The sequence below is a fragment of the Meriones unguiculatus genome, chromosome 1 (assembly GCF_030254825.1).
Source record: "Meriones unguiculatus strain TT.TT164.6M chromosome 1, Bangor_MerUng_6.1, whole genome shotgun sequence".
NCBI classification, from domain to species: Eukaryota; Metazoa; Chordata; class Mammalia; order Rodentia; family Muridae; genus Meriones; species Meriones unguiculatus.
The window spans coordinates 26,247,384-26,524,750 of NC_083349.1; the positions used below are offsets into that span (position 1 = coordinate 26,247,384).

At 42.9% G+C, this 277,367-nt stretch overlaps 6 protein-coding genes and 1 pseudogene across 14 annotated transcripts; 5 read left to right on the forward strand and 2 right to left on the reverse strand.

The window, feature by feature from the left end:
- Nucleotides 1-9,058: 9,058 nt before the first annotated feature.
- Zfta (zinc finger translocation associated) lies at nucleotides 9,059-18,174 on the forward strand. The gene is made up of 5 exons (XM_021642286.2): nucleotides 9,059-10,134; nucleotides 12,165-12,659; nucleotides 13,328-13,717; nucleotides 13,987-14,547; nucleotides 14,729-18,174. The coding sequence occupies exons 1-5, from the start codon at nucleotides 9,996-9,998 to the stop codon at nucleotides 15,193-15,195; spliced, it is 2,052 nt and encodes a 683-aa protein (XP_021497961.1). The 5' UTR covers nucleotides 9,059-9,995; the 3' UTR covers nucleotides 15,196-18,174.
- Nucleotides 18,168-74,013, reverse strand: Rtn3 (reticulon 3). Of its 4 annotated transcripts, none has more exons than XM_021642284.2 (9): nucleotides 73,618-74,013; nucleotides 58,506-58,562; nucleotides 47,242-49,425; nucleotides 28,242-28,449; nucleotides 25,425-25,563; nucleotides 25,040-25,109; nucleotides 24,020-24,066; nucleotides 22,125-22,183; nucleotides 18,168-20,095 (listed from the first exon to the last, which is right to left on the reverse strand). In XM_021642284.2, the coding sequence occupies exons 1-9, from the start codon at nucleotides 73,757-73,759 to the stop codon at nucleotides 20,050-20,052; spliced, it is 2,952 nt and encodes a 983-aa protein (XP_021497959.1). In that variant the 5' UTR covers nucleotides 73,760-74,013; the 3' UTR covers nucleotides 18,168-20,049. The 4 variants fall into 4 exon arrangements, with proteins under 4 accessions (XP_021497959.1, XP_060241826.1, XP_060241844.1 ...); XM_060385843.1 differs by having other exon boundaries at nucleotides 47,242-49,428; XM_060385861.1 differs by lacking the exon at nucleotides 47,242-49,425 and having other exon boundaries at nucleotides 73,618-73,976.
- A 12,722-nt stretch (nucleotides 74,014-86,735) lies between these two features.
- Atl3 (atlastin GTPase 3) lies at nucleotides 86,736-127,961 on the forward strand. 2 transcript variants are annotated; one of them, XM_060385893.1, is made up of 13 exons: nucleotides 86,736-86,873; nucleotides 100,772-100,986; nucleotides 101,188-101,328; nucleotides 106,407-106,511; nucleotides 108,014-108,064; nucleotides 109,024-109,080; nucleotides 109,363-109,455; nucleotides 110,072-110,210; nucleotides 116,708-116,835; nucleotides 117,379-117,435; nucleotides 118,311-118,382; nucleotides 119,814-120,245; nucleotides 122,120-127,961. In XM_060385893.1, exons 1-13 carry the CDS (start codon nucleotides 86,858-86,860, stop codon nucleotides 122,204-122,206), a joined length of 1,593 nt encoding a protein of 530 aa, XP_060241876.1. In that variant the 5' UTR covers nucleotides 86,736-86,857; the 3' UTR covers nucleotides 122,207-127,961. The 2 variants fall into 2 exon arrangements, with proteins under 2 accessions (XP_060241876.1, XP_021497925.1); XM_021642250.2 differs by lacking the exon at nucleotides 86,736-86,873 and adding an exon at nucleotides 86,905-87,175.
- A 15,858-nt stretch (nucleotides 127,962-143,819) lies between these two features.
- On the forward strand, nucleotides 143,820-183,179 carry LOC110551614 (phospholipase A and acyltransferase 3). 5 transcript variants are annotated; one of them, XM_021642307.2, is made up of 5 exons: nucleotides 143,877-144,014; nucleotides 144,373-144,439; nucleotides 160,477-160,579; nucleotides 164,107-164,375; nucleotides 170,761-171,007. In XM_021642307.2, the coding sequence occupies exons 2-5, from the start codon at nucleotides 144,425-144,427 to the stop codon at nucleotides 170,860-170,862; spliced, it is 489 nt and encodes a 162-aa protein (XP_021497982.1). In that variant the 5' UTR covers nucleotides 143,877-144,014; nucleotides 144,373-144,424; the 3' UTR covers nucleotides 170,863-171,007. The 5 variants fall into 5 exon arrangements, with proteins under 5 accessions (XP_060241900.1, XP_021497981.1, XP_021497982.1 ...); XM_060385936.1 differs by lacking the exon at nucleotides 143,877-144,014 and adding an exon at nucleotides 144,148-144,167; XM_060385917.1 differs by lacking the exons at nucleotides 144,373-144,439; nucleotides 170,761-171,007 and adding an exon at nucleotides 182,999-183,179 and having other exon boundaries at nucleotides 143,820-144,014.
- Nucleotides 183,180-183,773: 594 nt separating this feature from the next.
- On the reverse strand, nucleotides 183,774-193,013 carry Lgals12 (galectin 12). The gene is made up of 9 exons (XM_021642297.2): nucleotides 192,661-193,013; nucleotides 190,318-190,406; nucleotides 189,982-190,195; nucleotides 189,056-189,175; nucleotides 188,165-188,203; nucleotides 187,366-187,392; nucleotides 186,762-186,850; nucleotides 185,185-185,335; nucleotides 183,774-184,712 (listed from the first exon to the last, which is right to left on the reverse strand). Exons 1-9 carry the CDS (start codon nucleotides 192,727-192,729, stop codon nucleotides 184,566-184,568), a joined length of 945 nt encoding a protein of 314 aa, XP_021497972.2. The 5' UTR covers nucleotides 192,730-193,013; the 3' UTR covers nucleotides 183,774-184,565.
- Nucleotides 193,014-200,313: 7,300 nt separating this feature from the next.
- On the forward strand, nucleotides 200,314-226,710 carry Plaat5 (phospholipase A and acyltransferase 5). The gene is made up of 6 exons (XM_021642308.2): nucleotides 200,314-200,621; nucleotides 201,052-201,148; nucleotides 202,245-202,353; nucleotides 215,791-215,899; nucleotides 218,896-219,158; nucleotides 220,744-226,710. Exons 1-6 carry the CDS (start codon nucleotides 200,474-200,476, stop codon nucleotides 220,840-220,842), a joined length of 825 nt encoding a protein of 274 aa, XP_021497983.1. The 5' UTR covers nucleotides 200,314-200,473; the 3' UTR covers nucleotides 220,843-226,710.
- Nucleotides 226,711-256,474: 29,764 nt separating this feature from the next.
- Nucleotides 256,475-258,018, forward strand: LOC110551612 (pyruvate kinase PKM-like; annotated as a pseudogene).
- The last annotated feature ends 19,349 nt before the right edge of the window (nucleotides 258,019-277,367 follow it).

Here is a 277,367-nt window from a genome sequence, read left to right on the forward strand (position 1 = left end):
CTTATCGGGGTGGGGAGAGGGTTCAGTAGTTAAGAGTACTTGCTTCAGGCAGGAATGGAGGCTCACAAGCAGATGCAGGCAGATCTTTGTGAGTTTGAGGCCAGCCAGCTCCACATAGTGAGACCCTGTCTCCAAAGTAACAGAGTACTTGATGCTCTTACAGAAAACCTAGGTTGCGTTTGGTTCCCAGCACTCAAATGGTGACTACAGCTTCTGCAACCCCAGTTCTAGGGGTTCTGGTACCCTCTTCTGGCCTGAGGTGATTCTGCACGCACATGGTGCATACTTGCAGGCAAAACTTCCATGCAAACAAAACTAAAATATATTGTTTTTAATTGTATAGGTGGAGTGATACCAATTTCTTTAAATTTTAATGAAAACTGGGAGCTAGAGAGGGAGCTGGAAAGGTGGCTCAGCTCAAGAGAACCTTTTTTTGCTTGTTTGTTTTTCGAGACAGAATTTCACTGTGTAGCCTTGGCTGTCCTGGACTCATGTTGCAAACCAGTTTGGCCTCAAGCTCACAGAGATCCACCTGCCTCTGCCTTCTACCACACCTGGCAAAGAGCACTTTTTTTTTTTTTTTTGAGACAGGGTTTCTCTGTGTAGCTCTGGCTGTCCTGAAACTCCACCTGTAGACAAGACTGGCCTGGAATTCACAGAGATTAGCCTGCCTCTGTCTCCCAAGTGCTGAGATCAAAGGCATGCACCACCGCCACCACCTGGCTGAGAGCATTTTCTTAACTGGTGTTCTTTCAGAAGACCTGATTTTCCCATGATCCATACAGTGGCTCACAACCATACATAGGTTCCCTCATAGTCCACACAGTGCACATACATACATGCAGGCAATACATTCATGTACATTAAAAACAACACTAGAAAAAAATGAAGAATGAAAAATTGTGTCAGAGATAAGGCTTAGCAGTTAGGAGCACTTGGAGCCGATTCAATTCCTAGCACCCCCATGACAGCTAGCTCACAACTGTCCATTACTCCAGTTCAGAGGGTCTTATATTCTCTTCTAGCCTCTGAGGGCACTAGGCACACACATGGTTTATATACATACAGGTAAAACACTCATACACTTAAAATAATAAAAGAGGGGCTAGAATGGCTAGGTGTGATGGTACATGCCTTTAATGCCAGCACTCAGGAGGCAGAAGCAGGTGAATCTCTTAGTTTGAGGCCAGACTGGTCTACAGAGTGAATTTAAGGCCAGCCAGGGCTACAGAGAGAAACTCTGTCTTTAAAAAAAGGTAGCTTGATGATAGATAGATAGATAGATAGATAGATAGATAGATAGATGAGAGAGAGAAAGAATTGTATGTATTGTATGTTTGATTTTTTTTTTTTTTTTTGTTTCTGAGACAGGGTTTCTCTGTGTAGCTCTAGCTGTCCTAGAACTCACTATGTATACCAGGTTGGCCTCGAACTCAGATATCCACGTCTCTACCCCCCCCCCCCAGCACTTGGATTAAAGATGTATATCACGATGACTGGCTCCTATTATTTATTTATTTGTTAAGTCTTTTTAAGAGGAAGCAGGCTTGAGTATCTTTGCAGAGCATTATTTGTGCTTTGGATAAATTGTCTCTTTTCTCATCTGAAGATAGCTCTCCTGGGCTACCACATACTTTAACCTGCTTTGAACTTTACATCGAGTTAACATCAGAAAACAACTTTTCTGGTTTCTCTTTTCTAAAAGCAAGAAATGTATTGACTGCTTTATTTCCAAATGTGTGTGGGACTAAAATTTCTGCCCTCTTTCCCATCACAAAGTTTTAACTTTTGGCTTAAACTTGGATCTCACATAGCCCAGGCTGGTTTTGAATTTGCATATGGTCAAGGCTGGTTTTGGACTGCATACAGATCCTCTTGCTTTTACCTCTTAAATACTGGGGATTATAGGCCTGAGTCATCATGCCCGGCTTGGACACAATCTTTATATCTGGAATTCTTTAAAAAATCTTACAAGAAATGATTTAATTTCCAGGTTATATAGAAAGTCTTTTTGAGCACTGGGGTGTAGTTCAGTGGTAGAGAACTTGCCTAGGATGTTGGAACCTGGTTTCTATTCTCAGCAACACACACACACGCACACGCACATGCACACGCACACACAAGCACACTCACACACTTGCCACCCACTTACTGTATATATTGACCTGTTGGAGGTGTCAAAAGGCTGCCTTCCAGAACCAATATTTGTTTTTTAGCTATGAGCATATTGAAAAATATGCCTAGTGTTTGTGGTCAGTTTGATCCAGTGATGTTAATCTATTTACCTCCTTCAAGTCTCCCCTTGGGCACAGTTTTCATAGCTCTTCTGGTTAGTCCTCAGCTGGGGACTAACCTTTTTTTTTTTTTTTTAAGATTTATTTATTTTATGTATATGAGTGCTCGACCTGCATGTACACTGCCTGTCAGAAGAGGGCATTAGAGCGTATAGATGGTCGTGAGCCAACTATGTTGTTGCTGGGAATTGAACTCAGGACATCTGGAAGAGCAAACAGTGTTCTTAACCACTGGGCCACCTCTCCAGGCCTTAGGTTTAACTTTTCAAAGTACTGCACAAGGAGACATCTCAGAGGCAGGAGGAAGTGACCCTCTCAATTTGAGGGTCTCTGGTGCCGTGAAGCTGGGACAGAGAGCTATGCTAGGGAGCCCATAGCCCTGACTGGTAGCATTAAGAGGCAGAGTAAGCATCTGAGGCTGAGGGTGAAGAAAACAGGCAAGATGTAAAAATGGGAGGTCTCAGGTGTACTGAGAATTTTGGAGTTTTGATTTCTTAAAAAAAACCACAGAGAAATATTATAAGAATATTTTTTCATTTTAATGCCAGGTGCAGGGATATGGTGAGGCTTCATATCGAGTGTTAGGGTGTTGAAAGGGAAGAAGAAAAGGGATGGAGAACGGTGGAAGACAGAAGACCCACAAAACAGCTAAGCTGGCTACACTGTAGCTGGAGAGATGGCTTAGCAGTTAAAAAGCACTTGTTGCTCTTGCAGAGGACCAAGGTTCTGTTCCTAACACCCACATGATAGCTCACAACCATCCATAACTCCAGTTCCAGGGAGCCCAGTGCCTTTTTATATCCTCCTTGGGCGGCAGGCAAGCACATGGTCCATACGCATATGTGCAGGCAAAACACTCATACAAAATAAATCAATCCAAAAAATTGGGAGATCTTAGATTCAGTCTCCAAAGTTTCTCACTATGTAGCATTGGCGAGTCTAGAACTCACTGTGTAGACCATGCTAGCCTCAAACTCACAGAGATCTGCTTACTTCTGCCTCCCTAGTGCTGGGATTAAAGATGTCTAACACTATGCCTGGCTCCCCACTTTGTTTTTATTCTTTTTATTTGCTGATGGATGTTTCATACAGTAGGCTGGTCCAAGGGTCTTTAGGGTTCTCCTTCACCTTCCATCTTGCCATAGGAGTAGCAGGTTTACATATTTGTGTCACCAAACCTGGTAGAACCTTGGTAGAGACTGGGCAGAAGGACCGACTCTGGGGTGTGAGCAGCTTCCAGGTAAGTCATGTGGCTAATAAAACTCTGAGGAATCAAACTTGGGCCCTCATGCTTGTGGGGCAAGTCACAGAGAGCCAGCTCACCAGCTCTGTGTGACATTTAGCTTCTGGTCCTCTTGATGCTACCTCTGAAGTGCTAGGATTACAAATTTGCTCTACCGTGCCCAGCTCTACCTTCTTCCTCTTTTTTTTTTTTAAACTTTTGATTTGTTCTTTGTGAATTTCACATCATGCACCCCAATCCCACTCATCTCCCTGTCCCTTCATATCTATCCTCTACCCTTGCAACCTCCCACCAGCAAACAAAACAAAACAAAACAAACCTTTAAAAAAGATTAAAAAAAAACAAAAACAAAAACAAGACAAAACATCTCATCTCGGAAGCTGTAGTGTATCACACAATATACCCTTTTGTCCACACTTCTTTGCTTGCAACAAGTCATTGGTCTGATTGACAACCCCTCCAACCCCTTCTGTATGCAGCCAGAGAGGGTCGGGTCCAGCTCAGTGCAGCCCTTGGTCCCAGGTGGCGGCTCAGACCAGGGATATTCATATTCACATGGTCTTTGGTGGTAATATGAGCCATGTATTACGGCTCAGACGTGGCCCTCAGCAGTGACACTGGCTGGGGCTTCACCTCAGGCAGCAGGGCAAACTGTTCACAGCAGGTTATTTCTCTCTACCTTTCTGTCTCCATTTCTGCCTCTCTTCATCAAGCTCAAACTCTCCTGCTTCTCTTTCTCTTTCCCGTCTCCCCACCATGTGGCTTCGGGCTCGCCTCTCCAGCTCTACCTTCTTAATAAGGTTCAAGCCAAAGCCACTGCTAGCCTGTGGGCGAACCTTGGTAGAAACCTGGCAGAAGGAAACTGCTTCTGGGTAAGTCATGTGGCTAATACATAGTTACCTCCTTCCAGCATCCCTTGCAAGGACTGGTGGGTGGATACACATAGCAGCTCACTCTCCAGCCCGCCCCCTCTGGTACACAGTGCCCATTGCACCAACTTGTGCTGTGGCCTGCTCAAGCCCTGCCCTCATGGGCACCACTGCATTGACTACTGAAGTCTCTTGTTGCTTCTGCTCTAAAGGCCACCAGCTGTGTTGCTTTGTAGCCTACCTCTTTGGTGTCCTCAGGGAGTTTGATCTTCTGGGGCCTCCAGGACAAACTGGACTTTCTTTTTCTTTTTTTAAAAGACTTATTTATTTTATGTATATGAGTGCTCTATCTGCATGTACACCTGCATGCCAGAAGAGGGCATCAGATCCCAGTATAGATGGTTGTGAGCCATCATGTGGTTGTTGGGAATTGAACTCAGGACCTCTGCAAAAGCAGACAATGCTCTTAATTGCTGGGTAATCTCTGTAGCCCCAACACACTGGACTTTCAAGGCAGCCTCTGAGTCTTAGTCCTGGCTAAGTTCCCTTTCCTTTTCTGTTCTTTTATTTGCCTATCTTTGACTAGGCCTTGGCCAGCAGAGCCTGCTGTCCCTCTTTCCTCCTGGCAATGCCTCCCGGTCTGTTCAGGCTTTGTTCAAGCCATGCTGTCTCTTGGACACCTGTCCAGGTTAGTGGCTGTTCTTGGACATATAACCCCATATTGCAACCAACTCTGGCATCCCAGTGGTACCAGAGGCTGAGAACTCACTATGCTTTCAGGAGCTCATGATTTTCTTTTTAAATGATCAGAAAAACAACAACAACAACAAAAAAAGGTTTTTAAAGGGTTAAAGAAGGACTGAAAAAAGCCAGGTGTGGTGATGCACACCGGTATCCCCAGCGATCAGAGGTAGGTGGATCACTGTGAGTTCGAGGCCAGCCTGGTCTACAAAGCAAGGCCAAGACAGCTAAGGCCAAGAGAAGCTCTGTCTTGGAAACAACAACAACAACAAAACAACAAAAATACCCCACAAACAAAAAGAGCTGGAGAGAAAGCTTAGTGGGTAAGAGGCTGCTTCTCCAGAGAACCCAAGTTCAATTGGCAGCACCCACATGGCGGCTTACATGTGTAATTCCAGTTCAGAGGATTCAGTGCCATCTTCTGGCCTCTTTTGGCACCAGGCATGCACACAGTACTTGGACATACACGTAGGTAGAACATACATACACATAAAAATAATTATTTTTTTACATAAAAAAAATGGCAGAGGAAAATGTTTTTTTCTTCCCTTATAAAACAGTATTATTTTAAAATTTCCTCTTCCTTTTCTCTTTTCCTCTCTTCCTACTTTCCTCATCTTCCTTTCCTTCTCCTCATACTCTCCCCTTGTTCTTTTTCTTTCTTTCTTTCTTTTTCTTTTTTTCATTAAGACAGGGTTTCTCTGTGCAGCCCCGGCTGTCCTGGACTCACTTTGTAGACCAGGCTGGTCTGGAACTCACAGAGATATACCTGCCTCTGCCTCCGGAGTGCTGGGACTAAAGGCGTGCCCCACCATGCCCAGCTTCCTCTCTTTTTTTTCATGCTGGCCTCAAATTTAGTGATCTACTTCTGCCTTCCAAGTGGGATTAAAGGCCTGAGTCAAAGGCCTGAGTCACTACACCCAGCTGACATTTCTCTTCAGTAGAGGAAGGTGCTCAGGGTGGCTGAAGTTCGTTGGTTCCCTGAAAGTCACATTGTAGCCCTGATGGTCACTCTTGGTTTCTTCTCCCCACATTTACCAGAGAGCTCCTAGGAAGGAAGGGGATACCTCTGTGCTGTCATTTGCTTTTGTGGTACTGAGGATCAAACTTGGGACTTCGAATATCCTAGGCAAGGTCTGTCTCCGAGCTGTGCCTTTTTGGGGCATTTTTAAAAAACCTTTCACGTGTTTATTTCTGTTCATATGTGTGTGGTGCACACATGTGTGAGAAAGGCAGCTCCCCTTCTTGAGACGGGGTCTCCTATTGGCCTGAAACTTACTAAAGCGATGTGTTGGCTGGCCAGGGAGCCCCAAGAAACTACCTCTTTCTATCTTACCAGCACTGGCATTACAAGCAATACCACCATGCACAGATTTTTAAAAATGTTTAAATTTATTTTCATTTTATGTGCCTTGGTGTATGTCTTTGTGAGGGTGTCATATTCCTCTGGAACTGGAGTTACAGTGAGCTGCCATGTGGGTGCTAGGATTTGAACCCCAGACCTCTGGCAGAGCAGTCAGTGCTCTTAACCTCTGAGCCATCTCTCCAGCCCCAATTTTTTGTTCTGTTTTGAATGTGGATGCTGAGGGCATCAAATGCCGGTCCTTATATTCCGAAGGAAAGCACTTTAGAAGTATCTCTCTCTCTCCTTATTAGATTTGTGTATGTTTGAGGAAGCATTTCATACAGGCCAAGTTGACTGTGAACTTTCTGTGTACCTAACACTGGCCTTGAACTCCTGACCTAGGTTTCTTTCCTCCTTTTTTTTGAGGCAGGATTTTGTCAGTTCAAGGTTTGTGTCAATTCTCCTGCCTTAGCCTCTTGAGTGATGGATTATAGTTCATCATTGTGCCTAGCTTCAGGTAATACTTTTTGACTAGGTGGTTAAGCAAAGGAATTAACAGACGATCTTGGGCTAGTGCTTTTTTTTTTTTTTCCCCTTTTTTGAGACAAGGTCTCATTTTTTATGTATCCTTGGCCGTCCTGGCAGGAAACTCATAAACCCTGCTTGTCTCTGACTCTGTATGTATGTATGTATGTGTGTATGTATGTATGTATATATTTTGAGACAGGGTTTCTCTGTGTAACAGCCCTGGTTGTGTTAGTACCTGCTTTGTAGAACAGGCTGGCTTCCAACTTAGACAGATCTGCCTGCCTCTGCCTCCCAAGTGCTGGGATTAAAGGTGTGTGCCACCACCTCTGGCTTGGACCGTCTGTCTTACAGACTCTGTGTTTACATCTTAAAAGGTCCAAATTCATGAGTTGGCTGTGAGGACTAAGCTATGGTGGAAAATGCTTGCAAACTGTGGAGCCTTGGGTTCCTTCCTAAGACTAAGACTGTAGGGTGTGGGTGAGGACTGGCAACTTAAAAATAGCTCCAAGTATCTGTGATATCTTTCTTTTGGTAACAAAATTGCCTTCCATAAATAATACCAGAAAGGATAGATTCCCAAGTGTTTTGCAGTTGGTGGCCCTGCAGGAGGGGCCCCTAAATCTAGAAGCTAAACTAGATGAAATGTAAGGTCTTAGAAAAACAGACTTCTTTCACCTAGGTCACTAGATTGCTTTGGAGTGTTTTATTCCCTTAGAAAAGGTTCTCGGGGAGCCGGGCTCGGCAGTGCACACCTGCAATCCCAGCTCTCAGGGAGGAGAGGCAGGAAAATCTCTTTGAGTTCAAGGTCAGCCTGGTCTACAAAGGGAGTCCAGGACAGCCAAGGCTACACAGAGAAACCCTGTCTCAAAAAAACAAAACAAACAAACAGCAGCAGCAGCAGCAGCAGCAATAAAAAGGTTCTGGGGACAGAATCTAGATCTGACATCTAATCATCCTGCCTCAGTTTACAGACTGCTGGCCTCATAGCTGCGTGCCATCATATCCAGCCCTTTCTCTCTTCCTGTTTTTTGAACTAGCTATATAGATCAGATTGGCCATCAACTCACAGAGATCTGCCTGCTTCTGCCTCTAAGTACTGAGATCAATGGCTTGCATCATGACTCCTGACCTCTTTTCCCTTTTTAAGTTTACACAGGAGCCTGTAAAGATCAATTCCTTGTCATCTTCCTTGCGTTTCTCCGCCTAGCAACCTTCTACCTCATGGTGCACCCAGCATTCATTCCGTGAGGGTGAAAGGAAGGGCAGCCAATCATGGGAGAGCAGAGCTGTGGACAGGGACTTAACATTCCCCCAAGGGAATTCTCTCCCTTGGGGGAGACAGAAGACACTGGAAAGGGGGTGGATTTCCACCAGTGACAGTGTCCTTGTAGCACTTCAGATATTTTAGCTCCCGTCTTCTCCGCATATACACCTGGGGGAATAGTTTCGTGTGTGTGGAGTAATTTAATAGGTTCCTTACACCCAAGGGGCTGTAACTGTTTCCTTTTTATAGGCTGAGGAAGTCAGAGTTACGGGAGTAGTAGCAATCTTGTTCACTGCTGAATATCCAGTCAGTGCTTGTGGCACATAGTAGGTGTTGAGTGTGAGAACGACTCCTTGAAGGGTAACTTCTTGGACTGACGGTTATGCGCCTCCTCGTCCCCCCCCCCCCCCGCCCCACCGGCAGGGAGGGACTAAAACCCAGTTCTAGATAATAAGACCCTCATGGTCTTCCCGCATCCCGTAATTTGGATCCCCAGGCCTCCGCTTTGTTATGGGAGGACCAACCAAAGGCTAAGCGAGCACCTGCTTCTCCAGCTGGTCCTCGTAGGACCCCAAGCTGCCTCGACCCCAGAACCTCTCAAGGTTCCTTCTCTAGGCTTTCCGAGAGCCGGGGAACTGGAGATGTCCCCGGGCCGTAGCCAGACTTAGTCCCAGGGGCTCCCAGCCGAGGGACGCGCGTCTCCAGGTGCCCACCATCCGGATTCGGTCGGCATTCTTTGCCCCTTCATCCTGCCTGCGCAGGAGCTCCGGGGCTGAGCGAGCGGAGTGCCTCACCCGGCACCTACAGGCCTGCGGGGGCAGGACCAGAATCACCGCCGCACTCTCCCTCTCTCTCCGGCTTGTAGCCGGGGGCCACCTTCGCTTCGCAACGCCGGGCGCAGCCGCTCTTTTCCAGTCCTCCGCGCGCCCCTCGTCCCAGCTTGCGCTTTCGCGGCCGCCGCCCTCACTCCGGCCCGGGGAAGCCTCGCCCCGCTGCCCCTCCCCGGTAGAAGCAGGAGCGGCCAGCACTAGCCCCAGGCTCCCGCGGGAGGGGGCGCGGCAGCCCCCACGGCTCCACCCTCTCCGCGGGGCCGCGGCCATCTGGGGCCCCTGCCAGGCGCGTCCGCTTGGGGCCCGCGCCCAGCTTGTGCCGGAGGACTAGGAGGCACCCGGGGGAGAGGATCGGGCAGCCGCACCGGGTGCTCCCCTGCTAGCAGGCTGCGGAGAGCAGCGCGCAGAGATGCCCCGAGGGGGCGGTGGCTGAAGCGCTTCGCAGAGGACTGGACGCGGGCGCCCCTTGGTCACCTCGGTGACTTCTTACGAGCCGGAGCTGCAGCTGCGGACGCGGCGGGGCGGGCCCGCGAGGGCGCTGAGGTCCGTGCTCCCCGCGACCGTGACAAGCGCCCGCTGCGGACTCGCCACCTCCCGCCTTCCCCGCGCCAGCCCCCCGCGAGCTGGCAGGAGGAAATTGCGCGCGGCCCCTTTAAATTTACCCAGGAGCCCTTAAAGGAGCCCCAGGGGCCCCAGACAGGAATCCCCACCCCGGTCCAGCCCGCGCCGCCGAGCGAGCAGCCAGCCGTCCGTGCGGCCGGCCGCCCGTGAATGCGCCCCGCGCCCGGGTCCCCCGCTCACCGAGCGCCCCGCGCGCGCCGCCGCTGGCTCCGCGGCCCCGCGCCCCGCCGCCCCGGGGCCCCCGCTCCGCAGCGCAGCGCATGGAGCCCGGCGGGGACCACCGGAGCCGGAGCGGCGGCGGCAGGGGCGGCCCCGGGCCCGCAGTGGCCTCGGCACGGGGCCGACGGCTGCCTCCCACCGCAGCGAGCGGCGGCGCGGAGCCCGAGGAGGACGACGGCGGTAAGAGCTGGGGCCGACGGCCCGGGGTAGGGGGGCCCCGGCGTGGGGGAGGGGAGGGCTGCGGCTCCGGGCCCCTCTCGGCCGCCGAACAAAGCGGGGGACGAGCGCAGGGCGGCGGGGGGCGCCACCTGGTGGGCGCAGAGCGCGGCTGCAAGGCCCGCGGGGCGCCCCCCGCCCGTAGCGGGGTCTGCCCGCCGGGCTGGGGCGGATCCCTGCTCCTTAAAGGGCCCCGCGGCGCCCGCTTTGGAGGGGCCAGCGACACGGGGGTCGAGGCGCTGGAACTTGCAGCTCCCGCCCTTTCTCTTTCACACTCCAAGTGGTCTTTTCAAAGGCTGCTCAGCCCTCCCCCCGCGCCCCACGTCCCCTTCTGAGGCTTTCCCCAGAGTAACATAGCTCGGGATTCCGCTCTTCTCCGGTGAGCCGTCCCTTTCCTGCGTGGCCTTGCTGGAGACGGGAACTCTTCCCTTTACTGTTTGCGCTAAGGGGAAAAGAAAAGCACAGCCCGCGCCCTGGGGACCACCTCTGTGGTCCCCTACATCGGGAAGGTCTTAAGGGATGGGTTCGCACACGAGGGTAGATGTCCCCTCCTGCCAGTGCGCTGTCGCGTTCAGAATTTATTTTGGCCCCCGTTTGTCAGCTGTACTAGTTGGCCCTCAAAGCCAACTGCTTTTTTGTCTCCCTACTGCTGAGTTCATTGCCTTTAGATCATTGGAGGCTCCATCCTGATTAGGAAGACTGTTCTCTACTCGCTGGAGGGTTCCTCTCTCCTTAAGCCCCACATCCCCTTTTGTTTTTAAAGAATCTCTGCTCCTCCTTTTTCTTTTCTTTTCTTTCTTTCTTTTTTTTTTTTTTTCCTGCTCTTAAAGGGCCGGTCTGCCTTAGACGCTACGTGGTTTCTGCACTGGAAGGTTGCTTAGTAGGACGCTAGCTCTCCAGTCAGTGCGTTTGCAGACAAAGGCGCTTAGGCCCAGAGAGCGGATGTGACCTACCTAAGGTCACTGAGCAAGTCACCAGTGAAGCCTGATCTTGGATCTAGTGTTTTTTGTTTTTTTTTCTGTAGCTCTACTTAAAAAAAAAAAAAAGGAAACTCCAGGCAGGGACAGGAGCCCTCTCTGATCCTGTCTTTTATTTGTCTGACCCTGGAATTCTGGACTGCGAGAGTGACCAGAACCTGCTTGTTTCGCCTTTGTGGCCAGGAGACCATTTTCTAAATAAAATAAATGGTCAGCCAGCACGGCAGGGTGTCGTCTTCTCCGGCAAGGGAAGGGACACTAATGGGTTGGCGGGGCCCAGAAGTGCCCTCCCTTCCAATGGCAGGGCAGTAACCAAGTCCCCGCTAGCACAAATGAGATAAATGCCTAGAAAGACTTCATGTGTTTGATGGGTGGAGGCTGCTCCCCAGTCCTCAGCACGTTCAGTAGTCACTGTGGTGGCTGGCCCTCCTGCTTTCCCTTTTCAGGGTTATTGGGCCTCCCAGATTCTGGGGGAGTCCTTCTTTCCCTGGAGATGTTGACAGCTGTGCCTTAGGTGTCCCTTAGTGGAAGACCTGAGAGCTCACACCCCATCCCTAAACTGGTATTTATAGGACAGCTTATTTGAGGCGTTATTGGAAAAGGGGAGATAACCGTTGGTTGGGGCCCTCCTGGTGGGGCCCCCAGTGGGTGGGTCTTGTGCATAGATCTGGGTATAGAGCCAGCTACCCCCTTTGTTCCTCTCTCCCTACGGCTTGCTCCACTGTAACTGCCCAGCCTGCTGCTCTCCTGGCTTTATCCCTCCCTATACCCCTGTAGATTGACATCCACTTTGGCCTTCACCATCTTTTTAAAGTCTGCAGAGAGCTCCCACAGTACCCAGGTCCTTTTGTTCTTTATCTCTCGCACTGGGTCCCTCATCACCCACTTCCATTTTCATTGCTCTTGCCACTGCTTCCTTGCCCTAACCCTCCCCCCCTCATGCTTCCAAATCAAAGCTCTTCATCCTTTTCCTGGAAATCGGAGATTGAGAACCTGTCTCCCTTTTCCCTTCTTCAGGACAAGCTCTTCAGCTGGAAGGGGGTGCCTTGGGGTCCTGGGGGAGTACCCCGCTACCCTCCTCCAGGGCCAGGGGACCAGCATCTTCAGGCAGGAAATACTCAGATCATTGTGAGGCTCGGGCCTCGAGGCCTGGAAAGAGTCGAATCCCTGGCAGGGACCACCGGCGCTACTACCACGACCACTGGCGGCTGGAGTACCTGATGGATTTCATCCCCTCCCGGCACGGCATGGTGTGTATGGTGTGCGGCAGCTCCCTGGCCACCCTCAAGCTCAGCACCATCAAGAGGCACATCCGCCAGAAGCACCCCTACTCCCTCCATTGGAGTCCCCGGGAGAAGGAAGTCATCAGCAACAGCTGGGATGCTCATCTGGGGCTGGGGGCCTGTGGTGAGGCTGAGAGCCTGGGGGCCCAGGGGGCTGAGGAGGAGGAGGAAGAAGATGAAGAGGAGGAAGAGGGGGCCAACGTTCAAGCTTGCCCACCTAAGGGCTCAGGTAATACAGAATATGGAGAGACAGGGGCTTGTGTGTGATGGTGTCTGGGGAGGGGCAACTTCTCTGCCAGCTAGTTTTTTTTTTTTTTTTTTTTTTTGATCAAGTGTCTGCTCCTTTGGGTGGAGTCTGTTGATAGTGGGAGGGATAGAGATGTGGGGATAGTTTCCAGCATCCATGAGGCCTGGATAGTGTGCAGTAGAAGGAGCAAGAGGAGTAGTAGGGGTGGGAGGAGTAGGTTGAAGAAAGGGCTGTGAGTTGCTGAGGGAAATGGGGTGTGGTGTTGGAACGGTGAAGCCTGGGGGAAGGGCCTGAAATCTGGGCTGAGGGAGGCTGGGTGAGACTTAGAGGGATTAAACAGGAAGATTAGGGAGAGGGGTTAAGGTGAAAGCAGTGGGTGTGGTGGCACAAGCCTGTTACCCTAGTGCCAGGAAAGCGGAGGCAGGAGCACCAATAGTTAGACAAGCGTTGGCCACATAGGGTGTTTGAAACTAGCCTAGGCTATCTGAGTTTCTGTCTAAATAAAAACAAAACAGAAGTGAGAGGAGAGGAAGACAGGGGTAGATCATCCATGGGGCCTGTGTCAGAGTTGAGTGAGAAAGAGGCTGTGTGTGGAGCATCTGGCTGTGGTGGGGGCCAGAGACTCAGTTGCTTCCCTCCAACCCTTTCAGGCAAAGCCCCAGCTGGTGGGGGCTGCCGGCGCCAGCGGCGAGGGGTACGAGGGGGCCCAGTGGCACCTCGACGCCGGCGCCTCGCAGCCTCCCGAAGGCCTGGGGGTAGCAGGGGTCTGGGGTCCCGGCGCCTGGAGCGGAGGCTGAAGGAGTCCCTGCAGAACTGGTTCCGGGCCGAGTGTCTCATGGACTACGACCCACGGGGGAATCGGCTGGTGTGCATGGCCTGCGGCCGGGCACTGCCCAGCCTGCACTTGGACGACATCCGTGCTCACGTGCTGGAGGTGCACCCCAGCTCCCTAGGGCTCAGTGGCCCCCAGCGCAGTGCCCTGCTGCAGGCCTGGGGTGACCAGCCTGAGGCTCTGTCCGAGCTCACCCAGCCCTCACCAGGTGCGAGGCTGTCCCAGGGCTGAGATCCCTTCAATATTAGGGCGGCAGCGTGGGAGCTGAAAACCAAATTGGGAGGCAGGGACTTTCGGTTGAAGGATGCAGGCCTCTTTTCCCTTTACACACAGACACACAACTCCTCACCCCACTCTCTCTGGCTGGGGCCGGCTAGCTTGGGGCTGGGGTGAGGAGCAAGGATGGAGGCCTCTTGTGTGGGTATGGGCAACCCAGCTAGCAGGCTGAGCCCTTCTCCTTCACCCCTTCCCCAACAGACGATGACCTCGTCCCCCAGGACCTGACCAGAAAGAGCCGGGACTCCGCCCCCGCTGCTGGAGCCCCCTCCTCTCAGGATCTCAGCCCCCCAGACGTAAAGGAAGAGGCTGGCTGGGTGCCTGAGAGGCCCGGGCCGGCAGAGCAGGAGGAGGAGGCCGAGGAGGGCGAGGGCGAGGGCGAGAGGGCGGGCAACCAGGGCCGCCCGAGGAGGGGCAGAGATCATCGCCGCCACTACCAGGAGCGCTGGCGGCTGGAGTACCTCATGGAGTTGGACGGCTGCCGGCGCGGCCTGGTGTGCATGGTGTGCGGGGGCGCGCTGGCCTCGCTCAAGATGAGCACCATCAAGCGACACATCCGCCAGCGCCACCCGGGCTCCAACAGCCTCAGCGGGCCGGTCAAGGCCCTCATCGCCCAGGAGTGGAGCGAGAAGGCCGCACACCTGCTGGCCCTGGGGCTACCCAGCCCGGAGTCACCCAGCGGCCCTGTCGCCCCCAGCGCAGCCTCTGCGTCTGAGGAGGGGGGAGGGGCAGAGGAGGCGGAGCCAGAGGAGGAGTGGTGGGGTGAGCCTGTGGAGGGCCAGAGCAGCTGGCGAGGGATTGCGGGCTGGGCTCGGAGGGCAGGGTGGTGAGAGTGGAAGGCTGTAGGGAGAGATGGGAGGACGGGACGGCAGGGCCGATGGAGAGCAGGGACTGGGCCCGATTCCTGACACTAGCTCCAAGGCAGCCCTTTGTTCCTCTCCAGGCGACACGCCGCTGTCCCCTGGAGCTTCGTCGGAGCGGCCCGCCGAGGAAGACGAGGATGACGATGATGGCCAGGAGTCCGGGGGGCTGGCCTTCCCCCCGCTGCCACTGCCGCCGCCGCCGCCGCCACCGCCGCCGCCGCCGCCGCGCAGCCGGGAGCAGCGGCGCAACTACCAGCCGCGCTGGCGGGGCGAGTATTTAATGGACTACGACGGCAGCCGCCGCGGCCTGGTGTGCATGGTGTGCGGGGGCGCGCTGGCTACGCTCAAGGTGAGCACCATCAAGCGACACATTCTGCAGGTGCATCCCTTCTCCATGGACTTCACCCCGGAGGAGCGCCAGACCATCCTGGAGGCGTACGAGGAGGCGGCACTGCGCTGCTACGGCCACGAGGGCTTCGGACCACCCGCCCCGGCGGCGCGGGACGGCGGCGCGGACCTCAAGACCGGCGCAGTGTGTCGCGCTTAGCACTCGCCCTGCGCTATCCTGGCCCCCGAGCTGAGAGACCCTGATGGCTGGCGCTGGGCCCCCCGCTGGCCGGGCAGGGCCGGGGTTGGGGGTGGTGCCGCTGCTGTCCCTCGGTGACATTGCTGTGCTAGCTAGCCTGTGAGTCTCTGGCGCGAACTGGCGCGGGGCTCCCGGCGCGCTTCGTGCGGTGGTGCTACTCCGGAAAAGCCAAAGCGCCTCCCCACTGTTCACAGCGAGCTCTCCCGGTCGCGCCCGAGGGCGCAGGGCCGCCAGGCCCGGGTTGGGGCGCCGACAGTCAGTATTAGGGTTGAAGGCAGGGCGCAGGAAAGTCAGGAAGGACGCGCTGGCCGCTTGCCCTGGCCGGGGGCCCAGTTCTATGCGGCCTCACACGCCAGCAGGCGTGGCTCTCGGCTCCGGGCTGCTGGGGTGGGGTCCAAATTGGTATTCTTGGCCTCTTAGAGGCCCAGGCTGTGGACAGGGCCTGAGCAGGGGTCGGGGTGCGGGCGGAGCGGTAGGGCCCAGTCGGTTTCGCCAGCTTCCCGGGCTGGCCCAGGGGACAGCGCACCCCTCCTGGGCCGCTGCCACGCCTTTGGGACCGGGGTCATAAAGGGATTAGCACTTTTTTTCCTTAGGCCCTCCTACTCAGAGGGCTTCTGTTACCCGCACGGTGAAAGCAACAGGAGCCCGCTTGGTCTAGCGGCAGCACCGTTCTAGCCCGGGGCACGGGGCAGTTGGTCGCTATTACTGCTCCTTCTGAACGTGAATTGTCCTGTGTGGACACGCTACTAGTTAGTTCTCAGCTCCCAGGGCTTGAGGCCGGGCCTCGGCCTCTCTTGCTCTTTTACTGAGACAGCGCCAGGCCCCGTGGTGCCTGAAGGGCCCCTCAATCTCCCAGGCAGGTCCAAGAGGGATGTGTAGATTTCCTTCTCCCGTGGAGAACAGGTGGTCCGAAGATCAGGCCCTTTTTTTGCTCTTTGTATTTTATTTTGAAACTGTATTTAATGCTTTTTATATGAAGGGGAGAGGGGAACTGGCCCAATCACCCTTATGTGCAAATGTCTTATTTATTATTGCGTGTATCAGAGATAAGCTGTGAGATGGTGGAGGAAGAACAGAAATGGAGTGTGGTGAGGGGATTGGGAGGATACTAAATATCCCCACGTTTCCCTGGCCTATTGTCTCTAGGTTCAGTGTCTGCTCTTCACAGAGGGAAGGCACTGCAGGCACTGTGCCCACCTTTTAAAGTCAGGGTGCGGTGGTCAGGAGCTGGGGCACGAGAGGGGCCCTGGATTCTGGGGCCAGTGCAGCCCTTGTGGTGAGAAAACAAGCAAAAGAAGTTCCTTCTCACCCGCCAGAGCCAGAGCTCAGGGTTCAAGTGCCTCAGGCCCAGTTCCCCAGACTTCCTGATCTGATCAAGAGTTTGATTTTATACCATGGATTTTATAGCATTTTTATACAACTCAAGATTGTCAGTAAGAAGGGACCCTGGAGTTCACAAAAGGATCCCTTTCAGAGAGAGGGGCAAAATTCCAAACCCCGGAAATTCTTAGCTAAGAACAGGTCAAAAACTAGAATTAAAAATATCTCAACTCCCAGTTCAGTGAGCTTTGCACTAGATTGCACTGCATCCAATCTGGCAAGTCACCAAGATTCCTTTACCTATTCGGGCGGCCAAGATGTAGTGCGCTGGGCACTGCAGGCCCACAGCACTTGTGACTCCCGAGGGGAGAAAAGCACTGCGCTTCCTGGGAGTGAGGGTGCAGGCAGCTCCCAGCCGCGCAGGCCTGTGGATCAGAACTCCACGTGGGGCCCACCTCCCCTCCGCCGAGGTTTCCCCAGTGGAAATAAGGCTGCTTATCTGTGCTTGTTTTCAGGCCATCTGGAATGGCTGCTGGCTCAGTGAAATTCCAGTTTTGACCAGCCAGGTTTTGGAGACAGTATTAAAATCTTGAGAACAGAAATCATGGTGCCAGGCTGTGCACCTACCTTTTTTGCTTTCCATCATGCATGTATTTAAACCGAGTATTTTTTTTTTCCCCACCTCTACACCACCTTTTAGAAACAGTAGGCAAAACTGGAGCTGCTGATCGTCATTGCCAGAGCTCACTGTTGAAGTTCAGGATATCTGGGACAGGTTTTAGTAGCACCCAGGCTAGCATCATCTCTTAAGCACTTGCTGGAGACGGAAATCCTTGGGTCCATCTGGTTACTGAAAAGGGTAGGACCCACACTACGTTTTTGATAGGCTTTTCCCATACAAGCTGCAGCTCCCCAAGGTGGTTGTCCAGCAAGTACCTCTGCAATGATTCTGCCATGACTGGACCTATGGCCTTAAGGGTCAAGGGGTTGGTGGGTCTCCTCCCTCGGGATTCTGACACAAACAGGCAAAGTTCCTTCATTGTTTTGTTAACGGTATGCTTGCTATTATGGCCCATATGTAAATGTTACTCTGGACACATATTTATATGCCATGTTACTTAGTGACACTATTCAGACATTTGTATGTGTATTTGTGAAGTTGTGTTTGCATCAGTCATTTAAAAAGTATTTCAGCCTAAGTTTTTCCCGAGAGGTATGTTGAATAAAATCTCAAAAAGTCCAGCCCTTTGGATCACAACCAACTTAGTTTTGGGGCAGAGTGAGTCAGATGGGTTCTGATGTCAGACCAGACATGCCATGACCAGCTCAGCTTTTGGCTCATGTGGTTTATAGGCTGCTTCCTGTGGCAAGTGGGAACCCTTCCCATTCCCAGGCTGGTGAGAGGCTGACCTAGACCCTTTCACTCCAGTCATCTCTTACAGGGTCTCTAACTTCATTTTAGAAACCAAGTGCAGCTTGTGCTTGCTCAGTGCCATGGGGATCCTTGCAATCTTGGGAGTTCTTTTTGAAAGTTTCCGGAATGAGGGCTGAAGTGAAAGCCTTTTGCTCTCATTTCACCCAAACTGTGTACAAAGAATAAAGTTGCAGACTGATGAGACAGTCACTGTGTTCTTTATTTATAATTAATACATCAATTTGCAGTTTTACAGGGACCAAAAGAGCTCCATGATGCTACTGTATTTTTATGTTGCACGTACAGACACGCACACATTTTCATTAGTAATTTTTTCATCTATGTTTTTCTTTAAAAAAAAAAAAATCCCATGTGGCACAAAAATCTTTCCAATTATTTTAACACAGCAGCAACAAAGAAAAGAGCAAGATGAGGGGGCTTCCAGTGCAGAATGGAGCCCCCTGTTGGGAGGCCCCAAAGACCACCAGTGCATTCACTTCCTGGGAGGGCAGAAGATGATGGCGATGGAGAGTTTTCTACAATGGAAACCAAAAATTCAGAATGAACAGGGGCAAAGAAACTAAGAAAACGGAGTAAATCATTTCCCAGAAGGAGCAGAAAGAGATTTCATTCTTAATTTTACAGTCACAGAACTTTGTGAACATTAAATACCCTGAAGTCCCCAGCTCTTACTTCCTCACAGCACTGAGAGTTGAAGGAAATCTTGAATGCCAGCTTTCAAGCTGACTGGATCTCCATGTTGCAGGAGAGACGCAAGGTCTCAGAAATCAAGATCTCCAGTCACCTCTGCTATTGTCTATCAATATCATCTGGTCTTGCCTGGCCACCCACAACCAAAAACTTCTGAAAAACACTCCACAAAGGAGCACTGTGGGCCATGGTGGGAACTATTTCATCAGTGTCTGACTTGGAGATTTCCCCAGGACAACACTGATTCTACTCTCAAAGCAGCTACTTGTCATGAGTCTAGAAATGTACCTCCTCTACCAACCTCTGGACCACAATAGAAACATGACTTTTGGCCAGTGGGACTTTGGTCCTCAGGCTAAAGCATTGCAAAGCACAGGTGGAAGCAGCAGTGGAGAAGGAAGCAGCAGGGAAGATACAGAAGGAAGTCTTTTCATGTTCTTGTACCTCATTCCCCACAAACTGAGATAGGATTACAATAACTCAATGGCTGGGAGCCCACATGCAGAATATTTTTCTTTAACAAGTTTATAGCAGTGTACAGCAGTTACAGACATTTATTTCATAATAAGAAAAGTACAACCATATTTATTAAACTTGAGGTAAGGTGGGCAGGGAAAAAAAGGGAAAAGCACATTCTGGAATGATTTCTCAAACCAACACTCACACTGGTATCTCAGACCAATGGCTTGGGACACTGCCCTCCCAGCTGGCAGAGCCCTTCCTTCCCTAGAAATTCCAACAGAGGGAGGTGGCCACTGCCCTCCCCCTGTATTTCTCAGATAACATCCTGGAAACAGGGAATTACCTCTATCACCTGTAGGTTATTCAGAGCTGACAGTTCTTTCATTAAGGAAGAGGAGGAACAGCAGGAGTAGCTGTTTAGGTGTAAGGCAGGAAGGTGGGACTGGAGGGCTGTACAAACCCAATGGAAGGAAATCCCACTCCTGCCCAAACTATTCATTCATAGTTAATCATTATTTACTAACTTAAAAATGTCAAAATTATAAATGGGAGCTGTATACGAGTCCTTGAAACTGGATAGAGGACCCTAGAGACATTTCTCTCTTCTTTTTCCCCTTTCATGGTACAGGTAAAAGCTCCGCCACCACAATGGTCTGATTAATTCTATTAATCTGATTCACTCTTTATTTTTTTTGGGTTCTAAGAGATCAGTTCTTTTTTCAGTCTAACACATCTTGTGCTTGGTACTGAGGGTAAAGGGAAAGGAGGAGAGAGAACACCAAATTAAAAAGAACAAACAACTTGGAACCAAGCTCAAGCTGACAGCAAGTTCCTTCATAGTACGAGTGATGATGTTATAACTATTAAATGGTGTTTTAGTAACTGTTGCACTTCTGGTTTCCATGTACTTATTCTGCCTTCTTTTTGGCGAGTCCAGGAAGCTTTGCTTGGATCCTATTGAAGAAAGAAAAAAAAAAACAAAACTGAAAATATTTGTTTTTAATGTACATTTGTTCTAGGTTTGTATTTCCTCAGGAATGGGCAAAGTTGGGTATGGCTTAGCTGTTCGCTGTTCTCTGCATGAAACAAGCCTGAGGGTTCCCACCACACTGCCCTACTGCAGGGCCTGATCCTATTTTACTACAGTGACCCCTGGTCCTTCACTGGGATCCTCTTGGTAGGGCAATGTGAGAGTACATTTCTTTCACTCTGTGAAGCACAAAAAAAAAAAAAAAAAAAAAAAAAGGAGTGCCCAAAAGAAATGACAAGTCAACAAGACAAAGATGTGTGAAAAGGACATGGCTGGTTGCTTCTTGATTCTCTAAACAAGGTCTGGCAAGAGGACATCAAAGCTGCTTTTTAGTCTGGTGAAGCGGTCACTCAAGCCTTCACTGATGTCAAAGCCACTCTCCACAACGTGAGGTCTCAGGAGGACTACACACATCGGCTAGCACTCAGCGACCTCTCACCAACAAAGTGGGATTGGTGAGCAGTACCACTTATCTATGCATGCCTTCAGCCTGGTGTTAGTGTGAGGGTACCACAGAAAGCAAACAGTGAGCTGAGGATGGTGGCATCAAGACTGAGCTGCCTGATAGACATTCAGCTTCTTCTTTTTGCAGTGTGAACGGAAATCTGGGGCCACGTATGCTAAGCGGATGCTTTACTACTAAACTATGCTCCTAATCCGTTCAGCTGCTTGATAACGTGAAAAGACACTAATACCTGAGGTGTGAAAGGTACAAGTGAACAGTTGTAACACTTCTTGAACAGCTGAATAAAACATAGAAAAAAAGGGAATATTCTAAATCAGTGCTGGGCTCATCTTGCTATGAACAATTAAAAATAAAAGCAGCTCCTTGATTCACAGGATCAAATAAAGATTTCATGATATTTTATAGTACTTTAAAAAGGAAAATGGGGTGTTTGTTGGGGGTGGGGAGAGCTGGAGACATGACTCTGAGGTTAAGAGCACTGGCTGTTCTTCCAAAGGTCCCGAGTTCAATTCCCAGCAACCACATGGTGGCTCACAACCATCTATAATAAGATCTGGTGCCCTCTTCTGGTGTGCAGGTGTACATGCAGGAAAAATACTATATACATAATAAATCTTGAAAGAAAGAAAGAAAGAAAGAAAGAAAGAAAGAAAGAAAGAAAGAAAGAAAGGAACAGGGACTTTTGTTTGTTTTTTTCAGACAGGCTCTCACTGCACAGCAAACCTGCTTCTGACTCCCAAGTACTGGGATTACAAAGTGTTCACCACAACGCCAGGATCTAAGTTTTACATTATTTTTGTTTTGTTTTGTTTTCCGCCTCTCCCTTCCCCTTTGAGACAAGGTTTCTCTGTGTAGACCAGGCTGGCCTGGAACTCAAAGAGATCCACCTGTTTCTGCCTCCCAGAGTGCTGGGATCATAGGCATGCCTCACCATGCCCAGCTAAGTTTTACATTTATTTACTTATAAAAAAAAGACAGGAAACACTGCGTTAACTTGGATGCATATGGAAATAAAATAGGGTTAAATAACAATTTGACAGCCAAAGTATTTCTGTTGATCATTTCTTTCTCCAGAGCTGGAGTATACAGAATATTAAGTTTAAGGTCAGCGTGAGCTACACAGCAAGACCCTGTCTCTAAGCACCACCACAAAACCCAAAGATGCTTCTTAACATTAGTAAAACAAAACTATTAAATTTTTGCTTGTTTGTTTGTTTTGTTTTGTTTTTTAGCTTTTTTGAGACAGAGTGTTTCTGTGTCGCCTCGCTGTCCTGAACTTGTTTTGTAGACCAGGCTGGCTTCGAACTCACAGAGATCCATCTGCCTCTGTCTCCCTGAGTGCTGTGATTACAGGGGTGTGTCGCTGTGCCTGGCACCTATTTAAGGTTTTCTTCACTTTTGACAGTAGCATTTTACATAAGAGACTAAAAATCATGGCGAAGGAGTGCGCATGGGAAATAGTGAACACGGTCCCTGAGTATACTTACTTTTCAACAATCGACTTGGTCTGATCCCGGGCAATCCCAACATAGTGGTCAATCTGCGTCTTTAAGAAAGGAAGGAAGGAAGACTTAGCTGGGCGACAAAGGGCTGAGAATTTTCTTGAGGGCCTTTTGATAAATTTCAAAACTTTTCACACAATGTACTCTGGTAATATCCTAACCTCCCTGGAAAAGGCATCGTTCTCCTACTGAGTGTAAATATTAAAAAAAATCCTATTCACTGTTCACTATTCTGGAAAATAAAAATCATGTCCAGTTTTTCAAGGAGTTACAAGTCCATGTTTTTAGATTTCAATTTAAACAACACTTTAGATAAAAATCGGTAGCAGTAGAAGTAGGACTGTGTGCTGTTTTCTTCAGCAATGCTGAAGTACATCTTCTGGGTACCAGAAGCTGCACACGTAATCTATATTCTACAGTTGTGATAGGTTATGGCTCATGGGCATGATTAACTCCTTTCATACTAAAAAGCCAAACATACTTTTTGCTTGTATTGTATGTGTGTGCATACTTGTATGAGTGTGCATGTATCTGTGCAGGCAAAAAAGTTTTTTAAAGGTTCTATTTATTTATTTCTTTCTTATTTTTGCAGTATTTATTATTTATACATGTTCTGCCTGCATGTATGCCTGTGCACCAGAAGAGGGCACCAAATCTCATATAGATGGTTGTGAACTACCATGTAGTTGCTGGGAATTGAACTCTGGACCTTTGGAAGAACAGCCAGTGTTCTTAACCTCTGAGCCAGCTCTCCAGCCCTGAGGCAAAATTTTGATATAAAGTTTCTCTTAAATTGCTCTATGCCTTATTATTTTATTTTTAAAGTAATTTATTTAATTTCATTTTATGTGCATTAGTGCGAGGATGTAAAACCATCTGGAACTGGAGTTACAGACAGTTTTAAGCTGCCAGGTAGGTGCTGGGAGTTGAACCTTGATCCTTTGGAAGAACAGACAGTGTTCTTAACCACTGAGCCATCTCTCCAGGCCCTCTATGTCTTGTTATTAATTAACTAATTAATTAATTTAAAGACAGGGTCTCATGTAGCCTACGCTGGCCTCCACCTTACTCTGCAGACGAGGACGAACCTGAACTTCTGATCCTGCTGGCTCACCTGACATACTAGGACTTTGAGTGTGCGCTATATGTACACTTTATGTGGCGCTAGGGCTCAAAACCCAGGGCTCTGTGCATATGAGGCAAGTATCGTACCAACTAACCTACATCCCCAGCCCTCTATTTTTTTGTTTTGTTTTGAGACAGAGTTTCTCTGTGTAGCCTTGGCTGTCCTGGGCTTGCTTTGCAGACAAAGCCTGCTTCTGCCTCCCTGAGTGCTGGGATTACAGGCATGCACCACAAAGTTGTGTTCCCAGGCCTCTATTTTTGAGATAGTACAGTCTTTCACTGAACTTCGAACTCACTGCTTTGGTTAGAATGGCTGGCCAACAAGCCACAGGGCCACAGGGCAATCCTCCCAGGGCTAGGTTTGCAGGTGTACATTGTAACACCAGGCATTCTTATGTGGGTGTTTGAGATACGAACTTGGATCCTCATGCTTGTGTGACAAACATGTCAACTGAGCCATCTCCCTGGCTCTCCCAAAAGGTCTTCTGATGGATAGCTAATCTACTCAGCTCACAATGCAGGCCTCTGGTGACACTAACATTTCCTTGCAAGTGCAGTGTAGTTTTTAGAAGCTCAGCTTTTACTGGAAAGCATCTTCTTACCTTTCTTTTTTGGAATGGATACTTTATCACCATGACACAGAACATCTACCCTACGCCTCCAGTCTTCTCTTGCTATCTGTTTCTTACTTTCCTTAAAATGCATTGAAGCCAGTCACCACTACCCAGCATATCTTCTTCCAGACAAATGCTTACCTTATACTTCTCATAGACAATTGGGACGCTGAAAACCAGCAGCTCGGCTGTAAGACAGAATCAAAACACGGCAAGTGCAAATGTGAGAGACTCAGGCAGCAGACATTTCTTCATGAAGTAGAGTAAACAATCAGAAAGAGACTGATTATGTGGTGCCAGGGCTCATAACCCAGGGCCTTGTGCATATTAGGCAAGTACTTTACCAACTAAGCTACATGCCTAGCCCTCTATTTTTTTTGAGACAGTTCAGTCTCTCACTGAACCTAGAACTCACTGATTTGCTTAAAATTGCTAGCCAACAAGGGCTCTCCCAACTGAGGATAGCAAGGAGACAGCAGATCAGGGTAGTGTTAAAAACCCCAAATAGGTTGCTTTCTTTGTGCAACAGATATCAACTTCTAAACTACACAGTGGTGTCTAAAAGCAAGGTCCCCACATTTAAACCAGAGCTACATGCTTCTTTATTCACAGGTGCTTTGAGACTTCCTCGTGAGACCATTCTGCCAGCCAGAAGCGAAGGTTATGTCAACACACAGCATACTCTCTGTAGATAGCACAGGTCGGCCACGTGGAATAACTGGTCATGCTATGTGTGTGTGCTCTTTAGGCAAGCACTCTAACCCTGGGATAAGGTTGTTTTTTTTTTTTGTTTTGCTTTGTTTTTGTGTTGTTTTGAGGGTCTCATATGTCCTAAATGAACTCATTATGAAGCTTAACATGATGCTGAATTCCTGATCCTCCTGATTCCATCTATCTAGTGCTGGGATTATAGGTATGCACCATCCTGTCTGACCTCCCCAGCTTTTTCTTTCTTTCTTTTTCTTTCTTTTTTTTTTTTAATTTTTGAGACAGGGTCTTAATTATGTTGTTCAGGCTGGCCTTGCAGGTTTGATCCCCCTGCCTGAGCTTCTTGAACAGCTGTGATTATAGGTCTGTACCATCTGGCTCAGAATTTACACTTAGTCTTAGAGACTATTTCAAGAAATGAAGTGCATAGACAAACTTTCCTTGTCACCTTACCAAGAATCAAAAGGGTGATTCCATTAAAAACAGCACCAACGTAGGTCATCAGCCACATGAAGACAGCCAGCTGTGAAGGCCAATGTCAGAGGGTTAAATAAGAATAAAGATAACACAGAGTTCAAGCTAACTAGGCCTGCATCAATGCAATGCTGCATGACACAGATCCCCCACTTGCATTTACAGTCAGAAAATTCACTGTCTTGGGTTCGAAAAGAAATTAGTAAGTACAGGTGCTAAGCTGTGACTGCTGGTCCAACGTTGCTCTCCAGAGGGAGGTGGTAGCTTTTTCTGCTGATACCTATCTCTCTGTTACAGACTTTCTCTTGACCGATAAAATCCTATATGCCCCATTTTACCTCTGATTCATAGCCCAGCAACTAACCTTCAAAGAGTCAACCAGGTCTTCTACCAGAAAGAGGCGAATAATGAGTTTGAGGGCTCTGTTGACATGCACCATGGCAGCATTCATGTAATTGTGGAACGCTTCTGAGGACAGTGTAATGTCCACATCCAGGTAAGCCCTTCCAAGAAAGAAAAAAAACAGTCACACACATGACACACAAGGGGAAAAATCTTCAACAGCACAGTGGTGTTTTAGTGTGAAACTGTCATTCTAGAAATCTGTAGGGGACACAGCTGATCCAGATGGAGAACTCTCAGCTATCTCTTCAATACCATGTCCACCTGCATGCTGCATAATAATGGACTAAATCTCTGAATTGCAATCCAGTCCCAAATAAATGTTCTCCTTCACAGGAATTGCATGGTCATGTTGTCTATTCACAGCAACAGGACATTGACTAAAACAGTGTGTGCACATATAGAGATCGGAGGACAGCTTGTGGCAGGATTGAACCCAAATGGTCAAACTTAGAGGTAAACACCTCCACATGCTGAGCATCTTGCTGCCTCAGACCCTGTCTCAGTAAGTTCCAGAAAACACAAAGCTACATAGAGACCTTGTTTCAAACAACAACCACCAAAACAAAAACGAAAAGAAAAAAGAAAAGCTAGGACTATAGCTCAGTGGCAGAGCACTTGCCTTGTATGTATAAGGTCCTGGGTTCAATCCCCAATTAAAAAAAAAAAAAAAAAAAGGGAGGTTAGAAAAGGAAATATGAGGAGAGTAGAGATCATAACACGCTAGGGTTGGAAACTAGACACACAGTTTTCTGTTCTCTGAGGTTGAGAGTAAAGAAAACAACAACAAAAAACGAAAACGGGAGGGGGGTACAGGCAGAGAAAGAGTCTCAACTACACAGCCCTGATTACCTAGAACTTACTCTGTAGCTAAGCTGCCTGAACTTAAAGGAGATGTGCTGCATGGCCCCTCAGGTGCCGCGGTCAGAGCTGTGTGTCGCCGCGCTGGCCGCGCTGTGCTGGGACGTGGCCCTGCTCATTCACTACTACTGAGTGCGCTACTTGTCGCCCTGAAGGCGAGCAGGAGAGGAGAGGCAGGCCTTCCTCCGCCTGTCTATGAAGAACGTACCTTCAAACAAAAGTTTTAAACACTGCATGTGTCCAGGTGTGAAGGTAGAGGCAGACAGATCTCTGTAAGCTTCAGGGCAGCTGGGTCTACACAGTGAGTTCCAGCCCAGCCACGGCAACACAGGGAGACCTTGTCCCCCCAAAAACAAAATAAACCAACCAACCAAACAAACAAAACCTAGATGTTGCAATTAATATAATTTGGTAACAACATTTTATAACATCATAGAAATGACACAAAGAAAGACTCCTTAAGACATCTGAGGAAAAAAAAATAAGACATCTGAGCTTGTAAAAACATATTCATTCATTCAATCAACAGCTACTAGTTCACTAAAATTAATTTACAATAGAACTTTAAGGACACATATGACTTAAGTTATTTAAAAAAAAATGTTTTAAGATTTATTTACTTATTATATATACAATGTTCTGTCTGCATGTGTGCCTGCAGGCCAAAAGAGGGCACCAGACCTCATTACAGATGGTTGTGAGCCACCATGTGGTTGCTGGGAATTGAAGTTACTTTTTCTATTTCTATCAACAGAAAACACAAGTCCCATCAGGGAGCCAGTAGCTATTCTAGGGAGGTCACAGCAGGGGCTCTTTTTATTAAACAAAGGGTTTTTAAAGTTTCTAAACCTAAAGGGTTTTTAGGCTTCTAAAGCTCAAATACAAATTTTTATGGGCAAAGATTTTCAACAGCACAAACATGAGGAACCATTTGTTAAAGTTTAACCATTTGTTAAACAGCACAACCAGAAAGGCATTGAAATCTGTCTCTAGATAGGGCTAGAAAGATGGCTCAGTGGCTAAGAGAACTGGTTGCTTTTCCAGAAGACCTGTGTTCAATTCCCAGCACTCACAGGGCAGCTCACAACCTGTAACTCTAGTTCCAGGGGATCAGGTGCCCTCTTTTGGCCTGCAAGGACAAAACACACATATGTTGCACAGACACACACGTAGGGAAAACATCCACATATATAAACAATATATTTTTACATTTATTTATGTAGATGAGTGCTCTATTTGCCTGTGTGCCTGCATGACAAAAGAGGGCATCAGATTCCACTATGAATGGTTGTGAGCCACAGTACAGTTGCTGAGAACCGAACTCCGTATCTCTGGAAGAGCAGTCAGTGCTTTCAACTGCTGAACCATCTCTCCAGCCCCATAAACAATACTTTAAAAGGCTAAAACTAATTTCCCCAGACCCAGGGAAACTACGCTAGAGCTAAAGTAAATAAGAAAAAAAAATTCAGAAAAAACACAGAGTAAACTGGTTCCAGAACTAGAAACGCAAAGCTGTTTCTGGCTGACTGCAGGCTGCCTTGGGCAAGCTATTCCATGCCCTGTTCACAATTTGCAGGGATCTTTAGCCTTAAGTGTGAGCCTCTAATTAGTTAAACATTCTCAGTCAGGTGGTGGCTCACACCTTTATTTCCAGCACTCCAGGAGGCAGAGGCAGGCAGATCTCCGAGTTCGAGGCCAGCCTGGTCTACAGCATGAGTTTCAATACAGCCAAGGCTATACACAGAAACCCTGTTTCAAAAAACCAACCCCTGTCCCCTCAACCCCCCCAAAAAGCTCTCTGATACTAACTTGATCACTTGTTAGGGTGATTGCAAGGTATTTAGGACATGTTTCTGCCATTAATCAGCTGTAAAAGGCACGTTAGAACTTCAGACCTGAGCAATTTCAGCAAACTTACTTGAATGGATGGCCTTCTTCAGACTTCTGCACAGCTTGAATGACAGACTTGTAGACTCTGAAGCTGATGGTGACAGAGAGAAGTGCCAGAATGAGGTAAGAGACCACACTGATAACACTGAAAGCTGCTAGAGAGAGTAGCATGACCAGCGTGGTGCCAAAGACAAACCCAGTCTTCTTCACATCTCTCCAGAAAATCAGATCACGCACTGCCAAGAGAGAGGAAATAGAAGTTAGAGAATCCAGAACCACCCTGCCTGTGCTGCACTTTACTGACTGAGCTATCTATCTCCCTAGTATCCTGGTCTCCTCTTTATTTTTGGTTTTGCTATTTTGGGCTATTTTCTGTAGTGCAACCCTGAGCTCCTGATCTCTTAAGAGCTGGGATTGCAGGCCTGTGATACACACTTGACCATACTGTTTTTATTCTTGAGACAGGGTCTTGCTAAATTGCCCAGCCTGGCTTTACAAAATTGGACATGGCCAGTCGGGCGTGGTGGTGCATTCCTATAATTCCAGCACTCTGGGAGGGAGAGGCAGGCGGATCTCTGTGAGTTTGAGGCCAATTTGGTCTACAAAATTAGTCCAGGACGGCCAAGGATACACACAGAGAAACCCTCTCTTGAAGAAACAAACAACAAAGCAACAAAACAAAACAAAACAAAACAAACAATAAAAGGACAAGGCCTCTAAAGTTGGACAGATAAAGAGTCTGAATTTTTGGCACATACTTATAGTCCCAGCACTCTGAGAGACAGAGGCAGGGCAGATCAATGTGAATCTGAGGCCAGCCTGGTCTACAAAAGGAGTCCAGGATAGGCAAGGCTACACAGAAAAAAGGAGTCTGAGTCTTGGTAATTTCCTTTCTTTCTCTCCTTCCCCCCTAAAGCTGTTTCAAGGCTAATGCAGACAGAGTGCATTATGACCTAATGCAACAAAACTCTACTAGGAAGTAGAAGTTTCATGATTTCTGATAGGAAAGTGAGTTCCACAAATCATAGAAAACCAGGGTGCCACTCAGGTGCACACGACTGAACTGAGACTATACGAGAAAACTGAACAGGAGACCTACCTGAGAGGTCAGGAGGACGATTCCTACAGTCAGAGTTTAGGCACATACATTTCAAAGTTCATGTCTGTAAGTGTAGTTTCAATACAGAACACAGAGAGGCTCCACATTACAACACAACAAACTGATATGTGATCCTGGATATGACACATTCAAGAAAGACACAATACTGTTTCTATGAAATTCTAGCCCAAATACATAACTTTTTTAAAAAGAGAAGATAACTAAAAACTCAACTTGAGAAATATTCTACAAGGTGGGCGTGGTGGTGCACACCTGTAATCTCAGGACTCTGAGAGCCAGAGGCAGGTGGATCTCTGTGAGTTCAAGGCCAGCCTGGTTTACAAAGTGAGTCCAGGACAGCCAAGGCTACACAGAGAAACTCTTGCTTCCACAAAAATAAATCTATAGCTATATAGATTCTACAGAATAACTGATCTATATTATTATATTTTTGGTTATGAGCCTAGCCTTTAATGGCTGTGTCATTCTCCAGCCCCTGATCTATATTCTTAAAAAGTACCAGTGTAAAACATCAACAGGAGGCTGGAGAGATGAACCAGCAGTTAAGAGCCCTGGCTGCTAGGTCTTCAGGAAGACCTGAGTTCAGTTCCCAGCATCCACAGGGTGGCTCACAATTGTCTCTAACTCCAGTTCTAAGGAATCTGATGCCCCCTTCTGGCTTCCATGGGCACCAGGCACGCACATAATACACATACATACATGCAGGCAAAACATTCACATAAATAAAACGTCTAAAAGCCTTTACAAAGAAAGAAAATAAATAGATTTCTACACTTGCACACATTGGAAATGGCCACTGTGTCCTCACAGACTTTACCATCTGTTGAAAAATTGTCATACAAGGTAGTTAGACCTATAATATTTACACAGGTGACTATTGCCCCCTAGAGGCATAATATAAACTACACAACAGTACAGAAAGGCCCTGGGCTCAGCCTTAAAATTATCAGTGGAATTAGGGTCTAGACCAAAAGAGGATTTATTGTTGGAAAGAAGGAAGGGCAGATAAAGGGCATTAATAGACTGCTCTACACAGCAAACCTCATAGTTTGTTTCTTTGCTTCATTCACGCCTTGGCCTACAGTTACTTCCTATCCTACATACTGTATCCTGTCGCTTTGTATGACCTCACAGCTTTATTTCTCCTCAGAGCACCACCACCTTATTTACTTCTAACAGCTCTTCAGATCTGTGACGGGCCCAACTCATGACCCAGAGCCAGTGTGACTACAACTTCCATTCATTTCCTGATACTGCCCCTCACATGGAAATTCACCATGTGGAAACTAAGCATTCTCAGTACAGAACATCAAAGAAAGGGGACTGGCAAGGCCTTTGAAAACTTTTACTTCTCTTATTCATTAGCAGAGTTAGGAAGAAGAATTATAAGGAAAAAAAAAAGTAAGAAACGGGAGCTGTCAAAGTTTAATATGTGAAGCTAATAGAGTGGATGTTCATTTTACGACCAGGAACCTAGTAAGGAGCTACAGTAGTTTTTGTTTGTTTTTTGCTTGATTTATTTTTATTTTTTATTACTACAGTAGTTTTGGTTCCATAATTGTTTTTTTTTGGGGGGGGAGTAGATTCATTTGTTCCTACTGCCAGTACAGCTTTTAAAACAGCAAATTAGCTAGGTATTCTGGTATATACATGTAATCCAAGACTCTAAGGGGTGGAGGCAGGAGGGTCAGGAGTTCCAGGTTATCTCCACTTTCTGAACCAGGGGGATTAGATGTGTACAGCAATTGCCTGGAATATGTGGTGCTAAGGACTGAACCAAGGGCTTCTTGGGTGCTAGGCAGGCACTCTATCAACTGAGCTATATCTCCCCTTAGCACTTTTTTCACACCTTAATTTTGAGGTTGGACTTGGGCTTCTGACCATCCTGCTGACCCAGCTTCTTGAATAGTTGTGAATACAAAACCTGTGTCACAAGGGATATCTTTTTAAAGGTATACAAAGGGAGACAAGAGGAACTGATGGGGTATGAATCTGCAAAATACACTGCATACATGTGTGAAATGTCACAATGGAATTCATCATCTGCCCTTTCTTTTAGCTGCTAATGTACACACTGTGAAGTACACAGGTTTGCAACCTTTGCCACTGACCAGCTGGGCGATTTGGAATGGTGCAGAACTCGTGTAACTCCCTTGTAGGGATGTGCAGGGTTGCGTGGATGAACGTGGAGGCGCCAGAGCACTGCTGAGTCAGGAGCTAGTGCCTAATGTTAGCTATTACTGCTCATTTCACTTCCAGTCTCAGCACACAATTACAATGGAAAACTGATGAGCAAAAGTTTGTTACTAAGCAATACAAACTTTTTTTTCTTTTTTGCATTGTTGTTAACAGAATATAAAATTAAGATTGGGGGAGCAAAAAGGAGCTTTTAACTAAATTTATATAAGAAAAATTGTATTTAGAGCCAGGCATGGTGGCATAAGTCATTAATCCCAGCACTTGGGAAGCAGAGACAAGTGGATCTCTGAGTTAGTGGCCAGTCTGCTCTACAGAGTGAGTTCCAGGAAACCTTGTCTCAAAATTCAAAACAAAACAAATATATTTAAAGACTTTATTATTTCATGTGCAATCAGTTTTCTGTACATTCTATGTGTGCAGGGCATACATGGAGGGCAGAAGAGGACATTGGATCTCATGGAACTATAGTCACAGATAATTGTTAGCCACCATGGGGTGCTGGGAATCGAACCCCTGTCCTCTGGAAGTTGTTAGCATTCAGACCCAGGACAAGCAGCTGCTGAGGTGTCTATTCAACCATTGGACCTGGCCTCCAGGTTCTCCCGCTTGTTTCTCAGTCCCTACTTATTTGTTACATTTCATAGAACTTACAAAGATTGACCTGCCCCTGCCTCCTGAATTCCAGATCTTTTGAGGTAGGAAAGACACACCTTTATTCTGGGCCACACCTTCTGCTGGTAGCCTATGTAAAGGACTCAGAAGAAGGAAGCTTGCTCTCTTTGCCTTCTTGCTATTACTCTTGATCGTAAATCCATTCCTTCACTGGCAAAAGAGCTTACTTCTTTGAGATTCTGACCTATACCGAAGACTGGCTGAGACATCCAGCCTCATGGACTAAACAACTACTGAATTCTTGGACATAATGTTGGTAGACAGCTACTGTTATACTAGTTGGACCAAAGCAGGTAAACCATTCTATATATACATGTTTACAAATATATATAAACATTCTGTATATATGTATATAAACATGTATATGTACACATGCATATTTTTTCAAAGTTCTGTTTCTTCAGAGAACCCTGCAGTGCCCATACTACTTTTAAAAAATGCTTAAATGTAAAAATGGGCTTATTTAATTAAAACCTTAAGCACTTACTATTCCTTCAGAAAATTTATTATAAAATGTTTGGGGTTGGTCTGGTGCTGTGTATTTAGATGCTAAATTTTGGGTCCCAGGATCTAGCTGTAGTCTGGACAAGGGAATTGTCACATACTCTGAACAATGTTGTGTAAACTCTGCTCCCCAATTATCTCTGGTTGGTTAATAAAAAAGGATGGACAGCATGTAACTAGGCAGAAGAGAAGGAGAAGGAAGAGGAAAATGGAGAGAAATAACTGGTCTGATGGAGTAGATTCAACTCAGACAGTATGGATATTGGCAAGTATCTTGGGGCTTGTAGCTGGGAAATAGCCAGACTATCTTTAAGGATTAGCATAAATTGTACCTGCCCAGTTATTGTGCTTAAGTTTGTTAAATAAATCAACAGGTCTCTATCTCAATTATTTGGGAGCCAGCTGAGTTAGAAATGCCCTCTAGAATTATTATTTTTTTACAACAATAAACAAAAAGCTAAGTAGGCTGGAGAGATGGCATAGTGCTTAAGAGTGGCTGCTATTCTTCTGAGGGACCAGAGTTCAATTCTCAGCACCTACAGCAGACAGAGGATCTGACACCTTCTTCTGTACACACACAGCAGACACTCATAAACATAAAAAGAACAGCTAAGAGGAACCACTACAGTAGCTTGATTTGAAACAAAAGCATTTATCTCATGTGCAATATACAATTTCAAAAAAACAAAAACAAAAACAAAAAAACATTAGCACAGGAAATGTGGCCAGACAACAACCATTCTACATGATTACCAAAAGCTGCAGCTTCATTTATATTGATATGACTTAATGTATATTCATGTTAAAGTATCATATTTATCTCTAGGAGATGAAAACAATGACGAAACCTAGATCTCCTTGTAATTCAAGTACTGAAAAGGTTGTGCATGCTACTTCAGAACAGTAGGAGTCTTAAGTTCCTCTTTCTATCTGAACTGCCCTGTTGCTGCTGCAACACAAAAAAGAAAAACACCCTAAGAAAAGCTCACTTAAATGTGCTCATAGAAATCCACACTCCACCCTCAGCAAAGTCAAGGGAGCAATCAGAGAGTCTTTTGTAGCCCTCAATTTTTATTTTATATTTGTTTATTTAACGTGAGCACAAGTGTGCGCATGTGTGTTGAGTGTGTGTGTGCATGTGTGAGATCAAACATTTTCAGGGGTTGCTATTTGCTAGATGCCGATTCCTTTATTTCTGCCTTCACTACTGATTTTAATATGGTTTAAATAATAACAGGGTCTCCATTCTCCCTATTGTTCAGCTTCTAGACTTGTTTCCAAAGTCTTGGTATTTGCATTTCTCAAGTAAAATGAGATTTATGTTCCTATTGTGCAGACTGGTTTTTCAAACCAACAGACCACAAATAACTCCTGAAAACCAGGCGGACTTGACTTGAAAAATGAGGCTTTCTGAAACTGGCTGACAAAATGATGTTAAAAATGGTAACAATGGGGGCTGGAGAGATGGCTCAGAGGTTAAGAGCACTGCTTGCTCTTCCAGAGGTCCTGAGTTCAATTCCCAGCAACCACATGGTGGCTCACAACCATCTATAATGAGATATGGTGCCCTTCTGGTGTTCAGGTGTGCATGCAGGCAGAACAATGGTAACAATGTGTTTATGCTAAATGTTAATGTTTCAGTTAAGCTTTGTGAAGATCATGAAAAAACTAAGATTTTTTCCTGGGGCTGGAGAGATGGCTCAGCAGTTAAGAGAACTGACTGCTCTTCCAGGGGACCTGAGTTCAATTCCCAGCACCCACATGGTAGCTCACAACTGTCTGTAACTCCAAGATCTGATGCTCTCACACAAACACTCAGACAAACCACCAATGCACATAAAATAAAAATAAACTATTAAAAAAAAAAAAAACGCTTCACCCTGCTGCACCTGGGGGTTAGGCAGTCTGTCACCTCCTGGCTCCTGGCCCAGAGGACCTGTCTTTCACACTATGGTATCTGTGACTGTTTGGATCTCGACCCTGACACTACAACCATGCTGTTCTTTAACAGTGTGGGTTCTGGGCATAAACTCAGATTAGGTTTGGCAGCAGGTGCCTTTATTTGGTGAGCCATCTCAATGGCATTACTTGACCTTGTGTGTTGTTTCATAAAGTTAGGGAAAAGAAGAGCTGCCTGCCACAAATTATATGTACTGATATACTAGTTCCATGCCACTTAAAGCAAAGAGTAAAACCAACAGCGTCTTTCATACCAAAAAGGACTTAATTTACTTTTAAATACCTGTACTACCATTTCTTCAATCATTCACATTTACATGTTCTGTGTAAAACCTTTCTAAGATCATTTACTGGAAATACAGAATTTTAAAAGTAATAGAAAAAAAACCCTCAAGAAACCAATATAAAGTCAATATAGTGATATATTAAAGGAAGTTAAACATCTAAATGTATATTTTTAATTACTATCACTGTAACATATAGAAGCTTTTTTTATAGTCTCTGTTCAGAATGTGTAATATCACACTAGGATATGTGTCTGGGATGGGTGTGGGAAGAACCATACCCAGCATTTCTTAGGATCTTCTCAAGTTAACTGTGCTTATATCAGACAACACAACTCAAAGAAGCCATCAAAATAAATAATGCTGGAAAATGGAATAACCGAATTCCAGACAAATCTGACCATCCTCTTTCAGCCCTCTTCATATCTGCTGAGAATTAAAAAACACTTTTAAGATTTTCAGTTTGGTCAGGCAGTCAAACTAAAATTAGCCAAGATTTAAAATGCAAAAACTGACAAGGGTAAGAATGCTTTAAAAAGTTAAAATAAATTTAATGGATAACATATTAGAATTTAACTGGTCTTGAAAAGCAGAAGACAGATATTGAAACTGCATTTATTCTAAAGCCATTCAGCTCTGTTCCATCACTCTCACTCCCTCCTAGTAAAACATTTGCAATTTGCTACCTATTCCCCCTTAAAAGGGTCAGCATTTATCACTAATGCATTCTCGTCCATTTTTAAACACTAGGTCAAAAAATTTCATTCTGCCCAATCCGTTGACTGGTTTTTCACTATTTGATGCTAGAACCTGATATTTCTAAGACAGGACTCAAAAGCTTGCAATACTCAGTTACCACTGTCACAGATCTCAGCCCTTCCCTCGATTGCCTACAGGGATCATCAGAGCCTACCTGAACTCAGTGCTGCAATTAAGTGCTGCCTCATGAGAAGCATCCTGTTCATCCCTTCTCCATCTTCTGGTCCCACCTAAGGATGGGCCATCATGTTATTAGCTGACTTAGTTCTGTTCATTAAGTCACGGCTGCTTTTGGTACTTACTTGGTATCAATACTGTGGATCTGGCAAGATTCACACTGCCCCTTCCTATTTTTTAAACAAGATCCAAACTATCTTCTGGTCCTTACGTTTCAGTCTTACTGCTAGGAGCACATCATGGCACAACTGTACCTTTCCTGCCCAAAGTGCTTTCTCTGCTTCACTGCCCTGGCTGCTTCACACTGGGCGATGTACAAAGCTGCTTCTTCTAATTTAAAAAAAATTTTGTTCCTAATTTACTTATTTTTATTTTATGTTCATTAGTATTTTGCCTGCATGTATGTCTCAGTGTGGGTGTCAGACCATGGAGTTATACACATTTGTGAACTGCCCAGGTTGGTAGTGGAAACTGAACCCAGGTCCTCTGGATGAGTCAGTGCTCTTAATCGCTCTGCCAGCTCTCTTCACTCCGCTTCTTCCAATTTTAACTTCCCTTCTTTTGTTAACTATGTATTTTCTGACCAAGATCTGTTTTGCAGCAATTGACTCATAACGTCTCTCTCACAAGCCAACTACTTCTTCCTTAGCAGGTGTCACGTGACTGCTTCCGGGCTCTCTCAGGCTATCACTTAGAGTAGATGCGCAGTTAACCGCTCACCTTTTGGGCATGCTCTAAAACACTTGGATCCTGCACCCCCACCTCCGGTCTGCATCAGGTCCTCTTCCTTTTGGAGCAGGCCGAAGCACTGCATCCTGCAGCAGTCCCCCATCGCATGGTGTCTAGGCACCAGCAACTGCATCTGGCGGCTCTGGAGAGCTCCGCTAAGGCCGTTAGTGCAGCGGCCTAAAGAAGCCGCGCGAGCAAGCCAGATCTTAGCGCAGTGGCTCTAGGGGCCAACTTCAGAAGCCCAGGCCTTGGCCGGGGCCTCCACATTATTCTTATTATTGAAAACAAGCGTTTTCTACCTCTTGCTAGCGAGATTTAAGGATGTCAGCTGCAGTAACCACGATACGTTAGAAGATGGAGTTGCCATGCCTAACGACATTCCCCAGAGAAGGAAGACGCCATCAGCCTGCAAATTCAACCGGAAGCAGCAGTGACCCTTGCTGACTTTCTCATCTGTTTGTTGTTACTACCAAATTTAAGCAAAGAGTTCGTTCTGATTTAAGCTCAGAAATCCTCAAGGGTCAACAGAATTTAACCCAAGCAGGTTTTCTCTGTATACCCTTGGCTGTCCTGGTTCTCAAAGAATTGACTGCATCTGCCTCCTTAGTGTGGGGTATGAAGGCATGTACCACCACTCTGGGTTTCTCCCAAGCATTCTTTTTTGTTTGTTTGGTTTTTTTTGAGATAGGGTTTCTCTGTGTAGCCTTGGCTGTCTGGGACTTCGTAGACCAGGCTGGCCTCAAACTCAGAGGATCCTCCTGCTTCTGCCATGCTGACTGCTGGTAATACAGGCGTGTGCCAACGCATCAGGCTAATCCAAGCATCTTACTTACTCTGAAAGAGGAGTGAAACTGACAAAACTCCAATCAACTTGAACTTCATTTTTAAAGAACAATTCAGGATCTATACAACATTCTATTTCTTTTATTTGCAGAGGTCTTTTTATTTGTTTTAATTTCCTAATATTTAATACGTCTAAGAAAATTTAGGTGTGGAAAAGTCAGGTGGGCTGGCTACATTGGTAGGGTTTTCCATTTGTAGCACAGGCTGGCCACCAAGTTTATGATTAAATCTGGGTGTAACTTGCAAATTAAGAAATAGTATAGAAGATAGGTGTGGTGGATTACACCTGAAATCCCATCCCTGAAAACAATTAATTTTACCTGCAATCCCTTGGGAGGCTGAGACAGAAGGGTGACTATGAATTTAAGGCCAACGTGGGATACAGAGTGAGACTATCTCAAACACAAGAAAAGAGTCTATAGACCAGAGCCACTGGAGCACACTAAACTCAAACACTAGTAAACTGCTGAAAAATCTGACAAACATGCAAAAATTTCAGAAAGGTTCTCATAAAGCTGACTAGAAACTGACTACAATTTAAAGTTGATTGAGACTGGCCTCACAAACTCAAAACTATCAGAAGAACCTTGAATTTCTGATCCTCCAGCCTCCACCTCCCAAGTGCTGAGATTATGGAATGCGCCACCATGTCCTGCTTATTCAGTGCCAGGGTTTAAACCCAGGGGTTCCTGTACGCTAGGCAAATACTCTTAGCAACTGAACTGCCTCAAATGTACAGTCCTCTTGCCTTTACTCACTTCCATCCTCTGCCAGTGTGGGCCACTTCAACGAGCCTCCATCAACTTTAAATCAGTCAGTTTGTCTGTCTTTCTGTTAGCTGACGCAGGAAATCACATGGTTTTAGACTTCACAATTATTAAAAATGTGACACAGTCCTTATCTGACACAAAAATTGAAAGCAAAACCACATATTAGGTAATACACAGCCCTGACTTTGAGGTCTTAATTTTCCTAGCAGCTCTATCAAGTAACTCTCCTAGGGAAACAGTGGGTGTTCTGGCTAGTTTTATGTCAACCTGACACAAGCTAGAGTCAAGAGAAAGAAGGGAGCCTAAAATGAGAAAATGCCTAAAGACAGGGATGTTGGGTAGCCTATAGGGCATTTTCTTAGTTAGTGACTGATGGAGCGGGCCCAGCCCATTATGACAGGTGGTCCTGGGTTCTATAAGAGAGTAGGCTGAGAAAGCTGTGGGGATCAAGCCAGTAAGCAGTTCTAGGTTTCCACCCTATTTGAGTTCCTGTCCGGACTTCCTTCAGTGATGAACAGTGATTTGGAAGTGTAAGCCAAACAAACCCTTTCCCTGCCAAGTTGCTCTGGTCATGGTGTTCTGTCACAGCAACAGTAACCTCAACTAAGACTGTGGGTATCTGGGTAATGAATAGATACTCCCCTCCATTTTACTCCAAGAACACAGCAGACTAACCAACCACAGAATCACCACCTAAATTTTATTCCCAATCTCTGGCCTTCCCTCAGGCAGCACTGGGGATGGAAACCCAAGGCCTCATAAGTGCTAAGCAAATGGTCTATCACCAAGTTACACACCCACACTACTTTTTGTTTGAATGATTGTTTTTGAGACAGGGTCATACTCTTTTGCCCAGCCTGGACTTAAGCTCACTCAATTCCTCCTGCCTGTAACTTGTAAGTGCTAGGATCACAGATGTGAGATATCATGCCCTGCTTTTCTACATTTTGTTTTTCTTTCAAGTCAGTATTTCTCTGTGTTGCCAAGTCTGTCCTGGAATTCACTCTGTAGACCAGGCTGGTCTCAAACTCACAGAGAACTGTGAGTTCTGCTTCTGCCTCCGAAGCCCTGGGATTAAAGGTGTGAGCCACCACACCCAGCTCTGTATCTTTCTTAAAAGATTTAAAATTTTTTAATTATGTGTATTTGTGTGTCTGTGTGGGTATGTGCAACAGCGTCTAAGTGACTGGTGGAGCCAGGGTTACAGGTGGTTGTGTGTCACCCAATGTGGGCGCTGGGACTGAACTTGGGTCTTTACAAGAGCAGTGCGTGCCCTTAACCACTAAGCCACCTCTCCTGCCATCTGCCACTGCTGCTTACCAAAACAAACAAAGTGGGCGTGTTGCAGGATTTTTTATTATTGTATGTAGAAAACCTAATTGTTAGCAAAATATAAAAGTCTAAATTAATATCAAATGCAGGTAGGTGTGTCCTGGAGAGATGCAATTTGGGTGTGCCTCTAAAACCTCCATAGAGTCTTCTGAAGACTGAAAAGTTCCTTCCTGGGCTGGAGAGATGGCTCAGAGGTTAAGAGCACTGACTGCTCCTCCAGAGGTCCTAAGTTCAATTCCCAGCAACCACATGGTGGATTATAACCATCTATAATGAGATCTGGTGCCCTCTTCTGGCATGGTGTACATGCAGACACAACATTGTATACATAATAAAGAAATAAATATTTAAAAAAAATAAAAAAGTTCCTTCCTACTTGAAGGTAAGTTGCTTGAGGTCTTGTGGTCTTTGCTTTATGAGCAGAGGCAAAGTCAGCTGGGTGGTTTTGAGCTACCCCACCATAAAGGTGAAATGGTTCGGGCCCCTACTAACTTGGCTTGGAGGCCCCCCACCAATGGTGACATGGTTCCCAGCCTGCCAAAGGTGTAGGGGAGGAGCTAGAGTCTTCTTTTATAAACAATTGGACCTTTGATAGGCTCTTTCTTTTTGTTTTAGAAGAGTTTGTATGGAAAGAGCTATGGCTAAGAGGCAAAGATCCTCTCTTTGGGCTTGCAGGAAAGAAACAGTTGACATGGCACAGGAAAAATGGAATTCTTGGAAATCAAGCTAAGAGCTACAGAGCCCTCTTGGGTTTGGAGGAGCTCAAGAGAGGCAGACTAGCTAGATAAAAGCACACAGAGATTCCTAAAGAGCTAGTAGTTTAGTTGTAGAATCAGGCTTGTAAACAGATATTGTATATAGTTCAGAAAATAAGGTTATCTCACTGAGCTAGCAGGTTTTTTTTTAACCTCAGTTTATGCTTCCCGTCTTTATTGGTATAAATAATAATAGATAATCGAAACAGTTATATGGAAAACTAATCCCACAACCTTCATGGTCTACATTCTGTCAGCAACAAGGGAAGTTGACACCAGGGTTCTTAGATTCAGATGAGGTTACAACTCTGGATCACACATGACAATTTTAGAATCAGACCTTCCTTCATCAACCCTGTGCAGGAGATCAGCTGATCTATACACGCATCTCTGGTCCACAGGATAATAAATATAGTGTTTAAATCACTGAGCTGTGGTACGCCCTGTGTTTTGCTTCTCTGGTCTACTTGACTTTTGACATCACTGCTATCTTTATTAGTAGGGCTTCATAATATCCTGAAGCAAATACTTCAAGTCTCTTAATTTTGCTTGTTAACAAGACTACTTTGGGTTTGCCACATTCCTTGTGTTTCCACAAAAGAATTCTATTTGGACGGTCAATTTTCTGTGGCAGAAAAATCCTAATACACTGACTACATAGAACCCACAGTCTGGACAGCAGTAACATGGTAGTCTTCCAAATCCAGACAGAACGTTTTTCCTCTTATCTCTTCCTTTGTTTTCCTCTGCAATAATCAGTAGTTTCCAGCATGTCTTAAAATATATTTGTTAGGGTGCTGAGAATAAAACCTTGGTTTTCTGCAACAAGTTCTTTAAGCCACTGAACGGAGTCTTCCTTTTTGTTAAGAGTGATTTTAAATGGAATTGCATTATACACTGGGGGAGGAAAGGGGGCATGGTCTCTGTAGCCCAGGCTACTCTCAAGCTCAAGATCTTCCTCTCTTAGTTTCTCAAGTGCAGCACTTCATGCATGTACCACCTTACCTGACTTGCAACTCCCCACCTCCTTCATAGTTTTTTCATTTACTATTAATGTACAACAATAAATTGAGTTTCTGGTATTTTATTTCTTAAATTATGTGTGTGTTCATGCATGTGAGTGCATTTCTCCATAAAAAGTAGAAAAGAGCACTGGACCTCCTGGAGCTGCAATCATAGGTGATTGCTGACTCATCTTTCCAACCCTTGAGTACTTCATTTTATTGTAGTTCTGAGTCTCAAACCCAGGGCCTCATGTACATTAGACATATGCTCTATGTTTTGAACATTAATCAGTATGTCTCCTGTAACTTCATTAAATTTATCAGTTCTAGGGGTTGTTTTATAGGTTCTGTAGGATGGATTCCTTTATGCCCTTCACTCTTTTTATGAGTTAGTGTATTTTCTATGTGTTACCTCAGGTTACCTGTGGAGGCCAGAGTTGAATTTACAGGCTGATATCTGCCTGACATAGTACTGGGAACCAAACCTGGGTCCTCTGTAAGAGTAGCAAGTGCTCTTAGTTTATGAGCCATCTCTCTAGTCCACTGTTTTGTTTTGTTTTTTCAGTGTGTAGGTCAGGCCGAAATTGAGCTTACTGTCATGTATAAAAGTCAGAAGACAACTTGTGGAAATTGGTTCTCTCCTCCTACCATGTGGGTTCTAGGAGAAGTGAACTTAAGTTGTCAGGGCTGGCAGCAGCAAGTGCCTTTGTACCTACTGAGCTACTTGCCAGCCTGGCAGTCTTGACTCAAATTCTTTTGTTTTTTGTTGACAGGGTTTCTCTGTGTAGCCTTGGTTGTCTTGGACTCACTTTGTAGACCATGCTGGCCTCCATCTCACAGAGATCTACCTGCCTCTGCCTCCCCAAGTGATGAGATTATAAGCACGTGCCACTGTACCCAACTTGTTTTCTTCCTTTGTAATCCTCCCTGTCCTGGAAGTCACTCTGTAGACCAGGCTGACCTCAAACTCGGTGATCTGCCTGCCTCTGCTTCCCAAATGCTGAGATTAAAGGTGTGCTTCACCACCGCCAGGCTTGACCTCAAATTTTACATCCTCTTGCCTTTGCTGCTTTGATGGGACTGATGTCATTTTTCTTTAATCTGAAAAACTTCCTTTAGCATTCTTTATAGTCCAGGCCACCTACAATATACTCTTTTAATTTCACATCTAAGAAATACCTTTATTATATACTACAGATTTAATTTTATGTGCAAGAGTATTTGCCTATGTATGCATGTGTATCACATATGTGCAGTGCCCACAGAATCCAGAAGAGAGCACTCTTCCTCTGCAAGAACCACCAGGGCTCTTGAACTGCTAAGCCACTTCTCCAACCCCTTGATTTTATTTTTATCTTCCATTATTTAATATAGACAAAGGTTAAAGGTGAGCATGGTGGTACATCCCAGCACTTGAGAGGTAGAGGCGCGAGAAAAGAATAAAATATTTCCCTTGGGTTATTTTATCTGGTGAAATTTTTTCATCTTATATGCCTGAGACCTCAGAGCTCATAAGCCTTTCGTAATGATCAGATAAGTATAGCCCAGTAATATGATTCATGAGAAATGCCTATTTTGTCTTCCTGGAAGATGCCGGAAGGGCATAAGTAGTAGTCATGTAGTAGTCACAAAGCACTGCTTGTCATCCTGGATATCAAAGACTTAAGAATTTTTGGATGGCAACTACTCTGTGCTTTGTCATCGTAGTTGTGGAAGAATCTGATACTTCCTTGCATGAATGTGTTGACAGCTGAAAGCTTGCCTATGGTATCTTCTTCTGCAATCAACTGTGAACTGTAGTGTTACCAGTTTTTGAACCCACTGAGTCCTAACCAATACTCAGCCTGGGAGTGGTCTCCAGATCTCTGACACCATTTCAAGGTTACTTTGGACATATTCTAGTAGGTGACTGGCTGCCAAGCTATTTTAGCCAATTAATTTCATAGAGTAGGAAGCCTATGATCATTTTGTCTTCAAAAAGCTTTTCTCTGGTCTGCTGTGGAACTCCTACTGCACAATCTTTTGATTATTCCACAGCCTTGTTCTTCAGGTTGTGTAATTCACTGTTTATCATCAAATTCAGATTCCTTCCTCTTTCATCTCCGTTTTGCTATTATGGCCACTTAGTGAGTTTCAAATTCCAAATGTTACATGATTCCAGGGTTTTCTCTAGGCTATTTCTGTTTCTATTTTTAGACTGAGATTCCCTTTATTGTCATTCAATACAAACATTTTCTTTCACTTTGTTGAATGGCTATAAAAACTTCTCTCTCTTCCTCCTACTCTTTTTCTCCCTCCCCTCCCTCTTCAGGGTCTCAGTCTATAGTGGCTGACCTTGACTTAATCCTAACATATGAACTTAGTTTATAGAGATCTTTTTTCTCTAGAATTTATTTTTCTGGTCTTAAAAAATTAGTTTGGATTTCCATTCTAGACACCATGACTAACGTGTTTTACAGCTTGATGTACTTATTCTGTTACACTCCTCTGTAGCGTATGTATTAAAAAAAATTGGCTGGTTACTCCTTGAATCCTAGCATTTGCAAGGCAGAGGCAGGTGAATTTCTGTGAATTTGAGGACAAAGAGAGCTCCAGAACATCCAGGGCTACATATAGAGACTCTGACTCAACACTCTCACACACACAAATAAATTTATTGTATTTTATTTCATATTTATATGCATGTGCTGTTTGTCTATATGTGCACCAAGTGAGTGAAGATGCCTAAGGAGGCCAGAAACTGAACCTGAGCCCTCTGCAGTAGCAGCAAGTGCTTATAGCCATTGAGCTCTTAAAGAGTATTAATTTGGGGGATTGCTCTAAGCAAGCCATTACATTTCATTAAATCCAACCTGCAAACTCTTGTTGCTGGTGCAGGAGATCAAGTCATGGCTCAGTTCTTTCGTCTTTAGCTGGATTGTCTGGATTCTCTCATGTGCACGTGGGTCAAGGATCAGACAGAAGCTTACATAGAGATTATGTCACAGAAAGATTTTAATTTCTAGTTATTGAGAAGGACTTAAATTATCTTCTCTCACTCTTCTCAATTAGTAAGGTCCCAACTTCAGCCTATTTTTCTGGTTAAAAGTAATAAAAATAGATTGAATTTAATTGTTCAAATATATTTTATGCTTTCTTATAAGCGTTAACTCTTTCAGAATCTGGCTGTTTTTAAGTATGTTCCACACTGCCTTCACAGCTTTTTCTTTTAAAGTATAGTCACGCGCAAGGTGGCTGAGTCCAACAGGCCTACCTGATTATATATAAAAAACAGAACAACAAAACCAATGTGACTTTATTTATTTTATTTATTTAGAGACAGGGTTTCTTTGTGTAGTCCTGGCTGTCCTGGACTCTCTTTGTAGACCAGGCTGGCTCTAAACTCACAGTAATCTGCCTCCCTCTGCCTCTTGCTAGAATTAAAGGTGTGCACCACCATACCCAGATTTATTATTTTTTAAGGATTTACTTATTCATGTAATTTATGTTTGAGTGTTCTGTCTTCATGCACACCAGAAAAGGGCATTAGATTCCTTTACAGATATTTGTGAGCCACCATATGGTTGTTGGAAATTGGGCTTAGGACCTCTGGAAGAAGAATCAAGTGCTCTTACCACTGAGCCATCTCTCTAGATCCATGACTTTATTTTAATTTTTTAAAGATTTTATTTCTAATTATGTATATGTGTGTGGGGATGTCATGTACACAATATATGAAAACAAGAAGTTGATGCATTTTATCAAAATTGTTTACATCTTTAAAGATTTGGTCATAAAATAACTGCTAAGGTTTTTAATTTAGAAATTTGTAAGGAATAACCTTTAAGCTTCTAACTATGTCAATCTGGCTTAACTACCATCTAAAAATATTTACCAATAACATATTTTGGTCAATAAGAAATATCCTCAGCTTACACAGCTCTTTTAATCTCCCATTCTAGATGAAATAGTTCAGCTGGGAATTACTAATAATTACTATTTACAAAGCTCTTTACTTATTATAACACTATAAAACATAGCAAAATAACTACCATCATCCTATTACCAAAGAGAGATGATGAACCAGTTAGGCTTGTTGTCTAAGGTCATATTAAAGGCTGAAAAATGCCAGAATTAGACAGGAGGCTTTATGGCTTAATTTCAAAATGCCTCATCTCTCAAAAGTAACTACCTATGAAAGCCACTGCAACCCAGGAAAAAAATGTAGAAGATACTGATGTATCAATGGAACAGTAATCTACTCCAAGGTTGGCTGTGTGTAGAGCTTTAACTATCCTTTACCCTTACTTAAACTTTCTGTGGCAGTTTGAATGAGAATGCTCCTCATAGGAAAATATATTTAAATACTTGGTTCCTAGTTGGTAGAACTGTTTAGGTAAGGACTAACAGGTATTGTTGGAGGAGGTATATCACTGGGGGTAGGCTTTGAAGTTTCAAGACCCCATGCATGCCATCCCAGTTGGTTTTCTGGTTCCTGATTGTGCAAGCTCTCAGTACTGCTCCAGAGCGGTGCCTCTCTGCCTGCTGCTGTTTCCCACCACGAGAGTCATGATTCATACTCTGTGAAACAATAAACAAGCACCCCTTTACTTTTTTTTTTTTTCCTTTTTTTTGGTTTTTGTTTTTTTTTTTTGAGGCTGGGTTTCTCTGCATAGACCTGGCTGTCCTAGAACTCCCTCTGTAGACCAGGCTGGCCTTGAGCTCAAAGATCTATCTTTCTCTGCATTCCAAGTGCTAAGCAAGCTCTTATATTTTTTAAAAAAAATTTTTTATTTAAGTTTATTTACTTTACGTCCCAAGGGTCTCCCCCTCCCCCAAGCAAGCCCTTCTTAACTGCTTTCTTTTGTATGTTGCCTTGGTCACAGTGTCTCTTCATAGCAATAAAAGGTAACTTATACACTCTGCAAAGTCAGCTTCTAGGAAAGGAATCATTTCAAATAAACAAGAGTCAAATAAATCACAGGCAAGAAGGACTTCTGGTATTGTCAAATGTTCTGTTGTCAAATGTTCTGTTGTCAAAACAGGGGGTGGAAGTGATGTTGGGTTAGGGAGTGGTGCATGCCTTTAATCCTAGCATTTGGGAGGAAGAGGCTGAAGCAGGTGGATCTCTGTGAGTTTGAGGATAGCCTGGTCTATAGAGTAAGTTCCAGAACAGTCAGAACTACACAGAGAAACTCTACCTCAAAACAAAACATTCTGCTGTCTGAAGACTATTCAGTAGGTCCTAAGTATAAGAATGAATGAGTTTCTCTTAAGTATTATTCCAAAGAGCACTATAATAATGGTCACCTACTTTCAGAGCATAAACCCTCTGTGGAATACAGTAAATTAATTAAAAGTTACATTTACTAAGTTTCCCTGCAGGAATTCTTTTATCTTTGATAACTAATTAAAATGTCCAAGTCCCCTATTAAAAAAAAAATCTAAGTGTCCATCAATGTTAACTATCATGGATATTTAAAAAATTGAACTTTGAAATAAATATAAACACAGACTGGGCCTGTAATCCCAAGGCTTGAGAGGCTGAAGCAGGTGGACTGTGAGTTCAGCAGTCTGAGCTACATAGTAAGTTCTAAGCCATCTTGGGTAACCCTGTATCAAAACAAACAACAAAATCACAAAACAATAAATAAGACTGCGGTGATATTCTTAAATATAGTAGCCACTCTTAGAGGCCATCTATAAAGAAAGAAGGACCTTAAAACAGAACAGAAACTGAAAACTCAGGAGGTTAGTGTTACCAAGTAAATAGTCTGTGGCTTTGGGAAAATACGAGTATAGAGAAACCAAGTTAGGCTGTCACTAAATGTGTGTGGGGAAATCTGTTTTTACTTACAGGGTATAAAGCAAAATAAAAACATGGTAGTCTGATAATCACAGCAGCATTAGCCACATGCACAGTTTTTGGAGTAAATGGTTACCTGGGAAGTCACTTAGAAGTCTTGCTAGGGCATGCTTGTTAACCATTTCAGTCTTGCCGGATATAGGATCTATTCTAGTGTCTTTGATGACAGTAAGCTTTTTGGAAATCCCAAGATCAGATCCAGTCTTGACATCTATGTGTTCTAGGATGTTAGGTGAACCCTGTGGCCAAGACTGTGGAGCAAAGGCTTGCTTGATTTTTCCTTCAGCAGATGTTCCTTCAGCCTGCATTTGCTCAGCCTGCCTTTCCCCTAATTCTTTAATGGCCTTGATGGTGAGCTGCTCTTGCTCTAAGTCGGAAGGCACCATGGGGGCACCTCCATTTGTTTCTCTGCTGTGTTCACTGTATTTGCTTTTCATGTCTTTAGTTTCTAAACCGCCTAGCTCACTTTCATGCAAGAGTTCCATAGGCAAAGTGTTTTTAAAATCTGCTATCTTCTCTAACATTGCTTCCAAGCTTCCACCTTCCTCCTTATCTTCTATCCCCTTTTCCCTGGCTCCTTTGAGGCCAGCCATCAAGTGCTCTGGGGAGGAACCAACGGTATCTTCAAAATATTTTCCAGGCAAAGATTCCAACTTGGCAGAAGCTGCCACAGCTAATGACAATCCTGTCTCACTAACAACACTTGGAGGTGCTGCTGAGGGAACTTTGGAGCTGTCAGTCACAGCAGGCTTTTCAGGTACAACTGCATTCAGAGTATCAGGTACTTGTACACACACCTTCTCACCTTCTACACTTGTTCTCTTAGTAGTATTTTCTGGCTGGGCCTGATGCAGCTTCAAAGCACTGCTTGGCTCCTCAAAGTTTTCACTCATTTCACTCCTCAAAGTTTCACAACTGGGAGTCTCTTTGATTCCTCCTTCACTTGTTTTTGTAGTAGCACTTGGGAGGGAGTCAGGTTTTTCAGGTAAACCTTTGCTGTTCTCAGATGACGGGTTTGCTGTGATGTCTTCTATGACTGTGTCATCAGACTCCCCAGAACTATCAATTTCTGTGACTTCCCCCAGCATGGAGTTAGGCCAGGCATCCCTCTGATCAGGTAAAGCCACTTCTACTGTGGCTACTCCAGAGCCTGAGACCCATTTCTCAGGCACAGAGCCAGGCAGCTCTGGAGGAGGCTGGGAACTGCCTGGCACACCTCTACTGCTGGCTTCTTCTGTGGAACTAAGATAGTCTCTTACAGGTTTTCCTTCTGTAAACACTTCTGCCCCATCACCTGTGGATTTCGTGACAGGAGTGCTCCCATTAAGAGAACATATAGGCATTTTCTGATGGGTGTTCATTTTAAGATTTATAACTGGAATTTCTGAGCGATGTTCATTCCTGTCTAGTCCTGTACTTTTTGTTGTGCAAGAAGATGATTTATCAGCTTGTTGTTTTGCTTGGGGAACTAAGTCCCAAGTCAGTATTTCATTAGTAAAGTTATGCATATCACTCACACATCTAGACACCTCTTCCAGTGCTGCCGTAGTGTGTGAAAACTGTCTACTGAGAAGTGCAGAGGCTGGGTAACGCCCTGCCTCTTTATTTCTTAGTGGAAACACTTTGTCATTCATTTCCAACAAATCTGCAGGGGATTCTCTATCACCATGAGCTGCCCAGCCACACAAATCATTTGTATTTTCCTTATACAAATCTTTAAATTCTCTGTCAAATGTTGCTTTGTCAATAATTACTTCAAATGGTGACTCAGGAGAATCTTTTTCTACACTAGCTCCTGGAAGTTCAGATGGGGACAAGGAATATGTACACATGCGTTCTGCCTTAGACTGCCCAAGATCCAATGAACTTCTGTCCTCTCCACTTGGAGCCTTGTTTGGGTTCTTGGGTTCTTGGTCTTTAGCTATACAATCTTCTGCTGGACCAGTTTCCTTTGAGAGAAAAGCAGGCTTCTCTGGGAAACTGTCTGGAATGGAAGGGCGGTTGCAAGGAATGTCAGCTGTAAGAGAAACTGAAGCGTCTACTCCGTCCTTGTTGGTTTCCTGAGGCTTGTCCAGCCTTTCCTTATCTAGAAGAACCAAGAGGTCTTTTCCTTCTTTAGCTACAACAAGCTGGCTGCCTAATATTTTACTTTTTTCTCCAAGCAGTGTTGTAAGGTCAGGGTTATGTATTTCAGAAGATGAAAGAAAGGAAGAAGCCATAATTTCTGAAGGTGGCTCATCAGAGCAAAGAGAGTTCAATCCTGCTATGGTCGGAATTTGAAAGAAAAAGATCATTTACCAGGTACAAGCACACATGAGCTAATTAGGCAAAGCAGCATGCTTTCTATTTTTAAATCACACACACACACACACAATGTTTATAAACAGATGAACAGACACAGAAGTACGTAACAAAACAAAGATCAGTGGTTGTCCTACAAAACATGCATAAAAACTGCCAACAGTAAAAAAAAAAAAAAAAGCCAATTATCATGCTACAAATTGCAAGTGACAAAATATTTTCAGGACAATATTTTTTAAGTGGTCTACTTTTTGCCCCCTGAAAAATAAGGTGGTGATGGTACTGGGAGATTTGAGTTTTCCTTTCCTTTTTTTTTAGGGTGAGGGGAGGGTGAGATGGGAAGTGGCTGACGGAGTTATTCAATAGTAGCTACATAATCTATACAAAATGGCCTGCTGTTATGACATGCTGCTATGCCTTCCTTTGTAAGCTGAACAATTCAGAACACACTGGCTCTACAGATCCCCTGTTACAGTCTTCACAATCTGAGAAGGAAAAGAAAGCTGCTTGGCTCAAGTTGTTCTGGATCGAAAGAGGTAGATCTTTCCTGAGCCTGAGAAATCAGACTAAAACATTCCATTCCACACTTCAAGAAAGGGAGACAAACTGCCTGATATTCTAGAGTGTTGAATCAAATCTCCTGTGTAGCTGGCCATTTTAACCCTATCACACATGTAGTACAGTAAGTCACCGTGAGCTTCAGCGGAGGCTCTGGAATTGGACTTCTGGACAGTGCTGGACCTGTTAAGGCTGTGGGGATTATGGAGATAGTCACAACCCTGCAGCTGGCCAGGTGTGCAGTGTTATAGTGATACACTGGGTTGTAAACTGACAAGGCTGGACTTGTGGTAGTTTTTGTCACTCTGACAGACTTTAGAATCACCTCAATGACGTGTCTGTGAGGATGCTTTACAAGGAGTACCTGAGGGGTGAAGATCTGCCCTGAGTCATCCCACGCCTAGACTAGAATAAACAAGAAATTCGGTGGTCAGCTGAGTGCCAGCACCCCGTTCTCTGCTTCCTGACTAGTGAACACTCTGAACTCATAAGCCAAAATCGAATATATCTTCCTATAGAAAACAATGAATGGTATGAGTTGGTTTCTTTTGTTGACATTAAACAGAATTCTTTTAAAAACAGGAGTGATATATTAAGTCTTAGTGATTATTAATTCCACAGCAGTCATCCAGTCACTACAATATTCTCTTTCTAATCTAAGGAAAAATGAAAATAATCATCCCAAGAGAAGGCTGCTGCATCTCTGGGGCTGAAACAAAGCAGAGCCTAAAATATTTCTAAGTAATTGAATCAAAGGCACAACTTGATCAGGTGAGGTCTAAGTTAGGCTCAGAATAGCAATGCCTTGTGCGTGAATGAATAATGAGAAAAACATGAATGAAAAATTCTTTTGAGACTGTCTCTACATGTAGCCTAAGTTCTCTTCTAGTTATATCAGAAGAAAATTTATGACGTCATGCAAATTTATTGAAAGTTAAAATAAGAATTAAGTATTTTAGTTCAATAAACAGAATCACACTATTCTAGGATGCAAATGCCATATAAAGCGTTGTCTCATTAGCTGGGAGTGGTGCATGCCTATACTACACTTCTGGTGTGTGGAGTTACTAGGAATCGAATGCAAGGACTTCATATATGCCAAGTATGGGCTCAATAAACTGAGTCACACTTATAGCTCCTTATTAAAGAGTCTGACTCTCTCTCTCTCTCTCTCTCTCTCTAATAATGATTTCATAACTCACAATCTGGAGTACACAGTATTTTGTGAAATGTAAACAGAACAATGCCTTCTTCATTCTTTGGTGAGCATGGCATATAGATACTAGCCCTCATTACTATCAGATTTTCCCACATGTAGCTAAAGAAGGTAACATCTTTATTTGTGTTTTAATTTTAATGATCTCTATTAGAATTTTGGCAAATGAAAAAAAATTCCGCCTAATTGTAACCGTAACAAACTTGGACAGAGCTGGTACTAACACAATGAAAAAAATTGGACCAGAAGTAAAAGGTTTATATTATGAAAACATTAAGCAAGCCTTTTGCAACAACTCTAAACGAAAACTCTCCAATTAGTAGACAGCATGGCACTGAAGAGACATTAGTTTTGTACAAATCAGCACCTTACAACACTGTAGAAAACTCCAGAGAACCTGAAAGTTGTTATCAATTAAAATACTACATGCGGGTCTGGAGAGATGATTCAGTGGATAAGAGCACTGTCTGCTCTTCCAAAGGTCCTGAATTCAATTCCCAGCAACTACATGGTGGCTCACAACCATCTATAATGAGATCTGGTGCCCTCTTTGCTGGCAGAATACTGTATAAATAATAAATAAATAAATCTTTAAGAAAATACTACACACTACATGACTTACTGATCAGTTTTGGGTTATTGATAAGGGGAAAGGAGGAGGGAGGGTGGGACTGGGAGGAGTGGAGGGAGGGGGTTTCAACTGGGATATATAATGAATAAACTGTAAAATAAAATTCGTGAGAAATAAAAAAAAAAATTCTACTAGCTATCTTTTTTCAAACACACAGCCCATGTGGTCTCATGCCTCTGAGATCAGCATCCAGGAGGCAGAGGCAGACAGATCTCTTTGAGTTCCAGGACAGTCAAGGTTACACAGTTACCCTGTCTCAAAAAACAAAACATATACCTTAAAATGTTTCCCATACACTTAAATCTCCATGAAAAAAAAAATTCTCATGAGTAGGGTATAGTGCATACATCTGTGGGTATGATCCCATACTTGGGAGGTGTAAGATAGTAAGCAAGCACTTGGGAGCAATAAGATTAGGAGGTGACATCAGCGTATGTTATATGATATCAAAACAATAACAATAACAAAACCATAAAAACACTATCACCACCGCCAAACAAACCTTGTAAAAGGGGGCTAGAAAGATGGCTCTGTGGCTAACAGCAATTTGTTTGCAGAGCACCTACATGGTTTTCATAGCACCCACATGGTAGCCATCTAAAATAACCAATTTTAGAGATCAGTCCAATGCCCTTTCTGTCCTTGGACATCAGTCAAACATACAAACAAAACATCCACACACATTAAACATAGTGGCAGAAACCTTTAATTATTTCTCCAGCACTAGAGAAATAAAGGTAGGTGGATCTCTGTGAGTTCAAGGCCAGCCTGGTTTACATAGTTAATTCCAGGCAAGCTAGACTGTCTCAAATAAGATAAAATAATAAAATAAAATAAAATAAAATAAAATAAAATAAAATTATTGCAAGCAGTTTCTAAATTAGTTTTTTCCAACACTGGGCTTCCATGTCCACATTCATTTAAAGGTCTTTCTATGTAGTCCTCGAACTCACTCCGTAGAAGGCTTCTTTCTCCACTGATAGCACGTTATATCACTAATAACAGAAATATAGTCAAAGTTCTACCTTTTGCTTTCATGGTTTTAATGTCAACTTCAATATTCCATCCTTTAAAAAGTTTCTAAGTCTTAATAAATAAGACTTAGATCATCTGTATTACAGGAGGAGCAGTTATAAGCAGGGACTTTGGAGGCTTTGGTCTGTGTGACCCTGAGTCAGGATGGCCTCTGACTCCTGAATGCTGGGACTAAAGGCGGGTGCTACCACTGCCTGGCTTTCGAAACTTTTTTCTTTAAAACCTCCTTTGAGACAGGGTCTCTCACTCTACATAGCCCTGGCTGGCCTGTAACTCACTATGTAGATATGACTGGTCTTGAACTAACAAAGACTCTACGTCCTGAGTGCTAGGATTAAAGTGTACCATCATGCATTTCTGGAGCTGCATCTTTCTTTCATTCACTAACTCAGAATCTCCAAGGACAGAGCTCAAGGGTCTGTCCTCTAGTTCCCCTGGCACATCTAGTTCACCAAATTTTAGCAGGCAGAATGATCAGAGCTGCATTTCAGAGCTTCAGTCCTATAAGTCACAGGTGGTGGCCATTCTCTTCACTGTCCATCATTTTGTCCAGGAGAACAATGACACAGTAGAAGAGGAGCAGGAGCAGATCTTCTTTGTCTACTTTATCCCCTAGGGCTGCGGTAGAGTTCTGGGTCCAATTCCCTCAATCACACAAAACTAAACCAAACCATGGGCTGGAGAGATGGCACTGGCTGCTCTTCCAGAGGATGTGGGTTCAATTTAGCACCCACATGGAAGCTCATAATTGTCTGTAACTCCTGATCCAGGAGATCCAACACCCATATCTGACATACATGCAGGAAAACCACCAATGTACATAAATAAAAATAAATTAGTTTAACAAACAAATAATAAAAACCCTAAATAAACCAAAGCAGGCCAATTCAAAGTCTATTTTTGAAAATACAATAACACTAAATTTGAGTGAAGGCAGAGCTCAACTTGACTGGAAAATCTGACATGAAAACTGACTGAAGAGTGTTTTCTAGAATTAGAAAATATTCTAGAATTATAATATTTTTGTGAGGATTAAAAAGTGACACAATTAAAAACAACTTCAAGAGAATCTAACCTATACTTCAAATGAATATATTTGAATTGTAAAATCCCTTATAGCTTACCCTATTCTTAAAAATATCTTCTCTAGAGTTTTCCACCCAAACCCTCTTTTAGAAAGAGTAAAAGTTTACTGCTTCTCTATGCAAATATTCCTATCTTAATCACGGCAAACATGTGATCTAAACTTGAGAATCATGCTAGCTCAACTGTTAAGTTCTTCCTAAAAAGAAGGAATAGCTTAGACTAATGTTATGATTACCACTTACTTAATTCCCCTCTTACTTAGGAATTCTATTGTTTTAGTTAAAGGGATATTCTCAACAAGGAAAACTACACACATCAGCAAAGGGGGACCAGCCTGTAGAAGCCACTAATTAGTTCACAGAAATAGTATGTATAGCAACACAAAGGAAGCTTAGAATATTCAGGTGTAGGATTTCCTACACTTGAATTTTCTTATGTTCACAGAACAAGAAGGCAAGACACATCGTGCACAACAGTACCAGCAACTTTCAGCCATTGCATCCAAATAGGAAGTTAGTCAGCAGACAACTTTGCAGCCAAGCAAGGTCCTAAACAAAGTCTCTTTCTTTTGTACAAAGAAAAATGTTTTGCTTTAATTTTTTTTTTTCTTAAGAAAAAGGCTGTAACTGGCAAAATGTTTTTCTCAATGCTTGCCCCAAAGTTCAGTGTTGTAACTTCCTATTCCAGACACCCACTGCATCAGTCAAACTGAGCACAAATGCCCATGATGCAGCCCCACTTCCAACCCTCAACTGTGGATGGAGCTTCTCTTTTTATCTATTAAAAAAAAGTATTTTCCAGACTCCACTCTTTTCAAACCCAAAACCAAATGTCCATTTGATTTTGTGTTTAATGGAAGGCTTCTTTCTCCAATGAAAGCACAGTATATCACTAATAACAGGAATATAGTCAAAGTTCTACCTCTTTTGCTTTCATGGTTTTAACATCAACTTCAATATTCCATCCTTTAAAGTTTCTAAGTCCTAAATAAAGCTGCTTACTTGATCATCTGTATCACAGGAGCAGCAGTTATAAGCAGGGACTTTGGAGCCTTTGGTCTGTGTGACCCTGAGCCAGCCTGCTCCACTGGGATAGTGCCTTTTCTCTACCACTGGCTGTGAGAATTATGGATTTATATCACATACTAGGCATGGTAAAAGCTCACTAAAATTTACCCACATACACTATGTTTATATGTGTCTTACATAGGAAGACAGCATTTTTAAATTCACTCAATTCTGAAATGCTTAGAAAGTGCCTGAAGTTTAGCTCTGCTTGATGGAAAAAATACCTCAGATGCAGAAGACTGCAAAGGCCTACAACAGAGCACAGTTAATTAAGGATTCGACTGATATATTAACTATATTTATTAAAAAGCTTGGCTTCTTAGCTTATGTAACATGTCTGTCATAAAAGTTAATAAATATAATTTATTTTGGAAAAGTATGACTTTTACGCAATCTAAATTAATGACATCTTTTTTTTTCTTTTTTGATACATGCACCTCCCTGCAACCTGATGACAGTAAACAGATAACTGTTTACTGTTATATTTCAGTATTAAGAATATAAGACAATTTTTGTTGTTGTGCTGAGGACAGAATCAGGTCCTTCCATATGGCAAGGTAAAACCACAACCACTGAGTTCCAGTCTTAGCCCACAGATCATCCTTAAATCTAAAACTGACCTACTTATTGCTACACATTGTGTGATATGACTTGGATAGATAAAAGTAGTATGTTTGCCCCCAGACTAAAGGTTTAAGGGGTACAGACTAGTTGGATTAGTGACAATTAATGACTGAAGGTTCCTGCTAGTGGCAACACTCAAAAAGGCCTCTGTGAGATAGGACTGATTCTAGTCCCAGGATTTTAATTGATAACAAAATATACCAAAGTCCTCTCCTTATTTCTAAAATCAGACTAGAAGCTTCCAGTGCTGGCTACTCTACAGTACAACTGATCATCTGCCATGTGTTTCTTCACACAATGAACAGGCTGACTTCCAGACTAGCTGGCAGAGCTCCCCTCAACTGACTTTTAAATGCCAGTTTGTTGTTTGCAAGGGAAATGCTACTAAAGGGGCAGGGTTAGAACCGTCAGGGATACAGCAGCACTAACTGCCTCTGTAGTAAGACAATTCTGAATCTGCATGAGTCAAAATGCTTTGGTAAATAAAAAGCAAGAATGATCAACATACTCTTATGAAGACTAGAGTGTACTGTAACACTACTGTAAAAAGGTTTCCATCCCTTTATTTCAGTATGGTATTGTGTTCCTAACACTGTTTATTAGGGACTGCTATGGGATACATAGCTTACTATCTAGGACATCAACTATTGTGTGAAAATGACTACAATATAGAATGTATTTTTCAAAGTCTGAAATATTTACAACTAAAGAAAAGTTATTTGCTTTAATATGGTATTTTTCTTCTAGAATAGAATAAATTCAATACCTATTTGTTTAAATTATCAATTAACAAGGAGAAAAAGCTTAAAACTATCCATCCAGTTAGATTTAAAAATGTCAAGAACAAAATAACTACTTTATATATTTGAATAACTTGTGAGTTCATAAAGTTTCTATCTTTGAAAGTATAAACACATAAGATGCTTGGATCATATGACAGCAGAATTATGATCCTGCTATTTTATTATCTTAAAACATATAATTAAAGATACCACAAAGGAGTTAGAGGTGCTAATGCTATCAATCTGAATGAAACCATTTCATAAAGTTCTTAGTTTTTTTTTTTTAATTTTAAAAACGATTTCTACTTATTTTATGGGCATGAGTGGTTTGTGTGTGTGTGTGTGTGTGTGTGTGTGTGTGCGCCCTTCATGCCTGTGGGGACAAAAGTCATTATTGGATTCCCTCAAACTGGATTTATAGTTGTAAGCTGTCACATGGGTACTGGGAACTGAACCCTCTTCCTCTCCAAGAGCAGCTAGCTAGTACCCTTAACCAGCAAGCAATCTCTCTTTAGACTTTAATTTTTAATTCTTGCAGTGTTGGGTATCTAACTCAGGGCCTCATGTATACCAGACAAATGCCCTAAATTGAGCTATATCCTTAGCACTGTCTTTTTATTATTATAAGGTAAAAGTCTTTCTTATGAACCCAAGTTGCTGAAAATCCCAGCTAGAACAATGAACACTTTCCATACAACTTCTGATTTTAATTATACATCCCCAACTCCACTCGCAACGCTCAGGTGATGCTGGGGCTGAACCCAGGGATTTGTGCATGGAAGGCAAATGTTTTATCACTGAGCTATAACAGACTTTTATAACATTTTATCTTTAAAAAGTAGGTTTTCCATTGACCTATATTTGGGTTTAATATCACACGAATGGAGTGTACTAGCAGCATTAATTAACAAAGCATATAGCACTTTCAAATTCTTGGCAGGAACTGCAATACTGAGGAAACCTTCTCCAAATGGTTGACAGTTTTTTGTTTTGTGACTGGGTTGGTCTTGCTGTGCAATACTGGCTGGCTTGGAACTTAGAGGTGATCCTCCTGCCTCTGCCTTCAGAATGCTGGGATTATAGGTGTACACCCAAAATTTTTTTTTCTTTTTTAAGTCAGAGCTTAATCTCTAAGGATGAGGAGTTTTAATTGCTACAAATCAACTGACTTGTTCAATATTTCTAAGGATCTGAAAGCAGCCTAGCTGCTGGGATAAATTTCAGACAGATTTACATTAAATTCCTGTAGCTAGGCTGCTATTTTATAGGTCACTGGAAGCATATTTTCATACTGCTTTCTGAAGCCACTGCCCCTCATATCAGTTACATAAATTCAAATTAACAGGTTAAGTGCATGCTGGAATTGAGAAGTTCCAAACCCTACATGCAAGCTTTAATGTTTTAAAGATTTATTTTATTTTAAATTGTGTGTGTGGGGGGGTGAGTATGTACATGTAGAATTCAGTGCCTGTGGAGGCCTGAATGGGGTACTGATCTGAAAGCTAGAAATACATTAAGTGACCCAACAAAAGTGCTGTTAATTAAACTAAGGGCCTCTGGGAAAACAGCAAGAGCTCTTAACTGCTGAGTTATCAATCCCAATGCAACACACTTTTAACAGTTGTGTGTGTGTGTGCGTGTGTGTATGACAATTCACTCATGGAGATCAGAGGACAACCTATGGGAGTTGATTCTCTTCTGCCACGTGGTCCTGATGATTGGACTCAGGTTACTATGCCTGAGTGGCAGGTACCAAAACCTGCAGAGGCATCTCACTGGCCCAAGTTTTTAATTTTTAAGTAATAGTCAAAGCTACATCTAAAGCTTATGTTGTGTAAATGGTTCATTCAGCCTCATTCAAGTATATTAATTTTCACGGGGACCTTCTGGCAACTCTTAGGTAGAAAAAGAACAGGCTAGGAATTAGTTTCCATATTAAGAGATGTGGGGGCAATAAAGATTTCCACCTCATCCTCAGTTACAGCCTCTTTCTTAACATTTTTCTTTTTATCAATGTGCAAAAAAAAGTTATGAACTTGCCTTGTGAGGTCGAAAATATAGATACAGGCTGAGAGGAAGAGGAAGAAACAAAGGAATCTGAAAGAAAATATACAGAATGAAAATTTGACAACCCCGCACAGGAATCTTAACTTTAACTTTGTTTTTCTGGAGGGTCAAACATTGTCATTTCATTGGGCTTGTTAGCTAAGGGAAGACTTGAACTTTACTCCAATGACTGTTTTCACTCACCTGTCAGTGACACCTCATTTCACTTCCAGGATGCACTTCTAGAAGTTCACCAAGTCAGTCTCTTTCAAACAAGCATTATCTCCTTCAGGAGGGAAAAGGAAGCCCTACCATTTCACAAGAGCCACAACCTCAAGAGCAGATGCTCCCCTGCCACCCTCTGGCAAAATGGCTTCTAAGTACTAACTGCCAACTACATTTCAAAATACAGTTAGAAGCATTAAGTCACTAGGATGAGCACTTAAAAAAATATTTAACTGGCAGGGCATGGTGGCACATGCCTGTGATCTCAGCATTCAGGGAGGCTAAGGCAGGAGTATCTCTGTGAGTTCGAGGACAGCCTGGTCTACAGAGTAAGTTCTAGGTCAGCTAAGGCTACACAGAGAAACCCTGTCTCGAAAAACTAAACAACAACAACAATTTAACTAGCAAAACCTGACCCTCAATTCACAATTCATGGGTCAAATAAGGCTAAATGAGAAATCTTTCATCTTTGAAAATCACATGCCTCCAATCTGTCTACATATAAAAAAAATGTAGCATACACATAACATCCCTTTTATCTGCTCCATAAACATACTCTTTAAGTAGTCAGTGTTTCCAGGAATCTATCCTACAAGGTATGCGTACAAAGACGTGTGTAAGGATATTCAGTAAGGGCACTGGTTTTAAGTACTAGAAATAAAAAATCTGAGCACAGGGGTCTTTCCTGAGACTGATACTCCAACCAAGGACTATACATGGAGATAACCTAAGACCCCTGCACAGATGTAGCCCATGGCAGTTCAGTGTCCAAGTGGGTTCCATAGTAATGGGAAGAGGGACTGTGTCTGACATGAACTGATTGGCCTGCTCTTTAATTACCTCCCCCTGAGGGGGAAGCAGCATTACCAGGCCACAGAAGACAATGCAGCCACCACTCCTGATGAGACCTAATTGACTAGGATCAGAAGGAAGGAAAAGAAGATCTCCCCTATCAGTGGACTTGGGGAGGGGCATGCATGCAGAGGGTGGAGGAAAGGAGAGATTGGGACGGGAGGAGGGAGGGAACCACAGGGGGGATACAAAGTGAATAAAGAGTAATAAATAAAGAATTAAAATAAAAAATAAATTAATTAATTTAAAAAATGAACTTTCTATAAAAAAGAAAAGCAAACAACTCAGTTATGGGGCTGGTGAGATGACTCAGAGCACTGGCTGCTCTTCCAAAGGTTCTCAGTTCAATTCCCAACAATCACAAAGCAGTTCACAACTTCCTGTAATGAGATCTGATACCCTTTACTGGCATGCAGGTGTACATGCAGACAGAACATTGTATACATAATAAACAAATAAATCTTTAAAACACACACACACACACACACACACACACACACACACACAAACTTATATTGGGTGAATTTTTTTATTTCAATCCCAAGTGTGGGATTTTAGTTTGGGCTTTAGTTTGTCCACAGTTGATAACTGCCTCCTTCCAGGTGTGGTCTTTGCCAGCTGGTAAAGGCCTGCCTCATTCAGCATGGAGAGGCCCATGATCTAGGATTCTGAGGAATATAAATGTAAGAGCCCAGAAAAAGCAGAAAAAGAGGTGGTGGCGGTTTGGAGAGACCAGAGACTGACAGTGTGGCAGCTTGGAGACTACTTGCTGTGTTTGCTCTTGAGAGACTGGTATAGCTCCAAAGGAACCAATCAGCCCTAAATGGCCAGAAGTAAAGGGGTCTGTATTTCCTCTCCCAACTAACTTTCTCTCTCTTATCTAGGGTTACATGGTTGGTGGAAGGGAGATAGAGACATAAATACCCCAAATAAAAGTTTAAAAATGAGTGCAGCACCATAAAGAAAAACCCTGTCTCAAAAACAAACAAAAAGTTTCCAGAGATAGCAAAACGGCTCAGCCTTAAAGGTGTTTACCACCAAGCCTGATAATCCAAGTTCAACATGAGAGCTCACATACAAGATAACTGACTTCCACAAGTTGTCCTCTGATCTCTATACACACCGTGACGTGCATACACACATAAAAATAGACATACACACAAAACGCTCTTCCCAAATGTCTTAAATACACAAAACATTATACAAACTCCCTTTTATAAAAAAGTTTTTACAAATTGAAATTGTATGTAAAACCAGAAGATTGCTTTAAATAACTAAGCCATAGCAGTATCTTTAAGTATTAATTATTTTGTAACAAATACAGAGCACATTAAAATCAAGGCAAAATTTGGTGGGGGATCAGATATTCACTCATTGATTTAAAACTAGATTTTTGAAACTCACCTTCAATTTGCTTTAGGATGAAGCATCACAAACATTCTTACAAATAAGAACCATTCCCCTTCTTTTTAAATGACTTATTATTTTAAATAAAGTAATCTACATGTGGTCATGTACATGAGTTCAGGTCCTCAGAGTCGAGAAGAGGGCAATCCACCCCAGCACTGGAGTCCTAGGCAGCTAGCTGTGAGACACCCAACTGTGGTACTGTGACTTCTGCAGGGGCAGAAGGTACTCTTAAGCTCTGAGCCATCTGTCAAGATTCTCCCCTCTTTTTAAAGAAAAATCTTTACTATCTCTTGTTCATTGTTTCCAGATGGGTTCAATTCTATATGCAATTACTGTCAACATTAAATCTACTAACTGATCAGTTTAAAACAAACAGCTAGGTGTGGTGGAACACAACTATAATCCCAGAATTCAGAAGGCTAAAATAGGAGATTGTGGGTTTAAGGACAGTCAGTAGCAGTAAGAGCCTATCTCAAAGAACAAACAAACAAAAATCTGGTTGTGGGTCGACCTTCTTTTGGTAAATCCCAAGCCAAAGTGGGGAGGAAAGCCTATGAACCTGCCAGCTGTCTCCCTGCTCATTTCTATTATTACCCCCCCACCCAATGGAAAATTCCACTCTGCCAATTTGTATGCATAGCATCTGTTCTGATAGAGAACAGAGATAACCAGCAGTTTGCAACAATATTGCATGAGGTTTCTAACTTACAAAACCACATCATATTCCTACTCAAATCTACCCTGAAGGTAAGTTAACTCTAGAATGGCAATCTTATAATCCTCTAATACTAGTGAAATAACTCTCTGTAATAGTCAAAGTTGAATACAGTAGCTAGTCTAATACAGTAAGAGACACTATTCAAGGCAAACTTGAATAGTGTGCGTTGCTGGAATGCAGCAAGGATAGCCACTGGGTAAATACAGATCACTCCAGGAGAGATTTTGCAGTCTTATTAGGTGAGGGCCAGGGGACAGGGGTGGGTCTTTGGGGATGGGGGCAGGCATTCCAGGGAAGGATCTGAGCAGATTCCAAATGCCTTTACTATCTAAATGATATACTTTGTACAGTGAGGAGTCACTGAAGGGTGTGACACTATCATATAGGGGGTCAGGAGGTGTTTTGTTTGTAGATAAGGTCTCACTATGCATCCTCTGAGAGTGGTGAGATCATAACCACACGAGCTACATCCAATTTTCATCCATATTTTAAAAAGAACTCAGATCTCCACTACATTGGAAAGCTCCTGCATAAACTCAGGCGTGATGCTACACATCTATAAACCTAGTACAAAAAACATGTCACTATTTTGGCAAGACAGAATGGAGACAACTTAGAATCTTCTGATTAAAGCCTAGAAACTAGAGGAAGATAACGGAGGGAGTGGGAGTGGCAGTGGTACACACCTGTAATGCTGGCACTTGGAAAAAGAGACAGGAGGATCACTATGTTTGGGACCAACCAGGATGACACAGTGTGACCCTGTCTGGCAAGAAAAAAGGAAAGGAAGGAAAAAGAAAACTGAAAGACTTAATGTCATCAGTGAACACAAGGGATAACATTTATACTGTTCTCTCTCAAGGTTTAAAACAGGATCTCACTAATACGTATCTCAAGTTAGCCTGGACTTGGTGTAGTTTGGAAATCAGTATGTAATCAAAGCTAGATTCAAACTGGTGATCCTCCTGCCTCAGCCTCTCAAGTGCTGGAATTGCAGGCATGTGCCATGACTACTGGCTTATATGGTGCAGGGGACTGAACACAGATAGAGAAGTTTCTGTATTTTACCAACTGAGGTATGTCTCCAGACCCAATGCCCTCCTCACCAACCAAGAAGAAACTCAGGATATCATTCTGTCATTTTGACTCCTTTAACTTGCAGAAGATGACAGCATCTCAGACTTTTCTGGCTTTATGATCTTGAATGAGTGTGTGTGTGTGTGTGTGTGTGTGTGTGTGTGTGTGTGTTGTGGGTGTGTAAGTATGCAAGTTCGAGGTATACCTACCCATATGCAAGCATGTGGGGGCCAGAAGTAGACATCTGGTGCCTTCCTCTGTTGCTCGCCATTATTTTTCCTCCTCATTGAACATGGAGATTGTCACTTTGGCGAGACTGGCTGGCCAACGAACCCCAGGATCTGCTTGTCTCCAAAGCTCCCTTCCCCCAATGCTGGGGTTACAGACATGTGCACGACATCCAGCTTTTACATGAGTCCTAGGAATCGGAACTTAGGTCCCTGTGCTTGTACCCACTGAATCATCTCCCCAGCCCCTGATCTTGACAGTTTTGAGGAATGTCAATCAAGATATTTTTACAGAATGTTTTTCAACTTAGGTCTGACATTTTTTCCTTCTGATCAGACTGGAATAATGGAAACAGGGTAAGAATGCCACTGAGATGAAGGGTAATCACAGCCTTGGAAGGAATAGCACCAGTATGACTTGTCAGTGGTGATGAAAGCCTAGCTGAGGCTGTTTGCAAAGTTTCTCCAGAACAGTTCTGCTCCCCATCCATGTAGCACTAATATGTGTTAGGTTAGACAGCTTCTAAGATTCAGTTCTGTTTCTAACACTTGGGTCCTAGAGATACAACTAGGATATCGGGCTTGGTAATAAGGACCTTTACCTGTTAAACCAGCGGTTCTCAATCTGTGGATGGAGATCCTCTGGAGTTCCAATGACTCTTTCACAAGGGTCAACTAAGACCATCAAAAAACAGATACTTACAATTCATAACAGTAGCAGAACTACAATTTAAAGTAGCAACAAAAATAATTTTATGGTTGGGGGTCAACACAACCTGAGGAACTGTATTAAAAAAACTGTATCAAAAGGGTCGCAGCAACAGGAAGATTGAGAACCACTGTGTTAAGCCATCTCACCAGCTCAGGTTTTTCTTAAAACATTGTATTACTTTCCAGGTGTGGTTGACATTCATTTAATCTCAACATTCAGGAGGCAGAGAAAGATGAACCTCTTTGAGTTTGAGACCAGTCATATATATATATATATATATATATATATATAACTTTTACTTATTTATGTGTTTATGTACGGGGGCTTGTGTGTTCCAGGCACCTAAGTCAGTTCTTTCCTTCTACTAGGTGGGATCCACATATGAAATTCAAGTCATCAGGCTTTGTAGCAAGCACCCTTACTGACCCATTTTGCCATCTAGCTGGTTGACCTTTTTATTTATCTATAGCTAACACCAACTACTGAATTTTTTTGTTCGTTTGTTTGCTTGGGTGACTGGATCATTTTTACAACAAGTTCCTTCAAGTCCTAACCAGAGACAGTATATATTTTATGTGAAAGAAACTGAGCCTTAAATTCCTTGATCCTAGGCAGTTTACCAACTTGACTACTGCTAACTTCATGTGCAGGGCTTAATTTCTCTGGGTCTGTGTCTCTACCTAAGGTGTGTGTTTTATATTGTTACCTAATTCACAGAAAACGTAAGTCTTTCTTCTAATGAATATAGCCCTGAAAAGGACATGTTGTATCTATCTTCCTATCTCCCAGAGTCCCTTACAAAGAGCCTTAATAGGCTCAGCTGTTGAATTATTACATGTGGGCATGACTTAAAAGATAAAGCCATAGGCAAATGTTAACATATTGGAAATATTAGCCAGCCTTGGTTGGCACGCACCTGTAATCTCAGCTGCTTGAAGACTGAAGGGTTTTTCAAAGCCTGTGATACACGTGAATTCAAGAACAGCCTAGGCAACTGGGTGAGAACTGGACTAAAATTAAGATGTTTTTAAAAAACATTTATTTATTCATTATTTATATAGCATCCTGCCTGCATAGGTGCCTGTGCACCAGATCTCCTTATAGATGGCTATGAGCCACCATGTAGTTGCTGGTAATTGAACTCAGGACCTTTGGAAGAACAACCAGTGTTGTTAACCTCTAAGCCATCTCTCCAGCCAAATTAAGATGTTCAAAGACAGCTGGAAATGTAGCTTAGTGTAAGCATCCTTGCTTAGTATGTACTGAGCCCTAGACTCAATTTTCAGTTAGGCAAACATCACCATCATCAAGTATTTCTACCTTAAATGTAAACCAAAGGGGGCTTGGGAGATGGCTCAGAGGTTAGGAACACTCCCTGTTCCCAGTCAACCACATGGTGGCTCAGAACCATCTATAGTAACATCTGGTGTGCAAGCAGAATGTTGTATAAACAATAAATAAATCTTTAAAAAAAAATGTAAACCAAAAGCAATGCTCATTGTAGATGACGTAACAAGACAAAAAGGGTTATACATTAATTTTGCTAAAGAAGTTTTACATTATGCTCTTCTACATATCTTGAGGGGCAAGTGGTCAATGAGGAATATGCCAAGAGCCCGTCCTGGTTACATTATGAAGAAAGTAGTAAGTCAGCTGATTTTGAAAAAGAGGTAAGAATATTCTTTGAAATAAAAACAAAAACATCCTGGGCGGTGGTGGCACATCCCTTTAATCCCAGCACTTCAAATTCTGAGTTTAAAGCCAGCCTGATCTACACAGCAGGTTCCAGGACAGCCAGGGTTACAAAGAGAAACCCTGTCTCAAAACAAAAACAAAACAAACAAAAACAAAAAAAACGACCACAAGATGATACACTTGCTAATGACTGACCTTCCCTAAGTGGAAAATTGTACAAAGCAATTGAAGAAATTCTTTGTGAGCCAGGTGTGGTGGCACATGCCTTTAATCCCAGTATTTGAGAAACAGAGGCAAGTGGGTATCCGTGAGTTCGATGCCAGCCTGCTACACTGAGAGCTCAGGACAGCCAGGGGTATACAATGAGACCCTGATGACAATAACCAAGGTTCTCTCTGAAGCTGCAACAGGAGGTCATAGGTCTTTCATAAGTTGCAGATCCTCAGTAAAAAGACTTCCCTGTTGCAATCAGGAGCAATAGTGTTACAGCTTAAAAGAGTTAGTTTGTTCATGTCTTTCAAAACATCTACAATAAACCATTAATCAAAACAACTATAGAGGAGCTGGAGAGATGGCTCAGAGGTTAAGAACACTAGCTGTTCTTCCAAAAGACCTGAGTTCAATTCCCAGCCACTACATGGTGGCTGATAAACATCTGTAATGTTTATCTGGTGCCTTCTTCTGGCCTGCAGTCATATATGCAGGCAGTATAAGAAAAATTAAAACAAAAACAAAAACAAAACTGTAGAACTATACTCAATAACTGTTATAGAATAAAAGTAAGGCAACATAGTCTTTTTTTCTCTTCTTGAAACTAGGTCTCAATATGTAGAGCCCTGGCTGTTTGGAACTCACAGAAATTCAGCTACTTCTGTCCCCAAGTGCTAGGATTAAAGATGTGTGCCACCATGCCTATCCAGAAAGTCTTTATTTTTTATTTTTGCAGTACTGGGAATTGAACCCACAGCTTAGCACATGCCAGGCAAACACTCTTATGTTTTTTAAGTCTGTAAAGTTTAGAAGGCTAAATTCATCATCAATCATAAAGCTGAAGACAAAACACACTTGATACACATGATTACTGCACACATAGTCACTAACAAATTACATTGGAGCCAATGTAATTCTGGCCAAAACTAGGAAATGGTCAATTCTAAGACCATAGCTACTTTAGAAAAAGTGTCTTTCAGCAGAAATAATGCTTGGCTCAAACAAAACTGATAAACTCAACTTTCTCTTTTCCTTAATGACACATCACTAATTCCTTCATTACTAAACTTCACTTTTCAAGCACTTGCAACTCACCTTTATAGAAGAGGTGACTGGCATATCTGAGGAACAATTTCCTCACAGACAAATTTAACAAAGCAACACTATTCCTGTTACTATTTTCATAACATCCCTGAAATACTAAAGCAAAAAGGGTTCAATACAAAAGCAGAGCAAAGAATAAATGAACAACAACAACAAAATGAAAACGCTAAAACTCTTTTTACCCTAAACCTTGTAAATAACCACCTGGAGATTTCAGGTTAGGGTGCAGCCATTAAATATATGTAGACAAGTACTTTAATGTGATCTGAGTATTATAAACTTGGCTTCAATAGAAAATAGCATTCAAACGTTTTCTTTCCCAGGAATAATAAAAACAATCAAGTCAGCAGGGTGGTAGTGATGCATGCCTTTAATCCCAGCACTTGGGCAGCAGAAGCAGGTAAATCTCTGGGTCTACACAGCAAGTTTTGGGATAGCCAGGGCTACACAGAGAAACCCTGTCTCAAGAAACACAAAAACAAAACTAAATAAAGTCAGTGGGTGCTTGTAGACTATCCTGACATGACCATTCTTGCTATCTCTTATACATGATTGCTGTGATAAGCATTTTATAACGTATCATAACTATATTTACTATGGTCAGAAAGCTAAAAATTAAAAATAAAAACAACTTAAACATACTGATGTTATACAAAGCCACCTAGGACACAGCTGCCCCCATTCTTGTTTTTGTTTTTTCTGAGATAAGGTTTCAAAATGTAGCTTTGGTAGGCTTTGGCAGGGACTTGGTATACAGATCAGGTTAAACTTGAACTCACAGTGAATTGCCTGTTTCTGCCTTCTAAGTGCTGGGATTAAAGGTGAACGGCATGATGCCTAGAGTTACTAAAACTTTTTTTTAATGGCTGGGTAGAGATCTGGAAAGATTGGTCAGCAGTTAAGAGCATACTACTTTTACAGAGGACTGGGGTTCAGTCCCCTAGTTCCAGGGGGAATCTGACACCCCTGGCCTCGATGGGAAACTGACTTGTATATACATAACTACACATGCACATGATTAAATTTATATATATATGTAAATATACATATATTTACAAAACTAGCTGAAAACACATTGCTCATTGGTGGACTGCATGTCTAACATAAGCCAGATCCTGCATTCTACTAGTGGAAAAACAAAAAATCTCTTTTTTTGTTTTTCGAGACAGAGTTTCCCTACGTAGCCTTGGCTGTCCTAGATTCAGCTTTGTAGACCATGCTGGCCTTGAACTCACAGAGAACTGTCTGCCTCTGCCTCTCTGAATTCTGGGATCACAGGTGCGCGTCACTGTGCCTGGCTCAATTTTCTTTTATTGTAAAGAAAAACTGGGATTTTTTTTTTCACTTGTAATTCAACTACTATTCTTTGTGCAAATAATCTGTATCTTGTAGGTGCATCAAGTATTAGGCATTATTAATAACAGTAAGGTTTGAAGTAGTTTGCTTTCAATGATACAAAGCAAAAGTATCTAGTCCACACTGCCGATGTATATTTTATCCCTTCACACTAATCACTATTATTTGGTAAGGAACATTCATTCACTATGAGCAAAGCCCTTTCTGTGTGCTTAATTTTCATACCAAGTATTATCATCATTTTAATGGTGTGGAAACTAAGGCACAGGATTTGTAAAAGAACAGCAATTATTAAAGAGATAAACCCAAGGGCTGGCTTAGTGGTTATGAGCACTGGCTGTTCTTCCAGGGAACCTAGGTTCAATTTCCATCACCGACAAGGCAGCTCACAAATGCCTGTAATTCCAGTTCCAGAGTATCTGATACCCTACACACACACACACATACATTCAGGAAAACACAAATGCACATAAGATAATTATTAAAAAAAGAGATAAACCCAAAAGGCACATGCCTTTAATCCCAGCACTTTGGAGGCAGAAGCAGGAGGATCTCTGCAAGTTCAAGGCTGATCTGGCCTACATAGTGAGTTCTAGGCCAGCCAAGGCTAAACAGTGAGACCTTCTGTCTCAAACAAATAAAACCAAATTTAAATAAATAAATTAAAAATGGAGAAGCCAGAATTGAAATCAGGTAATCTTTGACACTCATATTGTTTGTTGGTAAATGTATGATGGACAATCACAAATGAATATGATTTGGACATCATAAACAGATGGCTAGAATCCTTGTAATTTAAGGGTTAATACTCTAAATCCAAATTACATAGTTAATGTTTGAATGGCTGTTGGAACAAAGCATGGAATGATGCCATGAACAGAACAGAGAACTAAGATTAAAGAGAGACAAAAGAAATGGTTATAGTAAAATATTTTTCAATTGCCCAAGCTATTATTTGAGTTAATTTCATGAAGTGAGATGTAGTTTTACTTTGACATCATGATTTTCATGAAAGTAGTCTCTAGAAACTTGTGAAATTGTAATATCATGAACTATTAAAAGCATATTTCTAATTCAGACATAGTGCTGTGGAGTAGCCCGGATGCCCTTCCAGAGGACTGAGTTCTAGCCCCAGCACTCACAGCAACCAGCGACTCCAGTCGCCCCAGACCATGAGTTGCCCTCTTCTGGCTTCTAAGGACGCCAGACACACATGTTGTACACAGATGTATATACAAGCAAAAGCAATCATAAACATAAAATACAACAAATTCAGACAATATAGGTATTGGGCAATTCTCACTTAAAAAAGAACGTTACATATTTCTGTCTTTTTTACCTCAGCCTCAAATGCCTACCCCTGAAACTTTCAATCTTCAAAAGCAGAAGTCTGGGAAGGCATCCTGGCCCCTCACCTTCTCTAAGAGTACCATTATGAATTGCTATGCTTTAGCACCTGCCACATTGAGCCAGAGAATGCTGTTATTCATTTCTACCTATACCCAGAACAACTATTTCTCAACTTCATCACTGGACAAGTTGGTCAAGACAAAATTGTTTTTTCAGGACATTAAGCAATACTTTCCTTAACTAAAAGTAAGATGAGCTTTGTGAGGAACATGAAACTTAAGACCGACAACAATGCTTACATGTTTTTCCTACAACAGCAGCAGAATTTTTAGGAACTATTTAAAATGTTAACTTTTAGAATAACAAACTTCATCTCCTTTTCTTTTCTTTCCTTTTTCAAGACAGGGTTTCTCTGTGTAGCCTTGTCTGTCCTGGACTTGGCTCTGTAGACCAGACCAGCCTCACAGCAATCTGCCTGCCTCTGCCTCTGCCTCTGCCTCCCTGAGTGCTGGGATTAAAGGTGTTTGCCACCACCCTGGCTTTCATCTAGCCAAACCTTGAGATACTTCCTCTGAGAGAGGGAAGCATAGAGGAAGGGGCTACAATAAAATGGTGACTTCACTGCCGTACCTTTGTTTTTTTCAGACAGGGTTTCTCAGTATTGTCCACCAGGCTGGTCAATCTCCTGCCTTGGTATCAAAAATGTAGAAATGACAGGCACATATCCAGCTTCACTGAAGTACCTTTATATTAAAACCTTTTTGTTTTCTGTTGTTGCTTTTTTGAGAACAGTATCTCATTATGAAGGATTGACTGGCCTAGAACTCTTTCTATATAGATCAGGCTGGCCTGTTAACTTACAGAGATCGAACCGCCTCTGCATGCTGACTGCTGGGACTGAAGCTTTATGCCATCACACCCAGTCCTTTTTAAAATGATTTTTGTTGTTGTTGTTTTTCGAGACAGGGTTTCTCTGTATAGCCCTGGCTGCCCTAGAACTCACTCTGTAACCAGGCTGGCCTCGAACTCAGAGATCTGCCCGCCTCTGCCTGTGCCTCTCCAGTGCTGTGATTAAAGGTGGGCACCATCACCGTCCAGCTTTTAAAATATTGGGAGGGGGAGGGGTTCGAATAAAATGTACTCCACCAGGCATGATCATAGATTTTTTTTTTAACATAAAAAATGATGTGTGTGGAAGGCAGAGGGTTGTGCTTATAGAGGTCAGAACAACTATGGGAGTCAGTTTTCTCTTATTCTCATGTGGGGCCAAGGGTTCTAATCAGGTTGTTAGGCTTAACTGCAAGTGTCCTAGGCCATCTTGCTATCCCTGTAAGTTAGACTTTTATATTCAAAGTAGTCACTTGACAAACAAGAATCTTGCACTGGGGCTACTGAAACTATTACTACTTTCTGGATATCAGTAAATTGGCAATGGGCGGAGTTGATGATAGGCCATTTATTTAGTGTGTATTCCAGGTGTTCCTTTCCAGCTTATAAACCTGATGATTCATTCAAAAGAAATGTATTGAGTATTTTTGAAGTTACATCAGACAGACACTGTTTTAAGTGCCAATAGTAGGCTAGGGGTGTGTCTCAGTGGCAAACTGTTTGCCTAGCAGCAACATGGCCCTAGGTTCCACAAGTGGGGGAGAAAAAGACAACAGTGAGTGTCAATAGTAACAAAGTGTGGACAGGTGATGTCACAATTCTATACTAAAATTAAGAAAAATGGGTCATCTTGGGGAATTTAAACTATTTGAAAAGTGCAAGGTAACCACATCTACTAAGAATACTATTCCAAGATTTAAATTTCACTGCTGTAGCCTCATTTTAGCATCTTTCCCATGAAGAGGTATGCTAAAAGGCGGGCAGCGGTAGCACACACCTTTAATCATAGCCTTCAGGAGGCACAGACAGGTAGATCTCTGAGTTCAAGGCCAGCCTGGTCTACAGATTGAGTTTCAGTCAGGACAGCCAGGGCTACACAGAGAAACCCTGTCTCAAGAAACAAGAACGAAAAAGCAAGCCAACCAACCAAAAAAGAGGTATGTTAAAAAGAAACAAACATGGTAGCTGAGCTTAGTGGCCTATTATCCCCGGATTTGAGAAGCTGAAATAGAAAAAGGGACCACAAGTTCAAGGCCTGCTGGTATATGTAATGAGTTCCAGAAGACTATATTCAAAACAAACAAACAAAAAACACAAAACAAAGCAAAAAAACACACACAGCGAAATGGCAATAATAAAATTGTGACAATGTGGCATACAATATGAGCAAATGATACCAGAAACATAAGTTAAATAAAAATACTGCAAGTTAGTATGTTTGTATCGCTAATATAAAATTCACTTGGTGGCAGTATACACTCTCATTCTTTTGATACAACAAGGGAGCAAATCCCTTTATGACAGTGCATTAAAAGAATAAAAATGTTGAGTCTTGACAGGTGTGCTGGAATGCACCTATTGTCATGGAGACTGAGAAAGAATCATCCTGCATTCAAGGCCAGCCTGGGCTACTTTGTAATAATTTTCCACCATTTGATCATATTCAGGACTAAAATTTTAATTCCGTGACTGCTAGCTAGACTGATTCCTCAATACTTAACATCTGATCTTGAGCACAAATGGCCAACTTCTAAAACCTAGATTTTTATCAGAAATTTGGAAATTAGGAATAGGTCAACCAAACAGTAAGCAGTGATGTAATTAAAGCCAAGGGACCAAGTTGCTAAATTAGAGAAAAGCTACTGTTCGTCTGGAAGTTAGCCCAGAATACAAATTTTTTTTGGAAGAGAAATGCTGGTGGTTTAAACAGAACCAGGGTACCAAATATGCTGCCTCATTCCTTTTATCTGCAGAAAGCTTCCTCCCATTCTGTTTACCCAAATAGCAATAACCACACTGGAGAATCCTGCAAAGCACCAAAGCTCTCAGACAGGTGAAGAACAGTACTAGGAAACACAAGAGAATATACTTGGTGTTAAGATCAGGAATACTGTGTTCATTAAAATGGGCAACTCAAGAGTGCACTGGAGACAACCAAGCTTTTGATTTTAGACCTCTCATTTTTAGACCGCTTTTCGCCAAAGACTCAGTTTCTCTGAGAACCACCACCCGCCTGCGATGCATATTTTTCCTCAGGAAGGCATCTGCACTGCAGATCTATGCAGGAGGGGAGCTTGCCAGTCAGCTCCCACCAGCAGGCAGACGTGTATACAAAAGAAACTAAAGGAGGCCGGCAGCGACCCTCCCCGTCTTTTCAGACAAGGGAGAAGGGGGTTCAAGCAGCCCAGGCTTTGTCTGAATTTTTCTTCTCCCTGCAGCAAACGTTCCTTTTGTTATACTGCTATTGAGAACAGGCTATCGAAAACATGAAATCAAAACATGGTGATGGCTTGGCGTGACTGTATTTATTATCTTCCAGAATATAGGAACTGATTACGTGTCCCCACCCCCACGATGCGCCGGTGAAGAGCCGGCTGTGTTGCAGATGCAGCCAAGGATCCATCTTGGACTACCAGCAGCTCCCTCCCAAATGTTCCTGCGCTATTCTCATCACGCCTCATCTACCTCAGAACCACAGAGAAATCCGGCATTCCGTTTAGCCAAAAACAGTAAGAGAACTTCCTGATCCTCCTGGCAAAACCAAGATGGTTTTGGAAGACCCTGTAACAGTGTGTCAACACCTGTCTGCAAACCTGCAACGCCACCCACCTCCACCACCACCCCTCTCAACATACTAAGGACATCCCCTCTCCTGCGACCCACCTGTCACAATCCTCTGCTGAAGCTCTCTAATCCTCCACTAAGTCACCCCCCCTCCCCGTTCCACCCTGGGGCTCTCCGGCCTCCTGAACCGGCGCACCTCCATTCGGTGCACCTCGCCAGAAATGTCTCCGTTTCCAGCCCCCACTGCGGTGCCCTCACTTGCAGGGGGACCGCGTCAACGCCCACTCTCTAGACCACCTTCCCGACCCCCAGCCTGTTTTCTTCACACCCCGTTATTTCCTCACCCAGGCTTGGCCCTTCGCTCCCCTCCCCCTCAGCCTGTTCCTCAAATGCCCGCCAAGGGGGTGAAGCCACCCGCGGTCGGGGCAGGTCGCCCGCCTCCGCCCAGAGACCCAGCCGCTCGCGCTCCCCAGGGATCCAGAGCCCCGCGCGCCTCACCCGCACAGGAGGAGCCGCAGCTCTTCGCCCCCAGGGCGGGGCAGCCTCCGGGGCTCCCGCCGCCGCCAAGCGCGGACGGCTCGGCCCCGGAGGACGACGAGGAGACTGAAGGGGACTGGGTGGCCGCCGACGACTCCGCCATGGCTGCACGAGCGAGGGCGGGAGACGGGTGAAGAGAGACGTGGGGCGGGAGAGTGGGAGGGGACACAGGAGAATCCAGCAGCTGGCTCTCCGAATCTACCCGGCGTTGCCTGCTCGGAAGACTGACTCCGACAGACTGACTGACTCAGCCGTGCTCCGCGGGGAGAGAGGGAGTACGAGCGCGCCTGCGCACAAGGAGCCCGAGGACGCGCGGGCGGCGGCCGCGGAGGCGCGCAGCGACGCAACGCGCAGGCGCAAGAACTGTCCCTCTGCGCTCCCGCAGGAAAGGACGCGGAGTGACTGGCCCCGCGGGTGGGGCGGGCCTCTGGGGGGTGGGGGTGGGGAAACTGACGTAAGGGGCGTGGCTAAACGCCAGAACCCGCACGCCACTGCAGCCTTTGCTGCGGATTAATCGTGCCCGGTCTCCCCAACCCCCCATGTTTTTTTTTTTTTAAGTGGTTGTTTTCTAGTTAGCAGATTATGTGATTTAACGATCTAGGTTTCTTTGTGCTGCTACAAATGGTTTTTGTATCATAAATTCTAGTTGATGTCTTTGTTTGCTTAGCCTGTGACTCCGAAGAAAAACGAAAGCCTTTTACAATATACAGAGACCCCCTCCCTGTAATGTTCTTTTTAAATTATCTGGTCGTGTCGTAATATCGCCTCACCGAGGCAGACATGGCACAGTCCCGCGTTTGATAGGTGGAGAAAGATGCCAAACAGAATCAGAAACTATTACTCATTCCAATCACATTGCAGTGCAGTCACAGAATCAGCTTCATATTTTTATCTTGTTTTTCTTCCCAAGGAAGGCTTCAGGTTGCCTTTTCTTTGAATAGGTTCTAAGCTTAGAGAAGAATGCTTTGGAAGGGGGAAAAAAAGCTGCTGAGGAAAGAAAACTAAGCGATAACATCTTGGTTGTGATGGGAGAGGGGGAGACAATAAAAATGAGGCACAAATACACATAACTGAATTTTATTCATGTCCTAAGAGTCCTTAAAAGAAGACTTGAAACTGGATACCAGTTTATAACAGATTTTGTTCATTTATTTTCTTCTGGGTTGACTTGCTAAATTTAAAGCTTTCCTACATCTGCTCAAATTTTTTGAAAGTACATAATAATGATGAAAATCAAAGCTGTGGGATTTGATGTTGCTAAGCAGCAATCGATGACCCAAAGTGCATTTGCAGGTTCAGCAAATCCTCTAAAGATGCAAACTCATGGAGGGGGTACTAGGCAAGCAGCCTGCTGCAGGGCGGGGTGGGGGTTGGGGAGCAGAAATTTAGAAAAGCTGTGGACCGCTTCTGTCCTAGACAGGTTTTTAAGGTCAAATAAAGCTCAGCATCCTGGTGGTTGCAATGCTCTGAAAAAGCCCCCCAATACTTCCCAAAATGACTCTGGAAAATATCTTATTCTGTCACTCAACGGCAGGCATCAGTCGATAGTGCAGCAAACGGTCCCTGATGTTGTTGAGTGCCAGGGTAACACGGCAAAGGGAACTGTAAGTCAAGGTGATAAAGACTCCAATTACTTATTTTGGTGAATGCTTATGAAAAGTTTAAGTTAGCCTGGGTGACTCCATTTTTGAAATAAGGAGACATCTTGACCAGGTAACAGGAAATATGACAGAATGGGCACCTGGCAGAAAACAAAGTTAGCTCTCGAAGCAACAGCCTCCAGGAAATATTACAGAATAAATGTTTAGTAAAAAATAGGGACAATCACCCTGGCAATTGTCATTATATAAACAGTCACCTCTCCCCTATGGCTTTTACCCAATTCTGTAATGTCAAGGCATGAACCCCCCCTGCTTTCTCTCATGAAAACATGTACCCCCCTGCTTGCTGTCATGGAAGCCCTCTGCTTACAGTCTTTCCCTTAAAAAACCCTGCTCACTCAGGGATCGGGGTCCCACTTCTCTACTCCTGTGTCAGGGTCCCGAGTTTGATCACTCTCGTAATAAAGCTCTCTTGCTCTTGCATCGAGTTGTCTCCTGGTGGTCTCTGAGGGTCCTGTGATGGTGATCCTGGCATTACTCTTTTGTTTTTGTTTTTTTAAGTCTAGGTTTTTAGCCAGTGTGCTGGATAATTGTATGTCAACTTGACACAAACTAAAATCATCTGAGAGAAGGGAACCTTGATTAAGAAAATGCCTCCCTAAGATCAGGCTGTAAGCAAGCATATAGAACATTTTTCTTAATTAGTGATTTAAGGGGGAAGGCCCATGGTGGGTGGGGCCTTCCCTGGGCTGGAAGTTCTGGGTTCTATAAGAAAGCAGAGCCCATAGTGGTGGCACTCACCTTTAATCCCAGCACTGAGAAGGCAGAGGCAAGCAGACCTCTGTGAGTTTGAGACCAGCTGGTCTACAAAGTGAGTCCAGGACAGCCAGGGCTTTGTTACACAGAGAAACCCTGTCTCAAAACAAAACAAAAAACAAAAAATATAAGCAGCACCCCTCTATGGCTTCTGTATCAGCTTCTGCCTCCAGGTTTCTTCCCTGTTTGAGTTCCAGTTCTGACTTCCTTCAGTGATGAAAAACTATATGGAAGTGTAGGTAAAACAAACCCTTTCCTCAACAACTTGCTTTTTCGTCCTAGTGTTTCATTGCAGCAATAGAAACCCAAACAAGGACAAGTTGATGCCAGTGTAATGGGGTCTTGATGTGACAGACCGGACCATTTTTGGTGAGGACTGTTGAAAGACTTTGGAACTTTGAGCTAGAAGAGCCATTGAGTGTTGAGAACTCAGTGGGATATTAAGTAGGAGCTTGGAAGATAAGAATGTTGAGAGTAGAGCAGATGGTGGAGCCCTGGCTTCTGAAGTTTCAGAGGAAGCGAAGACTCTACTAGGCTTTTTGTGTGAAGAATCTGTGATGTCTGAAGAATTGGATGTGATTAACAAGAGACCAGGACCACCAAAGTAAAACCTTTTTTTTGTTTGTTTGTTTTTGGAGACAGAGTTCTGCCTACCTCTGACTCCCTGAGTGCTGGGATTACAGATGTGTGCCACTGCACCAGGTCAAAGCAAAACCTTTACTTTGCTGGGACAATGGAGCAAAAGAATCAACTGTGACTAAGAAAAGAGCAGGTGGCTCACACCTTTAATCCCAACATTTGGGAGGCAGAGGCAGGTGGATCTCCATCAGTTTGAAGCCAGTCTTGTCTACAGTGTGAGTTCCAGAACAACCAAGGCTACATAGAGAAAGCCTGTCTCAAAAAACAAAAGGGGGTGGTGGTGGAAAAGACAAGACTAGATCACTAATAAAGTGTGAATTTGTAAGGCTATGGGACTTTTTAAGTTAGTAAAATTTTAGTGATGTTTAAATGAATGTGTGATCTTGGGGATGAACATGAAGGAAAGGTGTGTCAAGTGGGCAAGGGATCAATTGTGCTGGATAGCCAAAGGTACCAGGTGTGGTGGCATATGCCTGTAATCCCAGTATTCTGGCAGTTGAAGTAGAAGGGGGGAAGGGAGTTTGAGCCTTATTTTAGGAGTAACAAGAATTTAATAAAAAGATTTTAGGTGTGGAATGCACCAAAAAATTACCATTTTGAGACAGGGTCTCACTGTGTGGCCCTGGCTGGCCTGGACCTATGTACACAAGGCTGGCCTTGAACTCAAGGAGATCCACCTGCCTCTGCCTTCCTAGTGTTGGGATTAAAGGCATGTGCTGTCAAATCTGGCCTTCCTGTCATTCATATTATTGATGTAGTGGGCACTGAACCCAGGGCTGCAAGCCTGCTGGGCAAATATCCCAACAATGAACCAAGTCTCAGCTTTGTTCTGAGTTAGGACCTTGCTATGAGGCTCAGGCTGCACCTGCATGCTCCATCCCTTGCCCCTCTTTAGCTCTCAAGTAGTAGAATTACAAGTGCACACCATCTTGCCCAGCTCAGAGACTTTTAAAAATGTAATTATTTTCATGTTTCCGTGTGAGTTCATGTGCAATACTACATCCATGCAGCAGCCTGCAAAGGCCAGAAGAGGGCTTTGGATCCCCTGAAAATGGAGTAGCAAGTGGTTTTGAGTTGTCATGAATGTAGGTCTTCTGCAAGAGCAGAATGTGCTCTTAACCACTGAACCATTCTTACAACCCAATTAAAAATTTTTAAGAGGATCATGTGTTATCTGTCTTTTCTGTGACTGATTAATTTTATTAAACATGACTGCCCATTTTGGAAAATTACAAGTTTTCATTCTTTTATTCCAGAATTATATTTTATTATGCTATGTACCACATTTTCCTTATCTAATCATTCATTCACTGATAGACATGGTGGCTGATTCTGTATCCTAGCTATTGTGCATAATGCCAAAAGAAACATGGAAAGCCAAAAGTCATGTAGCTGAGGTAGAAGGATAGAGAATTTGAGGCCAGACTGAGAAATATAATGAAACCCTAACTCAAGCAGAACAAAACAAAGCATGGGCATCTTAGATGCAATCCTTTCTGTCAAATATATACAAAGTATGGGGGGGAGGGTTACAGAATCATATTGTAGTTCTGCTTGGAGTATTTTGAAGTACTTCATATTTTTTATTTTTTTATTTTTTTTAGTACTTCATATTGTTTTCCATATGGCTGTGCTAAGTTGCACCTTTACCAAGAACATACAAATTCTCATTTTATCCTCATCTTCACATTTGTTTGTTTTGTTTCTATTTGGTACTAGGAATTGAACCCAAGGCCCCTTACATGTTAGACAGGTTCTCTATTGCTAAGCTCTTTTCACCAACCCCCAACTTTTGTTGTTGTTTTGAGACAGGGTTTCTCTATGTAGCCCTGGCTTTCCTTTAACTCACTCTGTAGACCAGGCTGGCTTCAAATTCACAGAGATCCATCTGCCTCTTCCTCCCTAGTGCTGGGATCACCACTACCACTGCCTGGTTCCATAGCCCTTATTAATTTCATTTTGTGTGTGTGTTGAAACAGTGTCTTCTGATGTTGCTCAAGCTGGCCTCAAACTCTTCATCCTCCTACCTCAGCTTCCTGAATAGCAGTAATTACAGATCCACGCCACCAGGATAGATTATAAACACCCCCTGTCATCCATAATACACATATATGCACATGTATATTAAAAAACTATGGAGCTGAGTGGTGATGGTGTATGCCTTTAATCCTAGCACTCAGGAGGCAGAGACAGGTGAAATTAAGGCCAGCCTTGTCTACACTGTGAGTTCCAGGACAGCCAAGGCTACACAGAGAAAGCTTGTCTCTAATCCCCACTCCCCCCTAAAAAACAAACAAACAAACAAAAACCCAAGTGAACATGGCTGAGTCCTGGCGCTGATCCACAGAACTAAAAATCATGAATTGTTCAATAGTGGAGAATGGCATCATTAGGAAGCTTCACTCTCTTGAGAACACTGGAGGGTGAATTTTCAGAAACCTCCGTGGGATGGTCCACGTGGCTTCTGATGTATCAGAACACAATGAACACAAGATATGCAGAGCCTCTTCTGATGTCACATATGTGATGCTTTCATTTCATAAGAAGGAGACTCCGAAACAATGTTAAAGTGCAGTAAGTAAGGAGACCAGCAGCATGATGCTTGCCTTGACCAGGCATTATTAGCTATACACACTTGAATATAAGATCTTTTCACGTGACTGCCAGCCCAGTAGTTTGTCCCCAGCATTAGCATAAGCACACGAAAGAGAGGATACACACTACCATGCCCACATCACTAAATGATAAGTTTTTCTGTTGTCCCTGACCAAAACATCATTATGTGGCACGTGACTGTAATGGAAAGTTTCTTTTATCACTAACCTCCTCCCTCACATTGCTACACACAGATAGGTACTATGTTTAAAAATCTTCTGGCTTAAGCAAAAATAATGGCAATTCTCAACTTACATCTACCTTTAAACGAGCATTTTCTTTTCTTTTCACTTTCTCAAGACAGGTCTCTGGCTGCCCTGAAATTCAATATGTAGTCCAGGCTGGCCTCAGACTCACAGAGATCCACCTGCCTCTGTCTACCAAGTGCTAGGATTAAAGGTGTGCACCTTTAACTGTGTCTGGTTTACAAAATTATTTTTATCTTTGATTATATATGTATGTGGTGGGAGGGGTATGTGCATATGAATGTGGGTGCCCTCAGAGGCCAGAGGCATTGTATCCTACGGAGCTGGATTTACATGAGTGGTCCTGGGAACCAAGTTCGGGACCTCTAGAACCATCTCTTTAGCCTTGCACACTCACCTTCTGTTGTTGTTGCTTGAGACAGGGTCTCTCTACATAGCCCTGGCTGTCCTGGCACTTACTTTGTACAGCAGGCTGACCTTGGAATCACAGAGATCCCTCTTCAGCTTCTTCAGCTTCCTCGCTGCAATCACAGGCATGCACCTCTACACTTGGCACATAGCCTTTTTTTTTTTTTTAACACAAAGGATATTGTGCTATATGCCCTGCTGTGCACATTGCACTCTTCTAGAATCTTCTCTAGAAGGTTTTTTGGAATGTTTGATGGCTGTACTGTTGGCTGAACTACTGATAATGAAGCAAATAAGGTCTTACTACATTACCATGCTGAATTCTAATACTCAACATTTTTTTTTGTTTGTGTTGCTGCTGCTGTTGTTATTTAGAGACAGGCCAGCTCTGATTGGCCTGGAACTTGCCAAGTTGGCCAGGCTGACCTGAAACCTTCGGTAATCCCATGCCTTCCTTCTGAGTGCTGGCTCTCTCTCTCTCTTTTTTTTTTTTTAAGTAGATTTTTATTATTTATTTTGTGTGTGTTTATGGTGTGTATATATGACACATGTGAGTGTGGGCACACGTAGGCCATGGCTCTCCTGTTGTAGGTCGGAGAACAATTTTTGGGATTCTGTTCTTACCTTTCATTTTGTTTTCAGGCAAGTCACTCTAAATGTTCTTGACACTTTGCAAGGTACTCCTGGCCAGCTGTTCTGTGTTGTTCTCCTATCTCTGCCTTCCATCACCCCATAGGAGTGTTGGGATTACAGACATGAGCTACTGCAACATTTTTATGTGGGTCCCTGGGTTTCATTTAAACTCAGGTCATCAATCTTGTGAAGCCAATTGCTTTTGCCAGCTGAGTGATCTCCCTGCTTTCTCTCTCTTTTTTTTTTTTTTTTTTTTTTTTAAGACATGAGGTCTCTGTTGACTAGCCTCAAATTACCAATTTGCTTCCTCAGGACTTGGGACTACAGATTTTTCTTTTCTTTTTGTTTTTCTTTTTGTTGTTGCTGGGACTAATTCAACTTTATAACACATCATGAAATGGAGTTGACTATTTTAACCAAGTCATCACCCTATTTTATTTATTTAGTTTTTGAAACAGGGTTTCATTCTGAAGCCCTCGTTGTCTTCTAGAACTCAGAAATCCACCTGCTTCTGCCTTTTGAGTTCTGGGATTAAAAGCATATGCCACCATGCCCAACACTCATCATCCTTTTTATATATAAGAAAATTAAGGAGCCAATATCTAGCTTGCTCAGTCAGTCAGTCTGTCTGTCTGTCTGTATTACTTTGTGATGCTTGGGAATCAAGCCCAGGGTTTGTGTTGGAGGTTGGTCTGACCCTTAAGATTTGGTTATACCTATCTGTTTTGTAAACCTGCCTAAGCCATATCTAACTGGTTGATTAAACAGCCCATACCTGGGCAGGACAGAATGGGGTAGGCATGGCTAAGGTTCCTGGGCTTTGAAGGACAGAGAGGATCATGGGAAACAGAAGGACAGGAAGACAAGTAGGAGGAGGATTCCAGGATGGGTTAGCTTGGAGAAAACACCACGTGGGCCGAGGAAGGACTCCAATAATAGTGTGAAAAGAGCCCAGATGAAGAATATAAGCAAGTACCATGGGATTATTAAGGTAAATAATACATTTTATAGCCCAACAGCCATTTTTTAAATTACTACAACAGGTCTGCTACATGTTAAGCATGTGTTCTACCATTAAGCTCTATCTAGAGCTCAGATCGGCATTTTATTTTTGTGTTGATGGGATCCAAACTAGGACTTTAAGCAATGATAGGCAAGTGTATTAGCTAGCACTGAGCTCCACCCCAAACACAGTTGGATTTTTAAATGATTTTAAGGCAGGTAGTAGTCTATCCTTTTGAAGTTGCTTTTGGTCCTGTAAGTAAGTGGTAAGAGGCCAAATAGTGTCATGGTACCATCAATAGGGAATGATACTTAGCTGTTTACCCAAGACTGTGAGTCTGTGGAAGAGAGGAATGTGTCTTATGCAGCATTATTGCCTCTCACTGTGTCTGAAACATAACAAATGTCCTATTTTGGGAAAGCTTTGGAATCTGAGTCACAGTGGATGCCATTTTGGACAACAATTTTCGCTATTTTTATGCTTCATAACACACATAAGTACCTTGAGTATTTATGACTTAGTTTTGCTTTTCCAGAATGAAGATAATAATCAGTTCCAGACAAACCATAGAGAAGTCATCAGGGACAAACACATCTCATTTAATTCAAAACTCTGTGGGCAATAGAATTACTTTGTAACCGATGAAACTGATTCAGAGAGATTAATCAGCTCACCCCAGCTTACACAGCTAGTGAGCATTAGTGCCAAAATTTAATGCCAGTCAGTCTGGCTCCAGAAGCAATGACCTTAACCACTCAAAAGTGTCAACATGTCACCTGTCACCTTCTTCTAGAAAACCATAAGGGAAGGTCAACCTCCAGTCATGCCATGTGCCTCCATTCTAAGTGAGAAGACTGAAAGTAGGCTACAATGACTATTTAATATTTTGAACTCTTTTTTTTTTCTTTTTTCTTTGAGACAGGATCTCTGTAATTCTGGCTGTCCTGGAGCTCCATATATAGACAAGGCTGGCCTTGAACTCATAGGGTTCCACCTGCCTCTGCCTCCAGGGTGAGTGCTGGGATTAAAAGTATGTACCACTAGACCTAGCAACATTTCATTTTTTTGGTCTTCCTATTATAATGTAAATTCCAAATGGAGACTTTTGTTTTGAACAAAGTAGCTAAAGCATCAGTGCTTGAAACAGGCAGTAAATAGAAACTGAAAAGGTTGTATTAATGAATGAGGAAGGTGTAAGTTACACTACCTGTTCACACATTTTCTCTTTCTTTTAATATTGCATACCTGAGTTTTGCTATGGAACACAACACCCTGTTTGGTTTCAAGAGCTTCTAATAAAAATGATTTGAAAGACATCCTGTCAGGAAGTGAATAACAAGTGTTAGCATTAGATCTGCACAAATGCAATATCAGTGAGGCCAATTCAAGTACACTGGCCTTCCTCACACTTGAAGGAAGATTTTGACTTTTGAAACAACACAGTACAAATTATAGGCAGATTTAAGGATTGGTCACAATTTAGAAAACAACTTCGGACAAGAGAAAGCATGCTTGGTTGTGGATTCTGGTCAGCTGAACAGAGAAACCTTGTTTCAAAAAACCAAATAAATAAATAAATAAATAAAATTACAAAAGCAAAACAAGAAAAATGCAAAACTTGAATCTGATGGTAAGAAGGCACCTAGAGAGATGTAATACAGGAGCCAGCAAGATGGCTCATCAGGTGAAAACACTTGCTTTGTGTGCCTGACAACTCACATTAAAAATATATATCTATGTAGCTATGTATAGCTATGTATAGATATAGTGGGGCTTTCTCAACATTCCTGCAGTAAGATGGGAGATAGAGACAGGACAATCTTCTAGAAGCTTTTGTATGCAGTGAGTGGCAGAAATGAGAGGTCCCACCTCAAAAACAGGGTGGAGAAGCTGTGAAAATGTCTTGGCAGTGAAGGGAGCTTGCTGCTCTTGCAGAGAACCCAAGTTTGGTTCCTAGCATCCACGTTGGGTGGCTCACAAACACCCCTGAAACTCCAGCTCCAAGGGACTCAATGCCTCCGCTCTCTGTGTGCACATACTCACAGACACAGAATTAAAAATAAATCTTAAGAAGGAGAGTCAACTCCTGGAAATTTGTCTGGCTTTTATATGTACACTGTGGAATATTTGTGCCTGCATTCACATATACATATACACAATTTATTAATTTATTTAAAGAAAAACATAGGGGGCAGGTGGGCTTGGAAACAGGAGGTATCAGATGGTTGGGGAGGCAGAGAGAACACACTGGGAGAAATGACTGGAATTGAAATACTTTCACATTGGGGGCACTTTGGGGGTGTGGCAGAAACCTAGTGCAATAATCTGGAATCTGGAATAATCTGGAATCTGTGAGAATAACCCTAACAAAGAACTGGCCGTCTTCTATAAGGCATTTTACCCTCCCTATAGTGTTCTGGACCAGAGCTTAGCATAATCATCATCAGAGAGACCTGAGAGACTTCATTCAGCAACTGATGGGCACAGATCCAGAGTCCCACAGCCAAACATTAGGCAGAGTTTGGGGAGTGCTGTGGAGGAGGTGAGGAAGGATCAGAGGAACCAGAGGAGTCAGGGACACCACAAAATCAGGGCCATGAGACCAGGACTCATGGGGGCTCAAAGATATCAGAGAGCCGGTAGGGGTCTGACCTATGTCTTCTGCAAATACCTATGGCTGAGTACCTTGGCGTTCTTGTGGGACTCCTATAGTGAGAGCTGGGGCTGTCTCAGATTTTTTTTTGCCTGCTTGTAGGACCTTTTTCCTTCTCCTTGTTGCGTTGTCCAGCCTTGATGTGATGGTATGTGCCTGGTCTTCCTGTAGCTTGTTATGCTGAGATTGGTTGATGTCCCTGGGAGGCCTGCTCTTCTTCTCTGAGGGGAGGTCGAAGGGGGTGGATCTGAAGAGAGGGGAAAGGAGAGGAAGTGGGGGGGATTGCAGTTGGGATGTAATACAGAAGAGAAGAATAAAAAATAAACATTAAGAGAATATGTGTAGTTTAGAAGAGAGGATTGGAGAATGCTAGAATGAGTGGGTGATTTTAAAATCTTGCACAATAATGTTTGCAATTGTGACAAAGCCCTTGACCTTTGGTTCTTCTATTTGATCACGTAACATTATGGATTTGTGTCATGTCCTGTAGGTCCTGCCTTCTGAGTTAATCTCTTCCCCTGATTTTTACTTCTAGTGTCTGGCTGAACCAGGTTGGCTTAAGATGTCTGACTTTTTCTTGGGAGACAGAAAGCCCTATTTATCTGGGGGGAGGGGGGCACTGACAGACCAAAGAAAGAATTCCATCCAAGTTCAGCTTGGTGAACCATTGAGTTTATTGAGGCTACTTTTAGGTGCATGGGTGACTCAAAGGCAGTTACATCACCAGGAAGTCCTTTGGGCAATTTATGGGCCAACTATACAAATTAAGAGTCTTACCTGCAGCATGATGACTCACAAAGAACTGCACCACTGAGGAGCTCCCTGGGCCACTGTCAGGCAGCTGCAGTAATGGAAGAGTCCCTCTATTGGTCAACTTTCCACCTCCTATACAAAATGGGAGTATTGGGGTTTCTGATGCACTCAGGAAGGCTCCTGAATATGCACCTTCCTCTCATGAGGGCATATTAGGAGGCCTGGTCTCATGAGAGTTTCCTGTGGGAGATCACAGCTGCTCACTCAAGACAGCAATGGTCATGCCTATCTTAGAAGAAACTACACTATAGAAATATAGAGTTTGGGTTGGGGAGCTCAGAAAAGGGCAGGGCTAAAGAAGTGTAGGCAGGATTTCTTTAGGTAGGCCAGCATAGAATAATTTTTACCCCAGTACCTCTGGATTAATCACTTAGGAAGTAAAGATAGCTGAAAGACTTGGCAAGGTCCTAGAGGTAGTTGCAGGGTAGGCAGAAGGAAGAAAGTAAACATTTGCTGACTGAAAGAAGCAATGATGAGGACAAGTAGTGATGACTGGGGTCAAGATCGATGGCTACCTCCATCTGTAGGATTTGTCAGAACTCAGAAAACAGTATTCTTCAGTTGTGGCAATTCTATTTTCAAAATCATCTGTCAAGTATGAATAAGAGCATTTACCAACAACTTCCTTTTGTAAAGCAACTTTGAAACAAGGTCTTATTGAAGTTTAAGTTAGCCAGGGTGACTCCATTTTGAAATAAGGAGCCATCTTGACCAGGAGCTGAACTCAGGTACCAGGAATATCACTTCTGTGCACCTGGCAGAAAACAAAAGTTAGCTCTCCAAGCAACGCCTTCCAGGAAATATCACAGAATAAATGTTTAATAAAAAATAGGCAATCTCCTTGGCAATTGTGATTATGTAAACGGTCACCTCTCCCCTATGGCTTTTACCCAATTCTGTAATGTCAAGGCATGAGCCCCCCTGCTTTCTCTCATGGAAACATGTAACCCCCTGCTTACAGTTTTCCCCTTTAAAAACCCTGCTCACTCAGGGATCGGGGTCCCACTTCTCTACTGCTGTGTCAGTGAGACTTGGGTCCCGAGTTCGATCACCCTCGTAATATTGCTCTTGCATCGAGTCATCTCCTGGTGGTCTCTGAAGGTTCCATGATCCTGGCATTACACTCTAAGCCTAAAGTTCACAAGGTGGGTCATGGCTTAGAATAGAGAAACTCTAGCGGAGGTTGAGCTAAATTTCTTTTTAATTTTTTTTTTTTTCCTGACAGGAACACCTGATCTTCCTCCCTGGTTTCTTGAGTACTGAGATTACTAGAATGCCACAAGGAGCTGACTTCGAAAGGTCTTACTTTAGCCAGCTATTAGAGAGTGATTGTTCACTTAAAGACTTGATAGCGAACAGGAATTAGAGGTGACAATGATGATGATGATGATAATGAAGTCACGATGGTCGGTCCTTGTGAAGTCAAAATCATCAAAGCGTTCACGTCAGCCCAGGTTGTGGCCTTCTTACAGACCACCACCTGTAGTCCTGGCCAGCGAGGAACACCAACGCCCACTACACGGGCCGGGTAGGGGCTCCCGGCAGCAACCGGGTGGCCAAAACCCGGCCCCGGTCTCCGCGTTAGGCGCGGGGCAGGGTGTTCCGAGAGCCCTTCTCATTTCCCCCTTCTGCAAGGCCTGCTGGGAGTTGTAGTTCAGCGGCGGGAAGATCAGCTCGGCCCTGTCCCCTTCCTCCGTTTCCCTTACGCCCCGGATGAGGGCGCCGACTCCGGACAGCGGGGCCGGGCCCAGACAGCGCCGGACTACAATTTCCGATGGGCACACACACAGGTACCCGCGGCGTCCTCCGCGCCCCGGCGCACGCGCACCGAACGGTGGCGGGACTCGGCCGCGTGCGCTTTCCCGCCCTCGCCACGCCCTGAGCCGTCGGCCAGGCTTTCCCCCAAGCTGTGGGCTCTCGCTCCTCGCGCTCCTCCTCCTCGGTTTCTCCCGGAGTCCAGGCCCCGCCCGTTTCCCTCCCCCAGGGCCGCCTCAGCCCGCTCCCGTCCTCTGCGCCTCTGCTACTTGTGCTGAAGGCGGAGGCTCCATGTTGTCCCCTCAGCGAACGGCCGCGGTGGCATCGAGAGGAGCAGGTGAGGCGCCCAGTTTTCCCCGCACCGGCTCCGTCGTTACCCAGGCCGCCTCCCAGGGCTTAGGCTCCGGGGTGACAACTCGTCCCTCCCCTTGGGGCGCCGGGGGCTGCGCCGCCGGGCTTCTCCGCTCCGAGCTCAGGGTCCGCACCCCCGCAGCGGGGAGCGTGCCCAGTCCCAGCCCGCAGCCCTCGCCGTCGTGCGGCCTGCTGGTCTGGCCCGTCGAGCTCCGCCCTGTGCAGGGCAAGGCGTGCCGGGCCGCGGCGCGCTCCGGGGCCGGAAGCTTGGCGCCCGCGGGGCCGGGAAGCAAGGCTGGGCGGGCTTGACGGGCCGGGGTCGGCGGGGAAGCGGTGTTGCTCAGCCTTCAAGTGCTGGGATGCTGCTCTGCAGCCTTGGAGTCGAAACGTTTTATTTTAATCGGAACGACCTTGAGGTACTGACAAGTATTAGTAAAGTTCGTTTTCCACCCGCGCTTTTCTCCGTGTTAGGAGCTAAAAGAACTGCTCTAAATTGGTTTTTTGTTTTTTAAGTTTTTTTTTTTTTCTTTTCTTTTTTTGAGTAAGTTTGGTTTCTTTGGCTTTCCCGAAGACATAAATAAAATGAGGTAGTAAAAGTACTAAATGAAGGCTAAGCGGTCCCAGCATAAATTCTTGGATGCGATTTCGCCTAGCCCTGTGGTTGTTTAATGGGTAAGCTCCTGCAATGATTGAAAGTTTCAATTGCGAAATTGAAAGGTTAAAAAAAAAATAAAAAGAAGCAAAACAAAAAACAGTGTTTGAGGAATCTTTTAGCAAACCTCACTCTTCAAGTTTGAATATAAAATGGAATGTTCTGTGAAAGGTGAAGGAAAAAACGGACTAAAACGGCGTGGTTCGAAGTTTTGCTTTGGAGACGTGGACTTAAGTAAAACCTGTGGACTTGAAATCTGTGTCAGGTATTCAGCATCCATACAAACTGCAAAATCAAATGAGCGCTGTTTTGCTTCCTACGGAAACCAGCTTGTATTCTAGAAATTCCTTTGCAGCTTTAACAAGCGTGAAGGAACATTTGGTTGAAAAAAATTTCACATAGTGAAGCCTTAGGCCAGTATCAACATATTGTTTTATTTGCAATGGTTTACTGTTAGCTGTAGTCATAACAATAAGAAAAACAGCTGGGTGGTGGTGGGGCAGGTAGAGGCAGAGGGATCTACAGAGTTCCAGGACAGCTAGGGCTACACAGAAATCCTATCTTGAAAAAAACCCGAATACAACCAATCAGCCAACCAACCAAACAAACAAAAAAGAGGGAGGTATGATTGTTTGCCAGGATAGTTAGTGTTTAGTAAATAAGATCTATTTGTTTTGTGGTGCTTAGGGATTGAACTCCGTCCTTTCACTCTTGTGCTTTTACAGAGTTTAATCCTAGTTCCTAGGCTCTTCACAATGGGGTGAAAACATTTTTGAGTGGGCCTGATAATGCATGCCTATGATCTTTATAGTCTTTGAGAGGTAGAGAACAGAGCATGTGGAGTCAGGGTCGTGTTTGGCTACATAGTAAACTGAATTTGAAGTTCAGCCCGGGTTATATGGGACCCTTTCTCAAACTACTACGAAAAAATAAAAAGAAGAAAAAAATTAGTTTTCTAGATAAAAGTTATAATCACTACTTAAAATAACGGAGCTGGGCTTGATGGCACATACCCATGATTTAGCACTCTGGGGGTTGAGGCAGGAGGATTTTGAGTTGGAGATTTTTGTCCCAGTAAACCAACCAACCAACCAACCAAACAAAATGAATAATAGAGAATCACATGAAAGAAATATGAAATTTCACCTCTGCCAGTTCCTGTGAGTAGCTTAGATGGCTGTGAATATGTTTGAAAATTGTTTCAGAATTTACCCGTGATAGGCCAGCTCAGTCCAGGCTTACCCAGAGTTTGATTCCTGGGACCCACATTGTGCAAGGAGAGAACTGATTCCTGAGAATTCTCTGACTTCCGAAAGTGCAGTGGACACAGGAACACATTAAACAAACAAGCAAATAAATAAATGTAATTAAAAATTAGCCATAATGACCAGTGTGCCGTTAATCTTTTGTCTGTTTTTTGAGACAGACTTGTGGCCTAGGCTGGCCTCCAGTTGAGGCTGACTTCTGATCTGCTTCTACCTGTGAAGTGATGTGATTGCAGATATGTACCATTACACTAGATGCTTTTGGAAGTTCCTCATAGTCTTGTGTTTCATGTTGAGAAGTGTTAAAGTAACATAATTTCATTTTAAAATTTAAATTTTAAAACATTTTCCCAGGCTTGCTTTCAGTTTCTAGGAGCATATTTAATGCTTGGGAGAATAATGTAATTTAAGAAAAACCCTAGTTATTGTAGAACTGTGGGTTTATATTGCCTGGTGACTTAAAGCCTGCATATGCTTGGGTTAAATGAATAGTTTTTTTTTTTTGTTTGTTTGTTTGTTTTTTGTTTTTAAACTGGGTCCCTTCAGGTATAGTGGTGCATGCCTTTTATCCTAGTAGAGGCAGGTGGATCTCTGTGTGTTTAAGGTCGGCCTGGTCTACATGGAGCGTTCCAGGACAGCTGGAGCTACGTAGTGAGACCCTGTCTTGAAAACACAAACAAACAAAAAACCAAAAACTCTAGGTCTCATTCTGTAGCCGTGGTTGGCCTGGGACTTATTTTTCGATGAGGCTGATCTTGAACTCATGGAGTTCTGACTCCCTCTTTCTTCCCAGTTTTTGGATCACTCTCATTCTAAGCACAACTTAGAGATTCTGATTTTATTCATGCTGAGACCTGGAAACAGTGAATAAGAAAATCCCTACTAATTTCATTTTGCATACTTACAATCAAATTTCCCTGATGGTGGTTGTATATATTTGAATAATTTACTTGATAGAAAATAAGCATTTGTTAGCTGTTAGTATTTATGTTGAAAGTTTGTTGCTCTTTACAAATTTCTTAAATGTTTTTATTTGAATTTTGCTAGAATGTTAGATGTATCACACAGCTGAAAAAGTATATTATAAATAAGTTAGGTGATAGGCCTTACTCATAAATAGTAAGTATGCAAAGGGTTAGAGTAAGGGCATGGTCACCCAGAAATGATAAATCTAAACCAAGTAAATACTGCCAATTAAGATAATCTTATTTTTAGTCTCTTCCATCTAAAAAAAATCCTTACGTTAGGCTGGATGTGGTGGCTCACACTTGTAATTTCAGTATTTCGGAGGTGAGGCAGAATTGCCATGGATTTGATGCCAGGATAGCCTGAGCCACAGAAGGAGACCTTGTCTCAAAAAACAAAACACAGAAGGTAAACCAAAACAACAAAAATGCAAGAAGAAACTAAGAAACACAAGTGAGGCTTATTTAAGTGTAATTTGACTAGTTAAAACCTTTAGGTTGACTAGATTTCCTGTTTAGAAAAGAAGCAAGTACAATTACTATAGGTAGAAGCAGGTGAGTTTCTTGAGTTAAGCCCAGCCTGGTCTACAGAGCCAGTTCCAGGCCAGCCAGTGCTACACAGAGAAATCCTGTCTCAAAAACAAAACAAAACAAACAAAAAAAAAAACAAAACAAAAAACGAAACAAAAACCAAACCAAACCAATGACAAAACAAACAAACAAACAAACAAAAAAACAACCAAAAAACAAAAAGTTGTTCTTCCTCCTGGGGCTGAAGAGATGATGACTCAGTGGTTAACAGGGATTACTGTTCTTACATAGGACACATTTGGCTCCCAGCACCACATCCAGTCTCTCCCTTCACAACTGCCTGTACCTTCTGCTCCAAGAATCAGTTGTCATCTCCGGGTGCCTGCATGCATGTGTGAGCTTTCCGGAGTTTATAATTTGGGAAAATGTTAAAATCTTAGCCAGGTGGTGGGGGCACATGTCTTTTAATCCCAGCACTGGGGAGGCAGAGGCAGGTGGATCTCTATAAATTGAGTTCCAGGACAGCCAGGGCTACATAGAGAAAGAAATCCTTGTCTACAAACAAACAAACAAACAAACAAAAAACTCAAACTCAGAAAGTTTTATTTCCCGATCTGTGATAGAGGCTGAATAGTGGTTTTGTTTTGTTTTGTTTTTTTTTGGTATTTTGAGACACAGTTTCTCTGTGTAGCCTTGTCTGTCCTAGACTCACTTTCTAGACCAGGCTGGCCTTGAACTCACAGAGATCTGCCTTTGCCTCCCAGAGGCTGAATAGTTTTTATTTTTATTTTTAAGATGATGGACTCCCTTTGTTGCCTAGGCTTTGAAATCTGGGTTCCAGAAATCCCTGCCTCAGCATTTTGATTATTTATTTTTATATTTCTATACATTGGTGTTTTGCCTGCATGTTTGTATATGAGAGAGGGTGTTGGAGCTCCAGGAACCAGAGTAATAGACAGTTGTAAGCTGCCACGTGGGTTCTGGGGATTGAACATGGGTCCTCTTGAAGAGTAGCCAAGTGCTCTTAATTCTTGAGCCACCTCACTAGTGCCTGTCTCAGCATTTTGAATAGCTCTGACTGCAGGTATATGACTTTTGGTTTAAGGTACATGACTTTTGGTTAAGGTACCAAACTTTTGGTTTAAGTTTTAGATTCAGACCTGTCTTTGTAGTTTCTAAATGTTTTAGTTAAAATTTATTATCATTATCACTGTGTGTGTATTCATGATGAATATGTATGGGTGATTATGCTATGGCCTGTGTATGCAGGTCAGAGGACAACTTTGTATATTCAGTTCTCTGCTTCTGGGTTCCAGCTATGGAACTCAGGTGAGCAGATTTTCAAAGCAGCAACCTTTACTTCCTGAGTGCTCTTAGCTGTCCAGTTTTGAATCCTAAATACTGTTTAGTCATACTTGGTTGTCATAAACACATGAAACATTAGATGTTTCTGTCAATAGATAAAATGGTTTTGTTTAGCATCTTGTGCTAAAGCACAAAGATTGTTTATAGTGAATGATCGGAAAAATATTTCCTCCTAAATGCTTCATTTAGAACATACATTTTCCCCAATATTATAGTTGGTTGCATGTGAGTAGTTTTGTGGGAACAACCTTTTCTGTGTATCTACTTGCACATTTACTGTCTTAATCTAAAGTCAACATAGAAGCCAGAACTGCATCCAGTAGTTGTGGAGTTAGGAGAGACCTTCTCAGCATACTTTGTCTGTGATGTTTTTCTGGCTTTGTGAGTCAGGAGCTCTAAGGACTGCCAGCAAAGGCACGGCATGGAAATTGTCTGCCTTTTTTTGGGTGTGTTACTTTTGCTCTTTAGAGAATGTTATTTCAGAAGGGAACTGGAAAACTCAGTTCACAACTCCACCATGAGTCATATATAGACTGCTTACTAAAATGTTTTTGTAGCTTTGGGAATCCTCTGTGCTTTATGAAGATGAAGACTGAGTTCTGAGGATGGTTCTAGTGCAATGGTTCTTTAATTTTTTTTTTTTTAATTTTTTTCCTGTTAAGTGTTTTTTTTTAAAGATTTATGTGTATGAGTGTTTTGCCTGCATGTATATGTGTGTACCATATACATGCCTGGTGCCTACAGAGATTAGAAGAAGGCATTAGATACCCTGGAAATGGGCTTATGGACAGTTGTGAGCTGCTATGTGGGTGCCGGGGGCCAAACCCTAAGTATTGCAAGAGCGACAAGTGTCTTAACTACTGAGCCATATTTCCAGCTCCTCAGTAGTGTTTCTCTCTCTCTTTCTCTTTTTTTTTTTCTTTTTTGGTTTTTTTAGACACAGTTCTATGTGTAGCCTTGGCTGTCCTAGACTTGCTTTGTAGACCAGGCTGGCCTTGAATTCACAGTGATCCCCCTTCCTCTGCCTCCTTGAGTGCTGGGATTACAGGTATGTGCCACTGTGCCAGGCTCAGTGGTGGTTCTTAACAGAAGATGATTTTTATGTCCACGTGACTTTAAAAAAATGTGTGTAGGTGTACTTTACAGGTACTACTGATACCACTAGTATTTAGTAGGTGTAGACAGGGGATGCTGCTAAATATCAAGTAGTCCATAGGATCCCCTCTCTCTACAAAGGGTTATCTGGCCACTAGTGTCAGTACTGCCAAGGATGCCAAACTTTGATCTGCATTGTTTTGTCTTGTTTTTTTAAAGATTTATTGTTTATACATTACTCTGCCTGCATGTATACCTACATGCCACAGTAGGGCACCAGATCACAGTAGAAATGGGTATGAGCCACCATGTAGTTACTGGGAATTGAATTCAGGACATTTGGAAGAACAGTCAATGCTCTTAACCTCTGAGTCATCTCTCCAGCCCTGATCTGCATTGTTTAACTAATCCATTAAATTATAGTTTTTATGAAGTAGTAATGGTAACTGCTTTCATTTAACCAGTTTCATTGAATACATCACTGTTCAGATAGTGTTTTTATATATTTGAGAACCATTTACACTTACTCATTATGGGGATGGGCATGTACCACAGTTGGTAGAATATTTGCCAACTGGGCACGCACAGAGCCCTGATTTGTATCCCAGGACCCCTATGAAATTGGACCAGTGATCCCAATATTCATGATATATGGAAGTGGATGGAAGGGAATCAGAAGTTCACAGTTATTCTAGGTTACAAAGCAAGTTCAAGGACAGCTTGGGCTATATGATAGTCTGTCTTAGATAGACCAAAAACTTAACTAGTTGTATGTTTGTTTCTGTTTGTGTATTTTTGGTGCTTGGGATCAAATCCAGAGCCCTGTGCATGTTAGACATGCACTCTACCACTACCACTGAATTACACCTCTGGTCCTCATAATGTTCTTATAGTTGAACTTACTAGATTGTATGTATTCTTTTGTAAGATTGAAAAAACTAACCGTAGCCTGGCACTGTGGCACATGCCTGTAATCCCAGCACTCTGGGACGCAGAGGCAGGTGGATCTCTGTGATTTCAAGGTCAACCTGGTCTACAATCTGAGTCTAGGACAGCCAAGGCTACGGAGAAAAACCCTGCCTTAAAGGAAAAAAAGAAAAAAAAAATATTAACCATGATTAGTAGCCAGGCTATGGTGTGTTTTTAACCTATGCTAAACTTTTTTTTTTTTTTAAGACAAGGTCTCTCTGGCTGTCTTGGAACTTGCTGTGCAGAACAGGCTGCTCTTGAACTCAGAGATACACCTGGGATCAAAGGCAGGCACGACTAGCCCTGTGCCATATTGGTTTTTGTTGGTTTAGGTATTAAACCAGGGCCTTGTTTATTCTAAGCATGTACTACTATACTGAGCTGTATTCCCAGGCTTTCTAGCCCCTTCCAATTCTGTTTTGAGACAGGGTCTTACTATGTAGCCTGGTCTGGCCTGGGCCTCAGAGATCCTCCTGCCTCCATGCCTTCTGAGTGCTGGGATTAAGGTTGAGAACCACCACTCCTGGCTTTGTTTTTTAAGGCCTATAATTCTAGGAGTCAGTGCTGTAATACCCATGTCTAGACATTTTCCTAATAGTTTCACCTAAAAGTTTCTTTCTTTTTTTTTAAGATTTATTTATTTATTATTCATACAGTACTCTGCCTGCATGTATGCCTACACACCAGAAGAGGGCACCAGATCTCATTATAAATGGTTATAAGCCACCATGTGGTTGCTAGGAATTGAACTCAGGAAGAGCAGCCAGTGCTCTTAACCCCTGAGCCATCTCTCTAGCCCCTTAACTTCATTTTTCATTCAGTGTGAGTGTTGTCATTTTAGTGCAGAGAATATATATATATAATGTGGTTTATTAGAGAGATTGTTTGAATAGGCCTATTCAACCTCTTGGTTAGTGTGGATTAGTTGTGCCAAAAGTAAAGGACAAGTCAGTAGTTCATAAGTAATTAGGAAAAAGGTTGTAGTGTCCACATAAGCTGTTAGACTGCTTTTTCATTACTCAAGATTTTCAGCATGCTAAAATGATTACTGATAGAGTTATGAGTTATCAGACAACACTGATAGCAATGTTATTATTTTCTTGAAGCATAGGCTTATGTTTACTTAGGTGATTATGTAGATAGGCCAGATTTTGCATATTTTTACAAGTCTCACATCTGTTGTCCATGTTTGTGTAGTGCTTATAATCTATAGTATTACTATTGTCTCAGTGTGCAGATGTGTACTTTGGGAAATAACTGCTTCTTAAAATGGAGAGGATATTATCCCTTAGATTAAATGAAATCACCAAGAATTTGAGATTGTTGAGAGCTAAGCCAGATGTGGGGGCTCTTGCCTGTAATGCCAATCATCCTACCTTAGCCATTGCCTGTAATGGCTAAGGTAGGAGGATTGCCATGAGTTCTAGGCTAGCTTGAACTACAATGTACAGACCCTGTCTCAAAAAACAACCCCAAACACAACAAAAAGCAGTGATTGGATTTAGAGCTAAACAAATAGTTTCTGCCTGACTTTTTAGAACAATTGGAGATGTAGAACTGAAATGGTTTATTCAGTGCAGAATCAGGGCCAAAACTCTAGTGCTTCCTTATTGTTATGGCAGGCTTTTCTTCTCTGCATATTGCCTCATTTAAAGACAACCTTTGCCTTTAATCCCATCATTGTAATGCCAGCATTCAGGAGGCTGAAGCAAGAAGTTGAGGTGAGCCTGGGCAAGATCCTGTTTAAAAACAAAAAGCTCAAAAAAAAAAAAAAAAAAAACCTCAAATAACCTTCGCTGAGGCAGAAACTTCAGTTATGGAAGGGAGAAATGATAACACTCGGTAATATATTGCATATAGGGAGATAAAGCTGGGAAAACACAGAGGACTTGGGAGAGATGGAGTAACCATTTTGAAATACTAAGTGTAGACTTGTAAAATGTTACCCCTGGAGAGTTTTGAAAGGAGATTGAAGGTAAACCAGCCAGCTCACACAGGCTGAGTAGGAGAACTGGGGTAAGGACTTGTCTCCTGCCTCTTCAGTGTGCTTGCACACATCCCTCCTGCTAGTATGAGTGGAACATCTAGTGACTCTGTACTAGGCCTTTGTATATGTCACCTGGGAGGTTAGAGAGTAGGGGAGTTACGTTATCAAAATAAGGGCAGAAAATAAAAAAAGAAAAATTTAAAAATTGAAAATAGAGTTGAAATTACTAAAAACAGAAAACCAAAACCAAAAAACCAAAACAAACCCCATGAAGCTGGCCATAGTGGTCTCGCCTGTATGTAAGCCTAGTACTTGGGAGGTGGAGGTAGAGAGATCCGGAGTTAAAGATTAGCCTCAGCCACATTCTGATTTTGAGACCCTCTGTTTCTGCTAAAAAAAAGCTCATTGAAATAGTAAGAACTAGGAGAGATTACAGAAGAGCAGTGCTGTAAATTAGCCTCTGAGGGTGAGGAAAGAAAACTTCTGCAAGGAGATGCCAAAGGGTCTGAAAGGATGCTAGGATTTGAATAGAGGTCTTAAGCTGCCTCTTTTACTCCGTGCAACAGAGGAGGGAGAGACAGGATCTCTATGTAGCCTAGGTTTGCCTGAAACTTTCAATCCTTCCTAGTTCTAGGATTACCAGGTTTTAGCCTCTAGTCTGGTTACTAAATCTTTTATTTGTGAAGGGTTTTTTTTTTGGGGGGGGGGGCGGGGAGTGGCAGTTGGGGATAGAGTCTCATGTAGTCCAGGGTATCTTTTGTCTCCCTGTGTTTCTGAAGCTGGCCTAACTCGCCTCTGCCTTTTGAGTGTTGGGATTGCAGGCATGTGCCACCATCCCCCACCTGATAACTCTTAATTATAATCTGATGAATATTGTAATGAATAGAGTAATATGTACCCATCTCTGTGGAAACGGGAATGTGGGAAGGGAAACTTTATTGAGTGCCTAATATATGTCAGGTGCTGTGTTTTATCGTTTAGAATTTTTTTTTTTTTTTTGAGACAGTGTTTCACTATATGGGCCTTCTTGGACTTGAACAGATAATGTAGTATAGTTTGGGTTTGAATCAACCATTCTTGTGACTCTCTCCTTTTTGCAGCTGGGTATTAGCTTTACAAATGGAGACCAAAGTGGTTATGTTTTCTGGAATTACATGGAGACAAAGTCATAAGCTTTGATTATGCCACAATTTTTTGTTGTCTGTTCTTTATGGGTGTTGTTTTGGGACTTTGTAGGACATAGTATTGAACAAAAGAAAAACAATCTTACTCTCATAGAACTTATGTTTTAGAGTAGAACAAGCCAAAATTCAGGCCTAGCTTACTTTCATTCATTTTATCATACTATATAAGAGGACGGGGGCAGGGGACAGTTAGCTTCCAGGTAAACATGCTTGCTCTAAACCTGTCACTCTGAGTTCAATCCCTAGGACCTACATGGCGGAAAGAGAGAACTGATTTTTGTAAGTTTTTCATTGATGTCTACCCATGCACTCAGACACCAGTGCAAGCATGTACACATGCACTTTAAACACACACATACACACACGTAAATAATAAAGAAAATAAAATGAAAAATTAAAACCAAGTACTCAGAGGGTTGGGTGGGTGATCCAGACAAGGGTAGTTGAGTATTGAAGTCTGAATCAAAGCAGGAAGCATTTCGGGCCTTGGGATACATGGCTTGCATAGGTCATCTACTTGAAATTGTGGAATTAAGACAGGACAAGATAGGACTTGAGTCCTAGTTTTCTCCCTGTAGAAATACCAGTGAGAATGAATTTTACAAGCAGGGTGAGAACAGTCAGGATAGTGTGGGGAATAGTGAAAGGTTTTGACATACAGGATGGAAACTTGGCTTTGGTATCAGTCTATAAAGTTTTATTTTGTATTTTTGTTTTGCTAGAGCTGGTATTTTGTATTTTGCTAGTTGCTAGGGCTTTGTGCACACTAGGCAGGCCTCTGCTACTGAGCTGCATCCCTATACCTTGTGGTTTTGATAGCTGTAAATATGGCTGCCTTTATGATATACAGGGTTTCTCTATGTAGTTTTGGCTTTCCTGGTACTTGTTCTGTAGACCAGGCTGACCTCAAACTCAGAGCTTTGTCTGCCTCTGCCTCCTGAGTGCTGTGATTAAAGGTGTGCACCGTTGCTGCTGGCAATGATATATTTAATATGTAAAGAAGTATTAAGAGTTCAGCCCCAAGGGGTAGTCATGTTGTCAAAGGAATAGTCAGAGATGGTGACTATGCTAGGTTGAAAAGGGGAAAGGCATTCTGGTAAGGGACAGAACCCTAACGTTTCATGTTTTGTTTTGTTTTCCCCCCAATGTCTTCTGTGAGAACAGGTTTTTTTTTTTTTTTTTTTTTTTTTTTTTTTTTTTTTTGTCTAAGTTCCCTAGAAAAGCATGCTCAGCACTGTTGATATAGATGCCTCCACTCCCACCCCTAAGGTTTTAATTACGGAATCTCAATGATTGTGGAGTCCAAGATAAATCAACAAAGGCCCTTTATCTGATATCTAGAATGGGATGAATGGAAGTGAAGGTGTTGCTTAGGAAGACAGTAGTAAACCTTGTTGTCTTTACAAAGCAGGAATGATGGTATGGTAAAAAGTGTGGTACTCAATGTGTATAAATTGATTTGTTGCTTTTCTTTTTCATGGCCTAAATCAAGAGACACTGTTAGTAAACAAGGTCCTTTTTAGCCCAGTGAATGTTAATGCTTATATTCCTGATGAAGGGACATGCAGGATCACTCCAGCTCTCACACTAATATAGCCTGTTTTCCTTTACTCTTGCCTTACATATTGCAGGAACCAAGAGAGAAATAGATGAGTAACAATTTTCTTTTTCTTCCCTATGTCCTCAACAGTGTCCAGCTTTTCTTGAAGTGCAGTTCATTGTATATACTTTTTTGTCATTGGATTATTCCGTCATTCCAGTCTTATCTTTCATATCTTTAGGATTATAGCCTTCAACTGTGTTATACTGCATATCACCCATGTTTGCTATGTGTCATTTGCATTCAATTATGCTGTAATAAAAAAATAGATGAAATCGAAAGGTTCAGTGTAATACATATATGTGTGTATATATATATATATATACGCATATACTTTTTTTTGGCTTTTCAAGACAGGGTTTCTTTGTGTTGCCGTGGCTATCCACATGCACACTGTGGAGCAATGTACTCATACACATACACACCAACACAAAATAAATATAATAAAAATTTTCTAATTAAACAAGTGGTATTTTTGACTTATCCTCTTGGGAATTACAGATAAGAGCCACACAGATAAGAGCCACAAATATGGGATTTGTCTTTTTATTCTCTTATTGATTCTTTTGTTTTAGGGTTGCTTTATCCTGGGTAAAGCATATTTATAGGAATATGAGCCTCCTTAACACTGAAGAAAATGTCTCTCTGTCTCCCAGTGACCATTAATTGTCTATAGATAACTCAGGGAGAGGTGGTCCTCACGAATCCCTCCCTCTAGATACCATTAATCTACCTGTTGGTCTTCAGTGGGCGTATCTCTTGGTAGCCTCTTTCTCCCATTCCTGGGTATTGTTGACAGGTCAGTCTTTTCTAGCACTTGGGCTGGTAATCACAACTACTGTGAGATCAATAGTGCACGGGTGATACCATGTTTTGAGAAGACAGTTCCACCTCACTCTGCTCCTTCTGCCATGTCTTTCATGATGATCCCTAAGTCAGTCAGTCTGTCTCTCTCGCTTTGTATATTATATATACAATGTTTTGTAGGCATGTGTACCTGAAGACCAGGAGAGGGCACCAAATCTCATTATAGATGGTTGTGAGCCACCTTGTGGTTTTTGGGAAATTGAACTCAGGACCTCTGGAAGAGCAGCCAGTGCTCTTAACCTCTGAGCCATCTCTCCAGCCCTCAGCCCCCACAGATATCTCTTATTGCTGAATATTCAACAGCCCTTTATTCTCAGCACCCTTGCCAGTTATGAGTTTCGGCAGTTTCTGCTGTTATCTGACCTTTTAATTAAAAAAAAATTGTTACATTTGTGTGTGTGTGTGTGTGTGTGTGTGTGTCTCCTAGCACATGGGCACACATCTCCTATGTGGGGATCAGAGGACAACTTCAGCCATTGGTTCTCTTCTTTCAGCATGGTGGAATGTTGTGTCTCAGGTTGTGTGGTTTGGCAGCAGGCACCTTTATCCACTGCCATCTTGTAGGCCGCTGGGATTTTTTTAAATAACAAATATTCTTTTTTAAAAAAATATTTATTTATTTATTTATTTATTTATTATGTATACAATGTCCTGCCTTCATGTGCCCCTGCATGCCAGAAGAGGGCACCAGATCTCACTATAGATGGTTGTGAACCACTATGTGGTCGCTGGGAATTGAACTCAGGACCCTTGGAAGAGCAGCCAGTGCTCTCAACCTCTGAGCCATCTCTCCAGCCCAATAATAAATATTCTTATTAGTACCCCCGTACACTCCCTCTTTTAAGACTGTCATATGTTATGTGCCTTCTGGAAGCTTTTGTTCTCTTCATGGGTGTGTGTGTAAAACTTAATTTTTTTTTAACCTGGTGGTGGTAGCTCATGTCTTTAATCCCAGTACTCAGAAGGTAGAGGCGGGTGGATTTCTGAGTTCTAGGCCAGCTTGGACTACAGAGTGAGTTCTAGGACAGCCAGGGCTGTACAGAAGACCCAGTCAACGAACCAAACAAAAAAACCCTTTCTTTTTGTCTCTAAATGAGCATAGGTGATGCCATGGAGAGTGGAAAACCTGGCCCAGTGCAGGTGGTTTTGGTTCACAAAGAGCAACATTCCTTTGAGCTAGAAGAAAGAGCCTTGGCTAGCATCCTCCTGCAGGACCACATTCGAGACCTTGACGTGGTGGTAGTGTCAGTGGCTGGTGCCTTTCGAAAGGGCAAATCCTTCATTCTGGACTTCATGCTGCGATACTTATATTCTCAAGTAAGGAAAATTTAATTTATTTCAAAGTAGAAAGTGAACAAAATAAGCTCATGAATAATTTTTGATGTGTAAAATTACATAAGATTTGGTGAGGGGTCTGGGTAAAATGCTTGCCTAGTATATGCAGGGCCCTGTATTTTATCCCCAGTGCCTCAGAAAGTGAAACCAAAGATGTAATAGAACATCTTGTTTCTCCTGTAGAAGGAAGGTCGTTCAAATTGGTTGGGTGACCAAGAAGAACCACTGAAAGGATTTTCATGGCGAGGAGGCTCTGACCCAGAAACCACTGGGATTCAGATTTGGAGTGACGTTTTCACTGTGGAGAAGCCAGGTGGTAAAAAGGTAAGGGATGTTTAAAAAAAAAAAAGGAGAGAAAGGAAAAGAAAAAGAGGGATTATAACAGAATAATCAAATGAAAAGTTGTATTTATTTACTTTTTTCTTGAGATAGTTTTTTTTTTTTTTTTTTTTTTTTTTTTTTATAAATTTGCCAGATTGGTCTGGAACTCACTATGTATTCCAGCCTGGCCTTGAATTCTGAGAACCCTGCTTTAGCTGCCAGTGTGCTGGGATCATAGGTACACACTGCCTTGCTTGGCTCTAGATGAGAACTTTAACATATGCTCTGTTAATCTAATAAAAAACTAGTTTTGATTCTTTTTAAGTCCATAGTAACGTCTATCTCCTAATATAATCGCTTTTTTTTCTGTTGAGTTTTTTGTAGTATATCCTACAATGTACTTATCTAGATCCTTTACTAAGTAGAAAGCTTGATTCAGGGAGGTGTGAGTTATATTTTATAATAATGTTTGCTTTGTAAAAACTGACTATGCACTCAAACACCCTTCCATCTGTGAATTCCTTTAATGAAAGCCACTCTGCTGTTAAAAAAAAAGTTGTAAAACAAAGGGAAGCAGCTATTAGAGCTGTATGTGCTGTTCATACCTATAGTCTTAGGTCACAACTTAGAAGACAGTCTGGGCTTCTTAAAATGTACATAGAAGAGCTTGACATAGTGACTTAGGCCTGTAATTCCTACACTTACAGAGGCCAAAGCAGGAAGATTGGCACACATTTGAGGCCAGAATGGGCTGTACAGTGTGGGAGGCTGTTTCAAAAACAAAAAAGTGGTTTGGAAGTTTACTGTGTTAGTGTGTAATATGAGACCATTTCTCTCAATGTTGAGGACACATCAAGCTTCTGCTCTTCAGAGAGCTTCCAGTAAATCCCCTTGTTTTCTCTTCAGTCTTGTTTTTCTAATTAGCAGACATGTGTGACAGTGAGCTTTTGTTTAATTGGGATATCATGTAGATGATTCAGAGTTCATCCTGTAGAAGTATTTGACTCAGGGGTTCTTAGTATGTACATAAAGCTGATGAACATAAAGTTGATGAACAGGAATCATCAACATTTGACTCCAAACACTTCATTCCCTCAAAAGAGGCCTCCAGTATTGTTAGCAGTCACTTCCCATTTCAATCTTTTAATCCCTTGTCTCTACTAATTTGCTATTGACTGAAGTGTTAAGAGGTGTAGCCTGGTTGGAGAACTAGGTGTGATTTTACTTCAGCTTCGTTTCTCTCCCTTTCTTTGTCTTTTCCCCTTCCCTGCATTGTTGTCTTTTCTGGTATCAGGGATTGAACTTAGTGCTCTGTGTATGCTAGGCAAATGTTCTACATCACAGTTACATCTCCAGCCTCTCCATGCAGCTGTCTATTCATATGATACAAGTGAAATGATACATGTTTTTTGAGTCTCGCCTCCTCCACTAGCCTCATTCTCTTATAGCATTCATTAGTTCTTTACTCCATCCCATGGCTGAACAATATTCCATTGTATGAAAATATTGTACTTTTTAATTCATCATTGTGAATATTTGGGCTGCTTATACCCATATTATAATACCCTATATTATAAATAATGCTGCCTATAACCCTAGTACTTCAGAAGCTGAGACATGAATTTCAGGCTACTGTGAGCCTAGAGTGTGAGAGCCTGTCTTAAAATGACCTCTCCCCTTAAAATAAACAAACAGACCAAAAAATAGCTTGGAGAGTTGGTTCAGTAGCTCAAGAGCATTTGTAGCTGCTCTTTTAGAGGACCTGAGTCCTCCAAAACACTCATATACACAAAATAATAAAATAAACACATCTAAAAAAATTCACTACCTGCCATAAACATCTATGTACAGGTGTTTTTAAAGACTGAAACTCTCTTGTATTTGTCCATATGTTTACTTTTTGTGTCTGTGACAGATACTGGAGACAACTTTAGGGAGGAAAGATTTATTTCAGTCACAGCTCCAGAAAGTTTAGTCTCAACTGTTTATTGCTGTGGGCCTGAGGCCAAGCTTGACATGACAGGAATCATGTGATGAGGAAAGGTTGACTATCATGGTGGGAAGCATGTGGTGAAGCAAAAGCAGCTCACTTTGCAGTAGACAGAAAGTTGGAGTCAGACAGGAGGGGCCAAGGCAAACATATACTTCAGAATCATGTCCTGAGCTGCTTATTTCCTCATTCAGGATGAACTTATCAGTGGGTCACGATATAGTCACTTCTTAAAATTAGATTCAGCAGTTGAGGACCAAGTCTTCAGGAAAAGAGCTTCTTAGGGAAAATGCTACATGTGTTTCTGTGTCACATAGTAACTCTATGACAAACTTTATTATTATTTTTAAGCTTAATTTTTGTATGTGCATATGTGTTAGACCTGCATATATTTCTGTGCACCATATTTGTGTCGTGCCAATAGAGGCCAAAAGAGGGCATTAGATCTCCTAAACTGGGGTTATGGATGGTTGTGAGCAAGATATGTGGATGCTGGGAATCAAACTCAGGTCCTCTGACGAGCAGCTGGTGCACTTAATCACTGAGCTGTCTCACCAGCCCCTGTGACTAACTTAAAAAAATGATGCCTAATACCTTCTAGAGATAGCTTTACCAACCTATGTGCATATTAGCAATGCGGGATGTTCTAATTTCCACATATTTCTAGCAGCTGATGTTTTTTTCTTTTTCCTTTCATTTGTTCGTTGGTTCCTTCCTTCCTTCCTTCCTTCCTTCCTTCCTTCCTTCCTTCCTTCCTTCCTTCCTTCCTTCCTTCCTTCTTTTTAATTAAGATTAGATTTTAAATCAAAGTTGGCCTCCTTTGTCCAGTATGTTTGGCTTATTTGACCTTTTTATGTGTGTTAACTTACTTGATGGCCTGTATACACCTGAATGGCCCCCACTCCCTTTGTTTGAGATATATGTGGGCTATGTATATATATTCCTGAGTTGGTACATGTTTTTATATGTGTTTGTGTACATGTTTGAGGCCAAGGAGAGCCTTAGCCTTTGGTGTCATCCTTAGGAATGTTATTTATCTCTTTTGAGACAATTTCTCATTGGCCTAGAGTTTACCAGTTAGGCTAGACTGTTGACCAGTGAGCTGCAGGAGTTGTTCTGCCTCTGCCTCCCCAGTGTTGGGACTACAGGTGTCCACAATGAAGTCCAGGATTTTCACATGGATTCTGGGGAATCAGACTCAGGTTCTCATGCTGCGAGGCAAGACCTTTACTGACCAAGCTATCTCTTCTCCAGCTCCATTTTGTGTGTGTGTGGTATGAGCTTAGTAGTCAGCTTAGTAGGTATGAAGTGATAAATCATTGTGGTTTTGGTTTTCATTTGTATTTTACTAGTGACTAATGGTATTGAACATTTTTTTTTTTCAGGTATTTAAGAGCCATTTGTACTTCTTTGGAGTAATGTCTATTCAAATCAAATCTAAAGTTTACAAAATTTTTTATGTATATTGGTGTTTTGAGTATGTGTATGTCTGTACCACATGTGTAACTGGTATCTGTGAAGGTCAGAAGAGGGCATTGGATCCTTTTGAACTGGAGTTACAGATGGTTATGAGCTGCCATGTGGGTGCTGGAATTGAACCTATGTTCTCTGAAAAAGTAGCAAGTACTCCTAACCACTGAACTGTGTCTCTCTAGTCCCTGACTTATCTTTGTAAATGATCTTACAAAATAGCAGGCTAGTCGGGCGGGGTAGTGCACACATTTATTCCCAGCACTCAGGGAGGCAGAGGCTGGCGGATGGCTGGATGGCTGAGTTCGAGGTTAGCCTGGTCTACAAAAATGAACACAGGATAGCCAAGGCTACACAGAGAAACCCTGTTTTGAAAAACCAAACCAAACAACAAAGTAGCAGGTTTCCTTATGATTTTTCATACATACTTAGTTTTGGTTGACCCTTTCCCTCACCCCATGTGTTTATCCCTCATTCTCATTTAGATAATTTCAGCCCCATTATTCCCCCTTCCACTTTCAAATCATGTACCTTCTACTAATTTCACCTCTTTTAAAGCCTCCCTTTTTCAGTCTTGTTGGCCTCTTTCTAGATTTTGGCCTCTACAGGTTCACCCACATACATAATGCATATATAAAAGATTAGAAGCGGGTATCTGCATTTGAAAGGAAACATGGTATTTGTCTTTCTGAGCCTGAGTCACCTTGCTTAATACATACTTTTCATTCCCATGCACTTTCTTGGGAATTTCATCTTAATGACTGAATGAAATTCTTTTGTTTATATGTACCACATTTTTTAATTCATTTATCATTTAGGGTGATTTCGTTCTCTTATTGTGAATAGTGAAGCACACATTTTTGTGATAGCATATGGAGTCCTTTAGTGTGCATGTGGTGGTATAGCTGGATCATTTGGGAATATTTATTTATTTATTTATTTATTTATTTATTTTGAGGCAGGGTTTTCTCTGTGTAGCCTTGGCTGGCCTGGACTCATTTTGCAGACCAGGCTGGCCTCCAACTCACAGAGATCCACCTGCCTTTGCTCCCTGAGTACAGGTGTGTGTGCCACCATGTGGAGCTTCTATTTTCAATTTTTAAGCCACTGATTTTCATAGTGGCTATTCCTGCTTACATTTCCAATAAATACGTATTTTAGAATTTAATTTAAAAAGAGTGTCAAAACATGAAACACTTGGCGGGTAGTGAGATAAGTGGCTGGCTATTATGACATTGGCGTTTTCCTTTGGGATAATTTTATCCTTCTTCATGTTGCTCCATGTATTCTCACCAGGTCAGAACAGATACTTCCCAGTGAAGTGCTCTTACCAAAGCAAGGCCCCTAATTGCATTTTTCTGATAGAACTTATAAGCAGGTGGCTCATGTAAATGTTATTTTCAGTTTTTCTTTTCTGGATTTTTGAGACAGGGTCTCATTCTATAGCCCATGCTGGACTACTACTTATGTTACAGGCTGATCTTGAACATAAGGCTATCCTCTTACGCCAGCTTTTCAAGTGCTGGAATTACAGGACACCAGGGCCAGCTGTGTACTTTTAATTTATTCTTTGTCTTTGCCTTCTCCCTCTCTTCATTTTTGAATTCCTTTTTTTTTTTAGGTTGCAGTTGTTCTGATGGATACTCAGGGAGCATTTGACAGCCAGTCAACTGTGAAAGATTGTGCTACCATCTTTGCTTTAAGCACCATGACTAGTTCTGTTCAGGTAAGACTCCCTTCCTTTTTCCCATTTTCCCCCTTCCCCTCCCTTTTTCCCATCTTCTGGGGATTGAACCTAGGATCTTGACAGTGCTAGGCAACTATTCTATATTGAGCTGTGTAGTCTGTCAGTTTTTTTCTGTTAGTGCAATTCTTGTGACTGTATATGAGTGGGTTTTTGTTTGTTTCTGTTTTTGTTTTGTTTTTCAAGACAGGGTTTCTCTGTGTAGCCTTGCCTGTCCTGGAACTCACTCGGTAGATCAGGCTTGCCTTGAACTCACAGAGATCTGTCTGCTTCTGCCTCCAGAGTGCTGGGATTAAAGGTGTGTGCCACCATCTCCTGGCCATGAGTGTTCTTTTTAGACTTATGTTCTAGTTTGCATTTCTGTGGCTATGATAAAGCACCCTGATTAAAACCAACTTAGGGAAGAAAGGTTTATTTGGCTTACATTTCCAGGTCACGATCCATCATTAAGGGAAGTCAGGGTAGGAACTCTGGCAACAGGGTAGGCAGGAATCTGGAAACAGGACCCATAGAGGAATGCTGCTTACTGGCTTTTTCCTGTTCATGCTTAGCTAGTTTATACATATAAACTATATATATGTATACATATATATGTACATACATACACACATAGAAATGATTTATACATGTATTTATATATCCAGCTTATATGTATAAACTACATATATAGTTTATATGTATAAACTAGCTAAATGTATATAAATAACCCCTAGTTTATATATATGAAATATGTAATATATATATATATATATATATATATATAAACTAGGGATGGTGCCACTTACAGTGGGCTGGACCCTCCCACATTAGTCATCAATCAAGAAAATCTCTTCCTGGCTTAGTAGTTAAGAGCCTTGGCTGCTCCTTGTAGAGGACCTAGGTTTAATTCCCAGCTTCATGGCAGCTTACAACTGTCTTTAACTCCAGTTCTAGATGATCCATGGCACCAGGCAGGTATGTGGTGCACATACCTGTGCATGCAGGCAAAATACCCCATACACAAAAATAAAATAATCATTAAAAAAGAAGTAAAATCTTTTCCCAGTTATAGCCATAAGATAATCTGATTGAGGATATTATTCACTTGAGGTTTTTTATTTTCTTCAGATTTCAGAGTTGTGTCAAGTTGTCAATAAAATTTAACCAATACAAACTACACACTTAACTTAGCTCTTAGAAGCTCAAAAGGAACAACTTTTTTCTATATATATAATTATATACAAAGTATTTCAAGAAAAATCTCAAATCTCTTAAACTGTTTGAAACTTTAAAGAAGGAATGAATTTAGTCTTATGTTCCTAATTTTTTCCAAAAGACAGATAATACTGTTATATCTGTATCTATATCTATATGTAGATATAGGTAGCCCTCATATACTTAAATGCAATTCTTCAATTGTAAAAAGCTTCATCCAGTGCTTTAAGCTTATTTAGGACTTGTTTGAAGTAAGCCAGAGTGCTATCGATCTTGATTTTGTTTTCTAGATTTACAATTTGTCCCAGAACATTCAGGAAGATGATCTTCAGCAGCTCCAGGTAACAAGGAAGGGTAATGGTAATAGTGAGTGAAAAATAAAACATCACATGTTTTCTATCCTATGTGGAATCTAAACATGAAAGCAGAAGGGGGCGGGGCAACCATCTGAGTACAGGAAAGAGACCAGAGAGGAGGAGGGATGGGAGAAAAAGGCAGTGGGATTGTGGGTACTGGGAAGAGAAGCTTAGTCATTGAAGTACCTGCTGTGCAAACATGAGGACCTGAGTTTGAATCTCACATAAAATGAGCAACCAGTTTTTTAATTTTTCAGGTGTTTAAGGATTCTACTGAGAGATTGTTTTACTTCTTGGGCCTCTGCTTCGCCCCTTAACCCCCATCCCATTTTTTTAGCGGGGCAGAAAAGGCCAGAACTGGACACTTGCCCTCTGCTTTTTTTCTTTCCTAGTGTTTGTGACAAGTTCTTTATGCTGTCATATTATTTCATGACCTCTTTTCCCTGTGAATTTGATATTTAACCTTTATTTTTATTATACTTAGTGTGGCTTCATGAAGAAGCAGGCAAATGTATGTGGGAATTCTAATATTAGTGAATTCATCCAGTCATTTAATGGGGCAGATACTATGGCACCAGTACTTTTGCTGTTAGAGATATTAAATGGGAATGGCCCTGCACACTGGTCTGAGTGCGCATAGTAACTAAAAAATGCTCATGGTGATTAAAGGTTACCATGCCTAGCCAAATTAATATTTTTTAAGACTTATTTTACATGTATAAGTGTTAGGCCTGAATGTATGAATATGCCTGGTGTTGGATCCTCTGGAACTGCAGTTTGTGAGCCTCATGTTGGTACTAGGAATTAGATCCAGGTCCCCTGGAAGAACAAGTGCTCTTAATCACTGACACATCTCACGAGCTCCCAAATATTTTACGAAAGAATACCATAAAACTGTTTTAATTAAAGTTGTCCTATACGCCACTAACTCTGCTTTCTTAAAGCTCTTCACAGAATACGGACGTCTGGCAATGGATGAAATTTTTCAAAAACCTTTCCAGGTAAAGCACTATGAATGTCATTCATATCTTTGTTTAGTTCACAGTTTAGCAAATTATAGCCGACGACCCAGATCTGTCTGTTTTTAATATGATCTGTAAGCTACAGTTTTTTTGTTTTTGTGTTTTGAGACTGAGTCTGGTTATATTGCTCAAGCTGGTCTTCTTCACCATGTCCTTGCCCCCTTGGAAAAGTTTAGCAGAAAGTATTACAGTAATAACTATAATTAATCTTGAATATGCATTTATATAGTGTTGTAATTCTGTTCTGCTCTGTCATAATAGACACTGATGTTTTTGGTTCGAGATTGGAGTTTCCCTTATGAATATAACTATGGACTGAAAGGAGGAATGGCATTTTTAGATAAGCGTTTACAGGTAAGTGGGAAATCTGAATAATTTTATAAAGGTAGTAACTTTTTCCTTTGATTTTGAATATTGTGTTTAAAACGTTATTGAAAATGATACTCTGAAAAAAAAAAGAAAATGATACTGTGTTAAATTTGTATAAATATTAGCATAAACCAGTATAATTTTTTGTTTGATGTTTTTTTTTCTTGGTTTTTCAAGACAGGGTTTCTCTGTGTAGTCCTGGCTGTCCTGGACTTGCTTTGTAGAGGCTGGCCTTGAACTCACGGAGATCTGCCTGCCTCTGCCTCCCCCAGTGTTGGGATTACACGCATGTGCCACTGCGCCTGGCGCTCAGCCTTTCTTCAAAAACAAAACAATACAAAAACCCCTTTATGTGTGTGGGTATTTTGCCTACATGTATATCTGTGCAAAACATGCATGCAGTACTCAGAGTCCAGAAGAGGACAAAAACAGATCCCCTGGTACTGGAGTCACAGACGGCTGTGAGCTGCCCTTTGGTGCTGAGAATTGACCCCAGGTCCCTCTAATCTGTCAGTTGGGAAGTCTTCTTTTGTCTTTTTCTAGGGGCTGTGCATAATACCAAATCGTCTGTGGCTGGCAAACTGTTGATTTTCCTTGGCAGGTGAAAGAACATCAACATGAAGAAATTCAGAACGTTCGAAATCATATTCACTCATGTTTCTCCGATGTCACCTGTTTTCTCTTACCACATCCAGGGCTGCAGGTGGCCACAAGCCCTGAATTTGATGGGAAATTGAAAGGTGTGTTACAGTCATTCTATTGTACATGATTTGATCTTTGGAATTCTGTAATGAGCAGTAAGAGTCAATTATGAGTGGATGCTTATGAGAATGAATGTGGTCTCATAGAAAGAAAGTATTAGTCTAGTTCAGATTTTGCTCTGGACTTACTGTGACCATTAGAATTACTTTTGTCTGTTTCACCAACTGAAAATGAGGTGATGTTGTTCTTCAGAGATCTTTCTAAGAAACATATTATAGTTCCCGCTTTATCAGACATCAAAGCCCTAAATAAAGGAAAACTGAAACCTAAGACATCCAATATTTTTCAAGTAAAATTATCTTCCTCAGGAAAAGTACCATGATATGTAGCCAATTTACTGTTTCAATGTATTTATGCTTCTAGCAAAACCTGATGATGGCCAATGGGCCATCATCAGGAAGTGCTGGGTCGATGGCAGGTTAGTGAATCAGAGTTGAGATGCTTGGGTACCATTATCTTATTTTTTTTGTTTATTCCTGGAGGCCTTGAGTCAACTAATTGCTGGCCTGCAATTTATACTTGTTAAACAGTTTATAAACTGTCTGAGCCTCTTACTTTTCTCTGACACACTGATAATAGTAGTTGCCAGCTTTGCAGTCCAGTTGGTTCCCTGTGTTATGCAAAGTGCTTTCATATGAGGCTCACTGTAATTCCATGGAGTTACATTATTTCTTTTATCTCAGCATGAGGAAGCTGGTGAAAATGAGGAAAGTTAAGCAACTCACTCAAAGTGCTCAGCTAAAAGCAATGTGGCAGAGGTTTATATCCGGGTTCTGGTGCCTTAACGCGCACATCATGGAAATACAAGTTCATTGTTGTTTGGAGGAAGTCTTTAGAGAGTATGTACTTGTTGAGCTACCAGGACAACTTGCCTTTTAAAAATAGTCTCAGTAAATATAAAATACATATTATTTAATTTTGTTTGATTTAGTTGATCTAAGAATAATATATTTGTGTAAGTCAAGATATACAGACCTGAGGCTAGAGAGAGAACTCAGTATTTAAGAGGGCTCTTGGGTGCTGTTCCCAGGACCTACATCAAATGGTTCACAACTGTTTGTAACTGCTGTTTCAGGGAATCTGATGCCTCTGGCCTTCCTGAATACGGGCATGAACATATTGCACATATATGTGTACATGCTGCCACATACATAAATTAAAATGGGGACTTTTTTTAGATTTATTCTATGTGTATGAGTGTTTTGCCTGCTTGTATGAATGTATACCACAAGTGTGCCTGGTGCCTGCAGAGCTCAGAAATATGTGCTGGATCCCCTTTAATTGGAGTTACTGATTGTTGTGAGCCTCCATGGGAATGCTGAAACTGACCCTGGATTCTCTGCCAGGCCAAGTATGCCTAACTGCTTAGCTGTCTTCTCTTTTTCCTTAAAGATTTATTTTTTTTACTTAATGTGTATGGGTGTTTTGCTAGGTTATATGTCGGCACCACATATGTGCATTGCCAACAGAGGCCAGAGGAGGGTGTCTGTCTGATCCTCTGGACCTGGAGTTACAGGTAGTTTTGAGCATGCTGGAATTCTCTGAAAGAAGAGTGTTCTTTGTCTGTTTGCTTTTTGTTTGTTTTGTTTTGGAAGATCAGTGCTCTTAACGGCTGAGCCATCTCTCTTATTTCAGTCCCCGCCACCATTTAGTAAATCTTTTTAAAAGATTTAGACCCCTGGTCCAAGTGCTATGAAACATCCTGAACTTGAGAGGAGTATCTTTACCTTCTATTTGACACTTCGGTGACATGTTAAGACATTGGCTGCTTTCCTGAAGGAGACGCTCTGGTATCTTGTATCCCTTGATTGAGAGATTTAAGAATAAGGCCTGGGTTGGCTTAGAACCTGTTACCTGAAGAACGGGGAGAGAATTTTTCAATTAGGGAGGGAGAGAAAGGTAAGTGTATTCACGTGTGTTTGTGAGTAGTGATACGTATTAATTTTCCCCCCCTTTTTTTTTTTTTTTTTTTTTTTTGGAGGGGTAGGATCTCATGTAGCCCAGGCTGCTCTCAAACTCACTTGGTAGCCAAGGGTAACTGAACTTCTGCCTCTACCTCCTGACTGCTGGGATTAAGGTATGTAACACTGTGCCCAGCTGGTAATGTTCTTTCAGGGGTATAACACTTCATTATTCGCTGTTTTTGTTTTTGTTTTTAACCAGATCTAAACTGCTGAATTTTTTGTTTATTTAGCCCTGGCTTACTTGGGAGTTGATATGTAGACCAGGCTGGCTTTGAACTTGGAGCAATTCTTTTCTGTTTCTTCTTTCACTGCTTTCAGTTTGGATATTTTTCAGTAGGCAAGTATAGGGGGATGGATCAAAGTGACTTTTCGTGTCTTTGTCTCATGGGGAGCTCAGGTTACCAGGTATAAGCACAGAAAAGGGCATTCTTTCCTCTCTTAAAGCATTTTCATTTTGATATTTCAAGGCCTTGTGTTTTGAAACTCGATTCATTTTACCATTTTTTATTTAGAAAGTAGGAGTTTAAGCCAGGCATGGTTGTACATGCCTTTAATCCCAGCACTTGGAGAGGCAGAGGCAGGGGGATCTCTGTGAGTTCGAGACTAGCCTGGTCTACAAAGCAAGTCCAGGACAGCCAAGGCTACACAGAGAAACACTGTCTTGAAAAACAATAACAGCAAAGAGTTTTAAAAAGTTGTGTGGCTGCAATTTGAAGGTGTGTTGTTATTGAAATGCATGCTGTTTACATTCCTGTGGTTGCCTTTAACAAGTCACTACAAGCTGGGCAGTTTAAGACAATAGAGATTTATTCCTTTACTGTTCAGGAGGCCAGAAGTTTGAAGTAGTGGCTGGTTCCCCTCCAGGGGCTCTGAGGAAAACCTGTCCCATGTCTCTCTCCTGGCCTCTGGGAAGTGATGGCAATCCTTGGCATTCACTGGCTGTTTCTGTGCCACTTTAATTTCTTTGTTGTCACATGGCTGTTTTCTGGATTTAAGGCCCCTCAGCCTTAAATGTCAATCAGTCGAGTGAGTGACATTTGCTGGGGCAGCTTCCAAATAAGGTCACATTCTGAGGTTACAGATGCATGTGTGTTTATTCCACTGTCCACACATAGTTTACCACATAGCGTACGGATGGTTTAGTCACTAAACAGTAAGTTTGTTGATTAATGCTGTTTATGTTTATAAGATGGAACAAATTCAGGCTAAACAGTCTCTAGTCTCACAACTAGGAACCTTATAGCTGGCCTCTGGAATTCACTTTGTAGAACAGGCTGGCCGTGAACTCACAGAGATATGCCTGCCTCTGTTTCCAGAATGCTGGGATTAAAGGTGTGCACCACCACAAACAGTGTCAAGATAGAACTATAAAATACAATTATCAGATTTAAGTCATGCTTTTTTTTAAAAAAATATGTGAAAAGGCAAGTCCAAAAAGGGCTAGGGACATGTAACTAAGTTATAGGGGCTTCCCTAGCATGTGTGGTCCTCAGCATTGAGCAAAACTCAAAAAGCAACCAAATACCAAACTTGAGTTTGGACCCAGATCCTAATCTCCAAATTTCCAAACTGATGTTATTGAAAATATGTGAACCATTACAATCAGAGAAAATGCAAATATATTAGTATGTTATAGTTTTTGTTTTCCTGAGGCAAGATTTCTCTGGTTGTCCTGGAACTCATTCTGTAGACCAGGCTGGTGGTGAACTCATAGAGATTCGCTTGCCTCTGTCTCCTGAGTGCTGGGATCAAAGATGCATGCCACTACTGCCCAGCTATGTTACAGTTTTTGTGCATAGTAATTTGGTAGTATCAAAATTAAAAATTTTTTTTCTTGGATCTAGTATTCTGTTTTTAGGAGTTTATCCCAAGGAACTTTCCAAATAAGTGGGTAAAAATTGTTCAAAAATATATAGTTGATAGCACTACTATAATAAGGGATAACTTCAAACTAAATGTGTGCTTATAAGGAATTGATTGATTTATGATATGTTAAACAGTATTAAAGTTCAGTCTTTAGCCAGCTGTGTATGTGGTGGTATAAACCTGTAGTTCCAGTACTAGGAAGGCAGAGGTAAGAGTCTCTGACTTTAGGCCACCCTGGACTACATCGGGAGGCCTTGTTTCAAAAAAAAAAAAACAAAAAACAAAAAAGCAATTACTAAAAGAATTAAGTAGATATGCACATCAGAGAAGCCAGGGATAAATTATTAAATGTAAGAAAATTGAAGAATAGCATATGAAATCTGATCCAAAGATAGTAACTTACACTGTATTGTTTGAGATAGGGTCTTGCTTGTCTTGCAGACTTTGCTAACCTCAAACTGGCTGGCTGTCACAGGCTAGCCTTGAACCTGCTCTTCTGTTTTGTTCATCCCAGGGCTAGGATTACAGATTAGTATCGCCATGCCTGCTTTATAAGTTCTTGTAAAAATGAAAACATGTAAAAGTATAATTTTCCTTTTTACCTTAATTTCAAATTTTGTTTGGTTGTTTAAGGAGCTACAGTATAGTCAAGTACTGTATAACTTTTCACTCATCAATAGCCTTTGTACAAAACGACCCCAAAGATTATAGAGTCCACATGTGTAGATTTGTACTTATGTACTAGACAGTGTTTGCACAGTGAGGAACTTAACTGATGACACAGTTTTTATACTTTATCCCTTTTGCTAAGTGATACATGACTATACCTTCAGATTTATAGATGAACATTTTGTAATTTTAGAGACGCTGTTAAGGTTGAAGGGTTTTACATTCTATTTCTGTTTTTTATGATTGTTTTTGGGCATGCCACTACTTGTTTGTTGAGGTGGGAGGACAGCTTTGTGGAGGTGATTGATTCTCTTCCACCCTTTAATGGGATCCAGGAATCAAACTCGGGTCACTAGGCTTTCATAGCACTGAGGCATATTGTGCCTGCTTCTTTTTGGAGACAATGTCTTGCTGTGTCTTCCTTAGACTCAGATGGTAGAAAGAGAGTGACTACCACAAGTTGTCCTCTGACTTCCACACACTGTGGCACATACACACACACTTGCACAAACACAAATTTTAAAAAATTCTCAGTATTAAAAGGTATTCAGTGAAAAAAAATTTTTTTTTTTTTTTGGTAAGGTTCTATAGTTTAACGTACTTGTGTCCAGCACTTTATACTTTTTTCAGTGTACGATTTAAAATACAGTTTCTTTTAGATTTTGTTTTTAAATTTTATGTGTGCGGGCATGCTCTTTACTGCTGAGTCTTCTCCAGCCCTCAAGAATGAGATTAATAATTTGTCCTGGGGCTGGAGCGATGTCTCAAAGATTTAAGAGCACTGGCTGCTCTTCTAGAGTTCTTGAGTTCAATTCCCAGCACCCATCTCTACTGAGATCTGATGCCCTCTTCTGACATGCAGGTGTACATGCAGATAGAGCATTCGATGTAAAAGAAATAAATCTTTAAAAACAATTTGTTTTTTAAAACTTCTTTATTTCTTAAAACTTAATAGGTTCACTTTTTATATTATAGTTAGGTTTATGGATTACTGAAGAGGTTTTCTATTTTAATATGGCAAAATTTTATTTTCATTTGGTAATTGGGAACTCACAAAGATATTAGATTTATATAAATCATACTTTTGGTAATTTAATTCTCCTGTGTCTTCATAGTTGGATTTGTTTATTCTTACTTTGAGGAAAGAACGCCTCTACTTGATGAATACCTGAATCTGCTTTGGAACCTTGTGCAAACTGCAAGGAATATGTCACTTTTTTTTTTTTTTACATAATGGTCTTTGTATCTTGAGGTGGCCTGGGAGGCACTGACAAGATACTTAGTAAATAGCAGGAGGTACAAATGCTTCTACTTTTTGAGTCTTTTTTTTTTTTTTTTTTTTAAGACAATTTATGCAGCCTAGGTTTGTCTCAAAATTCCTATGTATCCCAGGCTGGCCTTGAGCTCCTGATCCTCATGCTACCTCCTCTTGCTCGGATTACATAGTGCTAGAGCTTTCTCTTTTAAGACAAGATCTTGGCAAAAATAAGGCAAATGAGTAAATAGTGGCTTTCTGTTAATTTTAAGGGGTAGTGCATGGGTGCAGCAAAAGCATGGGGTAAGTGGAGAGGCCATTTTGTTTTTGAATACCTTTAATTTTTTAAAAAGTGGTACTTTCTTGGGAGGCAAAAGCAAGAGAATTGATTGCAAATTTGAAACCAGGCCTGGGTATGAAGTCAGGATTCTGTCCCTAAAGCTAAGCCAAACCAAACCATGAAATTTCTTAAAAAGCAGGGGAATAAACCAAATATCCTAGAATTGAAACCAAGGATATTCTGTATATTCTGTTCTGAACTGGAAAGGACTTAAATGTGACAGGAAGGAAGGGCACAAATATAAGTGCATTAGGATATCAGTCTGTCAGCAGCCTGGCCACGGCCAGAAGATAGCAAACATAATTCTCACCCCTTTCTGCAAGGGTTTTGTTTTGTGCTCATTTTAGCTTCTTGTTTCTTTCTTTATGATCCTATATATAGATATTGCTAGTGAATTCAAAGAGCAGTTGCAGGCTCTGATACCATATGTACTAAACCCATCTAAGTTAATGGAAAAGGAAATCAATGGTTCAAAAGTCACCTGCCGGGGACTGCTGGAATATTTTAAGGTAAATACAAGTTTTAGTTCTAAACTTTGTTTTTTGTAAACTTGATTTTTAATACTAGTTTTCTGGGGGAATGGTCAGAGGCATTTTATGACCTTAGTGTCCTTCCAGAAGCGGGCCACTGGGTGGCAGTATGGACATAAGAACCAAATGATGTTCTTTGCATTCTCTTAGAGTAGTCATTACTGTGTCTTCAAGGAAGATGGTGTGGACAGGAGGTGGTTAGGAGATTGCTGTGAGTAGGAGACACACGTAAATGAGACTCAACTATCTCCGGGTGGATGGTCTCTTCCCACAGGTCGGGTGAGACCATTGTGCATGGGGGCCTGACTGGAATCCCAGCCTTAGTAGGCTTGTGCTGCTTGAGAATATTTTTAGATAACTAAAAATGCTAACATGCATTCAGGGGTGTGTGGTGCTTCTGCTAATTCTTGGTAGTTGATCTAAGATTTTAGGAAAGTGCAGTTGTGTGGTCTCACTTTTAAAATATGAGCAAAATATTTTAGAATTATAGTTTTGTGATTGTTTCTATGTTTTTATTTTAAGGCATATATAAAAATTTACCAAGGAGAAGATCTGCCTCACCCAAAATCCATGCTTCAGGTAATAAGGTCTTTGGTATTCTAGGTTACATTTTTCAGTTGCTGGAATTATTCCTGATATGATAGAACTGAGTCCTGAAGAGGAGAGCAAGACCACTCTCCTTTTTTTTTTTTTTTTTAATAGCCTTACCTGACCTTTAAGAGCACATTTTACAGCAAGTGTGGATGCCCTCTGTTTCTTCTATGTTCTCTGTAGGACAGTTAATGCCTTTGGGGTGTTTCTCCTAACAGGGCACACTTGGGAAACACTGCTTTGTTAGACACAGCTGAAGCATAGCTTCGGTGTTAGACAAGCCACTTCCAGTCGTTGGTGTTTCAGTAGATTATTGTCCTTAGGATTCTCTGGTCATTTGGTTAGAAAAAGCTTCTCATTTTCATGTGCTGAATATGTAGGTATTTATTGCTAAATATTGACTTATTTAATTGCAGAATATTTTCACAAAATAATTGCTGGATTTTGTGACTGATGGTATAGTGAATTTTTTCTCCTTGTTTTTTGTTTTTTCTTTTTTTGAGTCAGTGGGATTGAACTCAGGTGCCTTACATCTATCTATTAGCTTAGATAAGTGCTCTACTGCAGAGCTTCATCTACAGTTCAAAGGATGCACCTGTTAAGTTTGAAATTGAAGTAAAGGAAATTATATTTTTTTGAGTTTTAGAGGTTTGGTTTGTAAAATTCTTAAATGTCAGAATAGACATTTTGGCCCCAAAATTGGCCAAAGTAGGTATTTTATTAGTTGACTTATATGGAAACATAAAAAATAACAGAAGGTTAATAAAAAGGAAGAATGGGAATAGGAAGAGAGATACTTTGGCTTGGTTTCCTGGAAAATGTTACAAGACATATTTATAGTTTACACTTTTGTTTCTTAAAAGGCCACTGCTGAAGCCAACAATTTGGCAGCTGCAGCCTCTGCCAAAGATATTTATTACAACAACATGGAGGAGGTATGTAGGAAACACCTTATTCTGGAGTGTCTTATTTCCTGAGCATTGCTTCTGACTTCAAAGGCCCAAATTTGATTCCCCTCAATGTATCCTTTTTTTGTTTTAGACAGGGTTTTATGTTATATAATAGTCTGAAAATCACTGTGTAATGGAGGGTGGTCTTGAAATGTCTGATTGTGCTGCCTCTACCTCACTAATGCTGTAGCATAGGAATGTGCTTTAAAGGCTTGTTTTCACTTATGACTTCTTGTGTATGTGTGCCACATATCTGCATGTTCACTGAGGCCAGAAAAGGGCACTGGACCCTCTGAAGCTAGAGTTCCATGTGGGTTGTGAATGGCCTAGCATGAGTGTTGGAAATTCCATCTGGTTGTCTGGAAAAGCTGGAAGTCTTCCGTTAGCTCCTGAGCTGTTTCTCCAGTCCTTGCTTATTGTACCTTAAGATGATGAGATACAAAGCTATCTTTCAGGTCACCCTAATGATTGGGATGTTCTAATTATTTTTTAATTTTTCTTTTCTTTTGAAACTGAAAGTCTATGTAAAATAGGGATTTTCTAGTTATTTTTATTTTTTTGAGACAGTGTCTTGATATATAGTCCAGGTTGGTCTCAGATTATGGCAGTACTTTGTGTGCTGCTATGTCTGTTGTTTCTTTTCTTTTAAGATTTATTATTCATGTGTATATCTCTGTACCTGTAGGTACCTGAGTACACCAGAGGTGGATATTAGATCCCCTGGAACTCTAGTTACAGGAGGTTGTGAGCTTCCTGATATAGGTGCTGGGAACTGAACTCTGGTCCTCTGCAAGAGGAGCAAGTGTTTTTAATTGCTGAGCCATGTCTCCAGCATTCCAGCGTCTAGTTATTAACCATTTTTTTTTTTTACCAAGCTCCTAATTACTTATTATATTTTTATTCAGGGGCTTGCTATGTAGCCCTGGTTGGCCCAGAATTTGTGATATAGATCAGCTCCACCTCAAACATAGATGGTTCTCTTGCCTCTGCCTCCTTAGTTCTGGGATTATATAGGCATATGCTAGTATGTCTGGCTTTGGCCTTGGCTATTTGTCTTTTCTGACTTTGTATTGAAGCAGGATCTTATGTAGCATACGTGGGCCTCAAACTCCTTATGTACCTAAGGGTGACCTTGAACTTTCTGATCCCCCTTAACCACTGCTGGAGTGTTGGGATTACAGGTGTGCACTGCCATACTGATTTATATGATATTGGGGTTGAACCTAGGGCTCTGTGTATACTAGGCAAGTGCTCTACCATATGGGTTATAGCCTCAGTCTCCCTTGAATATTTTCTGAAGTTAATTTCTAACCTTTTTTTCTAAGCTCTTAAGAACATTCTAATCTTGACTGTGTCTTTTTACTTGTTTTATTTGGCATATACAAGAATTTTCAGCATGTGTTTTGTCATTTTTAGGTTTGTGGGGGAGAGAAACCTTATTTGTCTCCAGATATTTTAGAAGAGAAGCACCAAGAATTCAAACAAGTTGCTCTGGACCACTTCAAGAAGACCAAAAAGATGGGTGGGAAGGATTTCAGCTTCCGTTACCAGCAGGAGCTGGAAGAGGAGATCAAAGAACTGTATGAGAACTTCTGCAAGCACAATGGCAGCAAGAATGTCTTCAGCACCTTCCGAACCCCCGCAGTTCTATTCACAGGCATAGCAGCATTGTACATAGCCTCAGGTTTTACTGGCTTCATTGGGCTTGAGGTTGTGGCCCAGCTGTTCAACTGTATGGTTGGACTGCTGTTGATAGCACTCCTTACGTGGGGGTACATCCGGTATTCTGGTCAGTATCGTGAGCTGGGTGGAGCTATTGACTCCGGTGCAGCGTATGTGTTAGAGCAGGTGAGTGGTGCTGGCTGAGGGTCTCTGGTGACTATAAAGTTTGAAAGAATTTCATAGTGAAAAAAGCCCATTTTCTGATGGGCTTTACATTTTACTTTTTTAGTATATTAATATTTAGTCCTGATATATTGTTTCAATGCTTAAAATGGCCCTTTAATGCAAAAAAGGGGCTTTGAGCTACTGTTTGTGCCAGGGCAGTTTATTTTTATTTTTTTGAGACAGGGTTTCTCTGTATAGCCTTGACTGTCCTGGACTCGCTTTGTAACCAGGCTGGCCTCATACTTCCCAAATTCTGTTATTACAGGCCACTGTGCCTGGGGGTCAGTTTTATTTTTAGTGTGTGTGAGTGCCTTGCGTGCATATATGTCTGTGCACCATCTGTATCTAGTGCTCTCAGAGGCTAGAAGAGGTGGATCCCCTGGAACTGGAGTTATAGATGATTGTGAGCATGGGGCAGCCCTAATTATGTGCTCTTCAGATCTAATTCCTATATGATACTTTCCATTTCTGATGAATTCGCTTCACTGATAAAATAGGAGCTTAACAGTGTTATATTTTGAATCCTATTGGGTTCAATCCTATTGCCTTCATTTGTTTGTTAAATTTTTAGACACATTTTATTTATTTATTTATTTATTTATCTATTTATGTATTTACCTGTTCATTTATTTATTCAGATCAGCCTGCCTCCTGGAGCTCTAGGAATAAAGACATGTGCCACTGTGCCTGGCTGCTAAATTAATTTTTTTTTTGTTAACATATACAAAATAATGGATTTCTTTTTGACATCTTCAGACATATCTTTTTTTGTTTGTTTGTTTGTTTTATTTTTGAGATAGGGTTTCTTTGTATGCCTTTGGCTGCCCTGGACTTGCTTTGTAGATCAGGCTTGCCTGGAACTCACAGAGATCTACCTACCTCTGCCTCTCTGAGTGCTGGGATCACAGGCGTGCGCCGCCGCCACCACCACCACCACTTGGCCATATCTTCATTAATATCTTCGAAGTGCAAATAGTTTTTGAGATTGACATGATCTCTAGGGTTTTTAATTTAAATTTGTTACTATTGTATGTGTTGTGTTGTATATAATATGTGAATGTGGGCATAGGGGATCCAGAGCATAGGATGTGGAGGTCACAGGACAATTTTGTTAAGTGAGTTTTCCCCATTCACTTTATGTGGGATCTGGGAATTGGACTCACATCATTAGGGTTGAGCAGCAGGTATTTAGCCAATGAGCCATTTTACTAGCCCATTTAGGTTTTTTGTTTGTTTGAGTCTCATGTTGCTGAGGCTGGTTTCAGACTTCATATGTAGAAGAGATGAATTTGGACTCTCGAACTCCTGACTGTGTTTCTTCTAAAGAGCTTTAAAGTGCTACAAGTGCTGGGGGTATAGGCATATACTATATTCTACACCTGACTGAGCTCCAGTTTCCATATTTTATTTTTTGAGACATGATTTAGGCTAGCCTGGGACTCACTGTGTAATGCAGAATAGTCTCAAACATACATAATCTTTCTACCTCAGCCTCCTGAGTGCTGAGAGTGCAGGTGTTCACCACTACAACTGGTCATTTTTAATGTTTTTAGGACTAGTTTGTTTCTTTTCCTGTGACATAAACAGATCGGCTAGGTCAACAGTATGAAGCCAGGGGAGCCTTCTCCTCCTTGGCAGTGGAGCAGATGCCCCACTGACTCTCAGGGGTCAGCTATGGCCATGGTTTCCTCTTACTACTGTTATCTCAGTCCCTCTGCTGTCTCAGCATGCTGCTGATGAGGAAAGATATTTGAAAGTTATCACCAAGGACCTAGTTTTTTTCACGTTGTGTTGTAACTTATTAACTAATACATTGAATAAATGGACTCTTGCAGGCTTCTTGTCATATTGGTAATTCTACTCAGGCTGCAGTAAGGGATGCCGTCGTTGGAAGACCACCTGTTGATAAAAAGGCACAATAGCATCTTAATGGGAAGACCCAGAAAGAGCCAAGTCAGTCCCCGGATTTCTGCTAATGCCATCATGGATGGGCCCAGTTCCAGAGGAATGGCAGATCTGAGACCATCCTGGAAGATCTGAGATAGGGCACTGTAATAAAAGAACTGACCTCTCCAATGGTTTCCAATTCCACTTGTCTTGGAAGCAGTTCTTTTTCTTGCTGTTACAGACCCAAGGCTACTCTTTTCTCTGTTCTATGCTTTTGCACTTTAAGGGGTGGGGGTGGGGGCTAAAAGGAAAATACAGAACTGCAGCTTTTAAGTCTTTGATATGCCACATAGTGCCTTTTAAGATCAGTCCATGCCTCTGCTGCCGTGAAGACTGAGGAATGGAGGACAACCTCATGAAATGTGGTTTTGGATCAAGTTTTCTTTGAGATTTTGTATTTTAGTTATTTTGTACCTTTGAAGATTTTTTTTTAAAGTTTATACAGCTTGAAAAAGGCTCAGCACTAAAGAACAATTGAAATGATATTTAGTACACTTAAATTTTGTTTCCTACAGTACTGATGATTGAACCTGTTGCCTGACTGTGCTAGGTAATTGCTTCACCCTGGAGCTGTCCCCCAGCTTGCTTGACTATGCAGACTCAGATCTTGAAATTACTCTGTTCCCAGGTAGCTATGTGCTTTCCGTATTCCTTCTCCCTCCTTAACTTCTTGAGTAGTTTGACTATAGACATGTGCTACCATTCTTGCTTCAAAAACCATATTTTATGAATTCTCTTTGCTATGCAGCATGGAAAAAAGTAAATCATTTAATAATCTATGTTTTAGAATATAAGGTCTTTCACCATGTAGGCTGGCAGTTTTGTTGAATTTGTTTTTTTATTTTTATTCCTATAGCTTCTTTCTAGAAGAGAGGCAAATAAATGGTCCTTAAAAAGTCAGTGGTTCATAATGAAAGGGCTGAGATAGCTCTTCAAGGTAAAATTGTAGTTTGAATGAACCATGTGACCTCTGATAAGTCACTTGAACTTAAGTCTTGGTTAGATTCACTGTACATTACGTATGTATATGTGTCATTCTCAGAAATAGTCATTTTCAACACAGAAAAGGCATTACCAAATATTGCCCCTTTTAATGTTCAATTTCATTTTGCTTAGTGATAATACCAAATAATTTGATCTAAAGTCTTTACCCAAACTGTTTTTTGTGTATGTCTCACTTTGTTGCCATGGCTGGCCTGGAACTCTGGATATAGTCCAGGCTAGCCTTGAAGTCATAGAGATCCTTGTGCCTTTGTGTGCCACTATGCCTGGCCCCACCTGCTTTTTATTCTATGTACTGTCTAATGTTCATAATATCACAGCTAAACTGTTACTTTTATTTAGTATACTTCCCCCCTTTTTCCCTATCGACTAAGGAAGGGTACTCAGTCTAGCTGAACTATTTAAAATACCTCTTTAGCTGGGTGTGATGATGCATAACTGCAGTCCCCGAACTTGGGAGGCTGAGGCAGGGGGATGATCTCTGAGTTTGAGGCCAGCCTTGTTTACAGAGTGAATTCCAGAACAGCCAGGGCTACAGGGCTGCACATAGAAACTCTCAAAAAACAAATTCCCTCATGATTTTGGTTAGACTAGCAATTTTAAAATAACTGGCTTAGAAAGGACAGTTGATTCTAAAATTTCTTTTTTTACATTTATCTTGATTATGTGATAAAAGTTTCATCTTTTAGTTGCTTTTTTTTTACTTTGTAATGGTGAATTAATTGTGGTTTAACTTTCTTAAAACATGCCTGCAGGTATAGAAACCTTAATTTTTGAGATAATTTGAAATTTTGTTGTGGGAAGGAGATACAAGGGTTTTGGAAAACCTATTACAAATTTTATGTACACGAAATGTGAATGGAAAGTAGAAAAAAAGGAAGTCTTGCATTTGATTTCTTAATCAGAATTTTCTTTTTTTTTTTTCAGAATTTTCTTTTTACTGTTTTCCAATCAAGCACTTAGCAATTCTGAATTAATATTAAGCGTTTTACATATTTTCATACAGTCTTGTCCTGAAATTCTTTGTAATTTTTTTCTTTTGCTGTGACATTTGGGAACAATTTTAGTTTGCTTTTAAACTGTTCACTCCTTGTGAGTGATGGCTGATAGTGTTAGGGCTTGGAAGCTCACTCCTGAAGTGCAGTTTTCAGGTGATGTTCCCTACCTGAAAGCTTGTACTGAGTGATGGGCTCCTGATAATGAGATAAGGTCAGAGAGGGTTTTAGGGACAGAGTCTTATTATGTAGTCTAGATTCGCCTATAACTTGCTTTATAGTTTAGACTGGCCTTGAACTTGAGGCTCTGTTGCCTCAGCATCCCCAAGTGCTGAGCTTGTAGTATGTGTCCCCATTCCCACCCCTGGTTCCATTCTTAATGGTAAGAAAGGATGATGAGGGTAAATTTTGCTGTATTATTTCAGTGTTACATATGTGTATGTGCTTAAAGTGAGTGTTCTATTTATCTTATTCTGCTTCTGGAACATACTTATAATTTTTCTTTGCAGGCTCTTAGGAGTTTTCCTTGGCCTCTTTTCTAACTTTAATTGTTGATTTTCTGTCACAGTTGTCAGTACAAAACCCCTTTTTCTGACTGGCTAAAAATAATCCTGAGGAGATTCATAACTGGTTGAATGCATCTGTTAACACTTTCAGCCTTTTCTTTGTGGGTCAGGGACATGGTGAAGGAATCAGATCAGTGTCCCTCAGGCTTTTTGTGTAGTCAGTGTTGATTTGTGCACTCCTGTCAATATGTGGAGCACATTCCTGTGTACTTAATGGAGATTTCGAAAACATTCCTTTAAAAGTAACTCACTTTAGGAGAAGATAGTCTTGTCTTTGTCTTGGGGTGATGGGGATGGAATCCCATGGCTGTGTGTATGCCAGGCTTTGCTGTATCCACCAGGTTAAAGGATAGACTCACAACTTTGATTCTTTCTCTGGGAAGTCTTTTGTGATTTATCACTTGCTGATAAGTTTTACACCCTTTTGCAGAATACTAAAAATCTGTCTCATGGATGCTTGTGACTTTTCTCATTTCTTTCCCTCTCTTTTCCTTTTTCTGTGCAGCCCCAGCCAGAGGTTTTTCTTTGATACCTGCTCTGTACTGGGTCGGGTCACTGTGGATGTTTGTGCTTGATTTGCTTTCTCTCTCACTCAAGGCAGACAGCACATAGGCACAAGCACTATGTTTTTTTTGCAGATCTTTAGTCACACACAGTGATACCTGGGATAGGTGAGGGAGACAGAAATTCAGTAGGTTAATATCAGCCCAAGCAAAGGCAAAAAAAAAATTTTTTTTTTTTTCAAAAAGTGTCATGGAAATATCAAAGACCTCTTTTGTTTGTGTAGATGTTTTGGAATGTAATAATTGAATATGATTTGATTTTTCTGTCAGGTGGCCAACATCTCTGCATTCTTCTACCTAGCATATGGAGCTGATATGTTCTTTTGTCAGGAATGAGGCCATAAGCAAGCCTTATTTAGCAAAGTGCAAAATATTCCTTGTTTCAGGTGGCCTGTTGTAGTGGTTACAGTTGTTTTTGCCAGGAGCTGCACTGTAGCTCTATCTTGGATACTAGATCTCATCTATGTTTTAATGCTTTAATCTATGGGGTGTATTAAAAGGAAATCAGACTTTGCTTTGTGTCTAGGGATTGGTGCAGTGGTTTTGTACTTGTAGCCCGGAGAATCATCATTTACAAACATCAGTAGGTGATGGTTGGGTAGGGGTGGGGATGAATGGATGAGAATGAACTGATCCATGGATTGGGAGTACCCAGACAGGAAGTGCGCTTCAACATTTCTAGCAGCTTTACCTGAGGTCTGCTGCCTGGTTTCTTCACCTAAGAGTTTAGAATTGTTAGGGTACCCTAATTCAGAGGATTGTCCAAGCTTTTTAAAGCTGTAATAGTGCCTTCTCTTATACACCTGCCCTTAAACACAGGTTTTTGGGCTTTTTTTTAATTTCTTAATTTTGATAGTGTACCCTCACACACTCTGAAAAAGCCAAATTGAGCACTGTGACTTGAATCCCTAATCTTTTGTTGTTGTTTTGTTTTGAGAAAGGGTTTTATTGTATAATCCTGCCTGTTCTGGAACTCACTATTTAGACCAAGCTGGCCTTAAGCTCACAGAGACCAACCTGTCTCCTTGCGAATCCCAAAATCTTTTACACACAGAAATCCCTAAGGTATTAATACAGGTAAAGAAAAGGATGGAATCATAAGTATGAAAGTAGTCAGCTATGTACCATAATAGGAGCATTATAAGATATCTCTATCAACAAAAAGGTTTTCCTGTGGAAAAGAATTGCAAGTGCCAGAGCTGAAGTTTAATGTAATGTTCAAGGGAAGGTCACATTGTTGCCCAAACCTTTTAGTTCAGGTAATTAAAGTTGTGATGGACTTAAGCCTTAAAAAGAGTTAAATCTAGAACATGAGTTCTGAATTTATTTTAAAAAATGATTTAAGTACTTTCTGCTAGATTCTTAACTTGAATGGCTTTAAAGCAATGTTTTTAAAAGCACAATGAGAAGCAATGATGCTGTTCTGTGTTAAAGGCTCGTTTCTGTTTCACTTTTGGGTTGTACAGTTAATGGATTAAAGATCACAACACCATGCCACTTGTGTTTGTTGTTACTGTTCTTGTAGAAGGACCTGTAGAACAGAGTGGGGCTTGGCAAGGGGAGTTGGTGACCTGGTCAGAGGTTGGGGCAGTGACAGGTCAGCTCACTTTGCCCTCCACAGTGACACTGAGCTGGTTAGCAGTAAGCTGGGTAAGTCTGTTGTCCAGCTGCCCAGAAGCAGTGTGTAGTCATGAGATTTGAGGTATCTTCCCATTTGTAACACTTGTAGTTGGCTACTTGGAGCCAAAGCCAATTGTTAAGAGTCTCTCGAAGAGTGGGGAGGATAGAGAGAGAGCTATGCTGAAAGATTTCCTCTCCACAGGTGACCAGGAAGCCAGTGGGCAAGTGGCACCAAGTTTTTCCAATCCTGAGAACTGGGAAAGGTTTGAGTTTTTTTTTTTTTTTTTTTTTTTAAAGAGTCTCACTATGCAGCCTTGTTATTGTGTAGCCTTGGCTGGCCTGGATCTCACTATATAGTTCAGCCTGGTTTTGAACTCACAGAGATGTACCAGCCTCTGCCTAAAGAGTACTGGGATTGGAGTATGCCACTACACTGGGCTTTTTTTTTTTTTGAGACAAAAATCTCATGTTGCCTGTCAGAACACAGTCATGATGCAGAGTGAACCAGGCCTTGGGGAATTGTGAGAGAGGCTCCAGTAAAAAAGGAGGACCTTTTATCTCAGCTGTATTTTGTTCCCTGGATTGTTCTCAGACATGATTTCATGGTTCTTGGGACATACATTTGCAATCAATTTATAAGACATTCTTGTTGGATGTTGGGACATAGCTATAGAACCCAGTTTGGTGAAAGGATATGCTGAGTGCTGTCCTCAGTGTACTCTGAATCTGCATATGGCCTTCTGCTTTGCTTTCGTGCTTTCCCAGGTATAATCTATAGCACATAGATTGGTACATAAAGTACATTGGATTGGTCTGTCCTAAAAAAGTTCTGGGAAAAGGCTGCTCTGTTAATATTTAATAAGTATTTACTGGTGTTTATTTACATGTTTTTTTCTGAACTCAACCTGCTTTGGATCATTGTATTTATTGTTACATTGGTATATAAAAACACACTGAAACTGAATTAAAGTCTGCAGCATTAAACTGTAGTCTTCTCCAATCTTTAAGGTTATCAAATCCCAGGTCTCACAGATTTGCACAGGTCGACAAAGGTCAACAGCTGTTCAGATTGGCCCCAAACTCACTATCTGAGGATACCCTTGATTCTGCTTCTACCTGCCTTGTCTGGGATTATAGGACTAAGTTGGACCAAGTTCATGTGGTGCTGGAAATGGAATCAGAATGTCATATGGTCTAGAAAAGTACTCTTGTTCAGGGCAAGACAGTACAGAGGTCCCTCCATTTTATTTTTTTCCTGAGGCTATTTTGTATGTTTAGCTAGAATTTTATCTTGGTGGAGAGAGAGAGAGTCCATGGGATAGCACCTAACTATTCTAGGAACCTGAGGTCTAGATGCCCCAACTAACTTAGCTTCCATTAAACTGTTGTGAACCCTCCTCTAGCTAACCACTTATCTTAGCTTTTGTTGAACTGCCTGCTTGGGCAAAACCTCCCTGTGCAGCTGCTGAGGGAGATATCAGGATGTGGCAGAAAGCCCTCCTGCCACCTGAGTTAGCTTGAATAGCTAACAAAATAGGCTATAAACTTTGATCATTTCTGACGGACTTCACATATATATCATTGTTGTTTTTTCTTTTTTGCCTTTAACCTCCCCCCTTTGCTCTAAATGCAAGTGTAGCCTATATTTGGGTCCTAAGTAGCCCCTATGGGATGGAATAAATATTTTCAGTTATATTAAGTGTTACAGTTAGATGGGAAAGGTTTTCCTGGTAGTCTGGAGCCAAGGAATACAACAAAGTCACACTGCGCAACAAACTTCATACAAGAGATCTATTGGGCGGGAAAAACTCAAGAGGGTGTCTGCCTGTTCCTGAGAAGCAGCAAAGAACTGAGTAGAACATAGGAGTTACATAGGGGTTTTCTTTGTGTGTTTGTATGTGCAGAGCTTTCCATGGTGGCTTGATCTTGGGGCAAGATGGGATTCCCCCTACCCCCACCCTCTGCTGAGCCTGGACACTCCTGCCTCAGGGCTGGGAACCAAAGTTAGGGCACTTAGAGAAGTCTGGGAGGCAGGCCCTAAATTTTGGAGCTCCTCTGGTTGGGGCCATCCCTGTGGAACTCCTACTGGAGCTCTGAGGGTATGTTGAACTAGCAGGCCCCAAGGGGTCAGGCCCAGCAGCCAGCCTAGTAGGCTAGGAATCTGATGGAGACTAGTGGCCAGAGGTCTTCAGGCATGCAAGGCTTATGATGAGTCTGTCAGCGTGGCAGGGAAAGCCCTCCTGCCACCCGAGTTAGCTTGAATAGCTAACAAATAGGCTATAAACTTTGATCATTTCTGACGGATTTCCCATATATATTGGAGGCCCCAACAAGATCTCCAGAGACTGAATCCTGATACTTTGGGGCCTCAGGATCCCAAGAACAATGGAGAATGCGGCAGCTGGAGTGGAGTTCTAGGAGGTGTGCAACATATGCTGAGTGTTCTGCAGACACCCTGATATGCCCTTCCCCCATAAAAAAAAAAGGTAAATAGAAATTCATCTGGTCTGAAAACCTCAGGAGGTAAGTGTGGTTTGTAGGTGGTGCCATCTGGTTCGGACACAAAAAGGGGAGGTCAGACACCATCAGAGATGATGTGTTTGGGATTGGAGTGAGGTGTGAGACATTGCCTATGAATGTGTGGTGGCCACCCCTGTTTGTTTACTATGTGTCTGTGTCTCCTTGTATGTTCCTGTCAGTTCTGATAGTTGGAGGAACATCTAAAATGGAAGGAGTGAACTATCCTGAGAATGCGGCTCCTGCTACCCTTAAGGTAGCACAGGCAGGCTGACGGTGGGGGTCGGTGTGTGCCCACCTGCACTGTGCTGCCTCATCCTGGGGGGCAATTGCAGCTGGGTGCTGTTGACTGGCATCTCTTGTAGGTAACCACCATCTTCCCTGTAATAACCGATAGCTCTTTCTGGTGCCAGAGCTCTTTCCTTGGCTTAAGACCCATGTCCATTTTGTTGGAGAGCTATCCTTTTGACTCAGCCAGGTTGTCAAGAGAAACCAAATCTGCTTGGTTCTCTCAGCTTCTGTCCAAGGAAATTGACCTTCCCCTCCACCCCCACTCTGGAGCCCTCCCTTCTGCGTTGTTTAGTCTTTTGACTCCTCCTTGTGGTTCAGGGATCCTGGTCCTGTTCCATGTGGAGGTGGGAAAGAGGCTGATTTATCATTGTGAAAGGGATTATGGGGAATCCTGCCATCTAAGCAGAGTGACCTACTTACTCCAAGTAGTAGTTGTGCCAGGGGGAAGGGGAAGTAGTTTTTTCAGTTATAGAAGTGATGGAAGTTCAACTTCTTTCCTGTTCATGGTTTATGTCCCCATTTCTACCAGTGACTTTCATAATTGGAAGACCCCCAAACTATCCCTTATGAGCCTGTTCTAAGGTAAGAGGGTACATTTTTTTTTTCCAAATAATACAGGGAGGATTAAAAGTGGCAGCCAGAAAACCCAGCTTATCCAAGGTAAGTCAGGTAACTTCAGGACTTGAAGAATCATCCACTGGGTTTGTGGCATGGCTCTGTGAGGCATACTGAGTATTTATTCCCATAGACTCAAATGCCTCTGAAAACCAGTGAGTCACAATATTGCCTTTGTCATGCAGCTGGCCCCAGATATAAGGAGAAAGCTCCAGAAATGAGAGAGAGGTGAGGGATGAATAGGTCTTGACTTTTAGGAATTGTTCAGAAAGCTTACAACAGCTAAGATTCAGCTGAAGATGGACAGGGAAAGAAACTCTGGTGCAGTGATTGATGCTCTTACAGAAACAGACAAGAGGAAATGGGGGAAATAGATCAGAAGAAAGGGTAAGGGTTATAAAGCTCACTAACATTGACTGCAGATGTTGGAATTAAGAAAAAAACAAACCCACAAATACCCTGCTTCAGTATATGGATTACCTCATCGAAGTGGAAATTTTTGCCTCCTTTAAAGACTCAGTTTTGTCATGTGATGTTATGCTAGAGGTTGGCTTGTGAAAGAGCACCTGATGTTTTGCTGTGAGCTCTCTCATGACTTTAGCCAGCTGAGAATATCTGTTGGTAGACTCTGAGATAAGGAGATATATAGAAGCCCACACACAGTGAGACTTCTGTTTGGATTGACGTCACTGTGCTGATCTTCGTGCTTTGACACTTGACTTTGAAGAGAGAAACGTTCCAGGGAACTTCTCAGGGCAATCCAACTGCGTCTATGTCTTTCCATGACTTCATGTTGCTGCTTGGTGTTGGCCTTTAGATTGGACTGCTGGTATCCTGATCATCGAGTTTGGTAATCCCCTAAAGACGTATTGACCCTAATCAGCAGGAAGTATATGAAAGAGGTCTATAGCTCTTTTCCCTACTAATCATAAGGTTGGGGAGTTGAGGGGGGGTGTTGGAAGGGAGGTAAAGATGCTTAAGAACCCTAAATAAAGTAGATTTGGTGAAAAATCCAAGCCTGCACTGTTGACCTTGATTTTTTTACTAAGCATACTTTATTTAGGGTTATTAAACAATTCCACCTCTCTTCCAATCCCCCAACACTGGGTAAGAGGGAAAGGTTAGTGGAGACAGGGGCCAGAGTTCTCTCTGCTACTTCCCACTCGGTAGGTTCATAGGAGTCTTTTGAGGGCAAACAGCAAATGCAGCAGCAGGACGAAACAGCAGCAAGCAGTCCTCTTCCAAGCAGCTGCACCTTCTTCCTCTGGGCTGCTAGAGTCCTTAGAATTCAACTAATTCCACCTGGCAAAGGCCATGCTCCGCACGAGACACTTACCAGGTGTGGACAAACTAAAATCCCCAACTTGAAATTTTTTTTTTTATAAAGATTTATTTATTTATTTATTTAATGTACGTGAATGTTCTATCTGCATGTACACCTACACACCAGAAGAGGGCATCAGATCCCAGTATAGATGGTTGTGAGCCACCATGTGGTTGCTAGGAATTGAACTCAGGACCTCTGGAAGAGCAAACAGTGCTCTTAGCCACTGAGCCATCTCTCCAGCCCCCCAACTTGAAATTTTTAACAAAAACATGCTTACATATCAGAAACTAAACATTTCCCCTTTTCTACATTTCCCCTTTTCTGTTTAAAAGAAGTTAATAAACTATATACAATAAACTATATACAATAAACTATATACAATAAAAAACTATATACAATAAAATAATAAACTATATACAATAAAAATTATGAGAATTATTAGGTAAGATCACATTTACAATGTCAAGTCCATTTGTATTTGGCAATCTTGGAAAAAGTATTCCATTATCCTATCCTGGTGAGTCCTAAGTTCTATACCTAAACCACTTTCTTATATCAACCTGAAAACATCTATATAGATCTTAAAACATTTTTTTTTAGACATAAACCATTGTCTTAAGCTTAAATGTAGTAAAACTATGACTATCTATCTAGTCTTCAACCTCATCAGAGACCCTAAAAGGAACCTACCGTATAGGAAGCATAGAACAAACAGCTTCTAGAACTATAGAAATGACAGAGACAGTTGGACTGCCTGGACAGTCACCAGAGGTTTCTCTTGTGTCGTTGGGGCACTCAATCTTCAGTCTACTGGCCCAGAATATCTGACAGGCTTTCCTGTGAAACAGGAAATTTAAAGGACTGACCACTTAGTCTCTGCAAAATTGGACAGTCAATTTTCCTGTGTCCTGCTTGTTCACAGTTTGCTCAGATAGCCTGCTATCAGCAGTTGAAGAGCGTTGTTTTGTTTTGTTTTGTTTTGTGTGTGTGTGTGTGTGTGTGTGTGTGTTTTTTTCCCCTCTAGTGGCTATCTTGCCACATTTGTTTTTTTGATGTCCATCATCTTCTTTGAAGTATATTAGAGGTGCTGCCAGGAGCAGATGTGGCTCTCTGTCAGAAAAGCCTTTTATTATTAAAATATTTTAAATTCCATATTCTGTAGATCTCTGAAGTGTTTGAAGACCATCTTTTTATCTACCATTATATAGTGCATAATCATATCTACCTACCTACATATCTATTGAGCAATGTTGCTTGTGTCTAGCTGTTTACTATCTACTTAACCTTGAAAACATATAAAAGAGACTAAATAAAGCTTATTTTTGTAATTAACTAAACTATTATCTAACAAGACTACAAATAAGATTATTTATCGGTTGCTAACTACTAATTTGCATTTCTAATAATCCTGAACAGTTTGCAATAGTTTTCATAAGACATTTCATAAGACCACATTTTCAAATGAGCTACATATATACAATACATTTAAGCAAAAGTTGAACAAAATAGCCTTAAATTTTTATCAATATACAAAAATCTATACCAATACATAATATTTGACACTAGTAGATTTAATACTGTACCTTTTGTCCTGTAATGTCCCACCCCCTCTTTTCCCTAATATTGGCTAAGAGAGAAAGATAAAAGAAAAAGGAAGATAGAGGAGATAAAGAAATCCCTAATTTTAACCTTTACTTTCTTTTTCCCCTTAACATGACCAATCCATAACCCAGCAAACGACCAACAACACCCACCCCACCTCTTGCGAGTGGGGGCGTCATGTTCTTAAAATTATTTTTTGTTGTCTGGGGGAAAAACATCTTTTTGGGTACACTTAAAAAATCAGGATATTGGCCAAGTGCTGAAAAACTAGCTGTATCTTTTTTCTCTCCAGTGTCTGTGGTTTTTGTAGTCTCTGAGTTTTCTGTCTAGTCTTTGTGTTATCTGTTCAGTCTCAGTGTTTTCTGTCTAGTGTCTGTATTTTCTGTTTAGTCTGCATGTCTTCTTTTCACTCTCTGTGGTGTTGATCATTTGGGCTAGCCCTTGTGAAGTTGACCTGGGTGTAGATTCTTGAGGAAACAGTAATTGAGGCAGTTTGTGAGACTGAAATCACCTGGGCTACTTCTTTATCTTCACTGTTATCTGGTCTTTTGCTCTGAAAATAAACTTTTAAAGGTAATATTATAGGTACATTTTGCATCATGAGGACCAAGTAGCCAACAAGATTCATTTACTATGTGAAGACATTCAAGTCTCAGCTAGTAGGAGGTCTTTCTTGGTTAAATCTAATCTTTATAAGTTTTATTGGTAACCATATTTTTTCATTTCCTGTAGATATATAGGATAAACACGTCCCCATCTCAAACTATTGCAGATTTCTATTTTTCTGTTAACATGTCCTTATAATAAATGGGTTGTTCGAGTTCTACAGTTTTTTTTTTCTATAACCCAGTGTCTCTCAGCTGCTGCTGTTCCTTTTTCACCAACACTAAGAACATTTAGAGTTAACAAAGCATTATTTAGCCTGTCCCTAGGGGTCATTACTCTCCCTTTTTGTTTAATAAGCGTCTCTTTTAAAGTACAATTAGCTCTTTCTACAACTGCCTTCCTGTAGGATTTTGCGGTATACCTGCAATGTGCTTTATGTTATAATATGCAAAGAACTGCTTCATCTTACTAGACACATACGCAGGAGTATTATTAGCCTTAATTTATTCAGGTATCCCCATAATTGCCATTATTTCTAACAATCAGCCTTTTCAGAACTCAAAGCAGTTGCCCATTGGAACCCTGAATATGTATCTATGGTATGGTGTACATACCTTTGTTTTCCAAATTCTGCAAAATGAAACATCCATTTGCCAGATTTCATTTCTTTTGGTACCCCTACGTTATTCCCAGTTTGTAATGGAGTTTAGTTATACAGAGAACACACTTTTTTATTATTTCTTTGGCTTGTTGCCAAGTGATAGAAAACTTTTCCTTTAAACCTTTACTGTTAACATGGTGTTTTTCATGACATTTCGAGGCCTCTGTCACATTTCCTATTAGTAATTGATCAATTTCCTTATTTTCTTGTGCCAATGGACCTAGCAAACCTGTATGAGACTGAATATGAGTAATATATAATGGATAGTTTCTGCTTTTAATGGCCTGTTGCAATTGCATAAATAACAAAGTCGATTCTGAGATATCAAGAATAAATCCAGCAGTTTCTATATGTAAAACAACCCTTTCTGCATATTAAGAATCAGTGATTATATTAAGAGATTCAGTAAAATCTAATATTACCATAAGGATAGCATATAATCCTGGGTTTTGAACTGAAGAATATGGGCTTTTGATCACCCTGCTTATTTGGTCTGATTTATAACCTGCCGTTCCCATCTAGTTTATGCTCTAATGTGTTTAACCTTACAGATTCTTTGTAAATGGCCAGATTCACTGCAATTAAAGCACTGGGATATTTTGATAACTGAGACCTCTAGCTATAGCTTGTCCTGTGATACTGACATGATCTTCCTGAGAGCCAGTGCCAGCTGTCTCTTTTATCCATTCATCTATTGGGGGTCCTCATGCTTTTAAATGTCTAAGTGCTCCTGTACATTCAGTATTTGCATTCTCATATACCAAGATCGGTATCAATGCTTGTCTGGTTTCAGGGTCTGGTATGCCTCTATTTGGAGTTGAACCTAGTCTCTGTAAGAAGTTGATAAAGGCTTCTCCAGAGCCTTGAATTACTTTAGTAAATGAGGTGGTGGTTTTACCAGGCTTTTAAACCATATCCCATGCTCTTAATGCTGCAACATATGACGTTGTTCAATTACTACATTATCAGATCAGATGTAAATCAGCATAAGCACCTTCACCAAGCAGCTGTTCCTTATCAGCATTTATCCCCCTTGTTAAATTTTGTTGTTCTGTTTTCGTGGCCTCATTTCTCTACCATGATCACCATTGTAACTGCTGACCAGCTTCTACCACAGCTGACACCTATCCCTTCCAATCTTGAGGGGGTAAGTCTATTTTGGGAGGCCCAGTTGCTTAACATTTGCTTAACCAAACATGAATGTATTCCATACTTTACAGTGCACTCTTTAAAATGCTTTAAATCTAGCATTTCTACTGGATGCCATGTCCTCTCATCATGAGCCTCCCACCATCAGTAGCAGGCATATGTTGCACAAAGACTGGGAAGGCGGATGGTGGATGGTGCTTGCGTAGCCTCAAATGGCTCCTTTGGCAGTGCACTTGGCTGGACAATAACCCATTTTCCCTGTACTCAGCCTCCTGCTCTTCCTGGCCTTTTGTCTCACAAAGGAGCTCTAGGCATCTGGCAGCAGTGGAGCAGGGTGGGGTGGCAATCCACCTTCTAGCCTAATTTGCTTCACCTTTTCATGCTGTGCAAAATTTCTGCCCCGAGACGTCACGCTTGAACCCTTTTGTTCTGCTTCCACTGGCAGTTTTTGCTTTCCAAGCACATCAGCCTCTATTAAAAAAAACTCTCTAGGTGCATAGCCAGCTCTACAAATCCTTTCTAACACCAGAGAATTGAATGAACTTTCTGAGTTTTCAGCTTTTTTCCCAAACCTTCCATTCCACTTTCTGGTGCACCTTATGCCCGTGAAACATATTTTGTATTTTTCCTTTCTCAGTTTGCTACATTTGATCAGAGCACTCTTCATAAGTGTGAATCACAGGACAGGGTCTGTGCTAGGCTGTTTTGAGATTTTCTTTGTCAATGCAGTTAATCTAAATCTCTTCACTTTAGCTTCAGGCAGGCTCTTTTTAAAAAATTTTTATTCTGTAATTTTGTTAATTTCATAGATTCATTTTCTACTTAACGTTTACATTTAAAAATTTTGTTTATTTTTTTATTAATTAGTTTATTCACTTTATTTATTCATGTCCCCTCCTACTCCTATTCTCCCTCCCTTTTCTCCTCCCATGCCCATCCCCCAGTCCACTGGTAGGGGAGGTCCTCCTCCCCTTCCATCTGACCCTAGTCTATCAGGTCTCATCAGGACTAGTTGCATTGTCTTTCTCTGTGGCCTGGTAAAGCTATTCCCCTCCTCAGGGGAGATTATCAAAGATCCAGCCACTGAGTTCTTGTCAGAGATAGACCCTGTTCCCATTACTTAGGGAACCCACTTGAAGACAGATGGCCATGTCTGTGCAGGAATTCTAGGTTATCTCCATGAATGGTCCTTGGTTGGAGTATCAGTCTCAGAAAAGACCCCTGTGCCCAGATTTTTTTTGTTCTGTTGCTGTCTTTGTGGAGCTCCTGTTCCCTCCAGGTCTTTCTATCTTCCCCTTCTTTCATAAGATTCCCTGAACTCTGCCCAAAGTTGGCTATGAGTCTTAGCATCTGCTTTGATACCCTGCTGGGTAGAGTCTTTCAGAGGCCCTCTGTGGTAGGCTCCTGTCCTGTTCCCTGTTTTCTCCCTGTTTTGATGTCCATCCAGTTTGCCTTTCTGAATGAGGATTGATCATCTTGCCCAGGGTTCTCCTTCTTGCTTAGCTGTTTTAGGTGTACAGATGTTAGTGTGTTTATCCTATATTAAATATCTAATATCCATTTTTAAGTGAGTATATACCATGTGTGTTTTTATGCTTCTGGGATACCTCACTCAGAAAGACCTTTTCTAGCTCCCACCATTTACCTGTGAATTTCATGATTTCCTTGCTTTTAATTGCTGAGTAGTATTCCATTGTGTAAATGTACCACAATTTCTATATCCATTCCCCAGTTGAGGGACATCTGGGTTGTTTCCAGCTTCTGGCTATTACAAATAAAGCTGCTATGAACATGGTTGAGCAAATGTTTTTGTTGTATACTTGAGAATCTTTTGGATATATGTCTAGGGGTGGTATAGCTGGATCTTGAAGTAGCACTATTCCTGATTGTCTGAAAAAGTGCCAGATTGATTTCCAAAGTGGTTGTAAAAGTTTACATTTCCATCAGCAATGGAGGAGGGTTACCTTTTCTCCACATCCTCTACAGCATGTGTTGTCACTTGAGGTTTTTTGTTTGTTTGTTTGTTTTTTGTCTCTTGAGTTTTTGATCATAGTTATTCTTATGGGTGTAAGGTAAAATCTCAGGGTTGTGTTAATTTGCATTTCCCTGATAGCTAAGGATGTTGAGCATTTCTTTAAAGTGTTTCTCTGCCATTCAGTATTCCTTTATTAAGAATTCTCTGTTTAGCTCTGTGCCCCATTTTTTTAATTGGGTTACTTGAATTGTTGCTGTTTAACTTCTTTAGTTCTTTATATATTCTGGATATTAGCCCTCTGTCAGATATAGGGTTGGTGATGATCCTTTCTCAGCCAGACTCTTTAGACAGGACAAAAAGCAGCCATATTCTTCACTAAAATATCACAAGAATAATCTTTACAGTAAAAATACAGTAAAAATTTTTACATAGTAAAAATTCTTTTCCTCTGAAACCTCTTGAACTAAGCCCCCACAGTTCAAATCACCCTCAGCACCAATGTCTTCCATATTCCTAGTAGGATGGTCTATTAATCTCTGCTTAAAGCATTCCATTGCTTTCCTTATGTAAATTTCCAAAATCTACATTCCTTCAAACAGAAATTATGGTCATGCTCATTACAGCAATAATCCAGTTTCTGGTACCAACTTCTATCATAGTGTTTTATTTCTCTGAGGAGACACCATGATCAAAACAACTCTTATAGAGGCAAACATTTAATTAGGGCTGCCTTATAGTTTCAGAAGTTTGGTCCATTTTCATCTTGGTGGGAAGCATGACAGCATGTAGGCAGACATGGTGCTGGCAGGGCCAAGAGTTCTACATCTTAATCTAAAGGCAGCCAGGAGGATATTGTCTTCCACACTGGGTGAAAGCTTGAGGCTAGGAGACCTAAAGCCCTCTCCCACAGTGACACAGTTCCTCTAACAAGGCCATACCACCTAACAGTACTACTCCTCATAGGCCAAGCATTTAAACACTTGAGTCTGTGGGGGTTACTTCTATTCAAACCACTACATTAACCTCAGCAGGAAGATACATCAAAAATAGAGACCAAAAAATATTTGCCCTCTTGGAAGCTGTTGGAGCCAACAAATGTTGAGGCATGTCCAGACATGACCAGGCCTTACAGCCTAACATAAGAACAGCCATTTTGTTTTCCCTAGTGCACAATTCAATTCTTTTTGCTTGGAATAAAATAATGACAGAGATGATAAATGTATGTTGTGTTTGAGCTAAACCACAATACCCTGCTATGTTCCTTTCTCATGGGAATGGTAGGGAGCTGGATGGTCCCCAAGCCCCTAAGAGAGGCTACTGGAAAGTTCCCAAGTTCTCCTGTCCTATATCCCAATCATTCAGCTTAAAGGTGAGCTGAAATGCTTTGTCTAGCTACCCAGCTACAATGTGCCTGGAATAGAATTGATTCTTCCTGCTTGGTTGTGGTTTTCTCCTTTAAAAGCTCACTCTGAAAATTATTTGGTGTCACAGTTTGACTCCTGAGTCCACTGTGTTCCTGATCATGATCAGTCTTGGGTTGTGTGTTCAATAAACCATCTATATCTGACTGAGAGTGATGTCTGAGTGGTTTGTGCGGCTATTCTTGGACTGTAACAGAAACTAAGAGAATGGCCGTTGTCTATTGCAAAGGACACTAGAACAGGGATTCCTCAGCTTCTGTTAAGCTCCCCTGGCAGCTATTGAATGAGATAACAGGATGTGATTTTTGCCTTTAAAAACCAGTTATCCTAAACATTTGGTGCTACACTTGGGTCCCAAATATCAAGTATAGTTCCAGTTGGCTGGAATAAAGACTTTCAGTTGACTGTATACTGTGTCTGAATGGCCATCTCTGTTGGGTTCCCAGATAATACTCTACCAACTAAGCTATGATTCTTTTATATTTTTAAATGTATATGGATACTTTGTCTGCATGTCCATCTGCACACCAGAAGAGGGCATTGGCTCCTGTTAGAGACAGTTGTGAGCTGCCACATGGATACTGAGGATTGAACTCAGGACCCCTTAAAGAACAGCTAGTGCTCTTAACCATTGAGCCATCTCTCCAACTCCATGTGGGGTCAGCATTCATCCTGCCTTCCATCTCTGATTGTGGATTGTACCATGTATTATTCTACATGAGCAGAAAGTCCTCACAGGTTAGCAGGGGAGGGGCAAACTCAGGTTGAAACAGGAGTGGAGAGAAAACATCCAATTTTGGGGGGTTATCATTGTTGTCTTTACTCGTGTTAGGACCAGGGTAAGGAGTGTGAGACCAATCGTGGCTTCCCTTTCGTACTGACACTTGCTTTAGCTTACCTAGCAGCTGACACATCCAGCTTGAATGGATGTCTAAGTGCAAAACTGACAGCAGGCACTGGAGAAAATCTCTTTAGGGCTCTTATCACTGTGCAACAAATAATGTGCGATGGCATATAGTTTTCTCATATGCCTTTGGGGAGGCTGTCACAATGGTTCTAGCCTTATGTCATCACACTTAAATGTCACCAGAGGAAAGAGTCTTTAAATTTTTTTTTAAACCCATGTCTATTAAAAACATGTTTAGCTCCATTCCAGAGAAGGCTTTCTGTTGGTATGGCTTGAATCGTGCCCTTTGCCATCAGTACTAGTGAAGGAGAGGCAGACCCAGGTCACTTATGATAATCTGCTCCTACTAGAGTCACCAAAGGAAAGTCTGCTGGCCAATACAAGAACCCATTTCACCCCCTAGTTTCCTAAAATAGCCATTTAGCAAACTCATGAGACACTTAAGCCTGGTATGTTGACTAGGGTAAAGGTTCTCAATGCTCTTTTGAGGTAGGTTTATGCTGCACATTTACAACGGGGCTGTGCTTTAGGGCATCTCACCAGAGATTTGTTCTCTGGTGATACTTTGGGGGCTTCAAAGGGAGGGGATTTGGAAGAAGCACTTCACTGTTGTCTTTCATAAAAGCCTAGCAAACTTAATTGACATTGGTGAAAATTGACATTTTTGCCAAGCATTACCACACACACAAAAACCTCTGTATTCAGTTGGCTAAAGGAGCCTCCCTTTGGGGGGATTTCCTGTTCTGTCTGATGTTAAGCAACACAGTCTCTCATGTCATCCAGGAGTCTCTGCTTTCTGGCCCTTGTGTAGAAGAGACATCACAAATAGCTTCTGCTAGCCCCACCCCTTCCCTTATTCTACAGTGGCCCCTCCTCTGCCTGCTCAGATTCTTTATGGGGTCTGTGAATCCAGCTCAAAGTTGGCACCATTCTCCTCAGACGACAGAGAGAAAAGATAACAAATTCTTAAAAAAGTGGTATTGTCCTTTTTCTTTTCAGAAGCTGAATAGCTTTGTAGAAAAGCCTGGAAGCTGCAGACAAGGAACAAGTTGGATCTTGTCTACCTTGTCAGATGCTACAGTTTAAATGTTCCCTAGAGTTCATATGCTGGAAACTGAATTCCCAGTGCTAGATGTTGACAGAGTTTAAAAGGTAGGACTGTTGGGAGGTGATTGGGCAGAGCTGTCTCTAATGGATCAATCCACGAGGCAAACAGTGCACAGCAAGTTATTGAGTTCTTCCTTTGGTGATTATATTCTTATACCAATAACCCTTTTTACAGATGAACAGAATAAGGCTCAGAAGAACTACACACTGTAGACTCTCTTTTTATTGTTGTTTGTTTTTTTGAGACAGGGTTTCTCTGTGTAGCTCTGTCTGTCCTAGAACTCACTCTCTAGACCAGGCTGGCCTTGAACTCACAGAGATCTGTCTGCCTCTGTCTTCCAAGGGATTAAAGGCAAGGGCCACCACCAGCTGGCCTACACTGTAGACTTTAAAGTAGTAAAGGCAAGGCTAGGATTTGGCCTGAGCATCCTCACTTCAAACACTCAGTTTGGGCATAGAATGGAGGAATACAGATATGATTTAGAATTCATTTTAGCCTTTCCTCAGCTGCTGCCAAGCTTCTCAGTCCTTCCGAGGAGGCTAAGGCCACATTTTGGTGATCATCAGATCACTAGCACCATGCCAGCAGTCTGAGACATGGCCTCCATCTCGCCTGGATCTACTCTGCCCTTACTTTGCATGGCTACAAGGTAACAGTCATGGAGGATAAGATTAATGCCTTCATTGAAGCAGCTGGAGTCAGTGTTAACTGATCTGGCTTCGTTGTAAAGTCCCTGGAAATCTCAACACTGGGAGCTTCAATTGCAATATAGGGACTGGTGGGTCTGTTCTAGTAGTTGGAGCCATGCCAGCAGGTGGTCTTCCCTTTTCCACCACTGCTGCTCCAGCTGAGGAGAAGAAAAGTGCAAGCAAAAAAGGCAGACTCTGATGAGACATGGGCTTTGGTTGTTTTGACTAAACCTCTTTTGTTAACATGTCCAATAAAAAGCTAACCCTGTTTTTTTTTTTTTTTAAAGAACCCATTTTACAACTGTTAGGTTTTGCAGAAGTGCTTACATAAGTGGGGAGTCTGAAAAGGCAAATTATTACAATTCTTTTGGGGCAGTGCTGGAATGGAATCCAGGACTCTGGTGGTGGTTTCTTTCTCATAGAGTGAGGGAAGCTAGCATATGGGAATTACACTTCCTGCTTTGTTATTTTGTTTTTGGGACAAGATCTCACTATAAAGCCCTGGCTGGCCTTGAACTCACAGAGATCTTTCTGCTTCTAACTCCTGAGTGTTGGGTTTAAAGGCATATGCCACCATTCAGGGCTTCATCTCCTGCTTTTTAAGAAACAGAAAAGAGCATCATATAGAAATTAACAGCAGGCACATTGCTCCAAAATGTTTATTTTATTTTACTTTTGTGCTAGGGCACTGTTTTAAACACCTAAGGTTTCATGCACATGGATTTAATTATGGAAACTAATAAAGTATTCTCTGAATACTGAAAAGGAAACCAAAAGAGGTTACATTTTTCAAGTTCCTCAATAATAATGCCAAGGAGTATATTTTTATTTAACTCCTTCAATTAAAAATATTTTGAGATTTATTTTATGAGTGTAGCAGGGCCTCAGACTTAGTAGGCCCTGAGACTTTAGCACAACTGACTCATGATGGAAGTGACATTCAGTCTGTAAAACTCAGCACATAGACAATACTACCAGCCAAAGCTGAAATGAAAGCCTAATCCATCAAAGTCCACCTTGTGGGAAAGTCTCAAAATGCCCTAACCTTGCTTTTTGGCTTCTGTAGTTCCGCTTTTTGCTAACTGTTCTTGGTAACTGCAGTATGTCAACTCAGAACATGGTTCGTGTGTTTAAAAGCTCACCCTGAGAAATCCTCAGTGCTACTCTGGGACCCTGAACACCCAGTGTAGTTGACAGCCAGGTTAATAAAGACTTTTATGTCTAGGCAGTCTTCTCTGGTGAGTACCCCACAACAACAAATATGTGTGTTTTGTCAGCATGTATGCACATATACCAAGTGTGTGCCTCATGCTCAATGATGTCAGAAGAAGGTATGAGATCCCCTGGATCTGGAGTTACCTATGGCTGGAGCCGCTATGTGGGTGCTGGGAACCAAACCCCAGGCCAGGCCCTCTCCAGGATCAAGTATTCTTAACCCCTGAGCCATCATCTCAGCCCCGTATTACTGTCGTTATTATTTTTATTATTACATTTTAGATTTTTGAGGCAAGGCCCTAGCTGTCTTGGAATTCATTATGTAGATCAGGCTAGTCTCCAACTTACAGAGGTAGGCCTGCCTCTGCCTCCTGAGTATAGGAACCAAAGGCATGAACCACTATGCCCGGTTATTATTGTTGTTGTTCTTATTTTTTTATTATTATTATTATTATTATTATTATTATTATTATTATTATTATTATTGAGACAAGATTTCAAACTGTAGCCCGGGCTAACTTTAAATTCATTGCAATCCTCCTGCCAAATCCAGCTTTCCAAATTTCCTAGGATTACAGGCATGTGTTACTCTTGAGTGGCAGAGACAAATTACCTTTTGGTATGATTCATGTACAAAAATTAAATGTAATGTGACATGTTCTTACATGTTAGGCACTGACAGAGGGGTGTGTATAGGTTGTCAAGGGCTAGGGAATGTGGGGCAGAGGAGCAGAATGGCCAGGAACGCAGCAGGAGGGAGCCATCTAAGTGTCAATGGAGCTGTGCAGGCCCTTGGCGATGCTCTCATTAGCCAGTTACAGGAGGAGGGGCGGGGTGACCTGGCGCGGCTGGGACTCAGCGGCCTTTAAACTGGGTTCCCTGTACGCTGCCCTCCGCTTGCCTACTCCGGGGCGTGAGGAGTGCGGAGAGCTTGTTTCTGTGACCTTAGCAAAGGTAAGAAACCCGGGTGCCTCTGAGGGCCGTGAGAGCGGTCTGGGAACTGGAGAGCGGTCGGGCGGGGCGTAAACAAGTCAGGAGAGCAGCTGCCACCCTCCTTGCATCCGCCGGCGCGGTGAAAAGCAGCACGAAAGCCTGGCCAGGAAGCGTGTGGGTACCCGGGTTCCCGTGAGCCTCTCCTGCCCTGCAGCCAGGCACGGGCAAGCGCAGGGCAGAGCAGAAGGCCTGTGAGAAAGCTGTAGGAGTTTGGTGGCTGTTCCCGGAGGGCCCTGCTAAAAGCTAATCTGCCCCTGGAGACTTGGGGACTCTGCTTCTTGTTACAGACATACTGAGCTCTGCCCCCTTTGTGCCTTAGGCATCCACACCGCAGCTAAGCTGAAGTTGAGACCCAAACTTTGCCAAAGAAAATGCTAGCCCCCATAGTAAGTATGGGGTGGGGCCGAGGGTGGGCCAGGGATGGGTGTAGTGTTTTAATGTGACTGTTGTCTTCTCCCGGTCTGACTTGCTGTTTTGAAGAGAGGAGCTTTGTAGTGAGGGAGCCACACTTCCAACTACTGCTGGGATCAGGTATCAGCTGTGGGTCAGCTGCATCTGCTGAATGTCAGCTCTTGTTGAAGTGGGCTGGTTGGACGCTATCCTGCTTGAAAACAGTCTTAATAGAAGGCAGAAGAGGCAGGCAAGTTGGGGGTTAGGTTCTCCTATCAAACCAGGATAGGTTCTTGGGGTTGAATGTCTGAAGTTGAATTTGCTGGGCAGTGGGTTTTTCTCTTGTTGGCTGACTCATTTCATGATCATCTGGCAAATCCCCAGCTCTGGCTTTATCTTCCTTTCATCCCTCTATCTCTTTTCTCTTTTCTTTCTGATTTTTGTTTTGTTTTGAGCCGAGGCCTCAGGTAGTCCAGGCTGGCCTCAAACTTGGTATTTAGTGAGCTCAGTCTTATACTTCTGATGTTCCTGCCACCACCTCTTGAGTGCTGAAATTATAGGTGTGAGGCCCTCTTGCATGCTAGGCAAGCGCTCTGCCAACTGAGCCACATTCCAACCCCAGCCTCTTTGTTAATCCATAATGTCTTGAGATCAGAACTGGGCGAATGTCTTCACTTTAATAGGACTCTATTGACTTGGTTCAGGTAGTAGGTTTTTGCAGACAACCCACTTGGTGTGTTCCAGTTGAGCGAAGGGATTTTTAATAAAGTTCAAATTCATTCTGTTCCCCTGAGTAAAAACATCACTTAAAACTTAACAGTTCTCATAACAGTCATGTAAGTCCAGTTCCAGGCTGTGCTTTCAGTTTCTAGTACTGAGAGGTCAGACTGTTTTGTTTTTTGTTTAAAGCCAGGAAAAGCTAAGAACACAGAAGTTAGCACTGTAAGTTGCGTATAAAGCTGGAACCCTGCTGAGCCATTAGGAACTGACTGTTGAACAATACATGTGTGCTTCAGCTGTATGTTTTGACTATGTAACTGTGTGTTCTTTGGTTTAACTTTCTTGAAGAAGACAATTTAAGAAACACACTTACGTGTATGTATGTGTGTGTGACATTTGTGTGTTTGTGTATGTGTGTATGTGCTTTGGGGGCATGCATATGCATGGCAAGCATGTGAAGGTCAGAGAACAGCTATTTGAGTCCTGGGATTTGAATTTGGGTCATCAGGCTTGGCCGCATTTTCCTTTATTTGGTGAACCATCTCACTGCCCCCACAGTTTTTAAATTAAAATAATAAAAAATAGATATGCACTAGTTAGAGGCTTATATAGAAGTTATTAAATCTCATTGATGATTCCTCTCCTTTCAGGCTGAGCAGGGAAACTTATCACTCTTTTCCCTGGACTCAGCTCAATATTTATAGTCATCGTATCACCGGGGCTGTATGGTGGCACATCCCTGTCATCCTGCCACTTGGGAGATTGATACAAGAGGATGCAGAGTCAGAGGCTAGCCTGAGCTGTACAGAGAAACCTCGTCTCAAGCAGAATAAAACTGAGCTCAGTGGTTGAGAGCACTGTATGCTTTTTCAAAGGGTGTGGACTCAGTTTCCAGCACTCACATGACAGCTCACAACTCACAAGTGATCTGACACCCTTTTCTGGCATCCAAAGGGACTGTACACATGTGATGCCAGACACATGTGCAGTCTAAACACGCTTACACATAAAATGAAAAAGGAGAAAAGTTTAGGAAGCAAAACCAAAACCCAAACTAAAAAGGCAGGACTGAGGCAGAAAGCCTGAGTAGCTTGCTCTGCAGGGTAGCGGGGAGGAGGCATCAGGAATAGTTCAGCCCAGTTCTCTCCCTGCCCTAATTTTTCTAACTGGATAGGAAGTTTAGATGAAGGCTCCTTTTATCTCCTACCCACTGTATTGCCGAACTTTGGGTGTGTTTCCTGGAAATGAGTACTCGAACAAAAACTAAAACCTAAGCTGTGATATGGAAGGCCAATGTACCTTTGAGTCCTAAGTCCTGAGTCCAGAGTACCTTAACTGACTGCTTTCTTCTTTGATGTTATTATTTTGTTTTGTTTTTGAGACAGCATGTCTATGTAGTCTGGCTGTCCCAGAATTCACTATGTACACCAGACTGGTCTCAAACTCAAAGAGATCCTCATGCCTCTTCCTCCCAAGCACAGGGACTAAAGGTGTGTGCCACGAAGCCAGGCCTGACTGCTTTCTAATTTGAGCTTGACATCTGGGACTCTCTGCGGAGCTAGTTAGGATGCGAGGGAGAGGGAAGAGGATGCTTCTCAAGCAGAAGATGTTTCCCGTCCTTCAGGTTGCATCTTCAGTCCTGAAGCTGAGAGGGGCTGGAGGAGTAGGCAGTGTTCTTCTCCCCAGGCCTCTGATGAAACCCTATAAGTGCCAGGCCAGATGCTGGTGGAGAGAATCACATCCTTGCCCCTCAGCATGCTGGGCCAGGCTCAATGTTAGGGTAGGCATGGAAAGTGGTCGTACATTTCCCTAGCTCAGCCTGTTTATTACAGTCATTCTGTCTATGCGAGCTGTAGAACTGGGCATCAAACATACACTTGCAGTCCTACCACTGGGGAGGTGGCATGCAGAGTTAGAGGCTAGGCTGGGCTATCTAGCAAGATCCCCACCTCAAAAATAAATAAGTAAAATCCACTACCATCAGCACTATATCAACAACGACAAAACAAAACAAACTACCACTAACAATGAGAAACTAAAACAAATCCAAGACCCAAACAGAAAAAGCTGGGCCGGCACCATGGAGGTGGGAACAATTCGACCTGCAGGGTGTGAGGGAGGAGGCCCTTGAGAGCTTCCCCTTCTACCTTATCTATCACTGACCCTTGAAGCTGGTTTCAGTTAGAAGAGAGGGCCAAAAGTAAAACTGAAACTGGGGCTCAACAAAGTGAGAGGCTGACGGGCGTTCCCTGTGCACCCTCTATATATAGCTCTTGTACTTTTTCATGTCCCACTGTCTATTTCACCACTGGATACTTGGATCCAGGCAGATCTCTGGTAGAATATTGCTATGGCTTCTGGATCACCTCTGGGGCCTTGGGTAAGTTCATCTCCACCTTGGAACTCATTTTTCTCATCTATAAAGGGATGCTGTTGTCAGGGGTGGTGGCACACACCTTTAATCCCAGCAGATTTTTATGAGTTTGAGGCCAGCCTAGTCTACAAAGAGAGTCAAGGACAACCAGGGCTCTGTTACACAGAGAAACCCTGTCTTAAAAAAAAAAAAAAATGCTGTTATAAGGATTCCAGGTAACTTGTGAATGTCCCCAATAGGGCTTGGTGAGGGTATGTGAGCTGGGAGTGGGGCTGTTCTGAATGCCCAGAGGGGCAGGTTTACCCTGGAGGAGAATAAACCCAGGGTTTGGTGCTGGTGAGCTACGATGGGCAGGCAAGTTTCCTTCTTTCTCCAGGATGCTTGGGGCATTTGTGCTTCTGAGGCCGGCTGCCTGCTGGAGTTGCCACTAGCTCTCCCTAACTGACTGGGTGGCCTGGGCAGGGCTATAAGGGAAGGGTAATATGTCAGACCAGGTCTTGCCTACTCTTTTTTGGGCCCGAGGCAGGGAGGTCAGGGCTTCCAAGCTCTTTCTTGGTTTTTAGTACCCTTCCCCTGCACCCACCTAGCCTACAGCCCAGGTTGGCATTTTCCTTATCAATTTAAGTGGTTTTACAGCATTCAGCCATTCTCACAATTATTTCTTACGCAAGTCCTGCTGGATAGGTATTAACAGTTCCTATTAACCAGAAGGTTCCCAGAGATCGACTCCAGAACTTTTCCCAGTTTCCAAAGGTGACTGGTGCGTTTCTCAGATCAGCAGCCCCTGTTTGCCCACAGATTTTCTTTTCTTCTCAATGTAAAGTCCATTCTTGGCAAGGCCCAGACTTCACTTGGTTTCCACAAACTTCCAGACCTTTTTCTCATTTCAAAGATGAAAGGCATGGTCAGGAATAGGGAGAATTCTCTCCAGCTGGGTTTCACACGTATCACAATGTCCTCAACTGTTTCTGGATGAAAATAAACTGACAGCATCCAGCCATAGTGGCTGTAGAAGCTGCTGATTCCTGAACATTTCCTCTGTGCGAGTCATGTTTATAAAACAGTGTGTACACGCACACGCGTGCAGTGTGCATTGGGTGCTGTCTCTCTTTCATTTTTATTTTATTTATTTTATTTTATTATTTTATTTTATTTTACGTGTGAGTGTTCTGACTTCTTACGTCTGTGTACTATGTGTGGGAAGAGGGCTTCAGATTCCCCAGGACTTGAGTTAGAGATGGTTGTGAGCTGCCATGTATGTTCTGGGAATCAAACCTGTGCCCTCTGGAAGAGCAGCCAGTGCACTGGGGCATCTCTCCAGCCCCTACCCCCCCTTTTTTGAGGGGGTGGGGGAGACAGGCAGAGTTTCTTGCTTGTCTGAAGATCCTCAGTTAGGCTTTACTGGCTGGCTTTGTGCCATAATGCATGTGCGGAGACCTGAGAACTGCTTTTAGGAATTATTTTTCACTTTCTACTTTGTTGAGGTGAGGTCTGTCTTGTTTCTGCCACTATGCAGCATACTCCGGGGTAGCTGGCCCATAAGCTCCTTGGCATGTTTTTTCTCTCTGCCTCCTTCTCGATGTTAAGAGTGGTGGGCTCAGATGTATACCACCCCTTCCTGTTTTTTACATAGGTTCTAGACCTACATGACCTTGGGTCATTTACTAATTCCAATTTAGCTTCCCACCCCACCCCCGCCCTTTTTTTTTTTTTTTTTCCAGGATCTCTGTATAGCTCTGGGTAGCCTGGAACTCACAGAGATCCACTGACTCCCTCTGCCCCAGAGTGATAGGATCAAAGGTTTGTATTGCCACCACACCACACCACACCACACCACACCACCCTGGCTGCGGCTGGCTGTGGTTTCTTCTTAGTTTTCTTCTTTTTCTTTTTTTGTTTTTTTGAAACAGTTTCTCTGTGTAGCCCTGGATGCCCTTGAACTTACTATATAGACCATGCTGGCCTTGAACTCACATCGATCTGCCTCTGCCTCCTGAGTGCTGGGATTAAAAGCCTGTGCCACCCCACCACCACCTCCTTTTTTTTTTTTTAACTGGGTTCTTGGGATCAAATTTAAACCTTACATGGCAAACCCTTTACCTATTGAGCTGTTTCCTGCTCCACCTACTTTTATAGTTATTGACTTATTTAATCTTAAAGAGAAACCTCCTAATTGGGTGCTATGTATAACTGTCCTTATTTTATGGCTGAGAAGACTGAGACCCAGAGACAGTTTGGGTAAATGTGTCCAGGGCTCTACAGTAAGTACCTGAGCCTTGGTTTGAACACACAGCCCTAAGCATCACCACTGTGCTGTTTCTGAATATTAAATTCAGCTTGAGTTAAACAGAGCCATCAGTGGCCAAGCCTGTAGTACTTCATGTCTGTAATCTAGCCAAATAGTTCATGCCTGCTGAGGCACTGAAAGACTTGCACATTTAAATGGCCATTACCGAATAAAAAACTGGTGATTGGTTGAGTGGGGAAAGATAAATAGAAATGTGAGTAAATCGTACAAAAGAATAAATGAATTGTTGGCTCAAACAATCTCTCCCAACAATTTAAACATAATTCTCACATATCCTGGAGAAATTTAAATTTTTAAATAGTTCACACCAAGCAGTTTACCCCATATTGGTCTAGAGATAACAATTTTTGTCCTTGGAACAGTGTTGCTGATACAACTCTTTACTACACTAGCCACACTATTTTAATACTATTACCCTTTTGGAAAAGCCAGTTGGCTGCTTTCAAGTGGGCCCAGCTTGGATTTCTCACTGTCTGTCGTAGCCTGCCTGTGCCATCAATGTCTTGCCTGCTTCTTCCAGTGCCCTGTGTATGACCTCTTCCCAGTGTAGCAGTCAGGGTTCCCGATTAGATCCCTGCTCTGGAGCAAGCCTGTCATACATCCCATACCTTGATGTTGGCTGCTGTCAGTCAAAATCAGAGGCAAAGGCTTTCTGTTGTCTGCGGGTGATAACCTGCCTTCTTCCTCCCTTGCTGTGGCAGCTTTGAGCCTCCAGACGACAACTGTCTCCTGTTATGTGCTCTAAGCCAGCCATACTAAAAAGAAATACTTAAAATGTTACACTCCTTTTATATATTTATTTTATCCTCCATCTTCCACCTGTCTCTGAGCCTGTGCACTATGGCACATGTGTGAAAGCCAGATAGTGTCTGGGAGCTGGTCCTTTTTTCTATAATGGGTCTGGGGATTGAACTTGGGCCATCAGGTTTTCATGACAAGGTTTTTAGCCGTTGAGTCATCTTTCCATAATGTAATCCATTGATTTTTGTGGAGTCTCAAGGTGGTTTCTCCATTCCCTGGATTCTAAATTGACCACCTAGAGTTGAGCATGGTGGCACACACTTATAATCTTAGAATTAAGACGAGGCAGGAGAATTACCGTGAGGTTATCTGGAACTACCAAGTGAGACTCTGTCACAAACCAACCCACCCATCCACCCATCCATCCAGGGGCTGGAGAAGTGGCTAGAAGAAGCTAAGAGCACTTGCTGCTCTTTCAGAGGACCCAGGTTCTCAGCACCCGTACAGCTCACCACTGCTGTAACTCCTGTTCAAGGGGATCTGATGCCCTTTTCTGGCCTCTGAAGGCTTTTGGGATGTATATGTGCACAGACATACATACAGGCAAAACACTCATACATACAAAATAAAAATAAATAAACTTAGTTACTTCCTCCCCCATTCAAATAAAACTGAAACATAGATACACATTTATTTGAATTTTTTTTTTGTTTTGTTTTGTTTCGTTTTCGTTTTGTTTTTTTCAAGTCAAGGTTTCTCTATGTAGTCTGGACTCTGTTTGTAGACAAGGCTGGCCTCAAATTCAGAGATATACCTGTCTCTGCCTCCCAAGTGCTGGAATTAAAGGCATGCATCACCACTGCCCAGTTATTTAAACAATTAAAAAAATACAAAATTAATACAAAATTAATATTCCCAATTGAGACAGTTTCCTGAGTGTTTGGTAACAGATGGTGTCTACATTTTTCAATAAAAAAATGGAATATTCAGTAAGTGAGCATGTTCTCATTTAATTTTTTTTTTTAAATAATAAGATTGTGGAGATGGCACAGTCCACAATGCTCTTGCTGTAAGCTGAAGGCCTGACTTCAGGTTCCCAGAGCCCACATAAAAAATGGGGCCCATGGCACATGACTGCAGTCTCAGCACTGGGGAGAGAATCACCGGAGCTTATGGGCTGCCAGCCTAGCTGAATCAGTGAGCTCCAGGTTTGGTGAGAGGTCCAGTCTCAAAAAATAAGGTAGAAAGCAGCTGAGGAGGAAGCCTGATGCTCACCTCTGGTCTCTGTACATACATGAACACACACACACATACATACAAACACACACATAGACACTCAGATGAACATATACACATAAACACACACACAGAGACATATAAAACATACATGAACACATACACATATCACTAACATACACATGAACATACACATTAAACACACAGATGAACACATACACATATGAGCACACACATGAACACATGAATGCACACGTGAACATTCACAGATACAAGTGAACACTTAACACATGTGGTCTCTCACACACAAATTCTTTTTTTTTTTTTACACACAAATCCTTAAAGATTTTATTTTCAAAGTAATTTATAGGAAAAAAAAAATTCAAATAGTCAAGTAATAAAATATGAGTTCCCAAATTTCTATCAGTCACTGTAGGGAGTAGCCAATAGTTTGGCATATTCTCCTCAGATCATGCATGATATATAATGCATTTTAATTATAAGTATATAAAATTTTACATTAAGCAGAAATAAAATAATAATGTCTTTTTAGGGGGAGATGGTGATTCTGGCAGTCAAATCCAGGACCTGAGGTGTGCTAGGCAAATGCCCTGCCACTGAGTTACACCCTCAACCCTGATCACGTCTTTCAACTTCCTTTTTTGGTGAGAGGGGCATTTTTTGAGATTGGGTCTCATGAAGCCCAGGCTGGCCTCCAACTTACTGGGGATGACGTTGGACTTCTGCTATTCCTGACTTTACTTCCCAGAGGCTGGGATGACAGGCATGCACCACCACTCTTGGTTTTATGCAGTGCTGAGGATTGAGCCAATAGCTTTGTACCTGCTAGACAGGTGCCCTATCAGCTAAGCCATGTCCCTTGCTTTCTTTTTCTTTTTTTCTCTTCCTTCCTTCCTTCCTTCCTTTTTCCTCCTCCTCCTCCTCCTCTTCTTTGTTTCTTTATGTAGCTCTGGCTATCCTGTAACTCACGAGATCTACCTGCCTCTGCCTCCTGAGTGCTAGGACTAAAGGTGTGTACTGCCATGTCCGGCTTCAGCTTGCTTTTTTGAAAGTAATGTTTATTGTTTCTATGCCTGCTCACGTAAATTCACATTCTTCTCTTCAATGTTTATGAACACACAGAGGCATGAATACATCCTATACATGTGTGTATACGTTTAATCTGCTCTTTATGAGGTAGTTGTTTTTCAAATGAATTTTAGAGGCCAGGAATTCCTCAACTTGCTTGCTCTGCAGACCTCTTTTGTGAGAAATAAAAGTGCTGTGTTCTGGAATCCTGTGGGCACATAGTATCAGCTTTGTCACTGTTCCTATCTGTGTTGTGTAGGGTACTGTGACGGCTTGGGGTTTCCTGTGCCCCATTCTGGAAAAGGCAGCCCTATTCCTGCATCTGAGAGGTTTCTCTGCTAATTTAATCCATGTTCCCTGTGCAGAATCCAACAACATTCAGTTGGGCTCCTGGGATCACTGTGGGTCCTTTTATAACAGAGATTTATTGATCCCACTGAGTGAGAATAAAAACCACAGTCTGTTTTGTAGCCCAGTTATATTTTTAAATTTCCCTTGTAGCCTCTGTACTTTCATAGCTCTCTTATCAAATGGTCCCAGGTACTTCCATAGTACAGAATATAATGCTCCAGGGTATATCAGGAAGTTTAGAGGATGTTCTCCAACATCCTGTAGAAGGTTACCGTAGGTTCTCAGAGGCCGAAACTGAAAGAGCCCTTGTTCTTCCAGGGTCAGGATGGGATTTGGCTGAGGAATTTTTCTGTGGCTGGGGAGGGACTACCTGTTTCCACTGGGGCCATTCATTTTTCCAGTGCCCCAATTCCTTACAGTAAGCACATTGGTCCTTTTGTGGAGGATTTTTCTTTTTCTTGTAGGTGGCTTATCCAGGGCTGAAAGCGCCAGGAGCATGCAGTACTGCTACAGTGGCCCCATTTATTTATTTTTATTAGCAAATCTTCCTTGCTGTTTCTATTGTCAAACACTTTTTTGGGCTATTTCTAGTAGTTCTTGTCAAAGGCCATCTTCTATAGGTCAGGGTAAACTGAGGCGGGGCGTAGAGTCAGTGACTGATCACTCAGTAGACTTTTTTCCTGAGGGAATAAAGCTTCATTCACTGTGGCCAGTACTTCCTGTGGCCAGTGAAAAACCCTTTTGATTTACTGGGGCCAGTATGCCCTGTGGCTAATGAAAAACTCTCTTGTTTTACTGGGGCTGGTGAAATAGGAAAAGGGGGAGAGAATCCCCCCTGCACTTGATAATGAAACAAGCTTCTACAAGCTCCAACAACTTCATACATAAACATACATATAGCTTATATATCCCAGCAAAATCGTCCAAGCTGTACAAAAATTATAATGTGGTTTCATTCTATTTTTCTTCTCTCTCTCTCTCTCTCTTTCTTCCTTTTTTTTCCCCCCAAGACAAGGTTTTTCTGTGTAGCCTTGGCTGTTCTGGACTCACTCTGTAGACAAGGCTGTCCTCAAACTCACAGAGATCCACCTGCCTCTCCCTCCTCTAGTGCTGGGAGTACAGATGTGCACCACAGTGCTCGGCTACCATTCTATTTTTCTTTCTGGCTGTAGCCCTTTCCCTCATCCCATCCCAATCCTACCCTTCTTCCCTCTTTTCCTCTCATGTCCTTCCCCAAGTCTACTGATAGGGGAGGTCCTCCCTTTCCCTCTGACCCTAGCCCATCAGGTCTCATCAGGACTGGCTGCATTGTCTTCCTGTAGCCTGGTATGGCTGTTCCCCCATCAGGGGGAGGTAATTGAAGTGCCAGACATGGAGTTCATATCAGAGACAGTCCCTGTTCCATTACTAGGGAACCCACTTGGAGACTGACATGCCATGGGCTACATCTGAGCATGGGTTCTAGATTATCTCCATGCATGGTCCTTGTTTGGAGTATCAGTCTCAGAAAAGACCCCTGTGCCCAGATTTTTTTTGTTCTGTTGCTCTCTTTGTGGAGCTCCTGTTCCTCCAGGTCTTTCTATCTTCCCCTTCTTTCATAAGATTCCCTGAACTCTGCCCAAAGTTTGGATATGAGTCTCAGCATCTGCTTTGATACCCTGCTGGGTAGAGTCTTTCAGAGGCCCTCTGTGGTAGGCTCCTGTCCTGTTCCCTGTTTTCTCCCTGTTTTGATGTCCATCCAGTTTGCCTTTCTGAATGAGGATTGATCATCTTGCCCAGGGTTCTCCTTCTTGCTTAGCTGTTTTAGGTGTAAAGATGTTAGTATGTTTATCCTATATTATATGTCTAATATCCATTTTTAAGTGAGTATATACCATGTGTGTCTTTCTGCTTCTGGGATACCTCAATCAGGATGGTACTTTCTAGCTCCCACCATTTGCCTGTGAATTTCATGATTTCCTTGCTTTTAATTGCTGAGTAGTATTCCATTGTGTAAATGTACCACAATTTCTGTATCCATTCTTCAGTTGAGGGACATCTGGGTTGTTTCTAGATTCTGGCTATTATGAATAAAGCTGCTATGAACATGTTTGAGCAAATGTCCTTTACAGAACTTGAAAGAACAATTCTCAATTTCATATGGAAAACCAAAAAACCCAGAACTGCTAAAACAATCCTGTACAACAACAGATCATCTGGAGATCTCTCCATCCCTGATCTCAAGCTGTACTACAGAGCAATAGTAATAAAAACTGCATGGTACTGGCATAGAAACAGAATGGTGGATCAATGGATAGAAGACCCAGAAATAAACCCACACACCTACAAATACTTGATTTTTGACAAAGAAGCCAAAACCATACAATGGAAAAAAAGACAGCATCTTCAACAAATGGTGCTGGATGTCTACATGTAGAAAAATGCAAATAGATCCATATTTATCACCCTGCACAAAACTAAAATCCAAGTGGATCAAAGACTGCAACATAAAACAGACACACTAAATCTGTTAGAAGAAAAAGTGGAGAAGAGCCTTGAACTCATTGGCACAGGCAGCAACTTCCTGAACAGAACATCAACAGCACAGGCTCTAAGATCAACCATCAATAAATGGGATCTCATGAAACTGAAAAGCTTCTGTAAAGCAAAGGACACGGTCATCAGAACAAAATGAGAGCCTACAGACTAGGAAGGGATCTTTACCAACCCTATATCTGACAAATGGCTAATATCCAGAATATATAAAGAACTCAAGAAGTTAAAAAGGAACAAATCAAGTAATCCAATTTAAAAAAAATGGGGTACAGAGCTAAACACAGAATTCTCAATTGAGGAGTATCGAATGGTAGAGAAACACTTAAAGAAATGCTCAATGTCCTTAGTCATCAGTGAAATGCAAATCAAAATGACCTTGTGATTTCACCTTACACCCATCAGAATGGCTAAGATCAAAAACTCAGGTGACAGCACATGCTGGAGAGGATGTGGAGAAAGGGGAACCCTCCTTCATTGCTGGTGGGAATGTAAACTTATACAACCACTTTGGAAATCAATCTGGTGCTTTCTCAGACAGTTAGGAATAGTGCTACCTCAAGATCCAACTATACCACATCTAGGCATATATCCAGTTTATTGTTTTAAGACTTACTTTATTTTTAATAGTGTGTGTGTGTCTTTGTGTGGGTATGTGATGTGAGCTGCCTGATGTGGGTGCTTGGGATCAAACTTGGGTCACCTGCACAAACTATGTACTCTTAATCGCTGAGCCACCTTTTCAGCCCCTTTAGTTTTTTTTGTTTTGTTTTGTTTTGTTTTAACTATTATTTATGTATGTGGTGTGTTTCCAAGGCCAGAAGATAAGGTAATGTTTAAAAACTAGTGTTGGTATAATGTTCTTTTAAAATGTATATGCCTTACCCTTGTTAATGCAAATGCTGATTTCCCCACCCCCAACTCTCTGGTTTCAATCTGGATATTGCATTGTGATACTCACTATAAGCATCCTGTCTCAACTCTTGTGTTGAGGACACAAATAAAGCAACCAGATACAATGTTGTGCAATGGGAGGAGCCAGAGGACAGGAAAGAGGGGAGGAGCTAGAGAACAGGAAGGGGCGCGAAGGAGGAGGAGCTCGAGGAGAGGAGAGCATGAGGAGAGCAGAGCGGGAGGAGAGAGCTTGGAAGAATTGGAGCATGAACCAGACCTAAGATTTCACAAAAAGCAAGTATAATGTGGGAAATCTAAATGTTAGGAAACTGAGGGCTTGGAGGTTTAGGAGGGAGTAAATATTGCCCAGCATTGTGTTCTAGGTTAACTAAAAACCTAGTCTCTGTGTGATTTGGTTTTACAGCTGTTTAAGATTAGCAGTAAGCTTTACTAGAAGATAAACCAATACTAAATATCAATAACTGCCTACAACAAACTAGCTCCATTTCAAACTGAGTTACTGTGTGAAAAAAGGAAAACCTAGGAGCTAGCAGGACCTTATTCTTAGCCTAAGGATTGTTAAGCATAGGGTGTTTGGACCCTAACCCATCAGCAGCTGAATCTTGATGGCAATCTAAGAGGAAAATGATCTTAGAGCCACCTGGTTCATTTCCAAAAAAATTGTTTTCCCTTCCCGATTGTGTAATTATTATCTTAAAATATTAACCAAACACTCATTCTGCTTCTGTAATCTCACTTAACTGCTGCTTGCTCAAAAACAAGCAAAAATCCAAACAACAACAACAAAACCATGATAATGCCTCATGTAGCAAAAGAAATTCCTAGAGTAGAGACAATTGTGGTTTGTACCTTTAAAAATTTCACAGGACTTCAAAATAACCTTGTTTCTTTGGTGTTAAAAACTTTTTTTTTTTTTTTTTTTGAGACAGATCTTTGGCCTGGAGTGGGCTGCCAGTTATGCTTGATTGCTTGGACAGCAAACTCAAGGGATTTTCCCTTCTCCATCTCTCTTCCTTAGCGCTGGCATTGTAAGCACACATCACCGTGTCCGACTTTTTCATGTGGGTGCCAGGGATTAAATGTATGTCAAGCAAAACAAGCGCTTTACTACTGAGATATTTCCCAGAACACTTTAGGATTTTCAGGCTACAGAGTCTCTGCTGCAACGACCCGGCTGTTTCAGAGAGAGAAAGAGAGAGAGAGAGAGAGAGAGAGAGAGAGAGAGAGAACAGTTATTTACAAAGTATGTAAAAACCTTGTTAACGTGCAGGTCAGGGCCTTTGGAGACCAGAACACTGTCAGATCCCTGAAGTTGGAATTACAGCCAGCTGTGAGCTGCCTGCTGGGAGTGCTGGAAACGGACACTGGGTTACCTTCAGGAGCAGTCGGCACTCTGAACTACAGAGTCATAGCTCTAGTTCCCTATTATTACTACTACTTCTTGTGTTTTGTTTTGCTTTTGAAACAGGGTCTCATTATGTAGTCCTGGTTAGCCTGGAGCTCACTATGTAGAACAGGCTGGCCTTGAACTCGCAGAGATACACCTGCCTTTGCTGGGATTAAAGGTGTGTAGCACTAGACTTGGCTAAGTTTTATTTTTAATAACCTGTACCCTAACCAGGTAAGAACATGTGGAGGATAATAAGTTCAGTTAAAACAGCAGAAAGAGGGCAGGCTGCGTGATGCACACTGCAAGTTCTAGTTGGGAGGTGGGCGTGGGAAAACAGTACAAAGTTGTCCTCAGCTACATAGCAAGTTCCAGGCCATCCTGGGCTAAGTGAGACCCTGTCTCAAAACCAAAACAAAACAAAATGCCAAATTTAATAGTTTACCCCTTAAACTTTTGCATTTTAATAAACACACACAGGTGAACCACCACCCCAGGCAAGGTATAGAACACTCACAGCCTTAAGTCCATTGGGTGACAAAGCAGAGATTCATAACTGAGTCACAATACTGAGGGACTGTTGAATGCTCAGTCCTAGACAGGACATCTATATCACTCACTCCAAGGACCAGGGAACATTGAGGAAGATGGGGTGAAAGACTGTAAAAGCCAGAGCCTGGGGAGAAGTTCTGTGGAGCATTGTCTTTTGGCTATGAAGTGGCCATTGCATCATGCATGCCGTGAACATACAGTAGCCATGACCCCCTGCATGAGACCTGTTCAAAATGAAGACATGAAAATAGGAAAGGACCAGCTGAGATGATAAACGGGGTCATCGGGAAAGGGGAGAAGACAGGAGAGAATGGCGGGGGTGGGGAATGTGATTACATTACATTTGCATACAAGGAAGAAACTAAGAAAGAAAAGTATAGAACAGCACAGTTTAATGACCCTAATAGCCCCCATGCTTTTCTCTTGTGATGCTTCTCCCCATCCCAGTCCCTCAGGATTGCTGATCAGTTTTCTGTCCTGTATTTATGTCAACTTTGGAATGCCATATAAAGAAAATTAATACAGTGTGGAGCTTTGGGAGTATGACTTTTTATTTATTATTTTGTAAATAACTAAATATTCTGTAGGCCGGAGTGTTACATTTTAAATGAAATTTTTTTGGTCACTGTAATAAGGTGTTTTTTGGTGGGTAGGGGGGTGAGAAAAGAGGTTTGAGACAGGGTCTCACTATGTGGCAGGCTAGCACAGAAGTCATTTAAAAAGCATTTACTTGTTTTATGTGCGTGGGCATTTTAACAGCATTTATATCTGTGTACCATATTCGTTCCTAGTGCCAGAGGGAGGGCAGAAAAGGGTAGTAGGTTTCCCTGGACTGGAGTTAGACACTTTGTGAGTGCTAGGAATTGAACCTGGGTCTTCTGTAAGAGCACTCAGTGTTCTTAATTGTGGAGCCATTTCTTTCTTTTTGTTTTTCTTTTCTTCCTGTTTTGTTTTGTTTTGAGACACGGTTTCTCAGTGTAGCCCTGGCTGTCCCTGAAACTGACTCTGTAGACCAGGCTGGCTTCAAACTCATGAGATCCACCTGCTTCTGCCTCCTGAGTGCTGGGATTAAAGGTGTGCACCACCATTTCTTTAGTCCTAACCTACATCATTCTGACTGGGTTCCTTGAGCAAGAGTTCAGTAATTAGTATTTGTAGCACAAGCATTAAACAGACAAAGCTAACTAAGAGACCTTTTAGGTTTGCAGTTTTTTTCTTGTTTTTTTTTTGTTTGTTTGTTTTGCTTTTTTTTTTCTTTAAAGATTTATTTATTATTTATACAACATTCCGCCTGCATACCAGCTCTTACTATAGATGGTTATGAGCTATGATGTGGTTGCTGGGAATTGAACTCAGGACCTTTGGAAGAACAGCGAGTGTTCTTAACCTCAGCAATCTCTCCAGCCCTGCCTTTTGGTTTTTTGAGAGAGGGTTTTTCTGGGTAGCCTTGGCTGTCCTGGACTCACTTTGTAAACCAAGCTGGCCTTAAACTCACACAGATCCATCTGCCGCTGCCTGCCTGAGTGCTAGTATTTCTGTCATGGACCACCACACCCAGCGCAGTAAGCACTCTTAACTGCTAAACCATCTCTCTAGCCCTCATTTTGCAGTTTTTAATTATGGCACGCTTAGATCTTGGGGTGAGGGTGAGGATGGGGGGTGGCATGTTCCCCGAAGGCCTGGTTCATGGCCTTGGGAGATGAACCAGCAGTAGATCTGCAGGGTCTGCATCCAATGGGCCTGCCTACTGCAGCTGATTCCTTCTCGACCCAGCTTACTGGTCTCAAGCTTTCATGCCATTGCTAATAGTCCTGTTCTTGGTTTTCAGCCAGAACCCAACCCTGGAGACCTGATTGAGATTTTCCGCCCTCTCTACAGACACTGGGCCATCTATGTGGGTGATGGATATGTGATCCACCTGGCTCCCCCAAGTAAGAACACCAGGTCTTCCTTGTGATGGGCTTAGAAACTGGGAAAGGATGTGGGGAGCTGTGTGCAACAGGTGGCCCCTGCGTTCTCCACGATTCTTAATTAGCCATTTGTTTCTACGTTTATATGATGGCAGTCTGGTGTGCCAGGATGGCTTCTGAGCTTTGTTCTTTAGACTCTACTGTGAAAGCCCCTCAAGGTGTGTGAGTGGCCAGGCCCCACCCCTGAGGACCTCCATCTGTCAGGTTCCACCCACAGAACACTCTAGTGGCTGGATTCAGCCACTCTAGATGTAGGTGGCCAGGCTCTGCTCTACAGAGTAAAAAGCCCAAGTTCAGATCCTGAATCCCACCAATCCCCACCCTGGAAATCTCTACCCTGGAAAGCTACTCACCCCAATCCCCCCAAGAGAACCTATGTAAGGCTTGCTTTCTCAGTTCCCTGCTGCTTTTCATCCAAGTAGGGGCAGCCACCCTCCTGGGTTTTTCCCTCTCAATAAATCTCTCATATGAGATTTGTTGTGCGATGAGACTTTGTAGTATTCCTTGGCTCCCAATTGCCAAGGATACCTTTCCCAGCAGAGTTGCAACACTTCCTCTGGGGAAACCTTCCCTAGCTGGAGCAGAGCTGTTACACTTGCACTGGGGAAACCTTGCCTGAGCAGAGCTGTAACACTTCCATTGTGGAAGCCTTTTTTTTTTTTTTTTTCCCCTCAGAACTGTAGCACTTACATTTGGTGCTGTAACTTGGATAGGCTCTCCTGATGCCTGTGCTCCCTCTGGGGGCCTGAGCCATCTTGGAACCTTATCCCTCATCTCCAGTCAACCCACAACAGACTCATCTTTCAGTTCACCAATTGCTCAGCACCCCATTCACCAGTGACAGTTAGGTAAGTTTCCCCTTTGGTCACTGTAAACATTTCCCTGAGAGTGAGGAAGTGACTCTTGTGTGCCTGGCACCCCTCTGGTCCTCTTGGAGGTGGAGGTATTCCCAGGCATGGTCTTTAAAGCTATGTAGTTTTCTCTTTTTCTTGAGACCCATTGAATTTAACCAGAGTCCTCTGTGTGACCCTGGGCTTGGAATTATCTGATGGACTCTGGTGGGATTATCAGTAGGTACAGACTGTCTTGCCCCCTAGAATCCATCAGTAGCCAATAGTTCATCAGAGAGGGGTAGAGACTTGTGAGTCCCTCACCAATCTATGAGAGACTGTTAATAGACTCAGTCCTATGTCAGGCCTGTTTTAGATAGCCATACATAGTGGTTGTCTATTATTATTATTATTATTATTATTATTTTGGTTTTTTGAGACAGGGTTTCTCTGTGTAACATCCCTGGCTATCCTGGACACACTTTGTAGACCAGGCTGACCCTAAACTCTCAGTGATCCACCTGCCTCTGCCTCCCGAGTGCTGGGATTAAAGGCATGTACCGCACTGCCCAGCTTAATTTATTATTTTTTTTAAGACAGAGTCTCATGGCTGGGTGGGTGTATTGGTACATCCCTCTAATACCAGCAGGCAGGAGAGGAGGCAGGAGAGGTGCTGTGACTTCAAGGCCTGGCCTACATAGAGTGTTCTAGGACAGTAGGACTGCATGGATCCTGTCTGAAAACAAAATGACTGGGTCTCACTCACTATGTCATTTTAGGTGGTCTAGAACTCCATGTGTTAATCCCACCAAGTGAGAGTAAAGACCATCACCCAAGTTCTCTGGTCAATTAAGCAAGCCTTATTTTCTGTCAGACAGGGCTATATCCCTAAAGTGGGATTTGAAAAAATAACAAAAAATCATTGAACACAGGAGAAGGTAGGGTTTATGTAGCCACAAAACTCAAGACTAGGGGGTTGTCAAGGGTTGGGAGATTTTCAGAGGAATTTTAGTTATGTAAAAACTTGGCTGAACATATCATTCATTCATTCATTCATTCATTGGTGGTTTTTTGAGACAGGGTTTCTCTGTATAGCCTTGGCTGTGCTGTATTCACTTTGTAGACCAGGCTAGCTTCGAACTCACAGAGATCCGCCTGCCTCTGCCTCCCTGAGTGCTGGGATTACAGGCATAGGCCATGTACAGGCATAGGTCACATCTGGATGACTTGGCTGAACATTTTAACATTATTTGGCAGAACATCCTATCTCATCAGGGTGGAGTCAAGGCATAGGGTGTGGAAAGTGTCAAATTCCAGAACATGGGTCAGCACCTGGTCAAACCCAAGTTTTATAGAAAACAGGAAAAAAGGTATTTTGACCTGTAACAAGATGGCTTCTAATCTTATGATGGAGTCAGGCCAGGCCAGCCTTGAACTCACATGAGTTCTTGGATCAGGAAGCACACCACCATGCTGGGTTCAAGGATTTTATGTAGCCTATTGTAGAACTTCAGCGAGGAGGGATCTCTTGGCCTCTGCTCTTTCGCTTCCTACCATGCCTGAAGCTGTCCCAGTGTCACATTTAATGACTGGTCCTGTCCAGGTTACTGGGTGCTGTTGCTGCACCCAGGGGCCCCTGCTCCTGTCAGGGAACCAATCTTGTGATGCTCCCTGGGCTCCTGGGTCTACTTCTTGGGTTCATAGCTGTTTTCCAGCCGTCATACCCAGCGCATGCTCATTCCCTGTGGTATGGGTGCTTGGGTTAGGAGAACCTGGCTTTATGCTACGTCCACTGACCCTCACTGCCCTAGCCTGGTTCTGTAGAGCCCAAGTTACTCCTAGTCACTTTGTTGTTGCCTCTTCTCATCTGTGGCCAGGGCTGCCACTCTATCTCCTGAGTCTTCTTAGCATTATCCCTAGGAAAGCAGCCGAAAAGTTCTGCTTGCTCCCTCTCTGTCTCTCTGTCTGTCTCTCTCTTTTCCCAGAAGGAAGGCCAGCCTTTCTTCCTGAGGTAATCAGCCTGGTGAAGTCAAGGAATTGCCCTAATGGAATCAATAGGCTACACACTTTTCCCAGAGAGATGAGGGAACTCCTTGCACATATTTGCAGAGTTGAGAAGTGGTTACCGTGCGGAAGACTAGCTTCTCCGGGTTAAAGAAACGTTGCAGTAGCCCGTGGCGGTGCTGCATGTCCATCATCCCAGTCAGGAATGGTGATGAGTCCCTATCAGCCCTTTAGCAAGGTTAGTGATGCTTGCCTGACAGCCCAGTAGCTGGGGGTGGTGGCGTGTGCCCACCAGCATATGGACTTCAGAGGCAGGAAGCTGTTGAGAGTTTGACAGAGGCTGGACTTCACAGTAATTTACATAGCCTGGATTACAGAGTCAGGCCCTGCCTCATCCCTCAGTTGATCTCCACCCTCGAAACATCACTGCTACCACAAAAACATCAAAGTAAATCATAGCACTTTACTAGTCTCAGGATAAAGATTCAAAGACCACAAGAACCTTTTCCAAAGCCATACAATGTGTGTTTCACCTGTTTCTATCTTGATTATCTCTTGTGGATGGTGGTAAGTCTGGATGCCCAGCTGTGGGTTAGCTCTAAATCCAGGTGGCCCTATCCGGGACCAACTCCTCTGTTCTCTGTGGATCCACAGGTGAAATTGCAGGAGCAGGGGCAGCCAGCATCATGTCTGCTTTAACCGACAAGGCCATAGTGAAGAAAGAACTGCTGTATGATGTGGCCGGGAGGGACAAATACCAGGTCAATAACAAACATGACAACGAATACACTCCACTGCCCATAAACAAGATCATCAAGCAGGCTGAGGAGTTGGTGGGGCAGGAGGTTCTCTACAGGCTGACCAGTGAGAACTGTGAGCACTTTGTGAATGAACTACGTTATGGAGTTGCTCGCAGTGACCAGGTATGTCCTTAGTCCCTGTACATGACCTTAGGCGCCAGGTCATTTTCCCAACTGCTGGTGGCTAGACATGACTGTGGGTGGACAAGGAGTATAATCCAAATGGCCTATGTCTCAGTTAAAATGACAGAGACTTGCCCATCACCTAGAGGGTCACCCTATCAGGCTCCTGTGGTACCCATGGCTTCCTTGTGGGCAGAGATCCCAGGGCAGCATCAGTCTTTGGCTGCCAGACCCGGAAGATCTGAGAGGCTTTCCTGTGGAGGAGCAACTTGCGGGGGGACTGACCTTACTTTGTCTAGACAAAGTAGGGCAGTCAACTCTCCAGTGCCCTGTTTGTCCACAGTTTGGGCTGGGTCCTGACAGCAGGTAAGGAATATGGGGCAGTTTATTCCAGTGGTTAGTGTTACCACAACACAGGTGGAGTTGCTGTGCCTCACCATCTTCTTTGGAAACCTTGGGGTCACTGCTAGTAGCTGGTGCCTATCTGTCATAGTAAGCTTTTCCCATTAAACATTTTAAATGCTATCGTCAGCAGATCTCTAACAAGTTAGAGGACCATTATCTATTAAGCACAACTGAAGTAAACAAACTTTGCTTCTTTTTAGTTACTTGTTTTAGGCCTAACCTTGAAAACATATACAGAAGGCTAAATAAAGCTTGTCCCTGAAAATGAATTACATTTGTACATAGCATGATTACATACATAGTTCTGAGCACACTAAAAATGTTGATCATTTATACGATGACTTAATATTAACTTGCATGTCTCAGTTATCCTTAATCATTTATAAGAACTTAGCAGCTTTAGTAAGATCAGGATTTAACAGTTTATCCCTGTTAAGTTTTAGCCTTAATTATTATAATTTCTGAATTAGAGTTCTCTTAGTATCAAAATAAAACTTAAAGTCATAAATATAGCCCATAGGGAGACTGGGAACTTTAAAACCATAAAACTATAAATATAGCCCATAGAGGGATTGGAAACCTTGTTTTATTTATTTTTTTGATTCTTTTATAGTGCACCATTATAGAATATTATATCTTCTTATAAGACTCAATTTTTTCAAATAGTTAATTTGAACTATTTGAATGTAGCAAAGACAAAGAGGCTAGACATATCTCTAAGTCAGTTACTGTTAATTCAAGTAGACCTTAGATATTTATGTATCTTATTTATTAAATATATTTACTTATTAAACATACATTGCTTTTATTTAAAAAATTTAGAACAAAAATCATCATATAAAAAAATCTATTCTAATCCAAAGTATCCTGGGGACCTGTTGTTTCCTTAGTCTAAAAGGGAGATTGCCAGAGTTGATTTCAAATTATGTATAAGCATGCCATGGCGGGTTACAATTACCTACATATAGATTTTTAATCATCAACTTTTTTTTTGCTACCAGCTTTAAGGTAACACATTTTGTTTGGCACTTTATAGGTTTTTCTCTGTGCGCCCCCCCCCCCCATTTATTCTTTATAGTGGTCTTAACAGATCCTGAGAGAAAGAAACTTAACATATTCACAAGAGTTCTGAATATCCATGACCTTGAAAATAATTTTTGTAAACAAGAACCAAGCAGGGGAGAGAAGTCAGAGAGCTAGACGTCTGTAATTACACTTAGCCGTCCTAATTTTTAATGTAATTTCTTTTTAGAAATTGAAACGAGACATAACAGTAACAAATAAATTTACCATTAGACAATATCTGGAGTCTTTCCTCAGTTCTCTGTAACAGCTTTTCCATTGTTACATAGATGAATCTCATCCTCATTCCTAGTTTTTAGCCTGTGCACCCTAGTTTCTCCAGCACACCTGGAGACTTCATGTAATTCTTCTCTAATTGCATACAACCAGCTGGGAGGAGTGACTGGATTCTTAGGTAAAGGTCCAATGATCCTGCTTATCTCCTTCTTTTGGAGTTTTAACAATTCCAGCTGTGATTATTTTAAGCAAGTATATCTAGAGTTATTGTTGGGAGATTTAAAACAGAAGATCTTATTTTATAACCAGTTCGTGTGTGTCTCCGGATGGAGGCAGGCAACCTGAAAAGCTTAATAAAAATTCTTTACCTTGTAAAGTTAGTAAGCCACAGAATAATATAAGGATCTGTAACTGAAAGGAGATTAAACAGAAAACTATAAAAAACAGACATCTGCAGGAGCTGAGAAAATGTTGGCGTCAGTTTGTTTGTTTTTTTTTTTTTTTTTTACAGATTTTTGTTTTACAATTTTTTGTTGTTGTTGTTTTGCTTTGTTTCTCTCCCCTCCCCAAGACAGGTTTCTCTGGTTAGCTTTGGCTACTCTGGGCTTACTCTGTAGACCAGACTGGCCTGTGAACTCACTGTGTCCACCTGCTTCCCTGAGTGCAGGGATTAAAGGCACACGCCACCACGCCTGTCTGTTTTACAGATTTTTAACTGTATCCAATAAGTTTACAAATCTTAAAGTACAGAACGTTTGTATTTTAGCTGTTTTTTTTTTCTCTCTTTTCCTAGAGTCAAATGGCTTTCTGACCTATAAAAGAAATTTTGGAGGAAAAATTTAAACAACCATGCTTGGGTTGGAAGAGGGAAGGCTCTATCCCAACTCCAGAGCCAGTTTTTTTTTTTTTTTTTTTAACAGAGTAGAACAGCATAAAACAAAATTTTGTATTAACCATACCCAAAGGACATCTAATCCCTGAAAAACCAAATCTAGTGATCAGAGGGAGAGACCAGAGCAAACAGAGTACAAAGAAGGCTTAGGGATAAGATATTCTGGGTGCAGTCCAGCCGCAGCAGTGCAAGGAGCCTCAGGCGGTGGAATAGGAGGTTTATGGTACACGCCAGGGTTGGATACTAGGGGCGCCGGGTGAGTGGCTGCAGCTAGAGGTCCATGGTCAGAGGCAGAAGTTAGCTGGGAGGGAGATAAAGCAAGTAGGGAAAAAGAGACATTCTGCAGAAGCAGAGCTAGGGAAAGAATTGCAAACAGGAGGGCATAGGGGAAAGCCCTGCTGTGTATCCACGGGAATTAAACAGCAGGCCTCAGAGAGCCAATGAGAGACTGAGACGGAGCACGCTCCATGGGGGAGCTAGCACAGAGACAGCCAGGAGACAGACCCTGGGACCCTGAGTCTGGGGTCTTCCAGGGATCTCACTGGGGCCCTCCAAATGTAATGGAGTTAGTGACCCCTGGCAAAAGACCATAGACTCAATCTAATTATCATGAAAAGATTTATTGATTAGCTGCTAGCAGGATGAACAATCCCCGAGACTGCAATGAAGGACAGGTATGGGGATGGATTTTTAAAGGGAAAGCCCACACACACACACACACACACACACACACACACACACACTGACCTTTAATCTATGCAAGCAGGTAAAGACTGCCAGGTTAAATGATTAAGGCAATCAAAACATTCTTTGGATATATGTGTAAGCAAGTCCCAGAAGCAAGACAGCCATGGGTGTATGCTTTTGGGTGGAGGTCACTGAGTCAGGGTTCCTGGGAACTTATCTTCCAGGGATTAGAATAAGAGACAAAGGGCTGGTATGTACCAAGATGGATGCGTAGCATAAAATGGAGCTTCTTTATCCCTAACAGTTATTCTTCAGAAAAGCTTTCTTGGGAGAGACAGCAAAGCCTCACAACCATAGGCAGTTGTGATCAAGCTGAGAGAGCGTTAGGAGAGATGGCGCCTTGCACTGCACACAGCACAAGGGGTTGAAAGGAGAGTCTTCACTGTCTGGAATATCAGGGACGCTATAACATCAGGGACCACCATGAGGGACACCAAAGGGACCCCAGATATTCAGATCCTGAGACCAAGGGAGTTTGTCTTACAGGCTTTCAGGGGTGTGTGGAGTCCCTGACAGCCAAGGCTACACAGAGAAACCCTGTCTCCCTCTGGGAAAAAAGATCTTAATTGTGTGAAATGTTGTCACACATAGCACTGCACAACAATAAGCAGCATTATAATTTCTGCTTATGTAGTCATCTGTTAGTGGCCTCTGAGCTCCTTAATCATGAAAGGGAATTTAGTTAGGCAAGTTTACAGGGATAAAAAGTGCAGGAACAGATTTTTGGAAAACATAAGGTTCAAATATTTGGCAGATAGCAGTAAAAGAAAACTCACAAGGCTATGAAAGTAACAATCATTTTGTACTTTGAAAGCATTCTTTTAGCAAACAGAAACAGGACCTGCAGCATGATATTGGTCCACTGCAATGCCCCTCCCTTCAGGCAGTTTTGGACAAGTGTTAATTTTCCCTCATAAAGGTAGGGACTTCTAACCAGCAGGCAGAGCTCAGTCTACTTAAATAAAATTTCAATTTATTTGTATATAACCTGTCACCAAGCTACCATAACATATTGTTAAGTGCATATATAAAAGTTTTATGTATGTATGTATGTATTATGATCTGACTGTACCATTTTCTTATCAGCACCAGCACTAACTCGATGCTGTATTCATGTACTGATCACTCTCTTTGTGTACAAAGTGTGACCACAAACAGTGGAGTTATTGTTGTATGCCTTGACAAAGTATCTTTTGTCTGAATTAGCAGTATCAGCATTTGTTCTCACATTATGAGCTTCAGAAAGAATGAGGGTCATGTTGTTCCTCCTCCATTTTACCCCTCCTGATACAGAACTCAGCAAGGAAAACCCTAGATAGAAATGGTGTGTGTGTGTGTGTGTGTGTGTGTGTGTGTTGAGGCAAAAAGGTCAACCTGTAGTGTCATTCTGCCCCTATTTTTAAACAAACAAGCAGACAGACAAACTAAACAAAAATAGGATTCCTTACTGGCTTGGAGCAGTTTTTCTCATCTCCTAGCACTGGGCTTACAAATGCATGCTTCATACTTGGCTTTTTACAGGATTCTGGGGATCAAACTCGGCTTCTTGTGCTTACAAGGCAAGCACTTTACCCACTGTTCCCTCCACCCCATCTCTAGATGCTTAGCAAGGTTACTCCATAAGAGCATGGCTAGAGGCCAGCCAGCAGTCAGAACTCTCTGGTTGATAGTACCATTCAAACGTCCATTCAGACTAGGTCAACAATGAGAGAAGACAAGGGAAACAGAAGGTAGGCGCTTAGGTAAGAAGCCAACAAATGGGGGTGAGGACAAGGGGTTCATTAATGTTGACTTTCATTGTGAGGTGAACCCAGATCTTCTGTTGTTTCTACTTGGCATGGCCAGATTCTCTGGAAAAGTCTTCCAGGTTTGGTTGGAGGGTGATACTCTGGGAACAGCCAGAGGCTGGAAGCTCACACTTACCACACTCACAGTCACTCAGTGTCCTGTTTGTGGTATATAAAACCCTGAATGTGTGTCTAGACTTGTAGACGCTGCGAGCTTCTGTTTTATCCTGTCAAGAGAACATTTACACCTCTGCTGGGGTGAGGGAGGCTATCTAGGGAACTGGAGGAAGTGTTCTCTCCTGTTCACTCCCAGAGAAACCTGGGCTTGTCAATCTGACCCTTTCTCTAAGGACAGTTACTTCTCAGCTTCTTTGTCCCAGTTGAATTGTGTTTAAAACAAATGTCCCCAAGGCTGAAGAGATGGCTTAGCCATAAAGCTTAGTCTCCCAACAAAAATGAAATGCCCCAATTAAAAAGAAAAATCTCTGTGGTGTTGGGGAATAAATTCAGTGTCTTCCCCATGGTAGGCCATTGACCAACCATGAAGCAATCTCCCAGCCCAAACAAATGCTTTCTTTTATTTTAGTAGGACTTTAGGTGGGAGTGAAATTTGACAAATGTTCAGCTTTTCCCTGCACCTTTCTCTTTTCCAAAGCTTTTCTTTTCTACTCAATTGCAGCACAAGTCAGATATTCTTACATTTGCATTACATCACTACCATTCTTCTGGTAATGATGCAAAGATCCTAACTCAGAAACAGAGAAAAAACAAACAGTAAAAACAACAATAAAACTCCAACCCTCTAAAGGGAACACCTCCATGCCCGGCAGGCCCAGACGCTGTAAACATGGCTTGAGGTGAGGTCTTTGCTGTCATGGAGGTCAGCTTTGTTTAGAGTTCTTAGTTGTAATTTCTTCCTGCACTACACTTGCCTATTGGCTGGGCACTTTGATCATCCTGCCATCATCCTTCTGTTCTTTCCGTTGATGCCTTAAAAAGATTTCTATGCTTTAAATAGTCCGGGGCTGAATTCAGGTTACTGTTTTGGGCTCGTGTAAATTCCAGGCTAGCTGGTTCTGTCCATTTCTTTCCTCACCCAGCCCTCTCCTCCCTGCCAGTATTTGTTGGCTCTCTAGTTGGTCACTGGAAGTGAAGGGGGCATGTGAGGTGCTATGAGTTGAGTGACCTTGTTCAGCAAACAGGCTGTTGCTACACTTTTGACATACAGCCTGACTCACCCCCTTCTCTATTGCAGGTCAGAGATGCTGTCACGGCAGCAGGCATCGCTGGAGTGGGTTTGGCAGTCTTCGGCCTTGTTGGGGTTTTCTTATCCAGAAACAAGAAACAGAAGCAATGAGTTGAATGACTATCCGGCTCTAGGGGCTCCTCTTTTGCTAGAGGGTTTGGAATTTGATTTGTAGATTCTACTGTGTCATAATTAGGCTTATTTTTAAAGCATACAATAAACCACAAGAAGGGAATTTCACTGGGAGGATACTGCAGGAGTCGTCAGGTGTGAAGTCTCTGGAGGGAAGCTCTGGGCTCTGTCCTGAGTAACACCCTTTCCTGGTTGGTCTTTCTCTTTGCTGTGGTACTCTTCGCATTGCAGAAAACAGTCCAGCACTGTTACCTCAAGTGAAGGTCATTTCTGTGTGTCAGATACTGTGGTATGCCAAAGGAAACAGCTTGGACAAACAGAAATGGAAACCTCAGATAGCCAGGGCTCTTGCTTTAGGACTTGATCCAACATGGCACTTTGACACTCAGGGGCTGGACTCTATGGACATTTAGTGGAGTGTGAAAGACAAATCCTCTAGGGCTTGGGCTACAGCTCAGTGGTGGAGTGCTTTCCTGGAAAGCATGATGTTTTAGGTTCAATCCCTAGTGTAACCCCTTTCCACAGAGAAATTCAGGATATACTGGGCTGGTCTTCCTAAAGCCTTCCAATTTCCTTCTGCATTACACACCTGTTCTACTTAGGTTTCTATTGCTGTGGTATAGACCTGAAACAACTTGGGATGAATTGGCTATTGGCTTCCATATCCCCGCTTGTAGTTCACTGAGAGAAGCTGAAGCAGAAACGGAAGGCAGCAACTGAGGCAGAAACCATGAAGGGCTGCTACCTACTGGCTTGCTGTCCATGACTTGCTCAGCTTGCTTTCTTACACAGTCCAGGACCACCGGCTGGGCGGTAGTGCCACCTGCAGTGGAATGGGCTCTCCCACAGCAATCATTAATCAAGAAAATGCCCTATGGAGTTGCCTATAGCCGATGTCATGGAGGCATTTTCTCAACGGAGATTTTCTCTTCCCAGATGACCTCTGTTTGTGTCACACTGAGAAAAACCAACCAGCAAAAGTTTCTTTTGCCTTGGCTCTTGCTCCTCCTCAGGACTCCTGCTTTCTCACCACTGGTCCTGCATTTCTACCTTCCCTTCTCTTCCCAATCAGCTCATTATCACTTACATGTTCAACCCTGAGACCCCAAGAGAGAATGTGATCGGCTCAGTGCACTGTGGAGGCTGCCCTTTGGTCAAGTGATTTTTAAGTCAATTAGCTGTGACTAACGGCTCAGAGTCATATGGTACAAACATTGCTTCAGGCCTTAGGGATTGATAGAGTGACTGATACAGCTACTACCTATTGCTCGTCCCAGGGCAGAGGCAAGGTGTCTCCTTTGCAATTGATTAAAAAAAAAGTTAATCTTTATTTTAGGTGTATGGGTGTTTGTCTGCACAGATATATGTGCACCGTATGTGCGCGGTGCTGGTGGAAACCAGAAGAGAGCACTAGATACTCTGAAACTGGAATTACAGATGATTGCTAGCTGTCACGTGGGTTCTGGGATCCTCTGCAAGAGCAACGAGTGTCCTTAGCTGCTGAGCCATCTCTCCAGGCCCCTGGAGCTGTCCCTACCGCTGGTTGGGATTGGCAGACTTTCATAGTGTCTGTTTTAGGGGACTTCTGTGGGTTTCTCAGAAATACTCCTCGGGCCTGCTACCATTTCTCTGCGGGTCTACTATGCTCTTTTACTAGGCCGCAGGTGTTTCCTTGCAAGGCTGGTTGTCTGCAGACATCTTGTTCATTACATCCCTGCTCAGGATTGACATTTCACTGTGTGGCAGCTTACCCCCGACTTATCCACATCTTGCACAGAATACACATGTGCTCTGAGTCCCAGGGTTGAGAGAACAGTTTTCTTTGGCACAGATTTCTTTCTTAGTGTCTCATGTCAGTGCACTAGCTCCCCAAACCCAAGGGACCCAGATCCAAGTTCAAAGGACAGGTATCTTGATGCCCTCAACCCTCAATGTGGCACAAGGTGGAAGGGACACAGTGAGGGGACACACAAACTCTGTAATGTTTAGATAATATTAGTTTATTATCTAAACTACTAATGGAGGGTAAAAGAAAAAGAAAGAGAAAAAACAAATACAAGAAGAAAACGATACAAAAACATCACTGTCAAACAAGAAAAAGCAACCCAGGACCATGCGCTCAGGAAGCTGAGGTGCTTGCTGCCACATCTGTTGACCTGAGCTTCCTTTCTGGGATGTATACTGTGGAAGGAGCAAATCAACTCCCAAAAGTTGTTCCCTGACCTCCACGTATGTATCACAGCATTGGTGCGCGTGTCTGCGTGTAATACATAAGTAAATGTGGTTTTAAAAGCTAGAAGAAAATACAGACTTTAAGGCAAAAATGATTACCACACAGAGAGAATAAAAAGGTCCTGATTAAAATTTCAACTCAAGTATATAATAATTTAAAATTTATTTACATTTAATAGTCACAAAGTAGATCATGAATTCTTGGCCAATTTACCATCGTAGTGGGAGATCAAAACGTTATTGTATTTGCTTAGCTCTAACATAATTCAAACACCAGGTCAATGCAGATGACAAAAATTTATTGTAACTAGCCACTACTGATCAATCCGGGCTGCAGAACAGACTCAGGAGCTGAACTGCGACCCTGAGCCAGACTGTTACAGAGCTTTTATGCTTGAAAACCATAAACATCTGTGCCAAGTCAGTTATATTTTTCCCCCATCCATCAGGATTTAGGGATAGGGGACTTTCCTAGTAAATTTGCCTATGTGGTACATTTATCCTGTTCTTGTTGGTTGGTTTATTCAACTGTGGTGGGGCAAATTGCCTAGCATTCATGTCTCAATTTCCCAACCAGGAAGTCAGTTTCCCATGTACATGTCTTTGTCTGCCAAGTTGGATGTCAGCTACCCAGGGAGGTCTTGGGAACTTAGTCTCTATTTGACCACTATTCAGAATGGAAGTTTTATTTAAAATGGCTTCAGCTTGGTTCCTTCTTACAAAAATACATATCTTTGGGACTGGAGAGATGGCTCAGTGGTTAAGAGCACTGGCTGCTTTTCCTGGGGGCCTGAGTTTGGTTCCTAGAACACACATGGCTGCTTACAGCCAGCTGTAACTCCCGTTCTAGAGGATCCTACACCCTTTTATACCCTCCATGGGCATTGCACACACAGACATACATGCAGGCAAAACACCCACACACATAAAAGAAACTTTAAAAATGCATATCTTCTAGGACCTGATAAAGTATAACACAAAGATGTAGAAAATTTGAAAAATTGACAAGAAGCAGTTTCAGTAGACCTATGCAGTGTAACCAAAATACAAATTCTAACTACATATATAGGCACATTTATAAAAAATGGTGATATCCTGGTGTGGTTGTTTGAATAAGAATGGCCCCCATGGAGTCTGTGTGTGTGTTTGTATGTGGGGTTTCTTTTTGTAGCTATGGCTATCCTGGAACTCGCTCTGTAGAGCAGGCTGACATTGGACTCCCAGAGATCCACCTGCCTCTGCCTCCTGAGTGCTGGTATTAAGGGTGTGTGCTACCACCAGCCAGCCAGGTTCTCATATTTGAATGCTTGGGAGTTATCAGGGACTACTAGAAAGGGATTAGTAGGTGTGGCTTTGTTAGAAGTTGTGGATTTGGTGCAGGAAGTGTGTCACTGGGGTTGGGCTTTGAAGATTCAAAAGCCCAACCAAGCTCAGTGTTACTCTCTTCCTACTACCTGTGGCTCCAGATGTAGAACTCTGAGCTACCTCTCCAGCTCCATGTCTACCTGCATGCCACCATGCTTTCGCCCATGATGACAATGGATTAAACCTTTGAACTGTAAGCCAGCCCCAACTAACTGCTTTCCTTTATAAGAGTTGCCATGGTCATGGTGTCTCTTCACAGCAATAAAACATGGAATAAGACACCTGGTATCTTGGTGTTACAAATGGCTAGCTGGAGGGTTCTTTTGTTCTTTCCTGATAGAAATCACAAAGATCCAGCAAGATCCAGCTCTCAATGTTGGGGATCCTACTTTTAGAGACTCACAGTTGAGTTTCCAAGCCCAGTGGCAGATAGCTCTAATCTCTGAGAATCAGAAGCTCATGGCTGCAAACTTCCAGAGCCAGAGACTTGATGCTTTTGGTTGCAGGTCACTGCTGCAGGCTTGGTGGGCCAGAGCCAGCAGCTAGTATTAGAGTGCTTCTGAGTGCTGGGACCTTTGACTTGTTTATCCCTGGTGACTCCACTGAACTTTCTAGCAATTAGGAAAGATCTCAAAGCCTCAGATTTCACAAATGACTCTTAAAAACTACTCATTTTTCTCAGTAGCTTCAGCTTCTTTGCTGTCTCTTTCTTCTCAACACTTCTGCCATCTGTAGCTGCCCTCCTCCCATTTTGAGGGTCTCACTATATAGCCTTGGTTGGCCTTGAACTCACAGAGATCCACCTGCCTCTGCCTCCCGAGTGCTGAAATTAAAGGTATGTGCCGCCATGATCAGCTGTCCATGACATTTTGAAGTTTCTGCTTCCTCTGAAACTCTTCGAACTCTTCTGCCCCTGATGTCATGTCTCAGAACTACAGGTGTCAGGGCCCTAAAGTTAGCTTCCTGGTGCATAGCCCTGTGACTCCACAGAGCAGAGCTCTTCAGCTGCTTCCTCACTGCAGTGGCTGCTGGTGTTGACAGAAGCTCCAATGTTCTGCTTGTTTTTGTAGCCAGCCCAGTATGCTTTCCCTGTGTTAAAGATCACAAGTAGGCAAAAAGCTCATCCAGACTTTACTGTGGGAGGGAGAAAAGCCTCCCAGCCTTCCTAAAAACACAGGAAAGCAAGCTCTTTCTGTAGCCAGAAAAGGGGCAAGTCACATCTATGGATGCCTCAAAATTTTTATCATCACCGAATGGTACTCAGTCCCAATCACTGGCCCTGCATAAGGACAAATCACAAGCTTTCTGGGACATCCCTGGAGCAAGGTCTCCTGTAGTGGCAGCTGTAGCTCCAGGAGCTGAGGCTGTAGTGTTTCTCATAGCTGGAGTGTAGTTTCTTTGTAAGTCATCGTAAGCCTGGGCTGCCATATTGTGGTACCAGTTATCCAGAGAGTTGACAACTCCCTACCCAAACTACCTGACAGTTGTCAATAAAAGGGTAAAATATGCCAGGCTGCCAACAACCTAGCTTATCTGAGAGAAAAGTACACGCGAACAGTGCTTACAATAGCAGCTTGTAATTAACAACGACATTACTGAAAGTATTTGACAGTGCTTACTCAGCTCCTAGTCCTTTTGGAATGTTGGGTTATTATATCTATCTCAGACTGATTACATGGTTTAGAGGTTAAAGGTACCTGCTATCTTGAGTTCAGTCCCTGGGACTGTTATGTAACAGTTTCTTCTGAAATTGGGGCATTCCATCCTGTAGGGAAACTCTTTCAACAGGGAGGTCATCAATTTAAAATAGCTTCAGGAAGTCCCTGAAACTGACCAAACTCACTGGGCCCCTCCCTCCCAGAGTGAGCAATAAAGCTGCCGAGAGTCACTCTCAGACAAACCAAGGTGCAAAGCAGATTCAGACAAGCAAAGCTAAAAAGAAGACTCCAAGACCAGACCAGCTGCCTGGAAGAAGTAGAATCCAGCCAAGCTGCCTGAAAGGGGTTTAGACCAACTAAGTCACTTGGAAAGGACACCCTCCAACCTGTTGAGCTGTCTGCAGGCTGTGCAGTGTGCTCCAGGTTCCCAGCTTTTGTGAGCTGTCACCCATGCTGGGGTGGGCCTTGGCAATGTAGCTGTCATTGAGTCATTACTGCTTCTATTAGTAACTCCTCATTCATATTCTTGTAATTGGTTTTAGTTGAACTCTAGTTCAAATGCTCATTTATCTAGTGGTATCTATATTTTGGCATGTTGTGGGCTCCCTATCTGGGGTGAGTAGACATGTGTATAGCATATCCCCAGGAAAAATTTTGATATACAATGGAGACCTACATAAGGGAAGGAGAGAACTGGCTCTCTTAGGGGTGGAGCCAGGGCTTCATACATGCTATGCAAGCACCCTACCAACTGTGTGACATCCCTGACCCAATAAAACTTGTTTTTAAACAGGTGCATAAGACTCCTTTCTATATCCATCTGATTATCTATTTTTACATTAATTTGTGTGTGTGTGTGTGTGTAATACCTTGGGTCTCCTGCAGACGTCAGAGGACAATTTTTGGGAGTTGGTTTTCTAACTATTATTTATATGTCTCGATGCTGTGACAAAACACTTGACAAAAGCAACTGGGAGTACAGTATGCAGCTGCTAAGGGTCTGGTCGCAGGAGCAGGAGGAGACTGGTTCCACGTTTCCACAGTGAAAAGCAGAGAGTGATATATCTCTGTGCTTAGCAGCTTATTTTCTCATTTTAATTCCATCCGGGCCCTCGTCCATGAAATAGTGCCTGCTACATATAAGGTTGGTTTTCTCACTGCAGTGAACCCAATGTAGATTATCCATCACACACATGCTCAGAGACTTGTTTCCATGGTGATTCTATAGCCCATCCATCAAATCCCCCAATTGAGACTAACCACCATGCAAACATAACACTGCTACTTAGAGAAGAAAATGTTTGAACCCGAGTTTGTTTGTTTGTTTTTGTGGTGATGGGCACAAATGCAGGGCAAGTACTCTACCACTGAGCTACACTCCCAGCCCAGCCTGTTCTTTTCTGTTTGTTTTTTTCATGCTTCAAATGCTCATATCATCAGAAGGCACCATGGGTGAGGAGAAAGAACCAAACCTGCTTCTCACCCAGCCAGACTCCCTCCTGCCTCCCAAACCTGCTCAGGGCCTGCCTGTGGTGTGACGTGGGAACACAGCTCCTGGGACTGTAGAACTGGATTTGTTTTCTGTTGTGGCTAAGCAATCTGAGCGACCACAGCCACAGCTCTTGACAAGTTTCTGCTTGGTCATAACGACAGTTTTTGACATGCCCGAGTGAGTTCAGCTTAGCTGCCCTTTCAGGTATCGGTGGAAGTCCACTTCAGGGTGATTTCTAACCCACACAGAGGAGCCATTAAATACATGATCACCAGTGGGGCACAGGGCTGAATGTGGCACTATTTTGGATGCAGAATGAAGACAACCCTCTGTCCTTTTGAGTGCTTTACAAAAGTTTTGCTCAAGGCAGGACTCTATTGCTCACACGCTGACACCAGGCAACTTGAAATCCAACCCAGAGGCTGGCCTCTGTTAGATTCCAGACCAGATTACCGCTTGGGCTATGGGAAACCAGCAGCCTTTCCTATTCCCAGGCTTACAGGCCCCGAAGACTCAGAACACTGTGAGTCTAATAGTCAGTTTTTGGGAGGAATATTCTTCAAAGAAATTTCAGACTCCCAACAGTCCATCTCAGTGTCCCCCTTGAGCCTCATATCTGAGTCTCATTTGACTGAATCTGTAAAGACACAGCTCCTGCCCCCAATACATATTCTGCTTCAGCAGGGCTGGAAAGGCTTTCTAAGATACTTAAGCCATTCTGCATGGGCAGTCTTCATTTCGCCAAGAGAGGTCATTTCTAGGCTTCAATTATGCACATTATCAAGACCTTAATTGTTCCTAGGAAAAGCCATCTCCAACATCCAGTATGCTAATTAGAAAAATATCTGGTGACCTGAGATAAAGATTTGATTTCTAGTCATTACCTCTGTTAGCACAATGTCCTTGGTGGGGGGTGGGGAGGCCTCCTTCTGCAGGCAGGAAGGAGAAGGGGACCATGTAATTTGTTGCACATTTGTGTGTCAGACAGCAGGAGAGTGTACACAGGGTCTGAAAATGCCTTTTTCTGGGAAAGTCTCAAGGGGTTGCCGAGAGAACAAAGTGAACAGGGAGGCTGAAAATTGCTCTCTGCGTACAGAATTATAAAATTACTTACTCATTTTAGCTTTTCAGTCCACACAAGTAAAAATCTCTTCATTCTCTCCTCTTTTGTTGGCATATGAATGATTTCCATCATCACAAGTAACAATGGTAAAACACACCACTTGCTCACCTTTACACGACACACACAGGTGTTTTGGTTTCAGTATTTATTGTTTTCTTTGGTATTAACCTAATTGAAACTCCTTTGCAATTAAAAAAAGGACTTATTATTTATGTGTGTGTGTGCACGCCTCTGTCAGAATTCATATGCACCACATGTGCACAGGTGTCTGCTGAGGCTAGAGCACATCAGATTCCCTGGAGCTGGAGTTATGGATGGTTGTGAGCTGCCTGATGTAGATGCTGGGAAGTGAGCCCAGGTCCTCTGAAAAAGCAGTGCATGCTTTTAACTGTTGAGCCATCTCTTCAACTCATCCTTTTGAATTTTTAAGAAAGACAATCATCATTTAGCAGTCAGTACTAGGCCCACAAAAACATTATCATGCTTTTCTCTGTTTTAAAATGTCCCACAGCTAGGAGTGAAATTGTGAGTGAAACGTGAAATTGTGTCTCCCAGGCCTAGAAAGCAGGTTCCTCACACTGCCCTGACTCGAACCTTAGTGGATCCTTTATCAGTGTCTTTCACCCAGTGACTTGGCACGGCTCTGGGCATGTCCTCAGAATTACAGAAGCACTAGTAACAGATAGAGTCCACATCTGCCATGAGGTGTCATGGGCAAGATGCCCTCTTACTCACCCATCACCTGCTGCATGCAGGAAAGCTGGCCCTGAAGTCATGAGAGCAGGAGAGCTGGCCCCACCCCTTGCCCCCTGTTGCTGCACTTGGGGGCAGAGAGTAGAGCTGGACCTGGTGGCACGGACGAGGGTGAGCTAGCCCAGGGGCATGAGGGTGGGAAACCTGGTTCTGTCTCTTGACAGCTGCAGCACCGTGTGAGCTAGCTGGGGCAGTGCTGAAGAGCTTGCCCCAACATCCATCCCATCTATGAACTGCTGGAGGGAGCGCAGGGGGCGGGGCCTGCAGATCCAGAGCTGCAGGATCTTCATGATACAGGGTAACAACAGGCTACCCAAGGGGAGCCCCTGTGAGGATCCAGGATTGATAGTGTAGCAGAATCCAGAGGCCTGGAACCAGACCAAAGACTCGTTGCAATGAACATTTGCAAGTAAAGATTTGTGGACAAAAGGGTGCGCTGTGTACCGCACAGTGACATGCTACAGCTTTCATGGACAGATGGCTATAGATATATTTTTTATTTTTGTTTTATTTTTATTGGGGGAGGTGGGGATTGCAATGGCATAGGGCAGGTATGAATGGATGAAGAGATGAGTGGGATTGAAGTGCATAATGTGAAATTCACAAAGAACCAATAGTAAGTTAAAAAAAAATGAGAGAGAGTCCAGAGTCCATCCTAAGGTGAATCCAGATTTTATTTCCAGCCTTAGTCCAGCTGTTGGGAGATTGAGCTACACCACACTGAGACTGCTTGTTCTTAGAACCAATGTGAATAAGGACTTGTAGGTTGATGGTTGGTAGAAGGGGAATTTCAGAGGTCAGATTGCTAAAGTTGCATTGTACTTTTATTTCCTAAAGATTTATATATATATAATGTACATATTTATGTACGTGTATCTATCATGGTTATGAGCATTGTTGTTGATTATTAATATTTATTCTTGATTCATCTTTTAGTTAAACAGCGGTTATTTGTAAACCAGCTTGTATACCCAAATCACCACACAGAGACTAGGATGTATTTTAGTTAATCTAGAGCACAATGCTGGGCAATGATTACTCCATCCTAAACCTCCAAGCCCACATAGTTTCCTACCATTCAGCTTTCCCTTATTATATTTGCTTTTAGTCATATCTTAGGTCTGGTTCATCTCTCCTGATGGTTCCAAGTCCTCTCCTGCCGATCTCTCCTCTCTGACTCCTCCCATTCCTTTTTTTCTCCTCCCCTCTGGACCAGGATGTCCCAGCCTATTCTCCCCATTGCTCAGCATTGGCTGGTTGTTTTATTGACAATACAGAGAACAAATTCTGGCATGTTTGTTGTAAAAAGTTATTAATATTTACTATGGGTTTATCTTCTAGTAATGCTGCTGTTAATCCTCAGCAGCTGTAAAACCAAATCACCACACAGAGACTGGGTTTTTAGTTAACCTAGAACACAATGCTGGGCAATATTTACTCCCTCCTAAACCTCCAAGCCCTCAGTTTCCTAACATTTAGATTCTCACATTTTACTTGCTTTTTGTGAAATCTTAGGTCTGGTTCATGCTTTAAGTCCTCCAAGCTCTCTCCTCCCGCTCTGCTCTCCTCTCCTCGAGCTCCTCCTCCTTCTCGCCCCTTCCTGTTCTCTAGCTCCTCCCCTCTTTCCTGTCCTCTGGCTCCTCCCATTGCACAACATTGTATCTAGTTGCTTTATTTGTGTCCTGTTTACACAAGAGTTGAGACAGGATGCTTATAGTGAGTATCACAATGCAATATCCAGATTGAAACCAGAGTTGGGGGTGGGGAAATCAGCATTTGAATTAACAAGGGTAAGGCATATACATTTTAAAAGAACATTATACCAACACATGTTTACACAAACTTTAGACAGGTGATGCTTAGAATAAACATCACAATGCAATATTCGATTGAAACAAGATAGTGGGGTAAAGAAATCAGCATTTGAATGAACAAGGGTAAATTGTATACATTCCCCGAGAGCATTATACTAACAGTGCACTTTTGTTCATATTTTTGTGGAGGCCAGAGGCATTAGATCCCCTGAGGCTAGAGTTATAGGTGGCTGTGGGTGCTGGGAACTGAGGTAGAATCCTCTGCAAGAGCAGGAACCTTTTTTTGACCACTGAGCCATCTCTTCAGCCCTAAAATTAATTAATTTACTACTTTTTTGAGCTAAGCTCGCTCTCTCTCACCCTGACTGTTCTGGAACTCACTATGTAGACCAGGCTAGTTTCAGACTTACAGAGATCCACCTGCTTCTGCCTCCCGAATTCTGGGATTAAAGATGTGTGCCACTATGCCTGGCTCCTCTGCACTTGGAGCACAAATATATTGAAGGAAATAAAAGACAGACAGGATTACAGAGCTAAGCAGGGACGGAACTCTAGCTAGCAGGGTTCCTCCCTTAGCTGAGTCTGAGTACTTCCATATGGAAGTACCCCTGCTGTACCAGACACAGGGGTGGGCCTGACTCTGCAAAGACCAGTCCAGCAGGGAAAACAATTTTTTCCACAGTAAGTGCAGTTTTCCATGAATGCCTTCTAAAGATAAACTCTGGAGTTAGGTGTGTCCAAGACATTTATAGAAGGGAGGTGTCTGTGAACTGCAGATGCTGTCATGGAAAGTTCCAGAGGATTTCAAGCCTCCATCTGGGAGGTGAAGGAGTATCTACCAGCTGCTCTTCCTTTGGTGCCAACTTTTGAGAAGGTTTTGAAGGTTTCAGCTTCCTTCCTACTTTGTTAGGATCTATCTGGAAGTCAAGGAAAGCATGCTCCTTGATGTGTCTGTGAGGATTTGCTAAGGGGGAAAGTCCTGACCTGAATGTAGGCACCACCATCTGATAGGCTGGAAGCCACGGGGGGGGGGGGGGGCAAGAAAGCTAGCTAGTGTGGGCACGCTCCACCCTCGCTCATCAACTTCCTGGCTGTCATGACAGGAGCAGCTATCCCATGTGCTCTCCACTATGATGTTTAGAAACCTCTAAAACTGTGAGCAACATAAATTATTCTCCCCCCACCCTTTTTTTTCTTTTTTCTTTTTTTAATTGTCACAGGTATGCCAGGCAGTGGTGAAGTACATCTTTAATCCCAGATCTTATGAGGCAGGGGCAAGCAGATGTCCAAGAGTTCAAGGTTAGCCTGGTCTACAGAGAGAGTTCCAGGATAGGCAGGGCTACACAGAAAAACTCTGTTTTGGAAAAAAAAAAAAAAATATATATATATATATATATACATACATACACACATATATATTGTCATACATATATACATATATATATATTGTCATAGCCATGAAAAGTCTAACATGTGCATGATTTGGTAGCTTGAATGAGGGTGCCCTCCCACCCCATAGTTCAGATGATTAAATACTTAATCCCTTGTGGGTGGTGCTCTTTGGAGAGGCTTAGGAGGTGTGGCCCTGTTGGAGAAAGCATGTCCCTGGGAGATAGCTTTGAAGGTTTAAAGACTCCTGTCATTTTGAGTTTGCTGTCCCTGCTTTCTGCTTGCACAGTTCAAGATATGAGCTCCCATTTTGCTACTCCAGCCATCGTGCCTGCTGTTTCCTTGCCAAGACAGACTCATCCTTCTGGAACTATAAGCCCACATAAACTCTGATTTCTACAAATTGCCGTGCTTGTTGGAGTTTTTCACAGTAACAAAAAAGCCACTAATACATATGAGTAAGTAAAATGAAAGGCCAATTTAATTTATGAACCTAATATAAAAGAATATGTATCAATGAATAAAATGTACAATGTATTTATTAAGATTCATCAACACCAAATAAATTGCACTCCAAAAATGTTAAGGTAGTATATTGGAGTCCTCTCAATAGAATGTATTTCATTGGTAGATTAAACAAGTAAATATGATTCTATCAATAAGCACTGAGGTGCTAGTGCTTCACACTCTCCACTTCATCCTACCGACCTGCCATTGCCTGTTTAACCCAGACCCTTCCCAGAATCCTGGGCCTTGGTGTCTAGGGGCTGCCTCTCAGCCATCTTTTTCTCTCACTTCTGGTTTCCCTGGGTTCTGTTAAAGTCATATATATTTGTAATAAAAGCTTTCCTCTTAGGTATTTACTGAGGGTTTTTTTCCCCCCTTCATGAGAGGGATGTGATATGTTGGTAAATGGACAAGGGAAGAAAAATGGCTCTCTGCCATTTTTTCTCTTAGAGTATAAAGTTATGAAATGGAAAATCCTTCATCAGCACCTTCCACAGCGACCTGGCACAGCTCTGGGCATGTAGATGGGATGACAGAAGCATTGCTAAGAGACAGTCTTACGTCCATTCTGAGGTGAGGCCAGACTTTATTTCCAGGAATAGTCCAAATCAAACCCTCCACAGTCTTCTTTTTTTCCCCTTGTCCACCTGCTCTGCTAAATTCAGCCATGCACCACTTCAAGACAAGGAGAAATTCTGAGAAGGGCAATATCTTGCTACCATGTGAACATCACAGGGTGTGTTATAAAGCCTAGATTGTACGCTCTCTGACCCACCCAGACTACATTATAATATTATGAGAGATTATGGTTCACACGGTTGGGTAAGCATAATGGTCCCTTTATCATGGGGTGTGGCTGGTTCTCTTTGGCCCCGAGAGCAGCTGTGATGCTTGCCACTTTGGGCAAAGGCTTCACAACCTAGTGAGTGAATGTAGATGGGGATGTGAGTGCAGATGGTGGGTGTTGCTCACAGGCCTGGGGCTCTTCTTGTTTTCACTCTACTTGTCTTCTCAGTGGCTGGGCCTAGATAGTTTCAGCCACATGGTCCCACGGAGTATTAGAATGAGGACCAAGACAGAGTTTGAATGCGGAAGATGGGTGCAGAGACAAAATAACCTGGGTCATTGTTTTCAGAATTGATAGATTAAAATGTAATAAATGTGTGTGTGTGTGTGTGTGTGTGTGTGTGTCCTTGGAGGACCAGGCTTGTGACCCAGATGTGAACTAGGCCTGACACAGTGATGACAGGTCAATGTTCCAGTGAGGACAGTAGAGCCAGGCTGTACTGTGGAACCCTGGCTGCATCTGCCCTTCCTCTTCTCTGGCTGGGGCGACCTTGGAGCCCTCCTTAGTAGTGGACACAGTAGAGATGGATACTTCCACTGATCCTGAGCTCCCGTAGCTGTTCCAGGGCTTTCTGATCCAGGCTGGTGGCCCCCAGCCCCTGCCCATTGAGAGCCAGCTTCAGTCCTCCCTCTTGGCACATAAGCAGTACCTGGTAAGAATAGCTTGGCTGGGTGGTGGGCTTCCAGACAGACCCTCCTTGGTGTACTCCCCCCTTATACTGAGACACAATGACCAGAAACAGACAGATCCAGGAGTTAAAGTTTACCATCTGCAATTTTGCACCATCACACCTGGCCTTTAGAAGCATAGGGATGCTTTTAAAGATAAGCTAATGCTTTGCTCCCCCTGCACACATTATGGATGCGTTTCTGGACCCAGCATCTCTGGCATCAGCATAGAGGACTGGAGGCCAGTATCTGGACATTCTTTCTGCATGGCTGGCTCTGACTTCCTAGCCCCAGGATACTGGCCTGCTCACCAATCTCAGGATCCAGCCCATAGTCTCCCAGAGCACTATGAAATCCAGCCCAAGGGGAGAGAGATGGGGAGGGAGGGAAGGAGGGAGGGAGAGAGAGAGAGAGAGAGAGAGAGAGAGAGATGATTACTTGGCTCAGACCTACCTCAAAGAATCGCTGTGGGTAGAACAGGAAGGGGGCTGAGATCAGCTTCTTTCTTCCCCAGGAGGAGACCCAGGCCAGCGTTCTGTCTGTGAAGGAAGCCCTGAGCGTCACAGGAACATGGGTGGCCCCATCCCTCAGGCTCAGGGTGAAACTACAGGAAGCAGGAAGAGAAGTGAATCAGCCTCTGTCACCTTCAGGCCATTGTCTCTGAAGGGGAAGCACGGAGAGACACTGGAAGATTAGATAGCTTTAAGAATTAAGTTTTCTGTGGCAGGGTCTGGGCAGGACACTTGGACGTATAACAGCACAGAGGCATAGACAGCACGTGAGTGTCATACTTGAATCCCTGACTGGAAGACGATGGGGGGTAATTACCTAACCCAAGCCTCAGTTTGTTCCCTGGAAAATGGGGATAGCTGTGACCACAGTACCAGTTAATATTGTGATCTGACAGGTTGTGGGTTTTTCGAAGAGCTCATGCCAAGGACCGGGGGCTGCAGGGGCTTATGCTCTGTAGCTTTTTAGTCCTGCAGCCTTGGGCAAGTCACTTAATCTTCTGTGTGTTTCCTAAACTGTAAATTAGGGAGGATGAGTGCTGTTTTCATCTCCTGGGGCTGTGAGAGTGAAATGAAAGAACGTGTGTAGTGCTTGTGTAGAACAGTAACTGAGTTATGAAAATGGTAGACAGTATTGCTTAGACAGTATTCCTATCTAACACAGCATCTACATCTTTGTAATGATCTCTCTCTGTATGTGTGTGTTGTATGTATAGATGAGTGTGAGAGTGTGTGTTGTGTGTGTGTGTGAGAGAGAGAGAGAGAGAATATGTGTGGACTGGAGGGGTGTCAGGTGTCCTCTATTTCTTTCTACTATTACTTTGAAACAGGCTCTCTCCCTGAGCTTCTCAGGGAGACTAGAGAAGCCCCAGCTCCTCCTGTCTCTGTCTCCAGGGAGGCTGGGGGTTATGAGTATACCTGAACACCTGGCTTGTCACGTGGGTGCTGAGATGTGAACTCCAGCCCCTCTGTTTGTATTAGGAGTGCTTTTAAATGCTGGGCCACCTTTCCAGCTCCAGAGTTTGGATGGGCATTTAGAGAGAATCTCTTAGCAAGTCTAGGGCTCTGCTGGATGGGGTCAGGGTGACAACAGGGGACACTGGAGCCTCTAGTCTATCGGGATTTAAGCTGCAGGTCTTGGTTTGGGTGCCCACTGCAGGAGAAGCCAGGAAGCATCTATTTTCTAACTGACTCTAGATTCTGGCTCCCAAGCACTACCAAGCACTTCCTTGCTAGGACAGCTTGGCTGTTTACTAAACCTAGCATTGTGACAAAGTAGGAGGCCATATCCTCTCTTTGGGTCACAGCTGCAAAGGCTCTGTTCTGGGACTTGTGGTATGAAGCTAGCTCCCAGCAGGGACGCAGCATTCACAGCTGGGGCTGGCTGTTGTTCCCAATCCCAGCTCTTATTCACAAGCTCTGCAATCTGTGCCAATCTTCCTTTGCTGCAAGAAGGGGCAAGATGGTGGTGCTGGCAACTCAACCACGGGTCTCTTCTCTCTCTCACAATTCAATACTTACTCTTTCGGCTCCTTCAAGACCAGTCCTCGAACTACAATGACTTGCCCAGGCCAGAGACCCCGAGGAAGAGTGCGTGAGCAGGGCACCTCCTGACAGAAATGGGAGATGCCTGAGATGGTGACCATAGGGGTGTCAGGGGCCCTCACTTGCAGGCTATCCTCAGGGACACAGGGACACCAGGGCAGGTGAGTTCCTCAGGGTAGGCTTGCAGCCAGGAGACTCATCCCTGCCCATGTATTAAGCACCTGCTGTAGGCCTGCTGAGAGCATCTTCAGGCCCCTCCAGGCTATGCTTAGTTTCACGAGCCTTCTTCCACAAATGTGCTATGAATTGTATGCAGCAGGCACACAGTGGTTTGTCATTCTGCCACCAGGAGCAGCCAGAGGTCTGGGGCTGAATGGTCCCCCTAGCCTGATGCATGGTACTGGGCCAGTCATGGGGAGGTATTAAATAAATACCCGTTTGCAGAGCAAGTGGAGAGGGTAAGATGGAAGTGGAGTTCAGCCCGGAGCTGCTCTGTCCTCCCTCTGCTGCAGGTTTCCACAAAGGAAGGGAAACCTTGAAGTTGAGGGAGGTGAGATGGGACCACAATTCCTGGACTCACCAGCCTGGGGCTATACAGCAGGAAGGGCTAAAGGAGAGAAAGAGGCAGGGAGAAGCTGTTGGCGTTTGCTTGGGCAAAGGGAGGTCTTCCTACTTTGCTCGCATCAAGGGGACACAAGGAGTTGGTGCCTCTCCCAGCAGCAGGCAAGTGACTGGGCTCACAGTAGGGGATCCTTTGACTCTCCCACCCCCCACCCCCATCTCTGAGTAATGGGGAGTTGCTGTAAGGACAGTGGAGCTGTCATCCCACACATCGAGTAAGGTCAAGAGTCCTGTGGCGTCAACCACAACTGTCTTGCAGGGTTGATCTGAGGAACTAACGCTCGGCAGAAATTATCTCCCGGTGCGAATCATGGGCCCCTCAAGGAAGTCAGTCAGCTTTACCCGTCTTCCCAAGCTTGCCTTGGAGATAGGAGGGGAGAGGCAAATTCAGGCTCTCTAGGGGCTTAAGGGAGCCAGGCATATTCTGGGCAATTCAGCAAGGAGGGAGGGGTTCAGCTGGGCCTTGTGCAACCATATGCAGGGAGGAGAGGGCCAGCTGGCTTCTCAGGGTGTTTGTCCAGCCTTGCTCCCAAGAGACTCAGATATCTGGGCTGGGGAGCCATGAAGCCTGATGACTGAGTTCCACATCTGGACTCACATGGTGGAAAGAAACTCCTGCAAATTGTCCTCTGACCTCCACACATGTATGCTTCCTCCATCATGCAACATGGATGGATACCCCATGCATTCACACACACACACAAAATAAATAAATAAATAGACAAACAAACAAATAAATAATAAAAAAATAAACTCACATAGCCAACTGGATATTCTCTGCTGCCCTCCACAAATGGCTGTTAAGAAAGAAAGAAAGAAAAAAAAAAAGAGCTGGAGAGATGTCTCAGTGGTTATGAATATTGGTTAAGAACAACTCCAGAGGACCCAGGTTTGGTTCCTCGCATCCACATGGTAATTCACAACCATCCATAACTCAGTTCCAGTGAACTGGATGTCTTCTTCTGGCCTTCATGGGCACCAGGCATTCACATGGTGCATATACATACACACAGGCAAAACACTCATACACATGATAAACAAACAAACAAAACAAAAAGAGAAAAGACAAGAAAAAGAAGGAAAGAAAGAAGGAAGGAGGAAGGAAAGGAGAATCGCTCTTCTTTGGAACCACAGTAAGCTTCTGACTGCTTCCCACACACCCTTTTAAAGCTGGAACAATCTATTTCTGGCCCCAACTCAGATTTTTTGAATTAATCCAGGGCTATATTTTACAGTACTGGGGATTGGACCTAGGGCCTTGTGTTTGCCAGGGCAATGCTCTACTACTGAGTCACATATTTAGCCATATTTTGAATAAACTAATCAAGTGTATGTTTTTATCCATTTATCAAACTGCAGCTTGCATGGGCCCTGACATGCCAAATCCTTTGCCCCAGTGCCAAGCAGACTTCACCACCAGAAGAGATTCTTGTCCATGGCTCCTGGGCTTCCATACTGTGGTCACCTTCTCTTCTTCTTCACCCTACTCATTTCTGACACCTTTTTGCACCTCCTCTTTCTTGGTTATTCCAGGCATATAGGACTTTCCTGTCTCTCAATCTGGGGTGAGTGAGTGAGCTTCAGACCTGTCCAGATCAGGACAAGTTAGAGGCCACCACTGACCCAACCTTGGTTCCAAGAAAACTCACATTGATGTTTAGGAATCCGACAGCCTTTACCAAGATGTCACCGAATATGCCCAGGGTGTCCACACGTGACAATGGGAGCCGGTAGCGGTAGCGAAGAAAATGCTGACCATTCACACTCACCTGGAGAAGCAAGTAGAGCCCAGCTGACGGGCAGCCCACTGTTCACCGTGTGCAGAGCCCACCCCAGGTGCCAGCAAGCAACCTCTGCAAGGCAGGGGCACTGTACGGATAATCTGCCCGATGTCCTGGAGCTGGGGGGTTGGCAGAGCTGATCCTGGGACCAGAGCACTGTCCATGCCCCCTTTAACCAATGCAAAGCTCTTCCCTTCCTATCCAGTCTGTGTTGTTGTCATTGTCAACGCCACTACCACTCATACCACCACCATCATCCTCACCACCACCTTCATCACCGCCACCAGCCTTCCCCTCCTCTTATCTATAGCAAGGAAACTAGGACTCGGGAAGTTGGGGATAACTTTTTGTCCATTAGGGCTTCCCTTCCACCAGCTGCCTTGTTCCATGGAGGCATCTGAAGGTCTCATTAATCTTCTGTTAGGATCCAATCAGAGGTCAAAGCCTTAGTACTGCGTTCTCTTTCCCTATCTCCCGTTGCCTCAGCTGTAAGGGGATCATGACGGTATCCACCTGAGACCTTGTGAGGAGGATTTAATGGGCACATCCACGTGAAGTGTTTAGGCCAGTGCCTGCCACCAAGCAGGGGCCCTCTAAGTGCCTGCTCTGACCATGCACCATATTCTTCTCCCCACTGGATGAGGGACTTTAGCACTTCCCCAGATAGCCTCCTCTCCTTAGTGCCATTTATCACAGTGCCATCAAACATTGGACAAGAGAAGGAACAGTGTATGGGTGCCATCTCTAGACTGAGTGTGGACCGCTGAGTTCTTACCGCTGTCCTTTCCGCTCACCTTCACTTCTTCGTTCTCAAACAGAAAGAGAATGAGGAAGCTAGCCCCTTTCTGTAGGGCAACACCTGGCCACCGGATCTCTCTTTGCCAGAGTCCGCCTTCGAGGGTGTTGCAGATGACATGGGGCTTGACGGTGTAGAAGCGAGGGTTGAAGTGGAAGGCGATGTCTGGCCGAGGATGCAGGCAGCACCCACACTGGAAATCCACTTGAAACCTGGTGTGTGTGGGGGTGTTGTGAGGCTTTTGAGTGCCCACAGAGATCCTGAAGGTAAAGAGGAACCCCAGATTGATGCGCCCAAATTTGGCCTCTCCCAAGTCCTAGACAGTCCCCCTTACCTTCGTGCGCTTAGCGGGACCACACCCTGCAGCATGACCATCTTGCCTGCATACAGGCCACCAAAAATTGTTGTGACATAGGGAACCACCTGAACAAGGATGAGAAACCAGGTGTGCCAATTAGAGGTGGGACCAGGGACTCCTATGTACAGGGGTGGGTGTGGGTGGAGAGGAAAGACCAGAAAAACAGTTTCCCCACCATGAAGAGTTTATCTTGACTGTTAGCTTGACGGCATTTACAATACCATGGAAACACATTTTGGGGACATCTGTGAAGGATTTCTAAGTGTGGGCAGGCAGTACCTTTTCATAGGCTGGGTATCAGGCTGGATAAAATGGCGAAGTACAAACATTCATGGTCCTCCTCCCCCAAAGAGGCAGGGTTTCTCTGTGTCGACCTGGCTGTCTTGGAACTCACTCTATATACTAAGCTGGCCTTGAACTTAGAGACCTGCCTTCTTTTGTCTGCCTCCTGTGTGCTGGGGTTAAAAGTGTGCACCACCACCTCCAGCGGGCCTTTGATTCTTGACCATGGAGTTCTGAGAGTGGTCACCTCCTACTACCTTCCCTGCCATGGTGGACATGTTTCCTATGGGTATGAGCCAAAATAAAGGTCACCTGCCTTAAGTTACTTTTGTTAAGTATTTTTTTTTCACAGCAATAAGAACTAATACATCCATAAGAGAAAGTATGTTCATAGGGAAAGGGCCATTTTTCTCTCCAATATTCCTGGATTAATTACTGTTCTTATTGCTGTAACAAGATAGCTGACAATAGCAACTGAAGGAATGGAGGGTGTGTTTTGCCTCATAGTTCCAGGGCACAGTCCATCATGGCAGGAAGTCAAGGCAGCAGGGGCTTGAAGCAGCTGGTCATACCCTATCCCACACACAGGAAGCAGGCTGCAATGAAGCTGCTGCCTAGCCTGATGCACGCCTTTTGTCAGACCAGGATTCAGCTGGTGGAATGGTGCCACCCCACCTTTCAGGTGACTCTCATTACCTTGATTAATGGAATCTAGCTAATACCTCACAGACTTGCCCAGAAACTTGTTGCCATGGCATTTCTACATCCCATCAAGTTACTCCAATGAACAGTCACAGTTCTTTTCAAAGCTCTCCTTTCTTGGGAAGACATGTCAAAGCCTCATTGCCCAGGGAATCCCAATCCGGCTCCATGGCCCTGTTAGAGCACCAACCAGCTGGTGTGTCCCCACTGTTGCTTGTCATCCACGGATGCCACCTGGGAAGGAAGCTTCCGAGGACTGGTGAATGATGCCTAGAGTTTAGGAGCTGAGAGGAGAAAAGAATGGAGAAGTTTGGAGCAAGTTGACCCTGGTGTGGGCTGTCTTTGCAGATACCTAATGGGGACCAGCTACCCTGTGGGGCCCATCTTTCCTCGCACAGAGGTTTCCTGGCCTTCCTAAAGTATGCACACACTTGTCAACTCTACTTTGGCTTGGTCTGTTCCCTTTGACCCTTTCCCATTCCTCCTTCCTGACACCTTGCTTTCCCTCTGCTGAGTTCTCAGAGCACTTAGCTCGTAATGCTAGCCTGGCCTTTGGCCTCTTAGTATAGAGGAGCTGGCTAGCTGTTTTCCCATTAAGGTCACAGTCCCCTTCCCCCCACCCCCATAACTGGAACCTTATCATCGTTCCCTTTCAACAGGCTCAGCACCTATCTGAGCACAGTGGGAGCTCTGCAGAAGGCATGCCAACAGACCAGCAGGTGAACCTGGGGACAGTCTCAGGCTCAGCTTTCATGTATTGCTTATCAACTCCCCGCAGGATCAGAGAGCCCAGACCACCCTAAGGAGCCCACCAGGGGGCGGTGAAGCAAGAGGCTGTGGGAACCTAGGAGGTTTCAGGTGCTTCAGCCCATTATTCAGGCCCCTGGGGAGGTGCCAGAGGCCAGGATCTCCACGTGGTGCCCGCAGCTTTTCAGGGCTCAGCAGCCCAGTGGCTTCCAGTTCCCAGGCTCTTGGCAGAATGTGTTAATTAACTGAGCTGATGGAGGCCTCTAGGGAGGAGAGGACCAAGCAGGAAGAAGTAATAATTACTGCTCATTAGGGGCCGTGTCTGCTGGGAGTTTGTTCTTCTGTAGAGCATCTCTGGGCTTCAGAAAGTCTTCTGGGCACTGAACAGGAGGAGGGAGAGAGGACTCCACGCTCTCCTTGACTGGGAGGGTTCTCAGGCCCTTTGCTCTGGCTAGTGGTTCCAGTCCCTCTCAACAATCTCACCTCCATCCCAGAAGAGGCTCATTGAAAAGGCAAGGACCCTGGGAGCCAACCGCTCACACGCAAGTTGGAATTTAGCTGACTAGTCATTTTGCTGTGCTTACTCACCGGGTGGAAGACCGGCGGCTGCAGGATGAAGCGGTCAGGAATCGGGTCCAGGTGTTCATCAGTTGACATGAGGGCAGGCAGGGCAACTCCAACTCAGCTGCGGGTCCTGATCCCCCGGCGTGGTTCCCCACTCAATTGACTCACCTTTCCCAGCCTGGGTTTTCAGCCTCTGCAAACAGCTGTCCAAGCTGTTGGTCTCCCTTGTTCCCTATGGAGTCCTAATGTTTCTTGGAGCAGACCTGGAAGGGCAGTAGCCCTTCTCTAAGACCCACGCCAGCCCTGCCCTCCAGCCCCCCACCCCCCAACTCTGCCCGCAGCCCTGTGGTACTCAGCAGCAGCTTTCCTAGACTGGCTTTGCTAGCAGAAACTCCAGTGTCCAGGGGCGGGTAGCTGGCACTCACTCACGAACCTGCTGACTAGCCCATCTGTGTCTGAAGCACTTGGCCATTTCAAAAGGAAGCCTGGGCCCCCCACCCCCGACTCATTTCAGTGGGGTTACCGGGGCTCACCTGGGCCTCCAGCGGGTGGGAGGAAGGGGTGGTGGTGGTATACGTGTGCAGGTTCCTTGAGAGGCCCCGCCCCTAGCTTCCTGGCTCCTCCGGCCTTCATTCCCTGTCTCTTTCCCCAACTTTCCCCCCACCCCCAAGTTGTACAGTCCCGTGAGACCATTTCAGCATTCGCGGTAAATGCCAGGGACCAGCAGGGGTCACAATAAAGCGGAGTGAGTAAAGAGCAAGAGCTGTGAGTAAAGAGGGTTTCCTTGGGCTCAGATAAAGCAGCCTGGGTTAATGGGGGCACAGCCTCTGAGGTGCTGTGTCCTTCCGCTAGTCATTTCTTCCGCCTGAGCCTCCCTTTGTTCAGCAGTGTGTGGAGAGAGTGACCATGGCAGGGCCTTGTGTTTGAGCCTGGGCCCCAGGAGCTGTGTTTTAGGAGAGGTCCCCAGGCCAGGCTCAGAGTCCAGAGAAGCTTCCCCTTTAAAAACAACAGAACCTCTCAACTTTAGCCTAAGCTGGGAGGTTTCCTGATCTAATCATGGGGTCAGACTTGGCAGCTGGGAGTTCCTGGCAGGACCAAAAGTAGACAGAATGTCAAGTGCACGGGGTGTTGGAGCAAGTTGCTCCTGGGACAGAGGAGAGCAAGTGAGGGGCCTGGGCTGAGGGATCTGGCAGGGCTACTTCACCTGATCTCCCCACCTAGAATTTTGCCAGAGAGTTGAATTGTGGGGTTCCACCCCGGGGCCTACTGAAGAGGGCTTTTTGGGAGCAGAGTCCAGGAACTGGCCCTGCAGGCAATTTCGCTGTGCATAAATGTTTGAGAAACCCTGACTTGGGCCATAACTGAAAGCACTTTGGGTGCTGAGTTTGTTCAGCTGCTGCTGGGCGGGTGCAGCAGGGAGCCAAAGGCCCTTCTGTGGGAAATCCTATCCTGGGTGTGGAAGGAGAAACTGAAGGTGGAGAGACCAGTTGAGCCAGGATACAGTGTGCTGCACTGTAGTCAGATCTGGGGCCTCAAGGCCAGTGGTGCCCTTCCCCCACTCCACACTCAGTCCTGCTGGGAAATAAGGAGGGAGGATGTGCTCATTCACTTGGGTTGCTGCAATAAAAGACAACAGACTGGGCTTGGGGTATAAACAACAGAAATCTGTTTTGTCTGTTCTGGAGGCTGGACATTGAAGATCAAGGGGTTTGCTGGTTTGGTTCACCCCCCCCCCCCGGCTCTGTTTTGGGTTAGCAAACCGCCTCTTTTTGTCCTCATACAGTTCATTGTCTCTGATCTCTGTAGCTGGGTTCCAATCTCCCTCTTATGTGAGGATGCAATCATATTGGACTAGGGTACACCCATGAGACCTCATTTTCATTGTAGTTATTTCTGTAAAGGCTGTGTCTGTGAGCACAGCCACATTTCTGGGGTTCCAGGTGTCAGGAATCGGCATGCAGTTTTCAGAGGACCTGAAACAGGAACAGTGGTTAGTGGTCTCCTCCTCAAACTCCAAGGTCCAGTGGTGAGGAGTGTGGTCAATGAGAGGGCCTTTCGGTGAAGGGCAGAGAAGGGAGAAGGATGGCATAATGTCTTTCTCTCTAGGTCACCCAGGTTTGAACGTCTGGGAGGGACGTAGGTGAGCTCCAAACAGCCCAAGAATCCATTCTCCAGAAAGTGATCCTTCTTCACCTGGGGACCATTTCACGACACCTAGGAACTGGATGGGATAATTAGGGGGTGTGAACATTAGGATTAAAACTAGTCAGGACAAATGACAGGACTTGGCAGCTGCTCCAATTGGGTGGTCCAGTTTCATTTTTCCTAATGTGAATAATCATTTCTCTCATTATCATATATGGACATTTGTTGATGATTATTAATATTTAATATTAATTTATCTTTTAGTTAAACAGCTGTTATTCCTAATCCATCTGTATAACCAAATCACCACACAGAGACTAGGATTTATTTAATTAACCTAGAGCACGATGCTGGGCAATAATTTCTTCATCCTAAACCTCCAAGCCTGCATAGCTTCCTCTCATTCAGATTTCCCACATTATACTTGCTTCTTAGTCATATCCTAGGTCTGGTTCATTTCTCCTAATGTTTCCTGGTCCTCTCCTCTCTGATCGCTCCTCCCACTCTCTTTTCTCCTCCCCTCCAAACCAGGATGTCCCACCCTATTCTCTCCATTGCTCAGCACTGGCTGGTTGTTTTATTGAAAATACAGAGAACAAATGGTGGCAGGTTTACACAAACCTGAGACAGGTGATACTTAGAATAAGCATCACAATGCAGTGTCCAGATTGAAACCAGTTAGTGGGGTAGAGAAATCAGCATGTGAATGAACAGGGGTAAATTGTATACATTCCACGAGAACGTGATGCCAACGGACATTCTTTCCTTTTCCAGTGATGAACAAGGTTGTTTATGTCTTGTCTTGGGCTTTCACGAGTGAACAGAAGCATTACTGAATACATTCTATCCCACTGTTCTTATGGTGTTCATTTATTTATTATTTTTATTTATGTGCAGTGTATGCCTGTGTGTGCTACTTGAGAGCAGATGCTCACAAAGGCTAGAGAAGGTCATCAGATTCCCGGGAGCTGGTGTATTGGCAGTTGTGAGCTGCCCAACGTGGGAATCTAATCTGAGTTCTCTTTAAGAGCTGAGCCATCTGTCCACCTCCATTAGTAAAATACCTTAATAAAATATTTTATAGCCTTTTATCTGGAAAAATTATCTGTGAATGTATTAACCATCCATAAAATGTAAACCAATAAGACCTCTAATATATTGCTCATAGAAATGAAATTGATATTGTCATATGAAAAAGGTCCTATTTTTTTTTTTTAAACATTAAAGCTGAATGTTTATATGCACCTCAGGGTATCAGGTCTCATAGACTCTCTTGCATGAACAGACCAAGACACAATTCAGGTTCCTTTTTCATTGCTCCAATCAAGGGGAAAAAAGTGCAAACAATCAAACTTATCTACCCAATAGCTTTATCAGTGGATTGCTAAATCATGGTATGAGCATACAGTTTACAGTCTCTATAGTAATATGGGTGTGTGTGTGTGTGCATCTATGTGACCATCATAGCTTGCAGAGAAATGACTCTTGGGACGAAAGAAGGCAGTTGGGCTCAACACTACCAAGTACCTAGTGTTGGTTCAAACTTTGTGAGTCTGACTCTGAGTAGTTTAGGCATCTTTAAGCACAGCACAATTTGGTAAATTTTTTCCTGGTCATAATTAACTCAATCCAGTGTGCACAATAAAACATGAAGTAAGTTAAATAAAGATTGGCTGTGATTACATTGAAACTCTGTAAAGTAAATGTGACCACCTGATAAGTTCTATAGCTTGCCTTGAAGAGTTTAAGTTAGCCTGGGTATGACTCCATTTTGAAATAAAGAGCCATCTTGACTGAGAGCTGAACTCAGGTACCAGGAAATACCACAGAATGTACACACTGGCAAAAAAACCAAACCAAACCAAACCAAACCAAAAAAAAAAACCCAAACCAAAACAAAAAAAAACAAAGTTAACTCTCCTAGCAACAGCCTCCAGGAAATATCACAGAACAAATACTTCATAGAAAATAGAGACAATCTCCCTGGCAATAATCAATGGGAATCGGCTGGGAAAATTCTCCCCAATGTTTTAAATATAGTTTAAAAGAATAGCAATTGTGATCATATGCCTTAAGCAATTGTGATTATGTGCCTCAGAAAAGGTCACCTTGCCTCTCGTCCCTCTAACTTTTACCTAATCCTGTAGAGTCAAGGCTTGTGGCTCCCCCATCCCCACTTGCTGTCATGGAAACATGTGCCCCCTGCTTGCTGCCATGGAAACCCCCTGCCCACAGACTTTCTCTTTAAAAATCATTCTCACTCAGAGCTCGAGGTCCCACTTCTCTACTGCTGTGTTAATGAGACTTGGGTTCTGAGTTCGATTGCTCTCGTAATAAAGCTCTCTTGCTATTGCATTGGCTTGTCTCCTGGTGGTCTCTGAGGGTCCTGTGAACCTGGCATTACAGCCTGAGAAAAACAAGCTCTTGCTAAGGGTCTGGGGGGGAGGATCTGACATGGTCTCAGCCACAGAGATAGTGCAAAAGTCACCAGGCTAATCACAGTGGATAGCAGGTTATAAATACTCTCCTTTGAAGGAACAACCCTGTGTGTTTAACATTAAAGGTTCCCTAGTACCTCCTTGCCTTCTACACATGAGCATGTCATAGCAAAAACTCTGGAAGAATAATGTTGCCAAAGAGAACATGCTGGAAGCCAAAGCTATTTACTGAAGCCAAAGCCAAATAGTGAGCAAAGGTCATTTAGTGGAGACCCAAAGCTATTTAGTGAAAGAGTTACCTAGGACCCTAAATCATGGGTGATAGATTTGTGAGGACATCCACCTTTAGAGCATCCGTGAGATAGCTTAAGAAAACATTCTTATGGTATCTTGCAGGTGCAATATTCAACCCATGAAAGCATTCTTCCTATCTCCTGCAGCAGTAAATTAACCTTCCCCCTTTTCCTGCCCTCTCCCTATATAAGTTGGGTAAAAATTTTTAATAAATGAGGCTTTGATCAGACAAACAGACTTAACTTTCATTCCTTGTGTTTCTTGTCCCCCCCCCCCCCATTCCTTCCACCTCCCTCTTTAGGAACCTGTTGAAGTCCCAAGGGTCGGGACAAAAACACATAGCATGATAGTACCATTTGTCTTGTGCATTTGCTAAGTTCACCAGTTGCTTTTTGTCTGTTGCTGTGATAAAAACCAATACCATGGTAACTTGTAGAAGGAAGGGTTTATTTGGGCTTATGTTCTAGAGGAATAAGAGTTCATGATGCTGAGAAAGCATGGCAGCAAGCAGCAGGCATGGTGGCAGAAGCTGGAAGGTGAGACCTCATACCTTAACCATGAGCATAAATTTAGCAGAGAGCAGATTGGGATTGGAAGTGGCACAAGACACCCAAAGACCACTACCACCAGCAAGATCCCACCCCCTAAGCTTTCCTATATTAGTCAGGGTTCTCTAGAGAGACAGAACTGATGGAGTGAATGAATATATCTCTTGGGTATTCCAGCAGTGGCTGTCTCATGATGGAAAGGCCAAGAATCCAGTATTCAGTTAGTTAGTCCTCCAGGCTAGATGTCTCTGCAGTTTGGATAGTGCTAGAATCTGGAAGGAGTCCAAGAGAGCTGCTGGTCTTTAGCATACGTTGGGTCTTGAAGAAGCAGATTCTTGTACTATCAAAGGAATGCCTCAGCAGCAAGATGGATGAACTTGCCAGTAAAAGGCAAATAGGCAAAAAGCAGAAGCTTTCTTCTCTAGTTTGCGTGCGTGTGCGTGCGTTTGTGTATCAGAAATTCTGTTCCAGAGTTAGGGTGTGTCTTTCCCACCTCAAACTAAAAATAAAAAATAAAAATCCCTCACAGGCGAGCCCAGATGCTTGGGTTTTAGCTGATTCTGGATACTGTCAAATTAACAACCAAGATGAGCCATCATACTCCCCAAGAAGCACCATGAACTAGGGACTAAGTGTTCAAATACCTAACCCTGTGGGGCCATTCATTCAAGCCATTGCAGCACACTATAACAAAGACCCTTGTAGGTAACAGGAATATCCCAAAGTTCTCCAGGTTGGGATGTTCAGGACCTGCACCAGCTGATTCAGTGTCATAGATAGCGACGCCTAGACTTCATACATGGTGGAGGGGCCTCCTAGCTCTCTAGGGACCTCCTTAGCAAGGACACAGGTCCCATTCATGAGAAGTTTGCCCTCAGGGTCTAAGTTCTTCTCAAAGTCTTTCACCTAGTCTATCTACATAGGGGTTTGGATTTCAGTATATAAGAACTTTGAAAGGATACATATATCCAGGCCAGACATCATTTTAAAAATAAAGCTTCAAGCATGAAAACAAAATAAAGTGTTAGGTATGCAAAAGCGGTTTGGAAAAAAAAATTAGTTAAAAGGTAAGAGGAAATCAATGCATGAATGGATGAAATGTTTTATTCAGCCACAAAGAAAGACTTTTCATTGTTTGCAGGAAAACGGAAGGAACTGGGGATCAAGTTAAGCAAAATAAACCAGACTCTGAAAGACAAGTATCATGCATGGTCTCATGTGTGGACTCTAGGACTAACAACCACAACAAGAACAATGACTTGAATGTGAAACTGTGACTGTGAAGGATGTGGAAAGATATTGAGGTGAGGTGACAGTGAGGGGAGGATAGCTGAATAGTGAATTTGACCACAGTACATCAAACACGTGTATGAAAATATCACGTGACTTTGTGGAGTGCAAGGCTGGAAGGGTGGAGTCACTGTATGTAGCTCTAGCTGAGGCTTAAAAAAGAGAATCGTTTGGGCCCGGGAGTTCAAGGCCTGCCTGCTCAGCGGAGCAAGGTCTCAAGGTAAAAAACCAAGCAAACAACAAAGAGCAGGGACCCCTTAGATGCAACCCTCAGGATGGAGGGGGGGAAAGGTGGAAAGCAGGGACCACAGGTGGAGCTTGTGTCCTGGGCGTGTTATAGTTCTGAGGTTCCACGTTTGCTTATTACATTATATCTTTATTTAGCTTTAATTTTAAAAGGATTTATTTGATGTGTATGTGCGTTTTCTGCACGTATGTCTGGGCGCCATGTGCATGCTCCGTGCTGGCGGAGGCCAGAAGAGGGCGCCAGATTCTCTGGAACTGCAGTTAAAGACCACTGTGAGCCGCCTGGTGCTTGCTGGGAGCAGAACACAGGTTCTCTGCAGGAGCAACAGGTGCTTTTAACCCTAGCCATCACTTCAGCGCCTATATTTAGCTTTTGTGTCTCACTCTAGCACAGGCTTGCCTGGATCTCACTGAGTGCTTCTCAGGCTGTATAATCTGGTCTCAAAGCCCTTGGAGGGGCTGGTTAGTAAATCTGAAATTCTCCAGCGGCCTCAGGTGGTGTCTCTGAGACTTTGGGACTTTGCGTGACTCAGGAATGGCCTACCTCTTGCGTGGAGCACCTGCCTTTCCTCTGAGTTACCGTGGCGCCTTCCTCCTCGCCGGTGTCCACGGATAAGCTTACTGCACGGGAGCAGCGGCCCGCACCCCACCCCCTTCCCCGCGTGCCCCCATTCCGCCCGTTCCGCCCCACGCGCCCTCGCTGCCGTTTGAAGCGCGCTCCCTGGCGTCGCTGTCCCACCTCGCTCATTCCCTCTCCCCACCTCCCTGGTTCTTGCACGGTCTGCTCGGGCGCCCAGGATCCCTGGGCTCTCCAGACCTTGGGCCGCTGCCATCTCCGACCTCTCCAGGCGCATCGTCTCTGCTGGCCGTAGCGGGATGGGCCTGAGCCCGGCAGCCAGCCGCAAGCATGGGATCCGCCACTTGAGGATCCCAGGCCTGCGCCCCAAGCGCACCTTGAAGGTCGTCAGTACCGGGCCGAGTGACACCCAACCTAAAACTGCACAGTCCACTGTGCCCCAGCCAGGTCTGCCTCTCTGGAGGGCTTTTTGGGTGGTTCTTATTGTTCTAGAGTCGCCCCCTCCCATAAATGGCTTGGCGGTTGCTTGCATCTAGACAAGCGCCCATCCTAATTTTATAGAGAGCTAAGCAGGAGCTGACACAGTTCTAATTCTTATTTATTTACTGTATTTTTTGGAGATAGGATCTTGCTAAGTAGCCCTGGCTGGCCTGGAACTCGATACATAGATCAGGCTGGCCTAGCACTCACAGAGACCCGCCCGCCTCTCTGCCTGCAAAGGGCTGGGATTAGAGACCACCACACCTGGCTTCAGACACCATTCTAAACCAGAGCACGCTGCCCGCTTTTGGCTTGAGATGGTCCTTCATGGGGTTCACTCCTTCCCCCCACAGAAGGCACTTGTGTAGTAAATCACACCTCTTCCCTCCTGAATTAGAGTCAGCGAAGTCTCAAGCGCTGGCGGTCAAACACTTGCCGAAGCAATTCAAGAAAGGCCGTTCCCTGTTTGAACAGGCCCGAAGCGTTCTGTGGAGGTAAGATTCTATGAGGACTGGGGCTATGGGTGCCAGAGCCTTTTTGAAGATCTGACTTAGATGCTACGTTCTGCAGAACAGACATCCTCCCCATCTCCGAACCCACCTCCTTCAGGTGGTTTCTGTTTCAGTCAGCCAACAGCAAACCAGTCAAGTAGAGCCTGCTGGGTAAGATTGAGCTAGGCTGCAGACCTGGTAGCTGTCGGCATGTCCTGTTGAAGCACAAGGCCACTCTCCAGACTCATGAAAGTTTAGTGGGTTTGTAGCACAAACCAAAGGAAAATTCAGGAGGCTTGTGCCTGGACATTAGGTTGGGGAAGGAAGAAGAGGTGGGAAGCTTTTTGCGTTTTATTATAATCTCTTACGTACTGTCTTCCCGCCTTTTAAAATTACTGTGCAAGTATCACTGGAAAAGGCATTTGAAGAGAATAATGGGCAAGTTAAAAAAATCAGAAAGCTCGATCAGAGCGGGAGGGGAGAATGAATAAAATAGTTTATTCGGGAATAAGTTCAAAGTGCAGTGCAGTGGGTACGCCTTGTGGAAACGCACAGTGTGTTACAGGGGGGTAGGAATGGGGAGGAGCATTTAGAATTGAAACGTGGAGAATGGAAACTGCTGTGAACAGATCACTTTTGGCCACAGGTTTAATAAATGATGGGACATTCAGGGACCAGCAAGAAGTTGGGTGTGGCTATCCAAGTTGAGCTGTCACTGAGCAGGTGTCTCCCTGAAGTGATCTTTGTGGCAGGCTGTCATGATCTTTGTGGGAAGTTATGGCTTTGTAGAATTTCCAGAGGTAGCTCTTGTCAGCAGCTCTTGTCAGCAGCCCTTGCTCTGGCTGTCTTTTGTCTGGATTTGAGACCAGGGACTCCATTTTGAATGGGATGGCTCTCACACTCAGTTTTAAACAACTGGAGAAAACCAGCAAGCAGCCATTGTATTGCACGAAAGCGAATGATTTCAAGGAGTCAGGTGTGTGTGGGAGGTCTCTTTCAATGACAAAACTGAGAGGTATCTTAAAAGAACAGATTCGAAGTGATCCATCACACAGACTTTTCCATGATGTTTAACAATGTGATTGCAAACCGTTTATAGACAGAAACTGGTAACTAAGGTGGAGATCACATCCAGCGAGAAGGGAACAGAGCTGATTCCAACATCTAAGTCGGAGATCCAAGAAACACTAAAAATTCAAGCCGCTGAGGTGCGTACCCCAAGACTTTATAGAACAAGTGTCTTAGTCTCTTGGTGATTGTGCACTGTATTGTATTTTACTATGTGTCTAATATCTGCACTAATTTGAGATATTGCTTATGTGTTTTTCAAGCAGCTTTCCTGAGGCATATTTAGCACATATTTAAATTCTGGATGTTTAAAATTTGCAATTAGACACTTTTTGCTCTTGTTAGAGCTGAAAAGAAAAGAGGAAAAAAAATGACAGGTTCCTGGGAAAAAGCTGACATGAGATTACCCCTCAGAAGACCTTTATTAGGAGAATAATAATAAAGGTCACAACACGGGGGAGGGGCAGCAGCAGGCCTTGGAGTAGGAGAGCAGGAGAGCAAGAGGCATAGTGTCTCTGAACAGCCGCATGGCAGGGCCTTGGAGGGAGAGAGCACTCGCCCTTCACATCCTGAGAACAAAGGGGTTTCTGACTCTTACAGGTTTTGGAGGTGTGTGCATGTGTGTGTGGGCAAGCTTCATATCACATGATCTATTCTGGCCACGTCACTGTACCAAAGGGTATGGTGATAGGCATCAGGTAGGACTGTGAGTTTATCCTGCAGGTGGGGGTGGGGTTGGTGGAGGCCTATATGGACATGAAACAACATACTTTCTTATCAGTTCTCTGTCTCAGAAAGAGAGAGCTGCAGGGAGGAGTGGTCTGGTGTGTGTGTGTGTGTGTGTGTGTGTGTGCCTGTGTGAAGGAGAGAGAGAGAGACAAATGGGGGGTGTGTCTGTGCTCTCTAAAATATGTGTATAGAGTTTTGACAATTTTGGGTGCTCATAAGAAAAAAAAATTTCGAGACCTTTGCCACAATTGAGGCAACAATTGAGGCTTTTTTTTTTAATGTGTCGGGGCCAGAGGACAACTTGAAGAAGTTGATCTCCTTCTACCATGTAGATTTTAGGATCAAACAGCTTGCCAGACTGGGTTGCAGTGCCCCGTTAATGCCTGCCTCCCTTCCCCAGAGCCATCTTTCTGGTCCTCCAGCAGTGGTTTTAGTGAGGTGGTCAGGGTCTGCTGGAGACCTCAGCCGTAACAGTTAGCACTGGCTTTCACTATGACCTTCCCACCCTGTTCCTTTAAATGAGCTCTTTTTGGAGAAGACCAATCCCAACAGACATGGGTTTTACTTTCTTACTAGATAACATACAAGTGTTCATTGAGTCTGTATATCAATTGCTTAGGGTTATAGAGATGTCATCCGTACTAACGTTTTCATGGGATCAATGTCTCTTGTGCTACAACCAAAGAGAACCGCAGGCTCTTCTTAAAGACTCTTTCACAGGCCACTGCGAACATTTCTGCCTGAGTTGGAGATCGGTTCAAATGATGCTTCCAAGGACTGATTTACATGAGAAGAGAACAGAACCAGTTGGCAGTAATTATGAATATTCATAAGTCCTTCATATTGCACAATGCAAACACTCAGTTGAGCCCTTAAGAAGGCAGATTTGTTTTTCAGTAATAGGGGCAGATAGTTATTGCTGCCTCTGCAGCTGCAGGTGGCCAATTGCTTAGAACACTAAAGGTTCCTCTGAAACAATTGCAAAGACTTGTGCTTTGAAAGGTGAGCTCCAGAATTTCCTGTGGTGACACAATGTCAGGACCTTGTAATTCCATATAACCATCAAAACTGGGGTCAAAGCAGAGGAAAGCTAGGTGGGGAGCATTGTGGCAGGGCATTCCCTGCAGGGCTTTTCCCAGCAGAGTCCAAAAGGGTGGCCTTGTTCTTGCCCTCAATGTCTCCCATGCCCCTTAACAGAACAGGAAGAAACTGTAAATGTATGTAACCACTGGATAAGCTGTGTGGCTGGCTCTCAGTTTTCCACACAGGCCTTGTATGATGTTTGTAATAGTCTGACTCAGGTTTCTATGTTTAGAGGATTATGGAAAGACTTACTGTGGCCTATCACTTCAAGCCCTGTCTTCATCTGAGCCTGACTGAGTCTGCGTCTCTGTAGGTATCTTTATGGAATGCTTGTCCACCTGTCCCCAGTGTCATTCAACCCCCTGCCCCCACCCCCAGCCATTGTGAAGCTCTGTTCCCAGAGCCCCCATCTTTTCCCAGGCCATCCATCATTTAAATCTGAGCTGGGCTGCTTTTACTAAGCTAACTCACCTACTGCTTTACACAGCAGGAGTGAATGAAAGCCGAGAGAGAATGCATCTTGGTCTCCAATCTGTGAGGAACACCGGCTTCTTTATTTTTTCTTTTAAGAAACGTATTTCTGTTCTTTGAGAATTTAATACATGTATACAATGTCTTTTGGCAATACCCATGCTCATGATTTTTTTTTTTAAATAAATGCACTGAATCCAGTTAGTACTGCTGGTATGTGCATGCGTGTAGGACCATCTACATCCCTGACTGATGGCTGCTGGTGGAGCGAGATCCAGCTCTTTTCCTGAACTGAGGTCTTGATGTTTGCTGGACACAGATACAGTCCCGCCTCTACCCCACCCCCATTCTCTTTTCCTTCCATTTTCTCTCTCCATATATCTGTTCTATGGTCATCCCCTGCTCACTCTGTGCATGTTACAACTGTAGATTCCTCATGATTGTCTACCACCAGTGAACCTAAGCTTTTGCTTCTGCAGGACCTTTGCCATGGATTGCCAGGACTACTGCTCCCTGCTCTTGTAAACCCATAATAGTTATGCTCTTATAGATATATGTATCCCCTCCAAAATTCACATGTCGAAGTCCTAACCCTCAGTGGTTGTTTTTGGAATAAGGGAATAGTTACCGTTAAATGAGGTCATGGGGTAAGGCCCTGAGCTGCCATGATTGGTGTCTGTGAGAAGAAGCCCCAGGGAGCCCTCCTTCTCTTTATCCTCACCCCCATTCTTCATGGGAGCACACATAGGGAAAGTCATATGGGCACAGTGAGGTAGTGGCTGCCATAGCTAAAAGAAGGGGCATCAGAATGACGCTTGTCTTGCCTGACAGTCTGGAGGACGCTGAGCAGGTTAACATATGCTGCTAGAGGCATCCAGTCAGCGGAGTTCAGTCATGTCAGCTTGAGCAGACAAGTGTGAATACACAGCTCTCCCCATGAGACAGGCCCCTCCTCATTCCTCTGTCTCAAGTCTTATTACTAGGTACAGTCTGGGCACTGGCCCAGTCTAGTGAGCTTCCCAGAACCTTCCACACTGTCTCCACACTCCTAGGCCTAGTTTGATTAGTGCACATTGCAAGTATACTAGCTCAAACTGCCCCAGCCAAAAGCTTTCTTGGTTACTACCGAATTGGAATCTCCTATCCATCCAATCAAAACTCAGCCCTGGGTGTCTGAAGGATTGACTCACTCATGCCTGATCTGAAATCACCAAGCTTCCACCTAAAAGAGGCGGGCTAGATCTCACATCAGACATACAGCAAAAGAAGCTCACATGTCCAGGCCACATAACAAACAGCACAAAAGGCGAAGGCAATACCCTACCCCTGTCCAAATCCTCTAGTCCTGTAGAAATGTTCTTCCATGAGAATTCCTGAGGTGAACCCTACAGCACAAAATGTAAAAGAACAACCACGAGCATGATCAGAGAATTCAAGAAGTTTAAAGCCCCTCAATGAACTTGAAGAACACAGAAAGAAACTCCGGAGTGATGCCCAGGAAAACAAACATACAGCTGAATGAGACAAAGGCAACTCAGGAGCTAAAACCCTGACTCAGAAGAGAGAGAAACATACTGAAGGGAATGCAAGCTGAAATGAAGGTGCAGTTGAAAAGCCGCAAGGCCCCACCCTTCCTTAAGGCGGTTTTGATCTTGAACCTTCCTGCCGTCATTTCCGTGAAAACATTGCTGGTGATCAACTCTCTCTGCTGCCTTGATCTCTCTGCCAGAGCCTCACCACCAGGCTTACATGTGTGCTGTTGTCTTTCCTGCTGGGAAAGGTCCTTTCTGAGCCTCTTGCCTTTTTTTATTATCCATTCCTTGGGCCTTGTCTGCCCACTGCCTTGTCTCTGGCTTCTCACCTTCCATCTTCTGTAGGAGAAAAGCCTTCACCTTTACCCACCTGCGGGGGTCATCTTCCAGATAGGTCCATAGTGTTCTTCTTGCCTTTGAGATCTCAACCTGCATCTTGTAAGACTCCTGACTGACCATGTGATCCAGATTAGCTTGATGATCACCAACTACTGTATCACTCTGTCAGTGAGATTGCAAAACTTTTTCATGCCTGCTTTTAGGTAAGAGCCAAGGAGGACTCCTCATAGGAGCTGGGCAGTGCTGGGCTCTTTTTGTGCATATGTGTATTGTATATGTGTGTGTATGTCTTGTTTCAAGGACTCTGTACCTGCCAGTCGCTCTGTAGTGGTTCCTGTTTGTTATTACCAATAGGCAAGCAGTACACACGGCGTGGATATGTGAGCAAGGGAGACTTGCGTTCCAGGTGGGATAGGACAAGAAGGTACAAGAGTTCATCACACTCGTCACAATGGCAAGAAATACAAGATTTAGCATTTTTCACTTAATAATTTTGGACCACAGTGGATGATTGTAGATAATTGAAACTGCAGAAGACAGAGTGAGGACAAGAGACATGGGTCTTGCCTCAGAGGGATTAAGAGTGTATTCTGTAGTCAAGTATGTGAGAACCTAGCCCAGGGACACAGAGTCAGGTTCCCCTAAAACTGTGTCCTCAGTGGAAGCGCTTACATGACATCAGTGGCAGAACAAAGGAAAGAATAATTTTACCGTATACAGTGGTGGGGCCTGTGGGCAAGCGGTTACAACAAAGCTGGGGACATTCCGCTAGAGGTTTCAGATGCTGTCTGCCGACAGTCTCGGCACTTGGACCGGTGAAAGCTACTGTTCTGTAAAGAATACATTGTAAGGTTTTGATAGTCACAAGAATGTCAGGTCAGACACAGGTCTGACTTTCAGAGGGACTAAAAATATCCCAGGGTTGTTTGGCTCTGGTTTACAGCATTTTAATCCTCTACAACCATGAAGTTTCCTCATTTGCCTTGTAGACTCTTTAACACAGGTGAAGCTCCCACCCCTCTCTCCCTCCCTCATCTCTCTGCATCTCTCTTTTGGAAGCTTCCTTTCATGTTCCTAAGTAGTGATTTTTCTCTCCCAGCACCCAAACACTACTCTGATATCACTTACTGGTTAAAGAGTCAGTATGCTTTGGAAAAAACGGACTAGGGGCCTTGGATTTGGTTCTCTTAGAGTTAAAAGTGACACTCTTACTTTGCTGGCCTGCTCTTGCCACCTGCCACCTGTCCAAGGCAGGAACAGACTTTCCACCCACTTCCTTGTTCTATGCTCACTTGATTTATGATGCCTTTAGAATCTGGGCATGCTACAGAAGACTGGGTTTTCTCTTTGGTTGCCTGTTTCTGGGAGAAGCGCCAGAACTGGGTTGCCAGCCTATGCAAACAAAATAAGCAGCAGATGGCTGAAGGTGTCTGAAATGACAGTGTATTCCAGAGCAGGACAGAATCAGAGAAAGAGTCAGGGTAAGGTACCGAGAAATTGAACACTGGGGCGTTGGTTGGGGTTGGAGGCCACTTGGGAGGGTAGGTATAAGTTCCTGCTGTTCACAAAAAGCCGGGGAGTGAGAGAGTTAGGAGAGGGAGCAATGGGACCCTGGATTGAGCATAACTCCAAATGACTCCCAAGTCTGTGTGAGACTTCACTCTCCACTTTACTGGACTGTCCAGTGACAAAGTCCCAAATGAAAACATCTCCCCAGAACTCAGGAAAACTTGTTTAATGAGCATAGGGGCTTTATCTGCACGTATATATGTGCGCCATGCCCATGCAGTGCCTGCGGAGGCCCAAAGACTGCGCTGGATACCCTGAGCTGCAGTTATAGGTAGCTGTGAGCCGCCATTGAATGGTGCGAACTGAACCTGGGTCCTCTGGATTAGTGGGGAATGCTCGAAACCACTAAGCCATCTCTCCGGCTCCCCAAGACAGGGCCTTAAAGCTCTCAGGGTTTCTCTTCTCCTTTCTGACTGTGTTTCCTGGGCCACAAGGCTTGTTCAACGTCCTTGAGGTTTGGAGTGGGATTTCATTAGCTCATCTTCTGGTGTAGCCTTGGTCAGTGAGCACTGTGCGGTTGTCATCCAGGTATCTGTTCCAGGAAAGCCAATCGGGATCCTTACTGCCTGCGGCCATGGTGTTGTGCCATCTGTGGGAAGGAAACGGCCTGGTTGCCCAGAAGTGAGTGGTGGTTTTGTTGGTAGGGCAGTAGGTTCCTAGAAAGAACATCCATGACACCTAATGGATCGATAGTCTGGATGGTGGGTTGTGTCACGGGGCAAGACTCAGGTCCTCAGGTCTCTCTGCTTGGGTGCAGCGACACAGAGTTAGCGGTTTGTCCAGAGGTGACACAGTAGCTTAGCTACCCCATACCGCTGTGGGCAGCCTTCCCACCCTGGTCAGAGCTAGGAAAGCGGAGGCTGATTACATTGACTTTCTATGGCTGTCTTTATACATGTTCTCCTTCTCCATCCACCGGTGCCAGCAATAGCCTCTTCCCTTTCTCCTTTTATTGCTCCCTACTTTCCCCTTTCCTTTCCATCTTCTCTCCCTCCCCCATCCTCTACCTCCCCCTACTCTTCCTCCTCCTCCTCTTCTTTCCTCTTCCTGTCCAGTGTCAAGACTTAGATTAGATTATTAATGGCCTTTAGGCTGCAGTATCAATGAAAATGGGCTCAAAGTCTTCCGTATGTCTAAGTATAGAAGAATGGAAAGGGCCTCAGCTTAGTGTTTGTCTGTCCTCTCGAGTACATTACATCCACTAAGTTCTCCTCTTATTTATGAGCAAAGAGAAAAACAAAAAACCCTTGTATCAACAACCTGTATAGAACTGAAAGCAATTCCTCACCTGCAGCAGTATATGAAAGTTTTGAATTTGTGTTGACTTTTAAAAAACATTCAAAAATTCTGTTGTTGGGGCTGGAAAGATGGATTGCTGGTTAAGGGCACTTGCTGCTCTTGTAGAGGACCCAGGTTCGGTTCCTAGAACCCATACCAGTTGACTTATAACTGCCTGTAACTCCAGTTCTAGGAGACCTAGCTCCCTCTTCTGGCCTCTGCAGGTACCGCACACACATGGTGCACTACAGTCCAGTAGGTGCACATATACATAAGAAGTAAAAAAAAAAAAAAAAAAAATACTGTTGTCCAGTCACTTTGCCATTCATCAGGACAAAGGCACCTGGGTGAAAATGGTCCTGTCAATATTGAGTCTCAAAGAGAATCTTATTAATTTATCACTTATTCTTTTGCAAAGAGTTCCCTCTGCTCTTGGCTTGCTCTTTGTAGCTCTCTGCCCTGTCCCACCCCCCATGACTCTGGACCATCTCTTATATGCTATTTTCACAGTCCTTAGCTCTCATTCTCTATATAGTACTCTCTCCTGGGCTTCAGGGAGGAGTTATAGCTATATATTTTTATTTTTGGTCCTATAACCAAGGAAAATGAAACCCTTGTGTGTGTGTATTATATTTTTTATTTTTGAGATTATAATATAATTACATCATTTCCCCCCATGGCCTCTTTTTCTTTGTTTTATATATATATATGTATATATTATATTATATTATATTATAATAACATAATATATATTCATTCCTAAATATACAAATACAACCTGCTTAGCCTGTACAATATTGCTTGTATGTATATGTTATCAGGGCTGAATATTTGGGATTGGATAATGAGTCAGGGTGCTCTTCCTTGGGGAAGACTATTTCTCCTTATCTCAGCATTCCTGACTTGCCTGTAGCTGTCTGTCTGGGCTGAAGTCTCCTGGGCTCTCCTCTGTCCTCATTCATTTGTCTGTTGGTGCCCTCCTTGTTCAGGTCATACTTAAGCAGCCATGTTGGTGAGATTTTATGATTCTGAACATCAGGTGCAGAACTTGTATTGCCGCTGTGTCTGTTGGGACTGGGCTTTACACTGCTACAGTTTGAGCAGCTGTGATTTTCTGTAATGGTCTAATTCTGATGGAAAGAGGTATTTCCTTGATGAGGGATGAGAACACTTATTTGTGGGTATAATTATATTTATATTTAAAATGTGCTTAGTGATTATGCTGGCTTAGCAAAGTGGCAGTTGTAGGGTTTCATTCAAGATATGACTTGAAAGCCTCCTCCGAGAAGAGGATCACTGTTTAGGGTAATGGAAGGTACTGTGCAAGCTTTTAAATGAGGGAAACCACCAACAGTCTTACCCAGCTGCCTGTGAGCCACAATGACCTGCCTGGCATGAAAATCCCAAGGGTGAAGCAGTGGCATACATAGCTTGGAGGCAACCAACAGCTCTGTAATTGGACTGAAGGGGATGTCCTGGATCTTGAAATTATTTTTAATGTAATCCTTTCTTTTAAAAAGTTTTCCCTCTTATTGACAATAGAGTCCTCTCTCACACACTATGTCTTGATTACAGTTTTCCCTTCCTCTACTCCCAGTTCCTTCCCCCCTCCCCTCCCATCCAGACCCTCTCCATTGTTGTCTTTCATCAGAAAAGAACAGGTGTCTAAGAAATAACCGCAAAACATAACAAAATATAATAAGATAAAACAAAGCCCAAACCCTGTCAAATTGAAAGTTGGACAAGGCAAATGAACAGAAGGAAAAGAGCTGAAAAGAAGGCACAAGAATCAGAGACCCACTCATTTACACACTCAAGAGTCCCATGAATATCCTAAGCCGGGAACCATAATATATATGCAGAGGACCCAATGGATTCACACGTGTTGCCTCTGAGCTTGCTGCTTCTGTCTCTGAGTTCATACGAGCTTTGCTCAGTTGGTTTAGAGGGCCTTGCTCTCCTGTTGTCCTCTGTCCCCTCTGACTCTTACATTCTTTCCTCCTTCTGTTTCAGAGGGGTTCCCTTAGCTCTGAGGGGAGGGATTTGATGGAGAGGTTGAAATCCATTTTTTAAAATAGGAGTCTGCTTTTGAAACCTGGCTTGGGCCGCCCTCTAGTGGCCAGTCCTCTGTCATTGCATTTCTCCTTCAAGGAGAAAAGGAGAACTGGTTCTGTTGGGAACTAACTAGTTCTGGGACGGGTTAAACAAACCTTGTGAACCTCTGAATCCCTCAGCTCCAGTTCCTGCAGTGAAGCGTGGTACAGGCCGTGTGCCTAGAAAAAGGCGTTCCTCCGGTAAGCAGGCTTTGTGGAACAGATAGGAAGGTCTCAGCACATCCTCTTCCCACAAAGCCAACATAAAGCTAGGGGGAATTGCCCAGATAGCACTTTCAAGTCTGAAAATCTGAGCGAAAGCATGTGACACACTGCAGAGTATTTATTATTAATTAAAAAGAATGTTTTATGTGTATGGTTGTTTTGTCTGTTCGTATGTCACCATGTTCGTAACTGATGCTTGAGGAGGTCAGAAGAGGGCACTGCATGTCCTGGAATTGGAGTTATGGATAGTTGTGAGTCTCTGTGTGGGTTCTAGGAACCTGGGTCCTCTGTAAGAACGAAATGTTCTTTTTTTTTAAAAGAAAAATAATTTAGTTTTATTTTATGTGCATTAATGTAAAGATGTCAGATCTCTGAAATTATAGACAGTAATGAGCTGCCGTGTGGGTGCTGGGAATTGAATGCAGATCCTTTGGAAGAGCAGACAGTGTTCTTAACCTCTGAGCCATCTCTCCAGCCTGAATGAAATGCTCTTAACCACTGAGCCATCTCTCTAGCCCCATGAACAAATTTTTTAAAATTTATTTTTATTTTTTATGTATATGATTGTTTGCATGTATGTCTATGCGTCATGTGTGTGCCATAAAGCAGTAAGTGCTTTATGCCCAGGGATGCCAGAAGAGGGTACTGGAGTTATAGACAGTTGTAGGCCACTATGTGGATGTTGGGAACTGAACCTTTGAAAGAGCAGTAAGTGCTCTTAACTGCTAAGCCATCTCTCCAGCTCTCACATCGAGAAATATTCAAGTTCAAGATGGATTCCACTGACAGAACAGTGGAAGGCTGTTGTGCTTCAGAGCACCTTTGGTGGATGGGACTCTCTTGGAGGGTCTGTTTACCATGGCTGCAGAGAGGCTGATTATCTGCAGCACAGGGTGGATGATTCCATTCCCAGTGATGTCACTGAAGGCAGCAGTTATTTCCGTGGCACAGAAGCATGGCCAGAGGTTGCAATACTGACTAGCATAAGCAATAGCCCAACCAACCAGCCAGAGATGTATAATGTGAGAGCTGAAGAGGACCTTGGAAAGGCCACGCATCTCACAGGCTGCACCGGAAGGTGTGCGCAAGGCCGGCACACACATTCGGGAGGGACCCAGGGGCCCTGGTGAGTCTGTTACTGCTGGGTGAGCAGTGGGACTTGTGAGCACAGAGAGCAGAAATCGACACAGACATAAGCACTTCTGGAATTTTGAGGGAATCCTCCAAGTCATGCAGAAATCCATCCATAAAAGACAAAGCTTTACTGGCTTAAGGTATGGCTGATCCTCAGTCATGGGTGGGCCATGCTGATCCCGGAATCCAGGCTGTAGAAGCAAGTGGTGGGGGAGAAGAAACCTTAATCAGATACATAAGTGGTTTGTGTGGGCCATTAAACAATAACCCTACTTGGGGAGGAGAATCAGAATCCAGAAAAGGGAAAATGGATGCAACAGAAAATCATTATGAGAAGTGAAGTAAACCAGATTTAGAAAGATGAATACTGGAGCACATGTTTTCTCTCATGTGTAAAGCCTAGATTTAGAAGTGTGTGTGTGTGTGTGTGTGTGTGTGTGTGTGTGTGTGTGAGAGAGAGAGAGAGAGAGAGAGAGAGAGAGAGAGAGAGAGAGAGGTGGGGACAGGACAGGAAGAGATCTTAAGAGGAGATGAAGGCAATGAAACACATATACAGGAAAGTGGAAGCAGGTGAAGAAAGAGACCGAGCCTGGCAGGGGCAGGAGAGGGCACTGGGCAAAGGGAAGAAAGGAGAAAAGATGTATGAAGAAGTGTCAGATCCCCTGGAATTGGAATTGCTGTCGTGAGCTGCCCGATGTGGGTGCTGGGAATCAAACCCAGGTCCTCTGCAAGAGCAGTGAGCACTTTTACCTGCCGCGTTCCAGCCCCTCTGTTTAAATTCTAGCTCTGGCAAATAAATGGTGGAGAAACGTGTACATTTGGGGAAGGAGGAATGGCAGTGCAGAATGGATGGGGGTGTGGGGTAGCTCACACCTCTCTTGGCTTGACCTCCAAGGCTGGGCAGCAGTGAGCAGAGCTGTTCCCAGCATCACTCCCTGATACACTCAGAGGATAGGGCGGCTGTCCCTGAGAGAGAGCTTAGATTAGAAATCTTAGGTTAAAGAGTTCATTGCTGGAACAGGAAAAAAATTAAGGAATTTTGGTGATTGCAGGGAATCAGTTCTTGGGGAAGCTGAGAGCTTTGACACATGTGTGTCATGTGAGTGCATTTGGCTCTCATGGAACCACAGGTATTTGAATAATCTCAGCAGGTTGCTTACATGTGCACACTCGGGAGCATTTACGCTGCCCCCCTCTCCCTCACCTCTCCCTCCCTCTCTCATGCTCATGTTCAGTAACCGGCCCGATTGTGTCACGCCTTCACATCACGTCCCCTCAGACACACAGTGAACATTCTTAACGTTGCTCTGCCTCTGCCGCCATGAATGTCTCAGTCCAAGCTGCATCCCTGCTGACCGGCACAGCAATGGTTGGCATGGATGAAGTGACCGACACATATTTTCTTATTAGTTTCTTTTTGGCGTTTTGAGGTAGGGTCTCTCTAGGTATTCCCGTTTGTCCCGGGACTTACCGTGTCAGCGCCTCATGTCGTGCTGAGCCCCAACCATAAAATACTGTTTGTTGCTACTTCATCACTTTAATTTTGATACTGTTATGAATCATGATGTAAATATTTGATATTCAGATGGTCTTGGAGGGACCCCCCGTTTGACCTCAAGGGGGTGGAGACCCAAAGGTTGAGAATCGCTGTACTGTGCAGTCCAGGCTGGCTGGCCTTGAACTCATAGGGACCCATCAGCCTCTGCCTCCCAAATGCTGGGATTAAAGACATGCATCACCATGCCCAGCTTGTATTATTTAAAAACTAAGTTTATTCAGTGTGTCCTCATGTGGTGTGCATGTGTGCTTGTGTACATGTGCACATGTATGTATGTATGTATGCCACAGTGCATATGTAAAGGGTGGAGGACAAACTTGTGGGAGTTTGTTCTGTCCTTTCACCATGCGAGTCCTGGGGACTGAGCTCAAGCTTTGGTGGGAAGTGCCTTTACCCACTGAGCCATCCCACCAGCCAACAGTAAATGTTTTTTAATGACGTGAATGCGCCTCATATTTGTAATGTTGTGCTTGCTCTTCAAAGGTGTTCTCATTCTCTTCTCCAAACACACACAGACACACAGACACACAGACATTTTCTTTCTCATACGCATACCATCTCTTACACACTCACATACACTTATATACACTCATAATTCACAACCCCACCTGGCCCCCACTCCTGTACCTTTACATGCTTCATGTCCTCACAATCCACGCCTATACATACTCATATCCAGCTCCATCCCCTATACTCACACACTCGCAACTCACACACATTCACCATCACACCTCTTCACACACATACACACTGACACCCAGACACAGTTGCACATATACACAATCACATACAAATACACACAGAGACACATACAGACCTTGTTAGGTGAACGTTCTCTTTCCTCTTGGCCTCTTTGAGAGACAGTGAATCAATATTCTGAGTCCAGCCAGGAGCCTGGACCCACACAGTAGGCTGAAATGCAGGAGGGTTAGGATCTCTGGAACTGTGATAGAAGTCTTGTCTGTAAAGTGTGGGGGCTGTAGGGCCTCCCAGGGCTGAGGGAGAGTGCCTAGGGAGGGACACACTTGGGAGAGGTTCAGCCCTTGTTAGAGAGAGGACCCTGGTCATGTCATCAGGCATGTCCCCAGAGAGGCCTTCCCCAGGCCAGGACTGCAAAGAGGCTGGTGCTGAGGCTGGTGCTGAGGATTCTGGGTGAAGGCAAAGGTCCACACACCTCGTTAGCAACCGGTACCCTGCCTGTCTCCCTAAGACTGCACGAGGCTCTTTCCTCTTGCACTGCTCTTCCAGCACCCACTGCTTTGAGAGCTTGATTTGCTCACTCCCAAGGAGAAGGGCTAGAAGGAGTTCAGGCACTTGCTGCAGGGAATGCGTTGGTGCATTCAGAGCTGAGAGTCAGAACACTGACCACTAACACACACAGCCCCAATACTGTGACTCAGGCATCCTGTGGTTTTCTGGTGAAGAGAGGTCAGGTTGGATTTTTTTTTTTTTTTTTGCCAAGCGATGGGCCACAGCAAGGGGATCTATGTGTAGGCCGAGCTGTGGCTCTGCTCTTGCTTGGACTTGTGTGTGGCTTATCTCTTCCTTGCTTTCTTCCCATCACAGGGTGAATCAGTACCCAGACCTGGAGACCTGATTGAGATTTTTCGAGTTGGCTATGAACACTGGGCCATCTATGTGGAAAATGACTGTGTGGTTCACCTGGCTCCCCCGAGTAAGAGTGGATACACTGTTGAGATACTGATTTAGAAGGTAGCAGAGTGGGCAGAAGGGACAGCCAACCACTGTGGTCCTCAGCCACTGCCCTTCAGCAAGAAAACAGCCCTGCACTTTTGTTTATTAGTAAGCACCAGGTGTCCAGTGCCAAGTATGACAGGAGGCTAGAGGGTCCCTAAAATCCCCTTCGACCTTTGGCTCTGATGCCAGTCATTTAGCATCCTTCACCATGTTTTTGAAGACACCATGGTTCTCAATCTTCCTAATGCTGTGACCCTCATGTTGTGGTGAACCCCCCCACAACCATAAAATTTATTTTTGTTGCTACTTCATAACTGTAATTTTGCTGCTGTTATGAATTGTAATGTAATTGTAATGTGTTTTCTGATGGTCTTAGGTGACCCCTGTGAAAGGGTTGTTTGACCCCCCCCCAAAGAGGTCATAACCCATAGTTTAAGAATAGTGGCCCTAAATATTTTCCTGGTCCTTATTTCATTTCTTACAGTTTTGATTGGATTCAGGGCTTATTAAAGTAAAGTGGAGATTTGATGAAGGACCAGATGGTGAAAATAGAGATTACACAGGAATGTGAAACAACTTAAAATTGTATGTGGTCTAGAACCACTGTTTATCGTGGCCATCTCAAGAGACTGGGCCTGGAGGTGGGGTGGGGTGGGAAGGTGGCAGAGGGATGATCTGATGCCTTTTGAAGTTTGTGTCCTGTGCAGCTCTTGCTGGCTCAAAATGGAATCATGAAAGGACATTGCCAAGGTCTTTGATTTGCAGCTTTGATTCCTGTGGGTTTCCCCTTGGGCTCTATCTCCCATCTTGCTAAGACCTTCCTGCAGAGGAGGGTTCCTTTCCCCTTTCTTCTCTTCTCAGTATCCATTTTCCATCTAGGAACCTAATCAAAGTAAGGAGAGGTTCTAGGAGGAGCCGAGGAAGGAGAAAGAATATGACCAAAATATATCATATGAAATCTTCAAAGGATAAGTAAAAACATTAAACCAGCGTCTATGAAAAAGCCCATCTCCGTCTCATTTCTGCAGCTTGTGTCCAGAAATGCCCCATTTGTATAAGTGAAGAGATGGTTAGCAGTGATCCCCTTCCCTACCAGCTCATCTCTAAAAGAAACGCCTGCCACCTCTCTGCTTGTTCATGATACTAGTGGTTCAATGATGCACTCCCCTTTTACAGCCACTGCAGGGGCAAAGTACACTGCTATTGGGGTAAATTAATTTTTGTGAAACCAGTAGATTTTCTTTGGAACAGATAAGAATAAAATAAGGGATTTTTTTTCCTCTCTTGGGCAGCTTGGAAAGAGACATACGTCCTACGTACAGTCATGCAGGTGGCTCTGGCATCAAGAAATAATAAAAAGTTCTGTCCTTAACTGGTATCACAATGGTAGATATTTGTGGGATGTGGTGTAACTCAGCTTTGCAACGTGTAATGACCACATACAGGTCCTCAGCCTAGCCATGTCCTTTAATATCGTTTCTTTTTCTTTGTGTGTGTACGTTCATGCCATGGTCTCCAGGTGTATGCGTGTTTTCAGGCACTCACGTATACATCAGGTGTCTTTCTTGATCACTCTTTCTCTGAACCTTACAGCCCCCCCAATCCTGGCTACCCTAGATAGCCGTCTAACCCTGGGGATCCTCATTTCCTGAGGATCCTCATCTTTCCTTCTCAGGTATTGGGATCACAGGTGGCTGCCACTCTTGCCTGGATTTTCCATGGTTTCTGAGGATCTAAACTTTATTTTTTGCCCCCTCCCCCCTTTTTGATTCGGCTGTCCTAGAACTCTGGATTCACTCTGTAAGCCAGGCTGGTCTTGAACTCAGAGATCCACCTGTCTCTGCCTCCCAAGTGCTGGGGACCTTTATCTTCATGCTTGTGGGGCAAATGCTCTACCCACTGAGCCTCCCCCGAGCCCCATCATCTCTTTTTGATGAGAATATTGAAAATCATCTCTTGCAGCTAGGTTTTTTTAGTGGCCACCCATGTGGCCTCAGACAGGTTCCCTCTTGGGAGTTTTCATGTCTTCTAAACACTGAGTGTGAGAGAAGGCAGCGGCTTTCAAATGTTTCTTTTTCCTGAAGCTGCAGAGCCCCTCCCTGGTGGTAAACCTCAATGAAAAGCCCTATATTTGAATAGTAATGAGCACCAAGCAGCTCTAAGTGGATGCTGGTAGAAGTGGGCACCAGAGTTCCAAATACCAGCTCCACTATACCCTTGTAAGTGGCTGAGAGAAAGGCTCGCTATGGAACCACTTTATTATGTACATGACAGAGCCTTACCAGGGTGACACACAGAGGTTGGAGATTAGCGACATCTGTTTAGGAAACAAGACTCAGCTTTTAAGACAGGGTCAGACCGATGCAATCAAGTCCAGGGCCACAGGATAATATGTTTCCAAAGTTACTGGTAATAGATTCTGCTGGAGGTGAACAGAGCATGTACCTTAGGACAAAAGATTGCTCGGGAGGGGGTCCTGCCTCAGTTGCTAAGGTGCTTCCCACACAAACATGAGGTTCTGAGTTTAGACCCCCAGCAGTCATGCAAAAATCTGTGTATGGTAGAGACAGGGGATTCCCAGAGCCCACTGTCCAGCCTGTCTAGCCAACAAGTAACCTGTTGATTCAGCGAGAGACCAGGTCTCAAAAAGTGCAATGGAAGTGATTGAGGAGGATTATTGAGATTGACCTCTGACCTCTACACGTGCACGCACACCCACATACATGTGCACACCCATCCACCCATGTGTGCACCTCCTACCTCCACCCCCGTCCCCCAAGAACAGTATTTTTTCTGGAAAGTTGGTCCTCCATCCTCCATTTGATATAACCCCCTCTCCTCTGCCAAGCTCTTAAGTTGATGGTGTGACTGAGAATCTCACGGGGAGCGGCTTTATGAAGGTCTGCGGCAGGGCCAGTGGTTCTGGTCCCCTGAGCCCCTGAGGTGTTCCGACTTTTGGCTCTTGCTCCCCAGGTGAGGAGTTTGAGGTGGGCAGCATCACCTCTGTCTTCAGCAACCGCGCCATCGTGAAGTACAGCCGGCTGGAGGATGTGCTGCATGGCTGCTCTTGGAAGGTCAACAACAAGCTGGACGAGACGTACCTGCCCCTGCCGGTGGACAAGATCATCCAGCGCACAAAAAACATGGTCAACAGGATGGTGCAGTACAGCCTGATTGAGGGGAACTGCGAGCACTTTGTCAATGACCTCAGATACGGCGTGCCCAGGAGCCAGCAGGTGGGTTCCCACGCGCCCGCAGCGCCTCCTCGCCGTGCTTCGCTGAGCTTTGTCGGGCCGTCTCTGGTCAGCTTGGCAGATGCCGATTTCCTGTTTGTTGTGCTGTGCTAATGTGAAGGAGTATTACACCATTGGGAGCACCACCCACTGGAATCTCAGCAGCCCCTTCGGTTGCTTTATTTTGAAACTTTCCCTCCCTTTCTTTACGAATGGGATATAGCTCAAAGTATAGATCACTTAGCTGTCAGAACTGAGAACCAGTTGCCTGTGTGCTACATCTGGGGTATGTATTAGTATTATCTTAAAATTTGAGTTACTATGAGACTTTTCTAAACTTGGAGACTGTAGAAAGTTTATGTAGAAATATCTAGGTTTTTGGTCTGTCTTTAAGCCATTGAGCAGGTCACCGAGCTGGCATTCCTGTCCTGATCCTCTGCTGGGCCAACTGGTGGCTCTGTGCTGTGGGTTGCACATGGAAGTGCCATCTTTCAGCTTTTGTCATGCCAGCTGCCTGGATCACACTGTGCTGGGCATAGATATGCCAACTCCCAGCTCTCGTCATATTACCTGCCTGGCTCACCCTATGTCTGGCTTTGTAACCCTCCTCCTCCCCGAGGCAGCCCAGTGACAAAAATGCAACACATGTGAAATAGCCTGTATTTGGCCCTGTAATCCCCCTCCTGTCCCAGGCAGGCCAGTGATAAACGTAAAACACATGGTCTTATAAAAAACTTCATTAGCAGAAGACATGCAACTCTTTTTAAACACACACACACACACACACACACACACACACACACACACATATATGTATAGCCCTAAAGGTTAAAGGTGAGACATCATTTTCTGTTTTTTTTTTTTTTTTTTTTTTTCTTCTCCTGTGATTTTTATCTTTTCTGCAGAGTTGGGTCAAATCTCTCTCTATTATTCACCTCTCAGCAGTACCCATCCTCCCCAGCCCCCCCCTCCGCCCTGCATTTCCTCTGTCCACTTTCTTTTCCTCCTCCTCTGTGTCCTCTGTTTGCCTGTGCTTTGGTCTTGTGAGACTTTGTGCTAGAAGCTTGGCGGGCTCCAGTATGAAGGAGCTCCCACCCCATGAGCATTTGCATGTGAATGAAGACCCCATACTATAGGGTGCGATAAGAGGTCCTCTGAAGACCTATGGGCTCAGAGTCATGAGGTTCGAGCTAAGTGTGAAGGCTGATTCCTGTGCAGTTGTGCCCAAGTGAGTTCTCCTCCCTGGCTCTTGGAATCTCTTTCTGTTCAGTGGCTGCAGATTATCGCTTGTATTCTGGAGGCAGGCTCTATGCTGAATGGCTCCCAGGAAAGAAAAAGGCCAGTCTCCATGGCTCGGGGAAAAGGGAGCCTACCCTGCCTTGGGCGCCTGTCTTCAGATGCCCCCTTTGCTTGAGACTCTGGAAACTTTAGGGATGTGGGAGATGTAGGAGAGAGCAGATGGCTCGTCTCCTGCCTAGGAGCAGACTCCAGGCAGGCTGGGTCCTGAGGGGGAAGTGTGGGGCATGAGCAGGGAAGGGCCAGCCTGTACTTGGTTACCCACTATCCCATGTACCACTGTGCTTTGCAGGTGGAGCACGCCCTGGTGGAGGGAGCGAAGGCTGCAGGCGCCGTCATCTCCGCAGTAATGGATGGCATAAGACCCAAGCCCAAGCCTATAACTGCCTGAAGGTGCTGTGAATTCCGAAAGGAGGAGGAGTTACGGACAGGTGCAGAGCAAAGAAGCTCCCTTCTTCCTCCTTGCCTGCCCCGTTGAAGAAGATTATGAGTTTCTGGAAAATGGGAATGTGTCTAGTTACTTCCGCTGTAGCTGATGTGGACCCGCACACCCTCGGCACGGGGGAGATGGGAACTGGTATCTGCTGGGAATTTTGTATGTGCCGGGCACCGTTGGGGCCCTTTCATGTATTTATTTAATCTTAATCCTTTGCTTGTTTCTTAGGCCAAGTTTATTTTGTGGTGCCGGGAAACCATCAGAAACATTCTGGAAACTTCCTTAGAACATTTCCAGTAATGAAGAACTCTTCCCAGGAACTCTTACTCATGTTCTCAGATGTCTCTACCTTCTTTCATTTATCTGAGTCCTGTTTTTTTCAGACCCACTGCGTCACTGGGGGTAGGGGGTAAAGAGGACACCAAGGAAAGCTGTCACTCACCAATTAGGGCCAGCTGTACCTTAATCTGTCTGGAGAGGTGGCTCAGTGGTTAAGTGCACTTGGTGCTCTTGTAGAGGACCCGAGTTTGATTCCCAGTGCCCATGTTGGTGGCTCACAACAGCCTGTAACTCTAGTGTCGTCCTCCAGCCTCTGTGGGCACTAGCACTCATGTGCTATCCACACACAGACACACATACATATACATGCTTAAAAATTTTAAAATTAAGCAATTTTACATTATACATTATTATCTCTTTAACAACCATGGCTGCCCTCTTAGCACTACCCTGGACACTCTCTTGTCCTAGAATGCCCTCTGCAAGCAGACCAGTCTGTAATCTTCACTCATATTCTCAGCACATAGGCACAATGAAGCCATGGTCTAGCCACAAAACAGTTCTAAAGGAGGAGGAACCACCCGGTAAGGTTTGCCACAGCAGTGACCAAACCTCTCAGAACTGATTTCCATCCTAGCGTCTGTTCTTATTGCTTTGATAAAATGTTCAGACTAAAGCAGCTCAAAGAAGTTCACAGTTCCAGGGCGAGGAAGCCATGTGGTGGGAACTTGAGGGAGCTGGGCATGTTATGCCTGCAGCCAGAATAAAAGAGCAGTGAACAGGTGTACACTTGCTGCTCAGGTCCCTTTTCTTTATCCAGCTCAGGGCGAGCCCATGAAATGGTGCTGTCTCATTCAGGGTGGCTCCCCCCACCTCAGTGAACTCAGGGAACAACATCCATCTATGCTCAGAGGCCCATTCCTTAGGTGATTCTAGATTTTGTCAAGTTGATAGTTGACCCTGATTATCACATGTATCAACTTTGCTCTTTGCTGTTTAAAATTTTTTTTATTTAAAGCATAGCCAATGAGACTACTAAAAATAACTTATGCTTTATAATTATCAGAAAAATTGAAATTTCCATTCTGACTGATTTCAGACAAATATTTAAAACCTTTAAGTCAACTGATCCCCACTGTATGAATGATGGAGTAATTTTGGTGGAAGATCTGAAACTGTTTCCCTGGATTTTACTCTGTGGAGAGCTGAAGTCACTCAAAAAAGCTAGAGATGGTTTCTCCTATGGCTCTGCAAATGCTTGGAAAATATGGAGGCTGTGGAAGGCATGCATCAGCAAGATCGGACCCTCAAAGTGTTCTAAAGATCTTTCTAGGCTGCTTGCTCAGGGGCCTTACTCCTGATGGGAGGAAACACCCAATGATGCACTTTGATTTTTGTCCTCCAACTCTTTCTCATCACCCAAATTTGATGCCTCATTTAGCTTCTTGCAAGACCAAGTCTGGTATATTTTTTTGTTGGAATGTCCTGTGCCCTTGCCCAACAGCCTATGTACTCTGCATGGCCATCCTGAATGCTTGCAGTCAGGCAAGCTCTCATTTCTGCACATCACTGCTAGCAGGAAGCCAGCACACCTGGATCTCTGTCTCCCTGATCCCTGGAAGATCAGCTGGGCTTCCAGTAATTCTTCTTTCAGTCTCTTAACTCATGGTATTTTCTGTTTTGAGACTTCCTTCCGGGCAGAACCTGAGCACCAGGCCTCTACAAGCACACTCCCTTTAGCTTTAAAACTGTCATGTTTTAGTGGACTTGTGCATGAAGATTGTATACCCAGAATCCACACGGGGAGCCCAGCAGATTCATGGTATTAAGAAGTGTGCAGAAAGACGGGCTGGGGAACTGCTCAGTCAGCAAAGTACTTGCCTTGTGCACATGAGTTTAACCCCAAGAACTAATGTAAACAACAACAACAATCATGAATGTGGTGGTGGTGGTGGTGTGTGAAGTCCCAGTGCTGGGAGGATGGAAACAGGAGGATCCCTGAAGCTCACTGCCTTCTAGTCTAGACTAATTAGTAAAGCTCCTGGTCAGTGAGAGACCCTGCTTCAACAAAGGTGGATGGCTCCTGAGGATAACACCTGAGATTGACCTCTGGCCCTCATACACACATGCACACATGTGTACACAACCCTCCCACAGATGGAACACACACGTGTATACTCATGCATTGAAAATGAGAAATGTGTGTTAAAAAACCATTGTATTGTTGACCTGTCAATCATTAAGTATGGTTAGAAGTCACACTTGGACTTGTGCTAGGACTTTCTGAGTTTCTCAGAAAACCCAGCAAAAATAGCTTAATCAATATGAGGAATTTACTGACTTAAGTGACTGTCAAATCCTGAAAGACTGTATCTGGTATTAGGGCATTATGGCATCAGCTTTAAAAATAACATTTCCTGTTAGTGGTTTTTGTGGATAGGAGGGCCCTAGCTGTGTGGTGAGAACATGGCCAGAGCATCTTGAATTGAGATCTCTGCCTTCTCATTTTTCAGGGCAAGAACAGGCTGTGATGTACCAAGCTGTTATTTTGTCCAGATTAGTTCTATGGTTCCTTAGAGAAACTTTACAGTTAATAAGACCCATTAGTATTTCTCACAGATTTCCCTTCTTTTGTTATTCCATAAGAAATATGTGTGCTGGGATTTATGGGTTCTATCATTCTGTTCTCTTCTAGCATTATGGAGTACCTACCATTGTAGGACAGGCTCCTTGGGAAACAGACATTGAAACTAAGTTGTGTGGGCAGAAAGTTTACTGGGGGAGAACGCAGGATTGGCAGAGGGAGAAACTGAATGGTAAGGCAGTCACAGGAAAGACCTGAGTTGTCTACCAGGAGCTCTGGAGCTGGGTGTTGCCATGAAGTGGTAAGAGGACCAGTCCCTCCCACCCTCCATATTAAATTTGTTGGTGTAGAATGCCAAGGAAGATGAAGTCACTTTCCCGGAAAAGACTTAGTTGAGAACTCTCAATCATCTAAACTTAGCCTGAATTAACACTGAATTAACCTTTCAGTGGTGTGGGTGTGGGTGTGGGTGTGGGTGTGGGTGTGGGTGTGGGGGTTGGGGTAGGCAGCACACAACACTGTCCACTATGACTACCATTCTCTAGGTGTTTTTAGTTTTGGGGGAATTCATTTATTAAAAATATTTCGACTTACAGGAAGGACACAGTATTGCCTGTCTTCCATTGATGTTATCAGTGTCACCCTACAAGCAAATCTGAAAATAATTTCTTCTTTCAAATGTTTTTTTAAATTTTTTATTTTTTAATATTAGTTACAGTTTATTAACTTTGTATCCCAGCTGTATCCTGCTCCCTCATTCCTTCCCAATCCCACCTTCTCTCCCTCATCTCCTCCTTGCCCCTTTCCATGTCCACTGATAGGGGAGGACCTCCTCCCCTTTCATCTGACCCTAGTTTATCAAGTATCTTCAGGACTGGTTGCAAAGTTGTCCTCTGTGGCCTAGCAAGGCTGCTCCTTCCTTTGGGGTGGGGGGAGGTCAAAGATCCAGCCACTGAGTTCATGTCAGAGACAGTCCCTGTTCCCCTTACTAGGGTATCCACTTGGATACTGAGCTACCGTGGTCTACATCTGAGCAGAGGTTCTAGGTTATATTCTTGCATGGTCCTTGGTGGAGAAACAGTCTCATAAAAGACTCCTGTGCCCAGATATATTTGGTCCTTGTGGAGCTCCTGTCCTCTCCAGGTCATACTAACTCCTTCTTTCATATGATTCCCTGCACCCTGCCAAAGAGAATTGCTTTTAAAACCAAGTAACTAGTATGTGGAAAAGATAACTTATGGAAAAAAAAAAACAAAACACAACCAAATTTCACTTTCATTCAGGGTCCCAGTCCTGCCTGATGTAGGGCAGACAAATTCAGTTATTTCAGATTTCAAACAGATGTCTAAAAGTACCTTTTACTTGCCAGATGTGATTGTTGTCTTGGAGGCTTACTGCTAAATAAGGTCACCATCTTAGTTCTTTCTGAACTCTGGCTGGCTGGTTCAACTCAGCTGTTTTGGCTCAAACTCTTCTCCAAGCTGACTGATTCAATCTGGCTTCTCTTACCTCCTCACTGACTTGCTCTGTTTGGCCTCAAACTAACTCTGGCAATTTGTTCTAATCTTCTGAATCCTTCTTATTCTCTGGCTCCAACTGTCTCTATATGAGCTCACGAATGAACTCAATTCTATTGTACTCAACTGTACCAAAGTAAACTCCACTCAACTGAACTGACTGAACTGAGCTGAACTACCACAAACTGAATTGCTGGTTCACTGCCTCTCAAACTGACTCCCCACCAACTGACCTCAACTCAACTGAACTGACTGAATTATCTGTACTGTGTTACCCTGTAGTGAACTCAACTCTTCTGTACTGTCTTCTCTGTTGAATTCTCTACTGAACTGACCTCTCTCCCTGCACTGTTCTCTTTAAGTCACCTCTTTTTTTCTATTATTGTGAGAGTTGGATGTATCCTCTCTTTAACTCATTCTATCAAAATTTTCTCTGAATCATCACTTTGTCTGCCCCTCAATTAGATGTTACTTTTAAACATGGATGCTTTCTTCTACAAAGTAACTTTACCTTCATTTTTTTTTAGATTAAATGCTGTGTGTACTAAGGGCATATCTGCATTTCAGCTGGATCATACAGACCTAGAAGGTCTTTGGATATATTCCCTTGTCAGAGCAGCCATGTTGCTGGATTAAAATTCCTCTACATCTTCCCCCTTTCTGTTTAAGCTAAAACTGTATACAGTTTAATTATTACAACAGAAACAATTATCAATCCCATAAACTTAACAGTCTGAATGTCCTTAAACTCAACAGTCTGAATATCCTTATGAAAATCTGTTGATGTCATGATCCTGAACCCATAATTGCAGTCCTGATCATCTGTCTTTCAGCAAATGTCCATTTCAGTATCAAGTTTTTCAGTCTGCTCTGGGATCAGATCTTTGTAAATTTTGATGGAACCTATAGTCCTTCATCACTTGTGGAAATATAGACAAAGTCTCTTCCACAATGTAACACATTTCCTGATTTCCATTCTGATGTAAAAACATCTTTAAAGTATGCAGGTTGATCTAATTCAGGAGCTTTCCCCCTACAATCCAAGTTGTCTTTCAGCTAATCTTAATCCCTCTTTCTGTTTACCAAGGTACAACTAGATTTTTATGAATGCACACATATCATGATCTAACATTTCTTACTCATTTAAATACAGAAACAAGCCATATTACATATGATTTCAATATATAGTGTCTCCAATATCTAGTTTAGTTTTCTCTAGGTGCTCTGTGGATTGCTGACAGAAAATGCCTGGCTCATTTTGTTTATCTCCTTAGGGAGTTTCCTGTCAGTAAGGAATTATCTCAAATTACTCTTGCTAATCTGCATTTATTAATCCAATGCCTACTCTTATCACACCTTCTACAAATCCTGGAAGGCTGAGGTCTTCTAGAGAAGTCTTTATGAATGCCTTGTCTATAATCCTTTTTCAAATGGCTTCATCTCCCACAGCTAAAACAATAGACATTTTGATATCTAGGATTATTGGCCATTGCTTGTCCAATTACATAGTCATTAGGGTCAATATCAGTAGTAGTTCTAACTCATTCACCTGTGGGTGCTGATCTAGCTTTTAAAAGTCTAAGAACTTTTTTACCTCTACATTTGCATTTTCAAAAGCTATTTTTCCCTGTTTATAGTGGATGTTAATTTATGTAAGAAGTCAGTAGAAGTTCCTCTGGGACTTTGCATAATCTTTGCGAATGATTTTCCTTGTTCCTCCACCTTTCCCAGGATCTTTTTTTTTTTTTATTGGTTCCATACATTTTTATTTTTTCTATTTTTTTAAATTAAACTCTTTTTTTTCTTTATTAATTACACTTTATTCACTTTGTATCCCCCCCTGTGGTTCCCTCCCTCCTCCTACTTCAATCCCTCCCTTCCTCCCCCCTCTGCATGCATGTCCCTCTCCAAGTCCACTGATAGGGGAGGTCTTCTTTTCCTTCCTTCTGATCATAGTCAATTAGGTCTCATCAGGAGTGGCTGCATTGTCTTCTTCTGTGGCCTGGTAATGCTGCCCCTGCAGACTATCAATGCAGATGCTGAGACCTATGGCCAACCTTTGGGTAGAGTGCAGGGAATCTTATGAAAGAAGTGGGAAACAGTAAGATCTGGAGATAACAGGAACTCCACAGGGAGAGCAACAGAACCAAAAAAAAATTTGAGCACAGGGGTGTTTCCTGAGACTGATACTCCAACCAAGGACTATGCATGGAGATAACCTAAGACCCCTGCACAGATATAGTCCATGGCAGATCAGTATCCAAGTGGGTTCCACAGTAATAGGAACAGGGACTGTCTCTGACATGAACTGATTGGCCTGTCCCAGGCTCTTGAAGATGTCAAAGTACATTGTATAATAACAGAATCATCCAATTGCATCTGCTGTCCTAAATCAGTAAATGGACCTTCACCTAACAATTGATATTTCACAATATTAACACCTTTAGACCTATTACATTTTTCCATAGTTGCAGCTTCTTCTCACCACCACACCAGGAACTATAATTGAGAACCAGCTTCTAGTAAAGCTCCTGGTAAAATTTTCCAGTCTTGGGGGATAATTCTGTTTTGGGTAGTTCAGATATTTAACATTTGTCTCACATAGGGTGAGTGCAATCCATAAGTAACTACTGATTATTTAGGCTGCTTAAAATCTTGTGTTGTAACAGGATTCTAGATTGGTTGTTCATTCTTTGAATTTTCACCATATCTGGCATTTGTTCCCAATTACGATTTGTTCCTTGTTCTGGGCTCAAGACTCCTATGGCTCTGGAGTCTCCCTAGTTTCTCTGGTCATCCAGCCAACCTCAAAGGATGGATGCTTTCCCTGGAGATGATCCCAGAGAAATTTCTCATCTATAGCTTTCTGTCAGATGTCTCCTGTCCTCTTCAACATTTCTGTCAGATGTACTCTGCTTTCTGCAACATTGGTAGGTTTTCTCCTTCTTCAATCATGTTAGGTTTTTCTTTCAATCACACTGGATACAGAGTTTCTCTGTGACACCTTGGCTGTCCTGGGCTCACTTTGTAGACCAGGCTGGCCTCAAACTCACAAGAGATCTGCCTGTCTCTGCCTCCTTGAGTGTTGGGATTACCAGCATGTACAACCACACCCAGTTTCTTCTTCAATTTCTTTCTTCAAACAGTTGAAGTTCTCACAATAGAATTTTGCTTAGTTATAGTTACCCCAAGATATTTTATATTATTTGTGGCTATTGTGAAGAGTGTTGTTTCCCAGCCCATTTGCTATTCCTATATAGGAGGTGAGCTTGTATTCAGTCACTTTTGCTGAAAGTATTTATTAGCTGTAGAATTTCCCTGGTATAATTTTTGTGGTTGCTTATTTATACTATCATATCATTTATAAATAATTATACTTTGACTTCTTCCTTTCTGATTTGTATCATTTTGATCTTGTTAGTTGTTTTATTGCTTTAGCTAAAACTTCAAGTACTATATTGAATAGATATGGAAGGAATGGACAGCCTTGTCTTGTTTTGGATTTGAACTTTCAACTTTTTTGGATTTGGATTTTAACTTTATCTCCATTTAATTTGATGTTGGCTATCAGATTTCTGTAAATTGCTTTTACTATGTTTAGGTATGCCCATGGTTCCTTGTTTTCCCAATTGTCTCAAGACTTTTATCATGAAGGGATATTGGATTTTTAAAAAGATTTTTTAAAAAAAACATCTATTGAGATGATTATGTTCCCCCCCCCAATTTGTTTAGATGGTGAATCCCTACATGTCTGGGATGAAGCCTACATGATCATCCTACACTATTATTAATATTTATATGAACTTAAAATATTTTTCAAGTGATTTCACAAGTCTGGTGTCATCAATCATTCTTAGTCCACCAATTATTTTTTCTATGAACTCTGAAAGAAACCATGCTTGTAACCTAGTCTCCTGTTACAGTTTAGCTTTAGAATGTCTCCCAAGACTTTAAACATGAATGGGTGTTGGATTTTGTCAAATGCTTTTTCGGCATCTAAGGAGATGATCATGTGGTTTTTCTCCTTCAGTTTATTTATATGGTGGATTACATTGATGGATTTCCGTATATTGAACCACTCTTGCATGCCTGGGATGAAGCCTACTTGGTCATAGTGGATGATATCTTTGATGTGTTCTTGGATTTGGTTTGCCAGTATTTTATTGCGTATTTTTGCATCAATGTTCATTAGAGAGATAGGTGTGAAATTCTCTTTTTTTGTTGGGTTTTTGTGTGGTTTAGGTATCAAGGTGACTGTCTGACAGAGGGCTAATATCCAGAATATATAAAGAACTAAAGAAGTTAAAAAGCAACAAATCAAACAATCCAATTAAAAAATGGGGTATGGAGCTAAACAATTCTCTGTAGAGGGATATAGAATGACAGAGAAACACTTAAAAGAAATGCTCAATGTCCCTAGCCATCAGGGAGATGCAAATCAAAACCACCCTGAGATTTCATCTTATACCTATCAGAATAGCTAAGATCAAAAACTCAAGTGACAACACATGCTGGAAAGGTTGTGGAGAAAGGGGAACCCTCCTCCACTGCTGGTGGGAATGTAAACTTGTACAACCACTTTGGAAATCAATCTGGCGCCTTCTCAGACAATTAGGAATAGTGCTTCCTCAAGATCCAGCTATACCACTCCTACAGATATATCCAAAATATGCTCGAGTATACAACAAGGACATTTGTTCAACCATGTTCATAGCAGCTTTATTCATAATAGCCAGAACCTGGAAACAACCCAGATGTTCCTCAACTGATGAATGGATACAGAAACTGTGGTACATTTACACAATGGAATACTATTCAGCAATTAAAAACAAGGAAATCATGAAATTTGCAGGCAAATGGTGGGATCTACAAAAGATCATCCTAAGTGAGGTATCCCAGAAGCAGAAAGACACACACAGTATATACTAGTATATACTAGTGGATACTAGACCTATAAGATAGGATAAACATACTAAAATCTGTACACCTAAAGAAGCTAAACAAGGAGGAGGACCAGGGATAAGATGATCAATCCTCACTTAGAAAGACAAATGGGATGGACATTGGAAGTAGGAAAAAACAAGAAACAGGACAGGTGCCTACCATAGAGGACCTCTGAAAGACTCTACCTAGCAGTGTATCAAAGCAGACGCTGAGACTCATAGCCAAACCTTGGGCAGAGTGCAGGGAATCATATGAAAGAAGGGGGAGTTAGTATGACCTGGAAAGGACAGGAGCTCCACAAGGACCAAACATATCTGGGCACAGGGGTCTTTTCTGAGATTGATTCTCCAACCAAGGAGATATATATATATATCTTAAAAGAAATGCTCAATGTCCCTAGCCATCAGGGAGATGCAAATCAAAACCACCCTGAGATCCATGCATAGATATAACCTAGAACCCTTGCTCAGATGTAGCCCATGGCAGCTCAGTATCCAAGTAGGTACCCTACTAAGGGGAACAGGGACTGTCTCTGACATGAACTCAATGGCTGGCTCTTTGATCTCCTTCTGTGTCACGACCACCTCGACCAGCAAGGAAGGCACGGCACACGAACTCTTCTCCAAGTAGTTTATTCAGGAAGTTCAAGCAATCTTCTTCCCCCAGGAGAGCCCTCCCCAGTAATAAGTACCCTGGAGCCAACCAATCCCAGGAAGCCATGTGGGAAGTGCGGATAGGTAGACAGCAGATCATCAGACACACCACAGCCAATAAGGAGTTGTTTATCATGAGAGCACTCGCCGTCGGGATGGTGGAAGGCGGAAACCGGCGCCATCTTTAGGGCGCAGCACACGCAGCTCTCCACACTTCTGCCTCCCCCCCTCCCCAAGGAAGGAGCAGCCTTGCTAGGCCACAGAGGAGGACATTGCAGCCAGTCCTGATGAGACCTGATAAACTTGGGTCAGATGGAAGGAGAGGAGGTCCTCCCCTATCAGTGTGGACTTAGAGAAGGGCAGGGAGGAGATGAGGGAGGGATTGGGAGGGAATGAGGGAGGGAGCTATAGCTGGGATACAAAGTAAATAAACTGTAATTAATATAAAAAATAAAAATAGAAAAGAATGTCTCCCAAAATTTTATTAGTTGAAAATGTTAGTATTATTTGAAAAGAACTGATAATTTGTAGGAGGCTCCTGTACGGAGGCAGTAGACTATTAAGGCATGATTTGAATTGTGTTTTGTTTGTGAATTTATCTCATTTTTCTTTTCCTCCTCATCCTCTATCCCTCTGCCTATGTCTCTCTCTGCCTCTGTCTCTTGCTGTCTCTCTCTTTATTTCTCTGTCTTTCTGTATCCCTGTCTGTCTTTCTTTCTGTCTGTCTTCTCACATCTGTCTTTCTGGCTGCCATAATAACATAGGCAGCTTCTTTTCAGCACACCCTTCTCCTTTTCCCAGCATGTGCTGTCTCACACAAGCACTGAATTAGTGGACTAAAGTGGCCATGGAAATGAAGCCAATGGTGCAGGACCCACAGCATATTTTTCTTTAACTTTTTCAGATATCACAGTATAGCAATGGGAAGATGTCTGATTGTTGTATGACAAACTTTCCCTGGGGAGTGACAACATACACAGTGTACTTACCCCTAAAAGAGAACCCATGAAGAACATAGTAATTGCACCAAAGATCAACTTGGTGATTTATTGGGATTACTAACAGAAATTTTGAGAAAGTGTTACTTACAGGGGCATGGATGACTCAAAAAGACATCTACATCACTGAAAATTCTTCCAACACCTCTATGAAAATTGTCACCCTGGGGCTCTCTATGAAGTTTCTGGGCAGTGCTACAGTCCAATACCTGCTTAGAAGCTTGGCTGCTCATTCTCCTCCCACAATACTGCTTACTCCTTTTCAAAAGCTAGATAAGGGTTTTCCAGAATCTTCCAGGTTTTGGTTTTAAACTAGACACTAGATCTTTTGCTTACCTTTGAATCTACCTGCTACAGCTTAGGCTCTAAGACTTAGCATAAGAATTGCAATTCCCCTGAACCACTACATGCCACAAACATTCATTCTATCCAGAAACTTGACCAGTATAGCCAATTATAAAAACTTCAGGTCAGGGTTTCTTATTGTGACTTTCTCCAAATTTCTGGCTATGATTTATTATAGTTATTTTATACATGGTAAACTAGTGTGATTTTAATTTAACTCACCATTTATACATATGGTTCATATGGAAAAATTTTGCTTACATCTAAGAACAATCCTGAGCCACTGTATCCTGAATGATAGTTTTCTTTTCTTTTTTTTTTTTTTTTTTTTTTGTATTTTTTGAGACAGGGATTTTGTGTGTGTGTGTGTGTGTGTGTGTGTGTGTGTGTGTGTGTAGTCTTGGCTGTACTGGACTTGCTTTGTAAACTAGGGTGGCTTCAAATTTACAGAGATTCTCTTGCCTTTGCCTCCTGGAGTGCTGGGATTATAGGCATGTGCCGCTGAACACAGCTAATGATATCTTTCTTAATCTTTCTCCTTGATCAGAAGTCAGTTGTTGGAATTCTTTAAAATGGTGTCACTTTAGCTAGCTCAGCTCCACTGGGTTCTCTGTCTGTGCTGGGCTCACTGTTTCTGGCCCAGGTGATCCAGGCAGCTGGGCGCAGGCAGAAAGATCTCTGAGCCAAGAGTGGGTCCAGTGTCCCACTGGAGGACAATGGGACTTGGGTTCCACATCTAGCTTAGCTCCGCTCTTCACTGTCCTGTGCTGGCTGTTTCTGACCCGGGTGATCCAGGCAGCTGCAGAGCAGGCAGAATGGAGATGCGCCTTCCCTACAGTACCAGAAGGTATCCCCTACAGTACCAGAAGGTATCCCCTCCACAGGACAGTGAGAACTGGCTCCAGGGTTTGGAACCGGGAGACGCTGGTACCCAGAATGTGTCCACTAGACTGTGAAAGACTGAAGCCGGGTTTGGAGCCTCATCCTCAGTACACCTTCCCCTGGCTAAGTGCCCTGGAAGGCCACAGAAAAAGAGGATCCAGACAGCCCTGATGAGATCTGATAAGGCTAGGGTCAGCAAGTAGAGGAGGAGGACGACCCTACCAGTGGACTGGGGGAGGGATATAGGGAAGGAAGAGGGAGGAAGAGGGGAAGAGGGAGGGAGGTTAGGACTGGGAGGAGATGGGGGAAGAGGCTACAGTTGGGATACAAAGCGAATAAATTGTAATTAATAATAATAATAGTAATAATATAATTCTGAAAGAAAAAAAATGGTGTCACTTTGGTGACAGCATCCTTTTTTGCCTCTCTTGAGCCTTTCCTCCTTGAACAAATATAGCAAATACCATAAACAAAAATAGAATAGCAAAGGACACAGAGAAGAGGGATATTCCTTAATTACTTAGAGCAATCTTATCCTTTACCCATCAGCTTTGGGGGAATCTATGACTCTTCCCAAAAGGTTGGAGCAAATCTTGTGAATTAAAGACTGTGAGTTCCAGGCTAGCCTGGTTGACAGAGTCCTGGACAGCCAAGGATACATAGAGAAACTCATCTTGATAAAGAAAGAAGGAAATAAATAAATAAATAAAGAAAGAAAGAAAGAAAGAAAGAAAGAAAGAAAGAAAAAGACTGACAACCCTGGAAACTTCTGTGCGGCAGCTCTGATTCTTCCTATTTTTTGGCATTCTTAAATAGATTTTGGGGGAATGCATGGTGCAGGAGCCTGCTGGCAGTGTTGAACAGTTCTTGAGTGGGGAGTGAGGATTGAAAGAAAATATAAAAAAAACCCGACACACTATACATGGGATCAGTTTGGGAGGGCTGCCAGTAGAAACTGTCACACTGGTTTAATTCCACAATCCCTTTTTTATAATCAGAACAAAGCACCTCAATACAATGAAGGGGTTCATGGAGAAGTCAAACTTGTTTACCTCGACCACTTGTCTGTGTGATCCTCACACAAACAAAAGGAAGTGAACTTGGCAAAGCATCTTGCCTACTGTCTCAAACAAAAGGAAGTGAGCTTGGCAAAACATCCTGCCTATCCTTGTTTCCCAGTGAAGACCAGGGTGAAACATGTTTTTTGCTGAGAGCTCAATAACAAAGCAGCGTGACAAAAAAGGGGCTCTCCACAGGTCTCCCTTTCTTATATTTTTTTAAATTGACTATAATTTAAGAGCTATGGAACAGAAGATTGTGCCTGTCTTAGGTTGCCTGTCTTGAAAGATATATTTTTACCCATCATTGGTACATGAATTTCATCATTTATGCCCTGTCTTAGGTTGAATATTCTTCAAAGAGCTCTTATCCATTTTTGACTATCAACCTCTGCTAGAGTAGACGCTGGAGTTTAATCTTATGTAGATCAGCTTAATTATTACTGGTAGGAGACATACTCCTAATAAGAATAATAAGCCAAGTCCTATAACTCTCCATAAAGGTGACTTAAAAGATGACCCCTTATCAGAATACCAAGCCTGAGAAACATTCACAGGAACAATAATAAAAGAAGGCTGTCAAATAACCAGAACCTGTTGTCCATCTGAAAGCTTAGAAATATAGTTTGTTAGTTTACATTGATGGCAAGAAACATTAAAGTTTGAATCTTGTATAAAAATGTTAACATTTCCAAACAACAAAGCATAAGGAGAATTTACACAGGCAGTTACAGGGCCTCCCAAGAGTTTCTGTGGAAAGCTTCCAAATATAGGTCTGCTGAAAACCAGAATCAGACCAAAGTCCCATAGTCAGTCCTCTTTTTCATTCTTCCTGATTTTGTTGAGAATTGTCCTAATTAACAGGCCGATCAAGTATGTATCTGTCTGTTCCATAACATCTTCTCCTGGGAGCAGAATGAAACAAAGGTGGGTCAGGAGCATAAGACCAATACAGCTTTCCATTCACCATCAGGACAGGATTTACCATGGTCAGCAGCAGGAACATTTTATTGTTCCAGGGAACACCTTCTGCAAATCACACCAACCTTTCTGGGATCCGCTTGGTTTCTTCAGTGTCCCATGAGACAGGTGATGCTTAGGATAAGCATCACAATGCAATATCTGCATTGAAACCAGATTGTGGGGCAGAGAAACCAGCATTTGAATGAACAAGGATAAATTTTATACATTCCAAAAGAACATTATACCAACAATTACCTGATACCCTAAAAACACAAACATGGGCTCTTTCTCATATTAATACAGGGTCAGGGAGCTACCATATTCCAGTAATCAGATTGTTGTGGGTTATTAATATTTACTATTGATTTATCTTTTAGTTAAGCAGTGGTTATTCCTAAACCAGCTGTATACCCACACAGAGACTAGGATGTATTTAGTTAACCTAGAGCACAATGCTGGGCAATGATTACTCCATCCTAAACCTCCAAGCCCACATAGTTTCCTCCTACTCAGATTTTAACCATTATACTTGTTTTTAGTCATATCTTAGGTCTGGTTTATCTCTTCTTGTGGTTCAAAGTCCCCTCCTGCCGATGCCTCTCTCCTCTTCCTCCCACTTGTTTCCTCCCTTCTGGATCAGGATGTCCCATCCTATTGTCTCCATTGCACAGCACTGGCTGGTTGTTTAACTGACAATTACAGAGAACAAATGGTGGCATGTTTACATAAACTTGAGACAGGTGATGCTTAGAATAAGCATCACAATGCAATATCCAGATTGAAGCCAGACTGTGGGGTAAAGAAGTCAGCATTTGAATGAACAAGGATAAATTTTATACATTCCTAAGGAACGTTATACCAACAATTACCTAATACCCTAAACAGTTGGTAATAACAGTTTAAGTGTTGGAAGTAACCTTGAATTTGTATCAATATACTAAAATTTACCAATGTATTAAAAATAGACTTATTTTTGGTATCAATATACAAAATCCTATACCAGAGTTAAAATTAACTTTATTTGAGAATAACAAATGAAACCCTAAGTTGTAGAATCAATAGTTTACCTTTTGTCTTATTATTCCTAGAAGATACCCCTGTTTCCCCCTTTCTTTCTTTTCAACCCCTTTTTTCCTTATCTAAGAAAGAAAGATAGAGAAAAGAAAAAGGAAAAGAGAGAAATCTCTGAGTCTAACCTTGTTTTTTTTTTCTGAATAAGACCATTAATAATTTATAATCATCTCCCAATGACAATAAACATTCATAGACACAGAAAATAACCAAAAACCTACCCAACCCCCCTTAAAGAAAACTGGACTTTGCTCTCATGAATTTCTTCTAGTTGACATTTTGGACATGCAGAAATCCTGTTAGGGAGCCCAAAGGAAATTGGGAAAATGCTTAATTAAGCAAGCATTAACATTTGTGGTCCAGTCTTTGAATGTTGAGAAATTTTAGGTTTAATAGAAGTCTTGTTTGGAACAGTATAAAATGCTGAACCAATTGAGATTAGTAGCTTTAAAGCTCTCTTGGGAGCAGGCTTTGATGAGAAATAGCAATTGAAGCAGTTGAGGCAGGAACAAGCAGAATGTTGGAACATGCAAGATGCTAGAATAGATATGTCAATGTCTCAGCATGCTGCAAGGAAGATTTCTGTCAGTTTTGATCCAGCGTCTCCAGCTTCTGGTCCTTTTGTCCTGCAAACATATAATTTCTCACAAGTGTTACACTCAGTTCTTGAGCCCCCAAAAGATCTACAGTAATCAACTTCGTTGCAAAACACATGAGGGTCTTTTTATTGTAAATTACAAGCTGCAGCTTGGGCCCACACACAAACACTGCCGAAGTGGTGGGAGCCGAGCGCCCTGCGCCCAGGTTAGTTGGGTCATATATAGATTCTGGTCCCTCCCAGCATGCCCAAGGCAGGGGCAATTCCTGTCTGGCAAGCATCTATTGGTCAAAATGCTACATTTTGAATTGATTGGCTATAGGAAGGTGCTCCAACCATAATGACCTGGTATCCCTCCCTAGGGGGATGGGCCAGTTTCCTAGAAACTGTTATCTCTAGTGGGTGGGCAAAGAATGCAGTAAGGCAGTCCTTCCCCTCAGGGCATTACTAGACTTCTCCACCCACATAGTTCAGGCCTTAATAATAGATGCTAATTTTTAATCTTTTTGGTCTCTCACAAGCATTACAGAGTTCTAAAATTATAAATGTATGAGATGTGCAGGATGAAACTAAACTGTAAACCAGTTTTATCTATGCCAATTAAAAGAATGGGATAATAAAATTTGAGGATATTATAGTCAAGAATTTATTGGCCATTTATTGTTGGAGTTGTGGCTAGAGACATTTTTTATGTCTCAGTTAATTTCAGAGTTGTTCCCATGTAAAAGGATCAGCAGTATAAGTTACCATTATTATTGAACACACAATAATTATCATGTTGAAATCAAAACAAGGATGTATAGATCAAAATATCTTTTTTGGGCTCTTAGCAGCCTGTTGTATTAGGCCAAGCTGCTATCTATCTCCCGAGAGAAGACCTCCCATTAGAGAGACAAGCTGGTTGCCTTGAGCAATAGATAAGGTATGTTTTAAGTAAATTTTACATAAACTCCTTTTTAATTTAGAGTTTAAGTATACACTAGGCATCTTGTATCTGCTTAGAGGTTTAGGCCTAGGTTTTTATATATGTTGTAGCTATTTTTGTCTTATCCCATTTTTTTTATACAGAATGGGCAGTTATGCCTTTATAGCCAAACTTTATATAAACTCCCTTTCACTTTTAGCATTTAAGCATACCCTAGGCATCTTTTCCTAGATTTTTATATTGGTTGTGGCTATTCTTTGGCTTGCCCCTTTTTTGATATGGGATGGATGGTTCAGCCTTTTAAACATATGAATTATCATATTTGAGTTTCTAGGACTTAAATAGGCTGGCAGGTACTTTGCCACCTGTAATCCCCCTGTGTCTTTTTTGCATCAGGCATGAGACCAACATATGTCCCTCCTGCCCCCATCTCACACTTGAAAAGATAAGTTTCCAGAGCAGTGTGAAACCTTTATCTAGTCAACATTTAAAAGTTTTTTGATGTGGGAGACATGCAGTTTGGATGTTTGTCTCCCAGCCTAATTTTGAGTCCTTACAATGACCTTAAAATGCCAAATGCCAAAATGCCTTTTGTATCAGTTTTGTAGAAGTAAGTACCAGTTTTTGAGAATGGCTGGCCTTTTTAGAGCAGTGTGACATCTCTCCTGCATAAACCTAAAATTAATGTAAATCCAACCTTTAGATCAGTAAGGGCATAACATCTATTACTAAGAAAAAAGAACTTAAATAATAACCTTAAGGAAAATTTTGACATTTTGAATCTTAGACTCTTTCTGCAAGTGATTAAACAGCAGGAGTTGAACCTCACAAAAACAAAAGGAAGTGAACTTGGCAACACATCCTACCTATCCCTGTCTCCAGGTAAAAGGCCAGGGTAAAAACATGTTTTTTTTTGCTGAGAGCTCAATAACAAAGCAGCCTGACAAACAAGAGGCTCTCCCCAGCATGGGAAGTACACGAACGTTTTAAAAAAACTCCTTCCCCTTTTCCTGTTATGATCATTTTATAGGCTATTCTGTTCTATAGGGAGGCAGGTTCTTCAGTCTTGTATATAATCTGTGACTGTCACATCCCAAGTCTATAGAGACTGTTAGTTTCAGAAAGCTTACCAGCAATCACTGGGCAGAGGGACATGTGGTCTGAGGGATGAAATGAACTTCATATTTGTGTGTGATTGTGAAATACCTACAAAAACATGTGTTTTGTAATGGGGCAAAGTAGACAGAGGACCTGAGTTGGTACAGGACCAGTTTCAGCTCAAGGGAAACTTATTTATTTACCCCAGAGGGACAAAGACAGGCAACTGAGGACAAAAGAGGGGGAGAATTGAGGCTAGGAAGAGGGGGAAGGGATATTTTCCCAGAGTGACAAAGGACTGCCTCTGGATGGAGCAGAGGCAGATGTGGCCCATAGGCAAACAGTTTTAAAGGGAAGTAGCTTATAAACCTCACTTTAGGGTCACTTGGTTTGTTTTGATTAGACATGTAAATTAGGGTAGCCAAAAGGGGACTTTTGCATTCTGTACTTTAATACTGGATCCTTGTGTTTAACCTCAGGAGGAGAAAGTGGCCAAACCTTGGTAGTTCACATCTGAGGCCTGTAAGCTCCCAAGCCATGGATTCTTGGCCAGATTTACATTTCTCATCCTGTTGTACTTTTTCTTTTTTTTTGTTAAAAATTTTAAAAATTTTTATTAATTACAGTTTATTCACTTTGTATCCCCCCATAAGGCTCTCCCTCCTTCCCTCCCGGTCCCATCCTCCCTCCCCCTTCTTCACTCATGCCCCTTCCCAAGTCCACTGATAGGGGAGGTCCTTCTCTCCTTCCTTCTGATCTTAGTCTATCAGATCATATCAGGAATGGCTGAATTGTTATCTTCTGTGGCCTGGTAAGGCTGCTCTCCCCTCAGGGGGAAGTGATCAAAGAGCAGGCCAATCAGATTATGTCAGAGGCAGTCCCTCTTCCCATTACTATGTAACTCACTTGGACACTGAACTGCAATGGGCTACATCTGTCCAGGGGTTCTAGGTTATCTCCATGAATAGTCCTTGGTTGGAGTATGAGTCTCTGGGAAGTTCCCTGAGTTCAAAATTTCTTGTTCTGTTGCTCTCCTTGTGGAGACCCTGTCCTCTCCAGCTCTTACTATTTCCCACTTCTTATATAAAATTTCATTTACTCTGTCCAACAGTTGGCCATCAGGCTCAGCATCTGCTTTGATAGTCTGCAGGGCAGAGGCTTTCAGAAGCCCTCTGTGGTAGGTTCCTAGTTTGTTTCCTGTTTTCTTCTTCCGGCTTTCAGAAGCCCTCTGTAGAAGGTTCTTAGGTTGTTTCCTGTTTTCTTCTTCTTCTGATGTCCATCCTCTTTGCCTTTCAGGATGGGGATTGACTGTTTTAGTTAGGGTCCTCTCTCTTGCTTAGTTTCTTTAGATGCACAGATTTTAGTGGGTTTGTCCTATGTTGTATGTCTATATGAGTGAGTATATACCGTGTGTGTCTTTTCGCTTCTGGGACAACTCACTCAGGATGATCCTTTCCAGATCCCACCATTTACCTGCAAATTTCATGATTTCCTTATTTTTCATTGCTGAGTAATATTCCATTGTATAGATGTACCACAATTTCTGCATCCATTCTTCAGTTGAGGGGCATCTGGGCTGTTTCCAGCTTCTGGCTATTACAAATAAAGCTGCTACAAACATGGTTGAGCAAATGTCCTTTTTGTGTACTTGAGCCTCTTTTGGATATATGCCTAGGAGTGGTATGGCTGGATCTTGGGGAAGCACTATTCCTAGTTGTCTGAGAAAGTGCCAGATTGATTTCCAGAGTGGTTGTACAAGTTTACATTCCCACTAGCAGTGGAGGAGGGTTCCCCTTTCTCCACAACCTCTCCAGCATGTGTTGTCACTTGAGTTTTTGATCTTGGCCATTCTCATGGGTGTAAGGTGAAATCTCAGGGTTGTTTTGATTTGCATTTCTCTAATGGCTAATGAGGTTGAGCATTTCTTTAAGTGCTTCTCTGCCATTCCATATTCCTCTACAGAGAATTCTCTGTTTAGCTCTGTTCCCCATTTTTTAAGTGGATTACTTGGTTTGCTGCTTTTCAGCTTCTTTAGTTCTTTATACATACTGGATATGAGTCCTCTGTCAGATAAAGGGTTGGTGAAGATTCTTTCCCAATCTGTAGGCAGTCGCTTTGTTTTGATGACGGTGTCCTTTGCTTTATAGAAGCTTTTCAGTTTCATGAGATCCCATTTATTGATTGTTGCTCTTGGAGCCTGTGCTGTTGGTGTTCTTTTCAGGAAGTTTTCTCCTGTACCAATGAGTTCTAGGGTATTCCCCACTTTTTTTTCTAGCCTATTTAATGTGTCTGGTTTTATTTTGAGGTCTTTGATCACTTGGACTTCAGTTTTATGCAGGGTGATAAGTATGGATCTATTTTCATTTTTCTACATGTAGACATCCAGTTGGACCAGCACCATTTGTTGAAGATGCTATCTTTTTTCCATTGTATGGTTTTGGCATCTGTGTCAAAGATCAGATGTCCATAAGTGTGTGGGTTTATTTCTGGGTCCTCTGTTCGGTTCCATTGATCCACCATTCTGTTTCTATGCCAATACCATGCAGTTTTTAAAACTGTTGCTCTATAGTACAACTTAAGATCAGGGATGGAGATACCTCCAGAAGATCTTTTATTGTAGATGACTGTTTTAGCAATTCTGGCTTTCTTGTTATTCCATATGAAGTTGACAATTTTTCTTTCCAGGTCTGTAAAGAATTGTGTTGGTAATTTGATGGGAATTGCATTGAATATGTAGATTGCTTTTGGTAAGTTGGCCATTTTTACTATGTTAATCCTGCCAAGCCATGAGCATGGGAGATCTTTCCATCTTCTGATATCTTCTTCTAATTCTTTCTTCAGAGACTTCAAATTTTTTTTCATACAAGTCTTTGACTTCCTTGGTTAGGGTTATCCGAGGTACTTTATGTCATTTGTGGCTATTGTGAAGGGTGTTGTTTCCTTAATTTCTTTCTCAGCCCTTTTGTCTTTTGTATACAGGAGGGCTACTGATTTTTTTGAGTTAATTTTGTATCCAGCCACTTTGCTGAAGGTGTTTATCAGGTGTAGGAGTTCCCTGGTAGAATTTTTGGGGTCACTCAGGTATACTACCATGTCTTCTGCAAATAGTGATAATTTGACTTCTTCCTTTCCAATTTCTATCCCCTTGATCTCCTTCAACTGTCTAATTGCTCTAGCAAGGACTTCCAGAACTATGTTGAAGAGATATGGAGAGAGTGGGCAGCCTTGTCTTGTCCCTATTTTCAGTGGGATTGATTTAAGTTTCTCTCCGTTCAGTTTAATGTTGGCTATAGGCTTGCTGTATATCGCCTTTACTATGTTTAGATATGTGCCTTGTATCCCTGATCTCTCCAATACTTTAAACATGAATGGATGTTGGATTTTGTCAAATGATTTTTCAGCATCTAGGGAGATTATCATGTGTTTTTTTTCTTTCAGTTTGTTAATATGGTGGATCACATTGATGGATTTCCATATATTGAACCACCCCTGCATACCTGGGATGAAATCTACTTGGTCATAGTGGATGATATCTTTGATGTGTTCTTGTGTTCGGTTTGCAAGTATTTTGTTGAGTATTTTTGCATCAATGTTCATAAGAGAGATTGGCCTGAAGTTCTCTTTTTTTTTTTGTTGGGTCTTTGGGAGGTTTAGCTACCAAGGTGACTGTGGCTTCATAGAATGAGTTTGGTAATGTTCCTTCTGTTTCTATTTTGTGGAGTAGTTTGAAGAGAACTGGAGTTAGCTCTTTTTTGAATGTCTGGTAGAATTCTGCCCCGAAACCATTAGGTCCTGGGCTTTTTTTGGATGGGAGACTTTTGATGACTGCTTCTATTTCCTTGGGGGATATAGGACTATTTAATTGATTTACTTGGTCCTGATTTAGCTTTGGTAAGTGCAATCAGTCAAGAAAATTGTCCATTTCATTTAAATTTTCAAATTTTGTTGTGTATAGAATTTTGAAGTAAGTCCTAATTATTGTTTGAATTTCCTCAGTGTCTGTAGTTATATCCCCCTTTTCATTTCTGATTTTGTTTATTTGGATGGTGTCTCTCTGCCTTTTAGTTAGCTTGGCTAAGGGTTTGTCTATCTTGTTGATTTTCTCAAAGAACCAGCTCTTGGTTTCATTGATTCTTTGAATTGTTTTATTTGTTTCCAATTGATTGATTTCAGCCCTGAGTTTGATTATTTCCAGCCGTCTACTCCTTCTTGGTGTGTCTGCTTCTTCTTTTTCTAGGGATTTTAAGTGAGCCATTAAGTTGCTTGAATGAGCTGTCTCGAATTTCTTCTTGAAGGCACTTAGTGCTATGAACTTTCCTCTTAGCACTGGCTTCATTGTGTCCCACAAGTTTGGGTATGTTGTGTCTTCATTTTCATTGAGTTCTAGGAAGATTTTAATTTCTTTCTTTATTTTTTCCCTGACCAGCTGTCAGTATTTGGAGTAGTTGGTACAAAGCAGGCCTCTGGGCTGGCGGAGCGTGCGCCCGCCTGCTAGTCTGTGGGAGCTGGGTTCCCAATATCTCTGTGCTCCCTGCTTGGGCCCGGATTTGTGATGGCTGGGCGTACTCACCTGTTTGTGATCTGCGGTCTGCTAGACTTTCCCCAGGCAAAGCCTAGGTGACCCCAGCAGCACGGTTTCTTCCTTCCCTGTGGGGCTCTCTCCAGACAGGGGTTCCCAGTCTCTGTTGCACTGGGGTGCACAGCTCTCTGCACTGCGGGAGCTCAGTTGCGATGGCACCGGGTACCCACGGTCTGCGAGACCTTCCAGGGAAAGACTGGGTGACCCGTGATCAGACTCACAACTTTGCTTTCCTGTGGTGTTTTCTTGCAGCTGGGACTCCCAGTCTCTGGCATCCTTGTGTCCACCAATCAGCCTGGGAAAGTGATCCGGACATGCAGGCTTGCGGCTCCAGCCCAGAGACCCAAAGTCCATGTTACCCGGGATTTCTTCCATGTTCTGGCTGGGTAGCCCGAGAGTGGACCTGACCGATTCCCATGCTGTGGGAGCCTTCCCTCACCTGGGAAACATGATCGCTGTAGTTTTAGGGCCCAGAGTTCAGTCTCCTGGTCGCTGCATGGAGAGTGTTGTCCTGCTTCTCAGACACAGTGCTCTCCGGCGCCGCCATCTTGGCTCCCCCCCCCCCCCCGCCATTTGTGTTTTCTTTAATTTTTCCAATTCTATCTTCAGGTCTTGAGCCGTTTTGTTGATTTCCTTTACCTGTCTGACTGTTTTTTCCTGTTTTTCCATCAATTCTTTCAGCTGTTTGTTTGAACAATCCTCTGTTTCTTTTATTTCATTCAGTGATTTAAGCATTTCCTCTCAAAAGGCCACAAACTGTTTGGCTGCAACTTCCTCTATTTCTTTACGAATGGCCATAATCTGTCTGAGTTTATCTTCCTCTAGGTCTTTATATATTTTATTTGTTTCCTCTGTTATCCTCTTCATGAGCATAGTTGTTAGGTCATCTTCTTGGATTTCAGTTATGCTGGAGTGTCTAGGGCTACTTGCCCCTGGATAACTGGGTTCTGGGGATGCCATATTGCTCTGTCTTTTGTTGGTTGAGCTTTTAAGCTGGCCTCTACCCATTGGGCTATCTTAGGTGTTTGGTGTTGGTTTCTGGTGGTTCCTGGGGATCTTGTGGTGGAGAAAATCCCCTTGGCAGGAAGATGGTTTTTCCTGAAGGAAGCCTCCTCAGGTTTTTGGGTATAGTCACTGGATGGCTGGTGTTTTTCAGGAGTTGCCGCTGCTCACCTCAGGGATAGAGACCTGAGTGGTAACTGTGGTCCTTGTTAGTCGAGAGGGTTCTCCTCTTGCGTGGGGAAGTCTTGAAGACAGCTTCCCTGCTTCTGGGTTTCCTGCTGTAAATTTAGTGAGCTGCTGCTGTAACCTGCGTGTCTTGTGGTTTGGTCAGTTTTGTTAGGGATAACTGGTTGCCCCTTGGAGCAGTATCTGGGGGTTGATCTCGGGGATTCCGAGCTTTTGTAGGTCTGAGATTGGGGCTATGTGTCCCAGTACCCAAGTGGTAATCTGTGGTGTGTGGGTATCGCTCTCCTGGTAACAGTAGGCTATCTGGTGCACAGCAGGTTCCTGGGTTGGGCCAGTCTGCTGGACCTATTCCAGGGATATACTGAGTGCCCTAAATCTGTCCCCTTTGCTTCTTTCCCTGTGAGGATTTCTCCTGGCAGTGACTCCCAGTCTCTGTTTCTCTGGGGCACACAGCTGGAGAGCTGGCGCGCAGCAGCTGTCTGTGCCCGTGGCTGGAGCCCAGTTCAGTGATGGCGGCTCATACCCGCCAGTCTGCGAGACTTGTTCCAGGGAAAGACTGGGTGACCCAGGTCAGTACCGTTTCCTTCCTTCCCTGTGGAGTTCTCTCTCGACAGGGACTCCCAGTCTCTGGTGTATTTTGTGCTCACTGATCAGCCTGGGAAGGTGATCAGGACACGCAGGCATGTGGCTCTGGTCTGCGGACCCAGTGCCTGTGAGACCCATGGGATCTCTTTCTGGTTCTGGCTGGGTGAACTGAGAGTGGACCCGACTGTTTTCCACGCTGTGGGGGTTTCCTCTCACCTGGGAAACATGATCGCTGTTGTTTTAGGGCCCAGAGTTCAGCCTCTTGATCACTGTATGGGAAATGTTGTCCTGCTCCTCAGTCGCAGTGTTCTCTTGGTGCCGCCATCTTGTCGTTCCCCTCAAAATAATATTCTTAAATATTATTAAATAATTTTTTTACTTTGTCACTGTATTTTTTTATATTTTTTTGGTTTAAATCACAGATCTGTAACTTGTGCTGCCATGAACCCCCCTGAGGACTTTAAAACTTTCTAGTTGCCATAATCAAGTTCTGGTAACTATGAAATTGTGCTTTTCACCTTAAGTTAGACAGAATAAAAACAAATATACCTGAGTTTGCAGGCTTAGTTCAGGTTAGCCTAGTCCCTCTCTGGTGGATTGTGTCTCATGGTACACTCACCATAATTTGAATCCTGGTGCTGTTATCTTTTATCTCTTCAGTTCCTTGTGGATTCTTCCACCTTTGCCTCACTCTTGTCTTTTATTTCTTCAGCTCCTTTTGATTCTACCACTTTTATCTCAGCTGTGCTCTGAACAGTGCCCAGAGAAATTTGGGATCAGAAATGAGTCCGATGAGATGGAAGAAAGAGTGATAGAACAATTGAGCCTGCTGCATTACACTTAGAAACCATTAGGTGGGGCCTCCTGCCAAGACCGAATCTTGTAAGACTTAACATAGTGATTTCAGGAGGAGGTTATGTTGTCACCAATAAAAATACTAGGACCAGGAGAACCTAGAAACATGAAGAGTGAGTTAAAAAAAATTAAGGTTTGGGCTTTTAATATGCCAAGTAGTTGGTGATAACTTGTAGATTCTTGAGGTAATATTCAGAATATGTGAAGGACCACTAAAGCTTATATACCAAGGAACAGAGTAACTGTGGTTAATTTTCAAGGAGTTTGCAGATCATTTTCCAGAGCTGACCATGGGGATGCTGCACAAAGTTACTCAGAAAGCAAATGTTTAACTGTCTGTAAATGGATTACTCCTCCCAAAACTTCAGAAGATTTTTTTGTTTGTTTTTGGTTAATTTGTAAGAAACAGGCCCCTCTCTAAAGCCAACAACACTACAGATTGCAGTTCTACCACTCTGGTGTGAAGTAAGGAAGGGCATGTTAGGAAGAGGTGAAGATTCACCCTACTTAGTGTGTTTCTGTGAAACAGAACTTTGTTTAAAGGTTTACACTTACCTAGGCATGAGCATTTTTGCTTCCTGTTGGAGACAGCCATTCAGTCTCTATGGCCTTTTATCTTTTGGAAGTTGCTAAGAGGAACTTCCTATTTATTTCAGTAACTAATTTTATTCCTTTTCAAGTCTCTGGTGGGGTTGTAGACCAAACAGTTGTAGCTCCACAATTAAGCTCAAGTTGTTTAGAATGTAAGAAAATGTTTTCAAATAGGTAATACCAATAAGGATAAAAGTTAATTTAGGTATAGAACTCTAAACTTGTCAAGATAGGATGGATAATCAAATACTTTCTCCTAAGTTGCCAAATGCACATGGACTGGACATTGCACATGTACATCTTACCTATTAGTTTTCATAACTGTTTTATAATTATTATTGTATTAAAAGAAAAGGAGCCTTTTATTGTACTTAAAGGGGGAAATGATGGTATAATGTTCTTTTGGAATGTATAGAATTTACCTTGTTTATTCAAATGCTGATTTCTTTATCTCGCTATGTGGTTTCAATCTGGACATTGCATTGTGATGCTTATTCTAAGCATCACCTGTCTCAAGTTTGTGTAAACATACCACCATTTGTTCTCTGTATTTTCAATAAAACAACCAGCCAATGCTGTGCAATGGAGAGAATAGGGTGGGACATCCTGGTCTAGAGGGGAGGAGAGAGAAGCAAGTGGGAGGAGTGGGAGAGCAGAGTCAGGAGGAGAAGACTTGGAACCAGGAGGAGAGATGAATGGGACCTAAGATATGACTAAAAGCAAGGATAATGGTTAAAATCTGAATGGTAGGACACTATGCAGGCTTGGAGGTTTAGGATGGAGTAATCATTGCCCAGCATTGTGCTCTAGGTTAACTAAATACATCCTAGTCTGTGTGGTGATTTTGGTATGAAGCCTGTTTCAAAATAACTGCTGTTTAACTGAAAGATAAATAATAAATATTAATATTCAGCAACACTTCTCCATTGCTGTTGTGAATGTAACCTTGCATAACCACTTTGGAAATCAATCTGGTGCTTCCTCAGAAAATTAGGAATAGTGTTACCTCATGATCCAGCTATACTATAACTAGGCATATACCCAAAAGATGCACCACCATTCAGTAAAGATATTAGCTCAACCATGTTATCAGCTCTATTCATAATAGCCAGAATTTTGAAACAACCTAGATGTCCCTCAATGGAGGAATGGATACAGAAAATGTGGTACATTTACACAATGAAATACTACTCAGCAATTAAAAAGAAGGAAATAATGAAATTTGCAGACAAATGATGGGGACTAGAAAAGATCATCCTGGGTGAGGCAACCTAGAAGCGGAAAGACACAAAGGATAGACACTCATTTTTAAGTGTATATTAGCCATATAATATAGGCTAAACATACTAAAATCCATAGCCCTAAAGAAGCTAACCTACGGAAGATGCTTAATCCTCATTCAGAAGGGAAAACAAGATATACATCGGAAATAAGAGAAGAGAAGGAACAGGACAGAAGCCTTTCACAGAGGATGCCTGAAAGACTCTACCCACCAGGGTATAAAAGCAGATACTGAGACTCACAGCCAAACTTTGAGCAGAGTGCCGGAATCCTTATGGAAGAAGAGGGAGATAGAAAGACCTGGAAGGATCAGGAACTCCACAAGGAGAATAACAGAGCTGAAATAACTAAACCCAGGGGGTATGAAGAGACTGATACTCCAACTAAGGACCATGCATGGAGAGGACCTAGACCCCCTGTTCAAAGGAAGGCCATTGGCAGCTCAGTCTCCAAGTGGGTTCCCTAGTAAGGGGTACAGGGGTTGTTTCTGACATAAACTCAATGGCTGTCTCTTTGATCACCTCCCCCTGAGGGGTGCAGCCCTGCCAGACCACAAAGGAAGATGATGTAGCCAGCCTTGACGAGACCTGATAAGCTAGTGTCAGATAGAAGGGGAGGAGGTCCTCCCCTATCAGGTGACTAGGGAAAGGGCACAGGGGGAAAAGAGGGATGGTGGGTGGGACTGGGAGTAGATAAGGGAGGGGGACTGCAGCGAGGATACAAAGTGAATAAATTGTAATAAATAAATATATAAATAAAATTAAATTACGAAAAAGAAATTTGATGGTTTCTGGAGAGGGACTATTATCCCAATTTAGGGATATGATCAGTACCAGGTTGTCTATGCTCCAGTGCATATAGGCAATATTAACCAAATAGCAGAATATGATAAAAAGAAAAAGAACATGAGGTTTGGAGAAGAATGTGTTCAGGCATCTTGCAGGAAGTTGTGGAGCATATAAAGGTTGGATATTATCATAGCACAGTGTATACATGTATAAAATAAATAGTAATAAGAAAAATGTATTTAAAATAATAATTCTTGTATGTCAAGTTAGTTTAAGTAAAGTGTCCATGTATTGTGACAAGTCAGAATTATTCAACTTTGATTTCAAACTTAACATATCTGGAAAGTTGTTCACACCACAGTGATAGAAATGGTCCATGACAGAAGACATCTGTGGCACCTGTTCAATGTGCAAAAAAGAAACAAAAACAAAAACAAAAACAAACAAAAAAACCCTTCCAGTAGTTCATATTCTTTTATAGACCATAATTTGAGTAATTGCTAGTACACTCCACTCAGGCACGGCCTCTAAGTTATATCCAAAAGTACACAAGCAAATAAATAAAACAAAAACAGTGGTCAGGCTCTATTTTGGCTCTCCCTTAGGAGGAGGCACTGAGCAGGCTGTGCTGATATATAGGATCCAATAAAAATAAATGATATCCAATCATTGCACTATGTGGCCACATATGAGAACTTCTTGGTATAGGTTATAACTTACACTAATACAACCTACAGCAGTATAAGAAGACTCCTGGAAACAGTTTTAAGGTGAGACTGAATGGTAGAAATCAGGTGATGACAAAAAAGAATAAGCTGGAGAGGAAGATGAGGGGTTGATACAGTGGAAGTGGAAGCTCATGTTGAAGAATTTGAATGAATTACACTAACAGACTACTTCGCTGTTTTTCTCTTCCAGTGGGACCTGCTGTGTGGATCTCAGGCACTGAGATTAGTGGCTAAATTTATATTCTTTATTGGCGTTTTGGCAGGACATTTCCTAGCTGGCCCCTTATTAGACAAGTGAGTGACTCTTCTTTACAACTTCCTCTACATGTCAATGTTTTCAACAGCTACACGTCATGCCCCTTAGGGTGTCTATTGCTGTAGAGGCAACCATAGCAACTGTTATAAAGGAACACATTTAATTGGGACTGGCTTACAGTTCAGATGTTTAGTTCATTATCATTATAACAGGAAGGATTGCAGCTCCCAGTGCTGGAGAGAACATCCGGATCCATAGGCAAGAGCCAGAAAGAGCCTTTAGGACTGGCTCAAGGTTTGGAAACCTCAAAGCCAACCACCCAGTGACACACTTTCTCCAACAAGGCAAGTCCTACTCCAAGAAAGGCAAATCCAATAATGCCACTCTCTATAGGATTATGGGGGCCATTTTTATGAAACCAACACATTCCACTCTCTGTTTCCCAAAGGCTTGTAGTCATATCATAATAAAAAGGTATTTAGCCTAACTCAAAAGTCTCAATAGTTTATCACCGTATCAGCACTGTTTAAAAATCCAAAGTTCAACGTTTCTGCTGAGACTCATCCAATATCTTAACTGTAATCCCTTGTAAAATAAAAATGAAAAAGCAGATCACATACTTCCAACATATAATGTCACAGCATATATATTACCATTCTAACAGGGGGGAAAGAGAGCACAGAGTGGTAAATACTGGACTGTAGTAAGACCAAAAAAACAATCAAACCAAACCAAACCAAACCAAACCAAACCAAACCAAACCAAACCAAAAAACAACAACAAACAGCTGGGCAAACTCCAAACTTTGCATCTCCATGTTTGATGTTAAAGGGCTTTTCAGATCTCCAATTCCTTTCAGCTTTGTTGACTGTAACACACTTCTTTTTCTTGGGCTAGTTCACTCTGTTAGCAGATTTCTTTGGCAGGTACCCTACAATTCTGGCATCTCTAACCTCTTGGGGTCTCTAAGGCAATCTAGGCTTCACCTTCAAAGCTTCATACAAAGGCCACTCTAGGCCTCCATGCAGGGACACCCTTAATGTATGTCTGGGCTCAGAAGCTTTCTTTACTTGTGGAGGGGGATTCCATAACCTCTTTCTTTTATCCTTGACTCTAAAGCCAGAACCACGTAGCCAAACCTACTAAGTTCTGCTGCTTGCTGGGACTGAAACATGCCCCCCCCCAATTTAAATTTTCACCACATTTCTGGTTTCCATGGTCTCCTTCCCTGCCTAAATTTGGATGTCCTGGAACTTGTGGTGTAAAAATACAGTGGTCTAAAACTCAAAGCTCTGCCTGCCACTGCCTCTCAAGCACTAAAATAAAAAGTTTTCCACCACATCTGTTCTTAAGCTTTTCTTTAATTTCTTTTCACAGGTTGGAAGCTTATCTGGGTGGTGTCTTTCCCTAAGGTCATTATACCTTTTATTTTATTTAGGATCAGGTTTTTCTTTGAACGTTTTCCTGGTGCTCCTTTTCCTCCAAACTATATATTTTGTATTTTTTTTTTCTTGCTCAGCTTGCCCCTTTTCAGTATAGATCTGCATAAGACTGGCCACTAGAAACCAAACAACACAGTCAATACTAGGCTGTCTGGAAGTCTCCTCTGCCATAACTCTTCAATTTAGCCTCAGACAGAGGCTAAATTTGGAGAAGGGCATAAAGCAGCCACATTCTTCATCAAAATGTCACTAGAATGATCTCCAGGCCACGTACAAATATTTTCTCCTTTGAAATCTTTGAGTGGGCTTCACACAATTCGAATCACAATCAACACCTCTGTCTTCCATGCTTCTACTAGTATGGGTCCCCTAAGCCATTAAGCATCCCACTGCTTTTCTAATCCAAAGTCCTGGAGTCCACATTACAGCAACAAGAAGCATGGCCAGGTCTGTCACAGAAACACTCCACTCCTGGTACCAACTTCTGTTTTAGTTAGAGTTTCTATTGATGGGAAGAGACACAACAACTAAGGCAACTCTTATAGAAAAAAGTATTTAATTGGAGCTGGCTTATCGTTTAGAGGTTTAGTCCATTATCATAACGGCGAGTTGCATGGCAGCGTGCAGGTAGGCCTAGTGCTAGATACGCAGCTGAGAGTTCTACATCTGGATCCACAGGCAGTCTCAAGACAGAGCCATTGGGCCTGGTTTAAACCTCTAAAATCTCAAAGCCCATCCTCAAGTGACACACTTCCCTAACAAGGCCACATCTACTCCCAGCAGGCCAGACCTCCTAATAGTGCCACTGCCTATGGTCTTATTGGGGCCATTTTCATTCCAACTACCCCATCATATATTCATAAGTAATCATTGAAGATTATGTTTCTCTAAGCCTGCCTTTGACTCTAAAGATTACTAAACACAGATATTTTAGTTTGATTTAATTTTTTTTGTGTTGTTTTGACACAGAACTAACATCTTATTAGACATAAGAGAAGTTCAAAAGGGGTTACAGACAGATGGCAGAACATGGTTTAGAAAGATAAGAAGGTTTAAACAAGGGCATGAGACAAAACGCTGCCTGTTATTTTTAACAACTGCATTGTTTCCCAGATGGGGTCTTTGTCTTTTCCTTGGATTTGGGAGGAAGTTAGTCTTCAGAGGTGCTTTACTCCTAATGGCCATCACTGGGACCTGGGCAGCTTGGGCTCCCACCTTCCCCATCTACTGCTTACTTAGCTTTCTGTCAGGGATTTGTGTCCTGCCCACAGCCTCATATTGTGTTTTGCTTGGAAAGTCATATCTTTTGATGGACATTTTCCAAGTTTTTGTTTGATGTAGATGTCCTTCATAATCTTGTTAGAAGTCAGGATTCATTTTTTCTTCTTCTCAGTGATAGAATGGACAAGCCCTAAATTCCAACCCTTAGTGACAACACTGATCTCATGTGCTCACAGTTTTGGAAACATGGCAATGGCAGGTCTGACATTTGCTTTTTGAAACTGGTGACATCTCCAGCTGGCAATGTCTATGCCAATATTTTTCTTCCTTATATCCATAACGTATGAGCTTTCTTTCCTCCTCTATGGTTTGAAATCCTGGGGTGACCATGTCCGTGGAATCAGGATATAAGAAATACATTTGTCACAATCCCTGTAAATTAATATGTGTGTCATTCTGTCATGTCTGGAAAACAGTGTTTTATTGGTATCATTACTCCTCTGGGTGACATAATTAGTAAACAAAATTTACTCAGAAATTTTTAAATTAAAGAAGATAAATGATAAATAAAATTTCCCTATAGCCTAACAAGAAATTTGGCAGTTGTGTGGGGAAATGCTCCCACATTCTATGACTATCACCAGATGGTCTCAACACAATGCTCACATAATGACACTAAGATTTACATTTATATACGAATGCTTAGCCCTTAGCTTAGGCTTGTTCCCAACTAGCTCGTATAACTTAAATTAACCTATTTATACTAATGTATGTTCGGCAACATGCTTGTTACCTTTTGTCATTCACAGCACTTTGTTTCTTCCTCTAAGTCTGGCTGGCGAATCCTTTGTGCCTGATTCTTTTCCAGCATTACTATCTCTGCCTATCCTCCCCTGCCGTTCTATAGGCCATTCAGGTCTTTATTAAACAAATCAGGAGGTGATAGAGAAGAATATTTACAAAACGTTGAGAAAGGTGATGCTTCAGAAAAATAACAATAAGAAAGTCCATCCCGCACTGCACTCTCTGCCGGAACAGAAGTCAGCGTTTTAATAATGTAAAGACAACCTTTAGACAATGGACAAGATTATCCTAACATATGACCTCTATTAAAGTTTTTAACCATGTGAGGGTGACAAACTAAGGTGGCCCCATGTCTGCATTCTAGAAGTGGAGGTAGACTGCATGGCTGTATCATTTCCTCTTTTCCTAGGCAATGTACCTCATAATACAAGATTATACATTTTGTTATAGCTGAATGCCTGATAGGTATTAGATTAAAAAACAAGTATTCAAGAATAAATTTAGAAGAGAAAATGACCCCTTGAGAATTTATGTCCACTTCTTTTTGGGCAGGTGGCCATCAGAGTCAGCTCGGTGGCTGATTGTGACTAACAAACCGCAGAAGGGCTTAAAGGAATGTAGAAAAGTTGCACACATAAATGGAATGAAGAACTCTGGAGACGTCCTAACCATAGAGGTGAGCATGATGCCAACCTGTTATGAAACAAAATATACAGTCTTGACATGATTTAGTGCTCAAGATACAATATGATCACATTAAATCACTGCATACAGTTCTCTCATTCAAAGAGAATGTTGCAAAAATCCTTCTTGGTGATGTCTTTCACATTTGAATATTTAATAAGTATGTATGAGTAATACATAATGAATTAGTTTAAAAATTTTACACCTGCATAAACTATATTGTTTCAATTATACCCCTTCATTACATTACTACTCTTATTGATTCTCATAGTCTTCCCATTTCTACTTTCTAGCCAGTCCCCTAGTCTCTAATTTTGTATCTTCTTTTTTGTGACCTAATATGTTCAATTAAGGTCACTTACACAAACATGTTAAGAATTTATTCACAGGAACACAGACAACTTACATATGGGCACACTACTGAAGAAAATGTCATATCCTCAGAAGGTAGTATGGCTTTATGAGCCTGAAAAGTAACAATGGTTAACTTCTTACAGATTGTCAAACAGATGGGGCTCATGAATTTTCTCAATATATCATCTACTCTCAAAGATGGCATAAGCTTGAGTAGGTCTTTTGCAGATAATCACGAATGCTGAAAGTTCAAGAGTGCAATGTCTATAGCACTTTTGTCACCATTTCATCTGGACCTGACAGTCCATCCTTCCCCTTTTTCCATGATATATCTGTACCCTTGAAAGGGGTGAAAGAGACTTCTCACTTAGAGATGATCATTGAATAGTCACTTAGTCTCATTACTTTGACCAGTTGTGATTCTTCAGTGACTTCCATTCACTAAATACAAACCTTCTTTTATTAGACTTACAGGAACACTAACCTATGGCCATGAACAAAAATATTTGAAGGCTACTTAATTCCTTTGGTCTTCAGAAGATTCTATTATGAGCTCTGGATGCCAGACATCATGGACCAGCAGTATTTAATGTTTTCCTTGCTGGGTTGCATAGATCTAGTCATTTGCTGTATATCCCATTCTTCCCTTTAGAAATTGGAACTTATTTTTTTCTGTTCTGCTGAATACTGGAAGTGCATCACCTAGTTTATTATATAATAGCTTGAGTTATGAAAATAAAGGCATGGTGTGTATATTTTATTTATTCTCAAACTACAGTAGTTTTGACAAGGCACTGAAAACAAAAAAAACCTCCCTTGAATTTCTGATAATTTTTGTTTGGGCTTTCAAATGATATTGCGTTTGTGTTGCCCTATAGCCTCATTTTCAATGAGAACATGGAGATAAGTGTTGGAAGGTTATGGCTTAAAGGTGATGTACTTGGGTGACACATTGATAAGAAGTAGAGTTATGATGGTTAATATTGACTGTCAGTTCACCAGGATCGAGAATCACCTAGGAGACAACCTCCAGGAACGTCTGTGAGGGATTACTTAGTTCAGTTTAGTTTCTGTCCCTTCCTCTGTGGAATTATCTTGATTATATTAACTGAGGAGGGAACATCCACCCTAAGGGGAGAATTTCCAGACCTGGGCTTGAGTCTTAGAGTACATAGACAGAAACCTAGCTCACCTTAGGTACTCATCACCCTCTGTTCTTCACCATGTCATAGCCTAAATGCTGTGCAGTCTTCAAATTTCCTCTGACAAATAAATTACATTAACTATTTGACTTTAATCTCACTCAAATCATCAGAACATGCTCAGAATGCTGTCAGAATTTCTTGTTGTTCCTCAAAAGGGAAAGATGAATAAATTTCCTTCTCCCTGATTCCCAATGAAGTAGTCTTTTTCATCTGAAATCTCATGGAGAAGGCCTTCACTGTTTAGATTTGTGTCAGCATTTCAGCATACTAAATTTCCACAAGGACCGTTCTCTCTATCCTGACTCTAGGAACTCCCCTAAAATCCACTACCAAACCACAATGCATTGCCTACAATGACATGGTTAGCTTTATCAGAACATCTACAGCTCTGTAGCACCAATTTTGATGGCTACTTTTGCACTGCTGTGAGCAAGATTTATGACACAAACAATAAAATGGAATAAAAAGAAGTTTGGCTCATGGATTCTCAACATTAAGTTAATAATAGTGAACAGCCATGGCAATACCGGGGTAAGAATTGGTGTTAGAAGCTCTGACATCATGGTGGAGCAAGGAGAATAGCCATAACCAAAGGCTAGCAATCATTTTCAAATGTACACCCCTGTGAGCTATCAACAAAGGAAAGCTTTACTTTCTAAGAGATCCCCAGTCTCTGAAACATACCAACAATCAGAAAATCAACATCTTAACAGCATGCTATGTATTTGTTTAAATAGCAGGAGTCCAATATATATAACTTGAAATAAATTAATTTTTTCCACCAGTGGAAGCATTTTCTAATTATCAGATACTGGTTAAAAGAAGGATGAGACCAAAACAAGTAAGAAAAGGAAAACATAAACACAGTCCGGCATGCTTATGTGCATATCAGAGAACCATAATAAATTATCCTATCGTTTAAGATCATTCTGCTATGACTGGAAATTTGTACAAGAATCTCAGTAACTCTTTACTTGCCATCAATGTTCTGTAGCCACCTACTGTTTAAAACGTCATCTCTAGAAATTATATGTTTTGATTGCAGCGATGCATCCAGACACTGCAAACATCTGATCTAGGTATTACAGCAGGCTCCAGAGTATGCCCAAGGACCTCAGGAATGATGCTGAAGCCACACAGCGAAGCAGCAACTGCCTTCATTCAGACACAGCAGCTTCATGCAGCCACGGTTGACTCTTTCCTGGAACACATGTGCCGCCTGGACATTGACTCTGTGCCCATCATGGCCCATAACACTGGCATCATTTGAACCATTGGTCTTGCTTTCTGATCTGTGGCAATGCTGAAGGAGATGATTAAGTCTGGAATGAATTTCTAAATTTCTCACATGGAACTCATGAGTACCATGCAAAAACCATCATGAACTTTGGGAAATCACAGAGAGCTTTGCATCTGATCCCATCTTCTCCTGGCCTGTTGCAGTGTCTCTGGACACAAAGGGACCTGAGATTCAGACTGGACTCATCAAGAGCAGCGGCAGAAGTGGGCCTGAAAAGGGACCCCACTCTGAAGATCAACTTGGGCAATGCCTGCATGGAAACTGTGATGAGAACATCCTGTGGCTGGACTATAACCTCTACAAGGCGGTGGAGGTGGGCAGCAAATCTATGTGAATGATGGCTCATTTCACTGCAGGTGAAGGAAAAAGGTGCTGACTTCCTGGTGATGTGGAGAATGGTGGCTCTTTGAAGCAAGAAGGGGGTGAACCTCCATGAAGCTGATGTGGACTTTTGTGCCTAGTCAGAAAAGGATGTCCAGGATATGAAGTTTGGAGTGGAGCAGGATGTAGACATGGTGTTTGCATCTTTTATCCTTAAGACAACCGATATGCATGAGGTTAGAAAGGTCCTGGGAGAGAGGGGCAAGAATAACAAGATCATCAGCAAAGTCGTGAACCATGAAGGTGTCCACAGGTTTGATGAGAATTTGGAAGCCAGTGTTGGGATCATGGTGGCTCGTGGTGACCAATGCACTGAGATTCCTGCAGAGAAGGTCTTCTTGGCTCAGAAGATGATGACTGGAAGATGTAACTTAGCTGGGAAGCCTGTCATCTGAGCCACACAGATGCTGGGGAGCACGATCAAGAAACTGTGTCCCACCCGTGCTGAGAGCAGTGATGTAGCCAGCGCAGTCCTGCATGTAGCAGAGTGCATCATGCAGTTGGGAGAAACAGCCAAAGGGGAATACCCCCTGGAGGCTCTTCGCATGCAGCACCTGGTTGCTCATGAGGCAGAGGCTGCTATCTACCACTTGCAGTTATTCGAGGAACTCTGCCGTCTGGCTTCCATTACCAGCGACCCCACAGAAGGGCCATGGAGGCCTCCTTCAAGTGTTGCAGTGGACCATTATCATGCTCATCAAATGGCCAAGCACTGCCCTGGTGCTCCCATAATTGCTGTGACATGCAATTCCCAGACAGCTCGCCAGGCCCATCTGTACCGTGGTATCTTCCCTGTGCTGTGTAAGGTTGCAGTGCACTATGCCTGGGCTGAGGATATTGACCTTCATGTAAAGACCATGAATGTTGGCAAGGCCAAAGGCTTCTTCAAGAAGGGAGATGTGGTCACTGTGCTGACTGGCTGGTGCCCTAGCTCTGGCTTCACCAACATCATGCATGTACTGCCTGTGCCTTGATGGCCCTCTGGAGCCCCTCTTCTAGTCCCTGTCCCCTCTCCCATCTCTTTCATTAGGCTAGCAATGCGTGTAGTGCTCACTCTGGGCCACGGTGTGGCGCTGGTGAGCTGGGACATCTGGGAAAATTCATGCCTCTGAAACCTGGGATAGAGCCCAGCTGTCGATCAAATGGCCCTATCTGAGTCAGGGGTGAAGGAGGAATGCTGGACCAGAAACCCTCTGAGTTTATCACAAAAGGGCAGTAACACCTCTGTGTACGTTGCTCTTGTAGAAAGTTGCCCAGAGAACTTCCAGACCTGGAGTCAGGAGACAGCAAGAGTAGGGGCTTGAAGATATGGGCTCCAGAGTTCCAGAGTAGATAATCTTTGGCCCTGGCTCTCATTTGCTTTCCCAACAGCTTTAGCCTTCCCCCTCCTTGTGCACTCCATTCCGCTGTCACTGCAGATACTCCACTTTCCACCTTCTATTCTGCAGCATCTCCAGGCCTGTTGCTATAGTGCCTACTTGAATGTCAATAAACAGCAGCTGAAGAAAAAAAAAAAAGAAAAAGAAAAAAAAAAAAAGAAAAAGAAAAAAAAAAAAAAGAAAAAGAAAAAAAAAGGAAGAAATAGCATGTTTCCTTTAAATCTTTGACTCACACTTCACACTTTAATTATGCCTGCTATAGGTTTCTTGATGTCTATATTTTTCACGAGATAGAACTAATATTTTGTGATCTGGTATTCTGTAAGTACCCATTATGCACTAAAATGATCATCGTTTTGTGATAACCAAACAGTTGACTGATGCTATTGCTAAAGGTTGTGCACTATGCCTGGGCTGAGGATGCTGACCCTCATGTAAAGATCACGAATGTTGGCAAGGTTAAAGGCTTCTTCAAGAAGGGAGATGTGGTCACTGTGCTGACTGGCTGGTGCCCTAGCTCTGGCTTCACCAACATCATGCATGTACTGCCTGTGTGTTGATGGCCTTCTGGAGCCATCAAGAGAACCACCATGAAAGAAGAGTTGGAGGCAAAACCTTCAAACAAAACCTCTTCATGAGTTGTTCTGCACACCCAGCTTATGAAAGTGTGTGTTTCTCCTGTCCCTTATGAGGTAGGCTTCACGGGGCATTCTACATTTGTTTGTTTCCATTTCAAAGGAAATAAAATTTCAAATGTAAAATTACACAAGTATATATATCTCAATGAATATATTCATGTGCAAAGTTATAACATAACTTCTACCTGGAGAAAGCCCATTTAGGGCTGCAGAAGGCCCCAGTTAACTTGCAAATGAAAATTACTTTTTTCCCAAGGGAGGATCACTAGAGGAAAAAAAAAAACACTTTAAGGCTGGGCCCCGTTTCCAACATTAGATGGCCAGCACAAAACAATCAGTGGCATCTTTGGAGGTTCTTTGCCTCACAATGTTGTGCCAGGGCATTTAAAAAAATCTTTTAGGTTCTTTGTATATATTATGTGTCAGGTATGAAATGGTTGTGGAAGCAGCTGCTTGACACAGTTCCAGCTGCTGGAGCACCTTCTCCCTGGAGAAAACATCTCAGGATTACCAGTCCACAAACGGTGCTGCCTTTTCCTGTATCTCTGCCTGCTTTGTTTCTTACTGTAATTCCATCTTTTTCCTCTAATTCAACCCTAGTTAATGCAACTGGTAAGATTTCTAGGTGGATTGGGAGATAAAAAAAAATGGCTCAGAAACAACCACTATGGAGGAAACATTCCTCCTGGCTGTAAAGGCAGTGAACCCTGAATTATCTGAAAAAGAAATTGAATTTATAGAGGCCTTTTGAACTAATTGTTCCCTGAAAATCTTTAGTCAGCTCATGAATATCAAATGATATCAGGAATTGTTTGAGTTTCCACACTAAGCTCCCAGATTGCTGCAGTCAGAAAGGAATTACACCTTAGAGAAATTACTGGACTCTTCCTAAACTCCCTTTCCTTGGGCTAGGACAGGGAGATTACAGGAACTTTGAATAGTTTGTGAGGAAGGGGCTGGAGACCCTCTGGATGATCACTCCTATTATGAAAGATGTTTAGAAAGAGCTCAGATAGAACTTGCTCGGCTACAAACAGCAACTGAGAATTGAGAATAATCTAGTTTGTTTAGCACCTCTTACGCCACTCATTGTAACCACAAAATTTTGCCCAGATGACCTATGATGTAGAAGTTTGTCTGAGAAAAGCACTGAGTTAGTGATTAAATATGCTTGCTTGCTTGCAATGTAATCACTGTACCGTGTATGCAAAATAGAGCTTGCTATATTCTGTTTTGCAAATTCTTGGGTACAATCACTGTGCCATGTATGTAAAGTAGAGCTTGCTATATTCTGTTTATTTTCATCTGTGGGGGTTTGGGGAAAAGCCAATATTTTGGGGAAAAACAAAAAGGTTTTGATCATGTAGAAAAAAATATAAAAGAAAATGATTTAACAATAAAAGACTGGAATTGACTTTCTGCTCAAAGCAGAGAAGAGAGCAGAAAAAGAGAACATGAGCAGACACTAGAGAGCCTGCCTTCCTGAGAATAGTCTCTTTTTTGTTTTTTTTATATCCACATTTTAAAATATTATTTATTTATTTATTTATTTATTACAGTTTATTTATTTCGTATCACAGCTGTGGCCCCCTTCCTCATCTGTTCCCAATTCCATCCTCCCTCCTTCATTTCCTCACATACCCTTCCCTAAGTCCACTGACAGGGGTGGTCCTCCTCCCCTTCCCTCTGACCCTAGCCTATCAGGCCTCATCAGGACTGGCTCTTGAAATGAGTCATCCATCAGCTTGTACCTGCCCCTGTGTGTGAAATGATTTTCTCTCTCACTGACCCATTTCTCCCAATCTTGAGATCCACAATTAGCTGAGGCTGGTTGCTGGCAATTGTTTTTATTGAATTTTATAGAATTCCTTTTTGTGTGAACATGTGTGTAACTGCCTCTATATGTGTTTCTTGTGCTTTCCTCATTGGCTCTTTTTCTTCTGTTTGTTTGCTTTTTTGTCCTATTCTAATTTCGTTTTTATTTAACTTACCTTATTTTATTATTATTCCTTAGATGCCTGTTTGTTTTCTAATGACACAAAGAAAGGTGTTTCTCTGGATAGGAAAGTTTTTATAAGATTACTTTTTAAGATAAATAATAAAATGATCAAAGCAGATACTGAGGCTCATAACCAAACTTTGGGCAGAGTGCAGGGAATCTTAGGAAAGAAGGGAGAGATAGTAAGATCTGGAAAGGAAAGGAGCTCCACAAGGAGAGCAACAGAACCAAAAAAATCTGAGCAAAGGAGTCGTTTGTGAGACTGATACTCCAACAAAGGACCATTCATGGATATAACCTTAGAACCCTTGCTCAGATATAGTCTATGGCAGCTCAGTATCTATCCAAGTGAGTTCCATAGTAATGGGAACGAGCTGTCTCTGACATGAACTCAGTGGCTGGCTCTTTGATCACCAGAGAACCAGGTAAGGGGAGCAGCCTTACCAGGCCACAGAGAAGACAATGCCACCAGTCCTGATGAGACCTGATAAGCTAGGGTCAGATGGAAGGGGAGGAGGACCTCCTCTATCAGTGGACTTGGAGAGGGACATGGGAGGAGATAAGAGAGGGAGGGTGGGGTTTGGAGGGGAAGAAGGTCTGGGCTACAGCTGGGATACATAGTGAACTGTAATTAATATAAAAAATAAAAATAAAAATTTCAAAAAAATACAAATTTGAAAGGAAAAAGTCAAAGTATCACTATTCACAGATGATACAATAGTATACATAAATCACCCAAAAACTCTACCAAGGAACTCCCTTAGCTGATAAACACCTTCAACAAGGTGTCTGAATACAAAATTAACTAAAAAAATCAGTATCCGTCCTGTATACAAAAGACAAACAGGCTGAGAAGAAAATAGGGAAACAACACCCTTCACAATAGCAATAAACAAACAAACAAACAAATAAATGAATAAATAAATAAACCAAAACATAATGTATCTTGGTGTAACTCTAACCAAGCAAGGGAAAGACTTGTATGGAAAAAAATAAAACTTCAAGTCTGTGATGAAAGAAATTGTAGGAGGTATCGGAAGATGGAAAGATCTTCCATGCTCATGGATTGGTAGGATTAACATAGTAAGAGTGCTCATCTTACCAAAAGCAATCTATAAATTCAATGCAATACCTCTCAAAATATGAACACAATTCTTTACAGACCTTGAAAAAACAATTCTCAACTTCATATGGAAAAACAAAACAAAACAAAAAACCCAGGATAGTGAAAACAATCCTGTACAATAAAAGATTTTCTGGGGGTATCTCCATCCCTGATCTCAAGTTGTACCATAGAGCAACTATAATAAAAATTTGGCATAGAAACAGACTGTCATAGAAACAGACTGGTCAATCAACGGAATCAAACTGAAGACCCAGAAATAAATCCACACATCTACAGACACTTGATTTTTGACAAAAAAGCCAAAACCATACAATGGGAAAATGATAGCATCTTCAACAAATGGTGCTGGTCTAACTGGATGTCTATGTGTAGAAAACTTCAAATAGGTCTATATTTATCACCCTGCACTAAAGTCCAAGTGAATCAAAGACCACAACGTAAAACAAGTCATACTAAATCTACCAGAAGAAAAAGTGGTGAAGAGGCTTAAACTCATTGACACAGAAAACAACTTCCTGAACAGAACACCAACAACTCAAGCTCTAAGATCAACAATTAATAAATGGGACCTCATGAAACTGAAAAGCTTCTCTAAAGCAAGAACACTGTCATCAGAACAAAGTGACAGCCTATAGACTGAGAAAAGATCTTCACCAACCCTACATCTGACAGAGGGCTAATACCAAGAATATATAAAGAACCCAAGAAATTAAGCACCAACAAATCAAATAATCTGATTAAAAATGGGGTACCGAGCTAAACAGAGAATTATCAACAGAAGATAGCAAATGGCCAAGAAGGAATTAAAGACATTCTCAATATCTTTACTCATCAGGGAAGTGCAAATTAAAACAACTCTGAGATTTTATCTTACACTTATCAAAATGGCTAAGAGCAAAAATTTAAGTGACAGCATATGCTGGTGAGATTGTGGAAAAAGGGGAACACTCCTCCATTACTGGTGGGAGTGCAAACTTGTATAACTACTTTGGAAATCAATCTGGAGGTTTCTCAGAAAACTGGCAACAGCCCTACTTCAAGTCCCAGCTATACCACTCTTGGGCATATACCCAAAAGATGTTCCACCATACAACAAGTACATTTGCTCAACTATGTTTATAGCAGCTTTGTTTGTAATAGCCAGAAACTGGAAACAACCCAAATGTTCCTCAACTGAAGAATGGATAAAGAAACTGTTTACATCCATACAATGGAATAGTATTAATCTAGTAAAAACAAGGACATCATGAAATTTTCAGGCAAATGGATGGATCTTGAAAAGATCCTGTGTGAGGTAACCCAGATCCAGAAACACACGTGGCATATACTCACTTATAAGTGGATATTAGGCACACAACACAATATAACCATACTACAACCCATAGACCTAAAGAAGTTAACAAGGAGGACCCTACGGAGGATACTTAATTTTCATTCAGAATAACCAATACAGTAGATACTTGAAGTGGTTGGAGAGAAGGAATAGGATGGAGGCCTTCTATAGATGCCTTCTAAAAAATTCCACCCAGGAGGGGATCAAAGCATCTGCTGAGACTAACAGCCAAACTTTGGGCAGAGTACAGGAAGTGTTATGAAAGAGTAAGGGAATAGAAGGACCCAGAGGGGACAGGAGTTCCACAAGAAGATCAATAGAGTCAACAAATCTGGGCCCTGGGGGGCCTGTGGGGACTGAAGCACCAATCAAGAACTATGCATGGAGAGGACCCAGGCCCCCTGCTCAGATGTAGCCAATAGGTAGTTCAGTCTCCATGTAGGTCACAGCCAAACATTGGGTGATGCACAGAGTGTCTTGTGGAAAAGTGGGAGGAAAAAGAAATGGACCTGGAGGTGACTGAAGCTCCACAAGAAGATCAACAGTGCCAACTAAAAGGGCTCAGAAGGGTTTGCTGAGACTGAAGCATCAACCAAAGACTATGCATGAACTGGACCTACGCCACCTATAAAGATGTAGTAGATGGGCAGCTTAGGCCTCATATGGATCCTCTAGTAAGGGAAGTGGGACTGCTATGGACATAGACTTACTTGCCAGCTTTTTGACCACTTCCCTCCGGCAAGACTGCCTTGCCAGGCCACAGGGGAAGAAGAAAGCTCAGTCCTGTAGCAACTTGATGAGCTAGGGTGGATATAGGAAAGGGAATTCCCTTTCCTGAGGAAAAGGGAAAGTGTAGGGAAGGGTGGAAGGGTGGAACTGGGAGGGGAGGAGGGATAGGGTACAATAAAGATGCAAAGTGAAATATATATATTTATATTTGTATCTCTCTCTTTATCTATCGATTGATCGATTGATCTATTGATCTATCTATCTAGAGAGAAGAGGTATCTGGGGCCTAGGAACCAGCCTATGTATTGGTGTACCAATAAAGGTGTTTAAAAAAAAACTGCCTCAAAATTGAGTGTTTTTTTCAGCATCCATATCAATGGCTTATGAAAAAGGCCTTCTTTGCCTCTGCTACAACATGTTCCTTTTTCCTCTGAAATAAACATCGATAGCAGGAGTTGCTGGAAATCATCTCCAGTTAGGCTATGGGTGCAGTGGACAGATAATTAGGATAATTAGGTTTGGGTTTTTCAGGAAAAGGAGGCTTTTCAGTTATACAGATATGAAGTAGAAAAGGGGACACCTCTTGAAAAGGCAGTATCTTTCCCCTAAGTCTACACTGTCCCCACCCCCAGAAAAGAGTAGGGCCTTTCACAAAAGAAAGACAGGCCAGGACTGATTCTGCATCAAGAGCATGGTCACATCTCAAGAGCAACCAAAGGTGGCCAAGGAAGTGCCGAGGAATTGGGAAATGGAATGTCTTTATCAGAAGGTATTGTGATGGCCACAGAGGGAAAGGGGAAGGAAATAAGAGGTGTAGACCCAGGAGAGTAAGTGGGGGAAGTAGGGATGAAGGTAGAGGGCAGAGGTGGATATAGTAGAGTGGGAAAGGATGTGGGGGCCTGAGGTTGGAGGAAAGAGGAGGAAACTAGAGGAGATTGGCATGAGGATGAGAGATATGAACATAGGGTGTAGGAAAGGGCAAAAGAAACGAGATGATCCTAGGCCTTTAAAAGGGCAAGCCAGGTGGCAAGAAGCAGGTGACATTTTATTAACTCTGTATAACAGCTGTATCCCACTCCCTTATTCCCTCCTAATCCCACCCTCCCTCTCTCATCTTTGCCTTGCCCCTTTCCAAGTCCATGGATTGGGGAGGACCTCCTCCCCTTTCATCTGACCCTGTTTTATCAGGTATCTTCAGGATTTTTTAAAGAAACAAAAACAGTAGGATATTCTCTAAAAGTGTAAAGCTTTAGCCAAGAAGGTGGATTTTAAACAAGCCCCAACCATATAAGGGAACAGGTCAGGATGTCTTCTGGTCCTTTAACCTTGACTCAGACTGAGTTTGCAATAACTGGGTCTAGAGAATTGGTAGATGGTCATCCTATTTTAAAGGAGAGCCAGCTGATCTCACAGGAAATGCACAACTTTTCCTTGGAGAGAAAACCCCTATAGTCTTGTCAAAATCCTTGGGAGAAATTTTTTTAACATACATTGAAAGGGTAAGATTTTGGATTTTGAATTTCCTTTGTTAGAATAAAATTTACATGACTCGGTTAAGTAGAATATTAATAGGACCAACCCAGAACCGCTGGCAGTGAAAAGAAGATGACTGTGACAGGTCCCATGTTGTGGGGGCAAGTGAGAATCCAAGTCAAAGTGGGTGACTTCAGAAGTGGTTTGGTATGATTGGAGACTTCCTGTCCTGGAAAGGAAAGGGGACATTTGAAGTTTTGCAGACAAAAGGACAAAGCAAACAGAAGGAACAGTGGGCATACTGAGGATGTCACCAAGTGACAGACTCTGGAAAAGCTGGCCAGATCCAAGGAAGAGTTCTCTCATTAAACGACAATGCAGGAAGCAGCCTGACACCCCTCTTGCCATCCAGAAGGCAAGACAATACAAAATAGAAACACCAACAGCAAAATCGAGAAAAATCAATTATACATCCTTCTGGGCAAAACTAGCCTGGCATGCATTAAATTACTCACAAAGTTTGCTGGTCATTCCTTCAAATAAAACTGAAACCAGATCGCTCATGAGTGCAGAGCTAGAAAACCTAGTTCCTCTGTATGTGCATACCAGCTATGTGCTGGAGGACTGCTAGAGGCATATTCTTCCTGATCCAGAAAAGTCTTACCCCAAAAGGCTTACCCCTCTTATCCAGAAGAAGGTTCACCAGAAAGAGCCTATCCTTATTAATTAGAAGGCTCCCCATAAGGCTCATCATCTTCAGTCAAAACCAGAACTGAATTGAGTACAGACTTACCTCCTAGGAGTGTTATGAGGGCTAGATCTCTTTTGTTGTACAAGAGCATGGCAGTCATTGTAGACCTCTCTGGTCTCAGTGAGAGGAACAGTGCACTGGAACATTTGTCAGGGGTACCTCCCCTGGAGCCCTCCCTCTGGCCAGGAATGCTGAGTCCCACAAGGCATGGGGTTCTCTCTGGGACCCTCTAAATAAAATGACCAATAAGAGCTAGAAACAAATAAGCACCCTAATAAATTCAAGTAAGAGTCCTTCAATAAATGTCCTTTGGTGACAAAAATGAATGACACAGCATTTTAAAAGACACAAGCCATAAAAACCATATTCTAGAATTTCTGACCCCTGGAGAAAGACCACAGACTCAATCTAATTATAATTAAATGATATATTGATTACTGGTAGCAGGCAATAGTTTCTGAGCCAAATTTGAGATTTCTGTGAGCAGGGACATGAACGGAGGATTTTCAAAGGCAAAAATCACAAGAAGACCTTGAGTATCTTTTGATTTGTCAAATTAGGTAGTTAAGGCTACCTGAATGACTGCATAAGCAGGTTACAGAAACAACAAAAAAACCCCAGTGAAATGAAACATAACATAACATAACATAACATAACATAACATAACATAACATAACATAACATAACACAACAAGTAGATAGTCACAGCTATGCTTTTCTGTGTGAAGGGGTTCACTGAGTCTGGGTTACTGAGAATATATCTTCCAGGGGCTGAAGTCATAGACAAACAGCTAGTGGGTTCTGTTGTAGTAAATTAAAAAACTAATGGTGTTGGGTTATATATTATTTATTATCATCAGCCCTAAGATTATCACAGCAGTATTACTTAACCTGCTATCATAAATAATGAGACAAGAAACCTGTTAGATTTACAATTGTCTTATTTACCTTGGGATGGGCAGATATTTCACTTACACGGTCTCAAATGCTCACCATCCATCTCCCAGCCTCCATTCAATGCCGTACACCTTAATCCTTTCTATCTGGACCACCTTCCATCCATAAACCCATGGTACTTGCTTGTGTTCTTCATCTGGGCCTTTTCTCTTATTGGAGTCCTTCCTTTCAGCTCATGTGTTTTTTTTTTTTTTTCCTCTTCGAACTAATCCATTGTGGCGTCCTCCTTCCTCCTCTCTTCCTGACCATCTGTTCCATGATTCTCATAATTCTTACATCCTCAAAATCCTGAGAACCTAGCCATGCCTACCCCATTCTGCCTTGCCCAGGTATAGGCCATTAATGAATCAATCAGGTATAATGTATTAGACAGTTTTATATAAACAAGGATGGATTTATCTGTTAGGCAGTAACCAGATCTAGAGTGCAGTAATCAGCATCAGACCAACCTCCAGCAGGGTACCAATATGGATGCCTAATATAAAATGGAGTTCTCCCCCATCACAACTACAATTACATAAGTCTTGTAGAAGGTTGCAATAAACTTGTAAAATTTATCTTTTTGAAGAACTTAACAGTATTTTCCAGACACAACATGACAATTATTTTTATTTACATTTCCTCTTGCTATTTTAGTTTTATGTTTTATCTTGCACAAACATTACTTATTTGGGTTAATATCTGTACCATGATCAGGGTCACAGACAGTACCAAAAGCATTGTCCAAACAGATGTAGCTGTTAGGGTGGAAGGCTGAGGAGTGTCTAAGCAGACATAAAATGAAGTCAGGGTGCCAGAGCCCACTGGTAGAGTCAAACATTTCTTAAGTGGAGAGTGAGGATTGAAATAAAACAATAATAATAAAAAACAATACATTACACATAGAATCTGTTAGAGAGGGCTTCCAGTAGAAAGTAGGCTCTTCATTTATTCCATAGTCTCTTTTTATAGTCAGAGCAAAGCACTTTGATACAATGAAGTTTATTGAGAAGTCAAACTTGTTTACCTTTACCACCTGTCTGTGAGATCCTCACACAAACAAAAGGAAGTGAACTTGACAAAAACACCCTGCCTACTGTCACCAACAAAAGGAAGTGAACTTGGCAAAACATCCTGTCTAAGAGGAGGACATGGCAGCCAGTCCTGAAGATACCTGATAAGCTAGGGTCAGATGGAAGGGGAGGAGGACCTCCCCTAGCAGTGGACTTGGAAAGGGGCAGGAAGGAGATGAGGGAGGGAAGGTGGCATTGGGAGGGAATGAGGAAGGGGGCTATGGCTGGGATACAAAGTAAATAACATGTGATTAATATACAAAATAAAATTAATAATAATAATAATATGACAGAACTTAAAAAGCAAAAAAAAAAAAAAATCCTGTTTATCCCTGTATCCAGGTGAAGGCCAGGGTGAAAACATGTTTTATTCTGAGAGCTCAATAACAAAGCATCCTGACAAACAAGTGTCTCTCACAGGTCTCCTTTTTTTAAAAATATTTTTAAAAATTGACCATAACTTAAGAGATATGGAGCAGAAAATTGTGCCTGTCTGAGGTTGTCCTCTTGAAAGATATATTGTTGCCTGTCATTGGTACATGAATTCCATCATTCATGCCCTGTCAGGTTGAATATTCTTCAGAGAGTTATTACTCTTCATGACTACCAACCTCTGCTAGGGTAGACGCTGGAGTTTACTCTCATGCAGAGCAGCTTTAACATTCTAAAAGACCTCGATGAAGGTTTCAATTATTACTGGTAGGATACATACTTATAATAAGAGTAATAAGCCAAGTCCTATAACACTCCATAAAAGTGACTTAAAAGATGACTCCTTATTAGAATACCAAGCCTGAGAAACATTCACAGGAACAGAACAACCAGAACCTGTAGTTTACATTGATGGCAAGAAACATTAAAGTTTGAATTTTGTATAAAAATGTTAACGTTTCTAAACAACAAAGCATAAGAAGAATATACATAGGCAGTTACAGGGTCTCCCAAGAATTTCTGTGGCAAGCTTCCAAATATATATGTCTGCTGAAAACCAGAATCAGACCAAAGTCCCATAGTTAGTCCTCTTTTTTCCCATTTTTTTTCCTGATTTTGTTGAGAATTGTCCTGATTACCAGATAAATCCAGTCACATTGTATCTAAGAAGTTTCTCTGCACAACATTTTCTCCCCAGAGCAGAGTGAAACAAGGGTGGGTCAGAAACATAAGCCCATTACAGCTCTCCATTCAGCATCAGGACAGAAGTCATCATGGTCATCAGCAGTAACATCCTTCTTCTGGGGAAAAATCTGCAAATCTCACCAGCCTTTCTTGGGATCTGGCTCCTTCTGTGTCCTGCAGAAAAACACAAACATGCCCTCTTTTCCATATTAATACAAGATTGGGGCCCTGCCATATTCCAGTAATTGGATCTTTCCATTTCACTTGAGAATAATTATCTTTGGTATTATGGTGCCACAATCTATCAGCCACAGAACTGCCTTGTATATTCACATTAAAAAATTTAAAATAAAACATGATTAAGATTTGAGGATATGACCCTTTTTTATTTTTTGTAATTGGTTCTTAAGAGATCCATGGGCACACTCCATAATTCCTTGACCTTGAGGATTATATGGAATACCTGTTTTATGAACTTATATTCATTTGTGCACAGAAATGCTGAAGAGCTTGACTAATATATGCAGTACCATTATAAGTCTTCATAATGGAAGGAATACCAATTGTAGCAAAACTTTTTTTAATTTTAATTTTTATTAATTACAATTTATTCACTTTGTATCCCCCCTGTGGCTCCCTTCCTCCTCCTCTCCCAACCCCACCCTTCCTCCTCCTTCTCTATCCATGCCCCTCCCCCAGTCCACTGATAGGGCTGGTCTTCCTCCCCTTCCTTCTGATCCTAGTCTATCAGGTCTCATCAGGAGTGGCTGCATTTTCTTCCTCTGTGGCCTGGTAAGGCTACTTCCCCCTCAGAAGGAGGTGATCAAAGAGCAGGCCAATCAGTTCATGTCAGAGACAGTCCCTGTTCCCATTACTATGGAACCCACTTGGACACTGAACTGCCATGGGCTACATCTGTGCAGGGGTTCTAGGTTATCTCCATGAATGGTCCTTGGTTAGAGTATCAGTCTCAGAAAATACCTCTGTGCCCAGACTTTTTGGTTCTGTTGCTCTCCTTGTGGAGCTCCTGTCCTCTCCTGGTCTTACTATTTCCCGCTTCTTTCATAAGATTCTCTGTATTCTACCCAAAGGTTGAAACCTACTAAAATCCGTACACCTAAAGAAACTAATCAAGAAGGAGGACTCTGGCTAAAATGCTCAATCCCCATTCAGAAAGGCAAAGAGTGTGGACATCAGAAGAAGGAGAAAATAGGGAACAGGACAGGAGCCTGTCACAGAGGGCCTCTGAAAGGTTCTACCCTTTAGGCTATCAAAGCAGATGCTGAGACTTATGGCCAATCTTTGGGTAGCAAAACTTTTTAAGCAAAGACTTGTAACGTGTTTGGTAGCTTCTCTTGCTAAGGGAGTTGCCATGATAAATCGTGAAAAAGTATCAATTGTTAAGTAAACATATTTTAGTGTTTCAAATTTAGGGACATGAGTAATGTCCATTTGTTGTTTAGAATGGTTCCAACCCTAGGTTTAAAGTAACTTAACTCTTTGTTACAGATTTTAAACATACCTAATGACCAATGATCTATACCAAGACATTGAACCTGGTAAACTTATACATTCAAAATAGACAAACAAAACACCTTGCTATTTGTTGAATCTAGTTTTTTATGACCATAGAAGCTTTGTAGCAGAATTAACCACTAGCTTTCTTACTGAAAACACTTAGAAGCTGCCCCCCCTTTTCTCTATCTCAAGTGATTTTAGCTGTTGTTTGACACTGCTCAGCAAATTTTGACTTCCATAATAAATTATCCTCTCCTGTAAAACGTTCTCTTGTTAATTGCTTCCAGTCCTCTGGGCAGAGAGCCTCAGTAGACAGGACTCTAACAGTGCCTGAGTAAAAGGTGCTGTAGGACTATATTGAGTGCATGTAATTTTCAATTCTTTTAATTGTTTAAAAGGTATAAAAGCATGGATTCTCACCATATTACCCTGTCCATTAGGTTGCTCTAGAACTGGAAAACCATAAAACTCAGTTATATCTTCTTTTTGCCTAGCTTGTTCTTTCTTTAACTCTGCAACCTCATCAGGATCTAAATTATCCTCAAAGTCTTCTTCTTACAAGAAATTAGTATTAGGAAAGACATATAACTCTTCTGGAGTTGCCAATGGTTTAATTTCAGTTTGTTCTGAAGTCCCCCGTTTTTCTTTCCTCTTTCTCTCTAACCCTGGAAGTTTTACTTTCTCAGTCCTGTGCTGCATACACAGACTATTTCTAATTAAATCCTATACAAAAACATGAGGCTACTACCTTGTCCCATTTTTTGCTCTCTTATTTTACTCACTCTGCTCTTTTCTTTTTATGATCTGAGCTCATCAACACTCACAGTGTTCTTCATTACTTCCCTGTATCTCAGGTCCCTGTTTAGGCACCAAACTTCCAGAGGCCACCGGCTGAGTCAACAGTTTTTGAGTGGGGAGTGAGGATTGAAATAAAAACAAAACAAAACAAAACAAAACAAAACAAAACAAAACAGGACACTGCACATGGGATCTGTTCAAGAGGGCTTCCAGTAGAAACTAGGCCCTGCGTTTATTCCATAGTCCCTTTCTATAGTCAGAGCAAAGCACTTTGATAGAATGAAGTCAAACTTGTTTACCTTTACCACCTCTCTGTGTGATGTTCACACAAACAAAAGGAAGTGAACTTGGCAAAAGCATCCTGTCTATCCCTGTCTCCAGGTGAAGGCCAGGGTAAAACATTTTTTTTTGTTCTTTCTGAGAGCTCAATAACAAAGGAACCTGACAAACAAGCAGGTCTCCACATCAGGGCATGATGTCATTACCTTAGTCATTTCATATGTAACAACTATTAATGAAAAAGAAAAGCCCATGAATTTGAAAGAGTATTGGAGAGTATATAGGAAGTTTGGGGGTAAGGAAAATGAAGGAAAAGTGGTGAAATTATATTATAATATTAAACTATAAAATAAATAATTTATCTTCAGTTATAATTGTTTTTGTGTCAGTACTATAAAAATCATGAAAGTACAAAACAAATAAAAAGTACAAATAAGTACAACAACAAATAATGTATTGGAGTTAAAAAGAAAAGTATTTTTCAGGTATTTAATTCTTTATGTTACGAGTATTGACTCTACTTTTAAAATATACTTAGAATCTACTTAGCTCTTTAATAACACTCTGATGGCTCATCATTGTGGTCAACTGAACACATGTGTGTTGGTGTGACTTACACATTGTGTGAAGATGTGTCTCTGTACTTTCAATTATTAATTCTGTACCAGCAGAGAGCTAAGTGCTGGCAGGGTTTTGGTATTAAAATTCCTATAGCCCATCACTGGCTTTTATTTGTAAATACTTGTCTTTCCATACCTATACAGACACTTGACAGTCAGACAGCTCTTTATGCTGAGAGGCAATCTAAGAGATGTGTCAGGTATTATCTCACTGCTGATTGGTTGTAAAAGAGATCTGATAGCAAGTATCTGGGGCAGGAAGTATGAGGGTAGAACTTCTGGAGGATATGGGGACACAAGGAGAAGAAAGCAAACATGGAGATTCAGAAGCAGAAATGGAATTGAACAGATGGACAGAAACAGGAGCAGAAAGATAAAGAGGTAGCCATGTGGTGGGCCATAAGCTGGAGTAGTTTAAGTTTAAGTGGTATCTGGGAGACAGCCTCAGCAAAATTCCTAAACTTTAAACTATCTGAAAGTAAATATTTATACTGCAAAATTACCACTATACATGTGGAAAGAATTGAAGAATTGACTCTACCAGATGTGCCCATGGGCATATCTGTGAGGCATTTTCTTTATTTATAATTGGTACAGGAGTACCCACCCCACTGAAGTAGCATTACTATGTAGGTGGGTCTAGCTGTCTATGAAAAGTAGCAAACAGGAGTCTGGGAGCAAACCAGTAAGGAGCTTTGACCCATGGTTCCACCTCTGCTCCTGCATGAGTTCCTGCCTTGACTTCCCTCAGTGATGGATTGTGACCTAGAAACAAAAATAAACCCCATATTTCTGAGTTGCTTTTGGTCAAATAATTTATCAAAGCAACAGACTATCTATCTATCTATCTATCTATCTATCTATCTATCTATCTATCATCTATCTTCTATCTTTTTATTTTTTATTTATTTTATTTATTTTTTTGTTGCAAAACATGTGAGGATCTTTTTATTACAAATCATTACAAGCTGCAGCTTGGGCCCACACCCCTCACCGCCAAATCAGTGAGAGCCAAGAGCTTATCTTTTTATTTTTTAAAGAACTCTCTATGTAATCTTTTCATTCAACCTTGTCTTGTGTTTCCATTAATTTCCAACTTATTTTCCTTTTATCTCATTTATTTATTTTATTAATTTTACATCCTGTAGCCCCTTCCCTCCTCCTCTCCCAATCCTACCCTCACTCCTTGCCCCTTTCTCATCTACACCAGCTCATCAAATTGCATCAGGACTGAATATGTTCTTTTCCCCTTGTAGCCTGTCAAAGCAGTCCCACCAGGGGAATGTGATCTAAAAGCTATCAAGTGAGTCCATGTCCAATGTAGTCCCCACTTCCCTTACTAGAGTCCCTACTTGAAGCCTAAGCTGCACATCTGCTGTATCTTTGAAGGAGTACTAGACCCAGTTCGTGCATGGCCTTTGGTTGATGCTTCAGTCTCGGCAAACCCCTCTGGATCCTGGTTAGTTGGCTCTGTTGGTATTGTTGCCTCCTGTCATTTCTGGGTTCATTTCTCTTTCCTCCCACTATTCTTCAGCACTCCCTACACATAGACCAATGTTTGGCTGTGAGTCTCAGCATCTGTTTTGAGGCACTGCTGGGTAGAGCCTCTCAGAGGACAACTTTGACAGGCTTTTGTCTGCAAGTTTAGCAGAGCATCATCCGTAATGTCAGGGGTTGGCACCCTCCAATAGGGTGGATCTTTGGTTGGACTAGGCATTAGGTGGTCATTCCCTAAGTCTCTGCTCTATCTGCTCTATCTTTAGACCTGCACATCTCATAGCAGGGTAAATTTTGGGTTGAAGTTTTTTTGTGGGTGGGTTGGTGTTCCTATTTATTTATTTTTTAATACAACCATTGCATATTACACAAAGTTAAAGTCAAATGAATTTGGCATTTATAAATTATTAAGTTAAATTACAGAAATATATATATATATATATATATATATATATATATATTTGTAGTGCTTTATCTCTTTTTCCAAACTAACCAAATCTATTCTCCTCTTGTTTATGATTTAAAAGAATAAAGTAGTATATGTATACCCTAGTGTAAATGGGAGTAGGATTAATAATTGCCTGACTGAGTTGCCCCACTTCCATTTCTTCGTTGGCCTGAGCAAAGCCCCTGTTTTTCCTTTTCGACTTTGGAGTGTAAGAACATCCTCTCCATAAATTTAATGTTTGAAAAATTATATCCATTTTCCTCATTTAAAAAATGAAATAGATTTAAATATTGGGAACCATACTCAGCCTTTTTGGCCAAGAGCTAAATACAGTCCCTGGTTCTCCCTGACAGAAGAGTCTCTGGGATTCCACTGGCCCTTAAAATGAAGGGCAGAACAGGTCACAACTCCCCACCATGCTCCCATCTAAACTAAGCTTCTGGGAATCCAGACCAAGCCTTTTACTTTATCATAACACATCAACCCTGCCATCCATCCCTGTGAAGGCTTGAGAGTAGTGCATGGTGATACACTGACCATGATCCCCTCTGCTTCTATTTGCTGATGGCTCCCAGGAGTGCTAACTTGGGCCAGTGTCCCAGAGAGTCTTCCCTGAACTTGGAGGAGCACAGACTCTTGTTGGAGTGGATGATCTAGCCAGTGTTTTTCTAATTTTTTTTCAGCAGGATGCTCTTACCACAAAGAAAATCTTACCCTGAATGTTGATCCATAAGGCAGCTACAAGGGGAGCTGTTCTGTCTGGGGGTAAATTGTCTAACCTTCCACTCCTTCATCTCCCTAAGGACTCTTGAGGCACCCCCTAGGATACTTCAGCGCTCTGCCAAGCAGTTTGAAAACCACCAACCTGCTTTGTCCTGAGCAACTCAGAACCTCCCACTCCAACTGCTTGCCACAGAAAGCTCTGAGTTTGTTAGATCAGCACATTCACAACAGATCAACTGGCACATGCAGTCTCCCACATTTCCAAAAGACACCAATAAAAAGTGAAACCTTTTCTCCAAAGCAAAGTCTGGATTAAACACCTGAGGCCAATTTGGTCCTACATTCTAGCAAGGACAATATAATGCCACATTCTAGGACCAAGTGAAATTCAAGTTAACTATGGTGCCACTAATTTGATCAGTGGTCGGGATTACAGGTAGGGTTCTACAGCATACAGCACTGTGAATGAAGTCAGCACTGGAGAGCTGTAATGTTAGCATTTTGGAAAGTGCAGGTCTGGCTCACGGCATGCATTTAGAGTGAATAATTTCTTTCTCAAAAAAAGCTATAGTCTGGATATGTTCTAGAGGACTAGTCTGACAGTTCTAATGTTATCATCTTCAGGAACTCAAGTATGGGCAATAACACCCATGCAAAGAGCATGGCTTCAAAAGAAACATAAATGTTTTTAGGTCATGGCAGATACTCTAGAAGCCATATATCTGGCCCTTGATAAAGCAGCACCAAAACCCACCACACAGAATAGACCAGTCAAAGAATACCTGTCACCATCACACCCAAGGGGCTCAGAGCTAGAATGGTCCTCTCCAGGCATCAGCAGTCTCTCTGAGACAGTTCAGGACCCAAATTGAATTCTAGACCAGCATTTATGTCCATATATTCTAAAGGAAAATTAGAGCCCCAATTTAGAGGTTTAGCTGGATAAAGAGGTCCTAGAAAGAGGCAACACTTTAAGCACCATCGTGCCTCCATTAGAGGGGAAGGTGGCAGGCAGGTCGTATTACCAAAGCTTCTACCTACCCAGGCTCCACAGCCTTACCCTCTGTCAGCCCAGGTGCAAAGATACACACAAAAGGGGGGAAATGAAGAGCAAGGCCAGCTGCAGACCTCTTCTCTTCAAAGCCCCTGCCAACTTTCAGCAGTGCCAGGGCCCTCCTCTAGATACAGTATTCCTTCCTCAGCCTGCAGGTATAAGGTCAAGGGATGGGGCAAAGGGGAGAAGGGCAGTGAACTGGTCTTTGTTCTTGCAGCTGCAAGAAGGAATGTTTTCCCTAAGTGTCCCCTCACTAGTTTGGTCAAACAGCCCAGCGTGCACATGAACACAGATGCATGTGTCCTTGCACATGTGTGTCCATGCAACCTAAAGCCACAGCCAGTCACCCGATCACCAAGTGTCCATTCCTAAGGGAGGTGTATTCTAGGTTCCTTAAACCCTGTTCATCTAATGGACACACAACTCTTTAAATAAGCTCACCTTCCTTGGAGCTACAAGTCACAAGTAGTTGTGTGCCCATAACATGGGAATGGTTCCTCCCACCTACCCCCAAGTCCTGGGATGACTTCATCTTCTGTGCTTCTGGCCTTGAAACATTCCTTAATGTCTCCAACTCATTCTTCCTGCCACCTGCCTGGCATGCTTATCTCCCTCACACACTACCTTTCCTCTCCCTTCTGTGGTCCATGACCATTAAATTTCTTCCAAGGGCAGTCTCTATTCTGTCCCAGCTCTCTTGGCCCCTAACCCCACCTAGCCCCACCTGGCCCTAGACTTTCTCACTTGCTAGCAAAAAGGCCCCCTACAGTTACCAGGGTCCTCAGGGCCCCCAGTGCCACAGTCCCCATCACTGTCCTCACTGATGCCCAATT

Coding starts and splice junctions, on each gene's coding strand:
- Plaat5 (XM_021642308.2), top strand. CDS start 200,474: ATGGGCCTGAGCCCGGCAGCCAGCCGCAAGCATGGGATCCGCCACTTG. Junction 215,900..218,895: donor GGTTCACCTGGCTCCCCCGA/GTAAGAGTGGAT, acceptor CTTGCTCCCCAG/GTGAGGAGTTTGAGGTGGGC. Junction 219,159..220,743: donor GCGTGCCCAGGAGCCAGCAG/GTGGGTTCCCAC, acceptor TGTGCTTTGCAG/GTGGAGCACGCCCTGGTGGA.
- LOC110551614 (XM_021642306.2), top strand. CDS start 143,835: ATGGAGCTGTGCAGGCCCTTGGCGATGCTCTCATTAGCCAGTTACAGG. Junction 160,580..164,106: donor GATCCACCTGGCTCCCCCAA/GTAAGAACACCA, acceptor GTGGATCCACAG/GTGAAATTGCAGGAGCAGGG. Junction 164,376..170,760: donor GAGTTGCTCGCAGTGACCAG/GTATGTCCTTAG, acceptor TCTCTATTGCAG/GTCAGAGATGCTGTCACGGC.
- Zfta (XM_021642286.2), top strand. CDS start 9,996: ATGGAGCCCGGCGGGGACCACCGGAGCCGGAGCGGCGGCGGCAGGGGC. Junction 10,135..12,164: donor GCCCGAGGAGGACGACGGCG/GTAAGAGCTGGG, acceptor TCCCTTCTTCAG/GACAAGCTCTTCAGCTGGAA. Junction 12,660..13,327: donor TTGCCCACCTAAGGGCTCAG/GTAATACAGAAT, acceptor CAACCCTTTCAG/GCAAAGCCCCAGCTGGTGGG.
- Atl3 (XM_021642250.2), top strand. CDS start 87,130: ATGTTGTCCCCTCAGCGAACGGCCGCGGTGGCATCGAGAGGAGCAG. Junction 100,987..101,187: donor TGCGATACTTATATTCTCAA/GTAAGGAAAATT, acceptor TTTCTCCTGTAG/AAGGAAGGTCGTTCAAATTG. Junction 109,081..109,362: donor TTTTTCAAAAACCTTTCCAG/GTAAAGCACTAT, acceptor CTGTCATAATAG/ACACTGATGTTTTTGGTTCG.
- Rtn3 (XM_060385843.1), bottom strand. CDS start 73,759: ATGGCGGAGTCGTCGGCGGCCACCCAGTCCCCTTCAGTCTCCTCGTCG. Junction 58,563..73,617: donor CTGCGGCTCCTCCTGTGCGG/GTGAGGCGCGCG, acceptor ATTTTCTTTCAG/ATTCCTTTGTTTCTTCCTCT. Junction 25,564..28,241: donor GAAGAAGGCCATCCATTCAA/GTAAGTTTGCTG, acceptor CTTTCTTGGAAG/GGCTTACCTGGATGTGGACA.
- Lgals12 (XM_021642297.2), bottom strand. CDS start 192,729: ATGTCAACTGATGAACACCTGGACCCGATTCCTGACCGCTTCATCCTG. Junction 186,851..187,365: donor TGCTGTATAGCCCCAGGCTG/GTGAGTCCAGGA, acceptor CATTTCTGTCAG/GAGGTGCCCTGCTCACGCAC. Junction 185,336..186,761: donor GTCTTGAAGGAGCCGAAAGA/GTAAGTATTGAA, acceptor TGCTTCCTGTAG/TTTCACCCTGAGCCTGAGGG.